Here is a 232,588-nt window from a genome sequence, read left to right as displayed (position 1 = left end):
GGAATTCAATTTCATGCAGTAAAAATTAAGACAAAGAGGCGGGAGTTTGTCTTGTCATTTTTACGGAGGCACAGATTTAGATAAAGAGGGAGGAAAAACAACAGTGACGTATTGATCAAAGCCTGTCGGCCTCTTGTTCAGGAAATTGATCGTGAGGAATAGAAAGCTCTGGGAGATGACGGATGAAGGAGTAGAAGCTCTTGGCATGGGCAGCGTCTGCCTGCTTTCAAAGCCAATATCTTCATAAAGGCTTGAGCAACTGCAGAACCTGTTGCAACTACTGCTAGTGACTTTAAGAAGCTCAGTGTGGATGAATCTCATGAGTATTTCATCCTACAGTTAAAAGCTGAAAAATGTTATTTTGCATAAAAAATATGGATATTTTAGGACCTTTAGGATATTTTCTTGCATTGTGATATTATTTTCACTGTAATGCATCCAGATATTTTACATGGACTTTCCCAAATCGGTTTAATTCATTATGATGTATAAATATTTTTAATTATTTATTGAGATTTGGTTTTGCATTTTTTTCCACAATTTCACAATGCAAAAAAATATAGTCTTTATTGTCTTTTGCTAATTTCTTATTTCTTTTTTGAGTAAAGTGGCAATCGTTCTTCAGGAGGTGAGCATGTTATAATTAAATTCACAAAGCTGAGGTCTGCTGAATGTACGTGTGTCTAAAGGAGGAGGGATTTCGTAGTTTGTGTGTCTATATATGTTTGTGTGTGTTTTTTCTTAGACTTCGGTTCCCTTTGTTCTTTGTGTCAGAACACATTACCTGTTCCCTAACATGTGTTCACATCTATAACCATCACTAGGGGTGTGAAGTCAACACACACCACACACACACACACACACACGCACACACTCTTCAGCTGTACTGAAAATAGACTATAACTCAAAAGGATGTGAGGGTGAATTTCACAGAACCTGTCATTGAAATTTGACGCCTTGAACATTTCATTCATTATTACAGTTTATTCACTATAGTTTAAAAAAAAAGGTAATAAAATATGACAAGATCTCAGAGTTAAACTGTGTCAGAAAAAAAATAATCTTAATTATGTCAGATAACACTTAAGCAAAACATGGTCAGGTCAAAGTGTCTGAATAATTTTTGGTTCCATATTTTTATCAATTTTACTGGTAGTCCACTGTATGAAGAACTTTTGGGTATAATATGTCACAGTTTACTTTATTTTGCTATCCTCACTTACATAATGAACTATAGTGTCCCACACCCACTAGTAAAAATATATATAAAAAAATTATATCTAGTGTCTGAATACATTTTTGCTTTGACTGTATATATATATATATATATATATATATATATACTTGTGTGTGTATATGCATTTTAGTAATTTCAGGAAAATTAAACACATTTTCTCACACAAATTCTCATTACTTTACTCATTACTATAATTTGTGTCATTTAAATTGGAACGTATAGAAAATTGTAGTATTTGTTGCACTGTCTTTAATTTATGCTTGTCTAAACTATTTTGTAATACAGAATAACCATTGAGAGTTATGGGAATGACAAACTCAAAGGTAAGACACAGTGCTATTATAGTTTTTATTTTAGTTTAATATTTAAAAAAATATATATATATTTATTAATATTTTGAATTAGCTTTTATTTTTATATTTGTAGTTTTCATGTATAATTTTTTAAAATATTGCTATTGAGGTTTAATTTATTTTTATTCCAGTAATTTTAGTTTAGTTTTCGTTTTCGTTTAGTTTAGGTTTTTCAACTAATATTTAAGTTTTTATTTTATTTCAGCTTTATTTCAGTTAACAGAAATGCTATTTAGTTAAAGTCCCCCTGTAGTCAATAATTTTATCCCTTACAACTCATCTTTGATGACCAAAATGACATATTTAAACATATTTTCCTTCAAAAAAAATTCTTCATGCCTTAAAATAGCTTGAATGTAACTCTACACCCTTGCCTCACTTAGTATATGCGGTTCTATGAATATGCAAATTAGCCCTGCCTCAACTCACTCACACCAGTTCAGAGATTTGAACAGAGTTTGTGATGTCACAGACACCAGCGATTTCAAACCGCGTTTTTGAGACTGTCTTTAGATCACTGCAGTTTTACAGAGAAAATACTCAGCAATGGTGTTGACTGAGGAATTTGCACATGGTTTGTCTTAAAGCATGTTAAAACACCACATAGACATATAAACAACATTAAAAACTTGATTTTCACCACAGGGGGACTTTAATATTTTTAGTTTAATGTAATAGTTTTAGTTTTAGTTAACAATAATAACCCTGGTAAGATATCTTGATGCATTACAGTACCAATAATGAGAATTTTGTGGCAAATTATCCCTGTTCAAGATGAAAATAATGTAAAAAAATCTCTTACAGACTTTTTTATTTCTTTACTTTTAGTTTGAGCTTTTTGCATTTGGAGTTTGGGGTAAAATGTGACCTAGACATGCTTTCATTAGATAAACCCATTAAAGGGACAATATTTTACACTTTTGAAGCATTTTTTCTACTTGACCTGAAGTCCACTGCTAATGTTAGTCAAGGTTTCTTGCAGTCATATTTTATTTTTTTTCGCACCCTAAGCAGTTTTAAGGCAGATTTTGGTATACAGTCCCTTTAAGATGTCTTGTCAATGACCACTTATGATTGAGTCAAGTTTACTGAATGGGTGTTGATATGCAAATGTGGTTGATCATATGTTAATGAGTGCATGACTATGACTCAGTAACATCTATTTCTGAATGACCAGTTTTTGCAGTGTAATTTTTGTAAAGTACATCAATTCAAGTCACCTATAGTGCTTTATACAATACAGATTGTTTCAAAGCAGCTTTACAGTGACAAACAGGAAAATAATGATTCAATGGTGCAAACCAAATTCAATTGTACTGTAATGCAGCCCTTAAAAGGTAATAGTAAATAATAAAAGACAATAGGCAAGGAACACAAACACATCAGTAACAGAAATGGAGAAATAACAATCCATTTATCCATGCTATGCCCCCTTTTAAGCCACTACACTTTGAAAACAAAATTATACTTGCTCTTTAGTGGTAAATTGTTATCTGAATAGTGAATTGAAGGTGAAATGCCAGCTCACGTATGTGTCTAGTCATGCTTTCTTCTCATCCATCACATTTAGAGTCCAGATGTGACCTAGTGATACAGAGCCGTCGTACACACACCGAGATGATTGATTGGTCCACCTCTGTCCAAGATAAAGGTGATATTTAGGATTCTCTTCTTTTACCGAAGCAAAAGCATTCAATATGATTTATGAAAGGAAATAAAAGGTGCTTCTTTGACTATAAACTACATCATTATAATGGCCATGAGAACCGTTTATAGAATTATTGCTGTAGTTTGTGAGACCATTAAGAAGCTGAGAATGTTTTGAATAATAAGTCAGTGTTGTATAAAGTTCCCAGTATTCAATCATATGATATATTATTTTGCGTTATCTTGCAGATTTGGCCACTGTACAGACAGTAAGTTGCCATCATTTTGCTAATCCTGAAACAGGAAATGTTACATTACCTGCTAACTGCTGACACTTTTCTGTTTTTTATTATATTTACCTCCCTCTGGGCTTTTAGGCCAAAAGTGTGCTCAGTCGGATAAAAACTTATGGATTATTGTATATTTACTTTAAATATCTTTAGAAAGCAGTGTTTTCTTCTTCTGTTTTTACCCAAAATATTACGATTTGAGCATTATGGAGCACTTAACTCTCACATGTAATGTCTGTTTCATTCATACTCGACGCCGGAGGGCGTCCTCGCGCAGAAAGTCCACAAGTGAGTCTCATGAGTAATAAGTTCCAGGAAATCCCTAATATGGAGAAAGCCATCCAGCGATCGCTGTAATTTAGCTGAATAAAACGCAGACAGAGACGTTTTGACGGATTAAACATGAAGAGAATTAACACACCATTGTGACAGTATATGGATTATCTGTTATTCAAGCCATCTCGGGTATTTTCATAAGGATAATGTATGTTTATAATGCAATGCTTTATCATATAATGCTATAAAATTATATAATTTCTTTTTAATTCCTATTTGACTGAAACATTTATTAGAACATTTAGTTTTTCAAGATTTCTATCGCGATATATCATTACAATAAATTATTTTGGTCACGATAATCGTGTAGTGAAAATTCTGATATCGTGACAACCCTAATATTATAATATATTGGAGCTTTGTGGCAATATAGTTTACAATTTTGAGATGATTTAAATAATCACGCAGCTGGGATGCTATATAGTAGGCCTATATATTGCTTGATGTGAGTATACTGCAAGTATGCAGATAAAGTAATTGATCATTTTATTTGATAATTAGTTTATATATATATATTTCCATGTGTCCTCAATATCACCTTCCATGCTGTTTTTGTAAAATCCCTTTGAATGACAGAAGCCAGTTTCTTAAAAGGATAGTTCACCCAAAAAAAATATAATTCTGCTTTTGTCATTCCAAACCTGTATTTGACTTACTTTCTTCTGCAGAGCACAAAATAATATTTCATATTTAATTTTTTTTTTGTCCATACAATGAAAGTCAGAGTGTTTTGCGATCGCAGAATAAAGAAATGCATACAGGTTTTGAATGACATGAGAACTAACAATACAAATACAAGCAAGCCTAGAACATTCCTTCCTGTTTGATAAAATTCCACATATTAGTATGAAGTCGACATTTTGAAACATGGTTAAAAAATATCTAAATAATATGATAATTAACTTCATGTTGACATTCAAGTTTACATTCCTCAAGGTGGGTTATTCTGCAAAAATCTCATGAATTACTTTGTTCGCCGCAGTAGATGTGTGTTTTAGCTGATGCAGCCGATGAGATCATATTGAAGGTTTTGAACTTTTGCTTGTCCTCTCAGGAGTGATGTACCCAAAAGAAGTCTCTTAAAACCACTGTTCTGTTCCTCAGACCTCTGAAGAGCCATAATCGTATGTGACGTAAATCAAGTCTTCTTGCCCGAGGCTCGTGTGTATCAGCTCAATGCAGCAGGTGAGAGTTCTTTACACTGAAATGAGGTTGTCTGAGTTACATCAGATAAGAGAGCGATAGAGGTAATACTTTCATCAGGAGAAAAGATGACAGGGATGCTTTGGCTGTTGGAGGTGCGGAAGAAAAAGAGTCGGGACAGAATAAAGGCATCATACTTTATGTTCCCTCAGATGGGCTGACAGAGACAAAAAGTCAAAAGTTCTTCACAGACAGTCATTACATTCTGTAGTAAAAATAAACTTTAACCAAGGCATGTTGTGAGTCACACAAAAGGGCTTTAATAGGGGAAATGTAGTCATAACCAGTTTTTTTAAAATCTAATTTTTTTTTTAATTAAAAAGCAAAGTTTCTTGGGGTACACAAAACATCCGAGAGAACGCAAAAAAAATGGCTTATTATTTTTCCTCCCATCTCATTCCATCCCATCTCATTCCATTTTTTTTCCATCACCGTGTCCCTTTCAGTGCAGCGCTTCCGGGTTCTACGTCAGAACACCGACTCTATTGGACACTATTGGACGGCTCCTGTGTCAGTATCACACGCATGTGTTATGCTGCTCACTTGTACAGTATCGGCCAATACTGAGTCAGCGTTCTGACGTAGAACCCTTTAAACATGTTTGTTAAATAAAGCTCAGATGTTTTTCAACATAAATGTACTCGTCCTCTCCTTATTTGTAGTGATCCTTCGGGATCGCAAAAAAAAAAAAAAAAAAAAAGGGGCTCGTCCGGGATACTGTAGGGAAGGTTTGACGTTAGTGATGACGTAACTCATCTTGCAAGTTTGAAATTGTGATAAAAATGAGGTGGTTGGATGGGAAGGTTTTCAGTGAACTTAAAAGACTACAATGAGTCATACGGACTGCTTTTAGGATTCTCTTGTGGCCTTTTTTAGAGCTCAGAAGCATCTGTATTCATTCACTTTTTTATTGTTTGAAAAAAGGCAGTGTAAATGTTCTACCTTTTGTTCTGCAGGAGAAAGAAGCTCATACAAGTTTGGAGTGAAAAGAGGGTGAGTAAATGATGCCAGAAATGTCATTTTTGGGAAAACTATCCCTTTGTATGTAATCTGCCCTCACCTGGCCAAGACAGGAATTTCACCTTATAAATCTAATAAATATGCCACAGCTTTTCTTCTTCTTACCTTTATGCAGCCCTTCATTTACCCTTCATCTATTCCACCTGCTCTGCTGATTCCTGGTGGCTTTTTTCCTCTATGTTTTTCCCAGCACAACCACATGCTCCCATCTGATGACCCCTGATATCCTCCTGTCTGACCATCCTGAACCCCCTCCTCTCTGCTCCTCCTCTTCATCATCATCATCAGCAGCAGCCGTCTGCCGTGTCTCTCCCTGTCCCTCCTGTGTATCTCCGGCATCCTCTGGTTTAATTAAATGTCCAGGCACGCGCACACACACGCACGCACGCACGCACACACACACACACACACACACACACACACACACACACACACACACTCTCTCTCTCTCTCAAGTGCTGCTGATGATATACCCAGCCTTAAAGGGATAGTTCACCAAAAATGTACTAATTCCAAACTCACTTGCTGTTATTATTCTGTGCAACACAAAAGGAGAAATTCTCTAGCAAACTCGTGCACTATATTCATAGTCTTCGTGACTATGAAGTATGTTCTATATAGTATGAATGTAATCCGGACGTGCTACATTCATCATGTGACCTACAGCGTCAGTTGCATCACTTCACTGCCATTCACACATCCTTTCCTGTGGCCCCATGGGATAGTGAAGTGTCCACTGTATGCGCACTTCAGAATCTCGCCAGAAGTTGTAGGTCATCCGGGTACATTTGCCAACTGTTTATTAAATACTGTGAATTCAGACATCTTTCTCTTTTTACATACTGTTTTTCTCCTACTATAGTAGTGAAGTATGTTATTTTGGATACATTTGATTTGAGAGCTGTTGGGAAGAGGAACATTTTTAGTCAATAGCTTAAATTTTGTTCTATTCCTACAGTCTTGTTGTTCTTAATTAAACTAGAACTATTAAAAATCATTTTTGTTAATTGAAATAAAACTAAAATAAAATGTGTTATTTTGAAAAACTTAAATGAAAAATTTAAAATAAAATAAACATTAAGATGAAGTACTAAAATTACTAAAACTAAAACTGAAAAATTCAAATGGAAATATAAAAAAGCAAAAACTAATAAAAATGACAAAAGCACCCCTTAGTGAAAAAAAAAAAAAAAATACTAAAATGTATTTTAAATACATTTATTTTGTGCTAAGTATACTACAAATACATTTACATATTTATGTGCTAAATAAAAATATCCTGCAATTGTACTTTTGGTATACTAAACTGGTATACTTAAAGTCAAAGTCAAGCTAAATTGGAACAACTAATTTTGTACTTAATGCACTTTAATTGTGCAGAAGAAGTGCTGAGGTCCAAATAAACATATACTGAAGTATATTTGATTGTGCTAAAGTGAAACTACTGTAAGTATACTTTAGTATACGCTATGTATAGCGGGCGTCCATATGGGTTTTGCACAAAATATTAACATGACGGCACATGCTAGCCGATGAGTTGAATCAACTCCACAGCAACTACATAAATTTATCCACTAACCGTTCAGAAACGGGAGCAGCAGATCATTTGCATTTAAAGGGACACACACAAAAACGGCGCAAATAGGGGCAAATTTGACAAGCTATAATAAATGATCTGTTGGGTATTTTGAGCTGAAACTTCACAGACACATTCTGGGGACACCAGAGACTTATATTACATCTTGTAAAAGGAGCATTATAGGTCCCCTTTAAAGACTGATATTATACAAAGATCATACAATCCTTATTAATAGTGATATTAAAACTCTTTTTAGGCTTAATATTGAAAAATGTGCATTGTGCAGTAAATAAATAGTCCAAATAAAGTTAAATTATAATTTTATATCTGTAAGTCTTAAGTGATATGTCAATAAATATGTAATGGATTTGAAGTATACTTATGAAATGTGAAATAAATGTATTTTAAATAGATTTTGGTGTTGGCTTTTTTTAATTTTATTATTATTTTTTTTTATACTAGGGACATACAAACGTACTACAACTTAAATTAAAATTTAAATGTAGATAAAATATAAAAATAAAAGCTAATTCAAAAATTAGTAACTAAATAGTATATAAATAAATAATACTAAAGCTTCAGAAGACTTAGCGTACAAGTCATATGATGCTTTTTGTCCCTTTTGGACAGATGATATGTTGTTGCATGAAAAAGGGTGCCGAGTATATTCTTTGAAATTTCTTCTTTTGTGCTCCAGCGAAAAGAAAAAAAAAACATTCAGGTCTGGAACAACATGAGGGTGAGTAAATAATGAGCTTTTCCTTTAAGCCGAAACAGTGGATGGAGAGGAGAGAGAGGCTTGAATACAGAGGAGTCTAACCCTTCTGTTTATTCGCTGCCTTTAGGTCTGCGCGTGTGCTTACTCCCATCACTCCCTCCCTTTCCCATTGGCTGCTCCCTTCTCCCACACACGGATATGGACACACATACACACACGCACTGGCTCTGAGCTCAGACACCAGAGTTGACGTTCTTGAGCGGAGGTCGAGAGAGGGACAGATGGGATCCACACACACACCGGAAAGAGGCACACGGCGCTCCGTGCAGCATTGATCACGACCGAGACCTCGAGAAGAGACTCTCTCGCATGGAAAAGAGGAGAGAGTAAGAATCAGTGACAGTGAGACAGAGGAAAGAAGATGCCATGGAATGAGCAAGATGGGATTGAGAAGCCTGGGCATCACGCAAGCTTCTTGAAGACAACAAGAAGATCTTTTCAGCGCTTCTGAAACGGACCATCTTGAGAGTTTTCGGTGCATTCGTGCTCGGATCGAACGGGAAGTTTCTGGTGAGTAACTTTCACTCATGTATAAAGGACACTTTCTGAATGCCTTGCATGGATTGGTCAGGTCTTTTAGTCTCTAAAGGGAAGGGTGCTGTGCGTTATGTTTGGATTGTCCACATGTGCAGAAGTCAGAGAAGGAACAAAAGCGGTCTGAGCAGCTGTGTTCTACTAAAATGATGAGATCGCACGAATGGAAAGACAAAACAGCACAGTCAGATCTTCAGCCTCCACACGCACACTCACTCTCAAACATATCAGTGCTTCATTGCATTCATGCTGACACAAACTATAATAAACATGAAAGCACACACAGTTTTTTAGATCGTTCTCTTGGGTCAGATGAGAAACAACATGAAAGTCAGGCTGCTTTGAGGAAAAACTGCTGTCCAATTGTACTAAATTTGCCAGATTCAAAGGACAGTGTGAGTCAGTGTGTGTGTGTGTCATGAATAACAGAATGAAAGTGCAATGCTCAGAACTGTAGAGGTCATTGCAGATTCACAACTGTATGTTGTAGGGAGCTGGTCGGTTGTGGTAGTTGGTTTCAGTAAACAGATCTGTTGATTTTCATGTTAAAGAGTCAATGGCAGGCAAACTGAGGCAATTACTTGACCGTAAATAATGTTTACTGGTGATGAAACTGTATTTTGCTTTATGTACCATTCAAAAGTTTGAGGTTGGTAAGATTTTTATCTTTTTTTCTAAAGAAATTATTCTTATTTTTATTCAGTTAGGATTAGTGCTGTCAAACGATTAATCGCATCCAAAATAAAAGTTTGTGTTTACATAATATATGTGTGTATATTTATTATGTATATTTAAATACACACACACATACATATATTTATTTAAGAAATATTTACATGTATACATGTATATTTATTAGAGATGCACCGATATATCGGCCAATAATCGGTAATAGTGTGAAAATTCGCTTTTATCGGCCGATACCGATTATTGGCCGATATATCGGTGCATCTCTAATAAATATACATGTATAGGCCTACATGTAAATATTTATAGTTTAAAAACAGCCGATATTCAGGGCTGATATATCCTGTCAATCAAAAGAGGGCAGGAAAATGCACTGCATTTGGGTTGTAAAGAAAATGCTAAGAAACCAGTTTGATGTTCAATATTAATAGTAATTTTATGAATTAATTTCTTAAAAAAAAAAACTTTAATCTTCTGAATTTAGTTAATGTGTGTTAATATTAATTTGAGTAATGTGTTTATGTTTATAACTGATACCAGTTACTCTGAAACAAGTTGATGAAATGGAGAGAATTTCTTTTAAAATATAATAATTAAAAATATAATGATTAATTATTAATTATAATGAAATTATTATTAATTTAAAAGAAGGTATAAAAGGCAGAACCCCCAAATATAGTTATCGGTATCGGCAGATATCACTCTGATTAATCGACTATCGGTATCGGTGGAGAAATTTAGTATCGGTGCATCTCTAATATTTATATATTTATATGTATTTATAATTTATATATAAATATATTTTATATATAAATATAATATATTTTTGTTAAATATATACATGCATGTGTACATAATAAATATACACAATACACACACATATATTATATAAACACAAACTTTTATTTCGGATGTGATTAATCATTTGACAGCACTTTGACAGCACTAGTTAGGATGCAACAAATTGACCAAAAGTTGCATTAAACACATTTATAATGTTACAAAAGATTTCCATTTCAAATAAATTCTGTTCTTTTGAACTTTCTATTCATCAAAGAATCCTGAAAAAAAAAGTATCACATTTGAAGCAGCACAACTGTTTTCAACACTGATAATCAGAAATGTTTCTTGAGCAGCAAATCAGCATATTAGAATGATTTCTGAAGGATCATGTGACACTGAAGACTGGAGTAATGATGCTGAAAATTCATCTTTGATTGTAGGAATAAATTAAACTATATTCAAATAGAAAACACTAATTTTAAATTGTAATAATATTTCACTGTTTTTACTGTATTTTTGATCAAATAAATGCAGCTTTGGTGAGCATGAGAGACTTCTTTTAAGAACATTAAAACAATCTTGCCGATCCCAAACTTGTCCCTACAGTATATAAATTTGTCCCTTTAACAAATTGTTCAGCTGTTTTCTCACATAGGTCATTGTGTCACTCACAGCATCATGCATTAGCTAGTCTCTTGAGGAGAACAAAGAAAGTCGCTTTTGTCAGAATAAAAAAAAGAAAAGAAAATGAGGGTTAGATAAATTGCTTGTTGTGATTTTAATCATGCATTATGCAAAAACTTTTCCTGACTTGATTTTATCCATTGGGAATTGATTGGAAAAGTGGGCGTGGCAGCAAGTGGTTGGAGGGGAAGGCTCGAAAATGTCTGATGTAATTCAGAAGGAGGCCAAGTTCTTACATTTTGATAAAATGTTAGAAAGACAAACATTGAATTTATTTGTAATAACATGCACCAATGAATCATGCATAATAAGGTCTTAAGAAATTAAATGTGGTTAATACTGATTTTCATGCTGACTAATTTTGGGCTGTTCATTTTTAATCTTAACGTTGTGCTCGTGCGCTTCCAAAAACAGCACTGAGATTCACAAACTAGTTTTCCATTAACTATTAAGCCGGTGTAATGCATGCACTGTCAGACACTGTTTGTGTCACTCATTCACTTTCCGTCCGCTGTGTCACTCCTTCTCCGCATTCATTTTCATCTCGCCATGAAGTTCCTTTCTCCCGGAGATCATATCACATCAGCGCTCGGGATGCACTTTTGGCTTCCAACCAGACACTTAACCTTCCTTATCCTCCTCAAACCTTCCACCCCAATTATCGCTTTCTCTCTCTGTTTCATCGCTTCCACGCTTCTAGACTTAGCCAAAAACAGTGGATTTTCACTCTAGGGTCCTCGTATGAATGAGATCTGGAGTTGATGGTTTAGAGTTGATTATGGTCATTTTAGAAAGAGATTCCCAGCAATTAGCCAGCTGGGCTCAGCACATGCTGGACGCTGGTCATTACTGTCAGCGGCCCAATGGGTGGAACCAGCTCGTTTTAGGTGCCAAATGAAGCATTTGGGAAGAGTATGTTCATCTAATCCCAACAATCAAAACATTTAAGGATACGTAAACAGCCGTTGACCCTAATGGTCAGGGCTGGACTGGTTAGCATGGCCCAATTAGACCCTGCTGGTAGATGGTGTAACTACATCTTCACTTCAAAAAAAATCTTGTTTTCAAGAACAAATATATATATGTTTAGATGTTTTTCTTTAGAAGCAACATTTTGTAAGATAAAACTTGTTTTAGAATAGTTTATTTCTTCATGGACAAAGTTTTTTCATGTAAGCATATTCCTACATTTTATTAGATTACAAACCTTAAAGGCAACCTATAATGCCCATTTTACAAGATGTAATATAAGTCTCTGGTGTCCCCAGAATGTGTCTGTGAAGTTTCAGCTCAAAATACCCCACAGATCATTTATTATAGCTTGTCACATTTGCCCCTATTTGGGTGTGAGCAAAAACGCACCGTTTTTGTGTGTGTCCCTTTAAATGCAAATGATCTGCTGCTCCCGGCCCCCTTTCCAGAAGAGGGCGGAGCTTTAACAGCTTGTGCTTCAATTGCTCAACAACAACAAAGCTGGAGAATCTCACGCAGCCAAAATGAGGATTGTCAGTAACGGTGTTCAGCCTTACATTGTTCAAACCGGAGTCGACACTGATGGAGAGACTCAGGAAGAAGTTACAACTTTTAGAATTTTTTATATATATATAGAGAGAGACGTTTATGTCAATGAACAAATAATTAATTATGCTTTATGTTATAAAAGATTTTCTTTCAGTTAAATGTGACAATTTGTCAATGAGGCAGCATTTATTTGTTCCAGGCTTAGTCACAGTAAAATGTGCATTTTAAATGCCCATCTGTAGTTTAAACAGCTCGTCTCATTGCTGCTTTTCTAATTGATAGCACTGTTGTTGTGACATAGGCCTGAGCATTTAGCCAACCAATGCATTTTTAATTATTCGTGCATGATATTTTCATCCTTAATCTTTAATGCTGCTGCAATCCTGCTGAGTGACAGATCTGTTCCTGTTAGCACATGCACATCAAGGAGATTCCATGTGCTTGCTTTCATCTTGAGCTTCTGCTCCGGATGCAAAACAACACAGAGATGTTTCTTGGCAGATGTTAGAATGACATTCAGAAGGTGCTTTCATGATTGAGAGCATGTGAATTGGCTGTTTTTCTGATGTTTGTCCACAAAACACACCTGAAATGTAATGCATTGCTCTCAAGTTGAAGCGCTCTGTCACAGTCGTTTCATTGGTGCATGCATGCTTACTGCGACTCTTTTCAAGCAGTATTAAAAGTTTAAAAATGGCCTGATTAGATTTTTTTAAAGGCATTTTTAAACACATTTTGCAGCTTGTCAGGCTGTGAAACCAGATAATGCTGGTCAGTGTTATTTTAGTGTTATTCATATACTATTATAGTATATATTAATACTTTTTCTATAATTTTTTTCTATAATTTTGAATAATTTTTCCATAATATGTTGACTTATTTTTATATTTTCAGTTTTCATTTTAATTTGATCATTTTAGTAAAAAAAAAAAAAAAAAAAATACGAGCTTTTTGTCTTGGTTTCTATTTAGCATTAATATTTTTGTTTCAGTTTTAGTAATTTTAGTACTTCAACTTTAAACTTGAATTTTATTTCAGTTAGTTACCAATGCAACATTTCTAATTTTTTTCCCCCATCTTTTTTTAGGATTAGGTTTTTCATCTAATATTTATTTTATTTAATTTTATCTCAGCTTTATTTTGTAAAATGATTTTTAATGTTTTTAGTTTTAGTTAACAATAACAATAATTTGGTTCTTATCTTGCAGTTTTTCCCATACATAATCTTTACAGAATCTATAAGATTGTGTTTTTTTAATATCGTTTTTTTAAATCAATACTGTTCTGATAAAGCTGTTTGGCATAACAGATATTTTAGAAGACAAAATAACTGAATTCACAAAAATTATCCTCACACATCCTTGCTTCTTAATATCATTTGTTTCCTCCTTGAACATCAATGACTGTTCGTCCTTTTGTAATAATCGAGTCCTCGTTTGTTCTGCCCACTGTTCGTGACAAATACCCTGTAATTTTGTTGGTTTCCCTGCTAGCTCTTCACATTCAAATTCTCAACCATAGTGGCTCACTTATATCAAGATCCTGCTTTGCCACTCCAGACATCTGAGGGACTCATTCACAACAACCACAAAAGACTGCAAGCAATCGCTGATGCCTGAAGAAGCGATATTAAGAACAAAGGGTATGTGTGCTTTTGTTAACAGGATAATTTGTGTAAATTTGAATTAGTATTTTGTCTTGTGAGATTTTTTTTTATATCTGATATTTAGATCAGCTTCCCCAGGGCAGCACTATAGGAAAAAATAGAAAAAACAAAACATTATCTAATTTTTACAGATCCTGCAAGGAATGGTAAAGCTGGTTAACCTTGTATTTTCAGCACGGATAACATTTCATTGAGCAATGAGATGTAGTGAGTTCTCCATCATCATTTCAGTTTGACACCAGCACTACGATAGAATTTACAGCTTCCTCAGAATAATGTCCATTTCCTGTGAATAAACCCTTGAGATCACACACGACAAACAGCCAGCGAGACAATATCATGCATCAGTAGTTTAACATCATGAAAAATGGGCCAAATACTGATTCAAACAGGCAGTGTTTATGGATTATGTAACTTCATGCATTTGCTAACATGCCATGACATAGCACATTAATACACACCAGACGAACTGCACTGGGTGAGAAGACTGCTGAAGAATTAGCTTGTGCATTTCTTCATAAACATTATTGCTTTAAATTGTCATTTAGTGAATTTGACTACAGTAATGCCGTTTTGTTGAGATTTATTAGTTTATCAATCACGTTGTGGTGCACGAACTCAGCTTTGATGACAGCTGATCCTTAGTGACTGCAAATCAGCAGTGTGTCTTTGAGCTCAGTTGTCGGTCTATATGCACACGTCTTGTATTTTCATGTTTTTAAAGGTATAGTTCATCCAAAAATGAAAGTTCTGTCATCAGTTACTCAACCTCATGTTGTTCCAAATCCATAAGACTTTCATTCTTCTTCGAAACACTAATGAAGATATTTTTAATGAAATCTGAGAGATTTCTGTTGCTCCATTGAAAGTCCAATCACCCACAACTCTGAAAACGTTCATAAAAAACGTTCATAAAGAGATGGTAAAATAAATCCATATGAATTGAGTGGATTAATCCAAGAGACACGATCGCTTTATATGATGAACAGTTTTAATTTAGGCTTTGCTACATATAAACATTGTTCAGTGAACAGATGCTCAACCGTACTTGCTTGACACGCATGAATAAACCTCATTGGTTCTTGAGGAAGCTCAAACGTGCTGCGTAACACGAGAATGAACCTCATTGGTTCTTGCAGGAAGCTCAAACGTGCTGCGTAACACGAGAATGAATCTCATTGGTTCTTGCAGAAGCTCAAACGTGCTGCGTAACACGAGAATGAACCTCATTGGTTCTTGCAGAAGCTCAAACGTGCTGCGTAACACGAGAATGAACCTCATTGGTTCTTGCGGAAGCTCAAATGTGCTGCGTAACACGAGAATGAACCTCATTGGTGCTCGGCGAAGCTCAAATGTGCTGCGTAACACGAGAATGAACCTGCATTGCTGGTTCTTGCGGAAGCTCAAATGTGCTGCGTAACACGAGAACGAACCTCATTGGTTCTTGCGGAAGCTCAAATGTGCTGCGTAACACGAGAACGAACCTCATTGGTTCTTGCGGAAGCTCAAATGTGCTGCGTAACACGAGAACGAACCTCATTGGTTCTTGCGGAAGCTCAAATGTGCTGCGTAACACGAGAACGAACCTCATTGGTTCTTGCGGAAGCTCAAATGTGCTGCGTAACACGAGAACGAACCTCATTGGTTCTTGCGGAAGCTCAAATGTGCTGCGTAACACGAGAACGAACCTCATTGGTTCTTGCAGAAGCTCAAACATGCTGCATAACACGAGAATGAACCTCACTGGTTCTTGCAGAAGCTCAAACGTGCTGCGTAACACGAGAATGAACCTCATTGGTGCTCGGCGAAGCTCAAATGTGCTGCGTAACACGAGAATGAACCTCATTGGTTCTCGTGGAAGCTCAAATGTGCTGCGTAACACGAGAATGAACCTCATTGTTTCTCGCAGAAGCTCAAATGTGCTGCGTAACACAAGAATGAACCTCATTGTTTCTTGCGGAAGCTCAAGCGTGCTGCGTAACATATGAGAATAAACCTCATTGGTTCTTGCGGAAGCTCAAATGTGCTGCGTAACACGAGAATGAACCTCATTGGTTCTCGCAGAAGCTCAAACGTGCTGCGTAACACGAGAATGAACCTCATTGGTTCTCATGGAGGCTCAAATGTGCTGCGTAACACGAGAATGAACCTCACTGGTTCATGCAGAAGATCAAATGTAATGCATAACACACGAGAATGAACCTCATGGACTCTCGCGTGTCAAGCGAGCATGCTTGAGATTCCTTGACCAAATTTGAATGCAGGAAACAATGTTTGCTGATCAATATATGTGAATAAAAGCCTACATTAAATCTGTTCATCATATAAAGAGATTGTGTCTCTTCAGAAGACTTGGATTAAACAACTCAATGCATATGGGTTTATTTTACGATGCCTTTATCAGGGCTGCCAGGTTGGCGTAACAAAAATAGCCCAAAGGCCAATCTAAAGTAGCCCAAAAATAGCCCAATGACCATATCCAAAATACCAAAACTCAAAATATGCCACTAAAATACACATTCAGTCACTGTTATGCAAAATGAACACCACTATATCATAGTGATCACAAAACTAGTGATTACACTATTTCAACACAAGCATTTTAGTCAAATCTAATTTATGCAATATGTCAGTCAAACCTGTAACCCGAGGGGAAAAAAAAAAAAACTCACGGCAACAGTTTAAAAGTAGCCCAATTTCGCGAGAAAACTGTGGAATTGGCAACCCTGCTTTCAGTGGAGGAACAGAAATCTCTGAATTTCATTAAAAATATCATCATTTGCGTTTTGAAGATGAACGGAAGTCTCATAGATTTGGGTGAACTATCCCTTTAAGTAGTTAAGTGGTTCAGCATTACAGTACATGCGACTATAAAGATGGCTTCTATTCTTTTGTCTGTTACGCATTCCACATGTTTTTTTTTTTTTCAACTCAAGCTCAATTTCAAGTGACACTGCTACCACAAACTATCCAAGTCTCATTTACACCTTCTCTCGCTGTGCCTATCAGGTCTTTAATAAGTTGTTTTCTCTGTATATGTGTAGGTGTTTTCTGAGAGGTAGCTGATATAAATGAGTGTTAGCCCGGCTGGTTCACGCTTTCTTCTTCTCCCTCTATCATTCTTGCAGCACATAAACACATTAAATATGTGTAGGAACCCGCCATCAAACCTGTGCAAATAATCATGACCTTGGCTGACACTGATTCAAACCTTTCACTTCAGCGCACCGGCATTACTTCTGCAGACGGGAAATTGAGGGTGGGATTTTATGAAAGTGAATGTTTCGGGTTCGGTAGAACTTAAAGTCGGCGATACATCTTATTTACTTTCTTACACGTTCAGTATACTTCCCTGGTCCTATTGTGCAGGATTCATTCTGCTGGTTATTACGAAGAAAAAATGTTTGTCTTTATAACCTTTCTAACCCTCTGAAACAATGCTCCTTGTAGGCTATTTTTCACCTCGTTCTACCTCGTAGCTCCATTCTGTAACAAACCGAGGTTGTAACCAAAGATTTAAGATTTCAGGGAGACTAAAGGTAAAAGTTTAAGTGTGCCATTGGCATATTTACATGGTGCTAGCGATGCCAAGGTCATGGGTTTGATTCCCAGGGAATGCATGAACTAATAAAATGTATGTCCTGAATGCAATGCAAGTCACTTTGGATAAAAACATCTGTCAGATGCATACATGTAAATGTGTATGGTGGTTAAAACCCTGCATTTCGCAATATAATTTATCCCAATGAACAAAATCGAGTTTATTTTCTTATTAAATATCCTGCTTCACTCTGAAATCCATTTTGGAAGTAGAATGGATTGCGATGGCCATTTCGTGTTGACTGCATCTGTGCATGTTGCACACAGGAACACCGGAAAGAGATCTGTTTATATGGAGCACACTACTCTCATAGAAATAACATTGGAAATACATAACTAGAAATTCATCCACATAGTCATGATTTGGACAGCTTTACAGCTCATATAACACATTTTTGTATGGAGTAATTGATGTACACCAATGTTTAAAAGTTAGTTTTTTTAATGTTTTTGAAAGGAGTCTCTTATGCACACCAAGGGTGTGTTTATTTCATCAAGTATACAGTAAAAACTGTAATATTGTGAAATATTATTAGAATTTAAAATAGCCGTTTTTTTCAGTATTCTTAGAAAGACAACAGCATTTATTTGAATTAGAACTCTTTTGTAACATTGTAAAGGTCTTTGCACACTGAGTTTGTGTTTTTTCATATTCGTCATCCTAAAAATTCGTTATGCACAGAAACTTTGCACACTGAGTCCAATGCGTATTAATTAATCTGTTGTGAAAAAATTCACAAAACAATACAAAATGGAGTCTTCAAGCAGTGAGGATGATTTTGTTGTCCTCTCTCTTCTTAAAAAGAGAAAAAGAAAGGAAATATCGGGTCCATTCAATCCTGAGATTGCGCGGAGAGGAAGGAGAGTTCCACCTCCTTATCAAGGAGCTGCGGGATAATCCCAAGCAATTCAAAGTTTACTTCAGGATGTCAGATGCTTTGCTAGCGATACTGGCACAATCTTTGTATTCCGCACTTTGTTTGTCATACGATGCTTTGTGCTGCGAGATGGCGTGAATCAACCTGTCAGTCGCCATTCGCGATTTTGGCATTCGTTTGTACGGTGGCTCTGAATTGTCAAAACACCTCTCAAAATGCGTGCTATGGATGCGAAAAACGCAGAAAATTGAAACTGATCCTAATTTTTTATGACGGACGAAAGTTTCAGAGGCAGTATGTAAACGTGATTGACACAACGTGATGTCTTATTTATTTTTTAATGTGCGAAAATTTCAGATGAGAATTTCGGATTCAGTGTGCAAAGACCTTTACTGTCACTTTCGATACATTTAGGGGCCGTTTACACAACACTTAAAAACTTTTTATGAGTTTTGGCCGTTCATTTACACGACAACGGCGTTTTGGGGGCCTGAAAACACTAACTTTTGAAAGCGGGAGTTTTTGAAAACGATACCGTTATCATCTCCGTGTAAACTAGAAAAATGAGAATTTGTGAAACCGGTGACGCTCATGCGTATTACATGTTCAGTCTGTAGGCGCGTAGTGTTTCTTTACAAAGTGACATTGCCATCTACTGGCCTGGCAGCAGAATACAGCGTTTTTAGTTGTTTGCGCGAATCCATGTGAACGGGGATCGTTTTGACAACGTTGTCGTCTGTACGCGAAAAACGCAAAGGAAGAACTTGTTACTGTAAACATGAGCTTTGATGCTGTCAATATACTTTAGTTTGTACTGAACCCACAGCATTTCTTTAAGCCTTTTCGCATCATCTCCTCCGCTGGGTCACACTGATGACATCTGCTGCTCATGCTGGCAAGACTAGCAATCTTAATGAAATGAAAAGAGAAGCTTCCAAAAATACTTTGGTAATGAGGTTCTTTGAAATGTGACACTGTGTGACCAAATCCTCTTTTTTTCCTCAGTCATGATGGACACATATGATTCATGTTGATGTCTTTTAGTGCCTCAGAAAACCAGAATAATCAGGTAAACAAACAAAAAAGTTTGATTAGTGCTTCCAGCATCTTTTCAGCATTAAACGCAACCTCCCTAGTCACTATGAGGGGCGTTTGTTTCTTATTTCTTCATTTTTCTAGCGTTCCCCATTTCCACGGCCTTTGTTATGCAAATTCGCTCTCACTCATGAGTGCGAGTAGGTGTTGGTAAGAGTTTCTTTGTGCTGTAGAGTTAAAGCTGGCAGAGGTGGTTTCTCTGCAGAATTATTTAGCATATAGATAATAAGATCTCATTGTCATAAGAACCATCTCAGTGACTGTGAAAGTTTTAGCACGTTGTACATCATCTTTGGCAGCTCTCGGGAGAGCTTTTGTTCTTCTCAAAACAAATCTAAATTCAAGATTTCATTCAGGCCAAGAGTCCGCCATTTGAATCAGCAGTTTCGACTGTGATATTGCTTTCTCGGGCAATAAATGAAATGCAATACAATTGCAAGACGTTTGCCTTGAGCACTGAGTTAAAAATGTAACACTGATTACCTTTTCAATTAATCAGAGAGTTTGCTGAATCATGTCTCATTAGCAGAAGGTTTGTGGCTGTAAGGTGACTGCAAAATCATTGCAAAGAACCATTTATAATTGTGTATAGGGTTTTTAAGTTTGACATGGCCCTGGGAGATTTATCTGTTATATTGAAGAGACCTTTTTGAAGGATATTGGTTTACTTGTGCCCTTTCTGAGCACTTGAGCTTAACTTAAACTTGAGTGTAGACGTTTAGGTGTTGTGTTGAACCTCAGTTATATTTCGATTTTAGAAAATAAACACGTGACCACTCTCTTCACAAATCAACTCTTTCTTGTTTTTCACTGGCATGTCTCTTAGGTGTCGGGGACTAGTGCATCGTTGAGCCTACATTCAGTACAAGTAAAATAATAAGTACTGTTAAAATCTGATAGTCTAGGACCTTTACTCAAGTTGTATTGGAATGGATGACTTGTAACTTGTAATGGAGTCATTTCCCTGTAAGGTATCTGTACCTTTACTTTAGTATGGTTTTCAGGTACTCTTTACACCTTATTAAAGGAATTGTTCTCTTTTTCCATGCAGTTAAATAAATCCGAAGGACGCAAAAGTAGCATAAACGTGCTGGTCACATTAGTGAAATTTTAGCAAAATTTTGTGTGCTCCATTGTCTATTGTCACTAGTGTCACGATCTGAAGCAGTGCAAACACAGAAGTCACTCTCAAACAAGAAGCTTTCTGTTTGGTTTCGTGTGACCAACTTGAATGCAAGCGAAATTGGTGTGAGCAACTTTTTCCACCCTCATGAGAAAAATCGCCTGGATTCCTATTAGAATGACTGGATTTCGCCCGCAAAATTTCACTGAGCAATGGTAAATGTTTGGGGTCATATTTTTATTCAAAGAAATGAATACTTTTACTATTCAGCAAGGATGCATTCAATTGATAAAACTTGATAGTAAAGACATTTTATAATGTTACAAAGATTTTTTTGAACTTTTTATCCATTAAAGAATCCTGAAAAAATATATTGGGGTTTCCACAAAAATATGGAGAAGCACAACATTTTTCAACATCGATATTAATGAGAAATGTTTTTTGAGCAGCAAATCAGCATATTAGAATGATTTCTGAAGGATCATGTGACACTGAAGACTGGAGTAATGATGCTGAAAACTCAGCTTTGAATCACAGGAATAAATTACGTTTTAAAATATATTCACATAGAAAACAGTTTTTTTTTAAATTTTAATAATATTTAACAATATTACTATATTTTTGATCAAATAAATGCAGCCTTGGTGAGCAGAAGAGACATCTTTTAAAAACATTAAAAATTCTCACTGACCCCAAACATCTGAATATGAGTTTACAAATTTGCCACTAATATTTTAAAGGCTTAATGAAAGTTGCACATATATATATATTTTTCATAAAAACAGTATATTTATATGTAAATATAACTTTTTCCACTGAGATAAAAGTAGTTAAAGGGTGAGTTCCCCCAAAAATGAAAATAATATAATTTATTACTCACCTTCATGTCGTTTTACACCTGTAAGACCTTCGTTAATCTTCGGAACACAAACTAGGATATTTTTGATGAAATCCGATGGCTCAGTGGAGCCTCTGTTGCCAGCGATGTCACCGAACCTCTCAAGATCCATAAAGGTACTCAAAACATATTTTAAAAACTGTTTTAAGTGAAATGTGTCATTTCTCTGCCAGTAGTGTCACCAAAATGATTTTCAAAGATAAGGACTGTTTTCAAACACTCCTCTCGACTACCATTGGTCAAACAAAAAGGATGGAATATAAGGAAGTATGTAACATCATTCTTTAAAAGGTTTCATTCCAACCAAGTTACATCTAACTTTTTGGAGCCTTTATTTTTAAAAGTGCAAAAAGAATCTGTTTTTGGTCCATGATGTAGATTAGAAACATACAAGCAATAAAAACAAACGAGTCTTACATGATTTGCCGCTTCACTAAACTCTTTATCGCGGTGTGGGGTGTTTCTCCTTCTTTTCCCCCGCTGTCTTCTCTTTCTCTCCTGTCTCGCTTCACTTCGGCGTCTCTCTAAATATATCTCGCTGTGTCTACCTTTCTCCCCGTCTCTCTGCTTGCACAGTCTTGTCCAATAAAGTTAGCCATGCTTCACCAATCCAATCTGACACACTTTTACATAACAATTCTATCTGCAGCACGCGCCCTCCCTTTCCAGACACAATTCAAAGCTTTCTCCATGAATGAGTGACTGTAATGCAGTATTAACTGAGCATTTTAACACTGAATATTAGATGTGTTTGGTGAATAGCATCTGCTAAACCTGAAATGCACTCCTGTCTTTGTGAACACTGGTGTGGATGCATCAATGCCAACCTCAATGAGGACTCAAACTTTTTTTCTTTAAACGGCTTTTTGGCTCTTTTCCCACATCCTAGACATACAGTATCGATTAGAGCTGGATGGTAGAGATTCTGCTATACAGTTTATGCCATGGTATATCTGTGCCATAATGTGTAATGGGAGTGATTTAGTTTTAGTATATCATATTGTGTGACGCTTTCATCTAGTGTAGAAATGGTTACCATTTACATTGCCTTCAGACATGCTTTATACAGTCATGTTTATAATATATTAAAGGGGACCTGTTAAGCAAAATGTTAAAGCTCCGCCCTCTTCTGGAAAGCGGGCCGGGAGCAGCAGCTCATTTGCATTTAAAGGGACACACACACAAAAACTGTGTTTTTTTGCTCACACCCAGATAGAGGCAAATTTGACAAGCTATAATAAATGATCTGTGGGGTATTTTGAGCTAAAACTTCACAGACACATTCTGGAGACACCAGAGACTTTTATTACATCTTGTAAAAGGGACATAATAGGGCCCCTTTAAATCAACTCAAGTGTCACATAATGTGAAGCTGTTTTTGCACTGATTCAAAACTTATCATTCATTTATAAATAATGTCAAATAAATAATCTTTATCTAATCTTTTATCTAATATCTAATCTTTAATGTCGTTAGTAATCGCATACATTCATATAAAGTTTTATATATATAAAGTCTAGCAGTCAAACATTTTCACACATACATAATTATTGTATTGACAGCTTCTAAAATGTTAAACTTTGTTTATAGAATATTTAAATAATGGAGTTTGATTTTATTGTATTTATTGTATTTTTTTTTTTTTTTGCCTGTGTTAATGCCAGCTGCATACATTTTGGCACAGGTGTAATTTTATTGGAATTTTACTATTTCACCCCCATTTCCTTTAAAAACATTTTTTGCATGAGGTACACAAATAAGTTCCACTCGGTACAAAAAATGTCCCAACTGAAACCCATTAAAACTGCCATTTAACTATAAAATGATGCAATCTTTGTTAATAGGCTTTCATTCTGTTGCAAGGCTTCAAAATTTAAATTTTTAAAAAAAAAATTTACCAGTTGGTGCCATTTTCTCAGGTTTGGCCTATAAAGCAAATACTTGCTTTATTCCTGTTTTCTGCTTCTGCATATTATAGAGACCACTGGATAAATTATGCAGCTATAAATGTGTGGGTGTGTTGATGTCAGAGTGTGGTTCGCATGTGTGTAATAAAAACAAAATGTGTGTGTGTGCGTGTGTGTGCTTGTAATATTTGAGAGAGAAAAACTCTACTGCAAATCACAAATCCAACCACTGTGTGTACCAGTGGAGTTTTGCTGGCATCTAATGGGGAAAATTTGATACTGCGCCCAAACAAAATCTTACTGAAAGCTCATTTTTTGAGATATCAACCTCAAACTTTTTTAGATTTATGGCTTTGGTTTTCTAGCAGTTTTAAAGTTCAACATGTTTCATAAAATATATATTTTATATAAAATAATATTCATAAATCATTTTCAACTTTTTTTTTTTACTTCAGCAATAATCTTCCAAGGGTCTTCTTTAAAATGAGATCAAACTGAAGTCTGTGCTCCAAAGCTTCAAATTTTATGACAGTTTTTTTGACACAGACATTTTTGTCCTCTATATGGACCTATGTGTAACTTTTTTTAATTGATGCACAAGGGTTAATCAATGAGATTATATATACACTGTGTGTGTGTGTGTGTGTATATATACATATTCATTTTCAGTGCAGCTCTGCAATTTGCAATGCTTTGTCTGCAATGTGAGGAAAGTCTTCATATTTTTACTGTTTTTTCATATTTTTACTATATTTTTACTGCACTGTTCTTGTAAGGAAGGCAATTTAGATGCAACTTAAAGTTAAAAGCTACACGATTATTGAGCATTACTGGCTCAAAGAGCTCAGGGGACGCTTGTGAAGTCTTTAATAACAGTGATATGTTTGAGTTATGATTCATTTAGATGCTTCCCAGCCCAACTGCGTATGAAGCGCAATATGCATGTAGAAGACTGAGGGGGTTGAAGGGGGGTCAGCGATCCTGCCACTAGGATACACTGAGCATTAAGAAATGCTGGATTCATTAAACTGTCACTGTAAATCTCTGTCCACAGACTGAGAAAGAGAGAGAGAGAGAGAGAGAGGAATATGTGAGTAGAAATGAAAGCATTGGGAGTGCTGTAGGAAAGAGAGTGAGAGAGCACAAAAGAGATGGAATCTGTGATGGAAAGCAACATAAATTATGGAAATAAAAGACAGAAAAGGAGACAGTGAGTGATTGTTTTTTTTTTATCACTGACCTTCAGTTCTTATTTTTATCTTTAGTTTATCCTTAACTACTATTGTTTAATTAATGTTACTAATTTATTCCTTTCTGGTAAATCCATTGATTGCTGCTATAGTGAACTCTTCACTGTTATCTTCTGTTATTTTGTTTTATGTGTTTTATTCATCTTTCCAAAGCACATGTATTCTGACAAAATATGCTATTTGCAAGCAGCATATAACTGGCAAATATTTAATTATAAAATGCAGAAATGTAGTGCATACATTTGTAATATTACTTGTTCTCTCAGTTTGTATTGTTGTTATTTTTCATTATTAGTTATTAGCTTGCTAAGGCTCATATTAAGGGTTAGCCGATCTCCTGACTTATATTTTATTTTATATTTTGTTTTATTTTTTTATTTTATTTTTGAGTGATACCTTATATCAGTCGACTTGTCATGCAGAGGTGTCCTGTTATTTTGTTTTTTGTTTTGTTTTGTTTTGTTTTATTTTATTTTTGTTTGATACCTTAAATCAGTTGACTTGTCGTGCAGAGGTGTTATTTTATTTTACTTTATTTTATTTTATTTTATTTTATTTTATTTATTTTTTAATTATTTTATTTTATTTAAATTTTTGTTTTGCCCCTTTAATAATTTTTCACAGCTTTCTTGCAAATACTTTGGCAATATGAATGTGCAGTTTTATCATTCCACCAAAGAACATGAAATTGAAAGTGGCAGTGGCACAGTGTTTTTCTCCACAAGAGACCGGATGGAACAGAACAATCAGATGCTACAAAAACAAAGACACGTATCTTTACAAGACCTCAAGGATGCTTGGCTCCGGGCAGCAGAATCAGCCTGAGACAGCAGCTCTTTCTGTGCAGGTTATGATCCGATCCTCAGCTCCAAACACCAGGGTGGGTCGTGTTCTCCCTCACCTAATAATGTGGAATTATCTGCACAGCAAAATAAGTACATAAGGGAGCCCGAGCATCAGCGCTTATGACGCTAATGAGGGAACAAGACGCACAGGTTCATCATATATCATAAACTCTGATGATAAAGTTATTTTTCATTAGTACTTTAGAGACAAGGTGCTTTAGAGAGTTTGCAGCGTGCCCACGCAGTGTAGGTGGGCTCAATGAGTTAATGTTAGTTTAAAAGAACAACATGGCTTTGTCTTTGCACTGAGCGTGAGCTGTTAAAGGCCCACCTCTTCTGGAAAGGGGGCCGGGAGCAGCAGCTCATTTGCATTTAAAGGGACACACACAAAAACGACATGTTTTTGCTCAAACCCAAATAGGGGCAAATTCGACAAGCTATAATAAATGATCTGTGAAATGTGTGTGATCTGCAAAAATGTCTAAATCCATAAGTGCATAAGGCAGCGCAACAATGAATTTAGGTACAGTATTCAACGAAGGTCAAAAAAAAAAGAGAAGCACTGTGAAAAGAAATAAATAGATATTATACCAGCATCATTTCTATCCGGACAGTATTAGATTTCTCAGAGGAGCCCAAAACAGAAGGTAATTTGTGGAAACTTTTAGTTGTTGTTTGAAGAAAAACTTGTTTGATTTGGACAGGATTAAATCACAAAGTACGTCTGTGAAATATGTGTTTACGTGGCCTCCGCAAGGAAAATAGCTCAGAAAACACAATGAGGCAAAAAAGATGCTGCATACTTCCAAACCTTTATCCAACAGAGTTAGTTTAGAAAAAGGAGTTTTAGAGATTTAGACATTATTTTATCTATTATTTTGATTTTTATGTATATATATATATATATATATATATATACTTAAATGTATAAAGTTTATTTTCTTTGTGGATACTGAAAACAGCCTTGCTTTGTTGATGCCATATGCTGAGACATTCGCTGAGACCGTTCTGAACGGCAGCGTTTCCTGCTCCGTCGCGGGTGCTCTGTTGATTCACATCACATCCAGAGGCCTCGGCGTGTCACGGCCAATCACATCAATGCCGTGATGCGCCACAGGATGAAGATGAGGATGAGGAGGAGGAGGTTGTGGTAGTGGAACACAAGCGCCCGAAGGCTGCAGCTCTCCTCCCAAACCCCTGTCGAGCATCACAGTAATCATCAGTAATCCTAATAATCAAGCCTTCTCCGTGACCAACGGGGGTGTTACCATGAAAAAGATGTTTCCTGCAGGGAAAAAAGCAGGTAAATAAATATATAAATTAAGAAAGAAGTACCTAAATTAAGAAGACAGACCCTCCCAGGCGTCCTTTCCCAAAATAAACATGCAATGTAGCTTAATATTTTTTCCGAGACATGGCTAGATTCAGCGACCTACTCTGAGACAGCCTTGTCAGGATCGCTTGACTGTCTCGCTTCTTTCTTAATAAAGCTGTCCGAGAGCGTCTGACTTTACGTAGTATGACAGAAACATATGCTGTCTCAGCTCTCACTTACTTAGGGCTGACATCGGATTTGAAATTTCATTTGAAATGTACCCATATAGATCTGACGGTTTGTGACAGAACAGCTATTTGGATGGGATTGGTTTTCTAAGTGACGTTTGAATTACAGTTATTAACATAGGACGTATGTCATTTCATGCACTGTTTGGGAGGGAATTGGGATCTGTAGTTAGGATTTTGATGAGAGCGTCTATAGCCAGGATTCAGATGTTATGGGATGCCATATAGATGTGTGTGCATCATTTAGTTCATTACACTACTATTATCAAAAGACTTTAATGGTTTTGAGTCTGCATGTATTTGATCAGAAATTGGCTAAAAAAAGTAATATTTTGAACATTTTATTCCTATGATCAAAGCTGAATTTTCAGCATCATTACTCCAGTCTTCAGAGTCACATGATCCTTCAGAAATCATTCTAATATGCTGATTTGCTGCTCAAGAAAGGCATTTCTTTTTATTATCAAAGTTAAAAAACAGTTGTTCTGCCTAATATTTTGTGGAATCTGTGATTCATTTTTAGAAAAGGATAGTTCACTCAAAAATGAAAATTATCCCATGACTTACTCACCCTCAAGCAATCCTAGGTGTATATGATCTTCTTTCAGATGAACACATTTGGAGATATATTTAAAAATATTCTGCCTCTTCCAAGCTTTATAATGATAGTGAATGGGGGGCGAGATTTTGAAGCCCAAAAAATGCATCCATCCAGGGCCGAAGCCAGACATTGTAAACATTCTGGGCTTAGCCCAAATTTAGTTTTGTCCAATAAGATTTTAATTTGGTGTAAAATATAACTTTGTTGTAATATGCTGGAGTAAAGTTCACAAAATAATCATTGTTTCCGACAGGATTTTGTAAAAATATGTTGAGTGGGTGAACCTCTGTCCCTCTAGATGTTAACAAGATTTTAATAATGTATTAGTAAATGTTGAAATTAACATTAACAAAGATTAATAAATGCTGTAGAAGTGCAGTTCATTATTAGTTCATGTTAACTAATGAACCTTATTGTAAAGTGTTACCAATATTTCAGAAGTATATTTTACTTTACACTACAGTATAGGGAAATTACAATACTTTTATCCTAATTGCTTCACTTGCAAGAGATAAACCCTTAGGCTTTTATTTTGGAGAACTAACACCAGATCACCAGCTGATCACGTGAGCAAAACACAGCACAAACAGACTGCCTATGTACTTAATTAAATCACTGTCTTTTGCTGTTTTAAAAAGGCATAAAAATATATCACGGTTTCGATTTTAGTTCATTGGCAAAATTCAACGTTAAAAACCTTTTATGTTAGTTTTAAGTTTTCGGTTCATTATGAAACAGTGGCGGCACAGTGTTGTTAATAGGGAACACTGATTGAATGTATAGCTGACAAATGTGCTAAACTTGAGTAATATTATATCATAACAAAATCCTTCAGCCGGACCGAAAGAGAGTCTTGAGTGCTGTCCTGCCGCTGCGCTGAGTGAGTGACAGGAGGCGTGTCTGTGTACAACTGCGGTGCGCGTGAACTCGCTGTCGGAGAGAAGAGAGAGAAAGCGCTGCCAGTATCGGTGTATTGATATTGAGGGAAAGCGGCATTGAACTTTTTAGCATATTTTAGTAGAGAGATATGTATCGAAAAATGATATTTTGACAGCACTGTTAAGAAACCTCAAACTTGAAAGATTCGGGGCTTTTGAAAAAACATTCGGGGCTCCAGCCCCCTTAGCATCCATCCATCATAAAAGTAATCCATACGGCTCCAGGGGGTTAATAAAGGCCTTCTGAAGTGAAGCGATGGATTTTTGTAAGAAAAATATCCATATTTAAAACTTTATTAACTATAACAGGGGTGGCGAACTCCGGTCCTCGAGACCCACAGTCCTGCAGAGTTCAGATCCAACCCTGATAAAAACTCACCTGCCTGTAGCTTCCTAGTAACCCTTCAGACCTTGATTAGCTTGTTCAGGTGTGTTTGATTAGGGTTGAAGCAAAACTCTGCAGGACTGTGGCTCTCCAGGACCGACGTTCACCACCCCTGAACTATAATAACTAGCTTCAGGCAGACGGCTGAGTAACGGTGGAAGAGTAACCCCTGACCCGACGCATGACGTATTGGCGAACGCAGAAACGCAGAGGATAGAGCAAAACAAATAACCAGTCATTAATTAGAAGTCTAAAGCGAGAATTTTTAAAGTGAAATGTCGGAGGATTTCGATATAAGAGGAGCTTGAGTTTGTTGCACAGCCCTATTTGTTTAAACCGTGAGCAGCGTCTAAGCTTACGTTACTTCTACATCATACATTGTGTCGGGTTACTCTTGTGGCGCAAGTCAACTTGTGCAGTATGCCGGTCATTTGCCGGAAGCTAGTTATTTTTGTTTATGAAGTTTTAAATCTGAATATTCTTCTTACAAAAACCCATCACTTCACTTCAGAAGGCATTTATTAACCCGCTGGAGCTGTATGGATTACTTTTATGATGTATGGATTCAGTTTTTTGGGCTTCAAAATCTTGCATTATAAAGCTTGGAAGAGCCAGGGTAAATAAATCTCTGATTGTGTTTGACTGAATGAAAGAAGATAGTCATATACATCTAAGATGGCTTGAGGGTGAGTAAATCAAGGGATAATTTTCATTTTTGGGTGAACTATCCCTTTAACTACATTATTCTCAGGTCAATATATAAGAGAAGGTCAATATAAAAGAGAAGCATTGTGAAAATAAATATTATACCAGCATCATTTCTATACGCACAGGATCAGATTTCTCAGAGGTGCCTTAATTTGTGAAAACTTTTTTAGTTGTGTGAGAAAAACTTGTTTGTATTGGACGGGATTAAAATCACAAAGTACGCCTATGAAAAATAGAGTTTACGTGGCATCCTCAGGGAAAACTAGTTTTATTCGAGTAGAGCGTTTAGAGGGACTCATTAGTAAAAAGCATCTTTAATAAAATCTCAAAGCGAATACATCATTAAAGAACACATCTATGTGATGTTGTTTTGATTTTCCCTCTTTTTGTCCTTTATGAATGAACAAAGATGAACAGCAAACACTGCATTCCCAGTTGACCGCAATCCCACTATTACACCTGCCCTCTGAATTTTAATTCAGAATCAGACAATTCTCAAAACAACCAAGTGTTTCCTAATTAAATGTTCTGGTTATGCAAATGATTCATCCAATTTAGGGCTTCATTAAATAATTGACTTCTCTTCTGGGGAACAACTTCCAGACTTGCAGGATAATTGAGGGCAGTTCCAGGAGAGCAAAGGGACAGCGAGTAATCCATTCTGCTCTTCATTCCAGTCGCTTGATTACGTCCAGAGTTTCCGCGTTCTTGTAATCTCTCATTTCTCATCTTCAAAGGAATTCCTCTGGCCTAATTTGGGAAGTGAAATGAAAAACAATTAATATTATCAAGTGCCTGAGTTTGGTTGTAATTTTGTCCTTAATTGACCTTGCGTGTGGCCGCGGCTGGCAACGGTTAACGTGTCCAGGTGTGCGGCTCAGTGAGGCTGTCACAAAGCATGTGAGTAAAAGCTGCAAATAAATATTCAAATGTATTCATAACTTATTTACACAGAGTGAGCACATTATAAATGCTAATACACCCCCATGAAACACTGCTTGCAGTGCTTGCAGTGAACAACTACTAAATGGTTTTGATGGAAATATAAAGCTTGTACAGTGTATTGTAATGTGACTAAACTAAATGCATAACAGCAAGTATTATTTACCCGACATTCAAAAGAGCATTTCTCAATCCGGCATCTGCGCCAGGATGAATCACACATGGGAGCATTTGAACTTCCGGAGAGGCCACGAATCCGCCACTGGCATTGAACTGAACATAACATTTCATCATTTGCAGAGGCAAAGCAGAACTACATAAAACAGACGGCAGCAGCTAAAGAAGGTAACACACTTTTACTGAGTTCAGTCGAGACAGAAGACTCGTTTTACTTTTGACTTTAAACAGATCGATTTTAAATTGTGCTGTGTTCAAAACCGTTGTACGAAACCATTGTACTAAAGTTGTTTGGCAACCGTTACTATTTTTTTAACCGTAACTATTTATTAAACACTATGGTCTTTTATCGTATCGTTGTTTTTGAAAATAGCCTAAATAGTGATATAAGAGGCAACTTTGTGTTGTGCATAAGAACACACCTGTGTAACACACTGCCTGTTGTGGCTTTTTGCTTTAATAAGGCCTGAAACATACTTTAAAGGGGTCATGAACTGCATTTTATTATTTTATAATGTTTCCTGAGGTGCATGTTAGCATGATTTTTGCATAAAAAAATAGTCATAATTTAGAAATAAAAAGCCATTTTTGACCCTGATTTTAGCCCTCTGATTTGAACGCTCTGTTTTAAGGGGCGTGTCTGCTGTGAGACTTCAGTGTAAACGCCCACTGCTGTGATTGGCTTACATATTTGCATATGAAATATTACATGTGGAACTCTCTCAAAAACTTTTACTACGTTTGTACTATTAGAGCTGTCGAGATTAACTAATCGTTAAAAGTGTTGATTATAGCATTATATTTAGATCTACTCCTGTGGTGTGAAAGGTTGCAGCGATGAGCATTGTAGCCGATAACAGACATGTCTATTGAGCGCATGTGAAGTTGACCGTTTATTCACTGGCTTGATTTATTGATGCATAAACGGCAATAAACGATTTTGAGGCAAAGAGTGTCTGAGTAGTCTGAGTGTACATGAATCATTACATATCAGAAATCACTGATCGCAGAATAGGCATTAGAATTAACAGGGTTACTTACATGTTGTGGCATTACTGTTGGGGCATTATCTTACAGTAAACTTCTGTTTGCTGCGCTGATTTGCTACTGATTTACCAAAAAATCCATAGTGAAATTTACCGAACAAACAAATAATTCTCCACTGAGACATTCACATTGTTGAAAATGAATAACCACTTTCCTAGCATTAGGATAATGATTCAGAATTACAAACCTCAATCACTAACATGCCAGTGGGCGGGGCCAAAGATGCGATGATGTAGAAGTAGGCGTTGATCTGATTCTGCAGAGGCGGTCTTCCGTCGCACTATTACATCATAATTTGACAAAATCCAAAATGAGTCACTTTCAGAGCTTGGTTTCAAAAAAAGCTGTTTTTGGACTAATGAGGAAGTTTGAGTTCTTTGAGTTTAGTAATGCAAACTTGATTTCATGCATCATTGCATTTCAAAATGTGTTGCGTTCCTTTTTATTATCAGTTTTCTCTTCCAGAGTTTGAGGAGAATCATGCTGGTTTAATGTCAGACATTTTAAGGATACCCCCTTGAGATCTGAAGTTTGTTACTGCAAGACTAATTCAAGAGCGCATAAAATATCGGCAGTGCATTGACCAAGTGTCCATTCACAAAATTGCATACAATTTATTTTAATTAATTTTATTAAATACATTTGGTAGGCACTTGGTTTAGTTCTACACTATAACAGACTCATATTAACATAATCTCGTGACTTATTTACAGATTAGTTTTTAGACTTAAACTTTTTAAATTAGAGTTGCAGGCATTAATTTTGAGATTAATTACACATTTAAAAACATTCAGTTTAACGAAGTTTATGCATTCACCTGATTTGACATTGCAACTTTTGTTCGTTTATTCTGTTCTGTATGCTCTGTACAAGCCCCCAATTATCGAGCTATATTACTTTACAATTGCTAAGCTGTACCAAACCAGATTGATCTTTGGGCTACATGGAGATAACAGGTTAATAATGGAGCATGTTTGGCCTTTTGTCTGAGGCTCCAGTGGTGGTTAAACCTGAAGAGCTGCAGTAAGAGATTTCAAGAGGAACCTGTAGTTTAGCTGAGTGAGAGGCAATCAATGATGGCTTGATTACCTACATAAAACTATAGGTGAAAGGTGGTAGTTTGTGCTTTATTCTTTTCCCCGTGAACCTCTGTGCTCAAGGATCTTTTGGCATTATTTGAAAGTAAGTATGAAGGCATGAAGAAATTAAGATATTATAAACATTAACATCATGATTGTCTGTAAAGCTTCTTCGAAACAATGTGTGTTGTGAAAAGCGCTATAGAAGTAAATTTGGCTTGACTTGAACATTGAATGTGTCTTTGGCCATGCAAATGGTTCTTGAGTTTTGCGCTGCTTTAAGTCATAGGCTATGTTCAGAATAGCATACTAACATATTACAGTTACTGTCTCTGCTGTAAGTACAGTAGTATGTATACTGTGCACAGTATACATATTTTCTGTATGCATGAATACTTGTCTTTAAACTGAATATATATCTTTAAAATTTGTTTAAACATTTAATATTTTAATACTTAAGACGATAAAGACACTGGGTCATTCCGTGTCAAATCGAACAAATTTCGGAAACTTCCCCGGCTCAAATTTTTGATTTTGTTAGTATTTTTTTCTGTAGAAAGACAAACATAAATAGTGATGAAAGCCAAAATATTAAATGTCACACATGTATATTTACTGAGCAATCCACTATTTTGTAGAGAGGGGTCAAAATGACCATTTTCACCTGAGATTTGGAGCCAATTTACAGGAGTGTAAAAATGACTTTAGAAAGATGACAGCATCATTATTTTATTTTTACAGAGCGATTGGTATGTCTATTAGTAAAATCTGTTCATTTTAGCAATCTTTGTTACATTATATGCCAACGGTGACAGTTCAAAAATGGTAAAATGTTGTTTTTTGCCTCAAGTTTGCATGCTTGTATCTCAAGAAGCATTAAAGATATCTTAATATCCTTTTAGATTCTGGTTCTTAACAAACTTTCCTTTTGGTATCTTCATTTTAAAGGCCCTAAATGGTACAGTCCCAGAGATATGGAGATCTTATTGTGGCTTAATGAGTAAATTGGTAAATTGTACACATTTTCAGTGGTCAAAAACCAAATGTGTGTCACTTTGCATACAGCTGATACTTTTTTATTTTAAAGAGGAATATCTAAAGAACAAATAATGTTACAACTAGAAATGTATCTATTTTTTTCCATCAGCTCAATTGCATAGAACATACCTGTCTGAGTACTATAAATATTCTTTCTAAAGTTGTCATGTCTGTAACTCTAAAAGTATTCAAGATATCTTAATATCCTTCTGGATTTGAGTTGTTGACACTGAATAATCAGAAAGAAGCTATTCCTTTCAAAACATGGCCATAGGCTAATTAGCACTTGAAGCTACTGTTTCGCTGCATGACATATACAAGATATCAAGGTGGAGGGCTATGACATGCTAGTAGTTTTGTTGAGTAAGATGTTCTGTGCAATGATTCAATCTTACTGATTCCCCATCTGATGCATATACGTGTACCAAAAGACACGTACACAGACATTTAACATCCTCTCATGACTCAGCGGACTGTGATTGTCTGATCACTGACAGAATGCAGTGCCTGGTAACAGTGACAGTGTGATAGAGTGTGTTCAGAATTCCCTGAGGCGATCAGCTGTCATGCTTGTGCTTCCATGTGCCAGGGGGGTTGCTTAAAGACAAGCCAAGTTAATTAGCGTTGTCAGTCTCTACCCCTGAATATCTCTTAGTCTGCCCCCTCTGAGACACCACTGAGTTAAACACCAGCCCCAAAGCTACAGACAAGCTAAAAGTACTCTCAATATCTACCGTTGTCATACATTTGACCCTAAACTATTCTTATTTCATAGACTGCCTCACCAGAAAATGGAAGGAGATCAAAGACTTGATTATTGAAGGGAACTTATAAAATCTTAGCTTTTTTTGAGGCAGTTTTATACTTGCATAGGTACTTCTGTATGTCCTCAGGTACGGTTTTACTCTAGAACCAACTTATTGTGTGTGTGTATGTGTTTGACAAAGTAAAACATGATTCAGAAATACAAGCCTCGATTTTGGGACATTACTGAACCAACTGTCCTTTTTCTGTGTTTCCACCTTGCTCAGATGTTCCAGTTCCGTTCCTGTCAAAAGAAAACGATGAGGTGAACAACACAAGCAAAGAAACTCAAGGACAAATGTGAGAGATAAAGTCAACTTGAAGAGATGCATTGCCCAGTCTTGGCCTGTCAAGATATGCTACACCAGAGAGGACTGTGCACACAAGCTTTGAGTTGGAAAGTAGGGCATTAAAGGTGTCTGGATATCCTCTCACTGGTCAGCCTGAAAACTGTATCCTATTAACATTTTATTTGCCTTGATGTTTTTAGGACAAGCATGGTTACAGCTGCTGCGGATGTACACCGTGAGAGCTATGTGTCGTGAGATTTTTCTCTTGGCTATGAAACCATGATGCAGACTTTTGTGACATACTCGCAAGCCTACCCTGCCAAAGTTTCATGCTCTTCAGGACTTACACAAAGAGAGTTTCACCAAGGTTGCTCATTGAGTGTTTAAGTGCCCCTTTGGACTAATGGGGCTGAAGCTCAGGATACACCCAGTCCCTCTTTTGCATATTAGGACACTTGCTTATAAAGACTCTACGTGCCAAAACCAGGACCTACTCTGACAGCATTACCACAAAGACTTAAACAGAAACCCTCAGTCATGTGACCTGAGGAAAGGACCAGTCACATGCTCTGCTGCCATCGGCTGGTCTATTTTATTTTATTTTTTTTTATTTCTGCAGCATTTATCATGTTCGGAGTTTGCCAAATGTCAAAATCTGCAGTGTGCTATAACTGATTTTTTTATCTAATGAATTGTTCATTCACATTTGACTTGTGAAAACAGACAAAAAAAAAAAAAACAAAAAAAAAACAACACAGTCAAACTTTTATTTACATCTATGGTCCATAAGCTACTCTTGGATAACATGGTGAGCAAAGAACCCAACCATTTGCCAACTGTTCACAGCCACAGCAATGGCAACCCAGACAAAACACCCACCACCGTGACTGTGCGCTCAGTGCTCCTCAACCGGAACTCTCCAGATATTGAAAGCAGACTTAAACGCAGACGAAACCGTACGCAGCAGGTACGCTTTAAAGATTTGGAGGATGACAATGAGTCGAAGGATAAAAATGAAAAGTTGAGAAGTAAGAGTCCAACAGAGGTTCCAAACTGGCAAAAAGAGTTAACAAATGGGCCCTCGCTGGTGGGAGCGGTCCGTGGGGACATGGAAAAGACAATTGGAGCTGTGACAGCATTTCTGAAGAGAGCACCACCGCACCCACTTACCCCTGGGCCTACCAGACGCTGCTGGGTCCCAACGCAACCATGTTCGCTCACACTGCCGCTGCCAACTCAGCCATGCAGGAGTACAGCCATCCAAACCTCACCCAGTTTGCAGAAACCTCCCTCGCTCTCGGCCACACAGACTCGCAGTCACAGCTTGGGGGGAGGCTGGGATGACGAAGACTCCTCAGATGAGTTGATCGCACAGGTCTGCATTCCACCCTGTAGATCACAGAAGAGTCCTGTCCAACATTGTACTCCCGCTGAGCAATCAAGGTGCCAGAAAACTGAGGACAATCAAACTGCCTCTGTGGGTACAACAACACAACTCCAGCCATCTCCCCCTGCGCCACAAAAACAGTCTAGAAGGAGAGGGAGGAGGAAATCCTTAAACAGAGCAGCAAGTGATCCTGGGAAGCATGAGCCTTGTACTTCTCCAACTAAAACTGTGCACAGAAGCCATCAGCATTCTAACCAATCCAAGAAACCCACATCCAAAGCTGTGGCACGCAGAACTTCGTCAGATATCGTGCCTCCACAGCATTCCCCCACGCCAAACACAGTTCATAATACACAATGTAATGTCTCTTTCACACAGACTGAAGCTAGCAGTGATTCAAAAATCCAAACTGTCCCAGACAACACGGCCTCCTTGCAAACAGCAGAGGTAGATCCTGCATCTTGTCCTTCTCACACCACACCACCTCCTCCCAAAGAAACATCACAATGTTGCCCACCACAGGCTGCTACAGAAAACACCATTTTGACCCCTACTGTACTGGAGCCGTTGTGCACTACCACAGCACAAGTCATGTCCACTGACACCACACACAGGCAATCATGCATGTCTCCTACTGAATCTACAAGGCGTTGTTGCACACCTGCAAATTGTAAGACTCCCCCAATACCTGATTCCCAGTGCATTTCAGATTCATATACAGATCCCACAACTCCTGCTCAATCCAAGCCCTGTTGCCAGACGTTGGAGGAAACCATTCCATGCTCCATCAATGCTGGCTTCAAGACAACATCCTGTTCTCAAGGAGCACCTGCAGTCGACTCTACGTTCCCATCCACACAGCCATGCCAGAAGACTCCAACACAATCCATGGCATGCGGTAACACCTCCAATCAACCCGTGTACTCTGTGATATCTCCAACACAACCTGTAACTTCTATTCAGTCTGTGCCAAGCTGTGATATTTCTAATCAGAATGAGCCATTGGTTAGGACCCAAACCCTTCCTGTGCAGACAGTGCAATCTCCTATATCAGCTACACACATACCAACACCTGTTCACCCCATATCATCTTGTAAAATTCCAGTGCAGTCTATACCATACTGTGTCAAAGACAAACCAGCAACCTTTGGCTCTCCTACACAACCTGCAGCATCTCATAAGATTCCTACACAGACCCTCCCTCACAATGTGATTTCATTTCCTCCCGAGCCACACCCTGTCTCACACTTTAAGGGCCCCATTGCAGCTGTAGCACACACTATACCTATTGCACAAACTGCAGTACACTGCATTTTGGATCAACAAAACGTGACAACCCATGTGACTCCTTCTATACCCGTTCTGATTTGCAGCCCTTCCACACAACCCGCACCAGGTAAAATTTCAGTTCAAGCATTGCCACACTGCAACTCTAGTAAGCAAAATGCAGTGTCTTGCAGTAATCCCTCTCAAATCGTGCAACACTTTAAGACTCCAAATCAAACAGTATCGCACTCTAAGTCATTTCCACAAAATATGTCACCCATTCTCTGTCCACGTGAGGCAATGATGTATGCTAGTAAACCCCAAGAAACTGTGCTTCCCTCTGCTAATTTCAGGCATTCCTTACCTCCTTACGCCTGCCCTCCCCAGACTGCTTTGCTGTACACTAACACTGGGGTGAGCCCCTCCCCTCCTCAGGCCTTCTGCTGCACTCAGGACAGACGAGACAGGAGAGAGTTCATGCTTCCTCCCCCACCTCCTCCTCCTCCTCCTCCATACACCCCCCGCAAAGAGGGCTCCTTGACTCCAGGACAGCCCCGCAAGCCTCCTGTCCCCAAAGCCGAGAGCAACAACGCTGAAAAGGACAAAGTGAAAACTGGGGTAGCGAAGCCAAATGTTGAAGCAGGAACTCACCATCAGGCAGGTGAAACCCCACCTCCTATCCCTCCCAAAACTAAGGCAAGAGCTACAGTGAGGCCCACCTGTTTAAGCAGCCGACGGGCGATCCTTGGCCCAGAATCCCAGTCCAATGCAAATCACTTGCCTCCTGCTGCGGGGACGAATCCCCAGGCCCCCCTTGGACCAGCGGAGGGCCAAGCGGACACACTGCGGCAGGTGCAGGAGCTACTGGGGGGGCTCATGTCTGGGGCTAAGTGTAAGCTGGACCTGGCAAAGGCAAAAGAGAAACTGTTTGGCCCAAACGGCCCTCTGTACGACATTGGGGCTCTGCAGTCTCAGCTGCACAGCCTGGAAGGGGTGTTGGAAACCAGCCAGAACACCATCAAGGTTTTACTGGACGTCATTCAGGATCTGGAGAAGAAGGAGGCAGAGCGAGACGGGTGAGTAAGCGAGTGAGTCAAGAAATAACCTGGTAAGACAGAAAGAAAGAAAAACTGTGAATGCCAAAGCATATTTTGTTGGTAAAGTCAAGTGGGTAAATTCTCTTCTTCTTCAGAGTAGCTGGTAGAAAGAGGAAATGAGTGAGACATAAACAGCAGGAAAATGTTCCAACCCTCTGCTTTTGCCCACAATCCTGTGTTGATTGTCATTAACATGTTCCAGCAGTAATAGCTGTGATGCTTTTTAAACCGCCCTCCCATCTGTCCACTCATCAAGTTCATCACTGAGGGGTATGATTGTTTTCATAAGGAAAGCCTTGTAGCTTGTCTTCATGCTGAAAGACTTTCCAGGTTTCTTTAGACTATAAAGAATGTGCCAACAACTTTTACTTTGAAAAGTCTCAAGTAGGATGTGTGAAAGAGTGTTTGCTATTCTGAGAGATTCTTTGAAAGAAGTCTCAGTTTTATTGCTTTACACACAAAAAATAAAAATGTTCCCTGAACTTAATTAAATTAAGAAAGCATTGTCTGTCAATGATATTAAATTAAGCCTTAAGTACATGGACGAATGAGTTAGATATGCTGAATGGTGAATTCCAACATGGATTTCTGCACTTATAGGTATAACAAAACAAGTTAATGCAGTCCCAAGTAAAAAGGATCAAGTTCATTTTTTGATTTTATACATTTATTGCACACAGTGACATTAAGACATGTTTAAGAATTATGTTGGAATAGTTCATTTGAATTAACTAAACTGAACAAGCCATAATATAGATTTTTGTGTGTGCCAATGCATTTATTATTATCTATAACATTGTTTTAACAGCATAATCGGTGATATGCTTAGTATGCAACTGTAGATCTGTCACGTTATTGCAAAATTAATCAAAACAAAATCCTTAGCCTCATTATCAGCCATCAGCTGTTCACGGGCCATGAACTATGAAAAAACGTTCAGCTCTGCGGTGCCCTGTCTGACACTGCTTAAACACAACTGAAAGTTTATTTTTATGAATTGAAAAAGAAATTTACATAATTATGGTATGATGGCATAATGAGCATCATAAAAGCTTGATGATTAAGGAGACTTTTTGATATCATGTGTCTGTAATGAGGTAGGGTTACTCACTGATGGGGGTAGGTTCTGAAAGGAAAGCGCCACCAATTTCATTCTTCTACAGCAAAAATTCAATTTCCAAGATAAAAAGCAATAGGCTGAAATCCTTTAAAAATTCATGTCTGTGGCATACTAATGATGGACCAACCGTGCACTCAGATCTCAGATAGTGGCTCTGTGTTCTTTTTGGCACTTACTGGCTTGATCTTTGTTGTTTATTTATATCTTATAAGCTGTTGTTTTATAAGCTATTTTGTATGTGGAAATATAACATGCGTAGTGTTTTTATTTTTATTTTGTAGCATTTCTTTTTTGTAGCATGCCTGTTTTTTGTTTCCAGAACTAGCTGAAGTGAAATGACATGCCATTGAGGCAGAAACGTAATTTTCCCATTCTTCAAATATGATCTAAAATGCATTTTATTTCAAAGCATTGGCATTTTCTGCTGTAGTTGCAAAGTCGGATTGCAGGCTTCTGCAGAAGCTACTGACAGTCACCACAGATTATTTGGATTGGAATTATTATTTTGATGTTTTCAAATGACTTGATGGAGCAAGTCACCCAGGTTATGTGGTCTGTGGGTTGTCTGTTATTTTTACAGACATAATCCTGAATCAACATTCGTTGAACAACATTCTTATCAACCAATCATAATTCTAACTCTGCATTACCCATACATTCAGAAGACTGATTGGTTGATAAGTATTTTGCTACACAAGCAACAAAAGACATTGATCCAGGAGCAGTTTACACCTGGTAGTAAGATGCATTTTGGTTGATCAGATCACAAGTGGACGACGCTAAATACAGGTGTAAATGAGGTCTAAAACATTTTGAGCTTGTCCAATTTTGACCACTTCCAGAGGTAGTTGAAACACACATTCGACCAGATTGCTTTCGTAGTGTAGATGCTCATGTGGTTGAATGTGTTCGAACAGCCACTAAAGACTGCCTACTCTCCTCCTACTGACCTAATACGTAAACATAATGGGAAGCGCGCTAGCCAGACGGGATTTAAACTTTGTCGGCTGAAGCCCAAAGGTTTGAAGTTGAAAAACGTACCAAGCACCAGGGCTTAAAAACGGGAAAAAAATCAATCGGTTCACTCCGAGCAAAATCAGTAGGTAACGTTTCTGTTCATGCGTTTCCTCTATAAAACAGTTCGATTAGAAAAAATACCAGTTTAATAACGTTATTTTTTAACAAACTCAAACTGTCTGCAAAATGAGATGAAGTTACTCAGATGCGGCCGTTCGATTGACTGACAAAACATGAATCTCCAACATGCGCTGGTGAAAAACCTTAACTCCAATTGAGCTCGATTTTGGTAAAATGTTAATAATATATTGACACATGCAAGTGTCACACCATACATAAAGCCACAATAATAATGTGTTTAATTATTTAAAAAGTACAGAGTTTCTGAATAGTAGCAGTTCTACTCTATCCTTTAATGGTTGGTGACTATCCTCGGAAAAACTCCTGAGATCCAAAAGCCAGCGAGACTTACCTATAATCAGGGTTGCCAGGTCTACGCAACTAAAGTAGCCCAATGGCCTGTCAAAAGTAGCCCCAAAATAGCCCAATGCGATTTTCTTCGTCAGGCGGCCGAATTCTCCATTGAATTTGTATGTCTGGGGGTTGTTTTGAGGGTGTTGGAGTGCCAAAATTGTATGTATGGGGGTGGAAATCAACCCGCAGAAAAAAAATTAACCCGTTGCAACAGCTTAAAATTAGCCCGATTCTGCAGGAAACACTGCGGACTTGTCTATAATGACTTGACAACTAAGTGCGGGCATTTCACTCAGAATACGTCAAGATCAAAAAACATGAAAGATCCGCACACGATAATAAAGTCAAAAAAGCTCTAATTTAATTATATTAAAACCCTATTTAAGTAAACTTCACAAGTTTTACAAGTGGCTGTTTATAAACCAACATGTGAGCAGCGAAATCTTTCTTATTTGACACTGAAATTAAAAATTGGGCCACCTGTACAATTTCCACGATTTGGCTCTATTTGTTAGTTTTATCATTTATTTCGACGGATACTATCCATATTGAAATGAAGTGAAAGTCTACGGAAGATTGGTGCGTATACGGTAGCTCATGTAGGTCAAAAAGCTCATGAGGCGAAGCGTTAGAATAATACAATATCGGCAATCACAGACATTCGCATTCGGACGGGATTAGATTTCTCAGAGGACCGCTGAGTTTGCTGAAAAACAGTAGGTAATTTGGATGGGATTAAAATCTCAAAGTACGTCTGTGAAACGCAAATTTCTCTAACGACCCCCTGTAAAACTAGTCCCGTCCGAATAGGGCTAATGACAATGTATACTTATAGGATATCTTGGATTTTGAAAATATGAAAATCATGTTATATATGATATATTTTTTTTTAATTTTAAAGCGTTGTATAACATTGATTATGAGTATATCTATTTACCTTTATGGTGTTAGTATTCGAGTTCCGGTTGATCCCGAAAATAAATTCGTTTGAGCTTATTTGACTTTATTCTTGTTTGCGGATCTTTCATGTTTTTTGATCTTGGAGTTATCTTTGAATCTACGCACCAGAAGCTGTATGTATGAATATTTGTTTGGACTGTGATCCGGGTACTCTAGTGAAGTAACTCCTCTGGGTAACATAAATCTTGGACAAAAAATTAACTTATATGTCTTATTGACTTCTAGGACTCATTATAGGTCAGTAAATGTATGATAGTGAATATCAGAACTCACAACTAGAACAGTAGAGCTAAAGTCACTCAGCCGACTCTGCCCCGGTTCAGACGTGACTCGCTTAAGAGAAGGTTTCCAGAAGACACTATGGCCTACATTAGGGCATTTTCTTGCTTTTGCGAGGGTATTTACAGAATGCAGAAGTGGGACAGCGCTCAGGAGATAACACAGCTCTGTGTACAGCAGAGGGAATCTCTGTTTTTTTTTTTTTCTTGAACGACCATGCAACACAAACAGAGGCAGATATCAACATGCTGTCACATTTTAAACATACCGATATGTGCAAAACATCACTTGGAGACCAATAGAAACTCTGTAGCACTTTGCTTAAACACAAACAACAATTCAATGGTTAGTTTACAGAAAAATGAAAATTCTGTCGCCATTTACTTACTCTCATGTTGCTTAAAACATTCTGACTTTGTTTAGCACAAAAAGTGATGTGCCCATTGCATCGTCAAGGTTGAATATACAGAAATGTTTAAAAGATTTAAAAGGTGTGATGGAGGGGATGATTTTCAGTAAATCACATCTTTAATTTAAACATCTTCAATGCATAAAGCTTTTTATATGACTTCAGAAGACAGAAAGTCTTCTATATAAAAGTCATATGGACTACTTTTTTTCTCTTTAGAGCTTGACAGGCAAATTCACCTGCATATTATATGGAAAACAAGATTTGGAACGAAATGAGGCTGAGTTAATGATGACAGAATTAAGTAGCAAAGGTAAAAAGGATCAAATGATTTCATGTTGACTTGTTTATTTAATCTTTTCATGTTAACAGTATGTAAGCTATGGAAATACTCTGAATGTAAAACTGCAGCTTGTCCATCTGAAAAAAAATTGTGTTTATTGATTCAACTGTTTACCGTTGATGTGCACCTCATATTAGTTTCTGTGACTGTACAAAGCGCATGAGTATTTATAGTGGAACAAGGCTTCTTAAACCCAGGTTAAAAGCAGTGCTACACCCTTTTAGAAATTAAAAGCGTGAAACCTGACTCAACACGAGTCCTCAACTGAATTTCAAAAGAATGTAAATCCAAGATTTTATCGTAGTGTAAAAAGCCTTAGAAAGTAATGATTTTAAGTGTGGATCATTTGAGGCAGTTTGCTTCATGCGGCCTATAATGCACACAAAGTTGTTTGTTATAGCTGATGAAGGACTGAGAATTACCACTTTCTTGTTCCTTTGAGAATGCTCAAACGTAATGTGCAAAATTAGCTCCTAATTGCTGTGTAGTATTGCTTGCTTGCTTTGTTTGTGACTTCTATTTTTGTAATAACATTGAGAATACCTATCAGGAGTCTTAGAAAAGGTAGAATGAAAAGCAAACTCTGTGTTTTTTTTTAGTCATTTGTATTCTGTGACCAAACACAGATTAAACTAATGTTGTTAATATTACATTTTCACACGCACTACTGTGTATTACTAAGTCCTCCTTTTCCATGGATAGTCTTTCTAGTTTCATGACAAGTTTAGCAAGTTATCCATGCATTCTACTTTTAGTCATTTTAAATTAGGAGTCACGCATTTGGCCAAATCATATGTCCATATACTCATTTTATTTCCTACAATATCCTACGATTTTGCCAAAGTTCTTTCATGAAACTCTAGATGGCGCAGGCTGATGGGCCCTTAATTCAATCTCTATATGGCACAGCTGATTGGTTCCTGCTGTATCAGTAGCCTATCAAAAGCATTCAAATACTTGGACAGCATTTGCTGCGTGAAACCCTCCACCTCCCCCAGCTCCACCTGTATAGATCTGCTATGGTTAATTCATGTATGCTATATTGTACAGCAGGCATGTCTTACTTTCTCTTTTATCTGCAGTAGCAAGTCCCATACTTGCTTTGCAGCATCAGCAGCATAGCAGATTTATTCCGCCAATGCTAAACATATCAGCATTGTCTTATCCATTACTATGCCAAACACTCCGAGAGTTATCATGGCAGAAATTTGAATTGAGTGAGTGTTCACCACCGTCATTGAATGTTGTTGTGTTCTACAGAGTGTTCCTTTCTTGTTTTTACCTCCCACACCTTGGGGACTTTAGGGCTAATTTGAGTAGGCGTTGACCATAAGGCCTTGTCCAGGATCAGTGTCCTCAACCCCAGTCCTAATGGAATCGAGAGGAGGAAACTGATCCAGGATCAGTCGATCCAGGGTTATTTTACATCAACACAGATGGTGGTGGGTGAGGAGGCTGTTATCTGAGCCTGGTGTGTGGCTCATTCGAGCCACGTCAGAGAACACAAACAAGGCCGTGGATCAGCCAGGCTCCTGATACCTCTAAGCTCCTGGCTTACGCAGCCATCGGAGCTCTGGAGCGGCCAACAGAACAGATTGGATAATCAGACGCCGCTGCTGTCAGATGTAATCGAGCACAAATGTGAGGTTTAATGGATAATGTTGTTTGGTTAACGCAATTCACCCATCTGGAAATGTGGTCAGCGTTCTGTACGCGTATGATGTTTTGATTTTTTCAGAAACGTTGTAGATATACACTGCTGAAGAACGTGTCTGAGACCACATTGAGAATCTGGGATGTTCTTTTATTTATACCTGAGCAGAACAAAGATCAAACTTTAGTTAGTGTGTAATGTTTATGCTCCTACAGCAACAACATCTGCAAAGATACAACGATCAAAGTTCAATGCAAAGGGAGATATTTTTACAACTACATAAATTAATCCACTAACCATCCAGAAACGTCCAGATTCATTCTAAAAGTTGTCTTCCTGAGACTCTCCATCAGTGTCGACTCCGGTTTGAACAATGTAAGGCTGAACACCGTTACTGACAATCCTCATTTTGGCTGCGTGAGATTCTCCAGTTTTGTTGTTGTTGAGCAACCGAAGCATGAGCTGTTAAAGCTCCGCCCTCTTCTGGAAAGTGGGCCGGGAGCAGCAGCTCATTTGCATTTAAAGGGACACACAAAAACATGTTTTTGCTCCCTCCCTAAATAGGGGCAAATATGAAAAGCTATAATAAATTATCTGTAGGGTATTTTGAGCTGAAATTTCACAGACAGTTGTTTAAACAACAGTTAGTTGTTTTAATTTAAATTGACAACTTTACTATAAGGTTCCATTTGTTAACATTAGTTTACATTACTTTAGCATATTTTAATGTTAATTTGAACATTCACTAATACATTAATAAGTTGTCTCTGTTAATAGACATGAACAGTTGTATTTTTATTAACTAACATTACCAAAGATGAATCAGTAGTGTAACAAATGTATTGCTCATTGTTAGTTAATGCAATGGGACCTAGTTAGTTAACTAATAATGTGTTACCATTTAAAATGTTATGCTGCTTAAATCATTTGTAAATAAAAAAGTTTGAATTTGAATGCAAAATTGAAGCATGTGGTCTCAGACTTTTGATCCCCACTATGTTTGACTGAGATTAGACTTGACTGTGTTTTATTATATTCATTATGTACACTTTTAGCACTACATTTTTGTTTGTTTTCTCCTTGAAAACCCTTTGTCTGTTCCAATAGCTCATTCTGTGAGTGTGTTTTGTTTGAGAGCGATAAACAGCCCTCCGTTTGACACTCTCCCTCCCACCCGCTAAACATGACTCAGTGCGCTGTAGTCTAGATCTCAGCAAGACACAAGCTCAAAGTTAACATTTGAAAGTTAACACCTGCATATTAGGAAACTCTCTCTTTTCTCTCCTTTAAAACACCACGCTTGCACGGATGTATATTTCAACGGCTGCTCAACCAGCTTACAGCTTCACGAAATGACAAACCAGCTCACATTTGAGGACTGAGGATGTTACGATATAAATGCTGTCATGTTTATTTTCCTTAGCAGTTACAGAAATCCGGTTTTGTTTTATACAAGGATTATGACCAGCGTTTTAGCTGCTTAGCCTTCATAGTGTATGTGTGTGTGTGTGTGTGTGTGTGTGTGTTTGTGCGTGCGTGTGTGTGTGTATTTATTTATTTTTTGAGTACATTGAGTACATTGAGTCATTTTATATATATATATATATATATACATTCATGCACATATGTGTGTGCATTATATATATTCTGTATATATATATATATATATATATATATATATATTGCTGTTATATATATATATATATATATATATATATATATATATATATGTATGTATATATATATACCGGTCAAAAGTTTGGAATCGGTAAGATTTTTTATGTTTTTAAAAGAAATTTCGTCTGCTCACCAAGGCTGCATTTATTTAATTAAAAATACAGTAAAACAGTAATATTGTGAAATATTATTACAATTTAAAATAACTGTTTTCTGTTTGAATATATTTTATAAAGTAATTTATTCCTGTGATGCAAAGTCTTCAGTGTCACATGATCCTTCAGAAATCATTCTAAAATGCTGATTTGCTGCTCAAGAAACATTTATGATTATTATCAATGTTGAAAACAGTTGTGTACTTTTTTTTCAGGATTCCTTGATGAATAGAAAGTTCAAAAGAACAGCATTTATCTGAAATACAAAGCTTTTGTAACATTATACTCTACTGTTCAAAGGTTTGGGGTCAGTAAGAATTTTTATTTTTATTTTTTTGAAAAGAAATTAAAGAAATTAATACTTTTATTTAGTAAGGATGCATTAAATCGATCAAAAGTGACAGTAAAGACATTTATAATGTTACAAAAGATTATATTTCAAATAAATGCTGTTCTTTTGAACTTTCTATTCATCAAAGAATCCTGAAAAAAAAAAAAATAAAAAATATATATATATATATATATATATATTGTACACAAATATTTTGTACAATTTTACACAATAAATGTTTCTTGGGCAGTAAATCAGCATATTAGAATGATTTCTGAAGGATCATGTGACACTGAAGACTGGAGTAATGATGCTGAAAATTCAGCTTTGATCACAGGAATAAATTACTTTATAAAATATATTCAAACAGAAAACAGTTATTTTAAATTGTAATAATATTTCACAATATTACTGTTTTTACTGTATTTTTAATTAAATAAATGCAGCCTTGGTGAGCAGACGAAACTTCTTTTAAAAACATAAAAAATCTTACCGATTCCAAACTTTTGACCGGTAGTGTGTATGTATATATATATATATATATATATATATATATATATATATATATATATACATACACACTATATATATACATATACATATATGCGCACACGTGTATATGTTCATAGAATTTTTTGTATATGTACATTTTTTATAATAAATTATTTGTAATTTTTGTCGTGTAAAATTGCACATACAAGTAATTAATGATTAAATATCACTCTTCCTTGTGTTTATCTTGTGAAAGACTTGCTTTGATAACTAGATGTTTTTTCTTTAAATGTTTTACTTCTTGCATTAAACATTTTAAATCTAATTGGCTATAATGGCCGTTTAGTTTTAATGATCTGTTCTCTGATTAAAAAATCCCTTTTAAGCCATTTCCAAGCAAATGTATTCATATTGGGAAATGCATCAAGTAGCAAGATATCCAAACAAAAAAGATCAAATATCGAGAGTCGTAGTGGCCACAGTCTGGCTGTAAATTGATATTATATAAACTGCATTTCTCCACTAAGCTTCTAGCGTCTGTGAAAACAGCAGAACCCTTTAATCTGTTTGGTGAAATGGTTTGCTCTATTGATCCATAGTTCGGATGAATAGATTCAGGCTTGATTCATTGCCACTAGGCCCTGTTTGCACTTCCTAAATGGTGTTTATCTTGTGGCTGTCATGTGGTGTAACTGCAGGTTTACATAAGAGGAGCCAAGGAGTATGAAGTCAATTACCCTGCACCTCCATATCCACTTTACAACACTGAGGTTATTTATCTGGATAGTGACTCCTTTAAGTCAGAAATAAGTCAGACAGGCTATGAAAGAGAAACAGAGAGCAGTGAATACAGATACATCTAAAAAGGATTGCTTCAGATGCTTGCAGTAGTGATACTGGTGATGCATATGTAATAAAAAGACATGGCTATGGTAATATAGCCGTTCTTTGAACCATTTTCCTTTTTACAGTAGGTCATCCCTCATTTTTTGTACTGGTCTTTACAGATTTAGCTAATTTCTGGGGGACATTTTTCCAGATATTCTCTGTCCCCAAAAGTATGTCTAAATCAGCAAGACAAATACATAAAACCAGCTAAAACACACTCAGGCAGGCTTTCTGTGAATGTCAATACAAATGAGGTTTGTCCAACCAAAGATTTATTCACTTACAATGTTTGAGCTGTGTTTAAAAGTGTTGTAAGTAGACATTTTTTCTCCAAAAACTCAATCAAAATTTATTCAGGGATGACGTCAAAACCCGTAAGACTAATTTGCCCTTGGTTTCCTCAAGATTTTTCAGTTTATGATAGCCTGTGGTAAACATAACTTGACGATACTTTGATGTTTTGTTCTACAGCGTAAATTATACACACCCATTCTGAAAACGTGAATTTTGAAGCAGTTATGTTTATTTTTGAAATCATATGTTTCTAATAAGTTACTAGATAAGAACTTTTGGGGGCGGGGTGTGTGTGTGTGTGTGTGTGTGTGTGTGTGTGTGTGTGCTGTTTACGTTGTAGAACAAAACATCAGTGTTTCACCAAGTTATGTTTACAACAGACCTTATTTTACTCATAAATTAGAAAACCTCATATAAATCCCCACAGGAAAATCTGGAGGGAACCAGCAGCGAATTAGTCTTCCGGGTTTTGACGTCATCCCTGCACCACCACTCTACTGACAGGCACAGAATGTTTCTGATTGGCTAAAAAGTATAGGCCATGACCCTGGATTTTTTTGATTGACAGGCACAGAATGTTTCTGATTGGCTAGTTTTCTGATTAGCTAAAATGCATAGTCCATGACCCTAGACCTTTTGATTGACAGGCACAGAATGTGTCTGATTGGCTAGTTTCCAAAATCTAACGTCTGTCAGGTAGTAGGGACATTTTATGTGTTCATGTAATGTGTTCATATTTAATTGTCACTTTCTATGTCGTCGACTGTGTAAACATGATTTTGAACATGCCTCTATTGACCAGTTTTTATTTTATATATGCTGTCAAAAACAAATGAAACAGTATTTTTTAGTTTTTTTTAAATACTTTTTTATTTTTTATTGAATTGACCGTAGTGTTTGTTTTTATTTATTTATTTGTATCATTGTATTATTTTATGTTTCAATAAATAGCTTACTTTTAAAGTCCCCCTGTAGTCAATAATTTTATCCCTTAAAACTTATCTTTGATCACCAAAATGACTATGAATCAATCTATGAATATGCTAATTAGCCCCGCCTCCACTCACTCGCACAAGCTCAAGAGATCCACTCGGTCAACTTACTGAGGTAAACGCTGCACAATGGTATCGCGCTTTACAATGTCGGACACATAATGGTAAGTAATATAATTAGCCTTTTGCTTGACTACAGTACGTTATCAAACAGCTAATAATGTGTTTCTAATGTTACACAAACCATGTTCCCGTTCGCCACGTCAGAGTCAGACAGCTGCCTTCTAACAATCAGTATCCTTAAAAAAGGCTTTGAACACATTAATGTCAGTGAAGAGAGACATACAGTTCATCATAACATCGTAATATACATCATACACCCGCTATATTGCTAAATCTACCTGATTTTTTCATATCAACAGCCTGCTGACACGTAGACGTGATTAGTTACAAGGTAGTTTGTGACGTCAGAAACACCAGCGATTTCAAACCGTGTTTTTGAAATTGTCTTTAGATCACTGCAGTTTTAAGGAGAAAATACTCAGTAATGGTGTTGACTTATGAATTTGCACATGGCTTGTCTTAAAGCATATTAAAAACACCACATAGACATATAAACAACACTTAAAACTTGATTTTCACCACAGGGAGACTTTAATATTGTAATTTGATTACAAAGTGGACAAATTGTGAGCAGTGCAATGTGAATAATTATTATTTTTTCCATCATTAGTTTACAGCAGTCAATGGCACCTTGCAGCGCTTTCGGAAATGTATATTTATTTATTCGTGTGTTTGTTTATAAATATTATTAGCTTATTTATTTACAAATATTATTTATTTGTATTATTTTATATTCTAAAAATAGCTTACTTTTAATATTACAAAGTGGACAAATTGTGAGCATCGCAATGCCTGTGAGAAATAATCTTTTTTTTCCACCATAAATCATAGATAAAAAAAAATAAAAAAATCAATGATTTGTTTACAGCAGTCAAAAGGCACCTTGCAGCGCATTCAGAAATGTATAATGCAAGGTTAAATGTCCAAGCAAAAATCACTCCAGAGACATATGTTTATCCAACAGTTAGTGTGGTTTAGGGGGCAAACAAACACACACTGATGCTCCCGCTGTGGCGGTAAAGACACCGTAATTAATCACACATGCCCCAAAGACATCCGTTTAGTGCTCGTTTCTTCCTCAACAACTGCCACCAAGAAAGTTCTATCCATTTCCATTTTGTTTAGTTAGTTGTTTTGTAGCATAGGATTTCATTACACTGCTTTTGGTCACCAAAACATGGAGTAAAGTACATTAACAGTCACTTGATTACACAGAGATTATGGTTTGCGGTCAATAACCATTGTGCCCTACAGCAATGCGCTTAGTTCCAAGGGGACGGTCCCTGCAATTAGTGTGCTGTACACCGCTTTCAATAAAACGCACCTGATAAATGGCGAATAACTAAAAATCTTTACAGCATTAACTGTGATACACTAGCTAGAGAGTCTCTTGGCTTCCAAAGAGACGATTCATTAGTGCGGCCTCAAATATTTGATGCTAAACAAAGGCAGAATTTTCCGCGTCCTTGAGATGAGAGGATGCAGTTTTGTTTTTGGTTTGGTTATGTTTTGTTTTGTTTTTTTTCTGCTTCCAATGCATTTATCTTGTCGCAGACTGAACAACTGAAATGCATTGAGAATTGTGCCCTTACAATGCACATTTACTGTTTTCTTTGTTTGCTTTTACACACTCAAGGACGAGTCAAACTTCTGTGGAATTGCAACATGCCACTGTTGTTGTTGAGGGCTTAAATGGTATTTAACCTGGAACATTCCTTTAAAGGTTGAATCTAGATTTCCACACTTGCACAGCATTTCAGCAATGATTTTGCAGTTTATCCTTTTCTCATTCAGATTGACGTTAAAGTCATTCACATTGTAAACATCATATTGACATTAGTCAGAAAGTAAACAGGTTGACATGTGCTGTTACACGGCTGGCTGAATAAAGGTGCAGAGGTTGATGATTCACTGATTGTTGCTGATAGACTGATACTCAACCTCATCTGTTTATTTCAGAGAGCTCCTCATTCATTTCACTCTTATAAGCGAGACAGAACGAGTGAGTGAAGGATGGAGAGAGGGATTGACCAGAGTCAGTGAGTAAGGATAAGATTAGGATGCTACATTAGCATGCTTGTCACATGGGCTGCTGACTGTAAACATGCGGCCAGTTCGTTACTGCACCAAGAGCAGCTTACAGTCTAGTGCACACTTTCAGTTCACAGTAGTGTTGTTACAAAACAGATAGATCTAGGGTTGGGTATCATTTGAGTTTTAGCAATTCTGAGTTCCAGTTTCGATTCCAATAAGGTAAAAAAAAGAAATCTGTTGCAGCTGAAAACCATGAACAAAAATCAGCAGTCTAAAGAACACTTACACAAAGAACTTTTGCCTATGGTTTCAACAAAAATACCACAGCAATAACAACTAGCCTTACTAATATGAATTTCAAACATTATTAAACACAAGTAAACAGTCAAGTAAACAGTGCATAGTTTTCTTTTTATAAATAAAATATAGATTAATCGTTATTAAAGTTACAAAAATGATTCAGTCAAGAGCAATGAGTAATATTCTTTATCTTTTGTTCTTTGATTAACATTAAAAACACAGACGGTAGCAGGTTTATTAGGTTGCTGTCACTTTAAGACCTAATGCATGGATCCAATATAATGATACACATGCCTTTTCTTCTAAACCGACTGTTTACTGTGATATTTTTACATAATTTGGTGTGTATTTGTCCATTAAAGCTAGTGTTAATTTCTTTAACAAAATCTATGACGAAAAATCTTCGTCAATGAAGATTTTTTCCCTAAGATGAGACGATGACGAGACGATAATAAGGTCATTAAATGGTAACTCTGACTATATCAACATGCAATATTGTTGAAGAAAAAAGACGAGAATGAAATGTAGTTAAAAGAACAAAAACTTTACCAAAAACTTTTTTATTTTAGTTGAAAAAAGAGGAGCCAAAACATTTCAGACTGCTATCAGGTGAGCGTTCATGTTTGCAGTTGCCAGATATCAAGAGCTCAAATCCCCCAATCAGAGCTTTTCTGTTAAACGGATACGTGCCCGGCCTTTTGCTTTATGCAATCTGGCAACCATTTGCATGCACTCTCTGCGGAGGTGCCATGATCTGAAAATTTTGTTTAGCTTATAGTTGATAGCTTTTAATAAATCTGTACACTAGATGAGGTAAAATAAACCATGCATATGAATTGATATTCTGTTGATTTGTGCTTATTGGTGAAAGAGCAACTTATGATGAAATGTAAAAAATAAATTTCCTAAATGACAACAATCATTGCAATTAAAACTGAGCAAAATAATATATATATATCATTTTTAACCATTATACTGTATGACAAAAATATGACGAAAATGTGTACATTTCCATTGACTAAAACTAGACTAAAATGTTCAGACATTTAGTTGACTAAAACTTGACTAAACAAAAACAGGACAAGGTTGACTAAATATGATAAAAACTAAAAGTTACATTTGACACAGGACTAAGACTAAATAAAAAAAATAGCTGACAAAATTAACACTAGTTCAAGTGCAATATGACGCAAAAGAGATTACAGTTACATTTATGGATTCACTTTATTTTAGGGTGTCATTGTTACAGTGTAATTATATATTTAATAATGAGTAATATTAATTAACAACATGTACTTACTATAAGGTTAGGGCAGGATTAGGATTTGGTTGAGGGTTAGTTATTTTGTAATTAAACTACGTAACACCGTTACATGTAACTAGCTACTCCCCAACACTGAGGTAGAGGCATGCATTTCCAATGAGTCTATGTTTGGTTCAGAAAAGCACGAAATCTCTTGAGGCCGTGCAGTGTTTTGAATGTAGTCACAGCTAAAAGGTTTGCAGACTCTGCTGTGCATCAGGACTAACAACATCCTTTAGCTGTGACTATATTCATGCATCTTCTTGAGGACAGGTGCTATTACTTTTCTAAGCGATTTATGCCAGGCAGATGATAAAATGGGTGAAAAAAAAATCCTTTACATGATTATGGGTCCCCAGCCATATAAAGAGGTGAGAATGTGATGGGACTTGAATATGGGTTCTTTTGACTTGGGCCAGTAAGCAACCACCCATAACAACCACATAGCAACTGGCTGGAAACCACTCAGAACACCTTAGCAATTCCATAACAACACCCTGGCAACAACCTACAGTACAAAACTATAGCCTCATAACAGCAAGTTTTGCTCAGGCAAGTGACAGTCATGTTTTCTCAATTCTACAAATCTAGTTTAAAGGGGTTAAAAAATTATGCTTTTTTACATGTTCAGCTTTCTTTATTCTCTATATCAGTGTCACTGTTTCTGAACTCTGTGAAATGCCTCCATTGTAGTCTTGAGTTTTCTTCCAGAAACGAACACGTCACAGTATTCCTCATTTAAATAATTCCTGGTTGAGTTAGTAATGTGTTGAAACTTGCGGTTATGGTAAGGGGCGGGACATTTCCAAAAAAACGCTCGACCAATAGCAACACACTGATCCAGCCGACCAATCAGAGCACATTGCGCTTTTCGGAAGGAGGGGCTTCAGAGAGACAGGAACTAAACAGAGCGTTACTGACAGACTGAGAAGAGAGGAGCTGCAGCAATGGAGAATATGTGAAAAAATAATGTGTTTTTAAACATTTAAGCATGAAAACCGATTCTAGTAGAGCCCATTAAAGGAGTCATGAACTGCCTTGTTTTATTGTTTTATAATGTTTTCTGGCGTGCACTTATAATGTTAGTATGTTTTTTACATCAAAAATTGTCATAATTTAGAAATAAAATACATTTTTCCTACCTTTTAGCCCTCTTATTTGAACGCTCTGTTTTAAGGGGCGTGTCTGCTGTGAGACTTCAGTGTAAACGCCCACTGCTGTGATTGGCTAACATCTTTGCACCAGTGGATGGGGCTAACGTTGCAATGATGAAGTAGGTGTTGATTTCTTCTGCGGAGGCGGGGTTTCACCTATCTATGTCATATATAGGCACATTCCGGGACGAGTCGTTCGCTGGGCCTGGTGTCAATAAAAGCTTTTATTGGAGTAATAAGGAAGTTTTCAGTTCTGAAACTTACAGGATATTCTTATAGTACGAAGAATCAAAAGCTCAAGGAAAAGTTGATTTCTCAATTCATGACCCCTTTAACAAAAATCAAGACTTTGAAAAAGGCCAAAATAGGTCCCCTTTAATAGTATGCATACTTAGCATGGTATATCTCAATTTCTTTATGCATAGGATAACTGAATGACTTACTACAGGTAATTTGCTCTAGTCCTATGTTTGGTTCCCACAATGCAATGCATCCATCTCTAAACATCCATTTTATGCCATAAAAAAAACCCCAAAATGCATGCTTCTATATACCATAAAAATAGCGTGCAATACATTGTTGTAGAAAGCAGTCTGGCACAGTATAGAATGTGATTACTAATGCCGTTCCCAGTGTCCCTAAGGCAAATGTATATGTCATTTAGCTAAAGTAAGTGTAGCACCAGGTTTTCTGAGTTTTGATGCACTACATCGGTGGCATTACATTGCTGTCTATCACACTCAACAGTCAGCTTGTTGACTGCATGTTTTTCAAAGCTGACAGCATGTCTCCTCCGGGGCTCAGTTGAGCAGAGAAAAATACGCCTGCCAAAACTCTCAGACGTGTCCATTTCTAAACTGTGCTGCCTCCCGGGTTGTCCATAAACTTTTGCTGTGATGTAATCCATGAGCTTCTGTTTTTAGAAGCATAATGTTTTTTTGTTTTTTTTTTGCAAACAATAATGATCTGATTTGCGTATACTTGAGATGGGTAACACAGCATTGCCTTGATCCTGCACTTATAAACTGCTTGGATCGGCATCTTTCTTCATAGATGGCCCTTATTTATAAACTGTCAGCTTCAAAGCGTGCCTGAAAACTCTGGAAAGCTTGTTTTACTCTGCGAGGATGCCCAGGAGAGATTCACTGTTGCATTTCAAACAAAGACTTAATTGCTTCATTTTTTGAAGATGCATCATTTTGTTCTTAGTTGAAAATGCTTGAAGCGCTTACGTGTTTAGACATTACTCAGGCAAATTAACATGCATGAAAAAAGTAAAACAATATGTTTGTGCTTGTAAAGACAAATGTTCTGAATTGTAAGTGTGAACAGAACAATTATTTTGCTTGTTATAGAAATAAATGCATAAAAACTGAATCATTATGCATTTAGGTTATGCATGTTTCATGATTTGATAGATGTAAACCAAATTACTGTTCAAGGAAAAGATCCTTGCTTGGGTAAATCAATTATTTTTAACCACTGGAAAGACAAGAAATATGAAAATGCATTCTTCTACTAAATGTGTGCGAGCCTAAATTCTTCATAATGAAAGCAATATGGCAGAAAACAACAGAGAGAGGATAATGGCATAATTTCGTGTCATTACAATCGCAGTGATCAGTGCACCATCAAAGATGATTAGTCTTTTTTATAAAGAAGCATTCAGGAATCTTTAGCATGTGGAGTGGAGCGCTAGTTATGATGTGTAAATGGGTTCTCACTTAATTTTATTCTCTTGTTGGTTTTTAGTTTTTGTCTCAAGTCCCTGTTAAAGCAAGTCACTTCATTCTGTGGTTATTTTGGTTGTTTTGTACTGTAGTCATTAAAGCTCTTTTGAATTTGAAGTGTACGAATCAACTGACCACCAGTACGTAAAGCAGCCATGTGAAGATGTGGTAACTTTATGCTCTACAGCTGTATTCAGTTAACCAGGAAAAGACAGATAATTCATTCAACCTTACACACAAATCCCTGTAGCGTCTCTCTCAGAGTAATTAACACTGAAAGGTCATCGCAGAGAACGGATCTAAGAACACTTGGGGTAATTTTCAGATGTTCTCGTGAAGTATGTCATTAATCAATCCCCTGCATGCCTCATTTGTCGGGTGTCACTGCATTTCTTAATCGAGCATTTGTCCTGTTTCAGAGCAAAAAGAAACTTCACGAAAAGTGATTCATATCGCAAAACTGTCAATTGTGCAAAAATTGTGATGATACTTTGTAAAGAGCAACTTTCCAGTTTTTAGTGAATATTTTCTGTTGTTTTTGTGTAGTTTTATATTACTCCAAATGTTGTCCCAACTATTTAAATACAGTTGTCTGAACAAATAATTTTAAATTGAACAATATTGTTGCAATGTTTGTGTGTTCCCTGATTGTTTAAACTTTTGATGACTGTTGCCATTTTTAGTTATTTGTTGTGATGTAAAGCGTGCCTAAATACTGTTTATGTGTGTGTATGTGTGGTTCAGGTACCAAATTTTCCCACAAAGACAGTAATACCAGTAATTTTTCTCTTTGTGGGTGCATTTTTTTGGCCCCCATGAGGAAAACATATATATTTTAGGGGTGTAATGGTACACAAACATGACGGTTTGTTACGTACCTCGGTATTGAAATCACGGTTTGGTACAGCAGGGGGGAGAAAACTAAACATAAAATTGCTTCTTTGTTCTTCTTTTTTTTAACAAATTTCATCTCTCTCTTTAAATACATGCAATTATAATTAACATTTTCTTGAGGATAAAAAAATCTATCTCAGCTATGCTGTAAGCTATATACAGGGATCCTTTTCTTGCACATTACTTTTAAATTCAGTTGCTATTTATTTTTAGATATAATAATCAACACTCAAATAATAAAAAATAAACATGTAAATTGCACATAAGGCAGGTTTTTCATTAACTTCTAAATCTAACTATAAAATTAATACGCCAATTCATTTTTGAAATATAATTATTAACTTGTTTTCATAACAAATTTATTTAAACATATATTAAATAATTAAGACATTACTAACAGGTAAAGTTAATATAATGAATATAAAAGCTAATATAGTCCATATATTTAGTGAAATGCTCCCCTCTAGAGTTCATTTCTCTAGTGAACTAACATGCTGTGGACACTAAATGACTTGCCTGGGGTAAATGTTATGCTACGTGAGATATTATTCTCAAGCTGTGTTATTGATGTCTTTCCGTGGTTGAAACACTGGTTTTTCATCTGTTCTTCTTCTTCTGTGCTTTTTCCTGTTGTGGCGGTTAGCAAACAGTGTTGCATTACCACGTGTGCCCCCTTCTGGATTGAAGTGTGAATCGCCAGTGACTGACTGTATTCGTCGTCTGATTGCATGAACCGAACCTTGATGTGATATATATATATATATACACAGTGCTCAGCATAAATGAGTACACCCCCTTTGAAAAGTAACATTTTAAACAATATCTCAATGAACACAAAAACAATTTCCAAAATGTTGACAAGACTAAGTTTAATCTAACATCTGTTTAACATATAACATGAAAGTAAGGTTGATAATTTAACTTAAGGTTGATAAGAGAACAAAATTTTCAGTTTTACTCAAATTAGGGTGATGCAAAAATGAGTACACCCCACTGAAAGTCTCTGGAGCAAAGCTAAATTTTAGACTACAAATGTCTAATTTAACAAGAATTCAACCACAGGTGAGTCTAATTATTCATTACACAGGTGTCCAGCAGACAGCTGACTATAAAAGTGTGTTAAAACCCCTTCCCATTTCATGCTGTCAGCAATGGCACCACATGGAAGAGAAATGTCACAAGACCTGAGAAAGTAATTTCTTTATACCAGAAAGGTGAAAGCTACAAGAAGATCAGCAAAGCTTTACTAATCAGTCAGAATACTGTAGCAAAAGTGGTACAAAAATTTAAAAAAGATGGAACTGCAACCATCTCACAGAGACGTCCAGGTCATCCACGGAAGTTAACACCTTGACAGGAGCGTCTTCTGATGAGAAGGGTTGAAGAAAATCTGCATGCAAGTTCACTGCAGTTATCTAAAGAAGTAGAAAGCCAAACTGGGGTGACTATTTCCCTTGACATAATACGGCGTACACTGCAGAGGAATGGCATGCATGGGTGCTGTCCACAAAAGAAGCCTCTCCTAAAGCCCAGGCACAAAAAAGCCCGCCTAGAGTTTGCCAGGGCCCACGCTGACAAAGATGAAGACTACTGGGACTCTATACTCTGGAGTGATGAGACCAAGATAAATTTTTTTGGAACTGATGGCTTCAAAACTGTATGGCGTCGCAAAGGTGAGGAATACAAAGAAAAACGCATGGTGCCTACAGTGAAACATGGTGGTGGCAGTGTCCTTATGTGGGGCTGCATGAGTGCTGCTGGTGCATTTCATTGATGGCATCATGAATTCACAGATGTACTGCTCTATACTGAAAGAGAAGATGCTACCATCACTCCGTGCCCTTGGTCGTCGTGCACTTTTCCAACATGACAATGATCCTAAACACACATCTAAGGCCACTGTTGGATTTCTGAAGAAGAACAGCGTGAAAGTGATTCATTGGCTCCTGATCTGAACCCAATTGAACACCTATGGGGAATTCTGAAGAGACAAGTTGAGCATCACTCTCCATCCAGCATCCAGTCTCTAAAAGAGGTTATTCTTGAAGAATGGAAAAAGAAAGATGTCACCAACTTGTTCATTCCATGCCTAGAAGACTTGGTGCTGTCATTAAAAATCATGGAGGCCATACAAACTACTAGATGTAGTAGTTTTTGTTGTGGGGTGTACTCATTTTTGCATCACCCTAATTTTGAGTAAAACTAAAAATTTTGTTCTCTAAGTTATATTATTAACCTTACTTTCATGTTTTAAGTTAAACAGATGTTATATTAAACTTAGTCTTGTCAACAATTTTGGAAATAGAGTGTTCATTGAGATATTGTTTAAAATGTTCGTTTTCAAAGGGGGTGTACTCATTTACGCTGAGCACTGTATAAACCTGCATGACCATCGCAAATTGGGATTATCAGAAATTGATATTATTAATAAATTAATATTTTATTTTGAATTAAGAATGACAAAAAAGTGTGGAATTAAAAAAAAAAAAAAAAGATTATATTAAACTATATTATAGTATTATATTATATTGTTATTATGTTGTTTATGCAACTAGAAAAATATGTTGTTCCCTCAACACAGGAACTCAAGGACATGACTTCACATCGCGACATATCATGCTTCCACGAATTAATATGTCGTGGCCATGACAAAACTAAGTGAACTGAACATGTCCCCTCCCAGTCACCGTACTAACCTTTAATGAGCAATAGCTCTGCTTATTATGATTCATTGACATAGTTAAGATCTTTTGTTTGTTATTTTCAGTTCAAAATGTCATGGCTTCTGAGGAATTAAATTGTCAGGGCTATTGATTATATCACTACATTCCTCTTTTATTTTGGCTACTTTCACATTATGAGAATAGATACACACTCACTCACACACACACACACAGAAACACACAGGAGCATTGTTGTGGTAATGACAAATGACTAGGCTGTCCCCCTGTGAACGAATTAAGGTGAGACTTTAAACGGCTTTTAATGAGACTGTTGGCTTGATCGTGCGTGCGTGTGTGTGTGTGTGTGTAAGTGTTTGCATGTGAGAAAAGGAGAGAGCTAGACTGATGACCTTTAAAAACATTTTACTTTGATGTTGAAACTGTCACTTGTGCAGTTAACACAAGATAGATAGATAGATAGATAGATTGATTGATCGGTCTGCATTGTTTTCAGATTATTATTTTCTTTTAGTAGAAAGATCGATGTTTTGTGTAAAGTGCAGGCATTTCTATAAATATAAAGCATGTTTGGTAAAAAATAGATGAAAGATCTTCACATAAACCCTCTCTATGATTGATTCCCATCTGTGGATTATTTAAGCGCTGCTCGAGTGCCTCAGGATTACCATCAGCTCTTTAATTCCAGAAGCCGAGAGGAGAGGAGGAAGATTCCGGAAATCTGCGATGTGTAATTAGTCCCCATTGTGCCGAGCTGCTAAATCAGGCTAGCATTGTTATCCCACGTGAGACTCGGGCGCCGTATGTGACACCGTATACATGCATGTATATACGTAGTCACCTTAAACACAGAGATGACTCACTTTTATTTCATCAGATCTTTGCGTCTGTGTGAAATCATATGCGTTGCTGTAATATACTGTAAAACGAAGAGCTCTTAAAGGTGAAGTAGGTAAACTTTTCAATACTAATATACTTTCTCCCAGCTTAATGTGCAGAGACAACTATAACTAATCCATTTGTGGTTTGATTTCCTGAAGAGGTCTGTAATACCTGCATGCACATTCCATATATACGTATTGCAAACTTCCCGTTCTCCAAATATGTCTTCTGGCTCACGTTCACAATATATAAACACACACGAACGACAGTGTTTTTAATTAAGCAGAATGATAGTATAGTCCTGTTAGCTGTGACTCACTCTTACATAACTGTCAGACACTCAGAAGAGTCATTCATCAAAGACACCACGAACACGAGCGGCTTCTGTCGTAACCGCAGCGGTGTTTGATTCAAACATACTCTACAATTTAACAGGCTTGTGCTACAAACAATCCATGTTGTCTGTCACCAATAACATGAATGTTAAGTCTCATCAGTAGGCCTTCTTCCGTAATGACATGCTCATAGTTTTAAAAACCCCCGGTTATTGGTTTTTTGTGTGTTTCAGAAGACACTCATACCGAACGGGACAGGATATTGAGAACTGCGGCACCTGCAGAGACTGCGCCTGTATCATATACAGGTAAGACACCTTTATTTTTTATGTGAAATACATTTTCTGCACAATTTTCTGAGTATTTGCACAACTACACTCACATGGACATATGCCTAGGTGAAAGTCATGCTATGAAAGTTTTTTTTTTTTTTTTTTTTTTAAATGTATTGTAATGCATTTTAGGTGAGTTTGTGGGAAGCCATTTACTAGGTAAAAGTTCAGTTGTCCTTGCTAAACAGTCTGTTGAGTTTTCCCTATTTTGCAAAAAGCACAACATTTTGTTTTTACTGTGAGTGTACACAAATAAGAGAAGACATTTCACAGATTTGAATGATGTATAACTCTTATTTGTATGTCCAAAATTGACAGAGTATTTTGAGTCTTTTTCGCACTGGTGAGAAAAAAAACTGAGGTGGTATTGCCGGTGCGATCACTGACCCATGAGAGGTAAAGATGAGCCAGACTATTAGTTTTTAATTTCCTGGTATATAATACTTTTTTTTTTTTTTTACTCCAACAAGAATGATGCATAAGATGCATAATTAGGCTAATTTGTTCTCAAAAGCACAAGCAGGTTCTCAACTGGCCATATATACTCATCGGCCACTTTACCCCCTTTTGCCTTCAGAACTGCCTTAATTCTTTGTGGCATAGATTCAAGAAGGTACCGGAAACATTCCTCAGAGATTTTGGTCCATATTGTCATGACAGCATCACACAGTTGCTGCAGATTTGTTGGCTACACATCCATGATGTGAATCTCCCGTTCCTCCACATCCCCAAGCTGCTCTATTGGATTGAGATCTGGTGACTGTGGAGGACATTTGAGTATCGTGAACTCACTGTCATGTTCAAGAAACCAGTTTGAGAAGATTTGAGCTTTCTGCGGGAAGTAGCCATCAGAAGATGGTTCACTGTGGTCATAAAGCGATGGACATGGTCAGCAACAATACTTAGGTAGACTGTGGTGTTTAAACGATGCTCGATTGATACTAAGAGGCCCAAAATGTGCCAAGAAAATATATGTGTGTGTGTGTGTGTTGTAATGTGAAGACTAACATGCACAAAATCCAAGTTCAGTAAAGAGTCCTTTAATAAAAAAATGTGAACACGTAGTAAAAATCAGAATAGCGACTACACTTAACATAAATAATAACCGACAAAGGACTAAACTGAACAGAGAGTATATGGGGATAATCGGGAACTAAACAGGATACAGCTGATGATAATTAATCACAGAAACAAACAGGGACATAATCAGAAACCAAGGAAACTGAAACTAAACAGAGCAGAGAAACAAGAACTAAAGGAAACTGAACAGAATATCAAAATAACATATATATTGACATATACATATACAGCATTTATTTGTTCACAAATACAATAAAAAGTAATATTGTAAAAAATAGTATTACCAAAACTGCTGGTTTGGGATAAATAGAAAGTTCAAAAGAACATTATTTATTTAAAATATAAATCTTTCAAAGTAAAGACATTATAAATGTCTTTACTTTTGATCAATGCTATTTTTTTCCATTTAATGCTAAATAAAAATATTGATTTATTTTTTGTTTTAAAAGAAATTCTTATTTTTATTCAGCATTAAATGAAATGAAATCTTACTGACCACAATCGTATGACCGGTAGTGTATATTACATTTATATATTAGTAATCCTTTAGTAAGTTTATTTATTTTGTTTGAAGGATGTTTAGATTTAAAAAAATATATATACTGATTAAGATATTAAGATTTTTTTTTTTTTTTTTTTTTTGCATTGCAGACTTTCATCATCACAATTTCATCTTTCATTTGGTAGAAGCAAGACAATACTAAAAGAACTACATGAGTCTGTCTCAGTTCACTTGGAAACAATATCATGTTTACAAGTTCCCAGTCTGCTACTATGAGGCCTTCCAATAAAGACATATCTGTATTTGGCAAAGATTGTGAGGTTTATGCCATCACATCTTTGAAAGATATTTAACAGTTTTTGTTTGAGACAGTAGCAAGTAAACAAGCCAAGTGTCCTTGAGCGTGTCTTTATATTCGGCTGCGCTTTTAGGGTTGTATCTGATTTCAGATTTACCTGCACCTAAACATCACGTACAAGTCAATTTACATATCGGTCAGACAGTCTGTTCCTTTTTGGCCAGAATGTGCTGCATTGTGGATCATATGTTCAAAATCTGTCTATGTCAGACTAAATACTAAAAAAATGAGTAACTGGAAAGCAGTGGTAGTTTACCAAAGTAATATATAAAGTACTACATTGCCTGTACAACAGATTTGCATAATGCCTGTCTGTGATCTTCATTGTTTGCCCGTGATTGATGTCTACTTTGCCCCGCCCTCAAACACTGTAGTAGTAACTGAGACTGGAAGAGTTTGGTTCGTGTGTTCGACCTGTTGAGAAGATATTGTGACTGTTCGTATCACTGTGTAAGTGTTGAGGAAGCATCCGGAGCTGAAACTCTGATATGGTAATAGGTGTTTCATTTCCGACACGCACTGATTGGGCTGTCTGACCAATCAGAGCAGAGTAGGCTCTCGGAAAGGAGGGGTTTAGAGAGACTGAATCTTCGAACAAAACATTTTTAGACTTTAGAAATTAGGTGTATATTATGAGAACATTAAAGTGTTTTTGACCTTGGATGCATGTAAACCTATTGTAGGCGACCTCCAAAACAAAATTAGGAGCCTTTAACATAGGGGCACTACATCTATGATGTCACAACCAAACAGAAATCATCAGGACTAGCAGGCAGACCTGATCAGCTGGGTGCTTTCTGTCATGGCTGAAACCTCCAGGCGTATGAATCAGTGTTCAGAGCACTGAGGAAGATCCAGGTGGACATTCAGGATGTTTCTTCTCCCCATGAGCCCAAGGTATAATTGCCTGGGCTTATGTAACCTCCCTCACTGCACAAGGTCTACCAAAATCAATAACAACGGCCCACGTCACCACACATTTTCATCTACTCCAGCCCAGAATGAAGGTGTGAATAACACTCCCAGAGGAGACCTAGAGAATCACAAACTCTTGCACACACACATATATAAAGGCATATGTGGTTTGTTTAAATTAGGAAGGGGGCGGAGTCACTGAAGGCTCTTACAAGAGCATTAAAGTCAATGTAAAACTCAGTTTGCAACCCATTTATCTTCTTGAATGTGAGGTTTTTGATTCAGTAGAACAGAGATCTAGATTTTATCCATTGGGAATGGATTTGATTGTGAAACATGGTCGTTATTTACCAGAATAAAACTGGGTATTGTTGGAGAAGTCTGGTTGAAAAGTATGATCTTGCACAATAAGTCCTGAATCATGTGTTTAGAACATAAAGTGGATCAATTTTGCTTTAATGTTGACCTCAAAGATAAAAGCAGTTACACTTTTCCAAGCTAATATCTGGGCTTATTCAAGAAACTTAATAGAGTTTCTCAGTTTTGTCTTTGTCTCAGATGTTTCTCCTAAAATTACTGGGGAGAAATAAAAAAGACACAAATGAGTCAGTTATTGAGACACAGTATAAGTGTATAGAGTTATGAAATGAATATGAATATAAACAGTAATACAACGAGCTTCTTCCCGGGTTGGTGACATCACTAACCCCAAAATTTATATAAACCCTGCAGTGGTGAGGCCATGTTGGGCTGCTTTAGAGAAGAGGAAGAGTTGTTGTAGTAGAGTGTTGTTGCCATGCCGTCATTTTACACCGGACTGCTTCACAAACGAGGGTCAATTCAATGCTGGATTTGCACAAAAGATTAACATGACGGCACATGCTAGTCGACGAGTTGAATCAACTCAACAGCAACTACATAAATTTATCCACTAACCATTCAGAAACGTCCAGATTCATTCTAAAAGTTGTAACTTCTTCCTGAGTCTCTCCATCAGTGTCGACTCCGGTTTGAACAATGTAAGGCTGAACACCGTTACTGACAATCCTCATTTTGGCTGCGTGAGATTCTCCAGCTTTGTTGTTGTTGAGCAACCGAAGCGTGAGCTGTTAAAGCTCCGCCCTCTTCTGGAAAGGGGGTCGGGAGCAGCAGCTCATTTGCATTTAAAGGGACATACACAAAAACAGCGTGTTTTTGTTCACACCCAAATAAGGGCAAATTTGGCAAGCTATAATAAATTATCTGTGGGGTATTTTGAGCTGAAACTTCACAGACACATTCTGGGGACACCAGAGACTTATATTACATCTTGTAAATAATATGTATAAAATTATAATTTAATGTTTTTATAATTTTAATTCATTACAGTGTTCGTTTTTATGGACATTTTAGTTAATGTTTGTGTAAATAAGCAGTTTTACTACTGAGTTAGTTCACCACAAATCTGGCAATACCAGATACATTCTCATTTGTCTATTTTTTTGTTTTCCTGCGAGCATGTCCAGTTCATGCATGATCCTATAGACAGCACCAGGTGGCCATATGTTGGACTTCTGAGGATGCCTGAACTGGAGTTAGTCAGTTAACAGAAAGGAAATTGTTCAGTATGGTGAGCGATGGCAGCCGAGCATTGAGGACGGGGATCCGTGTCTGTTAGCTCAAAAGCACAGAAACAGATGAGCTGAGAGTGAGACGGAGAGGTATAGAGAGTTGCCAGGTCCCTGCTGAGATCCAAGGAAGAAAGAGAGAGACAAAAAAGGAACACGTCCAAGTCTGAGTGCGACTCCATCTGTGGGGGGAAATGAAAGCGAACCTGTGCTTCAAGAGCCAGCGACAGAGATGCAGGTATGGAGGAAGAAAGTGGGAGATGGAAGGGATAAATTTAGAGAGATTACAGGCTAGATACTTTCTCCTTGTGTCTACCCAGAGGGTGATCTAAATATTAATGTTGTGTGTGAGTGTTGGGGTTTCCTGTCAGTTAAGCACTTTACCAACAACATGCAGTGTCAGAACGGGCCACACTGGCTTACCACGGCAGAAGACCTGGGCACGAGCAGCTCTACGAGTGGGATAATGGATTCAGGGGCTTAACCCTGTAAAGCCTGCATATGAAATGGTAGTCTGAAAAGCTATGTTTTTAATGTAACAATATATTGAACTTTTAGACAAAATCTAAAAACAAAACGTTTGCATGTGTCATATTCATCAGGCTTTTATGGCTCATTTTGTGAGAATATTTAGCTCAGCTCATATTGAGGAGGAAAAAAAACATTATTCAGTGCCCCAAACTGATTTGGTGCAGATGTTGATATTTATATGGCCAAAAAGTAAGATGAAATTCTGATGCTTGTAATGTAAATCAATGAGATCAGTATAGCAGATACTTGAATAAATTGCATATAAACATCACTCATCACTCTATATCTGCCAATAATATGTCTTAGTAAGATGATATTTTAATGCTTAGTTTTATGATCAAAGCCCTGTAGTTTTTATTTTGGATGGACAAACATATAATGCAATGAATACATTGATGATTGAGAGATGAACAAATCTGATACTCCCATTTTAACGTGATATTTCTGGAAAATGATGTATGGATAATCAAGTAAACCTAAATTCCTTCAGCCCAGTAAGTGTTCATCTTGAAATATTACTAACAACATATAATTTTTTCTTATGGTTATTTTATTAAAATCAGTAAAGATTTCACAGCAAATAGACGTGAACCACGAGCTGAAGGGGAATGTTTTTACAATGACACTAAAAGGTCTTTTACTTGCAAAAAAGTATAAACTATCAGTCAGACAACAGAAGGCATGTAGTAGACTGTGTAACAGGTTTTTCAGCAAAGTTTTGATCATGCTGATAGTTTAGTGGCCTTTTGTTCATTAAAAATGATACAGTAGGCTTTATAGTGTTACAGGAATTTATACAAAAAAAAAAAAAGTCATCATTTACTCACCTTTTATGTTGTTCTGACCATGTATGATTTTCTTTCTTTCATGCAAACACAAAATGAAAATGTTTTAAAGGTGACCTATTATGCCACTTTTTACAAGATGTAATATAAGTTTCTGGTGTCCCCAGAATGTGTCTGTGAAGTTTCAGCTCAAAATACCCCATGGATTTTTTATTAGACCATGTTTTAAGTGCTTATTTTTGGGTAGGAGAAAAAATGTGCTGATTTGGTGTGTGTACCTTTAAATGCAAATGAGCGTGTGCCCCCTGCCCCAAAGCTTGCGATTCCAATACACTGAGGCATAAATAATACAGGAGAAGCTCACACAGCAAATATAACTCTCAAAATGGATCATTACAAACTGTTCTTGATGCAGCATATCAGATCACGTAGGTATGGCATGTATTTTGTGGATGTTTGCTAACATTCGATTCTGAATGAGTTTGATAGCGTGCTGCACGGCTAACATGACTAAAGCTACACACTGTTGGAGAGACTCAATAAGAATGGAGATGAGTTTATGAATTATACAGACTGCAAGCGTTTTTGGGTTAAAAATGAAAATAACGACACAGCTCTGGTCTCTGTGAATACAGTAACTTTAGCCACATTTAATAGTACATTAGCAACGTGCTAACGAAACACATTCAGAAAGACAATCTGCAAACATCACAAAATATATATGAAATTGGATCATGAACAGTTGGTATCGATCCATCTTTGAGAATCAACTTCTGTGCAAATCCTGTTTTTTTTTTACTGACCCTCATGTGCAAAGCAGTCTGGTGTAAAATGACTTGCACGTACTGGTATATGAATTTATTTGAACACCACTGAGTCCTTAGTGGCTCAGATGCCAGGTGTCTATGTTGACTCTATTATAGCCATTAACAGATCAATGATAATGTTTACATAGCTGAGACATATCATGTCTCAGCTATGTAATCATGAAAATATCATGATTTTCATGATATTTTCCCTTTAAGGAATGTTTACAGCAGTACCATTAAAATACTATAAAAGTAGTTATATATTTTTGTGAATATTGATGTAAATTTCATTGTTAATAGAAATCACCTTACACAACATTAGACAATATGGGTGAGCATTTTTTGGGTGAACTATTCCTTTAAGCTCTGAATGTTTTTAGTAAGGACACAATTTTTTAAATTCTTTTATTAGTGCAATGTCATGACTTTGCAAAGTTTTATATAAAAGTTTTTTTTGGCATTTTAAGCTACATATGATGATTAAAAAACATGACTTTTGACCTTTGTGCATGTTTGAGACTGCGGCTACACAGTCTTTTATAGTTTTAGCTTCAGTAATACTGAAAAATTAATTTCATAACCCTGATGAAAAAAATTAGGCATTTTAACTGGTTTATGTTGGTTTAGCTGGTCTTCCAGCATGGCCAAGCTTGTTTAGCTGGTTGACTGGCTGAAATGTGCCCCAAACCCTCTTAAAACACAACAATCCGTCTTAACAGTTTAGCCAAGTTAGGAGACCGGATAACCACCTTCAGCTGGGAAAAATGATTCCTAACACATGCAACATTTTTTAAATTTTATTATAAGTTAATATTGCATCAAAAATCCACCCTTTATGTATCCAGCAATCATAGGCTAAGCCCGACTGTCCTGCATCCTTGTACCTGGTTATTCTGCTCTGGCTTCAGTACAGCTGATGGTGTGTGAGACTCAATAGAGAGTATTACAGACAGAATGAGAGAAGTGGACAAGAGCCGAGTTGGTTGTGTGAGTGCGAGGGGAAAAAGAGGAGCTTCCTGTACCAGTGGGAAATTAAATCATAATAATGTCTTTTCATGTTGTATCCTCCAAGAACCGAAGGAGAAGATAAAGGAAGATGTTTTAGTATTGGATAAAGGTTTTACACGTTGTGCTTTTCGGGTCTCCTGATGCTAGTCACGTTTTGGGTTTTTGGGAGGTCTGTGAAAAGGTTGAATGTCACCCAAGTAAGGGAACGAAGAAGAGTGCTATTAGATATGAAGCGTGCACAGGTTTTCAGAGTGCCTCAGTTTGTCAGATTATTAGTCTGCTATAGCTTAAGATGTAATGATAGCAGTTTTACTGCGGTATTGTTGTACTGAGTATTGAATCAGATTCTGAAGGCTTACATGCATGCATGCTCTGTCAAATGCACTTCTAGTTCATTCACTTCTAGCAAATGCATTTGTGTGAACACAGTTTGACTTAAGTAAATGTACACACTGTAAAAAAAAAAAAAAAAAAAAAAATCAGTAGAAACGCCCTATTTTTACAGACTTCTTAGAAGGGACAAAAAATTCAGATACGTGTTAAAATATTGGATCTGTGCATTAGATCTGCGCTGTTGTTTATTATGTTGTTAATAAACATATTGATAATATTACTTGTTCTTTTGCTTATAATCAGGTTTTCCTTTTATTTTATTAGTATTAATAATATTACATATATAATATTTTACCTGGACAATTACTTGTAAAACTTAATTTACAAGTACAATATTTCAGTATTTCAGCTTAAATTTTTAATGTTATATAAATTTACTACTTAAATTATTTTACATAATTTTACTATTTATATTAATATTTTACATTATAATTTTACATTACTATTTAATTTTAAGCATTATATTAAATATATAATATTTAATAGTTTACTTGAACAATTACTTCTAAAACTTGCTAAAGTATTTTGCTTAAAATACTGAAATATTACATTTATATTAATATTTTACATTAATATCATATTTACGAATATTTTCATATCATATTTTTCAATTTTTATCAGCATTGTCTTTATACAATCTTTTATATCAATATAAATTGTGTAATAAAATGGATTTTTAATTGGATTACATTCAATCACGTTAGCTTTTGCCTTTGTATCAAAATTGATATTGAAAATCATGAAATTTTACTGGTATTGCTATTGACTGCTGAATTGACTGCTACCACGACAAACCCTTGTGTGAAAATCTCTCCTTTTCTTTCATTGTCAGTGAATTCGTAAAGCTCCACACAGGCCCATTTCTCTATTTTAGACGTGTTCAACACCTCCTCACAGACATGCATAGACTTCATTTATTTAATATTTACGGTGCTCTCGCAGCATATTAATAAACAGTTTCAAATGTATGACGGGCTGCTGCATTACCCCAATAAATGCAATTGTGGAGTGACAGGAGGTGGAATGACAGACTCTTCCATTTAGGAGTCAATATGAGCGCTCCGGGCCCCTGGAGTCCATATACAGCAGCCTAATCAGATTCCAGAGGGGACGGAGCGGAGAATAGGACCTGCTCCTGCCTCTCATTGTCCAAAGCCTCAGGGAGAGAGATTTGTATTAGGTAGCGGGTGCTGGGGGAGAGTGTGACAGACTGCCTCATTTCAGCCGAGCTCTGCTCGTGGCCAGACACGACATTCCTTTTTCACCCTCATCCGCAGCGCTTCACGTGCTGAATCGGAAATGTGTCATTTATCTAGAGTAGCTCCCGAAAGGGTATAGTCACTTAAATGGACACTGAATGATACTGTTTACAGATTGACTTGTGGCTGGTACATTCGAAATACATTCAGAAATATGGGTTTCTCAAGGGAAGCGCATTCTTGCAGGTATATCAACATCCTCCGAAGGCCTTTAGAGTCGCCATGTAATCAAAATGGACAGTTCTTGCTTTTTTAATGGTATATTTCACTCTTCTCTTCTCTTCTCTTCTCTTCTCTTCTCTTCTCTTCTCTTCTCTTCTCTTCTCTGATGATGTGTTTACTAGAGTGAGGGCGGGGCAACCTGTCACTCACATGAGATCCACCAATAGCAAACTGCAACCATCCAATCAATTCCTGAAGGACAAAATCAAGTCCCGCCCTATTTTTTTTTTTTCTTGTTCAAGAAGCCGTGTCACTCAGATATACATCACATTAGGAAAGAAAAGACTTATGCACGTATGAGACCACATGTCTATAATGTGTCGGTCACGAAACAGCGTCAGCATTGCGTACTTGTGTGAGTATGTTTCCGGCCTAAGGTCCATTGACAAAATTCTTGTAATGATGAAAATGTCTATCATTCCCTAATTTCTCCCTCAGTCTTTCTCTCTAACCACTGCTCCTTGTATGACTCAGTGGTCTGCATGTGATGTTTGTTGCCTCGGGGCAAAGATTCGCTCATGCCACGTCTGAGAGGAAGAGGAAGCCGTGGTGGTGAATCGTAAATGTCTGCTCTGCTCTCAGCTCTTTTGGTATTCGCTCTCCTGACGGCACTCCTGCAGTGAAATATTAATCTGCATCAAATATTCAATACCTAGTAAAAGTTTTAAACAAGTGATAATGAAGGTGAAGGGTAAAAAAATGCCTCGTGAGGGGAACCGGCGGGCCGTGTTCGGCAGAGAGTGGTGAGGTGGAGTGTGCATTACACGTAAAAGGGGAAAAGAAGGCAAAACCAAAGAGAAAGATAGACACAAGAACATAGTGAAGGGAATTCAAGCAATCAGTCAGAGTTAGCAGAGACTACAGCTCTGTTACAAAACCTAGTGAGCTGCGTGGTTTACCATCTAAGGCAGCATTTTAAAGTCCACATGAAATGGAAGTTGCGATAGTCTTTTCTTCCCTATTGTGACGTATATGCAACAGCTTCTCGAACAAGAACAAATGTAGGGCGGGGCTTGAATTTGGCCATGGGGAATTGTTTGGATTGTTGTGGTTTGCTATAGACCCCTTTTCAGTTAGTAAACATTGTGACATTTTTTGTGGGCGGAGCTTTTGTGGAGGCAGAACGATTCTCCTGACCACTTCACTAAGACTAGCTAGCAAGTTTTGTTAGCTTGTTTTTTTTAAACAATGACTAGAGAAAATCTGAATTTGTAATAGATAGATAGATAGATAGATAGATATCTATGTATCTATCTATCTATCTATCTATCTATCTACCTACCTATCATCTATCTATCTGTCTATCATTCTGTCGTTCTCTCGTTCTATCTCTTGTTCTATCTATCTATCTATCTATCTATCTATCTATCTGTCTGTCTGTCTGTCTGTCTGTCTGTCTGTCTGTCAGGCCTGTAAACGTCAGGAGATCGAGTCCACGGGTTTACTAACAAGAAAAACGCGTTCATTATAGACCGGAGGATTATCATCCCGGCTATATGATGGAGTTCAACATTGTAATACTACTGTAAATGATGATATTAAATGAATAAACTTACACACGCGATGCTTCTTCACCGTTTTTACGTGAATCGGTTTCAACACTGATGAATACAAATTATGTACACAAATGCATACAGTCTCACACTCACACAAAACAGTTTTGAATTATGTGCTGTAATGTAAATACTCATTTTCATGTATGTACATTCAAGTTCACTCAACTACATACTCACGACGTCATAAGCATCCCTACACTATCAGTGAATGGGCACGGAATAAACATAACACAGAATTAATGAATAAAGGATAACATGAAACACATTTAATAACACTACTGTCTGTTCGGCCACCGGCTGGAGACATGATTGTCACGGATCCATCAGAGATGCAGCTCGATGAAAACGTGAATTGTGCACCGTTTTTTTTTTTTTTTTTTAAACATTTGCTAACTACCAAATCAGTCGTGATGAGAAACTGCTATATCACGTAACGTTAGTGTGGACCGATATTAACGAGTGTAACCTGATCAAAGTTTATTAGTTTCTGTTATTAGTAATCAATACTCCTAGATGACAAATACTAGCTTGATACATGATAATAATCTGTACAATATTGTGATCTGAGCACAGTGTTACATATCATTAGCTAACGTGCATATATCTACAAGCTAACACCGGTCTCCTGCCCTGTTCTCCACTGGTTCTCCTCTCACCACAACTCAATTTGTCTCCTCTGACCGTTGTTCTGTCTAATCCTGGCCAGTCCCTGCTCTCTTGGCCTCTCAATTAGCAGGCTAATTGTATGGCTGTGTTTAAACATTTACAATTTCTTCAGCGTCCGAATTGTCATCGTGATCCATTGTTTTCCTATTGTTTATATTGACCGCACTCCCTCCCATTACGTCACTTCCGATTTGGCATTTTTCAGATGCAGAAGTAAAATTTTCTCACAAAAAACGACTCCAGAAGCCTAAGTAGCGTATTTTTAAAATCTAGTTCCTACATTATTTTTCTATACATTGAATCACTGAAGCTCTAACCTGCAATATGCCCTTTAAGAAATTTTAATCATTTTAATTGTTTCAAATTTTGAATGTTGCTTTTGACATGCAAAAATTCAAGGATTGTGACGACAAACTTTACTTTTCTAGTTAAAAATGACAGTCTTTTGAACTTCTTTCAATTTCAAGTAACTTAATTTCTTCCGTACATTGAAACTGAATTGCAATTCTGCATCCTGTTTGCTACCTCAATTAAAATTCAGGATTTGAAATGGAATTTAAAAGACATTCTCATTTCAGTTGCATAATCCTGCTGCATCAGCCACAACACATGTGGGAGACTGACTTACAGTTTTTTTTATTCGCTTTGGTACTATTTTCACAAGTAAGATGTACATTTTCAAAACTCTTAGTACAAAAATCCAAACTGATCACACTTGTAGTCATTCTTTCAAAACCTGATCTCAAGCTTTCATTCTAGTTGTACATATTTTCATTCTACATAATCACTGTTTCAAAACACAAGATCGTTGTGATATGTAATGAGAACATTTGGTTTAATCACTGAAACACAACAGTATGATCTTCTTTCAGTTTAGTACTTTTAACAGTCAGTTAATTCAAGAGCAAACAATGCAAGATACATGTTTCTAATCACCCTTGTTGCTGAGTTAATTACAGTTACACAGGCTTCAGATGCCACATTAGAAAATGCACTTACATTACCTAAATTACATAATTGACATAAAATCCATAATGTTTGTAATAGTATTTATTCAGTGTGTTATCAAGTGGTATTTTTGTGGTCATGAGGTTTTGTGTAGAACAGAGTTTGCCGCCAATACAGTAAATGTTCTCACTGTACCATATGACTGAATCTATACTGTAATTGACCTTTATGCTGCATTCACACGGGGCGTTGACGTTAACGCTTCTCATTTACTTTGAATAGGTGACGTCATGCCTTGCCGAACTGAATTGTGGGTTCCGTTGTGTCGCTTCACTCGCGTTGCTCACGGCAGAAGTTGAAGATTTCTCAACTTTTGAAGTGCCAACGCAGGCATCAGCCAATCAGATCACAGACGATAGCCAATTGTGTTCATGCGACACCGGAAAGTAATGTGATTGGCTGTTGTACTACGATGGCCGCGTCAGTGCAAGCTTCAGACACGCCCTCCGTCAAGCTTTGACAGTAATGTGGCAGTCTCTACCATGGTAAAGCCTCTACAGTGTCACATACTATAATGTAAAATGCCATCTGTCTCCCTTCTGATCAATCTGATATTATTCAGTCTGTTTCTTTTCCCTTGTACTCTATCCTGCTCTGTTCACAAATTTCAAATCCCTCTCTTTCTCTCTCTCTCTCTCTCTCTCTCTCTCTCTCTCTCTCTCTCTCTCTCACACACACACACACACACACTCACACACACACACACACACACACACACACACACACACACACACACACACTCACACACATACACACACACACACACACGTTTTATGGGGACATAATGATGATCATTTCCATAGACATAATGATTTTTATACTGTATAAACGGTATATTCTATCCCCTACCCCTAAACCTACCCATCACAGAAAACTTACTGCATTTTTACATTTTATAAAAATATAATTTTGTATGATTTATAAGCTGTTTTCCTCATAGGGAAAAAAATGTCCCCACAAGGTCTAAAATTACTGTTATTACCATCCTTGTTGGGACATTTGGTTCACAACACAGTGTTTTCCAGGACGACACACACACTTTAAGAAATTGTGGTTATCATCTAAGATAAATTGCTTATAATAGTTAATTATATTTGGTTATCCATATCGGAAATTCTATAGAAATTCCGATATGGACAAGTTCTATAGAAACTATGCCTATAGAATCAATATACAGTATATAGAAATCTATAGGTGTACCAAATGATTCATTGATTAACCATTAAGATCATGTGGATTAAATAATAGAAACAAATGTATTAAACTGAACGAAAAGAGATGCAAATCAAAAGTTTGATAGTAATAGCATTATGAAAGGCAGTTACTGTGAATGAAACACTTACTCTGTGTAGTGAAAAGGATACTTTGTGATTTTGTGTATTGTACTAAAACAATTGAAAACATGCTGAAATGTTTGAAATAAGTGCACTTTTGATGATCTGTTGTAATATTAGTACTAAGAGTTTACCAATTGCTTGTGAAAATTGCACCAAAGCAATTAAAAAAAAAAAAAACTGTAACTGATTCCAACAATTAACATGTTTCTAAGTAAATGATGTGATATTCAAATACTATTTTTATTGAGACTAATCAATATTGAGTGAAAATGAAGAATAATTATAACTGGAATTCTGGAATTCAATCTTGTTGCAGTGCGTTCTGGGATTGTATTCAATATGAGGGATACATGTAATGCTGCCTTTGAATTTATCCAAAAGAAGTTATCTTATAAGGAAGCAAAACTTTTGGAACAGACTTTGTTTCCATGATGCTTCAAAATGTGATATAGTTTGGCAGCTCACTATTGGAGCAGAGCTCATATTTAATTTGATGTGAATGAAAACAAGGCTGTGAAAAGTAAATTACAGTTGAAAAAACATTGAGAATATGTTGTTTTCCACAAATTTCAACCGGACAAAAAAAAAAAAAAGGCATAAAGCATGGGTTGACCTAAATCAGTATGACATATTGAACAAACTGTAATTCATTCTGTAACAGCCCTGTTTTAGTTTGTGTCAATTTAAATATGCCATCTACCCTTGGCTAACGTCTATATGGCTGGTAACAGCACTTAATTTTGTCTTCTGTTTGACGTAGCAGCAGTATTTCAGCAGGGCAGACAGCAGGAGGGAGTGTGTGTGAGTGTGAGAGAAAGAAAGAGAGAATATTTGAGTACTCTATGAAAGGTGAGTCTGAGATGGGAATATAAGAGCACTAGAGAAACATTCAAACTCTAATCCCAGAAGCCTCTCACTTCTCCATAAGTGAACAATTAAAATTCACCCTTAGAGGGAGAAACTCTGCAGCAGTTGCAGCAGGATTTGTGGCATTGTGCCACAGTCTGAAGGATAGTGAGTTCTGGAGCGCTGCACCTAACCTTCATCTGCAGATCCTGTTATACAGTGGCCAAAACAACACGCATGTCACACTTACAAGGGTCTGAATGGCATTGTATTCAAGGTGCCATCTGCAAACAACTGACCAAGAACTAACCAAGTTGGTTATTTTCAGAGCCATTTTTGCAGTGATTAGGCTGATGTTTTGGTGTTTTTTAGTGGATACATGAAGTCAGTTCTCCTCAGGTTCATGCAAGTCCCATTTTCAGTGGAAAGATGGTTCTAGCCTGAAAAAAAATTAGCTTTGCCCCAAAACGGGAATTGCAAATGTCAGGGACTCGGGGCGGGATAATATCCAAACCAAACACAGTTTTATTTAAAAAGAACAAAAACTAATATTTGGTAATATTTTTTTAAAATGTATTTCAATAATTTTTGACCAATGCATCTAAAGCAGCTCGGCGTGGCATAAAATGCTGAATTAAATTATTAAAATCTCTTTACTCTTTTCCTGTTGAGTGTGATGTTACTTTTAAGAAACTCTAGATTAGTGGAAATCAACACTGATGATTGCTGTCGAAATATTTATATTGATATTTTATATACTGATAATGTAGAAATAAGATTGTAGGATTGCAGCATGATTTTTGTTTTAATTTTATTTGGTAATATCTATTGGAACAAAGCACGGAAAATGCAAATACAAAATTTGTATTAATAACAAAATGAGTGTCTTACAAAAAACTACACAGGATTTATTCAGTTAAACATGTTTTGGAAATATTTTAGCTGAGCATTTCATATACCTGTGAATTTTGTGGACTGGGAAAAAAAAAAATTAAATGTGTTTTATCGTTGTGTTTAAGATTATTTTGGAGGGATTTAGGGTACATTTACATGACAATGATGTAGTAAAAACTGAAAAAAAACCATTGTCAAAACGATCCCGTTCACACGGAACAGCGAAAACGACAAAAAACGTTGTATTCTGCTGCCAGGCCAGTAGATGGCGATGTGACTTCGTACAGAGAAACTATGCGCCTATACACTGTAAAAAAAAAAAAATAAATCATCAAAAAATTTATGATCAAAAAACGGCAGCTGTGGTTGACTGAAATTAACCGTAAAAAGTACGTTTTAAGCAACGTTTTAAGTTTTAGGGATTTAACTTAAATTTACAGTAAAATACTGTATTTCATTAACTGATATAATGCTAATTTACCATACTATTGAAGAACTAATATCTCTTTTGTACCTTTATAATAAACTGACAACCACCAAACACAGTGGTGATGAGAGTCACATGATGAATCACATGATGAAGTTTATCACAAATGCTGAGAAGTTTAATACTAATATAGAAGGTGCACACAGTGTCATTCACAGAAACACTAAACACCATCATGGTAACACATGAAATTAAAAAATGTAATAAACATTAATTTAACAACATTAGATGTAACATAAAACCCTCAAATGTGAAGTGTCATGCAGGGAATTATGGGAATGTTAATTTACGTTTTGTTTTGTTTTTTATGTAAATTATACAAGTACTTGTTCTTTTCCACTTCCAAAAAATGTCAATTTAATGGTATTTTACTGTAAAATTACATTAAATGTACAGTTAGATCTATTGCAGTTATTTTACAGTATTACAGTTATTCCCCGTATATAGTACGGAAACCTTCTGTCAACCAATTAACAGTTTTCCACGTAACATTTTTACAGTCTTTTACCATTTAAATCACAATCATTTTTTACAGTGTAGACTAAACACGTAATATACATGCGCATGACGTCACCGTTTTCAAAAATTCACGTTTTTGTAGTTTACAGGGAGACGATAATAGTATTGTTTGCAAAAATTTGCAATCTGAAAGCTTTTTTAAGCTTGCGTTTTCAGATTGCAAATTGCCATTGTCGTGTAAATGAACGGCTGAAACGCATAACAAGTTTTTAGTTTTTAATTGAAAATGGTGTCGCGCAAACTGCCCGAAATTATGCAAGTTATTTTCTGGTACTGAATTAAAAAAAAAAAGAAAGAAAGAAAGAAAGAAAGAAATGTGGGTCAGTTCTGACAGAAGTTTGTAGTTTCCCTCAAGAACAGCACCATTTTGTTGGAAAAGAGTAGCCACAAGTGTATTTCTACTAATGCTTGTCGTTTTTTTGTTTATTTTGAACAGTATATCACAGTATATGCTTTCCTTTCAGTGATGATTTCATTTAATATCCATTTACTTACAATATTTGGTAAGTAATAAGTGTATAGTAACAGCTGGATCACCCTGTCTATATTTTTTGTGACGACAACTGTGCATTAAACCTGACAAATATATAACCGATAATATCAAACATCAATACAGGTGAAACGTACAGGCCAAGTGTAGCTCTGTACATTTCATGGCTTTGTGGACTTTTGCTTGTCTCCTCACCACTTTGATTTCTTAACCAAAGGCGAATGAATCTGATTGGCTGGCCTGACCCTTTCTACCTACACTCTGAAATATATGTGTGTGTGTGTGGATGGAGGGGACAAAGCAGAGCACACAAAGGTCACTGAACCGTGTGTCCGACTCATCCCGTAATCCATCCTCCCTCTTCAGACCGGCGGAGGAAAGCAGCAATGAAAGGGATAAGAGAAATAGGAAAAGTCCTCCGCATGTTCACTGTCACCCCGAGGAAAGCAACATCAGACTGTAGCTCAGATGGTAAAGGGACTGTGGGGGAAGACGGTAGAAACAGGATGTACTGAAGTGAGAAAGGAAGCCGGAGGTATTTATACACAGCCGCCACACACACACATACTAAGAACACGCACGTTTAACTGCTCAGAGGTTGATCTTTCATAGTTCAGGAGACTTAAAGGAATAGTTCACCCAAAAATAAACATTCGCTCATCATGTACAATAGGTGCATTTTTGAAGAATATTTTAAAGACATGGTGAGTAAATGATTTAAAAATAATTTTAACTTTGGGGTGAACTATCGCAGTTACTGTATATTCTATTTAAAGCTGCAGTCCGTAACTTTTTTTGGTTAAAAGTTATGAGCAAGTACATAACCAGCCAGCGTTCAAAACTATCTCCTTATCTTACTTACAATTTGAGATCGGGGACGCTCCGTCTTGATTAAATAATCGTAATGACACCACACAACAGAGGATTTTTTGGACAAAAAAACGTTTGCGACAAGCCTCGAATTGGGCCTATAGTCACTTTAGATGCTCTCTAAAACTCTATCTGTGAAGCAAATAATTTGTTCAGCACTTTTAATCACTCACCAGAGAGATGTTATTAAGTTTGACTAATAGACAACCCATATTAACTTGGGTGTGTGTGTTTTAACAGAGTTTACAATTACTGCCTTAAGCCTTATATTTGATTAGCTATTGAATCACTCGGTTCAGAACTGACTGTGGCCAAATGCAACAAACGACGCCCCTTTAGGGTCCAATCAATCAATTGATAAAAGGCGTCGGGCCAAATCTGAAATCAGTTTAAATGTACCGAGTGCTCAACACACTGCAGTCTGGATCAGAGCTCTTTTGTTAACATTACTTTAAATAACTTCCCACCTACAGAGTGGAAGATCTCTGCATTTTAGGAAAAAAAAGAAAAAGAAATCTACGTTTGGGGGGGAAAAGCACAAGTAAGGTACTTTTAAAGTTGTAGAGCCTGAAGCTGAATCAGACATGCAGTTTAATCCAGATATGAAACTGCAACGGTCTGTGGTGATTTTATTCTGAAGCTGATTATTTAATAGGACTGTCAGTCGATTAAAATGTTACTTGCTGATTAATTCATTACACTAATTGCAATTAATCACATATAAGGCTCCAAATTAAGATTAGGAGGACATTGTGGCAGGTAAGTCAAGTAAAGAAGTCAATATATTGATTACTTTATTTCTATTATATCATTGAACATAAGCTGATCATTGGTCCACAACAATCCTTTTTGCACGTTTGTTAGATATTCTTGTTTGAATTCATTAATCTAAATAATTTTCAGAAAACTGGACTTCTGTGAATATTTAGTCTATACAGTTGTATTGTACTTAATGTGAATAGACACTAATTCCATCAAAATAGTGCTGGTGATCAGATGGGTGGTCTGCTAACTTCTTTCAGCCCACTTTTCCACTGACTTGAGAGCCGAATGATGCAGTACATGGCAGATGCATTGATTAGAAATGGAGTCATTTAGTTTTGTTGTGTATTTTGAGGTGTTGTTTTGAGAAATGCACATGATGGTAAGAACATTATCCCACTCCTCGCTCTCTATCGGTTCCTGGTTTGCGACCAGTCAACCCAATCTCATTTTTTTGCTAAATCGTGCGTATTTTATTTGTGAGAATTGGTTGTGAGATAGCGTTGGACCAGTAGACTTAATGGGCTGGTGCAAAGCTGATTTTTCCAGTCCAGAACTGCCTTTTCTTCACAGTACGGGACCAAGTGACTTTAATATATGATTACTTTATATATTTGGCATTACCGTATAGGGTTGTCAAAGTACCGATTTCGGTACCAAGTTGGTACTGAAATTTTAAAAATGTGACGATACCAGCATTTCCCCCTAGCATTTTGAGCACTGTTGAGCGGATTCTTAAACACCTTTGATTGGCCATTGTGTTCACGCGCTCAACATATATGTCTGTGATTGGCTACATTGATCAACGCTTCAAAAATATGTTGTAAATAGACATCTTTGTTGCTCTTTACCAACCGCTTACACGGATACACACAGGAGCATTTGAAAGAAGGTGTCAGTGGATCTGTCTATCAGCAGATATACAGGGATCCGCTGATAGACGCCTGCTTTCAAACAATCCTGTGTATATCTGAGTGGCTCGGTGAAGAGCATCAACAATGTCTATTTACAACATGTTTTGGAAGTGTATCTGTTGAGTGCATGAGCACAATGGCCAATCAGAGGTGTTTAAAAATTTGCTAAACAGACCTCAAAATGCTAGGGGGAAATGCTGGTATTGTCACATTTTTAAAATTCTGTACTTTTAACAACCCTATTACTGTATCACTCGTAGCCTCTAAACTTTCTATGAAATGTCAATATTTTGTTACAGGTGTGATGTTAAATGTCATTGAACTTGAAATGTCACTGATCTTGTCTATTGAACTGCAAACTAATTCATCCTCCTGCATGCTTTCCTTCAGGTCTTGTATTATATGCAGTGCTCGAAGTGGGCCGGTAAGCATTGGTGCGCAGTACCGGCACTTCTATATTTTAATATTTAGCCTACCTTCACTTTTTCTTGCGTATCGGCACTTCTCACATGTTGCCTGTGCTTTGCCACAAAAGCTTGGGGTCAATGTTTTTGAAAGAAATTTCTTTTGCTCATCAAGACTGCATTTATTTGATCAAAAATACAGTAAAAACAGTAATATTGTGAAATATTTGTACAATTTAAAATAGCTGTTTTTTCACGGAATATATTTTAAAATATAATTTATTCCTGTGATCAAAGCTGAATTTTCAGCATCATTACTCCAGTCTTCAGTGTCACATGATCCTTCAGAAATCATTCTAATATGCTGATTTGCTGCTCAAGAAACATTTCTGATTATTTTGAAGGATTTTTTGATGAATAGAAAGTTTACTTAATTATTTCTAATGCATCCTTGCTGGATAAAGTATTTAAAAAAAAATTACTGACCCCAAACGCTTTAATTGTATATTTTAATTTAATTTTAAACAGTTTAATTAAAAATAAATAAATTAAAAAATTAATTATATATGTGCATATTTTTGTAATTAATTATTTTTAAACGTATTTATTTTTTAATTCAAATTAAACATTTATTTGGCTCAGTATTTGAAAACAGACATTATCCATTGTCAAGGCTCTCAGCAGATTTTAAATCTGACACACGGGCGAGGGAGCACTTCTGTTGATTGGCTAAACGGACACGTTTATTGGCAAATCTCGAAATAATCCGATAATCTCAAAATCACCAAATTATGATGCAAACCAACAAACACAACTGTTGTGCGTTCCCGCTGCACACGTCCACATTAGCTCCCTCAAAGTGGCATTCCATCATCCTCAGCTTTAGAAAGACAAATTGTGCGAGTCATGCGGAGCTATCGTCTGCCTGCGGGACATGGGGAATTAGCTGCGAGCTGCCACTGCAATTAGGAGCCGCGTTGAAGCAAAGATTGATCAGGCGTCATTTCCATCCTCCATACGGACTGCCAGCTTCGTCAGGCCATCTCGCAAACATCCATCTCCCACGACTTCATCGCTTATACGCTCTATTATTAGAGTAAATGTTTATGTAATGAAACCCTTTGATGTTCCGCAAGGAGCTTTTGGACTCAAAACACCTTTTCTCAGGTTTGACAGACGTCGCTTGGATCTTTGGCTTTGCTTGTGGACCCACAAAAGGGAAGGTGTATTGAAACGAGAGCGCTGCAACCATGTCGATAACGTTTTTTTTTTTTTTTTGCAACTTTTTGGGTGTCTGAGAGGCGAGAGGCCGATAAAGAGAGGGAAAAGCTTCAAAAAAGACTGGCAAAGCTTTTTCCTCGCTCTGAAGCAGAGAGAATCACTAATCATTCCTACAAAGCCTTGAGTCAGCAAGCTCATTCTCTCTTTCAATATCTCTTTTGAGCCTGCGCCAACGGTGTAGGTTCTGATATCGCTCTCGCGCATCACTACTGAACCCATAATGGCCTTTGAGTGGATGTGCTGTCAGTGATGAAACTTTAATGTACATCTTGATGGAATCCTATGGATAGGGCTTTCATATGACACTTGTGAAACTATGTACAAAGTGGAGTTGCTGTAACAGAATCATAGGCAACTTTTGAATAGATGCTACTAGGGGCAAGTGGTGTGTTTACATCAGTAAAGGTATATATGATTCGGGCTGGGAAAGCTAAAGGGGTACTCAGTAGTATTTCAAATACACTGTTTGGAGGTTAGTCGGCCAACAAACGTCTAACCAATCAGCATTTGGGGGCGTATAACGGTCGAGGAGAGAGAACGAGCAAGAGGGAGATTTGAAAATTAGAAGAAAAAAAACTGCAGAACGAGAAATGGGACACAATACAAAAGAGCTGAAAAGAATATCACTGGAATGAAGGTTTATGCCTGGCAAAACGCTTTAGGACCCGCGTTTATATTAGAAAAGATTTCCAGCGCTGGAGAGAGCTAAGTGGGAAGGCCTGAAAACAGACGCGGAGGCTGCTGTGATCCCGCTACTCATGTGAGTAATACTGTTTTGATTGTCTGGAGCTGCTGTGCTGTTTGTGACTAACAACGAACACTTTGTATTTACTCTTGTGTACTGTACGTTCATTTTTTGAGCTTTCTTGTCGTTCGTTCATCAACTGTGCTTTTTTTTTTTTTTTTTTTTTTTTTTTGTGAAGCATTTTGTTGCGCGTCAGCTGTGATAAACACATCCACTCGCACTGCGTGTGTAACAGTGGCCGGATAGTGAGAGTTTTGCAGTTAAACTACTGCACACTGACGATCGCTAGAGAATGCAGTGTTTAGCATCATTGATAGTGCATTCGCCTCGCATACCAGCAGCGATCGGGCGGGGGTTCGAGACCGATTCAGAGCAGGGTGGTTAGGATTGGAGGGTGAGTTTTGGAGGCGGAGCAATGAAGAGAGGGGTGGGTTTGTTTGAGTTGATTTCAAATATCAACAATGTCCAACAGCGTAGTTCAAATTCTACTTACAGCACCTTTAATGCATTTATTTCTTCAATTAATGTTGACTCTTTAGCACGTTTAAAAAAGTGTATCAGTTTTTTGACATGCAGACATTTCTAAATGTTTTTTCCCCCACTTTTAGGATTTGATGTGTGCATATATTTATATAATATACACTGTAAACATTATTTTCGTGATTTATCGCAACATTTTTTCTTTTGTCAAATTATTAATGTGGTTCAGATAACATAATATTTAGAGTTTCTGTTGATTAAACCAATCGCCTTCATTGTATTAACTCAATTTTTTTAATTTAAATGAATTAAAAATAACCAGGTAACTTACTTTTTTAAGTTAAACCCACAATTCTTTTTTACAGTGTATAAATACTATATATAGCCTAGTACGTTTTAATTTTATGTGCAAATTTAATCATGATTAAACAGAAAAGAATGCAATTATTATTATTAATATTATTTAGTCCTAATCATGATATTTTTTTTTTTTTGCTGAAGAAACTTCTAAAAGATTATAAACCTCTAAAAGATTATTGCAAACCAAACAAACAGTTGGGTTTGTCCATATTTGACCCAAATCTGGGTTGAAACAATATACATAGAGTGTATGAATAGCAGAAAGTGCAACGCGCAGTAAGGCAGAATAAGTCACGCCTTCTAAATAAAAGAGCCAATCGCTGACTGTTAAAGTTATCGTGTCATTGCAGCTGATGTTAGAAGCTCCGGTTGCTATCCTCCTTTTTCCTGAGTAGCGCTTCGTTGAGCGCTGCCATGAGGAATACCAACTTCCGTTTGGATGCTTGCTGTTCTGCTCCGGTCTCCATAGGAAAACATTGTCAAAACTGGGTAAAAAGAGCGTCTGAATTAACTAAACAGAAACTTTTTGAATATTATTAAAAATATAAATAGGGTTAAGCTGTGCTGTTGTTTACTGCTACATAACAGCAACAAACTGAAGAAATTCTTGAAGAAGTATGTGTTTTAAGCACCAGTGAATCTGAAGAGAATGTCTGTATACAGCGCAATATGCTTCGCATTTTATGCTAGACTGCCAAAAGAAAACGAGCATAGCTTGCAGCACTTAAGTTAAAATACTACCCCAAAGAGGGTATATGTGCACTCTAATCATATTGAGGACAAAATCCCACAAACTGCTCATATGTCCATGACCTTAATTGGTTATGAGCTGGTTTAAGCTGGTCCTGAGCTGGAACTAGTTGCTTAGGACCAGCACTTGACCAGCTTAAACCAGCTCAAACTATGCTTCAAAACATACCTAACCAGCATATGCTGTTTTATCAACAGGGGTTTCAGTGCAGCTAACTTCGGACAGCTTTGCATCATCTACTCACTCATTAAACTTTGATGAGTGAGGTGCTGACAAAAGACAGTTATTGCTACAATGTAAAGTGATGGGACTGTGGAGCCATCTGCTTTTTAAACCATTTTCATAGGTTTAACGGTACATTATCAGCTTGGAAAATACGCTAATTTGACTAGAAACACCAGAGACCGGAAATGTAAAGCATCATTCCACGGCAAGTCTTCCGCATTCAGAAAAAGGTGGATAGAGAAAAAGACTTTATATATAGAAAGACAGTGCACTTGTATTATTATGAATGGGAGAAAGTGCAATGCACAATATGGCGGAATAAGTCCCGCCTTCTAATTAAGAGCCAGTCTACTCCGTTAGAAGCTCTGGTTCCTATAGAAACAGTCAGACGCGCGCTTCCTAGAGATACGCACTTAGGACTGCGCATTAACTTGATCCGGCCTGAAAAATGCTGTTTTTGTGTCATGATTCAAGCTTTTAGAAACAAATGTGTGAGACAGTTCCCTTTCAGTCGGTCACGTTCGACGTACGTCAGTAGTGACCGACGAATTGGGATATCGCTAGAGAGCCCTATCAGCTTCGAGTGAACTACAACAGGCCAATGAAGTTGGCGTGCGATATTTGCATAATGCGCACCGCCCCCGCCAGGTGGTATAAATAGGGGAGCAGATGCAATCGCACTCTGTCTTTCGCTTCGGAGCCAACCTGTGTGTTCCTGCTGTTAGTCTGAGAGTGACTTCGCAAGCCTTTGAAGAGCTTTTGTTCTACAGTGCTGGCTTTATGGCACCTTACAGCGAGGCCGCGAGCTTCCCAGAGTGAGCTTCTCGAGCTGTTATACAGCTCTCAACTGCTGTTTTCACAGCATTATTTGCCCCGTTGGTTTGCGATTTGGGCCGGTTCCTCTGTGTGTGTGACTCAGGGAGTGAAAAGTGTACCTGCAGTCACATCGCGGCTGTTCCCTGTGTGCTTCGGCACAAAGAACAAGAGCTTCTAAAAGAGCTTCACAGACAGACACTGCGTCTTTTTCAAGACGTCATTCTGTCTGTGCGTTTCTGGAGGCGGTCGTTTCCTGTCCTCACTGACGGCCACAATCACTTTCTCTCATGTCTGCTTAGCGTGCTGAGACTGTGTTTGTGGGTGGTTCATATTCTCTTGTAAAAAAAAGAGAGCATGCCCACGTCGGCGCGTTGTTCGTCTTGCCTTTCTCGTAAGGGCTTGAGCGCTCAGCGCGCCGTGTGCCGTCGAGCTGCCGGCTGACAGCGCGCGTTGCCATGGCAACCCAGCGCGTTGTTCGGCGCTCTAGATGCGTGGTCGAGACTCGAGTGCCTCAAACGAGGTGGAGTCCCCTCACCTATTCCCCGATCTAGTTTCTCTTTCTGAATCAGAAAAGTACTACTTTTGGTGAATAAGCCAGGGTGACCAGAGGATCACAGTGGGGCATTACCTGCCGAGCCAATCTCCGTGGGCCCCCCACTCCTCTAGCGCATCGCAAACATGCTGTGACTGTGTTCGTGGGTGGTTTATGTTTGGTAAAAACATGGCCACGTCGGCGCTCAGCGCCGTGTGTCGTTCAGTTAGACGACCACGTTCACTCTCTCACATGGCTGGTAGCTTCTGGGTGGATTGCTGGTCCTTCTCATGGGGGACCTAGCATCTTAGTCAGGGCTCCAGCAGAGGATCAGATGTCGACTGCTACATTGGAGAGAGGGTTGTTGGGCTCTGGACATGAAGACGAGGCTGAGCGTCCCACGGTTGTGATGTGCTCATGCTGAATCAGATTCAGAGTTAACGACCATGCTTTCCCGGGCCCCTGGGGGCGTGGTGTGACGCGTACTCGCCTTGCCCCGCCCCCTGTCTTAGCCTGGACATGCATGAAAAACTTGGCAGTTTAGAAGCCTTTCTTGGTGCCAAATATGGAACACCAAAAGGGTCATATCTGCATTAAGTTTTTTCTCTCTCACTACCCTCTGTGGTGGGGTGGCAGTGCTACGGGCACACCACCTCTGCCCTGCATGGGTCGTGGCCCCCGGCAAGTCTGTGGAAGGCCAAAGCACTCATTGCATATGGGTAGTTCTGAGTCGGGGTTGAGCTACGCATGATGCAAATCATAGCGCAGGCCCCTGGCCAGACAATGTCTACCATGGTGGTCCGGAAACACCCCTGGCTAGCCTTGCAGAGGTGTGTCATCGTCTAAGTACGCTTTCTCGATGCTCTCGTCTCACAAGCTGGCCTAAAATCCAGCCCGCTCAGCCCGCAGCCAAGCCACTTGGCTAGCGAGAAGCGGTCCTGGAGAAACTGGTGACCTGGAGCTGAGGTAAACAGTTCTTCGGGAGACGATGCCCGCATCGCTCCCTCCCCGGAGGAGGGCCGGGTGGAGAATTTTGGTTTGTTCCGCCGCTGGCTCTCCGGAGACCAGCGGTGCCCACGGAGTAGAACTGTTTTCTGACCCTCCAGGTCCCAAGAGGGCGCGGCTGGCAGTGCGCGAGGCCCCACCTCGCCACTCTCAGCCCCCTCTCACTTCGCCAGCAGGTCCCAGTGTGTTGGTTGAGGCCGCCTCCCATGTGCCGTCTCCCATTCACACTGCCACCTTGCAGAGTCTGACCACACTACGGGCCGCTATGCCGTCCGAGTCGGGTCCAGCACTCTACCTCGCTGCCCCACGCCCGGTACGTCTGTGGTCCATTTGGTCCCGCTGGTTCGGTGTCTGGAAGCCTGGCTAGCGCTTTCCAGCCCGTCCCGCTGGCTCATTTGTACCATCAGACTCGGCTATGCGATTCAGTTCGCCCGGCGTCCCCCGGTGTTCAGGGGTGTCCATTACACTTGTGTGTCCCTGGACAATGCACCTGTTCTCTGGGCGGAGATTGCTGTCCTCCTGGCGAAGGATGCAGTCGAGCCGGTCCCTCCAGCCGATTTGAAGTCAGGGTTCTCCAGCCCCTACTTCATTGTACCCAAGAAGGGCGGTGGGCTACGGCCAATCCTGGATCTGCGTGTCCTGAATCGGTCCCTTCTCAGGCTGCCGTTCAAGATGCTTATGCAGAAGTGCATTTTCAAATGCATCCGTCCCCAGGATTGGTTTGCAGCGATCGACCTGAAGGACGCGTACTTTCATGCCTCGATTCTGCCTCGTCACAGACTCCTACGGTTTGCGTTCGAGGGTCGGGCATATCAGTACAAAGTCCTACCCTTCGGGCTGGCCCTGTCGCCCCGCGTCTTTACGAAGGTTGCGGAGGCGGCCATTGTTCCGCTCAAGGAACAGGGCGTTCGCATCTCAACTACCTCGACGACTGGCTCATCCTGGCCAGCTCGTGGGAGCAGTTGTGCGAACACAGGGACATGGTGTTAGCTCACCTCAGTCGGTTGGGTCTTCGGGTCAACTGGGACAAGAGCAAACTCTCCCCCGGGCAGAGGATCTCTTATCTCAGTAGGGAACTGGATTCGGTCGCCTGGACCGCGCGCCTCTCCGAGGAGCGCGTCCAGTCAGTGTTGACCTGCCTGAGTACGCTCAAGCGCAGGACGGCGGCCCCACTGAAACTCTTTCAGAGGCTCCTGGGGCATATGGCATCCGCAGCCGCAGTCATGCCGCTCGGATTGCTTCATATGAGGCCGCTTCAACACTGGCTCCGCGGCCGGGTCCCGAGATGGGCGTGGCAGCGCGGTACGTTCCGTGTCCCCGTGACACCGAACTGCTGTCGCACCCTCACCAAGTGGTCAGACTCTTCGTTCCTGCGGGCTGGAGTTCCCCTCGAACAAGTATCCAGGCATGCTGTGGTCCACACAGATGCCTCTGCCACGGTGTGGGGGGCCACGTACAACGGGCATGCAGCATCGGGTCTGTGGACGGGGCCCCAACTGCATTGGCATATCAATTGCCTCGAGTTGCTAGCAGTACGTCTTGCACTGGGCCGCTTCCAGGAGCTGTTGACAGACAAGCACGTACTGGTCCGCTCGGACAACACTGCGGCCGTTGCGTACATCAACCATCAGGGTGGTCTACGCTCCCGCCGTATGTCGCAACTCGCCCGCCATCTCTTGCTATGGAGTCAGAAGCATCTGAGGTCGCTTCGTGCCATTCACGCCCCAGGCGTGCTCAACCGTGCAGCCGACGAGCTCTCACGGCAGCCTCCGCTTCCGGGCGAATGGCGACTCCGTCCCCAGGTGGTCCAGCTGATCTGGCAGCGCTTTGGCGAGGCACAGATAGATCTGTTCGCCTCCCGGAGACTGCCCACTGCCAGTTCTATTCCCTGACCGGCGGCACGCTCGGCATGGATGCCCTGGCAATCAGCTGGCCCCGGGGCCTACGCAAATATGCGTTTCCCCCAGTGAGCCTTCTCGCACAGCTCCTGTGCAAAATCAGGGAGGACGAGGAGCAGGTCTTGTTAGTGGCTCCATACTGGCCCACTCGGACCTGGTTCTCGGACCTTACGCTCCTCGCGACAGCACCTCCCTGGCCCATTCCTCTGAGGAAGGACCTCCTGACTCAGAGACGGGGCACCCTCTGGCACCCGCGTCCCCACCTGTGGAAACTCCATGTGTGGTCCCTGGACGGGACGCAGAGGTTCTGAGTGATCTCCCGCAAGCGGTCGCAGACACCATCACTTCCGCTAGAGCTCCTTCTACGAGGAACCTCTATGCGCTGAAGTGGAACCTATTCGTCGAATGGTGTTCCTCTCAACCAGAGCGAGAGGACCCCCGATCATGTTCGGTCAGAACCGTGCTTTCCTTTCTGCAAGAGGGCCTGGAGCGAAGGCTGTCTCCCTCCACCCTCAAGGTGTATGTTGCCGCTGTCACCGCACATCACTATGCAGTTGATGGTAAATCGCTAGGGAAGCACGATCTGATCGTCAGGTTCTTGAGGGGGGCGAGGAGACTAATCCTCCCTGGCCCCCCTCTGTACCCTCTTGGGATCTGACCCTGGTTCTTACATCTCTCCGGGGTCGTCCCTTCGAGCCTTTGCAATCAGTCGAGTTAAAAGTACTGTCCTAAAGACCGTCCTCCTGGTTGCATTGGCCTCGCTCAAGAGGGTAGGGGACCTGCATGCATTTTCGGTTGACGAATCGTGCCTGGAATTCGGGCCCGGTGACTCTCACGTTATCCTGAGACCCCGGCCTGGATATGTGCCCAAGGTTCCTACCACTCCCTTTCGAGATCAGGTAGTGAACCTGCAAGCGCTGCCTTCGGAGGAGGCAGACCCAGCCCTAGCTTTGCTCTCTCCCGTCCACGCTCTGCGCCTGTACGTGGACAGAACGCGAAGCTTTAGGACCTCAGATCAGCTCTTTGTCTGTTACGGAGGCCAGCAGAAGGGAAAGGCTGTCTCCAAGCAGAGGATGGCCCACTGGATAGTGGACGCCATCGCCCTGGCGTATGAGTCCCAGGGCGTGCCTTGCCCGCTCAGGTTGAGAGCCCACTACACCAGAGGAGTGGCCTCTTCCTGGGCGCTGGCGCACGGCTCCTCGCTGACAGATATCTGTAGAGCTGCGGGCTGGGCGACACCTAACACGTTCGCTAGATTCTATAGCCTTCGTGTAGAACCGGTATCTTCCCGTGTACTCGCTTCCACCAGCCGGTAGACGCGAAGAGCCCGTTCTAGTGTCGGCTTGCAATGCCACTCCCGCCCCCTGGGCCGGATACGTGCATCCTTTTTACTCCAGTCGAGTTCCCCGCTTGGCGAACCCTGTCGAGTTCCTCCGCCTCCCCCTTCGGCTCGGACATTGCGGAGTGTCTGATGCCAGGCCAAACCTCCGTCACCGACGTTGACGTTTGGCTGGGTTCCACATGTCGTGACCCCTCCACGTGAGCGGTCCCATGTGTGTATTTGTCCACGGTCAACTCCCTACGGCGAGCCCGTGTCTTTCCCTAGCAGAGCCAGCTCTGCTGTCACCTGTCAGATGAGTCTCCCCCCTACCCAGGTGGAGCCATCCCAGGGACTCCATATGCGTACTGCCCACGGCCAGTCCATATGTGTACTCTCCACGTAAATTCCTCCCCTACAGGTGGGTAGTGGTCTCCGCAGCGTCCCCTACGGGTTCGCTTCCCCAGTGTAGTCTAGTTTACTTAGTGGGTATATCGGAACAGCAGTAGACTCTCTCGGCGTAAGCTCGCCCCCTTCCCCGTCCCACTGGTGCGTCGGGTGGCTAGAGCTTGCGCTGGGCACTGGAAGGGGTTCATACTGTGGCGCTTTATTTGGGATCCCAATTCGTCGGTCACTACTGACGTACGTCGAACGTGACCGACTGAAAGGGAACGTCTCGGTTACGTATGTAACCCTCGTTCCCTGAAGGAGGGAACGGAGACGTACGTCCCGTCGCCACAGTTGCTGTACCCTCGCTGTAGTGCAGACTAGGTTGTCTCCTCAGCGAAAAACAGAGTGCGATTGCATCTGCTCCCCTATTTATACCACCTGGCGGGGGCGGTGCGCATTATGCAAATATCGCACGCCAACTTCATTGGCCTGTTGTAGTTCACTCGAAGCTGATAGGGCTCTCTAGCGATATCCCAATTCGTCGGTCACTACTGACGTACGTCTCCGTTCCCTCCTTCAGGGAACGAGGGTTACATACGTAACCGAGACGTTTTTGTCAGATCTCATTGGTGATTTCAAATATGAAATTTAATCATAAGCTTGTTGAACAGCTTTGGAGAATTTGATGTTTCCCCATTCAAAGAGATAGGAGCTGCACTTGCATGCCCGAGAGGCGTTTCAAAGATGGCCGCCGAGTGAAATGACTTGTCTTAAATGGACTTTGTCCTTGGTGTAAATGGACCTTCTAACAGTTCTATTCTGTAATAATGTGGCGTTGCTTGGCAACTGTAAACAAATTCCTCGTCACTCTGTGCATAACAAACATAGTTAAAAACAAGTCCAAGTGCCTGGATGGTACAATAAGCATACTTGAGCTTTTAAACATTTTTCAAAACCTGTGTTTGGAGAAAACACCCTTGCGTTTCAGAATAAGGCAAAATAAACTGCACATCTTTGCTGTTTTGCAATCTTCCACCCCCAGGACTCCCAGAGTAATGGCTTCATATGTGTCATGAGGTGAAATATCCCTCAGCTTGCAACCCAATAAAATGTGAAAGTAAATTACATAACATTTCACAACCTCTTTCCTGTAGGCATTCTGCAGCATTCCATACGGAAGGAGCTGTAATTCATTCAGCGGTCTTTGCATCTGAGCTTAAGTTTTATTGGCTGTAATTCCTCACCGGAGAGGCCATAAGCAGCTGCTCCCGTTCGCCGCCCGACACACATCTGAGCCGCTATGCCTTTTCATTCTGTGGCCGTGTTCTCCTCTCAGGTTTTAGGTGGTTTTCAGCAGAGTAGGAGTGGAATGAAATGCCATGAAGGAGAATATGAGTGAAGAGGAGTCCGACTGGGTGTGGATGCGGAAGAGCCAGAGAAACAGTAGTCAATCCCTCTAGAGATCGATCGCTTCTGCCAGGGCCAAAAGAGAGAAAAAAAAGAACACTTAAAGACAATTAGTTTGAGGTGGAGTAAACACACTCAGATTGATGGCTCAATTCAGAGAATGGGAGAGATAGAGAGAGAGAGAAATAAACAGAGATTGCTCAGTCTTTCTGGACTAAATCACCTCACATCACTTCTGCAGATTATAGGAATCAATGTCACAAACAGAACGAGTTGACACAACTTAGAAGCATCTTTAATGTAAAGTCATCACTTATTATAATTATTTGGTTATAATTATTTTGTCTTATACTTGATGTTTTTATCATTCTGTAAGGCAGCAATATATAAATATGCTTAATTTATTTATATATAATAAATAAACAAAAGTATTCTTCCTTTATGTTGATTGTGCACTAATTGTGGTATTCAATGGGTAAATATATTTCTATAATATATAAATACTATATATGTATACTCATTTTATTTTTAGGTGCACTTAATCATGATTAATAAAAGAAAATAATGCAATTATTAGGGGTTCAAGCACGTAGTGCTGAAACCCTATATTGTACTGTAATTGTTAAAATTTCAGGGATCAGCATTCTCCCCTAAAAGTGATTGGGCAGACCAAACCGTAAGTCTTAGAGACTTGAAACTTTGAGGGCTGGTAGTACTCACACAGTCTACAAAGTCACCAAGGCTCGCCCCCATCGGCCTGACGGGGAGCGCTGCAGCGATGAAAAGTACGAAATCGCTCATAACTCATAAACCGTTAGGTGTAGGCTCAAGTGTCTTATATCGTTGGAATCCTTGGATCAATCGGATTTGATAGTCACTCTTTTACCCAAAATTTTCAGGTATTTTGGATTTTTTTAAAACTATTTTTGCGAACTAGTCCTAGGTTTTTGGCCCGATCGGAACCAAACCAGTGCAGCAAGATTCTCTGGAGTCTGATTGTCAATAATTATCAAAAAATGTTGAAATTTTAATTCACGGTCTCAAAGGGTCGCCAAAACGTTTGAAGTGGGCAGAGCCACTTTTAATAAAATGGCTATAACTCCTGAACAGAATGAGATATTTTTACCAAACTTGGCACACATATGTAAGAGCTCATTCTGTGGTCACATGAAAAAGGATGTGGTGACTGGCCACTTGGTGGTGCTATAACATGAAAAAAATTAAAAATGGCTATAACTATGCAACCCGAAGCCTGATTGACTTGAAAATTGGCATGCGGTGTCTTTGTCCAAGGTGCCAAGACTGCCTTTGAGGACATTCATGTATCTCGAAAATCGTGGCTGGCAGCAGCCAATGAATTTTGAGCAGCTATCAGACAAGGTTAACGGAGGCCAATCGGAATGAAACTCGCAATTCAAAAGAAATTGGCCACCGGGGGACGCCTTGACATTTTTCACGTGTGTAAAGGATTGTATAATCACACGATTTTTCGCACACACACATACCACGTGATAGAACTCATTCTGAGCAACTTTCCCTCAAGAAAACTCAAAACTTCACGAAATGTGAGCAACATAATTCTAAACAAGCATACAGAAATATATGGAGATCGGACCATAGGTGGCAATAAATTGCCTTTATTGGTTGTAAATGGTGTTTCCATCTGTTATTTAAGTGGTTACAGGCTTACTAAAGAAAACATACCTTTTTACGCATGTCTTAAAGTAGGGCTGGGCGATAAAACGATAACGATATGTATCGCGATAGACACGTGATCGATATCAATAAAAAATGTGTTCGATAAAACGTTCGATATTTTTTTATTCTTCGTCGGAAGAAAACAGAGGTTGCGAAGCAAGTTTGGTTGCATTAACAAAGGCACTCGCTCTCTGGTAACCTAGCAACGTAGGGAGTGACACGCTAACAGCCAATCATGTAACAGTATCACGTTTGGTTGCGCCGTATCGTTGTCTCGTGCTGGTCTGCTGGATTCCTCTTCAGTAACCGGCGACTGATAAGCAGAAAATGAGTGCCGCAGCGAGCGAGGAAATTGTAAATAAAAGAGGAAAAGTCAGCTCGCCAGTATGGCAGTTTTTTTGGATATTATAAGTCTGACCGTAGTCAGACCAATGTCGTCTGCAAATTATGCAAGACCGTCGTCCCCGCCAAGACTGGTAATACCACGAACTTGATGTACCACCTTAGCCGCGCTCACCCTTTGGAGCACAGCCGTATTCAACCAACAACATCTGTGCGGTGTTGCAGCTACAACATTTTAATTATTTGAGTTTTCCATGGTTGTTAACATTTCTGTCTTAATAACTGAAGGGATTATGATCAGAGGAAGGTTAAGTTTAAAATAAAAATGTTTAAATGTAATATATTTTTCTCCTGGTCCTTATTTTAAATGGGTCATAAAAAATATCAATAATTATCGATATCGACCGATATGAAACACTGATATCGTGATACAGTTTTCAGCCATATCGCCCAGCCCTATCTTAAAGGCCTTAAAGCGTTTGAACCCCGATAATTGCTGCTCGCAGCTATATTCTTTGTTGTTGATTTTCAGCTCTAATCAGGATGTTTTTGGGTTTGTTTTTGCTGGACAAATATATAAAAGATAATTTATGTTTAAATAAGCAAGTGGCAATGCTTTATTTGGCAAAATATATTAAAAAGTGATTATTTTCTCTCTATATTTGGAACTTGATGGATGAAAGCCTAAAGATAACAACTAATTAGTTCATTTGCATCAGTGCATTATGTAATGTTTGAATTAATAACAGTACAAACTAATATTATAAATATTCCTACCATTCTCTTTCAGCCACAGAGAATGATGGGAAATGTAGTTTTGTTTTGCAAGCTTGTCACCTCATAAACTGGCTAAATGAGTAGTTTTATATTTCAAACACAGCATGCAAATTTGTACAAACTAAATTGCACAGTCAATATTCATGATGAAATCTTAATTATGACCAATGAACCTCAGCAAGGGCAAACATTTGAATTTGACTGAATGAAAACAAAGGTGAATGATCAACTCTAGGAGGTACGAGCTGTACTTATCCCTCACTGCTTTGTTTTCAATCACATCTAATTAAATATGCATTTCCCCTGACTGAGGTTCATACTAATTAGCTTTCTCTGTGATTCTTTAATTGACACATTCCCAACTGTGCTAAAAGAAAATCCCACTGGTAATTATGACATTGTGTCGGTATCATGTGAATTCATGTCGTAAATACAATCATTCTGACTTGCCCAAAGACAGCACTAGAATTACGGGACTGGGTTTGTGATATTTAAATTTCAGGTTTCTTGTGTGTGATACAATATATGTTTAATGAATAGTGGATTCACCCTGGATTGTGATGACAGGAGGCTATAAATAGTGAGTCTGTCACCTCTCACCACTTCACTGTCGACTTTGTTTGGTCACTAGACAGAGAGGTTGCAGAGCTCTTCATTTACTATTATGGTACCTCAGTTAGATTGTTTATTAAAAATAAATCAGAACTTGGAGTTTTAGATTTTAGAAAAGTCTAATATCGAGGGTATCAATTTTTTTAGCATTCTTCACTTTGTTCAATTGCTACATGGCCTGAACATGAGTTTGTATACAACCCATTCCTCCTGCCCGGGCAGGTCTCTTTTCTCTTTTCACATAGCTTGGTTGTAATCAGTGAATTGGAAATATGAGTATTAGTGACAATATCATAGTATCTTGGTACTATGAGAACGTCACTTTTTAGTTCATGTTTTTGTATCTTTGCTTTTACTGCCAAAACCATCTCTTCCATATTTATCAGATTTTTTGTTAAGCGAGCAACAGAATATTTTGTCATTCTTTTGGTTTTTATGTGTGTTGCATTGGCCCCACACACTTTGAAATCTCATTGGTCAAAAATCCTGTTCCTTATACTTTTGCTGCAGATATGGCATATTTTTGTAGGCCAACCCGCAAGTTAGCATCACCTTGGTTCCCTCAACAAAAAGCCTCCTGAAAAGTCTTTCCCTGAAAGTCTGAGGTAGAATAGTTTGCAAGAGTCTGATTATAAACACAACGAGGTTGTGAAAGTGACTAGTGAGTTTCCCTGTTCAGTGTGATGACATTTAATGTCCCCGTCAACCTCTGTAGTCCCATTTAGACACTTGTTAGCAACCACATTTTTCAAGACAAGTAAAAACTCTTGTCTTGATTTTGATTTTGGGCTCTACTAGAATAGTTTTTCATGCTTGAATATTCTAAAAACACCTATTTTTCCCATATTCTCCATTGTTGCAGCACCTCTCTTCCTAGTCTGTCAGTAACGCTCTGTTTAGTTCCAGTCTCAATGAAGCCCCTCCTCCGTAAAGCACAGTGTGCTCTGATTGGTCAGATGGAACAGTGTGTTGTGATTGGCCAACTGCTTCAAGCATATTTGGGAAGTGTCCCACCCCTTACCATAACCGCAAGTTTCAACACACTAACTAACTCAACCAGGCCCCGCCCCTTTATTTCGCGTATGCCTTGGGCGGGAATTATTTAAATGAGGAATACTGTGACGTATTCGTTCCTGAAAAAAAACTCAAGACTACAATGGAGAGAAACAGATATAGAGAATAACTTGCTTTGGAATGGCTTTGTCCTTTGTAACTTTGGAACTTCATGCTCAAACAGCAACATTACACACTAAAGTACATTGAGAATGTAAAAAAGTATAGGACCTCTTTAAATTCACAGTGGGGTATTACTGATGTATTTAATGTCATAGAATAAAGTAGTCTTTGATGCCAAGTCGGTACGGAAATTTTAAAAATGTGATGCTTTGAGCACTGTTGAGTGGATTTGTAAACACCTCTAACTGGCCTTTGTGTTCACGCGCTTAACATACACCGATCAGGCATAACATATGACCACCTTCCTAATATTGTGTTGGTCCACTTTTGCTGCCAAAACAGCCCTGACCCATCAAGGCATGGACTCCACTAGACCCCTGAAGGTGTGCTGTGGTATCTGGCACCAAGATGTTAGCAGCAGATCCTTTAAGTCCTGTAGGTTGCGAGGTGGAGCCTCCATGGATCGGACTTGTTTGTTCAGCACATCCCACAGATGCTCGATTGGATTGAGATCTGGGGAATTTGGAGGCCAAGTCAACACCTCAAACTCGTTGTTGTGCTCTTCAAACCATTCCTGAACCATTTTTGCTTTGTGGCAGGGCGCATTATCCTGCTGAAAGAGGCCACAGCCACCAGGGAATACCGTTTCCATGAAAGGGTGTACATGGTCTGCAGCAATGCTTAGGTAGGTGGTACGTGTCAAAGTAACATCCACATGGATGACAGGACCCAAGTTCGGTGGTAGACAGGGGTCAGCATGGGCACCCTGACTGGTCTGCAGCTATGCAGCTCCATACGCAACAAACTGTGATGCACTGTGTATTCTGACACCTTTCTATCAGAACCAGCATTAACTTCTTTAGCGATTTGAGCTACAGTAGCTCATCTGTTGGATCGGACCACACGGGTCAGCCTTTGCTCCCCACGTGCATCAGTGAGCCTTGGCTGCCCATGACCACCACTGTTCCTTCCTTGGACCACTTTTGATAGATACTGACCACTGCAGACCGGGCACACCCCACAGGAGCTGCATCAGCCAATTGTGATCGTCTAGCCATCACAATTTGGCCCTTGTCAAACTCGCTCAAATCTTTACGCTTGCCCATTTATCCTGCTTCTAACACATCAACTTTAAGGACAAAATGTTCACTTGCTGCCTAATATATCCCACCCACTAACAGGTGCTGTGATGAAGAGATAATCAGTGTTTTTCACTTCACGTGTCAGTGGTCATAATGTTATGCCTGATCGGTGTGCATATCTGTGATTGGCTACAATGATCAACGTACTGGAACATTTGAAAGCACACGGAAGTGTTTGAATTTAAAAGCGGTAGCGGGAGTGTTTGAAAGCAGGAGTCTATCGGTGGACCAGTCCTCTGATAGATGCCTGCTTTCAAGCGCTCCCACGTGTATCTGTGTAAGCGCTCGATGAAGAGCGTCATTGATTGATGTCTATTTACAACATGTTTTTAAAGCGTTGATCATTGTAGCCAATCACAGACATATCTGATGAGCACGTGAACACAATGTCCAATCAGAGGTGTTTACAAATCGATATTCACCCTGGTGTTTTTTTTTTCTTTACAGCATCTGCCGTTATTCAAACTTGCTAGTCAGTTCCCTTTCAGCTTATCACGGAAAACCCAAACTCATGCCAAAACAGTATTGTTTCAACATACAAATGGCTTATTGTTGTTGCACTTCACTGGGACAGGAGAAAGTGTTTTAACTTCAAAAAACCTACACACCTCAAGTGTTTATCGCCTCTGCACCAAATTAGCTTTGTTTTTCTGACTTTTGTTGCAAAATTTACTTAGTCATCAATAAGGACTGTTTGTTCTCAGGCAGGTTAAGCCACAGTTCATCCGAAGGCGGATTCATAATGATGATAATCACTCTAAATAATCATTTTTAATGATTTCCTTTAGCTGAGCACTGTGGGGATTTTTTTGTTTGAGTGATTCGATTGGAGCCTCTCACATTTCCGAGCGCATTTCTCTTTGACCCTCAGAGAAAAGAAAAGACACGGAAGCCGAACGAAGCCATCACAATGCTGTCAGGCTGATGTTTTTCAAAGTGTTTCCCTGAAGAAAAGAGGTATAATTCCTAACTGTGACCTTTGGCTCTGTGTTGCGTGAAAGAGCTGAATTACTATGCCAGGTAGCGCGTGAGCGTCACCTTCGGATGATTCCCCCATTTCAACGATGCCTGCATCATTAACTCATTCGAAATTTGATTCCCTCGTTCGATCATGCGTTGCAGCTAATGTGACATCATTATTTTGATATCAAACAATACCATCCTCATCCGAAATAGATTTAATCAGCATCCAACACCCATCTGGTGCTGATGGCGGTGATATCGAAATATGATCGGAAGAGATAATAGGTGTGTAGGTGTGCAGCTATTCTGCTGTTCCAGGTGACGGGTCTAATGAGATGTTTGTGTGTGTATGTGTGCGTGAAGGTGGAGGCCAGCGAGGCTTAAATTCAGTGAACTGATGTCGCTTCCACCTCACAGCTTAAGGTGACAACTAATACACGGGTGGCATATTAAAGAGCTTTGCTGTGCAGGACAGATGCACACGTGAAATCTGCTCCTGTGTTTCTTTATTCTCCAGTTACTCTGACCCTGATACACAAGGACAAACACACAGGGAAAGAAAGAGAGAGAACACAGTCCTGTAAAACAATTTTAGATTGAGATTTTGAGATCTGCTGATAAGAAGTAAGTTTTTTTTTTTTTTTTTTTTTTTTTATGCGTTTGTCAGACTCTATTTTATCAATTTCTGTGTTCGCTGGTAATTAAACTCATGACCTTGGCATTGCTCTAACGGTTGAGTTAGTTCTTGTACCTCAAACAGTGCTAGCCAAGGTCATGGGTTTAAGGGAACCTATTATGCCCCATTTTACAAGATGTAAAATAAGTCTCTGATGTCTCCAGAGTGTGTATGTGAAGTTTTAGCTCAAAATACCCCACAGATAATTTTTTTATAGCATGTTAAAATTGCCACTTTTTGGGGTTGAGCAAAAACGCGCCATTTCAGCGCGTGCCCTTTAAATGCAAATGAGCTGCTGCGCTCAGCCTAAGAGGGCGGAGCTTCAAGAGCTGATTCTCCAGTGTCAGGAGTCAGTCAGGACGCACTATAATGTCAGAAATATATGCTGCATGGAGATAGAACAGGTATAGTTTAGTTCAATTACGGTTATAACTTATATTGTCCTCTACTATATTGGTACAAGCCTGTTGTACCGGACCCCGTCCGAATGATGGCCAAAACTTTACTGATGAGTTTTATGATGTTTATTGTACTTCACACAAAAGATGAAGCGTCCGTTTTCACTCTAGAAAATCTCTGTAAGAGCTTAATAAAACAGTGCAAGTGTGCATTAAAATATTATCCATAAACTCTCTCTCTCCCTTGTATTATCATCAACATACACAGCGAATTACACAGAAACACTCATTACAACTAACAGTAAACAAATATATAAAGACCTTATGCCTTTTCGGGTGGTGCTTAAAAAACTGGTAAACTTTATATCTGTAAATCAACTCCGATGAACTGTAATAAAGTGCTCTCAACTTCATTACTGCCGTATCCAGTATCACTCTGGAGACTGTAAGCTGGATCACAAACAGTTTACTGATCTATCCTTGAGTAACAACATTTTAGCACAACCTCTGTTTTGTATTGTCCCTTTGTATTGACATTCGTTCACAAAGCAGTCCGGTGTGAAATAATTTGCGCAGACATAAATGAATTTCGGTAGAGCTGAGGGAGCATTTTCTTCGAAAACAAGATGAATCCACCTCGTCTTCAGCGGCTCAGATTTAGGGAGTAAATGGAGAGAGCTATGTGGATTAATCCATCCAGCTACAGAACACCTAAAACGCTTGGGAGACATTCTCATCAGTGCAGCAATGGCGGACTGTGTAAACTCGCTGTGAACTCGCTCAGAGCAGTTCTATGTTAAAACGGCAGTCAACATTCTTGGGTGGGGCCTGTGGCTAATGTGATGTCACACTGCCAGGGATCTGGAAACAGCTTGTTCAGAGACACTGCTTATGATTTATGGGGATTAAAAAAAAGGAGTGGTTGGATTTTTATCATTATAGGGTGGTTGTGTACACACACTGCCAACACACATTTATAGCCAAACACCATGCAAAAGTGAATTTTGCATAATAGGTCCCCTTTAATTCTCAGGGAATGCATGAACTGATTAAATGTACTTTACCAATCAAAAGTTTGGATTAATTCCACACCCGTAAGACCTTCGTTCATCTTCAGAACACAAATTAAGATATTTTTGATGAAATCCAAGAGGTTTTCTTTATCCTCAATAGGAAGCAACGAAACAGAACAGTGGTTCAACCTTAATGTTATGAAGTGACGAGAATACTTTTTGTGCAAAAACAAAACAAAAATAATGACTTTATTCAACAAATTCTTCTCTCCCCTGTCAGTGTCCTACACTGTTGACGCAGTGAATGCAGTTTTTGTCAATTTGTTTTGCTTTCGCTCACAAAAAGTATTCTCTTCGCTTCATAAAATTAAGGTTGAACCACTGCAGTCACGTCGGCTGTATTAACGATGTCTTTAGTACCTTTCTGGACCTTGAAAGTGGTAATTTCGTTGCTTTCTATTGATGGTTGAAAAAAAAAAAAAAACTCTTGGATTTCATCAAAAATATCTTCATTTGTGTTCTGAAGATGAACGAAGGTCTTACAGGTGTGGAACGACATGAGGGTGAGCAATAAATGACAGAAATTTCATTTTTGGGTGAACTAACCCTTTAATGTTTTTGAAAGAAGTCTCTTATGCTCACCAAGGCTGCATTTTTTTAAAAATCAAAAATGCAGTAAAAAGCTGAATTTTCAGCATCATTACTCCAGTCTTCAGTGTCACATGATCCTTCAAAAATTATTCTAATATGCTGATTTGCTGCTCAAGTAATACTTTTTTCAGCAAGGATGCAATTGAATTGATCAAAGGTGAAATTAAAGACATTTATAATGTTACAAAAGATTTTTGTATTTCAAATAGATGCTGTTCTTTTGAACTTTCTATTCATCAAAGAATCTTGAAAAAATGTATCATGGTTTCCACAAAAAGATTAAACGGCAAAAATGGTTTTCAACATTGATAATAATAAGAACCATTATTGATATTTGAGCACCAATAATAATTGATGATAACTGAGCAGCAAATCAGCATATTAGAATAATTTCTGGATGAAGGATCATGTGACACTGAATATTTACTGTTTTTACCATTTTATTTTTTGATCAAATAAATACAGCATTGGTGAGCATAAGAGACTTCATAGTGTATATATATATATATATAAATCTGATTTATTCCAAATTTTTGACTGATAGTGGATATATTTAATGCAGAGTCGCTTTGGATAAAAACATTTGTCAAATGCATTAAACATAAGTGGGGTATAAACAATATTTTAAGTCAACATGGAAATAGTGTCCTCAACCCATTTTACTTTAATAGTATTATGTATTTGAGTAAACCAGGATATTCAGTACACAGGATAGCCTATTTAGTGCACCTATAAATGCATCTTTAGCAACAAAGTTGCATTCTTGCAGCGTAGACAGATTGACTGTAATGGAAGCGATCCAGCTTTGTTTAAGCACACATTTGCTTGTTGCAATTCAGGGCATCCTAGCAACAACAAAAATAAAAAGATAAAAATAGTTATTTTGACATCTATGTGACTTTTAGAACAATAGTGTTTACATTAGCAATGGTGCATGGGAGATAATGCGCCTATACAGCAAATGCGCCTTTCTATTCAATTCCATTGCACTCCGTCTAGCTGTTTGTAAAGCAAAGATACAAGTTTGTAATGCATGACCCCTATAGAGGGCTTGATGATGTCAGCCAAAAATAAGTCAAATCAGAGGGAGAGAAAGTATACAGGGTCAATGTTAATTTTGTGTTGACTTTCAGATAGAATTGTGACTTCCTGAAAATATTACAGCTCTTTACACATAAATATAGATTAGAGTTATCATTATTTTGCATTATATGCCACATAGCCAGTGCATTATTACATGTACACCTCCTTTTCTCTCTCTTTCTCTCTCCTCTTTCAAGTAGGGTAACGACAGAGAGACGATGTACAAATTGCTGAGTGTGTTCTCTAGCCAAGCAATCTGAGCGCTCCAAATTAGCCGAGGTATAAAGCACAGTCATAAAACCACGACCGTTCTTCTTCACCGCTCAATTTAGCAACATACTCAGTTTTTATTGGAGGGCATCATCAGGGCAGTGAGAACCTGTGTTTCACTTCTTCTCATCTCCGTCTGTCACTCCCTTGACTTCCTCTGCATCCGCTGTGGCTAATCACTACGTGTCAAGTTATGCTTGCATCTAAAATTCATTTGCATAATACGTCTGATTGGATAAGATGCAGTCAAACACAGGCTGCATGTTTGTTGAATACGGGTAAAAGTCTAAACATGTTTGTTCCATGCGGCTCTGTTTTCTGTTTCTCAGTATTTTTCAGTACGCTGTAAAAACCCTTAAAACAAGACGCATTTACTGGAGATGACATGAAATGGAAGTTGTGATAGTCTTTTCTTCCCTATTGTGATGTATATCCGAGTGAAACAGCTTCTCAAACAAGAAAAAAATGTAATGTTGGACTAGGGGTTGCACCGACTAATCCACTCGTTGACTTTAATGCCCTGACATGACGCTTTAAAGGTTTAGTTCACCCAAAAATGAAAATAATGTCATTTATTACTCACCCTCGTGTCGTTCTATACCCGTAAGATCTTGTCACCGAACCTCTCAAGATCCATAAAGGTACTCAAAACATATTTAAAACAGTTCATGTGAGTTCAGTGGTTCTATCTTAATATTATAAAGCGACAAGAATACTTTTTGTGCACCAAAAAAACAAAATAATGACTTTATTCAACAATATCTATATGGGCGATTTCAAAACACTGCTTCATGAAGCTTCTGAGCTTTATGAATCTTTTGTTTTGAATAAGTGATTTGGGTCTCCTATCAAACGGCTAAACTGCTGAAATTACGTGACTTTGATTCGATTCGTAAAGCTCTGAAGCAGTGTTTTGAAATCAGCCCATATACAGATATTGTTGAAAAGTATTTATTTTGTTTTTTTTGGCGCACAAAAAGTATTCTTGTCGCTTTATAATATTAAGATAGAACTCACATAAACTGTTTCAAATATGTTTTTAGTACCTTTATGGACTTTGAGAGTTTGAATGGCTTTGCCTCACTGAGCCATCGGATTTCATCAACAATATCTTAATTTGTGTTCCGAAGGTCTTACTGGTATAGAACGACACGAGGGTGAGTAATAAATGACATTATTTTCATTTTTGGGTGAATTAACCCTTTAAGCTTGACGTTGACTAGTCGCTGATTATGGCCTATAGAGGGCGCAACAGAATAATAAATCTTTAAAGTCCACATTTATGCTCCGTATCCAACAGTAAATGACAAATAAATGCATACTCCTAGATCGCTCCACAAGATATGTTTGATTATACCATCTGGATGCTCAGTATTTATCAGGTGAATGCACGTTTTAAACAGCTTATTGAACACGTAAATCAATCGCTGTTCTAAACTAATGCACACATCGCATGCAGATTGCGCACACTGAAACATTCAGTAGCGCAGAAATGTATTGTGAAAATAGCTTAGAAACTGAAAAGTTCCAGCATATATTTCTTAGTAACTAAAACCCACAGCTTCAATATTAGTACAGAGACGCTGCCAAGTAGAATTAATTCACACGCAATCGCTCTCTCACTAATGCATTCATATAAATGTAATCTTTACTGTGTTACTTTATCTGTATCTGATTTAAAACGAGCAGAAATCTGTGAGAAATATAACGACCCAAACACAAAAGAACTGATAAAAATAAGCTGTTATATGTGACCCTGGACCACAAAACCAGTCATAAGTCACACGGGTATATTTGTAGCAATAGCCAACAATACATTGGGTATGGGTCAAAATTATTGATTTTACTTTTATGCCAAAAATCATTAGGATATTAAGATCACGATATTTTGTAAATTTCCTATTGTAAATATATCAAAAAATTTATTTTTGTGAGTAGATATGCATTGTTAAGGACTTCATTTGGACAACTTTAAAGGTGATTTTCTCAATATTTTGATTATTTTTTTGCACCCTCAGATTCCAGATTTCAGATCTCGGCCAAATATTGTCCTATCTTAACAAACCATACATTAACGGAAAGCTTGTATGAAAAATGTATAAATCTCAATTTCAAAAAATTGACTCTTATGACTGGTTTTGTGCCCAGGGTCACATATAGGAGCAATAGTTTTGTTGGCAGCGCTGTCATATGCTACAGCTGCACAAGGTGACCCACGTTTGAATCTCAGCTCGAGGTTCAGGCTTATTTGTTCATGACATCATCAGCGACTAGTCAACGTCAACTCGACTTTCATCACATAAATGTCAACTTTAAAAAATCTGAAGTCGTTTAACCCCTAGGTGGGACTGGACTTCATCCTTCAGAAATTGATTGGATCGTAGGAAGTTGGGCGTTGCTAACTGAATAGAGGCAGATCTACAACATTCACTTTGATTTCATGGTGACTTAAAGTCTTGTTTTCAGAACACAAAAAAGGGTGAGGTTTCTGCTTAAAACAAGAAAAAACAATTTGCCAGTGGGGGAAAATAAATTTAATTCAAAGGGAAAACAAGTTTATTCTTTCATCCATTACACAGTCAATGAAGTTGTAAAGAGTGATATAATTCTGTCAAGTTGTGGTGCTTGCAGAATGAAAGCAATCTAGATTTGACACAGACTCGCTTCCTGCAAATAAATCCAGTCTACTTTGAACATGAGCAATGCAGCAAAACTAGTGATAAACAATGATGTTGTGATGTAATGCACTCACAGTGTAGACAGCTTTGTTGACTATAATGGGAGTGATATAATGTTGTTCCGTCCGCTGTTTGCTAGCCACAATGTAGGGCAACCAGGCTTTAAAATCTACTTTGAGTGATGCAACGTGACAAAACTAGAGCACATCTTTTAAAAACAATGAAGTTTTGATGTTGCACACTTGCAAGGTCCAGTAGCTTTGTGTATTATAATGGAAGTGATATAGTTTTGTCACAAAGAATGCTTTTGTACCACAATTCAAGCAGAAGAACAATATGCAAACACTACAGTAGATCCTTCATATAATAAACAATAAAGTCTCACTTTGTGGCTATAATAGGTGCAAACTACACTGAAAAATATACTCTCTCTCTCTCTCTCTCTCTCTATATATATATATATATATATATAAAACTCAACACACAACCATTAATGTCTAAACCGCTGGCCACAAAAGTGAGTACACCCCTAAGTGTACTTAGCCATTTTTTCTCCCCGGTGTCATGTGACTCGTTAGTGTTACAAGGTCTCAGGTGTAAATGGGGAGCAGGTGTGTTAAATTTGGTGTTATCACTCTCACTCTCTCATACTGTTCACTGGAAGTTCAACATGGCACCTCATGGCAAAGAACTCTCTGAGGATCTGAAAAAAAGAATTGTTGCTCTACATAAAGATGGCGTAGGCTATAAGAAGATTGCCAAGAGCCTGAAACTGAGCTGCAGCACGGTGGCCAAGACCATACAGTGGTTTAACAGGACAGGTTCCACTCAGAACAGGCCTTGCCACGGTCGACCAAAGAAGTTGAGTGCACATGCTCAGCGTCATATCCAAAAGTTGTGTTTGGGAAGTAGACGTATGAGTGCTGCCAGCATTGCTGCAGAGGTTGAAGGGGTGGGGGGTCAGCCTGTCAGTGCTCAGACCATATGCCGCACACTGCATCAAATTGGTCTGCATGGCTGTCGTCCCAGAAGGAAGCCTTTTCTAAAGATGATACACAAGAAAGCCCGCAAACAGATTGCTGAAGACAAGCAGACTAAGGACATGGATAACTGGAACCAAGCCTGTGGTCTGATGATACCAAGATAAACTTATTTGGTTCAGATGGTGTCAAGCGTGTGTAACCAGGTAAGGAGTACAAAGACAAATGTGTCTTGCCTACAGTCAAGCATGGTGGTGGGAGTGTCATGGTCTGGGGCTGCATGAGTGCTGCCGGCACTGGGGAGCTACAGTTCATTGAGGGAACCATGAATGCCAACATGTACTATGACATACTGAAGCAGAGCATGATCCCCTCCCTTCGGAGACTGGGCCGCAGGGCAGTATTCCCACATGATAACGACCCCAAACACACCTCCAAGACAACCACTGCCTTGCTAAAGAATGTCTCCAGACCTAAACCCTATTGAGCATCTGTGGGGCATCCTCAAACAGAAGGTGGAGGAGCGCAAGGTCTCTAACATCCATCAGCTCCGTGATGTCGTCATGGAGGAGTGGAAGAGGACTCCAGTGGCAACCTGTGAAGCTCTGGTGAACTCCATGCCCAAGATGGTTAAGGCAGTGCTGGAAAATAATGGTGGCCACAAAAAAATATTGACACTTTGGGGTGTACTCAAACCGCCAGCGGTTTAGACATTAATGGCTGTATGTTATTTTGAGGGGACAGCAAATTTACACTGTTATACAAGCTGTACACTCACTACTTTACATTGTAGCAAAGTGTCATTTCTTCAGTGTTGTCACATGAAAAGATATAATAAAATGTTTACAAAAAAAAAAAAAAAAAAAATATATATATATATATATATTGTATTTATCGTTTTGTTTGAAACTTCTTTTTTATTTAATATCAATCAAAAACACTTATTTTCGAACATTCATACAAAGTAAAATTATTATTTATTACAGGGACTTTAGCCAAAGGTTGTGGATCCCTGGTTTATTGTGACATTTTAAAATATGCATTTTAATACCCACAATAATTTCTGCAGTCAGCAAAGCTAGCGAGCAGTGTTGGGTGTTGCATTACTAATTAATTACTGTCATTTAATTACTTTTCCCTTGAAAAAGTAAAGTAAGTTTTCTGTAATTAAATTACAGTTACTTCTAATGTAACTGCATTAAATACTGTATAGACTATAGAATAATTCTATATAGAAAAATTGTGGATTTAACATCAAAATTTAACGTCTAATGTTAAAATGTATGTTTTTAATGTAACCTCCTCCCTTTAAATACTTTAGTCAGTTCAAGAATAATTTATGCAATTTTATATTATTTATTTGAAGGAATTAAAAGAGCAGTTTCATGTCTTGTATTGTTCAACTTGTCGAGGCTGATATGGGATTTAGAAAGTAATCAATAAGTAATGCAATACTTTTTTTAGAGAGAGTAATTGGTACAGTAATCTAATTACACTGTTGAAGATAATTAGTAGCTAGTAATTAGTTACTTTTTTAGAGTAACTTACCCAACACTGCTAGTATCAGTGTAGTTTGGGCTGCATTGGTATACTGAGAGCATGTGTGTGTGTGTGTCTCTGTGAGGGGATTACGGGCATATCACATTTTGATCCTGATTACACTGACTGATCAATACAGGTGTCAGCAGTACCAAATCCCAAACACCCTGATAGAGTCTCACACACACACACACACACACACACACACACAACCTGCGGCAAAGCTTCAATTAATCCCTCTCTACCGCAACCGACTAACACCGAGCCCGAGGCCATAAAACCATCTTTTGTGCGTCTGTGTTTGTGTGTGTGTGTGTATGTTAGAGAAAGAGAGAGAGAGAGAGAGAAAAGACCTAAAGACAGCATGAGTCATTTTGTGAGTCATTATAACCTCAGGACACTACTTTTGCACAGTCTTACGTTCAGAAAAATAATCTCTCAATAATAATCAAGCCTGTCGTTATACTGAAGTAATCTTGCTCTTTTTGCCGTATCGTTATTATCTGTGAGGTGTTTTCTCGGCTCTTGAGGGCTTAACCTCGGCTTAACTTGAGTTCTACTCTCAGCTACCTATCCTGGTAATTGCCACTTACATAATATGGACACTTTCTTGCAAGTCGCTTCAGGTAGAAAGCATCTGCTAGGAGCATAAATGTGGAATAAATCTTAAAAATATGATACTGAGCTGAACAGGAAGCCGTTTTTATAAAGAACATGATCATTTGCACAATACTTCTCCACATTTTATGCATTAAATGGCGTCAATGGAGATTTCTTTTTTTTTTTTTTTGTAGTTACAGCATCTGCCAGTAGGGGGGGACGAGGTCACACTAATTATTTTATTTTTCTTTAAGGGTTAAAAGGGGGTTAAAGGGATCGCTCTAAAAAATGCTGGGTTAAAAACAACCCAAATTGGGTTGAAAATGGACAAACTGTTTGACCCAACGTGCTGGGTAGTTTTATTTAACCCAACTATTGTTTAAAAATGACTATATGGCTGGCTTAAAATGAACCCAAAATAAGTTGGAAATTAAAAATGAATTAGTAGAGGCAACAATAATAATCAATTTAATAAATGTTTATTGTTTAATTATTATTCATTAAACTTTATTAAACATATGAATAAATGTTAATTTCCAACATATTTTGGGTTCATTTAAAGCAAGCAATACAGTAATTTTTAAACAATATTTGAGTTAAATAAAACTACCCAGCACGTTGGTCAAACATTTAACCCAACCACTGGGTCAAAACAACCCAATCGCTGATTTCGTCCATTTTTAACCCAACTTGGGTTGTTTTTAACCCAGCGTTTTTTAGAGGGATAGTTCACCCCAACATGAAAATTCTGTCATCATTTACATTCTATCTATCTATCTGTCTGTCTATCTGTCTATCTATCTATCTATCTATCTATCTATCTATTTGTCTATCTGTCTGTCTTTAAGTGCTATACCATTTCAATCTTCACTTCAAGGCTTTTCAAAACCTTCAACAATTCAAAGTTTTTGTTGACAAGTTTTAATTCTCTAGTTTAAATTTCCAGTTATGTGAATATTATATATTATTTGAATTTCAATTAATTTGATTTTTACTTCCTTACATTGCAGTTCTGCATCCTGTTTGTACTTCAATTCAAATTCAGCAATTTAATCAGAATTCAAAATATATTCCACAGTGTGTTTGTGTTTGTATGAGCATGCGGGCCACCAACCGGCTCTTTTCTGAAAGTTTCTTTTAGAAGAAATCCATCAACTAGCCTCTTCTGCTCCAGCGGACATCACTCAATAACTCCCCAACGTCCACTGGCTTGATACATTTCTTCCCCCAGTACACACACACACACACACACACACACACACTCGCACCCTCGTGTTTCATCAACATACAAAAGCTAAGCTGTAAGAATGCACCGTTGCACAACCGAACACAAGTACAAACAAACAAACAAACGCATGCAATTCAAAGAAAGGGGCTGCAATTAATGTAAGGGCTGTTATTGGAGTGTAATTCTCTTTCCTGTTATCTTTCACACGGCTGGTGAACGTGTCTGCCCTACTCTTCCACTTCGCCGGATACATCCTCTATCTCGGCCTTCCACACCTGCTGTGTGTGTGTGTGTGTGTGAAAACATCACAGTGTAAGAAACGGAGAATGCCCAAATATACGGCTGAGTCTCCATGGCTTCTCATGAACACATGGTGGTCCCACTGTTCCTCACGCTTGAGGGCGGATCATTCGTCTGAGGAGAGAGATGTTTTGGACCATAAAGTACAGAGAGCAGGGCAGGACAAATGTGTGTGTGTGTGTGTGTGTGTGTGTGTGTGTGTGTGTGTGTGTGTGTGTGTGTGTGTGTGTGTGCGTGTGTATAAGCTTCTCTCTGATGTTACAGATGGGCTTCATTTTGCCTGGGGTCAGAGTCATCAGCACAACAGGGTCATCTTAACACTGCACAAACTAATGCTGAATTCACTGGTTAGTGCATGTGCTTATGATACAAAGGCAGTGTTGTAACTGCATTCAAAATAAAACTAAAATTAAAAATCATTTTTGTTCATATAAATAAAGCTGAAATGAAATAAAATGCAAGTAGGCCTATTACACCGTGTCCTAACCAGATGTGACACGCGATAAAAGGTATCTTTTCCATGATAACCAGAGGTTTTGTCCTAACTAGCCACGACATGTGATGATTATATTTTAGAAACGGTTTCTATTTTGCGACATCACAGCTGGAACAACAAAGTATGGCAATGATAATCTCATTCTCAGGTACTGTTTATGTGCTTTATTTAATGTTAAAAGCATCTAACGTGACTTTGAATATCATTTTCTTTTATAGCCGTACTGAAAGCAACGATGGAATTCACTTCAGATTTTCAAAATAAATAAAAGCAAACAAGAATGTTTAAACTGTAAACTCACTGTGAGCAGACAAGTGTATTCTATGACAAAGATTGTTTCAGTAACTCAGTATGTATTTGTAATAATGTTAAAATGGTGTAATATTCATGAATTTGATTATGTAGGCTACTTGTCCATTTCATTGCGAGTGAGCTTGCCGAGAGAGCCCGCCCACACGTTCTTCTGATTGGCTGCGATATTTGATTGACTTTATCGCGTCCCAAATATTAAAAACTAATTTAAACTGACTTGTAAGGTTGAGGGTGTCTATATTCCACCATGTAAATAGCAATCCACCATGGTGAAAGCGCTCCTGGCTTTTAAAGGGAATGGGAGATGAGACTCTGATTGGTTTATTGCACGTTATGCCCAAAACACACCCATGACTCATTAAGAGACTAGGTACAACCCTTTTGGACCATGCGCCAGGTTTTTTCTGTTGTTAAACTAGCAAAAGAGGATTCGGACACGCCCTAAGTGCACCTGCGCCATGAGCTTCAGACTATGTGCTTAGATCGTTAATATAGGGCCCAAGTCTTGGTGAGCATAAGAGAATTCTTTCAAAAACATAAAAAAATCTTAATTATTCCAAACATTTGACAAGTAATGTACACTTTTACCTATAGACCTGTTTTACACATTCATATGAAGTGAGTTTCCGACATTACATGGAAACTCATTCTGGTTAATTGGGAGCATTTTGTGACCTATTGACCATTTAATTGCAGTATTGAGACTGAAGGGAGGAAATTCTATGGGAAGAATGAAGGATTTGACCCAGGGGATTTATTTCTTGTGGTTTTATTGGCTAATAGGAAACTCCTCATACTTACAACCTCAGTCCTTCACAGTATAACCAGCAAAATCTCATTCTGTCTTTGAATTCACTTCATCTGTTCACTTTTTTGATCACTACTGACATCTTTTACAATATTTCTACTAAATAACATAAGCAGACCTTTTATATACAGCATGTCTCGTTGTTGTACTGTTGGCTGTATGATATTATAGTGCTTGATTGTTGCCATTTGATACCTGTGTCCTGAATCAAAACTAGTTGAAAATCAAGTATCAAGTGGAATATGAAGCATAATTTAGGTGAGAGTTAAATTACACTATATTATGGTGGTTTGTGGAAACCAAACATTTGAGCTGGACTGAAGAGTTTCCTTGGGCTGATGAATTATGAGCACACATACAAAGTTATAGCTACTCAGTTACAAATTAAAAAATCTGATAAAAAAAGCAAGATGTTCGACTGTGATAGACAAACATCTGCTCACACAGATGCTGCTGTGTGCACGTCCTGTTTGTCTGCTTGTGATCACTGAAACTTTATTATGAACAATAACTCACTTAGTAGAATAACTCCAAACCAAGACTCAAACCTTCAGGTATATGTGTGTGTATATATATATATATACATATACACAATGAAATTATGAACACATGCAAAAAACAAGAGAGAAAAAAATGGAATATTACTAATAATGTTGTAGTCAATCTATGCTTTTTTCCCATGAGCTTTTTTTTTTTTTTTTTTTTCAAATTAAAAATATTGGCCTAAAAGTAACATATTTACAGGCCAAAAATATTTTTTACCAGCCATGAAACATAGATTAATCCTTATTAAAGTTAGAGAAGTTATTTAGTCAAGAGTAATGAGTGATTGTTCTTTTGTCTTTTGTTTTTTGGTTAACTTTAAGAACACAGACAGCAGCAGGAATATTAGGCTGCTGTCACTTTAAGAGCTAATGCACGGATCCAATACACTGTTACACATGTGTTTTATTTCTCAACTGTTTACGTTATAAAACATAACTGACTATGGGGCTTTTCACACTGCACTTAACCCCAGGTTATCATCATTGTAAACACTGCTTTTAACCCCGGGTAAAGGAACGTTTCACACTTGTAATTTAGAAGTGGGGTTAGCACGGCTTTTTACTGGCTAACTGGCGATTGACACCATTTCATATACTCGCCAATGCCGTGTTGGCACTTGGCGAGAGATAATTATATATATACATATATATATATAGAGAGAGAGAGAGAGAGAGTCTTGATGATATTGATGATGTTCAACAAACAATATCTGCAGTGTTTGTCCTTGAGCCGGTTTGAGAAGTCAAAACGAGAATATTCATTATTGTAATGTGAAAAATATCCTCTTTTGCATTGCAGTAATGAGAATATAATTATTTTTCACGTTGTAGTTGTAGGGAGTCAATTGAGATGTGATAAATTATCATGAATATAAACTCATAATGCAAATTTTGTTTAAAAATGTTTTTCTTTTCACAAAATCTAATCATATTTTGAGGTGATATATAATTCATATCTTCACAGATTGCCCCATCTAACTGAAGGCCTTTAAGAGATTATTTCTTTGCTTTAAGAATTTTTTTTTCAGCCTTTAGGGTGAGAATTTCATCAGATTATGATCATTTGTGCAAAAAAAAAAAGAGCCCTTCAGCATTGTTTTCCTCCACATGAACCCACCCTTTTAGCAGCTTGTTCAGCTAATTTAGATTTATTTCAGAATGCTTAAACATGCATAAACGTCCACCGACAATAAAATACTGCGGTCGCTTTGAGCAGAGGACCTCCACAATTCATTCAGCTCCTAGTAACAAGATGACCAGCATAAACACAAGAGCTGAGACTTCATTACTCTCAGCCCGGGGAAAACCCTGTGTGATTGTATTGGAAAAGCCATATTTAAATAAACCTGTGTGGAGGTCTGTCAAGGCAGAACGCATTAACCTGCTCCGCAAACACGAGGCATGTCTGTGAAACAAGTGTCTCATTTCCTGGCTCAATCTGCTATGATAGAAAAGCACTGTGGCATTCTGTAATGTTCAGGTAGTGTGCGTGAAATTGACATCGGTGTGATAGTGAGTATTGAGATGCTGGCTATCCTATAGTCACGCTCACTCTCTGTTCAATCACAACCGATGTGCAGGAGAGCGTTTAATCAGCGTGCGGTTAGTTTTGATGCAGCAAAAGTATGCTGTTGACATGTTTTTATTAAGGTCACAGTATTGCATGTGAACATGAATCCACAGGTGAAATAGGACTGATGGAGTGGTAATTTCATGTAAGTAGGAGCTTTTAGATTCACAATCAGTGCATAGAAAGTGACTGTCAAACTGGCCATAGTCTCAGATGCATGAGACACAAGCATAGACTGCCAATGATCTTCTAATGCATTTTGCAATCAAAACTGGCAAGCACTTGTTAAATTCACAAAGTCAGTAATCACTGGGTTTGCCAAAGTTGACAAATTAGTTGTGATCTCAAAGCTTTTCAGAGTTTTGTTTTTAGGTACTTAGCGGCAAGTAAACTAGATATTATTGAGTAGAACTGCTCATTTCTTTTCCTGTGAAATAATCATCAGGACTTATTACTTATTCAGTGTGTTTTGTAACATTTGACAGAGACTGCTGTCATTCTTTTAACGAGATTTATTTTTGTGACTATTATTATGCTATCATCAGTTTCAGTAAACTCTCGAGTGCTGACAGTTCAACTGACTGTAACTTCTGATGTTTTGCTTACGCCATTGCAAACCTCAGATTGCACACGCTAGTAAATATAATTGTAAAGAGAGTTTGTGCTCAGCAGTGATGTGCGGAAATCTTTCAGTGTGCTGCGACTCAGAGAGGGAAAGGGACTCCTTTTGAGTCCAGATTTTTGGCATTGCTAGAGAATCCTGGAGATGCAATTATACAATTTATATATAATATTTATATAAATATATAAAGAATTTATTATGTAAATGAGACGTGTGTGCGTGTGTGTGTGTGTATATATATATATATATATATATATATATACATACACAGTGTTCAAAAGTATTATGCAAGTGACGTATCAGTAGGATTTCTGTACAATAAACATATTTTAGTTTTTCAAAGAAAGTGTTTGTTTGTTTTATTTCTCCTATCTTTTTAGATAACTGGTATCAATCAGTTTGCCAAGTCTACTTAGGTAAACGGAAACCCTACTTAAAGATGTTGTTCCACATTATTAAGCAAGTCACAGTTCTCATGCGATATGGGGAGGAAGAAAGATCTTTCTGAAGATGAAAAGCATGAAATGGTGCAATGTTATGCAAAAGGCATGAAAACAACTAATGTGTGAAAAGTGAATGGAGATTATGGAACTATCATAAGATTTGTGAGTGATTTAGAGCACAGGAGAACTCGTCAGATAAAGGCTTAAAGTTTCTGTCAAACAAGTTAATTGTATTAAAAGGACAGCTGTAAAAAAAAAAAAAAAAAAAAAAGCCACTGTTGAGCAGCAGGTATTTGAAGCTCCTGGTGTCTTTAGAGTCTTGAGAACCTCTCCATGCAGACTGGCAGTTATGTATAAAATTGCATTTTAGCCACCCCTAACCAAACCTCACAAAGAGAAACATTCACAGTGGGTAGAAATACATTTTCAAACAGTTTTATTGCTGTGGTGTTGCAGCATGGGATAGTGCGTAGTGCATTGTATTTCAGAAGGCACTATCCTTCTTTTTTATACCAAAGCTGAAAATGGCCAGTTATAAACTCCACATATCTTGCAGAAGTCATTTTGACACCCTCAGAGACCCTAAAGGGACCTTCCATCTCACTTCCCAATATTCCAGCCCAAATCATCACCCACCAGCTCCCTGCTGACGTCGCAGTCTTGTTGGAACGTGGTGGCCACTCGCCAACCATCCAGAAATCCATCCATCTAGACCATCCATTGTAGTACGGCATTCGTCAGTGAATAAAACTATTTAAAAATGAGTCTTCATTTATTTCTACACCCACTGTAAATGTTTCTCTTTGTGAGGTTTGGTTAGAGGTGGCTGAAATGCATCTTTACACACAACTGCCAGCCTGCATGGAGAGCTTCTTGAGACTCCAGAGACACCAGCAGCTTCAAATACCTGTTTGCAGCTCAACACTGGCTTTTTTTATATAGCTGTCCTTTTAGACAATTAATTTTTTTGACAGAAATTTTCCTTAAAAGTTCTCTAAGTCACAAATCTTATGATAGTTTGATAATTTACATTCACTTTTCACACAATATTAGTTGTTTTCATGCCTTTTACATAACATTGCACCATTTCATGCTTTTCATCTTCAGAAAGATCTTTCTTCCTCCCCATATTGCATGAGAACTGTGACTTGCCTAATAATGTGGAACAACCTCTAAGCAGGGTTTCCATTTACCTAAGTAGACCTGGCAAACTGTTTTATCTGCGATTGATACAGTTATCTAAAAAGATATGGAGAAATAAAACAAACAAACACTTTCTCTGAAAAACTAAAATCTGAAATGTTTATTGTAGTGAAATTCTCCTAATATATCATTTGCATAATAATTTGGAACACTGTATATGCAGGGCTTGACATTACCTTTTTTTATTACTAGCCACTCAGCATTTTCACTGGCCACAATTTTGACACTGATACCATAGGGAAAACTGCCATATAGATATTTTTAATATTATCTCATAATTTGGCAGCAGTTATATTAGGCTGCTGTCACTTTAAGACCTGACGCGCGGATACATTATACTGTTACACATGCATTTTCTTTCTCAACTGTTATGATGTTGTTTTGACGTTCACTTAAAACATAACTGACTGCGTTTACTCGAATACTCGCCAAAACTGGCATTTTGACATTATTTTGTGTGTATTTGACTGTTTAAGCGCAATAAGCAGCGAAAAAGAACTCAATTTAGAACTGAGAGACGGTTTTATGTGTGCGCACTTTGGGTGACAAAATCTGTGGGAACGAGTAAAATTATGTGCAAAACGCACAATCCCACACCTGTAACACCAACAATATTCATCTGGAGCAGATGAAATCAGTGAGTGAGGGCAGGCGGGTTTGTGTGTCAACTCGCTGTTGGAGAGATGAGAGAGAGAGAAAGAGTAGCTGGTATCGTGTATCTATTCTGCGGAAAATGAATATTGGAATCGATATGTATAAAAAAAAACGATATTTTTGACAACACTACATTGCACTTGGTTTATTATATATACAAATATGTATACATATGTTTTTTCAATACATATTGATACTGAAATATCTGAAACACTTCCCTCTAACAAATGCTGGTTTAAAAACAACCCAAGTTGGTTTGAAAATGGACAAACCCTGCAATTGGGTTGTTTTAACCCAGCAGTTGGGTTAAATGTTTGAACAATGTGCTGGGGTGCGGTTCCCAAAAGCATCGTTAGCCAACTAACATAGCAAGTTCCGTCGTTACTAACATAGTTCAATGATTTGGTGTTTCCCAAAACCATAGTTCAAACGAACATTAACAAACTGCATCGCAAACTTGTGTGGTTGGAACGACAGCTCTCAAGCTGTTGTTAGAAGCATAGTTTCTTGTTTTTATAACATGTGGACTTAATAAATTGTTATCTTGAGAAAAATAAGCAAGCTGACATTAAGTACAATGTATATCTTTTATTTTGAATATATACAAATGTTATTTATGTCGCTGTACGGGAAACACACCCCCGGGCAGTTTTATTTAACCCAACTATTGTTAAAAAATGACTATATGTCTGGCTTAAAATGAACCCAAAATAGGTTGGAAATTAGAAATCAGATACATAATTACTAGAGGCAACAATAATAATCAAAAGGTGAACATTTATTAATAAGCAATTTAATAAATGTTTATTGTTTAATTATTATTCATTAACATATAAACATAAAAAACATTTAACCCAACAGCTGGGTCAAAACAACCCAATCACATGGGTTTGTCCATTTTCAACCCAACTTGGGTTGTTTTTAACCCCATTATTTTTTAGCTCAGAGGAATATTTCTAATGCAAGAGGTTCAAATCTTGCTTGACTGGCAACTTAAGCATTAAAATGGCATCTGTTTGTCAGTGTACAGTAACGTTGGTGTTTTGGGCTGCTTTATTCTGATTCCTCTGGAACAGAGAGCGTTTGGATGAGAGAGAAATGAAGTGCACTGTGACAGCTGCATGTGTGCAGAGCAGCGCTGCATGCTGAACTCTGCCTCTTTATGTCATCTGTCGCTGACTAGAGAGACAAAGAATATTTAAAATAACAAAGTTTTGTATGACTCTAAGAGGAAGATTCAGAGTGAAATAACCTCAGCGTGAAGAGAGATCACAGAATCACAAATCACTAAAGAGACATATTTGTGACTTTCTATGCATGCAATATGATGTTGATTTTGATTGTTTTTCACTTTTCCCCATCTGTACTCAGACAGAATCTCTGCTGCCTTTCCATGCACAGGATTTACCTTCCCAAATATTCTCAAGGGCTCGTAGTCTCTGAGTGCTTAGAGCTTCAGTCATTATAAAAACATGAAGGTGAGCAATAACACTATAAGCCATTACCCGAGCAGGGACGACATGTTCTCCCGTATTTCATACATATCTCATTAAACCTCACAGAGTTTCACGGCGCTCAGCACAAAGCTTCTCACATAAGAGAGATCATATAAACTGCTCGTATGATATGGACGGTGATCAAAGTGTTGTTAGCGCGCAGGGACCATCCTTACAGCAAAGAGCATTCATGAATTAAAGAGAATGCACACTTGCACTTTAATGTGCTGTTGTGCAGCTTTTGTAGCCACTCATTTTCCACAACAATGCAGTTAAAGATCTGGATGGGTGATCGGAAGAGGCGATCCACTAAATGCCCTCATGGTAGTTACCCATGGTGTGGTCGAGAACATGTACTGCTGTACTTGGGATGTTTTGATTATGAATGTCTTCTTGTTTTTGAACAAATCTTTTAAAGGAATAATTTAACCAAAATTGAAAATTGTCACATGCCATTACAAACCCATATTATATTCTTTTTTCTGTGAAACACAAAATGAGATGTTCAGCAAATATCTAATCTTTTGTTTAGCACAGGGATTCCCAAACGTTTTTGTCAGCCAAATAACTTTGACCTAAAATATTCACCCCCTGAGATGTTAAAGTTAATATTTCAAAATTTTAAGGGTTTTATTTTGAGTTTTTGTTTTAAAATTATTTATTTTAATTTTAATTTTTTATTATTTAATTAATTATTATCTTTAACTCACAATGGTGGATGGTGATTTATCCTTTTTAATATATTTCTTTATAAGCGTACCTGCTAATGAGATTCAAGACTACTTGATGAAAACATTCTGCTTAATATCTCTTTTTTGTTTCGCAGAAGAATGAAAATAATACAGTTTTGGATCAACTTGAGGATGATCCAGTGTTGACAACTACACTGTAAACCCGAATAAGTTGGCAAAACTCAAAAAAATTGAGGTAATCAGTTACATCAAAAAAAAAAAATTAAGTTAAGAAATGTAAAATTTAAGTAAGCAGAAGTGGCAGATTTCAATTTTGCACTCATACATTTTAATTGCTCTTAACTTGAATTTTTTTAGTAAGTTAACTCATACATTTAACTTAAAATTATCATGTAATCTCAACTTATATTTTTAGTAGTGTAAATTTAGCTAGCTATAACTAGCTAATCCAGCAATGGCTAATTAGTAACACAATGCTTTGATAACATTAGCATAACATAGCAATTGCTGAGAGAGTACGGCAATATATAACATTAATATGAACATTAATATACAACCGCTGTGTTAAAACAACCCATTTGCTGGGTTAAAACAACCCAGTCGTTGAGTTTGTCCATTTTCAAACCAACTTGGGTTGTTTTTAACCCAGCATTTTTTTTAGAGTGTATGCAAGTATGCGAGTAAATGTGGACATACTTATATATACAACTTTATACAAAGAGCTGGGTGATAATATAGTCAGATTTTGTGATGAAATTTAAAAAAAATCTGGCAGCTGAGATTTGTTTGCTTTACATGAGTGTACTTAATGTGGATAAAGTTAGATATAATATAAACTTTATTTATAGAGATGTGTGATAATATATTTACATTTAACATAGATAGTCCTAGTGTTTACACTTTTTGGGGAGAAATTCAACACAAGAATGGCACAAGAATGGCTTCCAATTAAGATGGAATAAGTGTTTTCTACAATAGAAAAATTACATACTTTACATACCTTTAACGATGGATAATTAGACTTGTTTTGGTTTTGTGAACCCACTACTGCACTGTACTGTAAGTTGCAGAAATGATTCCACTGGCCTCAGTTGTGTGCCGATAAATAAAGATACATCTAAAAGAAAGGTTCTTCCTCCAAGGGCTTGTTTTAGTGTGGGCAGGGGCGTCCCCATGGGTACACTTGGCATTTTCGTGCTCTAAGGCTTCGCCTTTACTCAGCCGGGACACACGCACACCTCACATACACACATACTCATACACACTGTTTACAACCTTGAAATCAAAAAGCCCTTTCAAGTGCAAATGAATGCTCCTTTCCATCAGATAAGAGTGACGTGAACAGATTTGCAGATTTCCATTTCAAAGCGGCAGAGTTTGTCTTGATAAACAGCTCTCCGGCCTGATTGTGGAGTTTACAAATCCGCTCCGAAAGGCCAGATAAGCGGCCAACGTGACCGCCACCGATGCAAAATGGACATGACTCTACTAGAACCCTCTGAGGATGCATTTGAGTGGTTAAACAGGAGGCGTTGCTTGCATTACTTTAGCGTCATTGGAATCGCTCAAGCTGCACAGTCGGGCTGATCAAACAGGCTGTAGTTTGCCTGAGCGAATCACGGTATCAGCAGAAAACAGTGTAAATCTTGTCTGCCAGGCACTTGTTCTGAATTCAAGCTGTGTTGTAAATACAGTCATAAATCTGCAGATAAATGTGAACGTTCACTTGCAGATTAGCATGAGAGATTACCGCTAATCAGACGTTGTGGTTGTAACTCACACATGTAAATAAGGCATTCATGAAACCAAGAAACCAAATACGCACAGTCTTTGTTCAGAATGCAGTACTACACTGTATACTGCTTATATTTAATACAAGCAGTTATTTTGCAGTTTTAATTTTATGTATGAATTGCTTAACTCATGATAAATAATTTGTCAAACTGGGAACGGAAGGTCAAGTTTAATCAAGTCATGCTGGCATACAGTGTTCTGCGTAGATTGCACAATGTACAGTAGGTCATCTATGAAGTCCATGCACAGAAAATGTTCATACTGCGTACAGTACTATACACTACCAGTCAAAAGTGTTTTGTTTTTGAAAGAACTCTTCTGCTCACCAAGACTGCATTTATTTGATCGAAAATATAATAGAAACAACAATATTATTATAATTTAACAGAACTGTTTTCTGTTTGAAAATATCTTAAAATGTAATTTATTCCTGTGATGGTGAAGCTAAATTTTCAGCATCATTACTAATATGCTAATATTAATAATATTACATCATTCTAATATGCTGATTTGCTGCTCAAGAAACATTTATTATCAATGTTGAAAACTATAGAAGCTTGTTTCCGCCATGTAATAAAACAATAGCGAATTGTGAGTTTTTCAATTCAGACTTCGAGTTTATATCTCTCAATTTGGACTTTATAACTTGCAATAGGGAGATTTTATCTCGCAAATCGGACTTTATAACTTGCAATTGCGAGTTTTTATCTCGTAATTCGGACTTTATAACTTGAAATTGCAAGTTTATCTATCGCAATTCGAACTTTATAACTTGCAATAGGGAGTTTTTATCTCACAATTCGGACTTTATAACTTCCATTTGCAAGTTTTTATCTCGCAGTTCACTTTATAACATGCAATTGCAAGTTTATATCCCACAATTCGGACTTCATAACTTGCAATTGTGAGTTTTTATCTCGCAATTCGGACTTTATAACTTGCAATTGCGAGTTTTTATCTCGCAATTCAGATTTAATAACATGCAATTTTGAGTTTTTATCTCGCAATTCGGACTTTATAACTTCCATTTGCGAGTTTTTATCTCGCAATTCACTTTATAACATGCAAATGCGAGTTTTTATCTCGTAATTTTGACTTAAAAACTCGCAATTGCAAGTTATAAAGTCAGAATTGCGAGATAAAAACTCGCAATTGCAAGTTATAATCTCGCAATTCTGACTTTATAACTCGTAATTGCAAGTTTTCATCTTGCAATTCGGATTTAATAACTCGCAATTGCAAGTTTATATCTCGCAATTCTGACTTTATATCCCGCAATTCGGACTTTATAACTTGCAATTGTGAGGTTTTTATCTCGCAATTCTGACTTTATATCCCGCAATTCGGACTTTATAACTTGCAATTGTGAGGTTTTTATCTCGCAATTCTGACTTTATATCCCGCAATTCGGACTTTATAACTTGCAATTGTGAGGTTTTTATCTCGCAATTCTGACTTTATATCCCGCAATTCGGACTTTATAACTTGCAATTGTGAGGTTTTTATCTCGCAATTCTGACTTTATATCCCGCAATTCGGACTTTATAACTTGCAATTGTGAGGTTTTTATCTCGCAATTCGGACTTTATATCCCGCAATTCGGACTTTATAACTTGCAATTGTGAGGTTTTTATCTCGCAATTCTGACTTTATATCCCGCAATTCTGACTTTATAACTTGCAATTGCGAGTTTTTATCTCGCAATTCAGATTTAATAACACGCAATTGTGAGTTCAAATCTCGCAATTCGGACTTTATAACTTGCAGTTGCGAGTTTTTATCTCGCAATTCGGAATTTATAACTTGCAATTGTGAGTTTATATCTCGCAATTCTGACTTTATAACTTGCAATTCGGACTTTATAACTTGCAATTGTGAGGTTTTTATCTTGCAATTCGGACTTTATATCCCGCAATTCGGACTTTATAACTCGCAATTGCAAGTTTATATCTCGCAATTCGGACTTTATATCCCGCAATTCGGACTTTATAACTGGCAATTGCGAGTTTTTATCTCGCAATTCAGATTTAATAACACGCAATTGTGAGTTCAAATCTCGCAATTCGGACTTTATAACTTGCAATTGCGAGTTTTTATCTCGCAATTCGGAATTTATAACTTGCAATTATGAGTTTATATCTCGCAATTCGGACTTTATAACTTGCAATTGCGAGTTTTTATATCGCAATTCGGGATTTATAACTTGCAATTGTGAGTTTATATCTCGCAATTCAGACTTTATATCCTGCAATTCGGACTTTAGAACTTGCAATTGTGAGTTTTTATCTCGCAATTCGGATTTAATAACTCGCAATTGCAAGTTTATATCTCACAATTCGGACTTTATATCCCGCAATTCGGACTTTATAACTTGCAATTGTGAGTTTTTATCTCGCAATTCGGACTTTATAACTTGCAATTGTGAGTTTATATCTCGCAATTCAGACTTTATATCCCACAATTCGGACTTTATAGCTTGCAATTTTGAGTTTATATCTCACAATTCGGACTTAACAACTAACAATTCTCACAATTCTGCCTTTATAACTCGCAATTACCTTTTTTATTTTTTATTCAGTGGCGGAAACAAGCTTCCATAGAAAACAGTTGTGTTGCTTCATATTTTGTGGAAACTGTGCTACATTTTTCTTTGATCAGGAGAAAGTTCGAAAGAACAGCATTTATTTGAAACCACACATTCAATAACATGAGATTATAAAGAACTATACAGGAAGGAATGTTGTCATAATGTAGAACATACAGTGAATGTTTAATCCACCAGATGCTGATATAAGCACATTGTATGCAAATCATTATACATGTAAGTCATTCAAAAATCACATCTGTTATCCTTATGCATACTATTTAGTGGCTGTTTTGAAATTCATATTACATTTCCAATATCTTTTCAACACATATTGTATCTGCACATACAGCGACTTGTTTACATGGGATTTAGCAGGACTTGCACAAACGCTCAGTGGTGATATCAGTAATTCGGCTCCACCTGGTATCAGACATACAGATACAGAGCTGGATCACAGTCCTGCAAAGCCCCTGCGCACACATCTTTCCTATTCTATCGTGTGTGAGCTAAAGTTAAATGAGTAATGTATGTTCTGAGATGGTTGTTGACAACTGAGATATAAAGTGGATGTGGATAGCAGTTTATTTATTTGGTTTGTTTTAGAATAATTTGATGAAAAATGTTTAAGAAATGAAATCCTATTGAGATCAGAATATGAAGATACTATTGACATCTCTTCTGAAATTCTAGAGATGACTGAATAAAATAAAACAAACATTGTGGCCACCTTTGCGCCTTAAATTGTAAAGCACAATCATTGTGCATTGTTATTCTCAATGACGCCAACGACACAGCTGAGTTATTGGTTGTCCTTGCAGAGGTGTCTTCCTAAACCATAATTACAATGTCCAATCTCTCTCACAGTCTGACAGTCTCACTCCACCCTTTCCAGTCTCACGTCGTGATCCACATTCCATCTTCAAGACATCAGCCAACTCTGCCAAGCTTCCCGCCCAGTGCAGCGGAATCAAATCTACACTCCATCAGGCTCCAAGAAAGTCTTTTATTATCTGCTCATCCTCTCAGAAATCGTATCCTGTCGTTATTTGTAACTCTCCGTTTACACTTCTTACTTTACTTACTTTTAGATTGTCTCATTGGCCGTGTTCAGAATGGAATATTATAAGTTGCATACTGCACACTATGTAGTATCCCCTTATTTTGCAAATACGGAAGTAAGCTATATTCTGTGAATGTGTGAGACATCTGATGCATTAGACGCTATAGGGAAACAACTTGAAGAATAACAAAGTGCAATAAACGGTAAAAAGTTTGTGCTACAAATCATTGTGTTTGTGATTATGATAATAAACTAAAATACAGCAAAAACTAGTTTGCACTATTAAGCAGCATAACAGACTTTTGGGACAGGTAGAATAATTGAATTGAACCGAATTATGCTGGAAGCCTTGCATATTAAAGTTACAAATGCCCACAGCCGCGCCCGCTTTTATATTTAAAAATAAGGTGGATACTGCCTTCTGTTTACTAATAGTATGTGGGAAAAGTATGCAATACAATAAAGTATCAAACATTATTGTTGCATTTTTGTCAAATGAAGTACATTGAAAAATAAAGTTATTTGCATTTATACTGCAATTAAAAAGTCCAATCAAAGTTTGATTAAAAAAAAAAAAAAAAACTGTTAAAAATATACATAGCATTTAGTAGTTTAAGTGTCCATATGCATACAGAAAAAGTATGTTTTATGAAAATGTATGTATTATTTAACATCACCAAATCAGCCTAAATACATTAACTTATACTTCAAAACTAATGTTTATGGATTCAATCGGTACAAATATCTCTTTAAAGGGATAGTTCACGCAAAAATGAAAATTCTGTCATTAATGTGAGATTTTCGTTCATCAACAAAAATGAAGATCTTTTTGATGAAATTTGAGACCTTTCTGTCCCTCTGTTGACAGCTATGCAACTACCACTTTGAGGCTTCAAAAGTGAAGATGAAAAATAATAAAATGAGGTTCGTTCTCATGTTATGCAGCACGTTTGAGCTTCAGCAAGAACCAATGAGGTTCGTTCTCGTGTTACGCAGCACGTTTGAGCTTCCGTAAGAACCAATGAGGTTCGTTCTCGTGTTACGCAGCACGTTTGAGCTTCTGCAAGAACCAATGAGGTTCGTTCTCGTGTTATGCAGCACGTTTGAGCTTCAGCAAGAACCAATGAGGTTCGTTCTCGTGTTACGCAGCACGTTTGAGCTTCCGTAAGAACCGATGAGGTTCGTTCTCGTGTTACGCAGCACGTTTGAGCTTCCGTAAGAACCGATGAGGTTCGTTCTCGTGTTACGCAGCACGTTTGAGCTTCCGTAAGAACCGATGAGGTTTATTCTTGTGTTACGCAGCACGTTTGAGCTTTCGCAAGAACCGATGAGGTTCGTTCTCATGTTACGCAGCACGTTTGAGCTTCCGCAAGAACCAATGAGGTTCGTTCTCGTGTTACGCAGCACGTTTGAGCTTCCGTAAGAACCGATGAGGTTTGTTCTTGTGTTACGCAGCACGTTTGAGCTTCCGCAAGAACCGATGAGGTTAATTCTCATGTTACGCAGCACGTTTGAGCTTCCGCAAGAACCGATGAGGTTCATTCTTGTGTTACGCAGCACGTTTGAGCTTCCGCAAGAACCGATGAGGTTAATTCTTGTGTTACGCAGCACGTTTGAGCTTTCGCAAGAACCGATGAGGTTCATTCTTGTGTTATGCAGCACGTTTGAGCTTCTGCAAGAACCAATGAGGTTCGTTCTCGTGTTACGCAGCACGTTTGAGCTTCCGTAAGAACCAATGAGGTTCGTTCTCGTGTTACGCAGCACGTTTGAGCTTCCGTAAAAACCAATGAGGTTCGTTCTCATGTTACGCAGCACGTTTGAGCTTCCGTAAGAACCGATGAGGTTTATTCTTGTGTTACGCAGCACGTTTGAGCTTCCGCAAGAACCGATGAGGTTAATTCTCGTGTTACGCAGTACGTTTGAGCTTCCGCAAGAACCGATGAGGTTCATTCTTGTGTTATGCAGCACGTTTGAGCTTCCGCAAGAACCAATGAGGTTTGTTCTCACACGTCATGCAGGTTCGTTTGAGCTTCTGTTTATGTTCGCTGATCAATGTTTATGTGTGAATAAAAGCCTAAATTAAATCTTTCTATCATATAAAGCATTCGAGTCTCTTTAGAAAATTTTGACTAAACTGTTCATTTCATATAGTTTTACGACCTCTTTATGAACTTTTTGAAGGGACAGAAAGCTCTCAGATTTCATCAAAAAGATCTTTATTTGTGTTCCAAAGATGAATGAAAGTCTTACAGGTTTGGAACGACATGAGGGTGAGTAAATAATGACAGAATTTTCATTTTTTAGGTGAACTATCCTTTTAAGGTAACAATTGCACTTTTTACAGCGTGCAACTGTGCTATTCTGAACATCCTCATGGTTTTTATTTCGTTTTAGGTTTATTTTTGACGTTTGCGATCTTTGACTGCATTTGATGTACACTACACAAGTCATTTTTGACACATGATGTCTATATTTGTTAGGCTGTCATGATGGCGACATAATACTAAATGCACTTGTAATGTCTGTGCCAGGGTATTTAGATGTCAATCACCCCTGTATGACACCACCAGCTCATAAATATGCAGGCAAGTTATTTAACGCCCTTCAAGACTGCTAATGTCTTTACAGGCTTCTATTCCATGGATTCCGGTTATAGAGATGCTTTATTCCCAGAGGAGCTCTGAGCTTCTCCCACTGATGCTTATGATGCTCTAAATTAGGACAAATCTCGTTAATACTTCTTTACCAAATTCAGCCCACCCATATTAGAACCATCCTCCCCTTGGGTGCGACTCCAACCCACACAGAGGCACATAATTTGTTGTATAGCTGAAAAAGACACACTCTTCTTAAAAACCCTAAAATAGAGGTTCTGAATCAGGCGCGGCACTTAGAAGAGCGTCATATTCAGGCGAGACGGTGTGAATGAAAGACGTTAGTGAGGGAAAGGGGTAGAAGAAGTAATATCGAGTTCAGACACTAGTCCATCCATTCTCAGGACCAGAAGCGAGGTAATTAGGACTGCTGGGAGGGACAGAGCGCTACTCTCCTTCTCAGCAGGTCTTTTTTTTTTCCTGAAATGATTTATCTGGTAGGAGAAAATGCTGGAAGTGTTAGTCGGTGGAAATACGGAGAGTTTGATTCTCTGGACCTGAGCCTCATGCATAAAACTTCACTTTGTTTTCCATGCATATCAAAAGTTTGTGCATGCAGAAACAGCAGAATATATGCATATGGATGAAATGTATTGATATCAGTATTCAGTGGTTTGCAGTTTTTGCTACTTTCTGGGGTCTTGTTTTAAAACACTGATAATTCATTATGCAACTGTGAAAGAAACTGAAATAACTGGATTCTCTGTGGCATATTTGCACATTTATATATACAGTGCTTCAGAACCCAATTTCTCATTATGAAATTAAGTAACTAGCTGATTAATTAATAGAAAATAAAGTACTGTTTATTTGCATATGACAGACAAAACTATTTGCATACCACAATTAAGAAAAATAAACTGCACATTCTATAAAAATCTCCTTAAATTCAAACTGGTCTCACTGAAACAAAAAGCAGCACAAGTTAGGGCTGTACAATTAATCAAATACATAATCATGATTACAGCTTTTGCTGATTAGATCTACTTCAGTGTTTTTTGCAGTATTGTAACCAATCACAGATGTGCTTTTTGCACTCATGCATACAGTGGGGAATTACAGGTGTTTAAATCAGTCTAAAAGTCTATCAGTAATCACAACAGGTACTAATCAACGAGTTTTAAGCAGTCTGATGGCTGTTTTATGTTTTCTATTCATGAGTGCTAAAGAAACATCACATGAGGCTCAAGCTGAAGCTTTAAAATGAAAGCAGAAAACAGTGGTAATTTGGAATTTTTGGTTGAAAAAAAAAATGTTGCTAAATATAAAAAGTGCAACTACCAACCTTCTGCCATGTTCAGCAGTATCATCCATCTATCCATCCATCCATCTATCTCTCTGTTTATCTATCTCTCTATCTATCTATCTATCTATCTATCTATCTATCTATCTATCTATCCCTTCGTTTCTGTCATTCTCTAGCTCTGTCTGGTTATGTGATTGCGGTTCTGAGTGCTACCCAAGTCACCTTTCACTTAAAAATTGAGGAAAAATTCATTCCCATGGTGAAATGAAATTGCTTTCTGTGCATGAAAGCAAACTCATGCAGTTTATTTCATTAGTGGCAACTGTAGAATTGCCTGAATATTACAGATGAATTTAGTGAAAGGTGCTTTTTGAAGTATTCCTAACCAAGAAAATCCTGAAGGAATGTGTACAGGACAGTTGGAATTTTTATCAGAATTTGGAACCAATCAAAATAGCAATATATTCTATTTACACTGAGTGACAATAGCAGCATTTTCTTAGCAGTATGCTATTTACTCTAAGTGAAAATAGCGATATATTCTAGTATTTACGCTATAAAAGTAGCAGTTCTTTGCAATAAGTGCAAATAGTTGTTAGATGCTGTACTTATAAATAGTGGCAGATACTATTTGCACCTCAGTGTTGTTGTACAATAACAGGATGCAATAATAACAGAGTGTAAATTATTATATTTATTAAAATTATTAAATGGATGTCGCCTTATTGGCACAATAAAGCCCTCCCTACACCTTCCCCTAACTCTACCCGATAAAAAATTTATTATTAAACACTCGTTAGGCACTTTATTTCCACTTTTCAAATATTTTCTTAATTTTTATTGAAAATAAATGCCTTTCCGATCTGATATGTGATGGGAAAAGGGAGAAGAGCGAGTTCGGCAAAAGGCAGATTCGGACTTGGGTCGATCACATCAAAAGTTACTTCCCCACGCCATACTCTCTACTGCAGGGGTCAGCAATTAAGTTTGGCATCGGGCCAAAATAAATTTGCCACTAGATGGCGGGCCAGAACATAGTCAAAGGATAATTTAAGAAATTAATTGAAAAATGCAACTAGAATTGCCTGTGACAGACTGTAACAGTGTCTTTTGTAACTGGTATTGAGCTCTGTGTTAAATCCTGTAGTAGCAGTCATTAACAAAAAGCCACATTTGTATGGCGCTGTCCGGGTTTTACACTGGATAAATTAATAAAGCAGTAGTGACACATAACCTGGCAAGTATCTTCATTCACCAACTTGCAACACAGACCGCCTTGCTAAAACACACATGTCGGAGATGCAGAATGGATAAAAATGACTTGAATAAGCCCATTAATGGCATGTTTGAGTCATGCTCTTAACGAACTGTTTTATTTCCTCTTTCCATATTGTGAATAATAAATGTGTAACATTTTAATTTGCTTGTTACACAATGGATCCTAACTTTTTGTATTAATCATTGACGTAGCCTACTTTTACACTCAGAATTATTCCTTGGCATCCTCACGCACTAAACTGCATTTTTTCAAATTGTTTGCATGCTGGAGTTACGCTATTAAGTCGTGTGCAGAGTGATGTTAACATTTAAGCTAGCTGGTGAGTGGAAATGGCACTATCAAACACTCTAAAAGAGGAAAGTTGTCCGCGAAAATAGGGCATACAAAGAAGAATGGAAAGACAACTATGCGTTCATCCTACCTGTTTTGTGAGTGCAAAGCCGGTGTGATTTATCTGCAACAAAGTTTTCGCTGTTTTCAAATAATATAACACCGACACCGGACGTGAGCGATGCGACGCGACGCTACAAAAGATAATAGAACCCATTATTATGATATTGTCTACAATGGATGCGGTGCAGTGCGGTACAACACATTGCCGACGGCAAACGGATTCCCCGTTCTATTTCTGACATAGTCCAAGTGCTTTGCAACGGTCGGTTTGTCGCTTTCAGTGTAGACAGCTTTTAGCTGTTGCGGCGCGTCTGGTGTATACACGGTGATAATATTAGACAGCACCATGAGACTAAAATCTATTTCAGAACAAGCCGCTATCAAAATAATTTGGCTGCGGGCGCGGGCCAGATATTATTGCTGGCGGGTCGCCTATTGCCGACCACTGCTCTACGGCCTTCACCACTACAGACGTTGAGTGGTGTGCAGGTTTTTTAATCTTGTGTGGCCAAAACAGACATTGGTGGGCGGAGTTAGTGTAAATAGCCTTTGCCAACAAGGCAGGCTGTTTACACTTAGTGTAAATAGACACTCCAATAAGAGCATGTTAAGAACTGGGGGAAAAATATTATTTTAAATATTGTGTATCTTTATCATAACTCTGCCTGTATTGTATTGGAATAATGTTTTGCTACATTCAATTCCTTCCATGCCCTACAGGAACATTTTATCCTATTCAGAAGGATAAAAGATCAGCTCGTAAACATACTTTATCATTAGAAAAAAAATGAAATAACTCATTAAACATGAAAGTATTATGCAATTAGTTAAGATAAAGGTTCTTTAAAACTGAGTCAAGAATAGAACCTATTGAGCCTTTTTTCTAAGTGTGGATGACCAAAATCATCTAAGAAGGCCTTCAGAAAAGAACAAAAGAATCGCACATTGTCACAATACTCTCAAATTATATTTTAATAGTAGACAAACAACATTTCAACCTTTTTGGTCTTTGTCAGGTTATTAAAAAACATTACTTGAAAACTTGAAAATCTTTAAATACATACACCTGAGTTGGTGTGGACAACAAACAATACAGTAATTAACTGATTAAGACACATTGGGCTCAACAATGGGAACACACTGTATTTCAAAATAAGAATGCATTTTAATTGCTGTCTTGTTTGATTTCCATGCCTACTCAGGTGTATGTATTTAAATACTTTCAAGTTTAATGTTTTTGAACCGAAAGGTTCGAAACTTCATTTTTCTTCTAGTTCGACAGCATCGTGACAATGTGCTGTTCTTTTCTTCTACAAGAAAATTCCTATTAGGATTCTTAAGGATTGTTTTTCAATTATAATTGATTCCAGTATGAATCTTTTAGCATTTTTTGACTAGTGATTATCTTCAGTTCAGTAGTTTGTCACTTGAGCTGTTAAACCGCCAACACCAGTGACAAAAGTGCACAAACATTCTCGAGTCACATTTGTTTCTTATAAATCCTGACGTGTGTGCGAAGACTGTTTTGTGTGAAAACAACATCTACGTGAGGCCTTTGGTCTTTAAGCCGATGCAGAGAGACTGACTGCAAGGTAAGAGGTTGGAAGAGGGATTTTTTGAAGAGGTTTATAAGTGCTATTGTTACGGAAAGCACATAGTGTTCCCTGTCTGTCTGACATCGGCGTTCTCTGGGGGATTTCGTAGGCGAAGTGTGTGAGTGCCTTGACATGGGAACTAAGGTACCACTCGATGAAGGTAATTCTCTCTCTCTCTCTCTGCAATAAATTGAGTGCATATAAATATATATAAGAGGAACAATGATCTCATTAGTCACATTTAGCATGAAGAGTTATGGCCGTGTTGTTCAGTGGCACTCCATCCGTACTCTGGGAAAGCTGCTTCATGTCCACATCAGCGTTTGCCAGCTATCTGGGCCAGTGCATCATCAGCAACAATCCCAGCTGTCAGCTCTGTGCTGCTGACAAAATGTCAACGCCAAACATTCATATGCATTTATATGCGCCTTTATTTTTCCGCAGGCTATAGCTATTTTGATGTCTTCTGGCTTTTTTCCCCTGCTTTTCTAAAGGAAAAGACAATTCTGTGATCATTTACTCACCCTTGTGTTGTTTCTTTGTGACACCAAATGAGATATTTTAAAGAATCTCAAAGCTCTACTTTTACATATAATGAAAGCAAACTTCTGAAACATTTTTCAGAGATCATCAATGTTTTATATACTATACTTACATTCACATTCACATCATTAACCTTTACATAATTTCACCAATATTCCACCAAAATAGAAGCTGGTGGATTTGAGATGTTAAAAGCTTGAGTGTTTGAATGTTTGAAAGTGAACAGTTGAAGTCTTCAGATGCAAAAGCCACTAAACGCCACCTTTGTCAAAAATGAGATACTATTATTGAGCGAATGCTTTCCGCACATAGTATACGTTCATCAAATACTTTCGCTTCAAACTTGCTAAATCCCAGCCTCAGCCCATTCAGAAATACCAGGGTCGTTAACAGAAACCGCTAAACGCCACTTCCCTTTGTCAGCAAAAGCCTTTAAGTTCACAGAAGCAAATCGAATCATATGATTTCAAGATGAATGACAGCATGCGTATGAGCCGGCTTTCAATCGTCAGGATGCAAGTTTTTATCCTGTTTAAAGAGATTTTTAACTGATGAGGAGTATGATGAAATGGATGAACCTGTGGTAGTTTCAGTCACTGGCAAAAAGAAGCATCATCAACCTCATAATTCTGCCCATTCTAAGGCTAAAGAAAAAATGCTACAGTGGCAATGACAGGATTTTGCGAGTAGCATGTAAACACAACAGTGTTTTGTGTGCTGCTGTAACTCTGACAGAAACGGACATAACTTTATCTTAAGTGATTTTGCAACTGTTTACTATATGTCTTGTCCGAAGAGGTGGACTTTTTTTCAAAGCTACATATGAGAGTTTGTTTTTTGCAAAGAAAATGCGGTGCGTTGTTTTATTATTTTATAATGTTTCCTGGGGTGCACTTATGATGTTAGTATGCGTTTTACATCAAAAATTGTCATAATTTAGCAATAAAAGGCATTTTTCCTACCCTGATTTTAGCCCTCTGATTTGAACGCTCTGTTTTAAGGGGCGTGTCTGCTGTGAGACTTCAGTGTAAACGCCCACTGCTGTGATTGGCTGACATCTTTGCATATTAAATAGCTAAGTATTACTCTCTCGAAAACTTTTAGCACATTTTTACTATTACAGCTCTCAAGATTAACTAATCGTGTGAAGTGTTGATTATAGCATTACATTTAGATCTTTGGCATTATATTTAGATGGTGGCATGAAAGGTTGCAGTGATGAAAATTGTAGTCAATCACAGACATGTTGTTGAGTGCATGAAAGCAGTGATCTCATGATTGCAACTCAATTTCTGCACACTAACGAATGCTTTCATCTTAACTAACAGTGCAAACGTGATGTAACTAAGAGATTAACTGAATAAAACTGGAATTTTGGTGCGAGTCCAAAACTCGCGCAGTTTGATTGACAGCTCCAGCGATTGTAAAGTGATTGTATTCTACATCTAATTTAATCTCAGTTTAAATAACAGACTATTTTCATCCTACTAAGAGAAACAATGTGAAGTTAAGTCGCTGGTTTGATTTACTGACACATAAACAAAGAACATCTGACTGTACATGAATTATTACATATCAGATCAGGCATTAGAATCAACACAGTTACTTACATGTTGTTGCATTGCTGTCGAGTCCATATAGTAAAAGTCTGTTTGCAAAGCCTGTGCTGAAATGCGATTGATTTACCAAAGAATCCACAGTGAAATGTACAGAATACAAATAAATGAAGCTCAACTGAGACATTCACATTGTTGAAAATAAATAACCATATTCCTAGCATTAGGATTCTTTGAAAGGTAATGTTATTTTTAGTATCGCTCTTCTCTCCTCCTTCATCTCACTAACACGCCAGTGGGCGGGGCTAATGTTGCAATGATGAAGTAGGCGTTGATTTCACCTATCTATAGATAGGCACATTCTGGGGCAAGTTGTTCACTGGGCCTGGCGTCAATAAAAGCTTTTATTGAACTAATGAAGTTTTCAGTTCTGAAGCTTACAGGATATTCTTATAGTACGATGACCTCTTATATATCAAAAGCTCAAGAAAAAAGTTGATTTCACAATTCATGACCCCTTTAAGAGTGTATTTCAATGCATTCTCAAAGAACATCCTTTTATGATGCATTTTTTCCCACAATAATAGCTGTAAACATCCTTCTCTTTCAGCGTGGAGCATGACTTCCGGCTTCAGGAGGGTCAGGTGACGCGAGCATGGAAGGTTCCAGAGCAGCAGGAATCGGAGCAGAGCTCTCCTCAGCTGGTCTTTCCTCCTCCGCGCCAGCAGGACTCTCCACAGGCCCTCCAGACGGTCAAGAAGAGCCGCAGGAAATGCTTCTGGTTCCTCTGAACACTTTGTTAGCAGGAAGTGACATTTTCCAACCAACCTTAAGCCTCTTCTCTTCTGGTCCTGTGGTTTAACTCGTTTAGAGGCACATCATTCGCTACATGCGTTCCTTGATGAGGAGCCCTTATTTATTAACTTTTTTTTTTAAAGCACCTTCTGTAATTTTCACAGAAGGCGAATTTTTTTAATCAAGATTAATGTCGTGGGCTTAAAGGCTGTTCGCTTTGATATTTCAGATTTATAGTCCATGGAGAGAATTAAAAACTTTCCACTTCAAAAAACATCCTTTAAAAAAACAATATTCTGTCATTATTTCCTATTTTAAGTGAATTACAGGTGTTGACCAATCAGAAACACTCTCTTGCTGTGAATCATTTTGAGTGTTTGTTTTTGCCTTTGGAGGATAGAGAGAAGACCAAATGGCTAACATCACTTACTGCACCTTTAAAGTCTGTTTATTCTGCTTTAATTTTCCAGATTCATGGTGGTAATTTATGTCTCAAAAACTTCAAAGGGTGAGAAGGGGCTTTTTGTTGGTTCATGTACCCTTTGAGCCAATACTTACTACCTGAACTTCACAGCAGGCAGTGATTGATACACAGTGACAGCGGGAGACAGGACGTTAAGGACAGGCGACATTAAAGAGAGACAGATAAAAAGAGGAATTACAGGTAAGAAATGGAAGCCAGATTACTGATTCATCATTTTGGAGCAATGAGGGTCAAAACACCAGCTTTTATACTATGAAAACGTTCCAACGAATCAATTATTCCACATGCTTAACGCTTTTATGTAGATGATCTAACAACTATACACGCACGGCGATATTAAGGCAGAGATAATGGGGAGAAAGTGGATTTAAGAAGTGTGTCATTTCATTCTTTGTGAATGCCTAATTTCAGAATCCATTAAAAAGCTCTATAAAATATTTTACTACTCAAAAACGGTGTCATGTGCTGTTTATTTGTCTTTTTATCATAGAGTACTCAATCACAGATGGCATATTTCTTTATACATGATAAATACACAACAGGTGAATTTCTAATCAAAGCTGCCAAAATATATCAATGGTGTGGAATAAAACTAAATTGAAAAATGATAGCCTACTATTTTTTAGACACAGTTTGTGAAGAGTATATTTGCAAATACCTATTTAAAAAATAACGTAAGCTGTTCTTATTTCGCGTCTGTAAACAGATCCACTCAGCTCTCCAGAATTGTGACTCTGTATTTCTATAAATGCAGAGTTCAGTACCATCCACATTGTGTGATTTCAGCACATTTTACAGCGATTATTTCTTCCACTAACAACATATAGTCCTGGAATATGCAAATAGAACGATTTATCAAAATAAATGACGTTTATTGACTTATATATTATATATAATTCAAACAGCATGTACATTCAAGACATAACCACTATGACGGTGACACTCCAACCACAGGCTACAGTAAGTAACAAAAACTTTCAAAACAGTACTTTTCCAGTGACAAGCTTTTTAATGTCACACTTGTATTGCAGCCGAGCGAGAGAAGGTAAACAACTCTCTTTCTGTCATATGTAGCTTTGGAAAGTGCGATTCATTCTCGTGAATCGGTTCGTCTTAAAGAGACCTCTCTCATATGTAGCTTTGAAAAGTTCAATTCATTCTAGTGAATCGGTTCGGTTTCTCGTGAATCGGTTCGTCTTAAACAGACCTCTCTCGTATGTAGCTTTGGAAAGTTCAATTCATTCTAGTGAATTGGTTCATCTTAAATGGACCTCTCTCATATGTAGCTTTCGAAAGTTCGATTCATTCTAGTGAATCGGTTCGTCTTAAACGGACCTCTTTCATATGTAGCCTTGGAAAGTTTGATTCATTCCAGTGAATCGTTTCGTCTTAAACGGACCTCTCTTATATGTAGTTTTGGAAAGTTTGATTCATTCTAGTGAATTAGTTCATACTAAACTTTTTTTTTTTTTTTTTTTTTAATATATATATGGAGCTTTTGACAGTCAGATTCATTCTAAGCTAATCAGTTTGTCATAAACAGTCCTCATATGTAGACCTATGTTTGGAAAGTTAGATTCATTCTAGTGAATAAACTCTCATATGTAGCTTTTATATTCATTCTAGTGAATCAGTTCATCTTAAACAGCTCGCTTATTATGTAGCTTTTCAATGTCTGATTCATTGTAGTGAATCGATTCATCCTAAGTATACTGTATGTAGCTTTGAAAAGTCCGCTTCATTCTGGTAAATTGGTTTGTTTGGACAATTCTTGTAAATGAACAGATTTCAAAAAGATTCACAATCATGGGTGTGGTATTACAGGTCTTTTTTTTTTTCAACAGTAGGCCTGTTTTTGTTGTTATATTTAGTATAAATGTATCAGTTTAATGATGTCACCCTAATTGGGTGTTCGTTCATTTAAAAACACTCTTTGATACAATTCTAAATAATACCATTGAATAGTTTATATTTATAACAATATGTCCCCCTTAAGTAGCTTCAATGCAAGAAGATTTTCAAAAGAGTTCCTTGACTGTATTTTAACTAATTTAAATAGTGAGTAGTTTATAGCTTCAGAGTAGCTTACTGGAATATATAGGCACTATTATATATTGAGTCAAATATTATCTCACAAAGGCTAAAGAAACTGGTACATTTAATACACTTAATATTCAAATTTCACTATATAATACAACGAAATTTGAAAGGAGGTTCAGAAAGAGGTTCACCCTATTTTACAAAGATTTCCAGTTTATTCCAAATATTATTAAAGGAGAATTGATAGGTTTAATTTAAACATTCAGTTTTGAAAAGGTGCACATTTAAACTTGCCACTTTTTTTCTCTTTTGAAGATTTTAAACTTTTAAAAAGAAGCTCTTGTGTTTGTCATAGAAGCTCTATGGTGGAACACAGGTGAGCGCAGTCAACTTCACTCATCCACTTCAGCTAAATTCAGTTGAATACTGGCCTGAGGCTGCGGAAGACACTTCCACTGAACTCTACATGCTGGTGAAATCCGCTGGGAGTTTGGAGAGGAAATGCTTCTGTCATGTATCAAGCTAAAACATCTTAAAGAGTTCCACCTATGGCTGTATCCCAGCTAACAGGGAGCGTTCTCAGAACTTTGGCTAACATTCCGGCAAGGGGACGTTACCCTGCTCCTGGGTCAGACATAACAACCCAGTGTTTGGGTAGTTTTTGTGTTACTCAGATCCTGGGTCAGATGTAACAACCCAGCGTTTGGGTAGTTTTTGTGTTACCCAGCTCCTAGGTCAGACGTAATAACCCAGTGTTTGGGTCGTTTTTGTGTTACTCAGATCCTAGGTCAGACGTAACAACCCAGTGTTTGGGTAGTTTTTGTGTTACTCAGATCCTGGGTCAGACGTAACAACCCAGTGTTTGGGTAGTTTTTGAGTTACCCAGATCCTGGGTCAGACATAACAACCCAATGTTTGGGTAGTTTTTTTGTTACCCTGCTCCTGGGTCAGACTTAACAATCCAGGGGTTGAGTTATTGTGGGATTTTTGCGACCTCTTCAGGAGAGAACAGTGCAGCTCCGTCAAATTGATGCATGTCTTCGGTAAAATCCAGGTTTGTGTACATTTTATTTTATTTAAAAATTAATTATTGTTCTGTATATTGTTTAATTTTATGCAAAGCAACATACAGGGCGTGATGTGAGTCACCTAAACAAGTGTTGCGTCTGTCTTTCCGCGTGATGGAAAGATTGATGATTTTATTCAAAAAGATATACAGAATATAAATACTTATGATGTTAAAATGTTCTCAGAATTGTACACTCATAACCGTAATTACAAGATGGACCTAGAGCTGTTCACGTCCTCAGACTCGGATTTATGCATTTCTCTGGCAACACTATCAACTCCGAAATAAATCTGCAGCAGTCAGGTGGTACAAGTCCGAGCTCTGTAAGTTGTTTACGATCATTATTATTTTAATGTTATGTGCTTTGAGACATAAGGTAATTTAATGCTGTCTCTCATGATGCTTTGTAGACTATGCTCTGTCTGTGTACAACCTGCGCGTTCATGTGTATTGGAGGAGGCGTGGCTTTGGAGAACGCTCTGAAGGGAGGGTGGGACTTTATGCTTTCAAAGCTAGCTTGCTATTGCTAGCTTCTCTGAAATTGCCTACCCTACCTTTAATGGGAATGGTAACAAAATATTTTTGGTTAGCTGGGATATCTCTTGAAACAAAATACAAGCAGTACAGGATTCTTTCACCCTTTCCCTTTCTGTAACCTAATAACACATCATTATCTATAATTAGCGCTAATGAGTGTGATGATCGCAAAACCTTCAGGAATGTCACTGGTGATCATTCCTAATCCTGACCTCAGAACAGTGGGAAAAGTCATTTTCATGTCTCCATCATATATGTCTTAATAGATGAGGTAAAAATCTTTTTTAATTTATTCATTTATTGATTAGTTCATTGTTTTTTTTTTCTGGGCCCTCAATATACCTTTCAGTATTGGTAGTCTTGTAAACTCAGTTCCTCAGTGACATCATCCTCCAGGAAGTGACCTCATTTTGGTGAAAAACAACAGCACAGTAAGTATATATGCATAGTACCTAAAAATCTCATTGCCCAACAACACACTAAATCTGTATTCAATCCCAGTGATTCATTACCAAGCAGAATGGATAATCCGGCCACCAATAAAGAGCAAAGCAGGCAATGTAAGATATTTTGTCAGCATGTCAGATCTTTGCATAGACATCTAAAAAATCTGCTATAGAAGCTGGAATCGATTTTTTGCGTTTCCATTAAAATTCACTTGAGTCAGATCTCTGGCTTCCAAAAAGCCCAGTATCTGAAAGAATCCTGCATATTTTTTTAAAGAAAATCATATAAAACCTTGTACGGAGGCATTTTTATAGTCTTCATGTAGGCTGTATGGTTATACACCTCAAAAAATGATTTTTGCTGTTTGTTCAATTAGAATGAGTTAATGTAACTAATGTCTTAAACATTATGACACAACTTAATTTCATTGCTTTCCATCAACTTAAATATGTTGGGACATTTACTTTCAAAGTAAATGTTGAAAATGAGTGTTTTTGTGAATAATTGGTTGTAAGAAAACAAGTTAGTGTGTGCTAGCCATTAGTTAACTTGAAAGAAATTTGGTTGAATTATTATGATTAGGTTTATTGTACTTAATCAATTCAGTTTCCGCTACAAAAGATATTTAAATTAGTCAACATGTTAATTTTATGTTAAAAATACTTTATTGATTTATTGGCAGAGGGGCCAGAGTCATATCAGAATACAGATACCATATCAAGATACCAGAATATTAAAGATATTTGAGATATTTCTGTAAACAACTCATGCAGAACACCTTAGCAATTCCATGACAGCTTGCTAAAGATTTACAACTCATTTGTGTAATATCAAATTTGACATCTTGACAATTAAATACCTATCATTTAGGAAAGCTGTTTGCAGAAATAACTATAACACTACAGCTCTATACAAAGTCTCTGTAAACAAAGTCACCACGGCATCCTCTGTCAACGTTCAGCCATAAAAAATGAGCTGTTTTTCAAAGGACGAACAATTATAAGAATGCTAACATTGAGTTTAGTCTGCACTTTTCAAGAAACAGTTGCTTTTTTGCTTAAACCTAACAAATGACAAATACAGAAAACAAAACAACAAAATATGACAAACATTGCATCATCCACCTTGATGTAGCCTTAACTAACTTAAAGGGGACCTATAATGCCCCTTTTACAAGATGTAATATAAGCCTCTGGTATCCCCAGAATGTGTCTGTGAAGTTTCAGCTCAAAATACCCCACAGATCATTTATTATAGCTTGTCAAATTTGCCCCTATTTGGGTGTGAGAAAAAATGCGCCGTTTTTGTGTGTGTGTCCCTTTCAATGCAAATGAGCTGCTGCTCCCGGACCCCTTTCCAGAAGAGGGCGGAGCTCTAACAGCTCAACAACAACAAAGCTGGAGAATCTCACGCAGCCAAAATGAGGATTGTCAGTAACGGTGTTCAGCCTTACATTGTTCAAACCGGAGTTGGACACTGATGGAGAGACTCAGGAAGAAGTTGCAACTTTTTAGAATGCAACTGGACGTTTCTGAATGGTTAGTGGATAAATTTATGTAGTTGCTGTGGAGTTGATTCAACTCATCGACTAGCATGTGCCGTCATGTTAATCTTTTGTGCAAATCCAGTGTTGAATTGACCCTCATTTGTGAAGCAGTCCAGCGTAAAATGACAGCATGGTAACAACACTCTACTACAACAACTCTTCCTCTTCTCTAAAGCAGCCCAACATGGCCGCACCGCCTTTGTTGCGTGTTCTCGGGGGCGGGGTTTATGTAAATTTTTGGGGTTTGTGATGTCACCAACCTGGGAAGAAGCTTGTTGTAGTCCCTACCAGCCGTTTGTTGGAGTCCTTAAAAAGTGATTTCTGTAAAAGAAAATATCTCCCTTTGCATTGAACTTTGAGCGTCGTAACTTTGCAGATGTTGTTGATGCTCAAACAGCAACATTACACAATAACTAAAGTTAAAAAAGTGAAATCTTAATCAACCACCCCTTTAACTAACATGAAGACTAAAGAACAATTTGTTGATTCTGTTGAGAGGTGTTGTGATTCTGTTCCATGCAACTTCAAAGTGCAAAAATAACTAATGGTGTATCATAAACATAAATAGAAAAGAGAAAATATAATGGCTTGATATTCATTATAAAACACACTCAAGCATTTGAGGATCCATTTAAAAGTCTAATAACCCCTAGAAGGTATTAAATCTTATTTAATAGGGCCAATAGACAAAACATCATCAAAAACAGAGAGCTAATCAGTGTTACTAACATGAGGCTTGAAATAATGATATCTTCGGTACGCTTCGCCCTGTCTCATTGAGTGCTCATTAAAATTAAAATGAGAATATGAAACTACAGCCATATTCATGTATCTCTGTAATGGTGATTTGCAGAAATGTGATACAAAATGTAAATGTAATAGAATCATTTAAAGGGTTAGTTCACCCAAAAATGAAAATTATCCCATGATTTACTCACCCTCAAGCCATCCTAGGTGTATATGACTTTCTTCTTTCAGACGAACACAATCAGAGTTATATTAAAATATATATATATCCTGGCTCTTCCAAGCTTTTTTTTTATGCGCTTTTTTGGGGATTCAAAATCTAAGTCACTACTCACTCCCATTATAAAGCTTGGAAGAGCCAGGATATTTTTTTTAATATAACTCTGATTGTGTTTGACTGAAGGAAGATAGTCATATACACCTAGAATGGCTTGGGGGTGAGTAAATTATGGGATAATTTTCATTTTGGGTGAACTATCCCTTTAAAACAAATCGTACTGAAAAACGCTGAAAGGTATATTGGCATCAACAATAACAGAAAACTGTTATGGCTGTCAATAGAAGATAAACATTTCATGCATAAAATTAGCATTGCTATTATTATAAGAAAATTGTGGTGAAGTAAACACAACAGGGGGAAAAAAAAACTATTGTACATTCAGAAACTTCGAGTAGTTAGTTGAAATTAGCACAATCTACATGTATACTCAATTCAAACATGTTAGGAAACCTCACAAGCTGACTTAAGTATAACTGACTTAAGTCATATGTTACTTAAATATATTATGAATAAAATGTATAGCAGTGAATTCAAATGCTGAAGAAAATTTGGTGAAACAATTTTCATTTAGAAATTGCAAGTAAATTTCACATACATAAAACATTAGAATAGTGTTTGAGTAAATAAAATGCTGTGCTTATTCAAACAACCCGTTCTTTATTTACCCTTGCATTGCAAACAAGCAAAGACGGTCCAAAATGAGTGTAGCACTTCATTCAGGATAGAGGCATAAAACAAAGTCTCATATTTCAAATTCTGCCCATTTTACTTCGAAATAAAAAAAAACATAAATACCGTTTTGGCGCTCTTTAATGTGGCGTGCTTCAGTTGAAGAGAAGCCGCAGCCTGACGCGCACGTGAACTGATCCTTTCCTCCGCTTTAATACCAGTTACAGCGCGAAATAAACATGAATGAACATCTTAACAAGGTATGTTAAAAGATACAGTATAACTTAACGAAATCCGTATCATGTCTCGTGTAGGCTTACTCAGTGTTCAACCGCGGAAAGACGTTAATAACAGCTTGTAAACAATGTCTAGTAACGTCACATTTACCTCAGGAGAACAAATATTCAGTGACCCAGCTAGAAAAACTAACTCTAGAGAGGAGCATTTAGCTAAATATATGCACTATATTAGGCTACATATTAATTATAATTTTTAATGTTCTTTAATAGCCTAATGTATGTTTGAATAAATCCATCAAGTTGACAGTCACCATTTAAATGTCAATATTTCAAAAAACGAATTGGAGTAGAAATATTTTTAAAGTTAGTAGGCCTATTATAACTTTATTATTATAAAAATTTCCTTAAGTGTGATTTAAGTTTGTATACAAATCAGTTCATTCTAACCTTCAATATTAATGTAGTACCAACTGATTCCCACGTATATTTTACAGCATTAGCTGAGATTTTTTTTTTTTTTCCTTGAGAAAATTTGACATATACTGTACCTGACTGACAGTTTGAAAAGTCAGTGGAATTACGACGAGGTTTAGTCACAAGCTGTTTTTAACACTTTTCATTGGTTAAATATTTGCAAAACCCACAGACAGATTGTAACGAGGTTAGTAGATACGTGAAGAAGGAGTAGGGAACCGGCGAACATTCAACAACTTTAATATATAAAATAAACAAATACAAAACGAAAGTAAAATGGCAGCAATCAATGCTCGGTGGACGGCTCGATCCTCCTCGGCCCCCCTGGCGGCCGGCGATGGCAGCCGGCAACGAGTCCCCTGTTCCCTGCTCCTCCCCTTCATGGCGGACGGCAGCAGGCTCCTGCCCACAGCGAACGGCGGCGACTCCTCCGCTCCCTCTCGGACGGCAGCCACCCCACCTTGACCCAGGAGCACAGCAGCGCGCTCTCCGTCCCACCTGCTGTATGCTCGCTCCAGCAACACCGCCTCAGGCAGTCACTCGCGATCTTCATTCTTCCGCGCTGCCCGACCTCCTCAGCACTGCGATCCCCCCTCAGCAGCAAGAGCTCTCCGACAGCATGTCTCTCCTTCCTCCCGGATTTCGGCACCAATGTGACGAGGTTAGTAGAAACGGGAAGAAGGAGGCGGGAACCGGCGAACATTCAACAACTTTAATATATAAAATAAACAAATACAAAACGAAAGTAAAATGGCGGCAGTCCCTCACGGACGACTGCCGAACACACAAACATAATTTAAAAAAAATAAATAAATCCAGGCCTGGTCCTCTCTCGTCCTTCACTGTCATCCCTCCTCCTTTTATGCTTTCGGAGCTTTTCCGTGAGAGATACGAGACCGGTGCCAAGCGCAGGTGACGCTCTTTAGCAATCACGCCACCGGCCTCGCGCCATTTCCTCACGGCTCTCGCCCCACCCTGCTTGTCACAGATGTAAAGGATGACCAATAGTAATGATTTGTGGGAGAAAAAAAAAGAAAAAAATATGAAGATATGAGGTTTCTGACCAACAGAAAATACATTTTAAATTGTATTAATTTAGATAGTAATTGTCTTACAGAATTTTATCATTAGAGTAAAATAATAATAATAATAATAATATATATATATATATATATATATATATATATATTTCTCCTCATTGTAATAGTAAAAGGCACGTGCCTAGAATATCTATGCATAAATCCGGTCCTGGTTTGCAATATGCTGCAATATGAATTCTGAAAAGTCAAAAGTCTGGCTATATGAGACAAATCCAAAAGTAAAGTCATTTGAAATAGGTTGTCAGTACCTCTTTCCCTTCGTTGTCAATCAGTTGCACTCGTTGATTCAACAGCCGTGCTGTCATGCCCGCTGCCCTGCTGTCATAAAAATCTCATGAGTGTCTGTTTGCTTGTTCCACATCCAGCACTAGTCATTTCAAATAGGTTCAAAGCCATCTCGTCTGTAGTGTGAGTCACAAAGAGAAAGTCAGCGGGCATGTAAAATGTGCTCTACAATATGCATTCAAAAGGAAAGACAGATAGTCTGACACCAGTCCGACATGAAGTCCAGAGGAAAGGACCAAAATACAGCAGTGGATTTGCTGGATGATCTAGCAAACCCTGAGGCAATTTTCAGCTACAACTTCTGTTTCCTGCTGTGGAAGGAGAAACGTTGCCCCCAGCTTCCCTGAAAATCACACAGAGAACCAAAACCAAAGCTGAACAACTGGGGAAAAGCTACTGTCCCTGAACACACTCGAAAGAATCCAAGGGTTCCACAAATCAAAGAGACCAAAGAGGCTAACTTCCCAGTTGGGGCCAAACTAAGAGGCGAGTTAGTCACTGTTTTTTACAAAAAAAAAAAAAAAAAAAATGAAGCATTCTGTTTGAACAGAGAAAATGTTAGTTCACCCAAACATGAAAATTCTGTCATTAATTACTCACCCTCATGTCGTTCCAAACCCGTAAGACTTTCATTCATCTACAGAACTCGCATGAAGATCTTTTTAATGAAATCTGAGAGCTTCTGTCCCTCGATTGACAGCCTACGCAACTACCACTTTCAAGGCCCAGAAAGGTAGTAAAGACATCATTAAAGTAATCCATGTCACTCCAGTGATTTAACCCCAATTTTATGAAGCGCTTTGTTTTATGAGTGCTTTGTTTACGCAAAAAAAAAAAAAAAAAAAAAAATTAATTTTTTTTTTTTAAAACACGCGTTAAGGTTCAGGTAATAGAAGGAATATCCCAGCAAAACGTTCTTCTCAGATCTTTGGCAAACATTCTGAAAAGTTCTCTCAAAGTTATGAACAAATGTTCTTCAAGTAACAATAGAATGTTTGTTCATAGTTATCTGGTCTTCAGTAATGTTCTATGTTATTTGTACATTGTTCATGAAACATTTTTGCTGAATTCCGTTTTTTAATGTTACGTGTTTCAGAATGTTCAAAAGTAACATTCCCATATTTTTTGCTGAAAAAGCTGAAAAAATAGAATGTTCCCTTAATGTGTGCATGAACAACATGGGTCCCACTTTATACTAGGTGGCCTTAAAGGGGACCTATAATGCTCCTTTTACAAGATGTAATATAAGTCTCTGGTGTCCCCAGAATGTGTCTGTGAAGTTTCAGCTCACAATACCCCACAGATCATTTATTATAGCTTGTCAAATTTGCCCCTATTTGGGTGTCATGGCATTTTTGTGTGTCCCTTTAAATGCAAATTAGCTGCTGCTCCCGGCCCCCTTTCCAGAAGAGGGCGGAGCTTTAACAACTCATGCTTCGGTTGCTCAACAACAACAAAGCTGGAGAATCTCACGCAGCCAAAATGAGGATTGTCGGTAACGGTGTTCAGCCTTACATTGTTCAAACCGGAGTCGACGCTGATGGAGAGACTCAGGAAGAAGTTACAACTTTTCGAATGCAACTGGACGTTTCTGAATGGTTAGTGGATACATTTATGTAGTTGCTGTGGAGTTGATTCAACTCATCGACTAGCATGTGCCATCATGTTAATCTTTTGTGCAAATCCAGCGTTGAATTGACCCTCGTTTGTGAAGCAGTTCGACGTAAAATGACGGCATGGTAACAACACTCTACTACAACAACTCTTCCTCTTCTCTAAAGCAGCCCAACATGGCCTCACCGCCTTTGTTGCGTGTTCTCGGTGGTGGGGTTTATGTAAATTTTAGGGTTTGTGATGTCACTAACCTGAGAAGAAGCTTGTTGTAGTCCCTACCAGCCGTTTGTTGGAGTCCTTAAACAGAGAATTCTGTAAAAGAAAATATCTTTCTTTGCATTGAACTTTGAGCGTCATAACTTTGCAGACGTTGTTTATGGTCAAACAGCAACATTACATACATGTTTCTACATTGTACTTATTTTAAAAACACCTGCATGTAATTACATCTGTAATTTATTTCTGTAATTATATTTACAATTACACTGTTGACCCTTCCCTTACACCTTAACCCACCCTTAAACCTACCCATACCACCAAACCTGTCCCTAACCTTACCGCTACATTGTACTTATTTTTTGATGTAAGTACATAGTAGTTAAGGCCACATAATATAAAGTGGGACAGAAAAATGTTTTTAAAACATTTAAAAAAACAGCTTCAGAGAACATTCAGAAATAAATAAGTTTTTTTTATAACTTAATGGGAATGTTAGCAAAACATTCTTAGAACATATTTTTGTTAGCTGGAAAGGCATAGGCTTGAGGTTAAGATTTAAGGTGTGCTTTCATGAACACACTTTCTCTTTGTGTTTCTGAATCAGAGGAAACCCTGGAGCTCTTGTTGCACAGTTCAGGTATCTCTTGTTGGCTGTGGAAGATGTCCACATGAACAATGACAATTTAAACCCACTCATGTAAAAACAGACTATTGAGAGGGCATGAGTCTACTTTAATATCACAGCTACCTCTCATGCATGCAAATAAACCAGCTTATGTGTGTGAAATTCAGGTAGCGTATTCTTCACTGCCGCACAGAGACAGAAATAAAGAAGAGGAACAAGAAAGATATGACAAATCAAGAGAGAAGGAAAAAATGCATGATGGATTCTGTGCATGAGCAATTGAGAGGAAAGTAGGGTAGAGAAGAAAAACACACAAAGCATGCTGCATTTGTAGTTGAATTAATTCATGCCTCTGGCAATAACAAAGCAGAAACAAGCTGATAAGTTCTGACAAGGTGAATGGGCCGTGGCTATAAGCCTCCTTAACCACTGTAGTCATACCTACAACATTTATACGTACACACACAGGAGCAAACATTCAAAGAATAAAAATAGAGAGAACAAGAAAAACAGACATAGAGTTAAAGGAACAGTATGAATCACAAATATATTGCTCCTGCTGCAAGCGCTGTTTATTTGCATGTGTTCACTGCGCCTGATTCACTGAAGATGTACTAAAAATGTACACAAATGTCTCTTTTAAATAAACCTCTGAAAGAGATTTTTCTAGCTGAATGTTGTGGGAACATTCTCTGGACTTTAGCTAACATTCTGGCAAGGTTCTCTCAAAGTTATGAACAAACATTCTTCCAGTGACAATAATAAAATGTTATCTGGTCTATAATAATGTTATTTAACATTAGCATAGTCATTTATTGAGCTTTTTTTCTTCTAAAACATTCATCGAACATTTTTTAAATGTTCAAAGAACATTCAAAAGTAACATTCCTGTAATGTTTGAAGAATGATAAAATGGAATGCCTTTAAAGCTTTAGTTCACTCAGAATTAAAATTTACTCACCCCCATGTCATCCAAGATGTTTATGTCTTTCTTTCTTCAGTCGAAAAGAAATTAAGGTTTTTGAGGAAAACATTCCAGGATTTTTCTCCATATAGTGGACTTCAACAGTTACCAATGGGTTGAAGGTCCAAACTGCCGTTTCAGTGCAACTTCAAAGGGCTCTACATGATCCCAGACGAGGAATAAGGGTCTTATCTAGCGAAACGATCTGTCATTTTCTAAAAAAAAAAAAAAAAATTTATATACTTTTTAACCACAAATGCTCATCTTGTACTGCTCTGTGATCCGCCACGCATTACATAATCACATTGGAAAGGTCATGTGTGACGTAGGTGGATGTACAGATCCAGTGTCTACAAAGCTAATGTGCAAAGACTAAGTCAAACGGCCTTTAAAATAAAAGGTAAAACAACAATATCAGACGATTTTGAAGTTGGAGGAGAAAATGAGATGGAGTTTTTCACCCTACCACGGTACTTCCGCCTACGTCACGTGTGACCTTTCCAGCGTGATTACGTAATGCGTGGCGGATCGCAGAGCAGTGCAAGACGAGAATTTGTGGTTAAAAAGTATATAATTTTTTCTTTTTTTTTTTAAAAAAAATGACCTATTGATTCGCTAGATAAGAACATTATTGCTCGTCTGTAGAGCCCTTTGAAGCTGCACTGAAACTGCAGTTTGGACCTTCAAGCCGTTGAACCCCAGTGAAGTCCACTATATGGAGAAAAATCCTGGAATGTTTTCCTCAAAAACCATAATTTCTTTTCGACTGGAGAAAGAAAGACATGAACATCTTGGATGACATGGGGGTGACTAAGTTATCAGAAAATTAATCCTTTAATGCTCACATAACCAAGAAAAAGTGTTTTAAAAACATTTAAAAACTGGATGTTTTAAGCGCTCAGAGAACATTCAGAAGTAACGTTTTCATAACTTAATAGGAAGGTTAGCAAAACATTCTTAGAACATTTTTTTGGTAACACTTAATTTTTTAGTGTCCTTGTTACATATATTACATGTAGTTACTGTATTAATAACTATAAATTGTGCATAATTACATGCAACTAACCCTAAACCAAACCTAATCCTAACCCTTAGTACATGTAGCTAATTAATGTTTCAAAGTACTTAAACGTATAATTGCACTGTAACAATGACACCTTAAAGTGTAACCCATTTTAATTTTGTGTGAACTATTCCTTTAAACCTGATCAAAGGCCGTTCACTTGCAGGAAGACAAGCTGTTCTCCATTTATAAAAACAGCTCTTGTAATGTGCATTTTGCATATTATCACCTATTCAGATGAAAGGACAGACAAAGGGACCTCCATCTCGGGAATCCTAATGATTGTTTACATAGCCCTGTGTATGTCGTTTGGAGCCTATATGTCGTCTCATTAACTTTAATGGATGCAAGAACGCCTCTTTTGAAAACGTGCCCCCAGAGATACGTTTACCTGGCTATATTGCTCCACACACTCATATTTTTGACTGTACTTTGTGATGAATAGCGACATAAATCACTGCTGGCAGTCCAGTAAAACCTAAACTCCCATCCAGAAAAGACAGCATGTAAAATTAAGAGATGTAGAGAACAGCAATAAATCTCTCTTGGCTAACCCACTCTCTCACTTTCTCTCCGGGAACAAAGTCATCAGTAACTCTTCCACTCTGTCCACTTTATCAGGTATGGTTTTATCTCCGACGGTCCATCATTCTTTCTCTTTCTTTGTTCGTCCATCCCCTCTCTCCTGTCAGGACTTTCACATTGAGTAAAACTTAAGACAAAATGACAGTATGTCACAGCTAATCAAAACATATTTGTTGTTTAATATAGAGCAGGTAAAAAATTCACTGTGGCTGGGACTATTTCAGAGTGACACAGCAGAATGACTGATCTATAAGACTATATACTTATTATAGATCAGTGAACTCAACTGACTGGTCAAAGTCAGTTGTAGCGATCGCGGCTGGTTGATCGCACTTGACTTGGTTAAGAATCTTTCTGCAGGTTACATAGTTATGCCAGTAGGTGGCAACAAGTAGGCTAACTGTATAATGAGAGAGAGAACTGATTTATTCAAAAACCAATTTAATCAAGTGTTTGATTGAAGAGACATGGAAAACCCAAGGGGGGCCCAAGAAATGTGTTTGGGAACCCCTGAAATAGCGTACTATTTGAGAAGACAGCTATTTGTAGTGGTGTCCGAAACCATAGTGGACTTTATCTAGTTCACTCTTTCAATCCCATAATGCACTGCAATAACGATTGTACAACTGATGTACGCTCAATGGCTAGAGAATACCTATAATGCACTGTGAGGGTCATGCTGAATGAATTCCGGCATCTTGCCAGAAGATGGCGCCCACAGTTGAATCATCCATCTATTTTCCAAACCGCTGGTCCAATGTGGGTTCAGCGTAATATCATACAGGTATAAATTCATTTTAATTGATTATTAAAGGGGACCTATAATGCCCCTTTTACAAGATGTAATATAAGTCTCTGATGTCTCCAGAATGTGTCTCCAGAAGTTTCAGCTCAAAATACCCCACAGATCATTATAGAGCTTGTCAAATTTGTCCGTATTTGGGTGTGAGCAAAAACAAGCCGTTTTTGTGTGTGTCCCTTTCAATGCAAATGAGCTGCTGCTCCTGGCCCCCTTTCCAGAAGAGGGCGGAGCTTTAACAGCTCGTGCTTCGGTTGCTCAACAACAACAAAGCTGGAGAATCTCACGCAGCCAAAATGAGGATTGTCAGTAACGGTGTTCAGCCTTACATTGTTCAAACCGGAGTCGACACTGATGGAGAGACTCAGGAAGAAGTTACAACTTTTAGAATAAAACTGGACATTTCTGAATGGTTAGTGAATAAATTTATGTAGTTGTTGTGGAGTTGATTCAACTCATTGACTAGCATGTGCCGTCATGTTAATCTTTTGTGCAAATCCAGCGTTGAATTGACCCTCGTTTGTGAAGCAGTCCGGCGTAAAATGACGGCATGATAACAACACTCTACTACAACAACTCTTCCTCTTCTCTAAAGCAGCCCAACATGGCCTCACCCCCTTTGTTGCGTGTTCTCGGGGGCGGGGTTTATGTAAATTTGGGGGTTTGTGATGTCACCAACCCGGGAAGAAGCTTGTTGTAGTCCCTACCAGCCGTTTGTTGTAGTCCTTAAAAAGTACTAAAAAAATTGAGCTGTTAATTGGTCTTGCTCTATTGTGTTTCTATTCTTTTTTTAGTTCTGTTATTTTACACATTTCAAATAAAACTCATCTTAATCGACTTGGATTAGGATATTAGGAATTAAGACTTTAGGAATATTTGTTTTAATCAAGTAATAGCTTTAGTACAGCGCAATCACTGCAGAATTTAACCATATACAGCAGCCTACATGGGCCGCCACCGCACATCAATTATTAATCGGTTCCAGAGTTCGTCATCGTGCGCGATAACGCAGCGTCGACGTGCATGAGAACGCTTTCATGCCACATGTGCTCTCGCCTCTCGGTATATCTACTTCACAGAGAACGAGTTACGGTGGGAAAATAACAGCAGGAGAAAATGCACAACAAAGACACCACTTATACCCAGAAGGAAAAAAAAAATACTTTAACAACTTAAAAAAAAGAGAGCAGCATCAAAAGAAAAGGATGAAAGAGGCCAGTGAGGACACAGGCGGGAACAAGCCTTCACCACTCACATGAAAGTGAGGGGAAAATGATCCAGGGTGGATTCTGTGCTCCTGACTCCTGAGGTGAGACGGGAAACAAGCGTTTACACCCACATGTGTCTTTCCACTTGAACGGATTGAATGTTCTTCAGAGATTAATCACCATGATGTATGGCCACATCTCATTAATAAATGAAAAGGCAGAACAACAACAGAAAAAAAGACTCATTAGAAGAGAAGCTATACTGATACTACCAGCATACAGCATACTATTAAAGATTTTATTAATGTTTTGAATTAGTTTTTATATTTTGTTTTCATTTTAATTTCAGTTTTAGTTATTTTAGTACATCAAGTTTGAGGGTTTTTTATATTTTATTTTATTTTAGTAAAAATGTATTTTATTTCAAGCAATGAAAATGGTTTTTTTTATGGTCTTAGTTAGCTGTAATATAATAATAACCCATATTCACAGTATTCAAATCTTCTGTATGCATAGAAAACCTGACCTATTTGCCAAAATGTGCAGTATGTGCAATGCATTCACAGTGTGAATGAACCAGAAGTGATATGAGCTGCATGGGCTTTTCCTTCTTGACTTATTATTTAAGATATTTTACACAAAATGAAATAAAAAAAATAAACATAATGAAGTCAATAGTGCATTTGTTTAAAATGATGTTTCACATTAGATTAGTATCCACAATGTTTAGATCACATGACTTGCAATTTAATAAACTTGCTTATAACCTTCAGACAAAATGACCTCAATTTCCAACATTTTTAGAAAATATAGACTTTAGGTCTGTCAATCGATTATATATATTTTTTTTATCCCATTACTCACATTGCATGCTGAATAATTCATTAAATGAATCAAGATTCAAGTCACTTTATTGGCATGGTAAAAGGCTTTACATTGCCAAAGCATTGGTAAGATTCATCACAGTTAATCACATATTTCAATATTTGCTAAGAAAAGCCCCTAAATGAAGATTCAAAAGACATTATTATGGCAAATGATGAATAAATCTCAGTGATTCAATATAGATTTAAAAAGTGTTCAGCCGGTGGTAATGTCACAAATTTATTGATTCTCCGGAGCTGGTGGGGGCAGTAGAGAGGCTAATGCTGTCATTTCAGTTGTTAGTAAGACAAATAAGAGCCAGTGAAGCAAAAGGCATGTGATTACTCTGTGTACCTTCAGAAACAGTTAATATTTGACTAGGAATCCTTCAGACATGAAGTTAGCTGCTGTTGTAAGTTACAGTGATACAAACATGATGTGATTGTGTTTTGGGAGCTGACGTTTTTCCTAGGCCGTATTGACACTGGCAAACAATTGTGATTTTTTTTTTTTTTTTTTTTTACCTTTTGAAACATTTCAACATTCAACATTTGATTCATGGAGGCACTACATTAGCTAGTGATCAATACGAGCGAGAGATTAATATTGTATGTTATTTAGGGATTTGTTTTAGAAATGTTGAACTACCTTGTCAGATTAGCAGTTACAGTAACCCTGTTTCATTTAGTTATGGGAAAGTAGTGTGACCAACTTAAGCAAATAAGGTTTTCTCTCAAGTTTCTTCATACACATGCCATTTGAGATAGAAGTCAACCATGAGTGACGGGTGACACTTGACTACATTGTAAACAAAATCGAAATCCTGCACAGTAAAGGCCTGCAGCATGTATATGTGCTTTACTGAATTCAATGCTAAAATGCATTTGAGATTCATGCAGTCACTTGACTCTGTTGCATTAGACTTCATTACATCTTAAAATGAGGTCAGTTTATATATAATGCTAATATCACTTTAACAGTTTAGCTCCTATAGACATTTGCAGACAATAGATAATTGTATTTTATATGAGTGCTTTTTTTTTTTTTTTTATTAATATAGAAAAAATTAAACAGGTGTTTACTTTCACAACCTACTGATTGGGCAGCGCAACATAGCATTTTAATATCATATTCATATGTGACGCATAGATCTTAAAATACTAAAAAAAAAATTAACTCACTTTTTTTATTAGATCTAGATTTATTTTATCACAATATCATAAGTGAACATGGGATCATTTTAAATTGTCACTGTATTTAACACATTTTGTAATGTTTTCCTTAATATAATTACCCCTGGTTTCACAAACAGGGCTTAAGCTAGTCCTAGACTAAAATGCATGTTTGAGCTGTTTTTACTGTACGTAATATCTTATATGTATTGTGACATTGTTTTGTCTCAAGATGCACACCAGTGATGTTTTTTTTCTATGGTACATTTATAAAAGCTACTTAAATACCCTAATTGAACTAGGCCCTAATCCTGGTTTAGGCTAAGACCTGTCTGTGAAACCGGGCCTTAATGTGTTATCTTTTTTCTGTCTTCAGTCAGTATCACTTTCTATCATGTCTTTTGTAATAGTGTAGCTCGGTTAGGCCCTGCCGGTATATTTACATTTTTATTTATTCATTTAGCAGAAGGTTTTTATCCAACGTGACTTAATCCAAGGGAAGAAACAATAAAAGTAGTGCTATTATAACCAATTTACATAAATACAAATTCCCCAAAAGTGTAAGTGAAGTGTGTGTGTGTGTGTGTGTGTGTTTAAGTATATATAAAGGCTTAGTCCGTAAAGTCCCAGAAGTGTGTTTTTAGTAGAGTCTTCTGTTCAGATGAAGGCTGGTGGGTCGTTCCATCACTGAGGAACATTTAGTTGTGAAGGATTATGAAAGTGACCTTGTACCAGGCTGAGATGGTGATGTCTCTGGAACTGAGTACCCATGATCAAAGTTGTCAGATTTCAAATCACATATTGCCATCAAGATGAACGAGAATGCCAACGGCTAGCTCTCTCCAGGTATTTTATTCTCCTTGAGCAAAATCAACAGTACAAACATCAGTTAGTATTAAATTTGATGAATCGTGTGACATTTTGAGAAAAATGGTTCAGGAATGGTTTGAGGAGCACAACAACGAGTTTGAGGTGTTGACTTGGCCTCCAAATTCCCCAGATCTCAATCCAATCGAGCATCTGTGGGATGTGCTGAACAAACAAGTCCGATCCATGGAGGCTCCACCTCGCAACTTACAGGACTTAAAGGATCTGCTGCTAACATCTTGGTGCCAGATACCACAGCACACCTTCAGGGGTCTAGTGGAGTCCATGCCTCGAAGGGTCAGGGCTGTTTTGGTAGAAAAAGGGGGACCAACACAATATTAGGAAGGAGGTCATAATGTTATGCCTGATCGGTGTATATATATATATATATATATATATATATATATATATATTTATATATACAGTGTGCGATTTGTGAAAAAAACAGAAGGGAGAATGTTTTGAAAAGAACAAAATATTTGACCACTATTTACAATGACAGCAATAATTCTTAATTTCTGATAACTCAAAAAAATTGAGGCAACTGATTACCTCAAAGTTTTTGAGTTCTGCTAACTTATTAGGGTTTACAGGGTTTCTGAAATTCTGTTATACCATTTTATGGAAATGCTTCCTTAAATTACATATTCATATTTTAAGAGTTACAGAGATCATATAGTCCTGAACATAAATGACCCAGCTGGAGTTTTAGTTGTAGCATCCCATGTGGACGGAGGTCAATGCTGAAGTTCCTGGAAGATGGACTTCATCTGTCAGTACTCCTCCTCTTAGTCTTGTCTCATAAATTTCAAAAACATGCTGTGCTTTTTCACCGAATCACTGTGGTACTGATGGAAAGGAGCCCGGTGAGAAAGAGAGAGATTGAAAAGGGGAGATTAAAGGACCAAGAGATGGGGAAAGACAGAGGGGAAGGTGTAGGGGAACTTTCTGCCCAGGTTAGCAGTTGGCAGGTCAGTCACAGACTAAGGTTTGGAACAGTGACAGTGATAGGAATAATATGTTTTATTCAAAAGGATGAAACAGCAAGTGGGGCCACCGAAGCTCTCAGTGATTCAGACTTCTTGTCATTTGCTGGGGTTCAATTAAGCTGCAAAGTATCAGGTTGACGTGAGGAGAGAGCAAAAGAGGGTAGAGATGGCAGGGAAGCCAAGTATATACCGACACAGCAGCTGTGAGAAAGCAAACCTGAAGGAAGGCCACTGAGGGTTGAAATTCCCTCATTTTCTTAGTGTAAAAAAAAAGTATAGCTTTGTCCTCTCACGTTGCAGGTACACTCTTAAAAATAAAGGTTCTTTATTGGCATCGATGGTTCCATGAAGAATCTTTAACACCCATGGAACTTTTCCATTCAACAAAAGCTTCTTTATACTGGAAAAAAGGTTATTTACATTATTAAAATGTACTTTACACTTAAAAAAAAGTTAATTTTTACACATTTTTATGCACCACTCTGTTTATTGGATGACAAAAACTTTTAAATGTTACATTTGTAGACTGGTCTGCCTCAGTGGTCTAACACCGTGCTCGTCACTGTCAAAATGAGTGAGATGGTCAATCAAATGAAAGAAGGCAGGGCTAAATGTTCACAGAAGAGGAGTGCGAATTACTAACGATGATAGGAAAAGCCCCGCCTTGCACTGGCCGGATTGGTTACGTTTGTGATGGTAGGGAAAAGGGATGCTTTCAAACCACGTTTTTGGTAAACTGCAGTTTAAGGAGAAACTACTCAGCAATGGTGTTGACCGATGAATTTGCACATTTTTTTTGCACATTAAAGCATATTAAAAACACATAGACATATGAACAACATTAAAAACTTGATTTTCACCACAGGGTCTAACATAAAGGGGTTTTAATAGCGTTAGTTTCAGTTAACAGTAACAACACTAGCCGTGTTTCCATTACAGATTTGCGCAAAACATTTGCGATATTTTTTTAAATGCAGATAAAAAAACTATTGCAAAATGACGGTGTTTTCATTAACTGATGTTATGAGACTAAACGTCATTTTTTCCTCTCACGGTAAGTCGTTCCAAAAATCATGGCAACGGATGTTAGTAGGTTTAATTATATCGCAGCCACTGCATTAGCCATTATAGACGTAGGCGTGTTATCCAAGCATTAATGGCAAGGAAAGCCCCTTATATTTGGCAGCAGCCACATATGAGGTGTTTAGGGTGTTTCTCCCTCGTATCTGCTTTGTTAAAAATCCAGTATTCACGTAATTCTTTTCTCTTTTATGAGTTTAATAAAGAAAGCTGTCTCATCTTTGTCCAAACATACCGTACCATCTTTAAAGAGTGATTGACATTTATGTACGCCAGGTGACCTGTAAATGTGGAAAAACCGTTTCCATTGCAGTTTTGTGAAATATTCCTTTTTCGAACTGCCTGAAAATCCACCTCATGCGAGTGTAAAACTTTTTTGCGATATATGGGAGTTTTTGCGAAATTGACACGTTTCCATTTCAATTTGTGCAATCTGAAGGGTAATGAAAACGTAGCTACTGATGTGCTTCATCTTGTTTATTACTTATTGACCTAAGCAATCTTCAACGCAGGGGCGTTTCCTCCGAGGAGGCAAGGGAAGCAGTGCCTCAAAAAATTGGATGGAAAATAATCCATATTAGAATAATAAAACAATGCAAATATTACAAAATGTGACATTAAAAAGTGTATAAATCACTCGTTTTTAAAAGTAACAATGTCCAACAGCGACACCTGCAGGTGAAGTTACAGTGGGAGACCGCATCTCTCGTGCCTCCTCTGATACCATAGACATAAAACAGACCCCCTAATGCGTGTGGTGAGTTTAGTGTGGGGTAATTGAGAACGAATGGGGGAAAAGGTCACATGAGAGGAGGCAATGCCTCCATTGCGCTATGATTGGATATGACTGGTTATGGTTGGATATGATTGGTTCGTGCTAAAAATGAGCAAATCAGTCTGAATGAACAAAATGATGCCATTTAATGGGAAGACTAATTAAAAAGTAAGTAAACAACTCAACCATTTAGATATTACCTCTTTATGTCATTCCAAAATCAAACTTTAAATGGACTGAAAACATGACGACTGTATGGATTTTTTTAGTGAGCAATTAGCTTGGTGAAATTAAAGGTAGCCTACATCTTTGACTAGTGTTTACCGAGCTTGATAAATGATGAAAATAAGTTGACTATTAAAAATAACAGCTGGACATCAGTTCACAAATAAAATATATTGTTTAAATTACTGAAGAAATAATAGGTAATTCTTCATTAACACTCAAGTCACTACTGTTAACTACTAAGGAAGATGTGTTAACTAATCATTATGTAATAGAATTTTCTGATTTTGTTAAGTAACAGTTAGCTAATCAATAACTAATGAATTCTGTCATACCTCCTGAAGAACTACTATTAATTATCTACTAATTAAGGTTCAAGAAAAATAACTATGAAGTAACTAATGAACAGTCAAAAAAAAAAAGTTGTGGCTCTTTCTTATTTACTAATGTTATCAGTAGTAGTACTATGAAATGCAATATTAATAAATACAATAAATTTTATAGAGGTTTTTGCCTGTGTGGTAAATAATTGATTTGTGAGCGTGTTCTGTAAGAAATCATCTTTGGAAAGGAACCCCACTCCCACTCTAAATGCCTTGCCATAGCCAACTTACCTCAGATTAGTTTTTATATTTCATATACAGTACTGTAAGTGTGTCTGTTTTCCTCAGCATATCGCATTACCATTGACTAAATTCCAGTATTTAAGGCAATGATTGAAGGAAAGTGGAAATACAGGGAACCCATTAGTAATTAATAAAGAATTATTAGATAATTCTGCAGGAATTAGCCTACTTAGAACCTGAAACAGTATTCTATTGTTAAAATATAGGGAACCCATTAGCAATTCATAAAGAATTATTAGATAATTCTGCAGTAATTACTTAGAACTTGAAACAGTATTCTAAAGTGAAAATACAGGGAAGTTTAACCCATTAGTAATTAATAAAGAATTATTAGATAATTCTGACTCAAATATATATTGGTCAATAACAACACAAAAACTACCCAACACTGAAAAAATAACGGTAACACTTTATTTTAGGGTCTTATAACTAGTTGCTTATTAGCATGCATATTAGTAGAATATTGGCTACTTATTAGTACTTATTAAGCACATATTAATGCCTTATTCTGCATGACCTTATTCTACATTCATAATCCTACCCAATACCTAAGCTTAACAACTAACTAACTTACTAACTATTAATAAGCAGTAAATTAGGCGTTTATTAAGGGAAAATTTGTAGTTAATAGTTTATATGTGTTCCCTATACTAAAGTGTTACCAAAATAACCCAAAAATGACTCAACAGCCTCATCCCAGTGTTTGGGTAAATAAATAAATAAATAAATAAATAAATGAATAAAACATTTTATATCTGTGGTAAGTTAGATAGTTATGGCAAGGCAGTGGGGGTGGGGTTCCTTTCCGAAGCTGATTGCTTACCAGAACATGCGCACAAAGTAGCTAGTCACCATACAGGCAAACACTTCTGAACAATTTGTTGTAATGAGTCTTTTTGGGAGTGCAGTACATTATGCAGCATATAAATGCATATTTAATTTCCACAATAATAATAATAATAAGTGGTGGACTGTAACAAAGTAGTACAAAGTAGTTGTAATTTTACTCAAGTAATTTTGAATTGGATCAAATGAATCATTTTCTGTTCATTAGTAGTTACTTCATAGTTATATTTCTTCAACATTAATTAGTAGATAATTAATAGTAGTTCTTCAGGAGGTATGACAGAATTCATTAGTTATTGATTAGCTAACTGTTACTTAACATAATCATAAAATTCTATTACATACTGATTAGTTAACACATCTTCCTTAGTAGTTAACAATAGTGACTTGAGTGTTAATGAAGAATTACCTATTAGATCTTCAGTATTTCCTTATTAGTTATGCAGTAAGTAAGAAACAGTAAAGTGTTACCCTTCAAGGTAGTTGCTCAACAAAACCTTGTGAGACGCTGTTTAAGAATGCAATTGTGTGATTTTAGCAGCATTTTTTTACTCTAAATTGGATTAAAAATGCAAAATGATTTTTTAAAATTGATTGCTGAGCGTCATGCATCCGTAAATATGCAACCTAGGTCATTGTCAGAGTTTCATTTCAAGCATAGACTCTTTCTGCAATTCCTCTTCCTCATCCACAGCTTTGGAACGCTTCTCTTTCCCTCCTCGCTGACTGACAGGATCACTTCTTGTCCTACTATCCACTCTCGCTTTGTACTTTCGCCAGCTCTCCTCCCCCCCTCTGGAATTGTGTTCTTCGCACTGCGGAACCGAATGGAAATTATTGAATCCGAGGAAGTTTCAATGCATCACAACTATCTCCTCGCACACTCACTCAGGTTCATCTGCATTCCAGCTGTACGTCAATCGCCCCTCCACTTCCATTTATTCTAACGTTAAAGATAAAGTGCTGCCAGCAGGACAGTATTTGCAAAATATCATTTTGTATTCTCTCTTTGTCTCTCTCGCCCTCTGTGAGCAGAAAGTTTCCCCTCAGTGTACGTGTACGTGTACATGCTCATGAATGGGGAGGTGGGTTTTAGCTCCCACCGTTGACCTTATCGCTGGGGTCGTATGAATGCTAGATTTTTTTTGTGTGTGTGTGTGTGTAAGTAGTAAATAGACAGTCAGCTATGTAAAAATCTTATGGATACAGTATATATACATGTAATTTTTTCATGGCTTCTCTTAAAAATAAATATATATATATATATATATATATATATATATATATATTGAGCAGCAAAATTATTATTATTATTTATAATAATGTTTCTTAAGCATCAAAGCAGCATATTAGAATGATTTCTGAAGGATCAAAGAGGGAGTCCCAGTAGGCTATATTGCATGTGCATTTATAGCCTTTTCTCACAGCAGCTGGAATTATTTAAACTCATTTAAACTTAAAGAGTTAGTTCACCCAAAAATGAAAATAATGTAATTTATTACTCACCCTCATGCTGTTCCACACCCATAAGACCTTCGTTGATCTTCGGAACGCAGATTAAGATATTTTTTTGAAATCCGATGGCTTAGTGAGGCCTGCATAGCCAGCAATGACATTTCCTCTCTCAAGATCCATTAATGTACTAAAAACATATTTAAATCAGTTCATGTGAGTACAGTGGTTCAATATTAACATTATAAAGTGACAAGAATATTTTTGGAGCGCCAAAAAAACAAAATAACGACTTATATAGTGATGGCCGATTTCAAAACACTGCTTCAGGAAGCTTCGGAGCGTTATGAATCAGCGTGTCGAATCATGATTCGGATCGCGTGTCAAGTCAAGTCAAGTCACCTTTATTTATATAGCGCTTTTTACAATGTAGATTGTGTCAAAGCAGCTTTACATTGATAACTGGTACATCAAACCGCCAAACTGCTGAAATCACGTGACTTTGGTGCTCCGGACCGCTGATTCGACACGCTGATTCAAAAGAGATCTCATAAAAAGGCAAGTGTCTTACAATCGTAACAGACAGGTGTGTGTTTGTATGCACTAGATTTGGTATTTGTTCAAAGGTTGCATGCCATTTGTAGGATGGTTTGTATTTATTTGTGAAATATGATGTAGGCTCAATTATTTATGTTTGTAAAACACAATACATATATTTGTTACTCCTCTGCGTTTTCGCTCAAACTGACCTTTGTATTTGCGCATCGCTTTCTGTTTGTTTGTGAGTCGAGTTTTCCTTTGCAAAGCAGATCTTGTTTGTTTGCAAAATGCTGGATTTGTTTGTTTAATTATGGCACAATATTAACTCCATAGGGGTTTATTGTAATACTTTTTTTTTCTCAGTTGGTCAGAACAAAAGTGGCAGACATGTTACTTGTTCAGATGACATTTTCCGGTGAAAAATCTTATTTTGGTCATACTTCAAGACTACAATCTGTGATTCCGAAGTACAGTATCCACCGGTGCAGTGACTGACAGCAAACATTAGATTCATCAACGCTGAGGAGCCGTACCAATACACAACCCGCGTAAAGATGATAATTCCGCAAATAACTGCAATTGCAGGTTTCGAACAGAGGTGGCGACAAAGAGGCAAAACTTACAGACTGCAGCTTTAAATATGAAAATTAATTTTAAGAGCCACAGCAGAAGGAAAGATTATCAGTGAATAACAACTTTGTATGGCTTCAGAACACATGGAAAATAGTGCACCAATTGTGCTATGTCACAGTTTTGTCCTTTTTTTCAGAGCTTGACAAGCCCAGTCCTGATTGACTTTGATTTGATGTAAAAAAGCAGCCTGCAAAACCCATTTTGTAGTCCACAGCAGAAGAAAAAAAAATGTTTTATGTGACAAGAGGGTGAATAGATGACAGAATTTTAATTTTTGAGTGCCATATTGTAGCTAATTATTTTAGGCCTCATCCAATTGTTGTACTGTGATGTGCTGCATGTCTTATGAGTTTATTGAACTATAACACATGCACAGCTGGATTTGAAAGCAGAGGTTAAGTGAAGCAGCTCCTGTCTAGTTACATGCTGACTGATGCCCCCTGCTGGCAAATAATGATCACTCTCTTCATTAAAAGCCGCACACAGCTCGAAAAAAAACCTTTCAACTTTATTTTTATAGTGCTTAAAATAGAAATAGTTTCAAAGCAGTTTCACAATAATAAACTGGAAAATAACAGAATTAATGAAGCTAACTTCAGACAAATTCAAACACTGCTGTAAAGCAGCTGTAGCAACATAATATTGTCATTATTTACCTCAGTTCAGTTCAGTCATGATTCTGTTCATTCATTATAAAACAAGTTCAATTCAGCTAAGCAGGTCTACTGAAGACAATAGTGTCGTTATTCAGCTCAATTCAGTTCAAGTTTTGTATTCAAATAGCGGTTTATGGTGAATCTGGTTTCACCTGATTGCAACATGTTCCTGGATCAGCATCTTTGTTAATCCTGGAACAACATTTCAAATCAGCCAATCAGATTTGAGAGACAAGTTTACAGTTTCTGTCAAGTTTAGGCTTAAAACCAGGGTTAGGTGCTTCTACATCAGTGTTTTTCACCTATCATTTCCTTTTGATTTTAGGAATTTATGGGTAAGGTTAGGTTTAGGGGTAGGGATGGTTAGGACTAAATTTTCAGACAGGAATGGTGTTCCAGGATCAACAAAATATGTTGATCCACGAACTTGTCTTACTTCTTAAATCACAGTGACCAACAGTTTACATACCTCAGAAATTATTTTCTCAATACTGTGTTTTTGTTTTGTTTTTTAGTAAGCATATTAATTAAACCAGATTGATGAATGAAAACTGTTAAATAATAAAACTAATAAATGAAAACTAAACTAGAATGAAATTACGCTTAATGCAATAGATAATGCTGAACTTATGTGACATTGTTCTATAATGCCTGAGTAATTGCATGTTATATAATAGTTTATCAAATATCAAATCGTTTTTTTGTGGCTTTTTGACACCAAATTGTAGGCCTATACTCTAAGTGTGGAAAGTACTGGAGTGTTTTTACAACCATGTATTTTCACTGTACAGTTATTGGCACAGTCAAACAACTATTGATGCATTCTCCTAGAGTCTTGGCAGTGAACGCCAAGCAGTTTAGTGAAGATTATAGTTAAGAACAGCTTTGCACATACTTATTCACTTTATGTACCAAAGCAGAAGTAAGCTATTCTCTGTGATTATGCAGTAACTGTAAGAATAACAAAATTCAGTAAATGGTAAAATAATTTACGCTACAAACCAGTGTGTTTATGATTACGAGTCAGGCTGGTAACCCGAAGGTTGTGGGTTTGATTCTCTATACTGGCAAGAAATGATTGAGGTGCCCTTGAGCAAGGCACCAAACCCCCAATCACTCCCCGGGCGCCACAGCAAAAATGTCTGCCTGCTGCTCCGGGTGTGTGTGTCCACAATTTGCAGTGTGTGTTTTCCCTACTCTCTGCTCCTAATGTGTGTGCACTAACTTGTATGGGTTAAATGCAGAGGACAAATTCCAAGTATGGGTTACCATACCTGACCTTCACATGTCACTTTCACTTATATGTCACTCGTGTCTCGCCACATCTGTAAATAGGGAAAAGTTGCTCCGGCTACATAAGTTAGTTGTCACAACGAACGCTAGTTAGCTTGAGATCCTTTCCATCCAAACTGGATATCTCTTAAGCCTAGTAGCGAATGTTTTATGAGCAGTAGGATAAACATATTCATCTGCACAGTCACGCAGAGCTGAAGCACAACCAAAACAATGTTCTTCCGCAAAATGCATGCAGTTTTGTTTTTTAACCGCTAGAGGGCCAGAGGTTATAGTTAATTTTCTTTTTAATATGATAACAAATAACAGTTTGCAATATCAAGCAGCATAACAGACGGTTTTTGTACAGCTACAATAACTGGAAGCGAATGAGACCGGAAGCCGCGGCACAATCAAGTTACAATGTTAAGAATAAGGTGAATATATTTCCAAAGAGATGCATGGAAATGTCTAAAGCCTAAAACATACTACGTTAGCACAAGAAAGCAAGCGCGTTTCGCTTTGCACAAGCTCTATTTAATGTGACGTTGCAAGTTTAAAACGTTTAAATGCGATCTTCATATAACATATCAAAGCAATTGAAATCTTGGTAACACTTTAGTATAGGGAACACATATAAACTATTAACTACAACTTTTCCCTCAATAAACAACTAATTTACTGCTTATTAATAGTTAGTAAGGTAGTCGTTAAGTTTAGGTATTGGGTAGGATTAAGAATGTAGAATAAGGTTATGCAGAATAAGGCATTAATATGTGCTTAATAAGTACTAATAAATAGCCAATATTATAGTAATATGCATGATAATAAGCAACTAGTTAAAAGACCCTAAAATAAAGTGTTACGGAAATCTTTTACTTAGACAATAAAAATCAACCTAACCCAACCTGAACTTGAATAATGCTTCATCTCTCAATGACACATCAGTATTGTAGATGTAGTTTCATTACACGTACTGCAGAATGAAGCCATTTAAGCTACTTTCTGACTGACGGGTAAATTAATCTCAAGCACCAATAGTTCATTCTCACTTTAATATAGTTCCACTTCACAGAGGGTCATTGAATAACTTTGAAAGATGAAAACGCACACACATGCATGGAAAAATACACATTCAGCAATAAATATGTAAAGGCTTGCATTTCCTCACTTTTTTATTTGGTTAATGCATGCGTGTCGTGTATTTCCCTCTGCTTTTTCAGAGATCTGAATAGTATGTCATAATCAATTCTTCTGAAAGCACAACAACATTATAGATTTATTTTACACAAGCTGCAAAATGCATTATTAAGTTGTGTTTCAGCAAAGACAAGAAATATGCCAGGCAGGCGAAAACAATTGTGACTCATGAAGCCAAACGCGCGTGGCATCCAAAGCGATGGTCTCAGTCCAAGATGGATAGAATAATATTCTAATGGAAATGTTAATATCAAATCAAAGACATTCAGAAATGCGGACATAACAAATAGTGCCATTCAGTGAGGGGAAATTGCTTGGAAACTCTAGTTTCCAAAGCTGCTCGTGTAGTAGTTCGACTATTAGGCCTCTAAGCTGCTAACCACATTGATGACATTTTTTAAATATATAACAATCAACATTATACATGTCTTTACTGTCACTCTTGATCAATTAAATGGATCCTTGCTGAATAAAAGTATCAACTTCTTTATAAAAAAAAAAAAAAAAAAAATCAAACGTTTGAACGGTTTTGTAGCTTTTGATTGGAAAAGCTTGGCTGTTATGAAGTAATTTTATGCCTAAGGAACATGTAGTTATGTTAGAAGTTATTGTTTCCCAACACTGGTGCTGTTGAGAGAGAAAAACAGTGATGTTGGCAAAAAAAAGAGACTAAAACACGTTCATATTGTATGACCAGTAGTCATCTTTGGTGTTAAATAAGTAACTTTGCAAATACATGTCATTAGAGTATTAGTAGACCGTCTGCTTAATCTCTGCTTACACTTTATATGCATACAACAGCTCATGTGCGAGTGACTTGAGCGCTTGTAAACAAAATCCACTAGATAGTGTGCACATGCCGAACGCATCTTTCTGTGCTCACGGTCAAAGGAGTATGTTCTGAAAGGCTCGCATGCTCAAATGTGTGAGGAAAATGAAGTATACCCGGTGTCATGAGAAATCCATCTGCTAATACTCTAATGAAAGTTAGTTGACATGTAGTTGCAAAGTTACTTATAGTTAGGAGAACGTCTAAAGTGGACTGTTGAAATATAGTGTAACTGAACAAACATGCTGCCAATGATAAAGAATGTACAGGCATTTTCTTGTGACTCACATCAGGGCATCATGGAGCCTCTTGCACCGATTTGACCTCCACATGAAAAACGTTGCTAAGGATGGGTGATTTTACGAGGTTGCTGTGTAGCAAGAAAGCAGGAAGTGTACATGGTAGATTGTGGAAGTAGTGAAAGCTGACTTAACATACATAAAAATAATAAAAGCTGTTCTATTCGGCAAGTGTTTGCAGAGACAGGTGTACAACACGGTAAATTATCCTTGATATGTACACTTGATAAACGTACTCTGTAATTTGGTTGCTATGAGGCATCTTTGAAAACTGAACATGTGCAAAATGAATGCTAGCATTGTCATTGTGTTTTCTAAAGGCCAGTTCACATTCCCACAACAAACTGTAGAAGTTAGCAATTTTTTTGATTTTTGCACCATTGAATGATGTGAATGGGTTTCTTTTTGAAAGTTCATCAGCAAATTAATAATAATAAGTTTTAATAATAATAGATAAATAATTTAATAAAAATTACGGACCTTTTTGACAGGCTGATGATGCATTTTTAACACCGTTAAAAATTTAATATGCTTTCATAACGCTATACTTTGTGTTATATTATATGTTATATGATTCTAATTACAACAGCTGAGGGAGTGACGGCAATTTTGACATTCTCTCTTCTGACTGCTATACTTCTACTCTATATTTTTTTGTCTGGTAACACTTTAGTTCAGGGTCCAATTCTCACTATTAACTAGTTTCTTATTAGCATGCACATTACTAGGATATTGGCTGTTTATTAGTACTTATAAAGCACATATGAATGCCTTATTCTGCATGACCGTATTCTACATCCCTAAATCCTACCCAATACCTAAACATAACAACTACCTTACTAACTATTAATTAAGAGTTTATTGAGGCAAAATTTGTAGTTAATAGTTAGTTGATTGTGAAAATTGGACCCTAAACTAAAGTGTGACCTTTTTTCCCTCTGTTGAAAAGCCATAGAAACGCTGTTGTGGATTTTTCCCTCCCTTTTGCTGTTGAAGCAAATGGGAATACAAAAATTATATTTGCTGTCATCTCCCAATCACCACTATAGAAGTTTACCCAGTATATGACGACTTCCACTTCTGAGAACTCCGGAAATGTGGAAATGGTCCATTATGATTTGCAATGAAATAAATTTAAGAAAAAATTCAATTAAAAAAAATCATTTTAAATCATAAAGTGAACTTTGTTGTCTATTGTGATATGGCTATTACTTGCCATTCATAAAAGTGATAAGCCATGAGAGGTTGTGTTACAGCAGTTTTACCATATTTAAGGTGGTTTCAGGAACTTCTCTGAACCCACAACAGTCATTTATCTTGTTTTATGCATCATGCTGCATTCTGCTGGTGAATGTGGATTGATTTCTGAATGCTGATGTCTCCCACCCACCAGCTTCAAGCAGCAGTATATTTGGGTGGATTTTAGAGATGAAAAGTGGTTTACAGCTGTGCCTTTGAAAGGTCGATTCAAGTCAAAAAGAGGCAAAATGATCATTTTAAAGACTTGTTTTAATTAGCACAGTCATGGCTGACTGGAATGACAATGTTGTGCTTTGATCTTTTAATCAGAAAAAAAAAAAAAAAAATCAGGACTGCTAAATAGCAGCTCTTCAAGCACTGCACAACTTTTAAATATCCAGCAAGTGTAAGAAATATCCCTTTCATTTCAGAAGCCTCAGACCGCAGCATGTTTGGGTGTAGTGGTGTGCTATTTACTATTTTTAAAAGAAAGCTGAATGCAATAGTCTGCATATTATGCATGTTTTCTATATGCATGGAAAACCCAGATTACCCTTTTGTTTTGAGCAGTGTACTAGCATAACTCTTACTCTTTATGCAGTATGCTGTATGCATAAAATGCATCGTGTGCAAATTTTAACACCTAGACTATATTGCATTTGCATACTGCACAGTGTTTTCTTAAAGATGACCTATTATGCTTTGTTACATAATGTTGTTGTTTTAGCATGAAAAAGGTCTGCAAAATTACAAAGCACAAAGTCCCTCCAGCGGGAGTTACGTTAGTAGTGTTGAAACTCGCGGTTATGGTAAGGGCTCAAAGCGGTTGACCAATCACAACACACTGGTCCAGCCAACCAATTAGAGCACAGTGCACTTTTCTGAAGAAGGTGCGTTTCCCAAAAGCATTGTTAGCCGACTATGTTCTTCCGTCATCTCCAACATAGTTAAACAATTTGGCGTTTCCCGAAACCGTAGTTTCCAAACAGCGTAGTAAACTTGCATGGTTGGAACTTTAGATCTCGGGCTGTGGTTAGAAGCATAGTTTCTTGTTAAAATGATGTGGATTTAATTAGATTGTGCTCTTGGACACAATGAGCAAGCAAACAGAGGCATTGTTCGGTTACAATAAATGAAGCTGACTGCGCAATGAATCTCTTATTGATGTAATTGTTCATTATAATGAGAGGGTATTTGCAAGCGTGCAAAACTCAGAATCCACTCATCGCTTACAACGCCAATGCTATCTTAAACGCCTCTGATTGGTCATTGCCTTCAAGAAATCAACAGATATGCTTGTGATTGGCTCGACGCTGCAAAAACATGTTGTTAACAAGATGCTTCATTATGGAATACGAATGGCCAAATCCATAGAAATAAATTTGTAAATTTGCTGAATGACCTGTGCAACAATGTCAAATATGCCCAAAATCAAGACTTTGAAAAAGAGCATAATATGGCCTCTTTAAAAAAATGAGTAGGTGCAGTATGCAGTATATACAGCCTTTGAGCTGCAGTGTGGTTGATTGAGTGTATCTGTTGTTTTGTGAGAGAAGGAAGGTGGCCAGTTAAAGTTTGTGGCAGGTTTTGGTCTAGTCACAGAGGTAGTAGTTACTGTCCAATCAGCAGTCTGCACACGTTCAGTCTCTCTTGCGTTCAGGGTGAGATCAGCCCGAGTCAGGTCCTCATTAATGGAACACCTGATCACAGGATTTCCACAGTCTTCGTCTTTCACAAACAAACACACTTTCTCTCAGTTTCTTTCTGTCTCATCATGCACATATCGCATCAAGTCAGTGTAGATACAGCAGCTATAGATAGTCTGTGTATTTTAGTTTTGAGGTCGTCTATAGTGTGCTTAACACTTAAGTTAACTTTCAGGGTTGTGCACCATTCATAATTGAAATGAGAATGCATTTTAAATTCTAAATGAATTCCTGGATTTGAATTTGGGGTAGCAAACATGATGCAGCATTTTTTTTTTTTTTTTTTTTTACTCTTCTGCTCACCAAGGCGGCATTTATTTGATAAAAAATACAGTAAAAACAGTAATATTGTGAAATATTATTACTATTTAAAATAACTGTTCTCTATTTGAATATATTTTAAAATGAAATTTATTCCTGTGATGAAAAGCTGAATTTTCAGCATCATTACTCCATTATTTAGTGTCACATATATGTTTGTAATGTCACCTATATAAATTTGTATTTAGTTTACATATTTCGTCATATTAAATACATTTTTGTGTTTCATTGTGGAAGAACACTTCATTTTTTTTTTTTTTTTTTCACAGAATGCAATTTCTCTGAATTTAAATTTCCTGTTACTGTTATTCCAATACAAATTCTAGTTCAACTTCCTGTGGGTGTGGCCAATTCAATTCAAATTAGCTCAATTTTTTATCACCCTGATGAATACATGTGTATAATTATTGAGAAAATTACTTATGATTGCCATTCTGTTAAATTAATTTGGCTTTAATGCACAAATATATTCCTTTTACAAAAAGAGAGCAGTTTATTACTCTATGCTGCATCAGCAAATTCGTCAAACTTGGATTAAATGACCAGAATATGTGTTATATAACTATATATAAAGCATGTCATGAACCGTTTTTGTCTAGTATGAACATCTGTCTATGTTTGTTTGGCCCTGTGGATGTGGATTTGCCACACATAAATAAATTCACACTGCTTCATGTTGTGATTATTGTCACTTCCGTGCCTCCAAACTGCTGGTGTAGGACAAAATCGATAAACATCCCAATTTGTTTAGCCTTAATTAAGTTATCATTGATCTTTCCCTATGACAGAACACATGCAGAGCGTCCACACTAACCGTATGGCAGCAAAACACACAGAAACCTCAATATGTCCGTCCACAAATCTAACCTACCTGACAGTTAATCAAGACAATTCATTCATTACTCGTCAGAAATGCGTTTTATGTAAGACTCAGACGGGCTTGATTAACATCGCTGTGGCTACACACAGGAGAAGTGGATTTGCAATTATTGCATGTTGTTTTTGTAAAGGCTCTGTTCTAAAACCTAGTGAGTCAACTACTCTACTGCATAGATAGGCAGCTGATGTGCTGATGTTGGATGTTTATGATTTTGTGTTTATGATGCCTTAAAATGTTGCCTACATAGGTAGCTCACTAGGATTTGCACCAAAGGGTTTCCATTGAGAATGTGCTGATTGTATTTTATACTGAACTGTTAACATATACCCTTGTAAAAAAGAAGCACACTTCTGCATACTTTTAAAAAAGAGTGCTTATTACAGAAATAATATACTTTCAAAGAATATACTTAGGTGAAATGTGAACCGAATGAATTAAATGCAATTAGTTGAAGTTAATAGTGCTTTTTGACCCACTTTTTTATATAACTTTTTTATATACATTTTATACTTTTTTTTTTTATAACTACTTCTATTGTCTTATATGGCTAAAGTGTACTGTTGTTATATGGGCTAAAGTGTACTGCCGAATGTATATTTGTGATTACACATTTGTAATAATGCAGCTGCAATTTAGTACATTTAAAATGTATCAACTTCAAATGTAATATTGAACTAGATTAAAAAGTTTGTTGAGACAAACTTTGAAGTTGGCTTGAGAAAGCCTGACCAGAAAGTTTGAAGAATTTTTAAAAGCTTTGGTTTTCAAAGGTTTTCAGTTTTAAATAGTTTGAAGTTTAAAGTAGTTTTAAAGTTTAAAGTAGTTTTAAAGCTTAAAGTTTGACGGTTTTGAAGGCAATACAGACAAAAAAAACAGGCAAAATACATCTGGCAAAATACATTTGCATATGACTGCCTCCAGAGCAAGACGTCGACAAATAGTCATACATCAACGCACCATAGGCATTCAGTCGCTTAACGGCTGACTTTTACCTACAATGGATGTAAGCGTCACATCATGTCAAAAGCAAATAGAACCCATTATAATCGCTGTCTACACTGGATACAGTATACTAGGGTTGTCAAAAGTACTGACTTCGCTACCAAGTCTGTTCTGAAATTTTAAAAATGTGCTGATACCGGCATTTCCCCCTAGCATTTTGAGCTCTCAGCGGATTCTTAAACACCTCTGATTGGCCATTGTGTTCACGCACTCAACAGATATGTCTGTGATTGGCTACAATGATCAACGCTTCAAAAACATGTTGTAAATAGACATCTTTGATGTAAATAGACATGAATTTGACTGAAAATGTTTTTTTTTTTCAAGATTTCTACTTTCTATAGATATCGTGCTATATCATTACCATGAATTCTTTTGGCCACGATAACAGCGGTGTGAAAAATCTAATATCGTGACAGCCCTACGGATGGATACTAGTGTCAGGAACAAGTGGATGGTTTATTTTAATAGGTTTATATAAGCGGCAAATACAGTTTTTAAAAATATGCTTTTAAGATTAGAAATAGCTACACTATAAGTGCACATTCAGTACAATTAAGCACACTTCTTTTCCAGGGATATTACTCATGATATTACACTACTTAGTTTAGTGTATATTATAGGCCTGCTCTACAGTAAGGCGAATGCCAAGCATTTTTGAAATATGTTGCATTGCATTGCAGTAGCACTGCTGTACTGAAACCATTAAAGAACATTAATGCATGAATGCTTTAATATGAAAACCAGCCCAGTGGAAAGGAGAAGAAAAAAAAACTTAAGATTTAATCAGTTACTTTCCCTTCAGCATGCAAAAAGACCCCAAGGAGGCAGAACTATTTCCGTATGCAGCCTCCATTTATATTCTAACTACAGATGTGGAGTCGATTGAATAAATTTCTGCCTTGTGTTTTTGTACTTCTGTCAGTCTATATTGCAAATTTCAGATCTTCAGAGCTGAGAAAAACAGTCTGAGGTTTATTTGACTGTTTTCATACCTTCAAAGTTTCCATGTCTGACTGACTGTTTCTGTCGCTTTGTCATTCATTCAGCCTTTCCTTTTTCTTTCTTTTTCTCAAAGTTTCTCATATGTGCCAGCAAGGTCATGGGTGTAATTTTTCTGTTTTAAAATACTTTCAACTTTCTCGGTCTTATTATGCAGAGACAACCAAGAATGTATATTAAACCTGGAGAGAGTTATCTATTAGCATTTATATTCATCTCAATGGAAATCACTTGGCTGGTGGATAGACTCCCAGAAGTCCTTGCTGTTGTTGTTTTAAACCAGAGATTCTCTTATTATTGGGGTGATGAGAGGATCTGTGGTTTTAACATAGTAGAAAGTGTAACGGCTAACTTGGATCATGTGACGTGAGGCACCTCAGCCTATTGTGTAATGGCAGTGATGTCAGTGCCAGCAGTTCAGTTAGAGTTTACATACGTTACACACAGTTTCTTGAGAATTAGTGCGTTTGTCTTGTGAATAAATGTTCTATATTTGGTGTTATATTGTTCATAAATGTACAGTAGGACTACAATGTTTGTGAAATGTGTTTTACTGAGCGGGAAAAAAGATTGCGAATCGCTCTATTAGCTGCAGATTATTGGTCACTACAGTACGCATAAAATCACATTTAAGGTTAGATTTGAATCTGTTCATTATAAACGGATTTATTGGACATACAGTGGGTACGGAAAGTATCCAGACCCCCTTAAATTTTTCACTATTTGGTATATTGCAGTCATTTGCTAAAATCATTTAAGTTCATTTTTTTCCTCATTATTGTACACACAGCACCCCATATTGACAGAAAAACACAGAATTGTTGACATTTTTGCAGATTTATTAAAAAAGAAAAACTGAAATATCACATGGTCCTAAGTATTCAGACCCTTTGCTCAGTATTTAGTAGAAGCACCCTTTTGATCTAATACAGCCATGAGTCTTTTTGGGAAAGATGCAACAAGTTTTTCACACCTGGATTTGGGGATCCTCTGCCATTCCTCCTTGCAGATCCTCTCCAGTTCTGTCAGGTTGGATGGTAAACGTTGGTGGACAGCCATTTTTAGGTCTCTCCAGAGATGCTCAATTGGGTTTAAGTCAGGGCTCTGGCTGGGCCATTCAAGAACAGTCACAGAGTTGTTGTGAAGCCACTCCTTCGTTATTTTAGCTGTGTGCTTAGGGTCATTGTCTTGTTGGAAGGTAAACCTTCGGCCCAGTCTGAGGTCCTGAGCACTCTGGAGAAGGTTTTCGTCCAGGATATCCCTGTACTTGGCTGCATTCATCTTTCCCTCGATTGCAACCAGTCGTCCTGTCCCTGCAGCTGAAAAACACCCCCACAGCATGATGCTGCCACCACCATGCTTCACTGTTGGGACTGTATTGGACAGGTGATGAGCAGTGCCTGGTTTTCTCCACACATACCGCTTAGAATTAAGGCCAAAAAGTTCTATCTTGGTCTCATCAGACCAGAGAATCTTATTTCTCACCATCTTGGCAAACTCCATGCGGGCTTTCATGTGTCTTGCACTGAGGAGAGGCTTCCGTCGGGCCACTCTGCCATAAAGCCCCGACTGGTAGAGGGCTGCAGTGATGGTTGACTTTCTACAACTTTCTCCCATCTCCCGACTGCATCTCTGGAGCTCAGCCACAGTGATCTTTGGGTTCTTCTTTACCTTCTGGTCATCCCAAACATCTTCCATTTAAAGATTATGGAGGCCACTGTGCTCTTAGGAACCTTAAGTGCAGCAGAAATTTTTTTGTAACCTTGGCCAGATCTGTGCCTTGCCACAATCCTGTCTCTGAGCTCTTCAGGCAGTTCCTTTGACCTCATGATTCTCATTTGCTCTGACATGCACTGTGAGCTGTAAGGTCTTATATAGACAGGTGTGTGGCTTTCCTAATCAAGTCCAATCAGTATAATCAAACACAGCTGGACTCAAATGAAGGTGTAGAACCATCTCAAGGATGATCAGAAGAAATGGACAGCACCTGAGTTAAATATATGAGTGTCACAGCAAAGGGTCTGAATACTTAGGACCATGTGATATTTCAGTTTTTCTTTTTTAATAAATCTGCAAAAATGTCAACAATTCTGTGTTTTTCTGTCAATATGGGGTGCTGTGTGTACATTAATGAGGAAAAAAAAATGAACTTAAATGATTTTAGCAAATGACTGCAATATAACAAAGAGTGAACAATTTAAGGGGGTCTGAATACTTTCCGTACACACTGTACATAGCAGTGTAATTTAATTATTGAAATCTGGAAGCCATAGAAAGAATACATTTTCTTATTTATTAAAATCTTTAGCCTATATTTTGTTTACCTTCATTCATTAAAATATCCTTATTAGGCATACACAGCAGTCATAAATCATTACAATTCAAGTCTAATTTATTTAAAACATACATAGACAGAGATAACACATCTTTTTTTTTTTCATTAAACACAATATTATACAATGTTTAGAATTAAATTATTCAATTTCTCTTTGCATCAGCATCGAAGGCACACATGGTAGTCATAGTCATTACAATTCACAATATTACACAATGCCTATTATTAAATGCTTCTACACATTTGCTGGTGGTAATGCTGTAAACGAGTCCTACCTGTCACAACATTCCCTCCTCTGCCATTTCTTATAAAATAATATTTTTCTCATAGTAAAATCTACATATAGTTCCCAGCAAAAGTATTGTTTAGCATAAAACATGTTAAGCATTAGCGGACAGGCAGTCTATTCATTAAATGATGAGCTGTTTCCTCACAAAAGCGTTTTATTCAGCCTACTAAAGCCTCTCCTCCATTGACATCCATTTAAAAAAGCCCTCTGGTCTCCTTCCCTGCGTACCAGTGTTAGTGTTAAGTTTATCCAAAAGTTAAGTTAAGTTAGCTTAAGTGATCCAACTCTCATGTCCTCTATAAGTATGCAATGAACATGACACTGATCGAATGCGTGTTTATTCTTGAAATTTTATTTAGACTTTTTTTCTTTAAATTTAACATGTTTTTTTCTTGAAACACAATGACTTCCTTCTCTAAATGTAAAGATTTTATTCTCAACATTGTATTTAGACTTTTTTGACTCGAAAAACTGAGTTTAATCTCGCATTATAATGACTTTAATCTCAAGATGGTTTTATTTTTTTATTATTGCTTGGCCCTAATCGTCTTCCATAGAACTGTTTGCATCACTGAATCATTTTTTTTTAAATATATATATATTTTTTATTTATTTTTTATAAGTGTTTATTTTATTTCAAGTATTTTTTTTAATGGTTTTAGTTTTGGTTAACTATAAAAACCCTGTTTTGAATAGCTCCAATGGAAAAAAACATATTTTGCCCAAATAATGGTGTAGTTACAGCATCTACCAATAGGGGACTAATGAAGCTAACCAGCCAAACCTCATCCTAGTCACTTGTGTGCTAATTCCCAAAAATTGTAGAAGAACAATACATATGTTGCCTTCAGGGTTCCCGCAACCATAAAATTCTGGAACTTCAGAAAATAACTCATGTACATTTCAATAGTAAATAATTTGTAATTTTTGAAAATAATAAATAATATATTTTACATTCAGCTCAAATTTTTCAGTGCAAAACTCTCTAGAAAATCAAATTGTTATTATTATTGTTATTATTTATCTTTAACTAGCAATTTAGAGTGACTGGAAAAATAATGCTAAGTCATTCTAAAAGTCGATGAGAATTCATTCCATGATCATGGGTTTTGCAGGGTTTGCTGTGGCTGTTGTGTCTCTGTTCTCCCTGTCAGGCAGTGGTGAGAGACTCACATAATGCCTGCAGTAACCAGGTGGGGGTGGTGTAGTCCAGATGTTGAGTAATTCTTCACTGTTTCAGTTTGTTCCAACTGAAGACATCATCTGTAACACTCTCTGTAACTAACAGAGAAATACAGTGGTTCCAATAAAAAATTTAAAAAGTCTGAAAATATCATTCACTGGATACAAAATATCAAAACAAGTGTCATTTATTTGAATGAAACAGCACAAAAACACTTTTCAAGCAAAATAGTTTTTTTTTTTTTTTTTTTTTAGGAAAATACATTTAGCGTTGAAAATGAAGACTGTGTTCGTGGAGCATTAGTATACAATGTTCATGATCAATGTGATGTACACCTGTGTGACCTTGAGGAGAACTGACTTCATACATCCACTAAAAATCACCAAAACACCTACTTTGTTAAAAGACATTGTACAAAAAGTGAAGTCAGTGAAAAGATCTTGAAGCGTTTCAACACAGATCTTACTTGATTTGATATTTTGTGATCTAATGAAATGACACGCAGGCATTTTTAAGTGTCCAAATAATTTGTGGGTCTATTATATTTTGTATATATGTATTGTCCTTAGGTGTAGATGAATTTCAATACATAGAGTCCAAGAATTATACATTTATTCTGAAATATAAAATACTGCTCTCATAAACTAACTTAAACTGTTCTGCACTGTAGTATTGAGTGAACATGCTGTCAGTTCCTCTTTTCCTTTACAGCACCACAAATGTTTTAATAATTTACACCATTTGGAAGGTTTGTGTTGCTGCATGGAAAGCAGTACGAATCATAGGCGTCCTGAGAGGATGGAGTGTTCCGTCTGGCCGAGCCAGAACGCCTGCTTTTGAAACCAGAGAGACAGACGTTCTGGACGGAGTATCTAGGCTACAGGTTCATGGGATACAACAAATAACAAAAGCGATGAAATGTTAACTGATGCGATGGACCCTCTGTGCTTTAACTTTCTATTTAAGGAAGATTCCATAGTATAGATGATCACAGTCACCATCTGTGATGCATGAGACCAGAGACCACGCCTTAATGCACTAAAGTTCAGAACAGCATACTATTCATATTTCTACACCAAGCACAGTATCACTCTTAAAAATAGAAGTTCTTTATTGGCATCAATGGTTCCATTAACAACCCTTTAGCATTCATGGAACCTTTGCATTGCACAAAAGTTTCTTTATAGTGGGAAAGGCTTTTCAGTTGATTAAAAAGTTCTTCACACTAAGAAAAAATATGGTTCTTTTAAGAACTGTTCACTGAAAGGTTCTTTGGGGAACCAAAAATGGTTCTTCTATGGAATCACTGCAAAACCCCTCTTTTGGAACTTTTTTAAGAGTATAGTTTAATATGATTAGATTAATATACTGTGAATTTTCTGTATGCAATCTTGCATTTGTTAAAATGTGTAGTATACATCCAGAGTACACTAGCTATGTTGGGAGCAGCATACTACCATACTACATCTGCTATTTCTGCAGTATGAGCTCAGTATGCGACTTTTCTCTATGCATGGTGACCTAGAAGATTGCAAAGATGTCAATATGAGAACACTGCATGAAATACTGTATGTCACAAAACACTTCACTTGACTTCCATTTCCAGTGTGACAACTGCACTGGAAACCATATCAGCCACTGTTTTCTAGCCAAAAGTTTCCAAAGCAACAGTTTAAAGATTTTAATTGCTAATGCAGTTGTAGGAACACCATCCCTGCATCCCAGTTCACCTACTTATATTATCACCTAAAAGTATATAGGCCTACTCTTTTTTTTTTGTGTGTGTGTGTGTGTGTGTGTGAAGAAAAAGTACATAATTTTGAGTGTGTAGCAAAAGAGTAGGCAAGCTTTGGGACATACTACTTCATAATAATTGCGTCTTTATCGGACTGCTCTGTCACTTAGCATCCTGTCACCGTTTTAACTGCCTTGTCAAAAATCTTGTAACAATTTACAATTTCCTACCGTATTGGAGAGAAATGTAGTCACATGTTGATTTGCCAATCGTGGATCTTTCATGCGGAGACTCTCCTTGTGTGTTTCTAAACGTATCTTCATAAAAGTGTCGTTGCAGTTGAAATAAAATGTAGATAACATTGAATAAATATTTTTTTCATCAAGTTAGTGATTATTAATCACTCAAACCCCTTTATCTGAACCTCTCTACTTAACCGTCGGTCTCGCACATCTGCCATGTTTGTAGTTTTTTAACACTTTTTTTTTTTTTTTTTTGTGTTTGTAGTTCTAATTGAATCCTCATTCAATGCGCAATGGGTTGTAGGCAATATTAGCCGTTAGAGTGGATCTGCCCTTTGAATTCTAACCGGAAATAGTAGACTATTCACGTTCCTTTGGGATGCTCATTTCAACATATTATGATTTAGGACACACTAATTCTGTAATTTCAAAAACTATTTATGCGAATTGGGATGTAATAGCAGATGTTTTTTTTTTTTTTTATCAGATTACCACGCTGTCACGATTATGGACTTCTATGTTGATATTCTGTTCTGTTCCTTTAGTTCCTATTGTCCTGCTCTTTTTAGTTTCCTTGGTTACTGATTATCTAGTTTGTTTCTATGGTTACATATAATTATCACCTGTCAGTCATTGTGTTCAGTTCCTTGTCAGTTCTTGTAGATAATTCATGTGGTTTGTGTTGGATTGTTTTGCTCCAGAAATCTCCTGCTTGTTTTGTTTATTAATAAAGACTCTTTATTTTGGATTCTCCTTCGTCCACTGTTACACAGGCAACATGGTCCTGTACTGCTAATGACATGACTTATTACATATCATATCTCAGATGTATTATCCAAACATTGGTGTACTGCAGGATTTTTTTGAGGTCAAGAATAAATTCTTCTGATTCCAGGGTTCCTGCAGTATAATCTCCTTAGATTCCTGTACTTCTGTTATCTAAATATTTTCATTATTTGTGTCCATGCAGATGTGTGAAAAGGTTTCTGAAGTTGCTCTTGTGCAACACACAAGTTTTGACAAAAGGATTAGACATTGTAATGATGAGTCGACAGAATGTGGATCCATTTGCAGCTGTTTATTAAGAGAACTTACAGAGCAGACAGGGCAAAGGCAGAGGCATAAACTGGGACAGGCAATGGTCGAGGCAGGCAGCAAACAATCACAGTCCAGGAAACAGGCAAAGATCAGGGCAGGCAGCAAAGGGTCACAGAGAATAAACAGTCCAAACGATAACAGGTAACAGTCCACGGGAAAACGCTCAGAAATGATCACCAAGGCAAATCAAGACTTCACGATGTGTGTGTGTGTGTGAGTGAGTCTTAAATAGTGTGAGTGTGATGTGGTGCAGGTGTGTGTGCAATCAGTCCCAGGAATGAGGGCCCATGGGAGACGTAGTCCGAATGAGAACTGATCAGTATTCCGGTGATGGCTCCCTCCGGCGGTCCGGAGGAAGGGCCGAGGAAGCCACATTCGTGACAGACATAAATTTATGAGTGTTTGAGTTGTGGTTTCTTCTCCTCTTATTGGGAAAATATTCCATCCTTTAAAAGATTCTTTGGACCATTTCTTACAATTTAGACCCAAAATCCATCAATGATGGACATATAGATCACTAGAGATGAAAACATTCAAGGATTTGAGTATGTTGGTTTCTTTACACATATTTGGACGAAGCCTTTTTTAAAATGTAAATCACATTTGAAAAGTACAATTGTAAATAGCTTATTTATTTATTTATTTATAATATTTTTTATTTACTATAATAAATTAGTTTATTAACATAAAATCATTATAATTTAATTCATGCTCATTTTAATGAAAAAAAAAATGATTGTATTGTGTTACAAAAATAAAAATTTGAGGTAAATGCGCTTAAAAAAAATGTCACAATGCAAACATGGTCCTACAAAAGACGCTTTATTTTCTTTTTGAAAATCTAATTTATTTTGATTAAATTTAGAAATGTGTCCTTTTTTTTTTTTTTTTTTTGACATCGAAAAAATTCCGAATTTGTGTCATAGTCTCGCTGTTGTCCATGTTCATGGCTCTGGATCTAATTAAAAAGGAAGAAGCAGGATTAAGACAGGAGATGTATATGAGTCTATTGGTCAAGGGCATTTCTTGCTGCAGTGCCTCAAATGGCTTGTCAGCTGCAGCAATTCCATGCTGTTCCATAATTCACGGATGATGTCCGGATGAATCCCAGCATGATGGAATGGTAGCTCTAGACACATGTGAATGGAAAAGAAAAAGATCCCATGCTAGCAGGGTGAGTTGTTTAAGATGCGGATCGGTCTCAAATCTGCGATCACCAGAGGCGCTGCATGCTTGTCTGCCATCGTGTAATGAGATACTGTTACCTGCAGGGCCCGGTTTACAAGCATCTGACTCAGATTTGAGACACCTGGTAGTAATAATTTCAGGTCGGAGAAGCGTGAGGGTTGTTACGGCACTCAGAACGACGTCAAGTTTTTATTAAACCATGTTCTCACCAGACATTTGTCATGGAAGATAAAAGCCTTTGCCTCCTGGGTACCACGGTGCGTTGAGCTGCTTTGCCATCACATGAGCGTATGCCTCATAAATCAACGTTTTGTCCCGCTATGGCACTGTCTGATACTTTTGCTTGAGTTTTCTGTATCTTGTAAGCAGCAACTAACAAGTGGATGTTTTTATGACATAGTGGTATTTGCTAATCAAGAAATTAATACTTTTATTCAGCAAGGTGCGCGTCTCGTCATATTAATAAATAGAGAAAATGGATTCCTACTTCCCACTTCTGAAGTCGTGATTACGAGCTTGTCGCATTCAAGTGCTTTGCTGATGGAAAGAACAAGAATCATGGAGGACACCAGGTTTGTTCTTTCCTATTTATTGGGAAAATCTTATTAAATCCTATAAAATAATAACAGTCATAGCAGCAGCCGTTCTCCCCTCCGCCATTTTAAAAGTTTATTGCCCACCCAACTCGGGAACTTGAGTAACAAAATTATCCCCAAACTTCTTAGTTGTAAATATGACTTGAGAGAGCACTCATGTCCGATTTTTAACTAGGAAACTCAATAACATATGAAGGCAGCATTTATCTCAAGTCACCCATTTAAAAAAAACACCAAACAGAAGAGAATCTACTGACAAAAAAAGAAAAACGTGACCGAGCTCGTAATAAAACAAGAATCAACATTGGCTTGGCTTTTCGGAGATGGTGAGAACTGAGGGTTTTGAAATGTTACGATGCGGAAATTATGGCGTTTTTTATTACTCAACAGGTGTAGGGTTGTGAAGGGTCATTTCATTATGGTTGTTGTGGCGCTGTGCTGGAATTTATTTTCAAGGAAGTACTGTGTCTAAAGCTACAGTAACATCTTCAGCTAGTCAGCTTCAGATCCATTCCATCTGAACTGGTCATATCTCTTAAGCCTACATTCTAAAAATAATGTGTTTGCTCAAATCAGTTTGTATCAATTTTTTTGAGTTATGACAACTTTGAGTGAATTTATGTTTAACCAACAAGCTACTCTGAGTTAGAGGAACTTAATAATTTGTAGCATAAACACAAATTTTTGTTGTTTACTCAAAAAAATTAAGACACATCAACTACCAGAGTTGTAGGCCCTAGAACCAATTAATCTTATCTATTTTAGTTCAAATCAACAGCTATCATACACAGCAAGTACATATGATCATATAGTGTTAAAGTAACACTGAAGCAGAGTTAAAGTTAATGAGATAATTAAGTGATTAAGTGATGATTGAGCATTAGTGATGAACACCTGCTGTTAACAAGCAGAATCACTGAAGAGAAACACAAGAACTACTGACTTCCAGCCACAGCCTAAGATGAACTCAACTGAAGATAAAAGACATTAAATCTCTCAAGATCTGATTAAACAACTCCACAAACAGCATATTATCTCATTAACTTTAACTCTGCTTCAGTGTTATTTTAACTCTATGTAGAGAGGGACCATATTGTTGATTTAGTTGATTTATCTCTGGGGATTTTGCTGTTTAGCATGTATATTTAATGAACAAGTAAGATATTACTTGTCACTGACATTAGCGCATGTCATTGCTTATAGAGTCAATGTAGTGTTTACCTTCATGTATCTACTCTTCAGCACAATGGTAACCACAAAAATTACAACATTACAGAAACTCTTTTAAATGTCAAACATAACAGCATTAAACACTAACAGGTCTTTCCCTTCACTAAAAACAAATAAATTAACAATTAATTTCAACATTTACTCTCCTTATCCAGTCCTATGCAAAGCATGCTGGGAACTGGACATTCACTGCCTAATTTCCGAAGTTATCAAGACAATTTCATTAAGTTACTACAACCTTTTTTTTTTTTTTTTTTTTTTTTTTTTTTTTTTGTAAAAAGCCAATTAACGCAGAAATTAGAGTTTAAATTACAGACAATATTAAGTTGATGTAATGATCAACATTATTATGCCAACAGAACTTTACAAAATAATGTTTGCAATTTAAAAGGTTTAATTAAAACAATAAATCAGAATTTTTAACTTGCAACCATGCATTTATTTGAGTTGTGGTAACAGGTCTCCTGAATTACGTTAGTATTGAATGTTTTACACAGAGCCGAAGCACAACCAAAACAACGTTCTTCCACAAAATGCATGGGTTATTTTAACCACTAGAGGGCCAAAAGTTACATAGTGTACCTCTAAATATAATTATATTGCATATCGTATAATTAAAACATATAATATTCATGTGATTTATTGTATACTCGATGCAAATTAATTTTGTGACGGGATTAGAAATAGTGTGCTTTCTAGATATATTGTCTGTTTTTGAATATACCTCAGCCTTTCTGAGGCATAAATAAGACAGTCGGTTTGTGGAAACAACCGGCATTCTTGAAGGCCTGTGTCTGCTTTTGGCAGGAAGCTTCCCCAAGAGTGAACTTACACATTTGGGTGCTGCACACTAATAATGTCAGAGAGATATATGGAGTAATAGACAGAAAATGACAAGCACACCTGACAGTATCGTAAGTACTGCACTGCTATGCTTTCATGGAAAAACATTACATTTTGCCAGTGTAAACTGATATTTAAATATTAAAGCATAATAAAATGTCTTTGTGCAGGGGGTGGGAAACTCTGACTGGTTTGTAGTAGGTGTCTTAGTGATTTAAAAGCATCTGGATGTTTTTGTGGTGGTAGAAGAAGGAAATTGTGTAAATGATCCTTATTACTGAGATTTACAGAACTGCAACTCACTTGACAAAACCCAGACATGCTGGTCCAGGCTGGTTAATGGAGGTTAGTGCTGGTTTACAGAAGCTGGTGGACCAGCAAAACCTTCCTGTGAAGTTACAGTCACGAAAAACCTGAAATATTTTACAACTTGGCCTGAAAAAGTCACTGGCACATTTTTTTTTTAATCTAGAAATTGCTTTTCGTGAGTGCAATCTCTAAAAGACAATGTTGCAGCATTCACAAACTATAGGGAAAGTCATGGGAATGCATTGGTCAAAAGGTGTGGAAACCTTGAACTTGTTGTCCAAAGTACACTCCAAAAAATGCTGGTGTTGTTTCCACACAAATTTGAGTCAAATATGGACAAACCCAACAGTTTTTGTCTATGCTAGTTAAAGCTGCAGTCTGTAACTTTTTTTGGTTAAAATGATCCAAAATAAATTTTTGAGCAAGTACATAACCAGCCAGTATTCAAAACTATCTCCTTGCCTTGGCCCGATTCACAAGCTTGTAATAATGTGTTTTAATTCTTTTGGTTCTGGTGGGTTTCCACAGGAAATTCGAGCATGGTGCCATTCATCTTTGCGTCACTTCGTAACGTCTGTATACGAGTCAATGACATGACGGGTCTTTTTTTTTTTTTGTCCAAAGGCCTTAATAATAATAAAAAAACAAAGATATGACATCCAAAGTATATAAGTTAGTACAACTAGATCTCTTTTATTGAATCTCAAAGGCTTTAATTATATTTTTCTACATATAAAGGTATTTTAAAGATTTTGAAGTGTCAAAAGGTCATTTGGTTTAACCGTCCAAAGGCCAGTACAGCCATTTCATTTGTGATTAAAATATCTTAGGGTGTACTCACACTAGGCACGGTTGCCTTGAACTGAGCCCGAGCGCGATTGTCCCCCCTCCCCACTCTCCACTCCCCCGCTGGCCTGGACTCACACTGCACTTAACGTTCCGGGCCGGAGCACGCTTACGTCATATAGGATGCAACTTTTTGAATGGAAGAAAACAAGAAGAAATATATATTATCATTTATGCCGCGCATCGATTTTCACTTGCACGTATCAGAGGATTACAAAGACAGCTGACGTTAATGGAGGAATTTGTAGCTTTACTCGCAAACTACAGTTCTTGTTCATCAAAGGTGAGAAGCAGACCCGTGATAAACCCAAATACACTCAAATTAATTACATGAATTGATAAGTGTACTATCAAAGTAGTAAAAAAGATGTTTGCCGTCGTAATGATGAGCACACAAAAGTAGCAGCTGTTCCGTGCTCTGGCATGGTTAGCGCTCACACTGCATGCGAACCGGGCTCTGGCCCACCACTTCCAAGCGGGCCAGGGCCGGCTAAACGAACCGTGCCCGGGCACGGTTCGGAGCAATCACACTAGTCAAACGAACCGGGCTTTGGGGGTCAAACGCGCTCGGGCACGGTTCAGAGCGCCTAGTGTGAGTACACCCTTAAAATTTAATAAATGTATATATTTTTTATTCTGGCATGATTTTTATTACATCATATATCAACATAGTGCAAAATGGTATTAAAATTATGTGTAGAAGTCGTTGCTTTGTTATGAGTAAGACTGTCCAGAAAAATGAATTTCATCTATGTCATTCGGAGTAACCAATATAAAGGGACCATTTTGGATCAAGTCATGCGGGCAATATCATGTGACAGGATGTGACATCATTCAGACACCTGCAAAGGACCACATGATCATGAAGCAAAGTAACTAACTCTCCATTAACTATTTGAAAAATTCATGTTTTCACTTGCTCATACGCATGTCCCGAAACATCAGGTCATTCGGTACAACCGCTTTAAAACATAGAAAATGTTGTAATAATTTAAAAACTTGTACTAAATATAAAATGTTTGATTGTCCTTTTGCTATCTAGCTAGCTAGATATTAGCCTATATGCATTGTTTGAAAATATCTCAAAAGTTTAATTTGGTAAAACCGAAATTTTGCTTAAACCAAATGACTTTTTTGGTGACAAATTTTGTCCATATTGTAAAAAATGAAAAAAGGAATGTTAATTGATTATAAAAATCACATAATCTCATTGTTAACACTTAATAAAACTTCAAAATTAATTATATCTCCATTGTGTTTTTTACACTTTTAAAAACCTTATTCGTCAATGACCCATACATAAAGAAGGAGTCCCAGCTAGCACTTGAAATCCAGTGCTCCAGCATCCAAAACTAGGGACTACAGAGGTTTGTGTGGGACTGTTTTTTGGTCCTGTTCCCACAATTCTTTTTTTCTTTTCTTCAATGTCACAAATCAGTTAATTCTTCTTGATGAAGAAAGAAAGGTCATGGGTTTGATTCCCAGGGAATTCATGAAGTGATTTAAAAAAAGCCTCCATTGCAGCATACTGTAATTCACTTTGGATAAAAGTGCAACGCCAAATGTAGATTTAGAAATAAAATATGCCTTTTTTTATTGTAGACTGCATTTTTGCTAGAATATTAAACTATCTAGCCGTCTATCTATACACAATTTGTTGTTTTCTGTGAAAGATTTCAACACTTTCTCTGCTCCATGCACAATTGTTTTACAGTCTTGCATAATTAGAGAATTTTTGTGAACAAAAAGAATCACAGAGTCATATTTATGTTTTTCTTTGTTTGTAATTCTTTTTATTGACTATTTTTTGCTTGTTTAGTTGTCCTCCATGTAAAAAAATAAGTCTCACCAAGGCAAAATTTAATTGATCAAAAATACAGTAAAAAGTGTAATATTGTGAAATATTATTACAATTTAAAATAACGTTTCTATTTGAATATATTATCAAAATGTAGTTTATTCCTGTGATGGCAAAGCCATTACTTTATGATATAAAAGAATCACTGAGTTATTTTTCTTTTTATCGATTCATGGAAACAACCAATTTGCAAGAAGTGATTTTTGTTGGACTTGAATACTACTTGGAACAAAGAAAAAAAATTTATTTGTATTAATACAAATAATAATAATAACAAAAACATCTCTACTTTTCGATTTATTCATAGGATGCTCCCAGACTGGCCAGCTCAACTCTTAGCACTACCACTCTCTTGACTCAGAAATTCAGTGTCTCACACCAACAATCTAATTGGGTCCCACTAGATTCATACTGGCCTTTACCGGGGACCAGAATCCATAACACGACATACTGTGTGCTGGTGAGCAGGATGAGTGTTTCAGCAGCAGTGCAGCTTTTTGTAATTAACTTTCTCCTTTTTCCATTTTAACTTCCTTTGCATTTTGACACATCTTTTTTTTTTTTTTTTTAGAAAGTAATGACATCTGTCAAAGACTAAAGACAGACTAAACATGAGTTTCCGCAGCTTACAGTCAAACCATAAATCTTCCTTGATGCATGTCATAAATATTTACTTTAGCCAGCATTTGTATTTGATATAATGACTTAAATTAAATTAAAACCGAATGTAAGCTAATTGTAGTATTTTCCCATGTGAGTTGACTATGGAAGAATTTTTCCTTTTTTTTTTTTTTGTCACAAGTTTTTACTTGAAAATGGCTAATTTATTTGTACTATATATTTAAACACTTACATTTAAACAAATACAAACACTGTAAAACCTAACAGTGACAATTGCTGAAATAAGTTAATTTTACTTAAAATTGTTAAAAAGTTAATCCAACTTAACAAATATGTTATGTGAACTCAAAAACAAATTATATTAAGCAGAACTCAATCTGAATATGTTACTATAAATAATATACTATTTTCAACTCGAATTATTTAAGTTACAGAAATTCATTTAATCTAGTAGCTTACGCCACAACATATTTAAAAGAAATTTGAACTTATTCCATGGTTTCTAATTTCTTTTAAATAATGTTTTCTGAGAAATTACATTTGTGTAGCATAGGTTATGCTTTTATAGCTTTCATAACTAATTAACTAAAAGCTAATGAAATAAATACATAAACAATAATACATGGATCTCCTTAAAATCTCCTGAACTTAAACCATTTAAGGCAATCGGTTTCCTTAAATCATTTAAGTAGCTATATAACTGTTAAAACTTAGATTTCTTACCTGAATGCAAACTGAATAAGTGGAATAAACTTAAAAATCTTGAGTTTACTCTAATGATTGACTAAACCAACACTAAGATATAAGTGAATTTAACTTCATGTATATGAGTTGACAGTATTCATACTTATTGGTTTCAAAACTTAAATGGTTATGGTTCCTCAAATGGTTTGAGTTACTGTAACTTATCGGGTTTTTACAGTGTAATGCATAATGCATAATTTTGGCTTGATTATGATAAATAGCATGTTAATATTAACTTACAAAAATATTATAGGTTTGGTTGCATTCTGATAATGTGACATAAATGGTGTTCCATATGACTTTAACCATTTAAAATGGAACTTGAATTCACACAGACGCAGACTTTGCTTAGTAATTTCACAAGTCCACTGCATTGCATTTAAACTGTTTGTTTGCAGAGTCGCTGTAGTGATGTAAATATGGCGAGAACAACACACCCACAGAAGTCTAATTCCGTCAATGCATCTTGTTCCAGATTTTTGGCTGTTCCCAGGAAAGCCCTGACTTCATTTCAGACCGTTCACTGGATGACTTCACCTCACTGCCAATACGATGTTGTCAGCTCACCGGCGTGCTTTAGTCATCAAATGTACCAGCGCGAGCTGCGGTCTGCAGACTAAACACAGACCGTTATGAATCTCCCAGTGCACGGACTGTGGCTGAAGTCACATTAGTTGCTGATAAATGTGAAATGCTAATCACTCTCCGGAACGCTGGTATAAAGATTTGTCATGAGCAATCTCCATTAGGAGTACTATAAGCAAACACAACCTATTCTGAAGGATTTTAAAACTCATTCTCAGACATTAGTGAATGTAAATGATTACGTCTGAGAATAACTTTGAAATCAATGCTAAATGCTGAATATGTTTTCAGGATTGTAGTTTAGATGGTTAGCTGAAATGAAACCGAATACCTCTCCTTTTTTAAAGTTTCTAAACAAAATGCAAGATTTATGACCTTGCACAACTCACCACCATGATACTACGATGTTCTGAGTGCTTTTTAGTGTGTCGTTCAATGGACTTGATAGTCAAAAGATCCTACCACTAAGTCTAAGTGACTTGTGTGATAAGTGGTTTGGGTCCCTCTTTCAATGTTTTTCTTTGTTTCATTCACCTTTTTTTTTTTTTTTTGGCCTTTTTGTTGTCCTCCATGTATATGTCTATTTGTTATATACCACACACAATATTGTGTCTGTTGCTGATTAAGTAATATGTTGGGGTCGGTAAGATTTTATGTTTTTGAAAGAAAAAATTCAAAAACATAACATAACAAGAAAAAATCCTTATGCTCACCAAGCCTACATGTATTTGAGGTAAAATAAATTAACATTGCAAATATTATTACAATTTAAAATCGCAGTTTTCTCTTTATATATATATCATTTTAAAAAGTAATTTTGTAAATCTGAATTTTCAGCATCATTACTTCAGTCTTACAGTCTTCAGTGTCTTATTATCCTTCAGAAATCATTCTAATATGCTGTTCCCTTTGAATTAGGTTGATTTTTTTTGACCCCATTGGCAGATATATTTTATCGTTTTATTCATAAGCTCACTTAATTTTGACAGTTTTCTGAAAAAATGACTGTCATTTTGCATCTCAAGTAAACGTATCTTGATTTAAGAATGTTTAGATATTTGATATTCGTTTAGAAATAGAATTTTTTTGTAACTTTATACAGTAAATGTCTCTATTGTCCATTTTAACCAATTTAATGAATCCATGCATAAATGCATTTTTGTTTAAAAAAAAATTAAAAATCTTTTGAACAGTGTAGTGTTAGTGTCCGCTATGGAAGCTTGTTTCCACCACTAAATAAAAAAGGTAATTGCGTCCTTTTATCTCACAATTCTGACTTTTTTCTCACAATTGAGAGTTATAATGTCAAAATTGCAAGTTAGAAATAATTGCGCGAAATAAAGTCAGAATTGTGATATAAACTTGCAATTCTGACTTTTTTCCCCTCACAATTGCGAGTTTATATCTCACAATTTTGACTTTAGAACACGCAATTGCTACTTAATATCTCGTAATTCTGACTTTACACAGTTCGGACTTTATAACTCAGAATTGCGAGTTTGTATCACAGAATTCTGAGGAAAAAAATTCAGAATTGCGAGATATAAACTTGCAATTGCGAAAAAAAATAATTAAGAATTGTGAGAGAAAAAGTCGCAATTACCTTTTAAATGTTTTATTTAGTGGCGGAAACCGCTTTCAAAGTCCACTGTATATATGACTGGACAAATAGTGGCACTGCTGGTTACCCAGCGTGCTCTGTGGCTGGGGTCAAATCAGAGTAAATTTGATCTGCAAATGCACTAAATATAGAATGCAAACATAGTCCTTTTTTTAAATGTAGATTTGGGACATCAAATACATACCAGCAACAGATACAGTTTAGTACTATGTACTGTATATCCTTATATACTGTATAGACATTATAGACATTCATACAGTTCAAGTCTGTATCCAGAGACAATGTTGTGTTTGTTAGGACAGCATCAGTAAATACCATTACCTGACATTTTTGAGCAGAACTATAATCGGGTACGTGTTCCTCTGCACAGATGTAATCAACAAAAGCAAGCCCTTACAAACCTCACAGTTATTACCGGAAGATTCCATATGGAAGACATCGAGAAGAAGCTGCCATTTTTCTCCCCTAAGGTACTTTGCACATCTGAACCTTTACTAGCTCCATGCTGGGATGTTTAAAGTCATAACTGCGAGTGGTAATAGCCTCCATTTATCTTCCAAGAGCCCTGAGCACATACAGTACAACCTAACAATACTACTTAGCCACTCATTCACGATTGCCTCTTGACCTACATGTGCGGCAGCAGTAGCTTTGACTCTCTGGAACTGTTTTTTTTTAACTGACCTTTGGACTGACTAATGAATTACTGGCCATGGATTCAGAGAGTTTGTTTGGGAGACCGAGATGATGTTATGCTTTCCATTCTCCCCCAGTTTTAGGGGGTTTCAAACCAGGGGCTACTGCTTCATGTTTTCTTGAGGACTGTATCCAGACAGTGTTTTCTACATCAAAACAAGTAGCGTAATCCAGTATCCATAAAAAGCAAATCTCAAATTTCCTAGAACGTTCCTTTGGGAACACCTTCCTGAGTTCATTTGTCCAGTATATTTACTTCAAATATGGAAATGTAATTTGAATAAATTTGTACTAAAGCATTAGGGAGTAACGAAAATTATTACTTGGCTCTCTGAAATATTTGATTATTCCAGAATCCTGCATTTAAATATATTTGTTGAATGACCAGTCATTCCAGGGAACAGATTTCCTACACATACACCAATCAGGCTTAACATTATGAGCACTAACAGGTGAAGTGAAAGGGTTAGTTTACCCAAAAATGCAAAAAAATACCCTTCATTCATCTTCAGAACACAAATTAAGATTTTTTTTTTTTTAAATCCGATGGCTCAGTGAGGCCTGCATAGCCAGCAATGACATTTCCTCTCTCAAGATTCATTAATGTACTAAAAACATATTTAAATCAGTTCATGTGAGTACGCTGGTTCAATATTAATATTATAAAGCAACGAGAATATTTTTGGTGCGCCAAAAAAACAAAATAACGACTTATATAGTGATGGCCGATTTCAAAACACTGCTTCAGGAAGCGTCGGAGCGTTATGAATCAGCGTGTCGAATCATGATTCGGATCGCGTGTCAAACCGCCAAACTGCTGAAATCACGTGACTTTGGTGCTTCGAACTGCTGATTCGACACGCTCCGAAGCTTTAGGAAGCAGTGTTTTGAAATCGGCCATCACTATATGATGAGGGTGGCATGAGGGTGAGTAATAAATTACATTATTTTCATTTTTGGGTGAACTAACCCTTGAATAACACTGATTATCTCTTCATCACCTGTTAGTGGGTGGGATACAGTGGCAAGAAAAGTATGTGAACCACTTGCAGAATTTGTGAAAATGTTAATAATTTTAACAAAATAAGGGAGATAATACAAAATGCATGTTATTTTTTATTTAGTACTGTCCTGAGTAAGATATTTTACATAATTTTTTTTTACATATAATCCACAAGACAAAAAAAAATAGCTGAATTTATTAAAATAATCCCATTCATAAGTATGTGAACCATTGATTCTTAATACTGTGTGTGGTTACCTGGATGATCTACGACTGTTTTTTTGTTTTGTGATGGTTGTTCATGAGTCTCTTGTTTGTCCTGAGCAGTTAAACTGAGCTCTGTTCTTCAGAAAAAAATCTCCAGGTCCTGCAGATTCTTCAGTTTTCATTTTTTTTTTGCATATTTGAACCCTTTACAGCAGTGACTGAACGATTTTGAGATCCGTCTTTTCACGCTGAGGACAACTGAGGGACTCAAACACAACTATTAAAAAAGGTTCAAACATTCACTGATGCTCCAGAAAAAAACATGATGCATTAATAGATGGGGGGTGAAAACATTTGGAATTTTAAGATCAAGGTAAATTGTATTTAATTTGTCTTCCGGGAAACATGCAAGTATTTTCTGTTGCTTCCGAAGGGCAGTACTAAATGAAAAAAAAATGATATTCAAGCGAAATAAGAAAAATTTGGACCTCTTCATCCTGTTCAAAAGTTTTCACCCCCCCGGCTCTTAATTCATCATGTTTCCTTCTGGAGCATCAGTGAATGTTTGAACCTTTTTTAATAGTTGTGTTTGAGTCCCTCAGTTGTCCTCAGTGTGAAAAGACAGATCTCAAAATCGTTCAGTCACTGCTGGAAAGGGTTCAAATATGCAAAAGATGGTGGAAAACTGAAGAATTTTTGCGACCTGGAGATTTTTTCTGAAGAACAGAGCTCAGTTTAACTGCTCAGGACAAACAAGGGACTCATGAACAACCATCACAAAACAAAAAAACAGTCGTAGATCATCCAGGTAACCACACACAGTATTAAGAATCAATGGTTCACAAACTTTTGAACGGGGTTATTTTAATAAATTCAGCTATTTTTTTGTCTTATGTATTATATGTAAACATCTTTTATGTAAAATATCTTACTCAGGACAGTACTAAATAAAAAATAACATTAATTTTGTATGATCTCTCTTATTTTGTTAAAATTTTGCACATTTTCACAGATACTGCAAGTGGTTCACATACTTTTTCTTGCCACTGTATATTAGGCAGCAAGTGAACATTTTGTCCTCAAAGTTGATGTGTTAGAAGCAGGATAAGTGGGCGAGCGTAAGGATTTGAGCGAGTTTGACAAGGGACAAATTGTGATGGCTAGACGACTGGGTCAGAGCATCTCCAAAACTGCAGCTCTTGTCGGGTGTTCCCGGTCTGCAGTGGTCAGTATCTATTAAAAGTGCTCCAAGGAAGGAACAGTGGTGAACCAGTGACAGGGTCATGGGCGGCCGAGGCTCATTGATGCACGTGGGGAGCGAAGGCTGGACCGTGTGGTCCGATCCAACAGACGAACTGCTGTAGCTCAAATTGCTCAAGAAGTTAATGCTGGTTCTGATAGAAAGGTGTCAGAATACACAGTGCATCACAGTTTGTTGCGTATGGGGCTGCATAGCTGCAGACCAGTCAGGGTGCCCATGCTGACCCCTGTCCACCACCGAAAGCACCAACAGTGGACACGTGAACATCAGAACTGGACCACGGAGCAATGGAAGAAGGTGGCCTGGTCTGATGAATCACGTTTTCTTTTACATCACGTGGATGGCCGGGTGCGCGTGCGTCACTTAACTTGGGAATACATGGCACCAGAATGTACAATGGGAAGAAGGCAAGCCAGCGGAGGCAGTGTGATGCTTTGGGCAATGTTCTGCTGAGAAACCTTGGGTCCTGCCATCCATGTGGATGATACTTTGACTCGTACCACCTACCTAAAGCATTGTTGCAGACCATGTACACCCTTTCATGGAAATGGGATTCCTTGGTGGCTGTGGCCTCTTTCAGCAGGATAATGCAAAATGGTTCAGGAATGGTTTGAGGAGCACAACAACGAGTTTGAAGGTGTTGACTTGGCCTCCAAATTCCCCAGATCTCAATCCAGTCGAGCTCAATCAATAATCAATTATTATTCCAGTCTTCAGTGTCACATGATCCTTCAGAAATCATTCTAATATGCTGATTTGCTGCTAATTGTGCTGCCTTATACTTTTGTGGAAACCGTAATTTATTTTAATTTATTTTTCAGGATTCTTTGATGAATAGAAAGTTCACAAGAACAGCATTTAGTTGAAATAGAAATATTTTTTTAACATAAGTTTCTTTACTGTCACTTTTGGTCAAAGTAATGTGTCCTTGCTTAATAAAAATATTAAGAAATCTTTAATAACTAAAAATGTTATGTATATATATTCCATTATTCTGGGCCCCGAAAAACCCTTATCTGTCAACCTTTAATGTATAGTCATCGGTTCATAATAGCAAAATAAACCCCTTCGAGCTGATATGAAATGCAGATGCTTCTGTTGTGCTTTATATTATTTTAGGATCAACACTAGTTTGACCAACAGCTTTTTCTCATTGGTTTATCTCTCCAACAGCAAATGTAAACATACTATGTTTATGTACATACATTTAAACAGTAACTCTGACACACTGAAAATATATTGAACTATGTGAATCTGTCGAAATCAAGTTTCTCTTTAAACCTTTATTAGAAAAATAACTTTTAATGAAAGCCTCGGGCACTCTCGTCAACAAATGCTGAGCTAGTTGGCACGTTTCAAGTCTGAGGTGAATAAGCAGGGAATTTATGTTCAGCTAAAGGAAGATGTGGTTTTAAAGGAGTAGTAAAGGAAGCATCCGATGGGAAGTTACAAAAACCAGCCCTAAACTGGGAGAGGAAAGTCTGACATCACTCATTAGCCAATTAAGATGCCAGGGAGGAACCGCACAATGTAAATGAACATGAGGAGACAGGAAATATGAGTCAAATTCTAAATTGAGATTTCCGAACATGTTTTTAATTTACTAGTCATCACATGCAGTGCAATTCCTGCTCAATAGTGTAAGCTCACGCGTACAAACACGCACAAACACACCCCGTAGACGCAGCGAGCTGCCAGTTTTTTGGATTAGTGTTAGCTCTTGTGTTCATTAAAATGATTTTCCCAAATGTCTCTCACCCTTCCTCTGTTATCCGACCAGGTGCGGCGGATTTTTTGCAGCACATGCTCTACTGTTCGTGTTGGGATCAAATGGCCTGGCTGGGTCGGAGTCGACCCCTGCGGTGAATTCAATAAACAATTAAAAATGCAGGACACAGGAAATCAGGGCTGCCTTCCTTGTTTGGTTTGTATGAGATATTTTCAGACACATATTGATGGTGATAATAAGGGTATGCTTGATAGATCTCTCTGTTTTGGGGTGCTTGTTAATTTACAAGTATGATTTTTTTTCACATTAATCTTTAGAGGGATGTTGTGTAATGGCTTGTAGATGCTACTGAAAGATTCTGGAAGATTCCTGTAAATGGCTTTAATGTGTGGAAACCACCATGTGGACGACACCTGGATTCATGTGGGAGAAGGAAATGCTTTTCTGCTGCCTCAGCATTTATAAATCACACACCATTTACAGCTTGATCACCAATAAAAGAGATTCACAATGAACACATTTTCAGAAAGCTGATTTTCAACATATATAATAATTGTTGGGCAGCAAATCAGCATATTAGAATGTTTTCTGAAGGATGTGACAGTAGAAGACGGGAGAAACAGCTATTTTAAATTTTAATAATATTCATATCAAAATATTACTGTTTTTTATTAAACATGGAAAAAAAATCTATAAAAATTCTATTTATTTTTTTAACCGTTCATCTCAACAATAAATGTCCAATGCCCATTTCACTTTTATGAGCCCTCCAAAAGCTGGTAAAATATAAAAATATTTGCAATTTCTATGTTTCTTGCAAAAAATACACCGTTACTTCTGAATGTTTGTCTATGAAGAATCAAATGTATTGCCTGTGTAATGGTGCAGTTACAGCGTCTACCAGCAGGGGCACTGCAGAAATTAACCAGCCAAACCCTGAACTCTTGGGAATTGCTTCAGTGGTGTTGGGGATTATAAATTATTGTATGGCTGCATCCAAAATCGCATCTTCACTTGAACTTATTTTGAATAAGTACTTTGCAACTTTGCCTTCTAAATAGGGCTGCTCCCTAATAGTCGACTAAATGTTAGTCGACTAGAAGAGGCTTAGTCGAACAAGATTTTATTAGTCGGTTAGTCGCAGAAAAAAAAAAACTTCACAGGAAGTGGCGAAGTCACGCAGTCCGTGAGGGACAGATCGTTAACGGCGGGTCCTTGTGGTAACTACAGTATGTTGGGCAGGAAATCCAAACGTTCGTCTATCATCCATCGACCTTAAATATAGCTTATCATTTGAAACATGTAAGCAGTAGCAACTTTACATGGCTGCTCACTCTAACGTTAACCTAGATAAATGTGTGCTATTATATATCCAAGTGTTCATGCGAAGTGTGGAAGGCAGCTAATGTATAGCACGCTTTACTGCACGACATGGAGGCGCCGACACGATCACTTGCATTTTTTTTCAACTTCATAATTTTTTGTCATACAGATAAGAGTAATACACCATTCCAAACTGTAAAGTGTCTACTTTTATTTGTATACACTCACAATAACAACAAAACTTTGTGCTTTTGTAAAATAAAGAAAACAAAAGGGATGTTCTTTCTGCCGTCTTGGTCTCCCTGAACAGCAGCGCGTCACAAAAATGAACCGAAATTCAGCGTATAGGCTTTTTGCCTCACAATCATAAGAAATACATCTATAGAAAGCTTGAAACGTCTAATGAACTAATTCAAATCTAAAACAAATACTTTCTGATTATGTAATCCATATGAAAGATGCATTTCTCTTTATAGGCGGAGATCTCTATACTGCGGAGATGACGAGTCAGCATCGTCAACTTCATCTTTGCAGCTGACACTGACTCACAAAAACACTAGTTTATGTTATTTATATAATAATAAACTTATATAAACTTGCTATTTTTTGTGATATATTCATAATCATTACTTTTGCCACTGCTTTGAGGCAAGCTTTATGCATGCACTTGAGCGCGAGGCATATATTCCTCCCCCAGTATATTTAAGTAATATAAACGTGCTATTAATTGACTAATGGCTTAAATGAACGACTATAGTCGACTAGAAAGATCTTTAGTCGGGGGAAGCCCTAATTCTAAATAGTATGAGTGTGTGTAGTATGAGTGTAATCTGGACTACCTTTGTCATGCTGTCATTATCATGTGACCTACCAACGTCAGTTGTGTCGCTTCACTGCCATTCACAAATCCTCTCCTGTAGCCTCATGGGATAGTAAAGTGTCCATCGTATGCACACTTCAGATTCTCGCCAGAAGTACTAGGTCATCCGGAGACTTTTTGCCTACTCTTTTATGAGAACTGTGAATTCAGATACATCTGATACTTCTTTTGTCACATACTGTTTTTTGCCTTCTAGCCTGTATAGTAGGGAAGTATGTGATTTCAGATGCAGCCATTGAGTGTGAACTGAAGCGAAACTGCCAAGGTAGAGATGAAATCTTCTTAAGAATGATGACGGAATCCTGCAGGCAGGGAATTTGTCCAGCCAAAGGAAGTCTTACCTAAGAGACTGAACTTTACCGTAACACAGCAATGTGTCTCAGCAGTGGAATTAATAACAGCAACTGAAACAACAAAAGTACACCAGATGATGAGGTGGAAGAAATCTGTTTGAAAGTCTCAGAAAGTAACGACAGAGAAAGTTACTGCTTGGCAGGAACATCAACACCACAATTCTTTCAGCTGACAAATGCAGATACTCTTTTTTTTTTTTTTTTTTGGTAAAATGCAACAGAGGTTACTCAAACTGTTATAAATGTTATGAAACTATATATTTATTTTTGAGGTACATTTTATACGTATACAATACTGTTCAAATGTTTGGGGTTTATTTCGATGGTACAGTTAGACATTCTACTAACTATATGTCAACTAACTCTCATTAGAGTATTAGTAGTCTGCTTAATATCTGCTAACACTTTATTGTAAAACTCCCCAACAGACTACTGACTGTAAGTAAATTTGCAACTTCATGTCAACTTTTCTATTCACCCTAACACCAAACACCTAATCCTAACAGTCTACCAATACTCTAATGAGAGTTAGTTGACATGTAGTTGCAAAGATACGTTGTACATGTAGTTAGTATGTCTAAAGTGTATTATAAAAATAAAGAAAAATTCAGTTTTGCATCACAGGAATAAATTACATTTTAAAATAAAGCTGCAAGCAGCGATGAAAGGGCCCTCGCACCCAGGCTCACCGCCACCCGTTGGCCTCAAGAAAACAGTGAACAGTGGGTGACGTGCATGTAAGCGAGTAAATACAGGAGAAATATGGCAAAGTCATTTCGATGTGCCATACTTCCTGCTGCCAACAGGTGGCGCTTTGACTATAACTGAATATTGCCATGTAGATGTCTTCAGGCCAGGACTATTATCAAACACGTGAAGTTTGGAGCAGATCGGACATTGTATGCTTGAGTTACAATAACTTCCTATTTCGTGTTGTTAATCGCATACATTAGCCAAGTGTTGCATGATTTAACTTGTTTCTAGCATGTTTGGTACTTCATGGCATATACAAATGTGTGTCTGGGAGTGAATTACAGTCCAAAGCATGCCATTTCCTGTTGCCAGCAGGTGGTGCTGTGACTAACTGAATATTGGCATATAGATGTCTTTAGGCCAGGACTCTTATCACACATGTGAAGTTTGGGGCAGATCGAACACTGTATGGCTGAGTTACAACAGCTTCCTCTTTCATGGTGAAACATCGAATTTCATCAGTCCACCACGGACACGCCCTTCAGCAAAAACTCAAGACCTTCACAATTTAACATCACTAAGGCCTTAAGATTAGACAGACCAAATATGATCTGGTTAAATCTCCATGAGGAGTTAATCACAGTGTAAAACATGACATTTCCTGTTGTCTACAGGTGGCACTATAACTGTAACTGAATATTGACATGTAGATGACTTAATACCAGGACTCTTATCAAACGTGAAGTTTGGGGCAGATCGCACGAGTTACAACAACTTCCTGTTTCATGGCGAAACATCAAACTTCGTCAGGCCACCACGGACACGCCATTCAGCGAAAACTCAAGATCTTCGCAATTTAACGCCACAAAGGCCTTTAGATTAGACTGACCAAATATGATGTTGATCTGATTAAAGCTCTAGGAGGAATTCATTGAAATACAACATCTTGAAATGGCAAAAGCTGCAAAAATTTTGCAGAGAAAATTCAAAATATCTCACTTCCGGTTGGGTTTACAGATTTTGCACCCACAGACTTTTTTGTAGGTATTGGGCTGTTACGTGTGTCTACCAGATTTCATACTTGTCCGTGAAACGTAGCGCGAAGGGCGCTTAATTGAAATTTTGTAGGTGAAAATTCTGAAACCCATATCAAACGTAAATTTTCACCACTTCTGATGCGTGTGCAAAGTTTCATGAGTTTTCAAGCATGTTTAGGCCCTCAAAAATGCAATTTATTTCGGAGAAGAATAATAATTGACCGAGCAATTACAATAGGGTCCTTGCTCGATCGGTGCTCAGGCCCTAAATATATTCAAACAGAGAACTTGTGTTTTTTTAATTAACAACCATGCTGCAAAATAAATTAAAGAAGACTAGTGGAAGCAAGTTGATATTGGTCACAATAACTTGTAACTGAAAAAGGATCATTGATTTGGTTTGCATATTGACATGAAAGCTTGCCAGAAAATGAGACTCATTTAGCTGTTTTATGAGACAACAAGCATGTCCAACAAAACTACATTTCCCATCATGCTCTATGCAGTACATGACATTTATGGCTCTGATGATTGGCTCATGTAAAGAAGAGAAGAAGATGGCAGCATCCAGGCCTCATACTTCCATGGCCTACATGTGCCAGGTACTTTTGAGCCAGAATGCTTATGGATAGCTTTTTCCATGAATATTATAACTTCATGATGTCTGCATTATGGTGTCATTCTATGTAATGAGATTTAAAAACAAAACAGTATTGTTAAAAACAATTGCTGTTGTCCTGCAACTGAATTGTCTTCACATAAAGTGCAAAGTCAAGAAGTGCACTTGACACTCTACATGAATGTAAACCTTCAAAGAAGATTAGCTGGCAGTGGAGATGTGGACTGACCAGACATCCACCTGTAAGTGTAGCAATGAATTATATCCATGTTTTGATTGAGTTGATATGTTAACAGTTGATAGTTAACAGTGTTTGCTGTATCTGGAACAAGGATTTACTCAGCTTGTGGAAATCTAAAGATCAATCTGATTCTGATTCAAATGCAGTCTTGGGAAGAGGATTGCAATTCTGTTTCTATAAATATAATTGCATTTTTAACATCTAGTTTCCATGGTGGTTACATTTGTCATTCATATTATTTTTGTATAATTCTATATAATTCTGTCATTGTTCATGACTGGTTACGATGTTCTTGACTCACTAAAAAGAACCGGCTCATAAGAGTCATAGGTTAATGAACTGGACAACGATTCGTTTGTTTCTGCGTGTTGCCCATTGATAACTCGATAGAAAGGCATGTTTTCTGGTATTATATTGTGGTACATGGCTTTTCACCCCCGTCACATTAGATTTAATTCAAAATGCAAGCTCAAAACTTGGGTGTTATTTCTTTTGCCACATGGCATTCAAGCCTCACAGGAACCGAAGTAAATACTAAGAGAACATGCTCGCCCACAACAAATTGAAATTTTTCAAATCAGTGGTTCGGAGCGTGTATCAAACTGTCAAAGTCACGTGAACCACTGAAATTTTGAAACGTTTCAAAACAATTATGACATAACAAAGTCTCATTTACTGAAATTATTTGACTTTGGCAGTTCGATACACGCTCTGAACCACTGATTCGAAACAAAAGATTCATAAAGCTTCGAAGCTTCATGAAGTAGTGTTTTGAAATCGCCCATCATTGTTGAATAAAGTCATTATTTTGTTTTTTTTGGCACAGAAAAAGCATTCTCGTCGCTTCATAACATCAAGGTTGAACCACTGTAGTCACATGAACCGTTTTAAATATGTATTGATAAACTTTTCCATTTTTACTACATCGTTGTCATGTAAAGTACCCTTAATGTGTTCAGAGTGGTTTTTCTTCTTACTATATGGTTGCTGGGGTGTTCTGAATGGTTGCTAGGAGCCCACAACCAGTATTGTATGATATTCTGATGGTCTCAATTTGTGGCACAGAATCTTTCAGTCTTTGGGATTTTTTTAAGCCCACCTAACATTTCTTACATTTGCAACTGTTTTGTTGGTCCAATCTGCGTTTATTCAATATTCAGGTTTCAGCCTCTTTAATCCAAAGTCACTTGTGAATTTTTCAGAATGTAGCAACATATTCCAGTCATCCAAATAAAGCCCATCTGATTCCAAACCTCTTCATCCCAGAAAAGGATGCCAAAGATGTTACTACGACAACCAAATATTCCTTCATAAAGGGGAAAAATGTTGTACTTTTCATGCTGGTGACAATTCATCACCATCTTTGGAAAGTCAAATATTTTGAGAGTTGCCGAACTGTGTAGTCAGCTGTCCAATATGAGTTGCAGACAACATTGCAAAGATCATTCTGCTTTGGAGTTTCTCAAATCTTGGATCTTTATGTTGTTGTTTGGCTGTAGGTCACTGTCTGAGCTAATTATTTGTTTTCTCAAGGATCTGCCTTTGTTTTGCCAATCTGATGATCTTAATTGGAAAGAATTACAGCAGACTAGTGGATAAAGTCTGTTGCCAAGTAAGATTTCCACCATTAAACTTGTGGGATATGGAGTGGAACCATACTGAATGTGCACAAAATAACACCTGCAATTAATATTCGAAATGAAATGGTTTTTGCAATTAAATTGATACAATTACAGATACATTTAGAGATAAAACAGAAAAATTGCTTGTGATGCTCTCATTTGTTGCTTAGGATGAAAGCATCTCTAAAATTACTAAATGTGATGCAAAAAAAAAAGTCTATGGTTTTTATTCACCCTAGAGCTGCATGATTCTGGATAAATTGAGAATCGTGATTTTTTTTTTTTTTTTTTTTTCTCCCCAAAGACGACAGACAACTAAACAAAATAATGTGTAATTTACTATAGGTTCTGACAAAATATTAATTGCTGCAGTCTATTTAAAATGTTTAATTTTTTTAAGGAATTATTTAAAAAAAAAAAAAAATGGTTTGAATGAATGATTCAATGACTCACTCAAATACTTCACTTGTTTCATTACTGTATCAGCATTTCTGAAAGAATCTCTTGAATGAATAATTCAATGACAAATAAATTTTTTTAGTTTTAGGGTCATTAAATGAAGCCAAGTTACTTTCAAAAAGTGATTTGCTCCGGTTTGCTACCTCGGTTTAAATCTGAACTGTAACATTTATTCCACTACTTCTGTGATCATATGAATATATGAATAACGATGGAATAACGATACCGTGTGGTTGAAAAGACTGTTTGTGAAGCTGTTTCATACTTTGGCTGCGCGGATTGTGTGTGCACAACAGCGCATGTGCGAGTGACTTGAGCAATTGAAAACAAAATCTACTAGATAGTGATTCCAGTTTGGACGCGTACATGGACAGCTGCGGACAGCACAGACACGGACTACTTGTATTTATACTACTAAAAGTGTATGCTGGGATCCACTCGGCAGACGTGTTCCACACATGCGCAGTAGACAAACACGGATTATTGTACGTCATTATTATTGCACCTCTGGAGTTTGTGTTTGTGAGTGAGATTGTGATTTTTGGACATTTGATAATTCTTGTTTACTTGACCCATGCCTGTTTGACTATGATTCTGGATTATGATTTTGCTTTGTTTGCTACGGACTTCTATATTTATCACCTGTAAATATTCTTGTGTATATATATATATTTTGCCAAATTAAGGGATGTTGGGGGTTTGATGCCATTTTTATTTTGTATATCTATCTTCTTTTTTTTTTTTTTTTTTTTTTACATTGTTTTTGGTTAGGGAGGTAGGTAAGTTTAAATTGTATTTTGTTTTCTTTTCTTTATTTTTGTGTTAGGAATTGTAGAGGTTAAACAAAGGGATTGTTTTGTTTGTTATTTTGGCCTGGTCTGCCCCTGAAGCCAAACCCTTATTAAGAAATAAAGCTTATTTCTTTTCGGCATCTCTCTGGTAGTGAGACTCTTTCTTCCTTTTCCTGTTACGGCTGACCCCTAGACAGTCGTAACAAATCCGTCGTGTCCGGCTGTCTTGTGTTTATATTGTTTTAATGAGGGATTGTAGAGGTGCCTGTAGCGACGGACTTCTTCACACAGTTGTTGTTTTTCCAGCATATGCACAGTTCGTGCTTTTGTAGCCTAGCGACTATGCGTATTTGTCCGTGTGGATACAAAAAATGGGATGTCCACAAAAAGTATAACACTAGCTAACTTATGTTATGAGTATACTTTGAAAGGCTTGCACGCTCAACTGTACACGAGACGGAGCGGAACACGGAAAATAAAGTATAACCGGGCCCTAAGTCAGCAGCAGCGCAAACGCATATTTGAATGTTCCGGTGTGATTTTGTTAAAGGTATCATAGACATCGCTGAGTCATTGTCATTTAGGAATGATATCATGTGTGTGTTTCAATCAATATCGCGCTTTTTAACGATTAAACATGCAACTCTTAACTCACCCTCATGGTAATCTGAACGTGTAACAGACGTAGGTTGGTAAATGCTGTGCGTGTAAACCTCACTCCCCTGAACTCAAGAGGTGCTCTAGTGACTGACGCTAGATATTGCAGCCTTCAGCCTCCTTGTTAGAGCATCCGACTCCCATGTGGATGGGCCCGGGTTCGCGTCCCACTTGGAGCAGGCAGGTGCGAACTAGAAGGCCTACATTGGTGCCGTGACCCAGATGGGATTGAGGTTTAGAGGGGTGAGTGTAATAGGTAGGGTTGCAAAGGGGCGGAAAGTTTCCGGTAAATTTCCGGAAACTTTCCACGGGAACTTAACCTGGGGAATTTTGGAAATATTCCAATTTGGAAACTTAACAGGAATTTACGGGAATTTATGGGAATTTATGGGTATTAATTGGAAATTTTGGGAAATTTATATAAATGTATAATATTTTTATAAAATGTATCATATACAAACATAAATATAAACATTTTGTTTGGTCAAAACATGACATTTCTTTTTCGCATTCAATTAACTATAATTTAGTAAATACGTAAAATAAATATTTTTATTGCAGCAATTGTTATGTGTTATTTATTTCAGTGTCACGTGATCCTTCAGAAATCATTCTAATATGCTGATTTGAAACTCAGTTATTGTCAATGTTGGAAACAGTTGTGCTGCTTAATTTTTTTTTTTTTTTTTTTTTTACCTGTAATACTTTTTTCAGGATTCATTGATGAATAAAAAGTTAAAAAGAACAGCATTTATTCAAAATACAAATTTTTACTAAAAATATCACTTTAATATCACTTTTTATCAATTTCACACATCCTTGCTGTATTAATTTCTTTCAAAAAAAAAAAGTACTGACCCCAAAATTTTGACCGGTAGTGTATACTGTTACAAAAGATTTCTATTTTAAATAAATGCTGTTCTTTAAATTTTTATTCATCAAAGAATCCTGAAAAAAAGTATCACAGGTTACAAAAAATATTAAGCAGCACAACTGTTTCCAACATTGATAATTGAGTATCAAATCATCATATTAGAATGATTTCTGAAGGATCATGTGACACTGAAGACTGGAGTAATGATGCTGAAAATTCAGCTTTGCATCACAGAAATAAATTATATTTTAATGTTTATTAAAATAGAAAACCATTATTTTAAATTGTGGTTATTTTTCACAATATTACTGTTTTTTCTGTATTTTTGATCAAATGTGTATGTTATGAACTGGGGGAATGCACAGTGCATGCAGGGGGTGTGGCCTCAATAGCCCTGCAGTAAGTAGTGTTCTGTGTGAATGTTAGGGTAAAAATTCAACTGAAATTGCATTAAATCTGGATGTTTTAACCAAAGTTATGCTGCAAGATGTTTTACTACATTTAAACTACATTTAAGTACCCTGTTATAGGCTAACCTGCAATTTTGCAAATTCCCTGTTTATTCCCATTAATTCCCGTTAATTCCCATATATTCCCGTTAATTCCCATGGAAAGTTTCCAGCCTTTAAAATTCCCGGAATTTTGCAACCCTAGTAATAGGCATAGGCTAGTAAGAGCTGTGCGTGTAAACCTCACTCCCCTGAACTCTAGAGGTGCTATAGCTACTGACGGTAGAGATTGCAGTCTTTAGCCTCCTTGTTAGAGCGGCCACCTCCCATGTGGACGGGCCCAGGTTCGCGTCCCGCTTAGAGTGGGCAGGTGCGAACTAGAAGGTCTACAAATGCATACTGACTCTCTCTTATGAAACACAAAAGAAGATTAGAAGCTTGTTATAACTAAATAACAAAACAAACTTATCTGTCTGGCTTTGATTTATTATTTCTGAAGACCTGCAATACAGTACAAAATTCATACTGTTCAATTTAATGGAAAAGAGCATTCTGAAAATTTTGTTAAACTTCTTTTGTTTCACATAAGCAAGAAAGTCACATGTGTTTGGGTTTCCATTGGTTTCATTTTTGAGTAAACTCTTTCTTTAGTACACATAGAGTCTTGGAGAATTATTTCTAAGTGAATGAAATAAGCATAGACAAATGAGACCCCAGAGCCACATTAAACATGCAAACCAAGTCAGCAATACCCATAAGACCGTTTGCCACACCACAAGTGCCTTGTGACTCAGCACAGATTTTCAGACTTCTTTCATCCAAAGCCATGCTGCAGTTAAGCAGTCTGCCTACGTCAGAAATGGTTTGGCATGGAAGCGCATCTTTTCTCAAATCCTGGACTTTCGCGTTTTAGTTTGGCTGTAAATCAGCAAGTTAATTATTTGTTATCTTCAGGTTCTGTATTTCCCTACTCTTTTTAGACAGCTGTCCGAGTACAGTTGCTTGCTCTATCATTATAATTGTAGGCCTATTATTATTTTTTTCTGTTTGGCATATGAATTAAAAAGGTTAAAAAAGATTTGCATGGATAAATAAATTTATAATAAATACTGCAATATTCCATAAAAAAATTAATAAGAATTGTTCATTTTGTTGACTTTAAAGAAATTTAAAATTTCCTCCAAGCAGAAAATAAAATGGAAAAAAGGATGTCCCAAGCCATATCTAGAGATCAGAGTATCAGAGATATGCACTAATGATGCTTGTTTTAGCAAACACAACTAATTATATTTTACTTTCTTAGTCTTTTCTGTATTCCAGAAGAAGAATATGAAAATTCAATCTGTGAAGGAGAAGGAGAGGTTTGTCATTAGTATATTGTAGATAGTAAGTGCTTGATGTAACTGTAATCATGATCAGTATTGTACATCCTGTCATTCAGCTCTCTGACCCCTTTCGATTGGCTGATTACTCCGTATTAGTATTGATTGCAGGCCCTCCTGATATCTGCATCAGGCTGACATTGAACCATCCCCACTGAGGACTATGCCTGGCAATAGTGCGTGTTAAACCAGGTCTCTTGGAAAATGGATGTTTTCCATTGCAACTGTTTGTGAGCTGATCATCCGTGGAGTGGATCCACAAATCAGTAAGTGTTTGTAAACTTTTCCATGACTGACACTCTAACTGTATATAAAGAAATGCGAAGTAACTTGCATGACAACAGTGATATGACTCATTGTGTAACACTTTAGGAATTCACATTAAGCATCTGTGTTTCTGTTTTCTCTCCTGAAAATCTCAGGGTAACCTTGCTGAATGTGATCAGTAGACAGTTTATTGATCCAGTATATAGATCCAGGCATGGGAATCAGATGTATACTCTGAAATTGAGTCATATTGTATATTTTTGCCATACTTGACTTAACCTGTGTAGATTATTATTATTATTTTTTTTTTAAATGCCAAAATAGTCATAGTTTAGGTTTTTACACCCATTTTCCCCTCTGTCTGGCTTTTAGAAATAAACAGCTTGTTTGTGCTACTGTACCTTTAAGTAATCAATATGTAAACAACCTTTTTGCGTGCAAAATGAGTAAAATCATGGGCTAAAGTGATTAAGTGGGAAAAGTTTTTCAACACTGAATAGGTGTCATTGACTTTTGAATGTGGGGCGGTTCAGGAAGCTCAGAACGAGTTGTTTTTGCAGTTTAATTTAGATAAATGGACATTGTGAAACTTCAGCTTACAATTTCAACTTTGGTTACAAAAATAACCTACAGAGAATGTTTTTGGAATGTCATTTGAAATTTGAAAAAAAAACATACGGGAACCATACGGTAATGTTAAGGGAGCGTATGCTGGGATAATTCTTTGGAGATGAAAAAGTTCTTGACTTTACATTATAGATTTTTTTGGATTATTTGACGCACCGGTAGCCTACTTTTTTTTTTTTTTCTATTTACACAGAACAACAGAAGGAGGGCCTATGGAGGTTAATGTTTTGTTTGATGTGCTTGGCTTTACTTTTGTCAAAACATGCAAGAGAATGATAAATTGATGCTTGCTTACATGTTCACAAGAAAATGTGTGTGGTGCCTGACATGATTCTAGGTTGTTGTACATAGGTGGTTGCCAGGGTGTTGCTATGGGGTTATGGAGGTGTTGTAGGTGGTTGTTAAATCCTGTATCTTCAAGTATCTGATATTCCGAGATATGGCACACAATTTGAGGTATAATTTATTAGGTGTGTGACGAGACACTTAGCTCACAAGACGAGATTATATTTTTGCACAGTATTTTTAAGAAATCCTCAATGACAATCGAATTCGCGATTGCACGTACTCTGTGTATAGTGAGCAGCTGTGCTAAGCGCATTCTACAAGATAAGAAATTTATTAGATGCTTAGGCTCTGAATCCTCCGCCATCTTTTCAGTCATCTCGCCTTACTCTCGTCACATGATCAGTGAACTGTGATTCCTGCTGCGCTGTGTGCAACTCTGCAGCTCGTGCTGGATGAGCAGAGCAGACGCTTACAATAGTTTACAATTGAAGCGACCATTATCCAACTGAATTTAAATGTTTTTTATTTCTATATAAAAAAAAGCAAAACAACGGTGAAGGCGGTGCCGGGGTGGGCACCGTAATGTAATGTGACGGTGGAATATTCTATGCTAATTTCATCCTCACGCTCCGTCATGGTGACATCATGAGCCAGCTTTTCACCTCAATGAGAAATCTCGTCACACCACTACAATTTATGTCTGTAGCAAAAGCGAACCTTACTGTAGCAAAAGCGATACTTACAGTTTGCAAGCAGTTGGAGAGGATATCATGGTTTTGAGACGGGTCTGTTGTCTTGGCTTGACAGGATGCTGGAGGCAGTGAGGAGACACCAGCTGGTTCTTGTGTTCTATCTGGTCATCCAAATGGCTTCTGTCTTCCTGTTAATCTGTTGTTGGTGTTTCTATTTGTGATCATTTATGTTCAGTTGTCTTCAAGGACATGGAGCGGTACAGATTTTTTTTATATTTTCCTTGTATATTTATCCACAAAACTAGGATATTTAAAATGACTTTCATTGTTCTAACATGTTCTTGTAACCTGCATTTAACAGATTCTTAAAATACACAAGCTGAGAATAAATGTCTACTTCAAAGGTACAGTGTTGTTGAAGAAGAGCCAGTAATATCATTTCCACCCTTTTATAATATGGTCTTGACTAAGTTGAGAGATCTCTGTTATGTTTCTTCCATCGTTTTCCCAAACCACCAAACGTGAATATGAACTAAAGCTCTTCTCAGAGGTTTATTTCAGTGGGTGGTTCAGCAGACATTGGACTGGACTCATCTGACCTTGAGTAGTGTTTCTCACAGGATGGTGATGATGCCCTTCACTTCCATCACAGTCATAGTGTGCCATAGAGATGCATTTCTTCTAACTGTTGGCATAGTCTGCACACATGCAAGGGAAAATGACTAATGTATTTGACTCTGTGCCATACACCACAGATGCATACGTCAAAAAGTGATGATGCAGTTGTCATAGAGATATAGACATGTTTTGGTGTAACATTAGTTTAGAGATGTTCCACACCAAAGTTATTGGCACAAGTTAGCCAGTTATAGTCATCGTAACCTCACTATCTCTCTCTGAGTTCATAAATGTGTATGTAATAACTATTTAAGAGCAGATCATCATTTAAAGGGATAGTTCACCCAGAAATGAAAATTATCCTCAAGCCATCCTAGGAGCCATATTGTTTATTTTTATGAAGGATGGTTGCACTTTTTTGGGCTTCAAAATCTCGACACCCATTCACTACCATTATAAAGCTTGGAAGAGCCAAGATATTTTTAAATATATCTCAGAGTGTGTTCGTCTGAAAGAAGATATACATCTAGGTTGGCTTGAGGGTAAGTAAATCATGGGGTAATTTTGATTTTTGTGTGAACTATCCTTTTAAAGCTGCAGGACTGACAGAACGGCCTGAACTACAGTACCATGAAGTGACATTAATATGCATAACTTTCTGTATCAGACATACTTTTTTAGTTTTTTCGCCTGTATTTTTTTTTTTTTTTTTTTCCAAAATTGCATATGGAATATTAGTCAAGCATTTCTTGCAATAAAAACAATTGCAGTTTTGTTTTTCATGATTATTCTCCTCTTCTTCCACTTCTGACTTTATTACTTTAATATTTATTTATTTACTTACTTACTTACTTACTTACTTACTCAGTCACTCACGTACTCACTTACTTACTTACTTGATTACTTAATTATTTATTTCCAGGCAATGTATGACTTTAATGCATTGTAAGTCGATAGAAGTGTCTGCCAAATGCATAAATGCATTGAATTGATGTAAGATGTAAAATGTAATGACAGGTCAAGCCAGTATTTTGAGATGTTAGTTTGATTCATTTGACTGAGATGCAGGAACATGACAGTGAGTTTAATATTAAATATGTTTTTAAAAAGAGTTTTACTTGGGCAGTTTAATATCCTGCCTAAAAGTTTAATTTCTCCATCTCATTTAGAATGCTAATGAGGCATATTTACTAAATGATCTTATCTAGGGCAATATTTCTTTCAGCTATTAGAGACTAATTAAGCTGAACAACTTTTCTTTTTTGTTTCTTTTGTTCTTGTTTTAATAATAGAAGGACTGTTAATGTAAATGCATGCTGCAAAACCCAGCATCAGTAGAAACTGAATATATTGACTTACAGAAGCAGAACAGAAGTGAGTGAGATGTTGTTTGGACTGTGAAGCAGCTGTAGATGCAGAGTGTTAACAGACTTTTAGATTTAAAATCAACTTGAATCTCTTTTGATAACAAAGACCTTCAGTGATCTTCCAAAGAAAAGCACTGCTGGTTCAAATCACTATAACTATTACACACACTTAGGGTTAGGGGTTTGTTTAAATCACTAACACTAAGTATTAAACTTTGTTTAACTTTCCCACACAGTTAGTGATCCAGACTTGAATCATTCCTATCACGTGTCTTGTCACGTGTTACTTAGAAAAGTGATCAGACATGCCGTTTTTGCCTGGTAAATTGAGCAAATAAATGATTGAAGGAGGGACTTCAGCCATATCTAGAGAGCAGAATATCACATAAACTTAAGCGTGGACTTGGGTCAGTAAGCAACTGTAGCACTAAAAACCGTCAATCAGGAACGAAATGGGAATGACAATGAATTTTGCGTTCATGTTGACCATAAAAGCAGCTGTCATCATTTACCTATTAACTACGCATGAAAACAATTTAAAACATAAAGTGCTTTGAACATGACGGTAGGGATAGTGCTTGTGTGCTTTTGGTGCATTTCATACATCAGAGCATTGATCACTGTTCTGTTTTCATAAATATTTATGCTAAAAACAGTGCAGTGTTTTCTGTCAAGACTTTCCTCACTGAAGAGGTATGCAAATGACAGTTTAATCTAAATACAAACCGATGTCTTTTGTCTGATAAACAGCTGTAGTGCGGCCAAATATCTTGCGTTTTTGGAGCTGTTTGTCTTACAGGGTGATGGTTCAAATGTGAACGTAAAATTTCAAAGTTTACTGATCTGATAATCAAACTGACAGGGATTAAATGGATTTTACACATACAGAGTTTCTCTTATTCACGATATCTATTTGTACATAAAGTGTGTTTCTAGCTATACGTTTTTTACATTTGGAAACACACTGGCATGTGTAAAATCAACATTTATGACCGCAAAAGTAAAGCCTTTTTTATATGTACTTTAGAGATTTCAATCAAATATGGGAAAATATGAAATATTTTTAGTTAATGTAGGATGATTTAATTAATATCCTGAGTGAATTAGACATTAAGCTACGATTTGATGGATGTAAAAACTACTAAACACAGTTTTAAGTGTCATGTTTTTCATTTGGAACATATTGTGATACTTTGTTCTAAGGACAAAGAAAACTAATTCTAAAATGATTCCACCGTACAAACAAAATTGATTTTTAAATGATACTTATGGACAGTTATGATTGGTTGACGAACGTTCTAAGGTGTGCAATTATTTTCCACTGATAGATTCCACTGAATGTCAAGCATCCAAACGAAGACTCAGATCTGCAGCCAAACAAAATGTAAAAAGCTTCTAAGGTGTGCAATTATTTTCAGGTAAACGCACAGCTAAAGTAGTTGCAGGCAGGTCTTGACCTCATTACAGCTCCATATCACTTCGCCAAATGATTTCAGTTATTTCAAAAGGTCCTTTACAGCCTACAACAGCAAAAGAAATAAAACCCACAACGACACTGACCAAGCAAATAAATATAGTAAACAATTGGGTTAAAAACAACAAATTATTTCCATGTTTTTGGCCACAAAATTGTGTTTTATTATGTACGGAAAGCAAATACACGCTTTCTCCCACTCAAACGCACACACATACTGTACAGTACGGACACACACTCGCACAGAAACATGTTTTCAGCGCTGCTCTGACAGTTTTATCAGTAAAATAGTTTAGCAACTTGAAAGCTACATGACATTTCTCATTAGCGAGGTAATAACGATGCTGTTCTTGAAGCAGATAAACTTACAGTTTCGCTATTAATAGAGATGCTGCTGCCAAACACTGTTGAGAGACACATAGACTCAGGTAATTCACACTCGCTTAATATCTCTCTTTCTCTCTTTTCTCTCTCTCTTTCTCTAATAACTGTATTAGTCTGCTATCAATGGCTCAAGCCTCCGTTATAGCTCGAAAATGACGTTTTGGAATTCGCAACGGAGGCATGGGATGAGATGCGTAAGAAATTATTCCTACACACAAGAGCGTTTTAAGGACAAAAACCTGACAAATGTCTTGAAATACAACATCTGAACAATGTCTTTAGGTGTGGTAACTATAATTTTCAAAAGTATGGCTGCATTTTTTTCCATTGTGATGTGCTGTTGTAGTTTACATTGACAGAAGCTGTCAGTCTCTTCGGAGCAGCCTGAATGTAAGCCTAGGAGGCAGTTTGGATCCTCATGAAGGTGCAATGTTGGAAACTTTTCGGATGCATATGCAAAATGATTCAAATGTGCAGGTGAATGTTTTCTCCAAGATGAGTTTGGCAGGTTGGTTGGAATGAATTGTTTTGCTGCTCTACTAATCTCACTCTGTTCCTGGAAACGTACAGCTGGCAAGAGTAAATTTTGTTTTGCTTTGCTTCTGGATGTGCTACAATCAATCCTGGCCTATTCCATATGTAAAAAATGTGAATAAATTAGGTGAATAAGCTTGAGTGTAATTGTTTCAACTGTGCAACTGAGGTGCATAAGCTCAGATCAATAAGGAATATGATCAAAAAGAAATATAAAACCTGTGCTAACTAAAAGAAAACAAGTTGACAAAAAGACTGAACCCAATATTTGGTGATAATATATAGCACAATGAGCAATCATTTTAAAAGACTGGTCATTTTTGAGCGGGAACACCAAATTAGGTAAAGGATTTTCAACACAGCACAAGGGTTAAAGTACCTTTAAGTAATTTTCATATCTATTTGTTTTTACCTTTAAATCATTGGATTGTTGGCTGCTTGTATTTGGAAGTACCAGCATCAGCTTTGGTCCACTGCTAGATCCATTTAGGGAAGTATGACAGACAAATCTCTAAGCTCGCTGTCATATGGGAATGACACAGAATGAATAGCCCTCTTACTGTAGCACGTAAACCAGATGCTTTGGATGACTGAGTACTATATCCTTGTATGACGAAAAAGAAGCATATGAACACAGCAGTATCTATGACAATAATAGTGTACACAGCTTGTCAAGGGCCTTTCGGGAAACGTGGATATTTTGGTGGAAAAACTACTCATCTCGGCCCTTGTGTGTTATTCTCTGTTATGCAGTCGAACCCTCACGCCTTCAAGAAGCCTCACCGCTGTCTTTGGAAGAGATGTCAGAGAACTAGCCGTTCAATTCCACTGAATGTCAAGCATCCAAATGAAGACTCAGATCTGCAGCCAAACAAAATGTAAAAAGCTTCCATTGAGCATTTGACTGTTGGCTTGGACATTCCACAATCGGAAACCACTCACATCTGTTTTTCCTGCTAGTATCATTAAATGACCCCAAAAAAGAAGGCAAGACCATTTTTAAAAGACTAGCAGAAGGTTTAGTATGGACATTACTAAAATATACAATAATATATCCATCAGCAGCAGAACAGTCATCAGTGGATTCAGTGGTACTTTTTAGTTGCTTTCCCTTTAAATAAGGAGGTTATTATAGACTCTACACTCTAAAAAATGCTGGGTTAAAAACAACCCAAGTTGGGTTGAAAATGGACAAACCCAGCAATTGGGTTGTTTTAACCCAGCGGTTGGGTTAAATTTTTGACCACCTGCTGGGTAGTTTTATTTAACTCAACTATTGTTTAAAAATAACTGTTTTGCTTGCTTAAAATTAACCTAAACTATGTTGGAAATTAACATTTATTAATGTTTAATAAATGAACATATACAGTGCCCTCCACTAATATTGGCACCCTGGGTAAATATGAGCAAAGAAGGCTGTGAAAATAAATCTGCATTGTTTATCCTTTTGATCTTTCATTGAAAAAAATTCACAAAATTCTAACCTTTCATTTAAGTAAAACAATTGAAAATGGGGGGAAAAGCTCATTATGAAATAAACGTTTTTCTCTAGTTCACGTTGGCTACAATTATTGGCACCCAATTATTGCAACCTCCTTTTGCCAAGATAACAGCTCTGAGTCTTCACCTATAATGCCTGATGAGTTTGGAGAACACCTGACAAGAGATCAGAGACCATTCCTTCATACAGAATCTCTACAGACCCTTCAGATTCCCAGCTCCATGTTGGTGCTTCTTCTCTTCAGTTCACTCTACTCATTTTCTTTAGGGTTCAGGTCAGGGGACTGGGATGGCCATGGCAGAAAATTCATTTTGTGCTCAGTGACACATTTTTGTGTTGGTTTTGATGTTTGTTTTGGATGGAAGATCCAACCATGGCCCATTATAGGATTTCTAGCAGAAGTGGTCAGGTTTTGATTTTTTTTATCTGTTGGTATTTGATAGAATCCATGATGCCATGTATCTGAACAAGATGTCCAGGACCTCCAGCAAAACAAATAGGCCCACAACATTAAAGATCCAGCAGTATATTTAACCGTGGGCATGGGCTACTTTTTATCCCTGTTTGCACCAAATCCATCTGGTGGGTTTGCTGCCAAAAAGCTCTTTTTTAGTTTCATCTGACCATAGAAGCCAGTCCCATTTGAAGTACCAGTCTTGTCTGACAACTGAATATGTTGGAGTTTGTTTTTGGATGAGCGGGGAGGATTTTTCTTGAAACCCTCCCAAATAACTTTTGGTGATGTAGGTGCTGTTTGGTAAGTTTTTTTTTTTTTTTTTAGGCTTTCTGAGACCCAAGACTCAACTAATATCTGCAGTTCTCCATCTGTGATCCTTGGAGAGTCTTTGTCTACTCAAACTCTCCTCCTCACTGTGCATTAGGACGATTTAGACACACGTCGTCTTCCAGGCAGATTTGTAACATCTTTAGTTGATTGGAACTTCTTAATTATTGCCCTGATAGTGGAAATGGGGATTTTCAATGCTTTAACTATTTTCTTACAGCCACTTTCTATTTTGTGAAGCTCAACAATCTTTTGCTGCACATCAGAACTATATTCTTTGGTTTTACTTATTGTGATGAATGATTAAGGGAATTTGGCCTTTGTGTTTACACATGTTTATACTCCTGTGGAACAGGAAGTCATGGCTGGACAATTTCATGCTCCTAGTTACCCTGTTGTGCTAAAAAATGTAAATATGAATGGGAATATACTTCAGAGATATTTTACTCATAAGAATTTCTAGGGGTGCCAATAATTGTGGCCAACGTGTTTTGAAGAAAAACATTTATTTCATAATGTGATTTTCCCCCCACTTTAAATTGTTTTACTTCGATGAAAGGTTAGAATTTTGTGAATTTTTTTAATGAAAGATCAAAAGGATAAACAATGCAGATTTATTTTCACAGCCGCCTTTGCTCATATTTACTAAGGTTGCAAATATTTGTGGAGGGCACTGAATTAATAAGTTTAATGAATAATAATTAAACAATAAATATTTATTAAATTGCTTATTATCTTTGCCTCTAGTAATGATGTGTCTGTTTTTAGATTTTCAACCTATTTGGGGTTCATTTTAATCCAGCCATATATAATTTTTAAACAATAGTTGAGTTAAATAAAGCTACCCAGCAGGTTGGGCAAACATTAATCCAACTATTGGGTTAAAACAACCAAATCGCTGGGTTTGTCCATTTTCAACCCAACTTGGGTTGTTTTTAACCCAGCATTTTTAGAGTGTATGGTTTAAAACTGCTTAATAAATATACTTTATATTTATTTGATAAATCACTGATGTGATTAATTTGTATTTAGCTAGTCTGATGCACATTGCACACGAAACTAGCAAGCTCTGGCTGAAATCCTTTTGCAATTTAATTACATTCTTAAGCCTGGGAATAAGGTCGTGCTTTTAATGGTTGAAGCAATGAGTTTATTTGAGGAAAAACCAATCTCTGGATTTGTCATTGATTAGCAGGTCAGGGGCATCAGTTTGTTGAAGCACAGTCGCAAGTTAAAGTTGAAGTAATTTTTGGTTGTCAAAATACTTTTTTCTATCCCAGAATAAACCATTGATTTCCATTGAAACCGATGATTTCCATAGAAAATGTAATGGTACCTACATTTCCATCTAAAGTTGTGAACTTAAATTGTGCGCAAAATTGGATTATTGCATTAAAAAATTTGCAAATAAAGCAAGATTTCCATACCATGGGCCCTATTTTAATGATCTAAGCTCATGGTCTAAAGCGCACGGCACAGGTGCACTTAGGATGTATCCAAATCCACTTTTGCTAGTTTAACAATGGGAAAAATGGTCAGCACACCAGGCGCATGGTCTAAACAGGTTGTTCCTATTCTCTTAATGAGTAATGGGTGTGTTTTGGGCGTAACGTGCAATAAACCAATCAGAGTCTCATCTCCCATTCCCTTTAAAAGCCAGTTGTGCTCGCGCCATGACAGATTTGCTATTTACGTGGTGGAATTTGCAAGCAGAAAAACTGAACGCTTCTCTAGTGAGGAAACGCGCTTTCACCTCGTGCATGAGCAGACCATCTATGGGACATGCCGGATTCCACCAAAGCATTTTTTGTCTTTATGTACACAATAATAATCTTGTACATCGTAATCCTTTTATTTTTAATATTTGGCATGTTTGTGTGCTGCTGCGTGTCCCTGTGTGTGTAACAAGCAGAGTGTAGCGTGTTGTGCACCACTCTGTAGGTGCATATTACTAACACACTCTTTAAATAACAAAAAAATACTGCGCCATTGACTTTAGAGCAGGTGTCAGTTGGTCAATGGCGCAGTTGTTTCCAGTTGCCTCAAAATAGCAACACGCCAACAATGCACCTGAACACACCTCATTTTCAGACCAGCACGCCCATGGGTGAACAGATGAACTCGAGTGCATTTGCTATTTAAACAACGTGGCGCAGGACGTGAAAATGATATCTGCGTCAGGCTGAAACTAGCAAAAAACACTTGCGTCGTGCCTGGCGCCACATTGCACCAGGTGTATGATAGGGCCCTATGTGTTCAAGCGAAGAAATTCGTCACTTCTGTTCTTGGGAAATCTGTGAACACTATTAAAAAAATTAAAGATGCTGTAATCTAGCTCTCTTTCCATACATCATAAATTATTTGTGCCTCAGAACGCAGACAAAATGCAATAAACACCCTCATGTTATCTTACGCAATCATGCAAAATGGTTCCCAGTCATTTTGATGACAGACTTTGGCTCAGACATTTTAGAATGACCAAACCAACATTTGAGATGCTGTGATGCGATTGGTCCAATTCAGAGTTTTTTTGTTGCGCATCGAGGGGTTTATTTGATAGCAGTTTGTGCATGTCATCTTATCGGATAAAAAATATTATCCACCTCAATTGAGCAAATTAGTTTTTCATGCACATTTTTAGAATGTATGTGTATCTGGTGTTTCCATTCATCTTTTTTTTTTAATGCAAAAAATCCCAAAATTCACATAAAAATAGATGAATGGAAACATACTGACACCAGGTATGCTTGTTTGCACTAAACAATGTGTGTTGGGAAAAACACTATACAAATAAATTTAGCCCGATTTTATATGTTAGTGTGTTCAGGGCTCAACGCTAAGGATTTTTTTTACTGGCCCGATTGGGCCAGTGGTTCAAATTTTTACTTGCCCCGCCAAGATTTTCACTGGCCCCACAACAAAAAATTAATAAAGTAAAAAAAAAGAAAATGGGCCTATAAAATAAGCCCAGTTATTGTTTTTGTTGTCTTTGTTACATTTAACCTTAATAAATAAGGTTATGACACCAAAAGCTACTAGATTAACTCACTTAAATTTTAAATAGGCCTATTGTTATTTGACAAATAAACAGTAAGTAATAAAATAGTAACAAATAAATACAACAGAACTAACATATAAATGAAATAAACTGTGCTTTTCAAGTTTTTCATGTAGGTTTAAACAGGAGATTTTTCAGGTACAGAAATTGTAATCTAATGTATAACTATTTAGCTATAGATTAAACTTTATTAAAGTTTATCAGTCAAGAGCAGTTACAGATGCATAAATAATGTTTTGAAATGTTGAAAATATAAAACGTTGAATAGCCTACTGTTATTTGAAATTATTTAAAAAATGAAGACACTTTAAATGTGAAATTAAACCCGCCAGTAGGTGGCAGCGAATCACTGTTAATGAGCGAGTCATTCAGATTCAACCGATTCATTCAAACGGCTGATTCATTCAGGAAGTGTTGCTCAGAGACACAAAACAATTATGTGGACTTTGTTTGGAACTATTTTCGTTGGCGAAATAGAGCGAAACAAGCGATTTGGTGTCTAAAATGTAAGTCACTTGATATTAAGTTCTTGTTTATTAAACTGTACGCTGTATAAAATCAATATCACATTTGTAATCATGCTGATATTTGGAGAAAAACAGCGCTCTGTGTAATATTGGTTAACTATATTAAATTATATAAATATAAAAGATATACAGGGTCATTTTTGCCCCTTATCTTGAATTCTGGGTCATTCTAAAGGCATTTTAGGAGATTAAATCACGCAGTGAAATCGTGCACTTTAAATATACACGCGCACTAGTCTAACCTACTAGACTACGTAACGTAATGCGTGCGTGCACTCAATGGATGTTTTTGTTGTTGTTGTTTTTTGTAAAGTGAGGGACATACTCGATCATTTCAGATCGTTAAATCAACAATTACGATATCGTAGACGATATATATCGCACACCCTACAGCACTGGTCCGATCGGGCAAGTGACGGTTCCGTCTACTGTCCCGAGCATCGTTCACACTGGCCCCGGGCCATCGGGCAGTCCTTATTGTCGAGCCCTGCTGTTATATTCATAACTATAACTAAAATGACACAATATGTGAAAAAAGGTTAAAATTGCAGTGACATTAGTTTTCTTTATGAATGTTTGTTAATCATTTGGAATATCCCTGACTATATCTGTACTGTTTGAGACAGGCTGTACTCATACTGTATATTTGGCAAGAATTACCCACCGCCACGTCACCCAAAACATTTCAAAGCATTTGTAATCAAGAAAGAGTTCCTGTTTACCTTGTTTATGTGGTTATTGCCAGATCCAGTATAGAACCTGAAGTCATTCTCAGGAACGTCTTGGGTGGTGGTCATGCTGATGTGATGGTGGTCCAGCACATGATGGCTGATTTAGGACCACAGGGCTGAGAGGGGGATGATGTTATACAACGATAGGAATGTGTCAACCGATAGAGATATTGCTATACCATTTATACTGAAGTAGATATATCTAGCTTGTTTACATGTGGGAGCGATGTAAAAAGAAATATGGAGTAATGGAGTGTCCCAATCACGTCAGGACAAAGGAGAAGTTGTTACTGAGAGGTGTTGTTAAACTTATTGTTGAAGTATTGAATTTATACTTTTGGAATATCCAAAAATAGTAATTACCACATTTAAAGATTGCAACATCAGACTTTTGTTGCTTTTATTCTGTGTTAGAATTGAGTTCATATACGGTTTACTGTTTAAAAGTCTCTAATGGCTGCATTTATTTGATCAAAAATACAGTAATATTGTGAAATATTATTACAAATTAAAGAAACTGTTTTCTATTCAAATATATTTGTATAAAATGTAATTTATTCCTGTGATCAAAGCTGGATTTTCAGCATCATTACCCAGTCTTCAGAGTCACATGATCCTTCAGAAATCATTTTAATATGCTGATTTGCTGCTCAAGAATAATTTATTATTATTATTATTATTATTATTATCATTGTTGAAAACAGTTGTGCTGCTTAATATTTTATGGAAACTGTGATACGTTTTTTTCAGGATTCTTTGAGCGGAAATTGAAAGGAACAGCATTTATTTAAACTTTTGCAACATTATAAATGTCTTTACTGTATCTTTTGATCAATTTCATGTGTCCTTGCTAAATAAAAGTATTAATTTATTTTTTTAAATAAGTTGTATATTTATGTACAGCATTTTTTAATTGAATTTTCTGTTAAAGAAAATTATTAGTGCTGTCAATTTCAGTTTAACGCATTAAAAATATTTAACGCAATTAGTCTAAACTATGCATGATGTGTTTGATAACTGCTTTGATTCTGGATATTTTCTACTTATTAGATCAAATATTTAAAATATACTTTCTTTATGTTGTTTCTACATTAATTTGGAGATTAAATGTGAAATTATTACCATATAAAAATATATAAAAATCGTTTTAATGTTAGTTGTGATTAATCGCAAATAATTACAGAAAAATTTGCTTTTTTTTTCTTTGCTTTTTTTTTAATTGCTTGACTGCACTTGAAATCACTCATAGTGTAATATAAGATCTGAATCCAGTGTTTCGTCGAGTTCGGGAACCACAGGAGTGTTTTTGGTGTCTACTTGTTGTGTACACCTTTATTTACTCCTATATTCATGATTGTCTGAGTAACACATTTTCTAAGGAAGGATAAGTTATTTGGTTTGGGTCAAGGGCACTGAGCTGTCAAAGTGCATCCGTGATTCATCCATCCAAAAGCACGTCCCTGTGAAATACATATGGCTTCCATGAATCCATGTGACCTTTCCTGAGAGGTCGAGTGTATCTTCGCAGTCACGCTCATGTTTTTGTAATGTGTAAAGAGCTCAGTGGACTCTTGCTCACTCTCAGTTGTCCTCTTTCAGTATTTCAGCAGTCAAGGTTGTAACCTTGCTGTGACCTTGTATAATTTATCACAGTCTCGTCCCCTCTTTCCATACGCCCCTTTATCTCCATGGAGAAAACACAAAAACACCATAAATAAGTCATATTGTATATGTTTCTGAGTTACGATGTTTTAACAAAGACGTGCAGTTCAAATGGCAAATGCCACACTTCTTGTACTACAGTAGTTTGGATGTTATGTAATCTAATTAATTTCACATGGAGGAACTTCATCCCAAAATATCTGAAATCTCTCATCTCAGTAATGAGATTAGATGGAGAGCAAAAACCTCAATAATCTCATAATGTTTCAAACCGTGCTCAGGTTTGTTAAGGTACTAAAGGATTGCTAAGAAAAAATGATGCAAATGATGCAAAATGTTATTTTATTTTACTATTTTTGTATTGTTGAATTTGTTTTTTATGTTTTTAATGATTTTGTCAATGTAAACACCCTTGAGTCCAACACAAATTTCCCCTTGGGGGACAATAAAGTGTATTTCAATTTCAAGATACCAGCCTACAAATGTCAAAGATCTCAGTACGAACTCAGATATTTCTCATAGGTTCATTGCTGTCTACAGGAGAAAAAAAATCAAGATGTTAGAAATCTCCTGGTTGAATTTTCTTTTCAGTGGGGTTAATGTTACTGAGAAACAACTGAAATATTATGAAGATCTCATTTGTGATTTTTATTTCTTTTTTGGTGGAAATTTTATTGCTTAATGGTTGCTCTTTCATAACTCAAAGACTTAAGGACGTTCTCACACTGCAAAAAAATGATGTTCTGCCTCAGTATTTTTGTCTCGTTTTCCAGTACAAACATCTAAACATTCTTAAATCAAGATACATTTACTTGAGAAGCAAAATGACTGAAGGTACTATTTAAAAAAAGTCATCAAAATAAAGTGTTTATGCTTAAAACAAGAAAAAAAATATCCACCAATGGGGTCAGAAAAGTAATTTCAAAGGGACTAAATAACTTAAAAAAATAAGTGACTTTTTTTTTTTTTAATCTATCTATCTATCTATCTATCTATTTATTTATTTATTTATTTATTTTTATTTATTTATTTATTTAAAGTCATTTTGCTTCTCATGTAAATGCATCTTGATTTAAGAACATTTAGATATTTGTACTGGGAAACAAGACAAAAATACTGAGGAAGAACATTTTTGCAGTGCATTTACAGTATGTTTTATTGAAGAATCAACATTGTTTGTATGCATAAAAATAGACACAAATGAGTCAAAAGTTGACACACAATGAAGTCCTAAAGGCAAAAAGGTTCTATATAAGGAGAAATGTCTTAATGATTGCATAATACTTTCATGTTTAATGGGTTCAGTTTTGTTAAAGTGATAAAATATGCTTATGAGCTGCTTAATTCATTAAAAAAATAAGTTAAAACAGAATTAGTTAAAACTAAATCCATGAAATGATGGTAACCCGTAAGGTTCTATATAAAACCTCTTCTTCTAATGGTGCATATTTTTAGCCACGCAGAATTATGAATATCAAGTCCACCCCTGATGTAATACCAAATTTAGCATTTTAATGAACAATATTTTTGTTACCTGTTTACCATATGTGTTAGGAGTGATAGTTAATAAAAAACACACACCATTTTAAGTGTATTTAGTCTTTGTTTAACATATTGAGTGTTGTCGTGAGATCAGCGTATCGAACCGAATGGTTGTCACACCCCTGTTAAAAGTTGCTTCTCAATTATGCAGACAGCATTTGTGGATCTGGATGTTTTGAAGCCTGGTTCACTGACTCAGACCTCCATCTCTGGCCAGCGAGCATCAGAAGGTGTGTTTGGATCCGTCAGTGAGCTCTGCCAGGCCGAGGGCTCTGAGCTGCTGGCTGAATCGGAAGAAACTATGGCTGAAATCCCATATTTGTTCATGTTTATATTGAGTGTGACAGATCTGCTGTATGTCTGAGGAGTGACGTGTGTAAAACCCTTTGCAGTCTTCAGTTCTAATATATCCTACTTAGGACTTCATTATAATCAACAGACACATTTATGTGCATTCTTTTAATGACAAAATAAGCATCAAGATATATTTTTGATTCTTGAATCGTTTTTTGTACCTCCTGACTCCGTATTTGAGCTTGTGGTGACACTGACATCATTTCCCCTCATAAACTTTTTGATTACACTATTGAAAGTCATTGAGACACACTCACATCTGTCATTTAATCAAAAGGCCTTGTTTAAGTTCATTTAACCATCTTAAGTGTATGTTGTGAAATCAGATTGTGGATCTATATTCTAGGGTGGTCTTTACTAGAGTGGTTATGTTAAAAAGAAGTAACTTAAAGTCAACATGAAGCCAAAATGTTTTCTTTCTTATTATGCACTTCAGGTCTTATTGTGAAGGATTCATGCATCAATGCATTCAATGCATTTTCTTTCTTTTCATAATCTTTCATCTAAATGTAATTATTTGCTCAAACTTCTCAAATGGCTTCTCTTTTAGAAAGAAAGAAAGAAAGAAAGAAAAAAGAAAGATTTTATAATATAATTTTTTTAGGGTGCAGTTGTGGCCTAATGGTTAGAGAGTCACACTTCATGGGTTCGAGTCTTAATACAGGTGTCATGAGAAATCGAGTCCCCCCAGGAATCGGGTCTCCTTTAGGACCCAGGCGGAAATGCCTGATCAAAAGTTGTTATCATGATGTCTTGACTAATTATAACCTATTTCACTATTGTATGATGTTTATTACATTAAGTGCACAAACAACATGCTTGAAATATAAAATGAATGCCTATATTGCATAATAAAACAAACTGGAAACAGATATTGGAATAGTCCAGGTGATATGTGCAAAATTTGAGGTGAAATGTTCGCTTTTTCATAAATGCGTGAAATTTGGTACACTTTTACTTTCCCCCATAACCAAATTATGTATTTTGTATCATGTCTTCTGAATCAAACATGATAACGCAGAAAAGGTGATGTCTACCCCTATGTTTTGATGGTCAAGGATTACTATGATACCATATAAAACATCATAAACTGTTCAGGTGAATAGTTAATGGTGAATTCGGTGACATGAGAAGGAATTTACAGTATCTGAGAACCTAGGCTAGACTTTATAATATGTGACCCTGGACCACAAAAACAGTCATAAGGGTCAATAAATTCTGAAAGCTGAATAAAAAAAGCTTTCTATTGATGTATGGTTTGTTAGGATAGCACAATATTTGGCCGAGATACAACTATTTGAATATCTGGAATCTGAGGGTGCAAAAAAATCAAAATATTGAGAAAATTGCCTTTAAAGTTGTTCAAACGAAGTCCTTAGCAATGCATATCCACTCACAAAAATACATTTTTGATATATTTAGGGTAGGAAATTTACAAAATATCTTCACGTAACATGATCTTTACTTAATATCCTAATGATTTTTGGCATAAAAGAAAAATCAATCATTTTGACCCATACAATGTATTGTTGGCTATTGCTACAAATATACCCGTGTGATTATGACTGGTTTTGTGGTCCAGGGTCACATATTATAAAGTCTAGCCTAGGTTCTCAGATACTGTAATTTCCTTCTCACGTCACTGAATTCACCATTAACTATTCACCTGAACAGGGGACGGCAATTAAGTTTGGCATTGGGCCAAAAAAAAATTTTTTGCCACTAGATGGCAGGCCAGAACACAGTCAATGGATAATTTAAATTAACTGATGAAAAATGCAACTAGAATTGCCTGTGACAGACTGTTAAAGTGTCTTTTGTAACTGGTAGTGAGCTGTTACTCTGTGTTAAATCCTGTAGTAGGACAGTCATTAACAAAAAGCCACATTTGTGTGGCGGTGTCCGGGTTTTACACTGGATAAATTAATAAAGCGGAGTAGTGACACATAACCTGGCAAGTATCTTCATTCACCAACTTGCAACACAGACCACCTTGCTAAAACACACATGTGTGGGAGATGAGGAATGGATAAAAATAACTCAAAAAATAAAAGAGGACTTGAATAAGCCCATTAATGGCATGAGTCATGCTCTTAACAAACTGTTTTATTTCCTCTTTCCATATTGTGAATAATAAATGTGTTTTTTAATTTGCTTGTTACACAATGGAGCATAACTTATTGTAATAATTATTTGACATAGCCTACTTTTACACTCAGAATTATTCCTTGGCATCCTCACATACTAAACTGCATTTATTTAAATTGTTTGTGTGCTGGAGATACGCTATTACGGCGTGTGCAGACTGATGTTAACATTTAAGATAGCTGGTGAGAGAAAATGGCACTATCAAAGAGTCTAAAGAGGAAAGTTGACAGCGAAAATAGGGCATACAAAGAAGAATGGAAAGACAACTATGCGTTCTTACCTGGTTTTGTGAATGCAAAGCCGGTGTGTCTTATCTGCAACGAAGTTGTCGTTGTTTTCAAAGAATATAACGCCGTGTCTACACTGGACGCGAGCGGCGCGATGCGACGCGTCAAAAGATAATAGAACCCATTTTAATCAGTGATATTGACTACACTGGATGCGGCGCGGTGCGACGCGAGTCACGCGACACAACACAACACATTCCCGACAGTGAACGGATTACCCGTTCTGTTTCTGATGTAGTCCAAGTGGTTTGCAACGGTCGGTTTGTCGCGTTCAGTGTAGACAGCTTCTAGCTGTTGCGGCGCGGCGCGCCTGGTGTAGACACGTTGATAATATTAGACGGCACCATGAGACGAAGATCTATTTCAGAACCAGCCGCTATCAAAATAATCTGGCTGTGGCCGCGGGTGTATTGTATCATTGTAGACCTTGACCATCAAAACATAAGGGTAGTACATCACCTTTTCGGTGTTATCATGTTTTATTCAGAAGATATGATACAAAATACATAATTGGGTTATGGCGGAAAGTAAAATGGCTGCCATGGTGACCACAAGGCGTTTTTGTGATGGCTCCATTTCTGAAAATGTACAGGGCTTCAAACTGTACAAGTGTACCAAATTTCATGCTTTTATGAAAAAGTGAAAAAAATGTTCACATATCACCTGGACTAGAAGCAAAAAAACATACTTAATATAATATAAGCTAAGCTAGCAGGATAATCAGGTAGATGTATGCTATGCTAGTACATAAGCTAACTAAAAACACAGTAAGAATGAGAAATGCTAGATTTCACAACCTATAGCTTCAGTTATATACTAGTATATGAACCATGTAATTTAAAAGACATTAATGGTCATCATAATGCATTTTAAATTATATAAATCATAACATGATTTTGCAGGAATTATAATCAGGTGCTAAAAATGCTGCCCATTATAAGTCTGTTGAACCAACGGGCTCTGGGTCCTAAAGGGGACCCGATTCTTGGGGGGGACGTGATTTCTCACCACACTGGCAGGAAATATAGGTGGGGGGAGTGAATAAACTCTCATTAACCACAGCTGAGGTGACCTTAAGCAAGACTCCTAACCCACAATCGCTCCTTGGGCGGTGCAGAAAAAATGGCTCCAAGTGTGTGTTCACAGTGTGTGTGTGTGTGTTCAGTACTCACTGTTGTGTGTGCGCACTTGGATGGGTGAAATGCAGAGCACGAATTCCATATGGGACACCATACTTGGCTACATGTCACGTCACTCACTTAGAAAGAAATGTTTCTTGAGCAGCAAATCGGCGTATTAGTGAATTGTAATAATATTTCACAATATTACTGTTTTATTTGATGAAACACCTGTATATGCAGGCTTGGTGAGCATAAAAGAATATATAAGACTCCAAACTTTTGAACAATAGTGTAGATTCTTTTGAATCTTGCGTGCCACATGTGTTTTGTGATATGATCTGAACAGGCTGCTTTCTGCCATCAGGCTAGACTTCGTAATTGAAGCACATTTCATTTGGCTTAGTTTCCCATCTCTCATCTCACCCATCAATGAACCGCCTCGTTCCCCCGGAGGTCCTCGTGTCCGGAGGATAAATAGAAACTGTGTGTCCATTGTGTCCAGATGGATTCAACAGGTGCTCACTAATGCTCTCATGAGGAATCACTCTCATAAATATTTTGACTGCACCTAACTAGGCACATCTTGCATTTCAGAATAAAGTTTTTGTATTTTTATTTCTGTAATGTGATGTATTTACAAATGAAGAAGTAGCAAGTTTTCGTTTTTGATTAAACTTTTTTTTTTTTTCGGTAACACTTTAGAGTCCAAATCTCACTATTAACTAGTTGCTAATTAGCATGCATATTGCTAGGATATTGGCTGTTTATTAGTACTTATAAAGCACATATTAATGCCTTAATCTGCATGACCATATTCTACATCCCTTAATCCTACCCAATGACTAAGCTTAAAGGATTAGTTCACTTCAGAAATAAAATTTCCTGATAATTTACTCACCCCCATGTCATCCAAGATGTTCATGTCTTTCTTTCTTCAGTCAAAAAGAAATTATGGTTTTTGAGGAAAACATTCCAGGATTTTCCCCATATACACTGGGGTTCAATGGGTTGAAGGTCCAAATGTCAGTTTCGGTGCAGCTTCAAAGGGCTCTACACGATCCCAGACGAGGAATAAGGGTCTTTTAATTGGTCATTTTCTAAAAAAATAAAAATGTATATACTTTTTAACCAAAAATTGTCATCTTGCACTGCTCTGCGATGCGCCACACATTGCGTAATCACGTTGGAAAGGTCATGCGTGACGTAGGCAGAAGTACCGTGGTAGGGCGAAAAACTCTATTCCCTTAAAACCCTTATTCCTCGTCTGGGATCATGTAGAGCTCTTTGAAGCTGCACTGAAACTGACATTTGGACCTTCAACCCGTTGAACCCCAGTGAAGTCCACTATATGGAGAAAAATCCTGAATGTTTTCCTCAAAAACCTTAAATTCTTTTTGATTGAAGAAAGAAAGACTTGAACATCTTGGATGACATGGAGGTGATTAAATTATCAGGAAATTTTAATTCTGAAGTGAACTAATCCTTTAACATCCACCCTACTAACTATTAATAAGCAGTAATTAAGAGTTTGAGGCAAAAGTCATAGTTAATAGTTAGTTAATAATGAGAATTGGACCCTAATCTAAAGTTAAATGTTTATGAATGCAGATAGAGTCACCATTTTTCTTCATGTTGACTTCAGCAGATATTTGTGGTTCTGTGTACAAAGCACATGTTGTGTTCCTGTGGTGGTCTCGTTGGAGTAATTCCATGTTTATTTTAGCTTCTTTAGAAACGATGATGTCACTTCCAGATCAAGTGCTCCAGCTTTTTGAGGTTAAGAGCCGATGTGTTGACATGTTCATGGATTGACTAACACCTTATGAGGTGTTAATGAGAGAGAGAAAGAGAGGAAAACCGAGTACGTCTTCATTTCAGTGTTGGAGTAACACATTAGAAGTAACACGAGTTATGTAATCAGATTACTTTTTTTTCAAATAACTAGTAAAGTAATGCATTACTTTTAAATTTACAACATACTATCCGAGTTGCTTTTTCAAATAAGTAATGCAAGTTACTTTGTTTTCCCATTGACTGACAGTTCTGCTGTCCCCATGTTGAGAGAAATCGTGAGTACACTCTAAAAAATGTTGGGTTAAAAACAACCAAAGTTGGGTTAAATGTTTGTCCACCCTGCTGGGTTGTTTTACTTAACCCAGCTATTGTTTAAAAATGACTACATGTCTGGCTTAAAATTAACCCAAAATGGGTTGGAAATTAAAAATCAGACACATAATTACTAGAGGCAACAATAATAATCAAAAGATGAACATTTATTAATAAGCAATTTAATAAATTATTTATTGAACTTATTAATAAATGTTAATTTATTAAACATATTAATAAATGTTAATTCCTAACCTATTTTTGGGTTCATTTTAAGCAAGCAATACAGTAATTTTTAAACAATAGTTGAGTTAAATAAAACTGCCCAACAGGTTGGACAAACATTTAACCCAACCGCTGGATCAAAACAACCCAATTGCTTGAGTGTAGGATTTTGACAGACTCCATCCTCATTCCCTTCCAGATCAATGTTATTTTAGTATTATTTATATACAATATTAAGTAATATTTGAATTAGCTTTTTTTTTTTTTTTTTTTTTTTTTTTTTTCAATTTCTTAGTTTTTGTTTTCTATTTGGCTTTAATTTATTTTTTAGTACTTAAACTTATTTTCAAACTTATTTTCAGTAATTGAAATAAAGCTGAAATATATATAAATAAATAAATAAAATACAAATATTATGAAAAACTTAAACTTGTTAGTTTAAGTTTTTCATAATATTTGTATTTTATTTATTTATTTATTTATATATATTTCAGCTTTATTTCAATTACTGAAAATACTGAAAATAACTTTTTATAGTTTCAGCTTTAGTTAACCATGACACTGTTCCAGATTCTTTATGGAAAAGTAAGGTAATGCTGTTGTCATGCAGGTGTGGGCAGTTTGGTTTTATTTGGTGAGCCAGCATGACATAATTGGCAAACAATGATAACAAGCTGAAACAGAACTAATCCAGCTCACCCTCCTAAACGGTCCATGTTTCTCCCCAAGCCTGCATGACTTAGCTTTTGTATATAACGGGCTTGTATCTTGGAGGTAAAAATGTGTTATTGACTCATGCTGACCAGTGAACAATCTCACAAATATTTAACATTTTTCACAGATTTTCCATTACTTTTGTTTAAAGCAATAAAGACAAAACTTATGGGGGAGAGAACTGTTAAATATGCTAGTTAAACTTTTTAAAAATAAAATGAGTGTTGTATGAAATGTAGCTAGTTTTAACACATTTCTCTGTCACTGAAAAAATTGGAATCATTCAGGTACTTTGACATTAAAGGGATAGTTCACCCAAAAATGAAAATGATGTCATGGTAACACTTTATTTTAGGGTCTTTTAACTAGTTGCTTATTAGCATGCATTTTACTAGAATAATGGCTATTTATTAGTACTTATTAAGTGCATATTAATGCCTTGTTCTGCATGACCTTATTCTACATTCTTAATCCTACCCAATACCCGAACTTAACAACTACCTTACTAACTATTAATAAGCTGTAAATTAGGAGTTTATTGAGGGAAAAGTCATAGTTAATAGTTTATATGTGTTCCCTACACTAAAGTGTTACCGAAGTCATCATTTACTCACACTCAGGTTGTTCCAAACCTGTATACATTTCTTTGTTCTGTTGAACACAAAGGAATATATTTTGAAGATTGTGGGAAACTGAACAATTCTGGGGCACCATTGACTTCCATAGTATTTTTTTTTCCTATTATGGAAGTCAATGGTGCCCCAAAGTGGCCTGGTTACAAACTTCTTTCAAAATATCTTCCTTCGTGTTCAGCAAAACAAAGAAACGAATACAGGTTTGAAACAACTTGAGAGAATGAATGCATGATGATGATGATGCATTCATCAAGCAATGAATGATGACATAATTTTCATTTTTGGGTGAACTATCCCTTTATTCATTTAATTGTACCAAAGAGGTTGAAAAGTAATAGGCATTCATGACTCTCAATAAGAGCATTAATAAAAATGCATTATTAAAATTTTATCTTTCATTTACATTTACATGTATGCATTTAGGGGATGCTTTTATCCAAAGCACTTTACAGATGAGGAACAAAAGTGATTTGTCAAAGAGCCAGCAATATTTGTAATATACAATGCCAGGTTTATTAGACAACTAGATTAGGAAACAAGCCAGAGAAGAGATAGAAGTGGATAGAAGACTTTTTTTTTTTTTTTCTTAACTTTCAAGTCGAGATTCCAGCCTTATTTGTGGAAAGTAAAGTGTCATTTAGACTGTCATTTAAATGGTTTTGCCTGGGATCTGCACATCAAAATATCAGCTTGCGTTTAGATTGAGTCTTGAATGCAGTTAACACTCTATCAAAATAACCATATAGATAAGAAAATATCTTTACGATGCTGCCCATCTGGGTATCTCCGAATGAGGAAAGATTTCCCATTAAAGCTACATGTGCAAGTTGGGCACACTTTCTAAAGAAATGGCACAGTAGTTTATTACCCCTTGGCAGGGAATCAGCCTGTTTGTCATTTAAGCAATGTGGAAATACTCTGTAATGGTGAAGTGAAGAGCAGTTGAAGTGATAATTGGAAACAGGTGACTGATTGTCCAGAAAATAGTGGTTGTTGATGTTGTATGTCAGTTGCAATGTCATTTGCAGTGGTATCTTTAGGCTGCTGTTCAGACAAAGAGTAACCAAAAGGACACATCTGAAGATTTGATCTGTGAAACATAATTTCCAACCTTTCTTTCTGCTAGAACTGGAAGTGAAAGTGTTGCAGTTGATAATTAGTGCTACATCACTTAAAGTTCACCCAAAAATGAAAATTATGTCATTAATTACTCGCCCTCATGACGTTCCACACCTGTAAGACCCTCGTTCATCTTCAGAACACAAATTAAGATATTTTTGATAAAATCCGAGAGGTTTTTTTGTCCTCCATTGAAAGCAATGAAATTACCACATTCAAGGTCCAGAAAGGTATTAAAGACATCATTAAAATAGTCAACGTGACTACAGTGATTCAACCTTAATATTATGAGGTGACGAGAATACTTTTTGTGCGCAAAAACAAAACAAAAATAACAGCTTTATGCAACAAATTTGTCTCTCCCCTGTCAGACTCGTACGCAGTTGACGCAGTTTAGCGCTTCCGTGTTTACTTCAGAATGCCGACTCAGTATTGGCCGGCTCCTGCGTCAGCATCACACACATGCGTCGTGCTGCTCACGTGAACAGAGCGTGAAACGGCCAATACCGAATCGACGTTCTGACATAAACACGAAAGCTCTAATAGAGTAGCAGAATGACAGGGGAGAGACGAATTTGTTGCATAAAGTCATTTTTGTTTTCTTTTGGCGCACAAAAAGTATTCTTGTCGCTTCATAACTTTAAGGTTGAACCACTGCAGTCACGTTGACTATTTTAACAATGTTTTTACTACTTTTCTGGACCTTAAATGTGGTAATTTCGTTGCTTTCAGTGGAGGATAAAAAAACCCCCCTCAGATTTCACCAA

The 232,588-nt window shown here is 37.1% G+C and overlaps 1 protein-coding gene and 1 long non-coding RNA gene across 7 annotated transcripts; both read left to right on the top strand.

Annotated features, from left to right (window-relative positions):
- The first annotated feature begins 8,486 nt into the window (after nucleotides 1-8,486).
- LOC127512114 (uncharacterized) lies at nucleotides 8,487-136,264 on the top strand. 6 transcript variants are annotated; one of them, XM_051892736.1, is made up of 5 exons: nucleotides 8,495-8,953; nucleotides 35,424-35,597; nucleotides 35,687-39,215; nucleotides 61,991-62,065; nucleotides 135,804-136,264. In XM_051892736.1, the coding sequence occupies exons 3-5, from the start codon at nucleotides 36,265-36,267 to the stop codon at nucleotides 135,982-135,984; spliced, it is 3,207 nt and encodes a 1,068-aa protein (XP_051748696.1). In that variant the 5' UTR covers nucleotides 8,495-8,953; nucleotides 35,424-35,597; nucleotides 35,687-36,264; the 3' UTR covers nucleotides 135,985-136,264. The 6 variants fall into 6 exon arrangements, with proteins under 6 accessions (XP_051748700.1, XP_051748699.1, XP_051748698.1 ...); XM_051892737.1 differs by adding an exon at nucleotides 14,146-14,294 and having other exon boundaries at nucleotides 35,424-39,215; XM_051892740.1 differs by lacking the exon at nucleotides 135,804-136,264 and adding an exon at nucleotides 134,639-135,787 and having other exon boundaries at nucleotides 8,487-8,953; nucleotides 35,424-39,215; nucleotides 61,994-62,065.
- On the top strand, nucleotides 127,525-134,632 carry LOC127512148 (uncharacterized). Its single transcript, XR_007930140.1, has 3 exons — nucleotides 127,525-127,667; nucleotides 127,719-127,820; nucleotides 127,923-134,632. It is a non-coding gene; the product is annotated as an uncharacterized LOC127512148 (long non-coding RNA).
- Nucleotides 136,265-232,588: the final 96,324 nt, after the last annotated feature.

Source organism: Ctenopharyngodon idella, chromosome 5 (genome assembly GCF_019924925.1).
Source record: "Ctenopharyngodon idella isolate HZGC_01 chromosome 5, HZGC01, whole genome shotgun sequence".
In the NCBI taxonomy this organism is placed as follows: domain Eukaryota; kingdom Metazoa; phylum Chordata; class Actinopteri; order Cypriniformes; family Xenocyprididae; genus Ctenopharyngodon; species Ctenopharyngodon idella.
The sequence above is the reverse complement of the archived record's forward strand: the minus strand, read 5'-3'. Positions and strand labels throughout refer to the sequence as shown.

Excerpts from the sequence above, each read along its gene's own strand:
- LOC127512114 (XM_051892736.1), top strand. The coding sequence starts at position 36,265 with ATGGTCCATAAGCTACTCTTGGATAACATGGTGAGCAAAGAACCCAAC. Across the intron at positions 39,216-61,990 it reads AAGGAGGCAGAGCGAGACGG|AAGACACTCATACCGAACGG; the intron begins GTGAGTAAGCGA and ends TGTGTGTTTCAG. Across the intron at positions 62,066-135,803 it reads TGCGCCTGTATCATATACAG|CGTGGAGCATGACTTCCGGC; the intron begins GTAAGACACCTT and ends CTTCTCTTTCAG.